Below are 283,113 nucleotides of genomic sequence, written 5' to 3'. Positions count from 1 at the left end.
GGGGGAGGGGGGACGGGGGCGGCCTGGGGCCTCTCGGGGCATTGGGGGGCAGGAGGCACTGTACTTGGAGCCACCCCTTTCAGGGGCTCCCGCAGCTCAGTGCTCTGACCTCCCCAGGAAGAGGGGTGGGCTGGCGGCTTGGAGGGCCTGGGGGAGCCCGCTGGCCCCGGGGGCGGCCCCTTCGGTCCAGGCGGGCCGAGGCTGCCCCTCTTCAGTGCTCGGGCAGGCTCCTGAGCAAGGCTGTGTCCTGCCCCTCATTTTCCTCAGGGCCCCCCACCCAAGACCAGGAGACAGGGCTGACTCAATGGGATCCATCACTGCTTTATTTTTTTAAAAGATTTGTTTAATTTATTTCTCTCCCCTTCCCCCCATTGTCTGCTCTCTGTGTCCATTTGCTGTGTGTTCTTCTGTGATCGCTTGCATTATCCAGGGGCACTGGGAAACCGTCTCTTTTTTGTTGCATCATCTTGTTGTGTCAGCTCTCCGTGTGTGCGGTGCCATCCCTGGGCAGGCTGCACTTTCTTTTGCGCTGGGCGGCTCTCCTTACGGGGCGCACTCCTTGTGTGGGGGGCTCCCCTACGCAGGGACACCCCTGTGTGGCACGGCACTCCTTGCGCGCAGCAGCACTGAGCATGGGCCAGCTCCACACGGGTCAGGAGGCCCTGGGGATAGAACCCTGGACCCTCCATATGGTAGGCGGATGCTCCATCAGTTGAGCCACGTCCGCTTCCCCCATCACTTCTTTTCATTTTAATTTTTCAAACTCCTGCACACACCTCAGTCAGTCGGGAGTAAGAGGTAAACAGTTACTTGCACAAGGTTTGTTGCAAAAAAACAAGGCTCCCCTCTCCCCACCCCCCTTGCTCCCCTTCCCCAGAGGCAGTTTCCCTCAACTCTTTGTAGCTGATGGCTGGTACTTCCTGCCGCAGCGCCAGAGAACAGGCTCGCATCCTTACTTGCTGCTTCTCCCCCGCCCCCTGGTGCCCCTTCTGAGGAGGCGTGGGCACCTGCCACAAGCCCCGCCCCTCTCGGCCTCCCGCCCCGTGGGAAAGAGATGGGCATGTGCCCTGGGAGCCTGGGGGCCGGGAACCCACCCCCCACTGCTCAGTTGCTCCCTCCCTCCGCCTCCAGGTCGCCCCCCGGGTCCCTTCCCACCCCTTCCCTCCTGCTCTGAGAAACGCCCACACGCTTTTCCACGTCCCTCTCAGGGGGTGTGCCTGACACAGCGAAGGAGCAGGGGCTGCCGCCAGCTGGACCCGGCTCGGCTGCTGGCCTAGCGCCTTCCCACAGGGAAGCCCCGGCCAGCCCTCAGCCTCCCCGAGCCTCGGTTTCTAGAGCTGTCGAAAGAACGAGGGGAAGGACACAGATGTGGCTCAAGCAGTTGGGCTCCTGCCTGCCATACGGGAGGTCCAGGGTTCGATGCCCAGGGCCTCCTGGTGAAGGCGAGCTGGCCCACGTGGAGTGCTGGCCCAAGCGGGAATGCCACCCTGTGCGGGAATGCCACCCCACGCAGGAGGGCCACCCCGCGCAGGAGGGCCGGCCAACGTGGAGAGCTGGCGCAGCAAGATGGCATAACAAGAGACACAGAGGAGAGAGAATAAGAGACGTAGCAGAAGAGGGAGCTGAGGTGGAGCAAGAGAATGATCGCCTCTCTCCCACTCCAGAGGGTCCCAGGATCGGTGCCCAGAGCTGCCTGAAGAGAATACAAGCAGACACAGAAGAACACACAGCGAATGGACACAGAGAGCAGACAATGGGGTGGGGGTAGAAATAAATAAATCTTTTTTTAGAACAAGGGCCACAGAAGCCCCTCTTGTTCGGGGGATCAGGCAGGGGTCTCCTTGTCCCCATCGGCCGAGGCCTCCAGCAGCCCACCAGGCCCGAGCCGATTCTGGATGGGGCGGGCCCTGGCCTTCAGGCTCTCTGAGCGGGAGAAACGAGCCTGGTCCGGCCCTCGTTCCAAGCTCAGGCCTTCCTGGCTGTGGACGGAGTGCCCACCTGCCACGCGTGGCTGAGGCCAGGCCCCGAGGCCTGGCTCTGAATTCCGCCTCCTCTGCCAACCAGGCCCTCGTCCGTCCTTGGGCTGGGGGGAGCGGCGGGTGGGAAACGCTCCTGCAAGTTCTTGGATGCTCTGCCCCTTGGAGTGGGGACGTGGAGCTCGGGCATCCCTCCTGGGCCCTGGGCAGGCTTTTGTGACACCTGGACCGAGACAGAAGGGGGACAGTGCCAGTGCATGGCTGCGGCGGCTCTGGGCCCCGAAAGGCCCTGCAGCGTCCACCGTGCTGGCCGGAGCCCGGAGCCACTGCGGGAGAAGGCCATTTGGAGGCTGCCACATGGGCCGGCAGCCCAGGGCTCGTGGGGGGCCCCGCGCAGGTGCCCTGCCGCAGGCCTTGTCCCCATGTCACCTCGGCCCAGGTGCCAAACAGTGAGTGACCGAGATGTGGAATGGTTCCAGCACCCACTGTCCACCCACCCCAGGTTTCACGTCCTCCTAGAGGAGGCCCCAGACGTCATGAAGGAGGGTCAAGCCGTCCTTGCCTCACCTTTCGAAATTCCTGACCCGCAGAACCTGAACCCGGAAAAACGGTGGTTGCTTTAGGGGCAGTGCTCGGGATAACCGAAATAGAGAGCTTGAAATGGGCAACAGCGGGGACGTTCTGCCCAAGCCAGCGAGCTTCAGAAGGGACAAGACGCCAGGCTGAAGACCCCAGCAGGAAGGACGTGGTCCCGGCGGGTGTGGACGTGGGCCCTGGCTGGGCCACCAACCGACGTGGCCGTGGGGAGGGCCGGGGCTGGGCCACGTGCTGAGTCTGCGACCACAGACGGGTTCCTCGGCTGAAGCCAGAGCGGGCGTGCACCCCGCGGCCAGCACAGGGGACCTGCACGGGGCCCTGAGGGCCAGCGACGCCTCTTGGCCACGGAGCTGAGATTTCAGGCCTCTCCCAGGCCCCCGGGCCAGTAGAAGTCCAGACTTGTTTCTGCCCCACCTAGTGAAGGGTCCTCACCACTGGCTAAAGCTTCTACCCAGGACCCCTGAGCTTATGGTTGTCCCCACCTGGAACACCTGCAAAGATGGGAGGGCAGCAATTGTGCTCCCCACCGAGGTGACTCTCTCCCCCAGCTGAGAGCTCTCAGCCCCTAGGCTGCAATTCATGTGACTAAACTCCTCCCCAAGCACAGTACCAGGACCAAGCATAGCCAGTGGAGGGAGTACCATCACCTCCCTTATTTGAGGACTTAGACCTCTATTAACGCAGCCCAAGAAATACCTTCACTTTTTTTTTCCAAAGATTTATTTTATTTAGTTCTCTCCCCCTCCCCCAGTTGTCTGTTCTCTGTGTCCATTTTGCTGCGTGTTCTTCTTTGTCTGCTTCTGTTGCTGTCAGCGGCATGGGAATCTGTGTTTCTTTTTGTTGTGTCATCTTGCTGTGTCAGCTCTCCGTGTGTGCGGCCCCATTCCTGGGCAGGCTGCACTTTCTTTCGCGCTGGGTGGCTCTCCTTACGGGGTGCATCCCTTGCGTGTGGGGCTCCCCTACGCAGGGGACACCCCTGCGTGGCAGGGCACTCCTTGCGCGCATCAGCACTGCACATAGGCCAGCTCTACATGGGTCAAGGAGGCCCGGGGTTTGAACCGCGGACCTCCCATGTGGTAGGCAGACGCCCTAACCACTGGGCCAAGTCCGCTTCCCTGCCTTCACTTTTATAGCCACACGTCTGAGCTGAGTCACCTGAGGACAACCCTCCCTGGGTAGTTTTTTCCCTGCTCTGAGCCCTGTGACTCTGCGCACAGGTGGGGACAGGGCCCGTCTTGTGGGTGCTAAGCCTTATCTACCTTGTGGCCACTGTGTGTGGGCACACACGTTGCCATGCCTTTCTGAGAGCCTCCTACTCCCACCCCTGGGCCCCCGTGTCCTCCTGGCTGTGACCTGGGACCCCAGGGCCAGCGGCCCTGTCCGCCTCTGTGGCCGCTCGACCCTGAGGAAGTCAACGCGGGCCCTGAGAATGACCCCGAAGCTGGGCACCCGGAGGCCGGGGTCCCCCTCCCTGCTGCTCGTCACCCGCTCCTCCCCATCCATTGCCCAGGGACGAGCTCAGGCCTGGGCTGCGGGGAGGCCCGACCCCCTGGGAGACCCCCTGAGGGGCTCTGTCACCTCTACTTCCCAAGGACAAGACCCCCCCCCACCAGAATCGAGACCGACAGATCCGGTGCTGACCCTGGGGACGCAGCGATGTGCTCCTGGCCCCGGCGGCTCCCGTGCTAGCAGGGAGGCCAGGCCACGCGCTCGCGTCCCGGGGGGCGCGGCCTGCCCCTTCCGGCCAGCCTGGAGCAGCGCGGCTCCCGGGGCCACCCAGGTTCACATCGCTGACACCCCGTGGCCTCAGGACCCTGGGGACTGGGCCCACGGGAGGCACCCACGGGCCACAGAGTGCCGCACCCCTCCACACACACCCCCTGCCTCCCTGTCCCTCCCCGCTGCTCGTCCCCCGCTTCCCCTCCCTGAGTCCCCATTTCGGCTGCACACTCGGAGAAAGGCTCCAGCTCGGGCGTGGGGTGGGCGCAGCCCCCGCGGTCCTGCAGCCAGGCCCGGGGGACCCGTGGGGCTCCCGACAGGCCGGAGCTGGCCAGGACCCGGAGGCCAGGCCGGAGCTGCCCACCAGCCGGTAGTTAAATATTTCAGACAAAATCCCGACTTTGAGTCAATTAGCCTTTTTCTCCCTCTTACCCCAAAGGAAATTGCCTTTCGCATCTGTCAGCTCTCTAATTACCAGATGGGATGACTGAGATTCTGAGGACAATTAGGAGGAGGTCTGTCTTTTCCCAAAGCCTTGGTGTCCCCTCCTTCCCACCCCTGTCTGGAGCCTTCCTCTAATTTGGAGCCACTTAGAGAAGACAGGGAAACCTTTAAAGTTGAGAAGAATGTCTCCGGAATGCCTCTGGACTCTTTTATAGCTGCGGCCAAGAGGGCTGGCGCGCGTGCTAGCGCTGCAGAAGCACGCAAGAGGCGCCCGTTCAAGGGGCCTGTGGCCACCGACGTCCTGCTGTAAAAATAGCTGCGGGTTGGATGGCTGAGAGGAGGAAGGGGCTGCCCAGCGGGCCGGGAGCTGTCCTAAAGCAGGGGCAGAGGGGGGCCCCCGGGCCAGGCCTGGGAACCCCCGACTGGGTCCTGCTCGAGCCTTCAAAGGGACTGGTCTGGCTGCCGTCCCCAAGCAGCCCCGGCCCCTCTGCCGCCCGCCCCCTCCCGGGCCCCTCGTGCTGCCTCGGTGCCTTCACGTCTGAGCAGCCCGTGGGTCGGCTGGCAGCTCCCTCTGGGTCCCCCTTCGCCCTCAAGCTCCAGTTTGCTGAACCCATCCCATAATGCCCCCGTGGACTGGGCAGGGGCGTCCCGTGTCTTGGATGACGCGGGCTGGGTTCGGCGCTCCGTAGCGCTCAATGAATATTTGATGAATGGATGCATAACGGGTTACTAAAATGTTCCAAACATTTGGAAGTGCTAAGGACGAGGCCCCCGGAGCACCCAGCACGGGGCCCTGCCCTCTGGTTAGTTGCGACAGAGAACACGACCCGGCCAAGGGGCCGGCACCCTGCAGCTCTGAGGGAGCTGGTTGCGTCCACGGTGGGGGAGCCAGGGGGGCGGAGCTGACCTTCCAAACCAGCCCGGGGCGCCAGAGCCAGCAGAAGCCGCGCAAAGGCAGGTTCGAGGGTGCCGGGGCTGCCGTCCCCATTTCTAGGACGGGGACCAACTGGTGCACCCCGTGCCCAGGGACAAAGGTTTCGCCACCATCCCATCCTGGGGAGCCCCATGGGAGCAGGAGGCCAGGGCGGCCGCAGGGCAGGACTCGTTTCTGAGCCAGTCGCCGCTGCTGCGGGTCCCTCCACGTCTCCCCACGCCCCCTCTCGCCTGGGCCGTCCCTGCTGGCTCAGCATGGAGTGTCCTGGGCCTCCGGGGGCTCCCTGTGACCTCAGGCCAGCAGGCAGCCCGTCCAGGGGCTGCAGACCCCGTGGCGTGACCTGTCCCCCCTAACAAGCTCACAGCCAGGAGGCTCCAGGCCCCAAGGCCAGGGGGACAGGCCGTGCCCAGAGAGTGACCCTGCTCCACCGCACCGGCCCGGAGAAGGCGGCCACACGTCAAGGTCACACAGCCTGCCGGACCGAGCAGGGCAGGTCGGGGCCTGAACCCGGGGATCCCCCGCCAGCCCCAGGCTCTCCTGCTGAAAACCACGGGCCTGTGCTCGGGCCCCTTGGAGGCCGTGGCACCCAGAGGAGCCCCGTCGGGGGACGGCTTAGGGGCTCGGTGAGGGAGGTCAGAGGGTGGGTCAGGGTTGGCTGCGGTGGGGGTAGGCTGTGGTAGAGAGAGGGAAAGAGGTATTTCAGAACCTTCCAGAAGCTTCCTTCTGGACCCTCCAGAAAGAGGGGTGCTCATCCTGACCCCACTATTGGTCCTGGGCAAGTGAATGAACTCCTCTGTGCCTCGGTTTCCTCCCCTGGAGAAAGGGGTGAGGATCGAAGGCGAGGACACGGGTCGAGCCCTGTTTTCAGGACGTCCGTGCTTTATGGATGTTCACTGCTCTTGTATGGAGGGGGGCATCCCCCGGCCTCGGGGGCCCCAAGCCTGATCCCCGGTACGGCTGATCCCCTGCCGGCCGGCGGGGCCAGGGGCCCCAGGCCAGCTCCGGAGGACAGTTAAGCTCTCCAGCTCTGGGGGCGGGGGGCACTGCCGGCCCTGGCAGCCCGTCTGAGGCCGCCGGCCCCACGCACGAGCCCACGGGGCCAGATGGACAGACGCCACCTCCCAGGCCAAGCCCGGGCTGCCAGGTTCACCCGAGACCCACCAGGGCCTGCCAGGGCCAGGTGCCCGCTCTGCCCGGCACCTCTACCGGAGAAGCCTCGGGCTTGGCCAGGCCCCATCCAGGGTGCGTGCACGTGTATGTACAAGTGTGCAACGTGCACACGTGTGTGTAGTGTGCAAACGCAGGTGCATGCATGTGTAGTGCGTAGGCGCCCTGTGCGCAAGTGTGTGCATACATTCGTGTGTGCACACAGGCCTGTCTGTATGCACGCGTGCAGGTGTATAGAGTGTACGCACGTGCGTGTGTGCCGTCCGTGAGCCTTGTGTGTGCGTGAGGCCAGGGAGGGCGAGGAGGGATTCTCAGTCTCCCTCCCGCGGCCCCCCCTTTCCCTTTCGTCTCTACTCTTTGGACGGCGTTTTCCGGGCCCTCCCCGCGTTTGCAGGCCCGAGGGCCCCTGGGGGGGGTCGCTGCCATCCTCCCACCCAGAAGACCCCCGAGGCCTCCGAGTCGCACAGCTCAAGGGAGGCAGCCCTGAGTTACCCCAGCCGGCGGGGTGGCTGCTCGGGGGGCCCGGGCCGCCCACAGCCCAAGCCGAGTCTTCCCACCCGGGCCCGGCCTCAACATCCCCTCCGAGCGCCCTTGGCCGTGGAGCAGACGCTGGCCGGTGACCGCGCAGGCCCTAGGGGCCCTGGGATGGGCGGGTTTTCTCCCCCAGATCCCACAATCCCCCCCCCCCCACTCTGAAGGGCCCAGGGCAGGTGCCTGGCAGGGAGGCCTCCCTCCTGTCCTTTGTCACCTTCCAAACTGTTGTCCGGCCCTGGCGCGGCGCCCGCCCGCGGGAGGAGCACTATTTAAAGAGCCGGCCCCAAGCGCGCCCAGCCCGCGGCGAGGGAGCTGCGCAGACCATGGTAGGCCGTGCCCGCGTCCCCTCCGCTCTCCCGGGTGGCGTGGGCGCCCAGCTCTGGCCCCGCCGCTGCCCCTCTCCTGCAGGCGCCACCCTCCCGGCCCTAGCCCTGACCTCGCCCGGCCCCTGATCTCACTCCTCTGCTCATGACCTTGACTTTGTGATGCCGACCTTCACCTCATCCCTGAGCTCACCCCAACCCTGACCTCGCTCCTCTCACCGACCCCTTGCCCTTGACCCAGGCCGCCCCTGGCTTCGGCCCCCACGTCTGCCCTTCACACCAGTCCCTCCGGTGGGTCCTGATTGGGGGCTGTGCGTCCCCCCGCTTGGTGGGGGCTGCCCAGGTAAAGGTGGCGGGAACGAGAAAAGTGACGGGGGAGGGAGGCAGGGTGCCCCCGTGGGAGGACACGTCTCCTGCTGGGGCAGGGGCAGTGATCCAGGACGGCAGGCTCCCCTGGAGCCTGGTGGGGTGCTGGCCCCGGCCCCGTGCTCTGGCCTGCAGGGGTCCCACAGGCCCCCAGGGGGGCCACCCCTATGCCTCCGCCTCCTGGGCCCCTGTCGGTCCCTCTTGGCCTGAGCAGGGCTCAGGACTGTCCAGCCTCAACTCAGAAGCCACCTCCTCCAGGGAGCCCGCCCCCGTCTCCAAGGGGCCAAGGGTGCCTCCGAGCTTGCCCAAGGCCTGCCCCTCCCGCCACCACCTCCCATTGCTCTCAGAGCCCCTTGGGGCAGAGGAGGGGCTCGATTCAGCCGGTCCCCGGGACTGGGCACAGGGGACAGCAGGTGCCTCCTACATGCCCTGACGTAATGACTGCTCGAGGGTGGCACGCGCTTGGTGATTTTCACGTCCCAGAGGCTGTGAGCGGCAAAGCCAGGACTAAAATGCGGGCCTGTGTGCCCGGCTGCGCTCGGCTGCCCCTCTGCCCCGAGCTGTTCCTGTGGGGGAATTTTATATTTTAGGGCCACGTCATCAAGGGGACTTTCCAAGACAGCTGGTTGGCAGGACAGAGCCCGGCAGGAGCCCTGGGCCTTGGTTTCTCCTTCGTGCAGTCTGAGAAACCAATTCCTTCCCACTTTGCAGTGTTCCGGAGAGGGGTGGGCACACAGTAGGGTGACAACGAACAAGACAGACATGAAAGGGCAGGGGGCCAGGCAGGGCTGGGGCAGGCCGAGGACAGGCGTGAGGCGAGCAGGGACATCCGACAGGCGGAAGTGATCATTTTTTATTAATCAGACGAAAATGTATATGTAATTATGTGCGACGAGCTCTGCAGGGAGGCGCCCCCCTTCACAGTGCCTGACGGGATTTATAAATATTACAGAGGCTTTACAGCGTCACCACGTCCCAGCCGCCCGCCAGCCCCTTTCAAAGGATTAGCGGAGACAAAGCACCAGTAAAGCTAATTAGGAGTCAGACGGAGCTGCTGGCTCCTGACGTGGGCCCAAGAGCCGGAGGGAATGGGGGCGAGCGGGGGCCACCCGGGCACTGGGAGTTGGGGGGTGGGGGGGGGGTCAGACCTGGGCCTGGGGGCAAGTTGGGGGGCAGGAGTGAGCTGGGACCATCGGGCAAGGGTTTGGCACGGGGGTGGGGGGCTGAGATGGAGGCAGGAGCTGGGGAGGGGGTGGGTGTGGGAAGCCCCTGTCTGTGCCACCCGGCCCACCGGCCCTTGGCAAAGCCCAGGCTACCCACCCCTGCCCCCCACTGCCAAGAGCCAGTTCTGGGGCTCACAGAGTCTGCAGTTCTAGCGATGGCTGATGAGGGAAAGGTCAGTCTCGGGGGGACTTGGGGAGCCAGAGGCCTAACGGTGGGCTGTCAACCCCTTGGCATCACGAGAAATACTTGGAGGAAGGAAGGGACCTGGAAACCCCCAAATGTCCCCACATGGGCCTCCCTGCCCAGAGGGGGCCCTGAGCTCTGGGCAGCTGTTTGCACACACTGACTGACCCCCGCCCTCCGGCAGGGCCCTGGGGAGGGGCAGACTGGGCCTGGCCCTCAAGGTCTCCCCCTTCATCCAGGAGACAGACACAGAGAGATACGGCAGGCGGTGTGGAATGTTCTAGAGAGAGCGGGGCACGGGTGGGTGTAGTGCTAACTCTGCTTGGGGGTCAGGGAAGGCATCTCAGGGGTGGGTCTGAGCTGGAGGATTGGAAGGGCTCCCCCAGACAGGGAGTCGGGAGGGAGGGACCCTGGAAGCAGGTGTGGGGGGCAGAGGCAGGGGGTCTGGGTGGGTGGGAGCAAAGGCCTGGGGGAGAGGAGCTCATCAGGTTCAGGCGGCTGAAGGACAAGGCCGGATTCCTGTTTGCCAAGGCTGCCTCCGGGGGCCATCAAGGGAGGCCAGAGAGGAAATGGGGTGCTGGAGCGGACGCCTCTGCTCCACCGCCCGGCTGCTGGCCCCCCGTCTTCCGGATCTGCGCCTCGGGCGGGCAAAGGGCGTGGCTCTCTGCAAGGCTCCCGACCGAGCCTGGGTCGAAGGGGCGGGGCGGCGTCACCCAGGGCTGTGGGGCGCAGTGGGGGGCACGGGGGAGGGCCAGCTGCCATCTGTACCCCACAGGCTCCAAAGAGAGCCCGGAAAAGAGCCGAAGGCGCGGCCAGCTCCAACGTCTTCTCCATGTTCGACCAGAACCAGATCCAGGAGTTCAAGGAGGTGGGTCAGCGGCGCCCGGGCCCTGCGGGGGGTAGACGTCAGCCCCCCGCCCCGGGTGGGTGGCGCCCGTCCTCCCGAACCTCGGGCAGCCCCCGCCCCCCGGCCCCTGCACCTTGGCTGCCGTGGCCGCGGGCACGTCTTCTCTCCCTCTGAGCCTCGACTTCCCTCCCTGTAAAGTGGGGTGGCCGTGAGCCCCCCGCCAGGGAACGTGCGGGAAGGCCCCGCCGCGCTGGTGTGCAGGAGGGCTGAGAGGGCGCGCCGTCGCCCCACGCGGCCGGCCCGCTGGGCCATGCGGGTGACTTCTCAGGCAGCCCCTGCCGCCGGGGGGGGGGGGGAGGGGGCGGGGGCTACTCGGTGCCCGTGTCTCTGCCAGGCCTTCACCATCATGGATCAGAACCGGGATGGCTTCATCGACAAGGGGGACCTGAGGGATACCTTTGCTGCTCTGGGTGGGTGCCGCCGTGGCAGGAGAAGCGGGGGGCTCCCCCCAGAATCCAGGTCGAGCTGGGCCCCGGCCCTGCGGAGAGAGTGGGCAGCCCGGGGCGTGGGGTCCCCCGGCGAACCCCACAGACGGATGAGGTCCCTGCCTCCAGGAGCGCCCACAGGGCAGGGGCAGGGCAGGGCCGTGGGGGGCCAGGGCGCTGGGGGCCAGGGTGGGGGTACCGATGTCCCCCTGCCAGGGCGGTGGTGAGGGGCCCAGGGAGCAGCGGGAGGAGGAGGGTACAGGAGGGGCTGGGGACGTGGGCAGGGCTCGGGGGCTGGGCTGCAAAATTCACCCTCTAAGGCCTTAGGGCAGGGGGCAGGGGTCCTAGCCGGGCCAGCTCTGGATTGAGCATCGACCGGGATCCGGTTGTCCCCTGAGACTACCAGGAACCCCAGGCATGCCCCCGGGCAGCCAGCTGACCCCTCCAAGGGGCCAATGACTCTCCATTCCAGGGAGGCCGAGGCAGGGGGCAGCCCTTTGCTGACGGCGGTCGGAATGCCCCTCCCCCGCCCCCGAGCCCCCCAGCCCCCCTGGCAAGCGGGCCGGGCTTAGGGCAGTGTGGGGGCAGGGCTGGGAGGCCCTGCAGGACCCACGGGGTCCCGAGCTCTGGTCTCCTGGGTTGCCCCTGGGACCCCCCTCATGCTCCTGCGTGCCCCCTCCCCGCCCAGGCCGCATCAACGTCAAGAACGAGGAGCTGGAGGCCATGGTGAAGGAGGCACCTGGGCCCATCAACTTCACCGTCTTCCTGACCATGTTTGGGGAGAAGCTGAAGGGTGAGAGTCTGGGGAGGGGGGCAGCCCATCCCTGTGTGCAGACGTCCCCCCCATACATATTCCGCAGCTGGGAAACGTGTGGCCCCAGACACCCTCCCCAGCCGTCACCTGCGGCCTCGGGACCCCTGAGCAGCCTCGGCTTCCCGGGGTTACAGCTGGCTGAAAGGCTCCCTGCCCTGCTGGGTCTGGGGTCCAGTCCTGGCTTCCCACCGACCCCCAGGGCTGGTGCTCTCTCTGGGCCTCGGTTTGTCTGTGAAATGGGGGCGATCCCACCTACCATCTCAGGTTTCCTGGGTGAGAAATCGTCACTCTCCCGGGGGTCCTGGCCTGCTTCAGGAGGCAACAGCCATGCCACTCCGGCCCTCGCGGACCCCAGAGCCAGAAGGTGGCGGCCACTGCCCTATAACCCAAAGTCCCACCCTCTGTGTTAGAGAGGGGGGAAACTGAGGCCACGCATGCTCACTGGGGCCCTCACCCAGGGGAGGCCTCGAGCCTGGGCTGTCCGGCTGGCCCACCCCGTGCTCCGAACACTGTTAGGGGCCCTGGCTGGACTGCGGCCACCTTCTGGAACAGCTCGGAGGCCCAGGACACTGGGGCAGGGGCGGGCGCCCTGGGGAAGGTCTCGGGACTCGGTCTGGCAGCTTTAAGGACGAAGGACAGGCCTCCTTCTGGGCTCAGGCCGACCACTGACGGGAGACTTGTCCAGGGCCACCGGTGGGGCCTGCGGGTGGCCTGAGACCCCGTGGGCTGGCCTGCTCTAGCCTTGTCCGGGAGCCCTGGGGCCTGGAGGGGGTCCTGGGGCAGGCGGGCCCGGCCCCTCCCTGGAGTTGGGTATGCATCATGGGGTGGGCAGGGGAGCTGGGCCTGAGCAGGATCTGCAGGGAGGGGAGCTTTCAGGTCGCAGCGGGCCTCAGGTGGGGACACCATGACTGGATGCTCTTGCCGTATGCAGCAGAGCTGGCGCTGTGACCTGGGCTGGGTGGGGCCCGGGGCCGTGGCCTCTTGTCATTTTTGCGGGGGCTCCAGCTGAACCCGTCACCCAAACGTGGCTGAGCCTGCCTGCATGTCCAGCGGGTGGGGACAGGAGCGAGGCGGGGCCCAGAGGCCCGGGGAGGCACCCCCTCATCTGCTAATTGGGGCACGGAGACCCTCACGGGATTCCCAACAGCAATGGGGGTGGGAGGCGGTCACCCTGCCACCCATCTTATGAGGTCTGCAGGGGCCCTCTCGGAAGGGCGGGACAGGGGGCAGCGGGCTGGTCCTTGGGGGGAGCAGCCGGGCAGGTGAGGGTCTCTCTTCAAAGACATGTGGCCTTGTCGCCCTCCCCAGGACACCCACTGGCCTGTGCTGAGGTCTGGGGCCCTGCCCTCCAGGTGCTCCCAGCAGGGTCAGGCTGGGTCCCTCTGGGTGGTTCTTAGGGATGCCCCAGTGGCTCAGACCCAGCTCTGGGCTGGAGGAATTCCGGGTGCGAGGGGAAGACGAGGCGGCCCTAATTCAGTCTGACAGGGCTGGGTTCGAATCCTTCCTCCTTGTTGGCTGTGGGGCCTCAGGCAAGGAGCAGAGCCTCTCTGAGCCTCAGTTTCCTCCTTGACAAACTAGGAACATCATTACCTACTGCATCATGTGGAAGGTTTTACTTCAGCAGTCCTGGGAGGTGGGCCGCAGAAGCCGTCTCTGGCCCCATTTCACTGATGACCCAGCTGAGGCTTGGAGAAAGGAAGGGAGCACCCCCGGGTCCCCAGGCCAAGGGGGAGGGCAGTGTGACAGCCCCCCATCACTCACAGAGCCTGTTGGACCTCAGACAAGACCCTCCCTCTTTCTGGGCCTCAGTTTCCCCATCTGTTCAGCCAGGGGACTGGGTGGGCAGGAGCGCCATTATTCTAGGGCTCTCTTTCCCCGAAGCCCACTGCTCCTGCTTTGCTGCCCCTCCCGCCGCAGCCACCTCCCCGCCTCTGGCCAGCTCCTCCCATGCCGCCCTAGCCCCCAAGGGCAGCTCTCCCAGTCCCCTGCCCACAGCCTCTTGGAAACACCTTGGGTGGCGAGTCCCAGGGTTGCTACCCTGCAGACCTCAGGAACCACATGACCCCACCGATCACCGGCCGGGAGACCTGGGGCAAATCCCTTGACCTCTCAGAGCCTCAGTTTGATCATCTGTAAAATGGGGACAAGCGCCAGGCGCGAGCTCAGTCGGGGTCTCTACGTCCAGCTGGGCAGGCTGCTCACAGCTCTCCGCAGCAGCCCGATTCCAAAACTGTCATCGCTGTTGTTCCTTCCTGAAACCTCCCGCTCCTGCTTCCGGAGGGTCTGGCCCTGACTGTGCGGCGGCAGCCGGGGAGGACGCTCCCCTGGACGGCCCCTCCGCGGGGCCCCGGGCCCCTCGCGCCCTGACGCCCTCCCTGCCCGGCGTGCTGCTTCTAGGCACCGACCCCGAGGACACCATCCTCCACGCCTTCAAAGTGTTCGACACTGAAGGGAAAGGGTTCGTCAAGGCTGATTTGTGAGTGTCCGCTGGTGAGAAAGCGCTGGGTGGGTGGAGGGGAGAGGCTCCCCGGGGTCCCAGGCTGCGCTGTGGGCGGCCCTGGACGGGCGAGGTTTCCTGCCCGGCCCAGGCTTCCAGAAAACCTGTGGCCATGGCCTTGGCATTTCCAGGACACTCTTGCTCCCTATTAAAATAACCGAACAATGGAGGAGGGGCTCTCCTGTCGCTCCACGAGGTCTCACCTTCCCACCCAGGGTGTGGGTGGGGGCAGGGCTGCTGAGCCGCAGGCCTCTCCCTCTGCACCCGTCCCTCGGCGTCCGGAGCCCCGCCCCCTTCTTGGGGCCCCTGGGGGAGCACGAGAGGCACCCCCGGAGAGGCCGGCACCCACCTTTACTCCCACCAGCGCCTGGGCAGGGCTGGGAGGAACCCTTTGGGGACCCAGTTTGGGGACCAAAGCAGCCGCCCCGGGATGTGGGGTCTGGCAGGGGCGGTCGCCTGCCCGGCAGCCCGCAGAGGTGACTCTGGTCGAGTCACGGCGTGCTTTCCAGAAGGAGAGCCTGAAAAGTCCCCAGCGTGGAGAGCTGGGAGTCGTGACTGTCCCGCCATAACATAAATAATGGAAAATGTGTGTCATCCTCAGCAGGGCCTGCTGCCGCCGGCACCAGCAGATGCTCCCGTGCGCAGGGCCTGGCCCAGGCCTTTTATCCCATCCCTGCCCCCCACGCCTGGGGCAAGAGCCCCTCGGGGCCCCCGAATTCATAGGGGCACCAACCCCTCGTGCACAGACTCAAACGGGGCGCCTGGAGCCCCAGGCCAACTCCGGCTCGTATGGGCCACAGCTCTCCTGCACGGCTAAGGGCTCCAGGCCCCACCCCACCACTGCCTGGCTCTGGGACCATGGGTTCCTCCCAAGCCTCAGTTTCCCCCTCTGAATTTGGGAGATACTCACCTCCCGGGGCCATGAGGACTTTGCTGAGGGCAAGTGCCCTGTACATTGTTAGACACGGTTCAGCCATCAGGAAAACTCAGAAGTCATGAAAAGGAGCTAGTCAAGAATCCAGCAAGGAAGGTCGCTTCCCCTGGGGGCCCGGGCCAGCCCCCTGCAGCGATCTGGAGGTTGATTCTTAGAGCAGATGGGATGGCAGAGTGGGTCCCAAGGTCAATTCATTTGGTCCCTACGAGATGCGGGGAGGAGCACCCAGGTTACAGGTGAGTTAGCTGAGGTCCAGATTCCAGGTGAGTTAGGTGAGGCCCAGGTTACAGGTGAGTTGAGTGAGGTCCAGGTTCCAGGTGAGACAGCTGAGGCCCAGGTTCCAGGTGAGTTAGGCAAGTCCCGGGTTCCAGGTGAGACAGCTGAGGCCCAGGTTCCAGGTGAGTTAGGTGAGGCCTCTGGACTGGGGCGCCCCACCCCCCGTCACTGTTGGTAGCTGTGTCTGCCTGGGGTTTGCCTTCTCCTAAACGCGGCTGTTTCTCATCCTGGAACAGCATCAAGGAGAAGCTGATGACCCAGGCAGACCGCTTCAGCGCAGAGGAGGTGAGCGTGGCCTTTCCGGGGTGTGCCTGGAGCTGCTGAGAGGCAAGGCCTTCCCCGCGGCCCTGCCCGCCGCCGCCCGCCCTTCTCGTTGGTTGAGAGCAAGCGAGGAGCGGACGGGGCTGGACTCGGGCTTTCGGCCGGCGGAGGGCCCCGGCCTCTGCCCCCCACCCCTGCCGGACACCTGGGGTGACCCCTGCTCTGGGCCCCACTCTGCCCTTCCCCAGATCAAGCAGATGTTCGCGGCTTTCCCACCGGACGTGTGCGGCAACCTGGATTACAGGAACCTGTGCTACGTCATCACCCACGGCGACGAGAAGGACTAGGAGCCCACAGATCGCACCGCGTTCCGAGTCGGCACACCCTGGGGTGGAGGTGGGGGGCACCGATGGGGAGCCCCTGCAGCAAACGGGGGTGGGAGAAGACCTGTTGCATGTCCTGGGGGTCGGGGCAGCGAGAATAAAATAACACTGACCAGGCCTGAGTTTTCGTGATGAAGCCTCCACTCGGGCGAGAAAGCTAAAGGTTCCTAACTTGGTTTTTCCATAACTTCTTCCTTCCCTGGCTTTGCTCAAAAGTTCCCCGTGAGCTGGTGTTTGCAGCTAATGGACAGTTTTAATGCCCCGCAGCTGGGCTGGGGGCACCGTGCCCACTGAGGAGGCTTTACTGAGCACCTAGTGTGTGCCAGGCCCTGGGTCACAGAGGGAACCTGCCAGGTGCCTGGGCAGAAGTGCTTGCTGATGGCAGCGAGGAGATGAGCTGGGGGGAGCAGGGATGGAGGGGGGTCCCTGGGGAAGAGATGGTGCCCTGTCCCCTCCCCAGAGCCCCTGGAGGATGGGGGGGCGGGGTATGCGTCACCTCTGGGCCCTGGGAAAGTGGAGTTGCTCCATGTGAGAGTGGGTGGATGGACAGAAGGACGGCGGGACAGATGAGCAAATGACCTGGCAAGGAGCCGTGGGCCTTCTGTGCCCTCCCCACCCCCCCCCACCCCACCCCCCCAGCCAGCCTGGCGTCCCCGAGCCCTGGCAGACGAGCAGGTGGCAGCCCCTCCTCCAGCTTGGCTCTGGCTGCTTCTGCCGGGCACGAACAGGTCCAACGAGTTCTCTGCAGCTGAACCGGGCCTAGTCCTTGCCCCGGATTTCCAGGAAAGCCAGACTCTTAGAGAGCAGGAGGGAGCAGGCCCGGGCGGCGGGAGGGGGCTTTCGGAGCCCTCCCTCTGCTCTGCCGGGCTCCTCCCACCCCTGCTCGCTGACCGCGTCCCTGTGGCCTGAGCACCAGCGGATGGCGGCCGCTCTCTCCCCACCCCTCAGGAGGGGCAAGATGAGGAAAAGGGCCAGGGAAAGGGGGGCAGGGGGGGCTCTGGGGACATGGACAGACAGCTGAGGTGTCACCCTCAAAAGCCAGGCCCGGCCCTCTGCAGGGACCAGCTGCTCGTGCTACCAGCCACCCCTCCCTGGGCCGCCTCCCCTCCAGGCACTCAGATTCTGGATTCTAACCTCCCTGCTCCCATCCCTGCCCTGTCCCCTCCCCACCAGCCACCTGACGGAAGGCCATGTCGGGGGCCCGCTCTTCCTTAAACACTCTGCTCTTGATCCAATCCCAAACCTGTTCCGGCCCCTGTGCCCCCCACTGTACTGGACACAGGTGGGGTCGAGGTTAAAGGTGCAGACTCAGAGCTCGGCTGCCTGGGTTCAACTCCACTCTGCCATTGACCTTGGGCTCTGCCATTGACCTTGGGCCAGTTCTCCTGCCCTCCTAGGGATGAGCTGAGGAGGTGCACCTGCAGACCAGAGCCCAGGCCCCCCACTTGTTAGTGATGCTGTCAGCACTTCCCCACCTGCTGCAGACCTCAGTTCCCTCCTGCTCCAAGGACTGAGGGCGACCCGTGGAATAGAAGTGAGAGCCCAGAAATAAACCCTCACAGTATGATCAACTGAATTTTCAGCAAGGGTCCAAAACCCATCCAGCGAGGGACAGAACAGTCTTTTCAAACATGGTGCCAGGACACCTGGATGTCCCCTTGCAAACGAGCAGTTTCAGACCCCTGTCTCACACCATATACAAAAGTTAACTGAAAGGAAATCAAAGACCTAAATGTAAAAGCTAAAGCTACAAAGCTCAGAAGAAAACATAGACCTAAATCTTCATGACCTTGGATTAGGCAGTGGTTTCTTCATTGGCACCTGAAGCACAAGCAGCAAAAGAAACAAATCGGACTCAAAAGCTTTTGTGCCTCAAAGACCACCATCAAGAAAGAGACCCCGCAGGTTCGGTTCCAGCAGCCCAGGGCAGGGAAGGCCGGGGCCTCTCGGGACGGAACGGGCAGTGGGCCTGGCCGGCCCCCCTGCCGCCTGCAGCGCTGCTCGCTTTGGCCCCTTCCCCCAGCTGCGGTTCCATCAGGGTCTTGGCTGCCACCGGTGTGGGCCACCACCAGCTGCCCACAGCCCCCTGACCCCCCATGCACTTCTTCAGAGACACCCCACAGGTTCCCCCACATTCTCCTCCAGTCCCGGCAGCTGGGGTCCACAGGGCTCGGGCCAAGGCCCCTGAGAGCCGGGGGGTGGGGGGTACATGAATCAGCAGACACCAGGTCCTGAGTCTCGCTCTTCAGACGTACCTGAGCCCCTGGCCCCCTCCCTGCCCCCAGCCCCTGGCCCGGCCGGCCCTGAGCTCTGGCTGTACAGCTTTACTTGTTTCCGGCATTTCCTCCTGCCACTGAGACTTTGCACATGCTGTTCCTGCCTGGGGCCCTTCCCGTCCAGCAGCCCCTACCCAGCTCCCCACTCTCAGCACAGACTCACGTCCTCGGGCCCTGATGCCTGGGCTGGGTCCGCTTCCCTTCCAGGCACTTTTTTTTTAAAGATTTATTTTCTTTTTATTTCTCTCCCCTTCCCCCGCCTGCCCCAGTTGTCTGCTCTCTGTGTGCATTTGCTGTGTGTTCTTCCATGTCCGCTTGTATTCTTGTCAGCGGCACCGGGAATCTGTGTTTCTTTTTGTGGCATCATCTTGCTGTGTCAGCTCTCCGTGTGCAGTGCCACTCCTGGGCAGGCTGCACTTTTTACGCATGGGGCGGTTCTCCTTTTGGGGCGCACTCCTTGCACGTGGGGCTCCCCTACGCGGGGGACACCCCTGCATGGCAGGGCCCTCCTTGCCCGCATCAGCACTGCACATGGGCCAGCTGCACACAGGTCAAGGAGGCCCGGGGTTTGAACCCTGAACCTCCCATGTGGTAGGTGGACGCCCCATTCATTGGGCCAAATTCGCTTCGCCAGGCACTTTTATTTCGTGGGCCTTACCCACAGGGCCGTAAGCCCCCAAAGGCAGGGGTCGGGCTGGATTTCGCGCACCCCTGGGCCTCTGGCCTCCTGCGCTCAGCCTGGCACATAGAACTCGCCAGAACGCTTGACCAACTCCAGGAGGCTCACAGAGCCCGCCCTGCACGGCCGGAGGCTCTGGGCTGGGGGCCGCATCTGACTGGCCCACGTGGGCCCTGGAGCTCCAGGAGGGTGCGGGGGCAAGCCCACCCCTTCTCCCCCTTTGGGGCCCTCCCTGCCCAGGGGCTCAGGAATGCCGGGGCAGCAGCTCCCCAGGCCGGAGGTCGGCTGTGGGCGCTTCGTCTCCCAGCGCCTGTGTCCTGAGCTGGCCAGGCCACTCTCCCAGAATCCCTGGTGGCCTGAAACCTGGCTGCCACGCGAGCCCGGGGCGCGGGGCGCAGGGAGGCTGCCCTGCCGGCCCCCCGCCAGCTGGGCCTCCCGGAGGGTAACTACCCAGCGAGACGCCCGGCTCTGGGCCTCTCGTTTTCCACTTGCCACCCGTCGGCCGGGGCCCTCGGACACCAGCCCCGTGTAAATCCCCAGGGCAGCCCTGTTAAGAGAAACACCAAATTCCTTCCACTCGTGCGGTGGCTCGATCGACTCCGAGGGCAGATCCCCTCCTGGCGCTGCCTCCGGAGCGGCCGAGTCCTTTGAAGCTCCTTCCAGGACGGACTTCGGGGCTCGGAGCCGGCAGGGGGGCATCTCCCGGGAGCCTCGGCTGACCGCAGCCCCCGCCTGCTCCCCGGCCCCACCGCCGCTCCCCGTCTCCCCGGCTATCTTGGGGGAGACGTGGCACATTTTTCCCAAATAGGAAGTGGCTGGCGAGGGGGTGGGGCGATTTTGTCCTGGGGTAATTTCAGGCTTCGGGGGTGGCCACGGCATGCGGGGGCCTGTGCGGGGCTGCCCCCGGCCTGGAGTCTGTGGGGTGCGGCGCTCTGGTCCCCTCCTGCCGCGAGCTGTGCCCCCCGGGCTGGCCAGTGCTTTCAGTCTGGCGCAGGGCGGGCCCTGTGGCCCCAGGAGCCCCGAGCGTCTGTCTGTCTCTCCCCATCCCTCGCACACTCAGCTTCCTGCTGTCGCTTGAAAAGGCAGAGGAGAGCGCCGCTAGGAGGACAATCCGGCGGGGCGGGGCGCGGTGCCACTCCAGAGCCCCGCCACGTGCGGCCCCGGCACGTTCCTGACGCCGCCGTGGCTCCGCTGCCTTCTCCGTTACGTGGAAACGATAATTGTGCTCACCTCTCAGCATTGTTCCTTCGCTCCACCGGGCCGGGCTCGGGGGTCCGGTGGTGGACAGGTCAGCCATCGTCCTGTTCCGTGCTGAGCTGACACCCAGGGGCGGGCAGGCTTCCCGACAAACGGAGATGCGTGGACTCGAGATCGAGAGAGGTGGGTGGGGAGAGGACCACAGCCACGCAGGCTGTGGTCAAGGTTTAATCCCCAAGCAGCAGGTTCCATGGAAGCGACAGGAGCAGCAGTGTGGTTGATTAGTCCAGGGTGGCAGGTGCAAAGTCGAGCAAGGCCCGTGGAAGCGCAGAGAAGATGCACAACCCAGCCTGGGAGGCTTCCTGGAGGAGGTGATCACCTGAAGAACGGTTGGAAGAAATTCAGACAAAGGGCATGACAGACAGGCCTCCTGGCACGGGATGAGAAAAGGAGTCTTTTTTCTAGCAAGGCACGCGTCCTATTGCAACCAGGAGAGAGGCTCAGCTCGGCGCTGGCAGATCTCTGGCCCCCCATCGCCCTCCGTAGCAATCAGGGAGCAGGCCACAGGCTGAGCGCCGTCGGCCCCCGCAGCCAGCTGGAACTGAGTAAGAGAGCTTTGTTTTTCAGCGCCTGTATTTTTATGGCCGTCTTCTGTTTATGGCATGTGGGACCAGCCTTTCATTTTTGGTAGTGAGGTTTTTGTCTGGTTTTGGCAGTCGGGTAAGACAAGCCTCATAAAATGAGTTAGGAAGTGTTCCTTCTGCTTCTATGTTCTGGAAGGGGCTGTAGAGAATGGGTGTCATTTCTTCTTTAGATGTTTGGAGGAATTCACCGGGGAACCCACCTGGGCCGGCACTTTCGCTCTGGAAGGCGGTTAGGGTTAGTGGTCACTTCCGTTTCCTTAGAGGCACAGCCGCGTTCAGCTGCTCCGTTCCGTTTTGGTAGACTGCCGTCTCTCAAGGCGTCTGTTCACTTCAAGCAATCAGCCTGGGGGTGTCACCTCTCCATAATATTCCTCTAATGTCCTTCTAGTGTCCTTGGGGTTGGCAGGGAGGGTCCATCCGTCCCGCTTTCATTGCTGATTTTACTAAGTTGTGTCTTCTCTCTTTTATCTTGGTATAAATACTTTCCTTAAAAATAGGCATATGTGCCTGAATTGATGTAAGGAAAAAGGTCAATGCAAGCAATATTTCAGGGCAAAAACCATGAAAACGGAGTGGGAACCCCTAAGGTTTGGGCAGCACTGGACTCTAGAGAAGAGGCCGCGAGAGATGCCTCCGCACAGCTCGCTTACCACCACGCGCCTCCCCCCCCCTCCCCCCCCCCCCCCCCCCCCCCCCCCCCCCCCGCGCGCCTCCCCACCACGTGCCACCCCCCGCTGCGTGCCTCCCCCACCAAGTCAGCTCTCGTCCCAAGTCCAAAACAAAGAGACTCCATCCTGGAACCCAGATGGGCAGGGGTGGGGCCAGGAGGGTGTGGCTGCTCGCTGACAGACAGACAGACTCCCAGCCCTGCGGGAGATTGGGGCTGGGCAGGCACACAAGCTTGCAGTTGATTTTGAAGCCAGACTCCCGGCCATCCAGGCGCCAGTTGAGTCCCGCTGAAGTGGCATCGCGGGGCACTTTGCGTGCCGCACCTGGCGCTCCCCCGAAGCCCGCCCCGGCCCTGCCCACCGCCCCCGCCTCTCCCAGAGGCCACTGGGGTTGTCCGTGTGAGACAACTGTGCCCCCCTGGCGAGGGAGGGGCAGGCTGGATGTGGAGCGGCTGTTCTGGGTCCAGCTGCCGCTGGCTCGGCTGGGGGGGAGGTGACCCCAGGCTCTAACCAGGTGCCTGCTCCCCACCCCCCTCCAGCCTGGGGTCAGCAGGCCACACCGGCTAGAAGCTGAAGTCACCCAGCAGGGGATGGTGCGGCCAGAGGGCCCCCACGGCCCCCGAGGCTGCATTCGCAGAGTCGTTCAATCAGGACAAAGGCGGGAAGGGTCCGCTCACCCCAGGAGAGCACCCAAGTTCCTGGGAGACAAAGGCAGAGACAAGTCCAGGGAGAAGAGACCAGGATGGGGAGGAGGTTGGGAACAGCATCCTGTGAGCCCAGCGGGGCGGGCAGCCTTGTCTTCAAATCTTGTCCTGGGGAAGAAAGTCTGGACTGCTGGGCAGTGGCCGGGAGCACAGGGCCTCTGCCTTTGGGCTGCTTTCAGGAAGGACCCTCTGGCAGCCTGAGCCCTCCCAGGGGACTGGCCCCCAGGTAGGGAGTGAGCTCCCTGTGACTGGAGGAATGCAAGCCAGGTGGCCACACGCAGCAGGGGGTGCAGACCGGATGACTTCTCAGATTTGTGCCCGTCCCGGGACAGAAAGATGAGGGCACATGAAGTACCCAGTCCGCTCCCTGGCCCACGGTGGGGGGGCCCCTCTCCACCCGCAGCCGCCTGGCCTCGGGGTGGCAGTCAGCATCACACAGCCCACCACGGGCTGAGTCACAAGGACCCTCGGGGCTGCCGTGAACAGCCCGGCTCCGCCTTCCGTGCTCCTTCCCCTTTTACTCAGCCCCTCCTTCTGATCCGGTCCCCTCGACATCGCTGACTGTGTCTGGGAGCGTGCTCCTGCCCGAGACTTGCTGCTGGGGTGACGGGAGCTTCGTGTGCATGCCGGGCCCGGGGGGACTGCGCGTTAACCCAGGACCTCCTGGGTGGAGGCCAGGGCCCTGCGGCCCGCCGGGGGCCTCTGGGAGAGGGGCGGCGGCTACGTCTGCCCGGCCTTGCTGGTGGGTCCCGCCGTCTCCGTGCCACGAGGACGGCGGGCTGGAGTGGGCTGCGGGGCGTGGGCCGGCGACGGGCAGGCAGGGAAAGGCCAGCCCGGAGCCTCCCTAATCTGAGGCTTAGCTCCGACTTCAAAGCTGGCGGCTTCGGTGGAATGTCCAGCCCTGGGTAGGGCCGGGGGGAGGGAGGGGTGCGCGCCTGGTTCCATCAAACTCCAGGGAGTAACTGTGGCCTCTTGGGGGCGGTGGGGGTGGGGTGGGTGGCATAGGGCGGGGCTGGGAATCTCAATGGAAGCTTCTAGGGTACGGGGGGGGGGGGGGGGGGGGGGGGTGTCCAGCTCTGCCCTTTATGGCTGTGTGACCTCAGGCTAGTGGCTCAGCCTCTCTGGGCCTCTCACATCCGTCATCAGAGATACAGTCAGGGCTAGTGGTCCCGACGGGCAGGTAAACGCCTGGTGCAGGGGCTGGGCTAGGTGGGGGACCGGCGCCGGGCACCAGGTTTGCGTGCGCACAGCGAGGCCGGCCTCGCGGCCCCACAGCGCCATCTACCGACATCCGGGCACCCTCGCCCGGCTCCCGCTTGCCCAAGACCTGCGTTGAATGGCTCACAATCCCTTCCCGGCGGCCACGGGCCACACTTGGGGCCCTGTGCAAGGCTGAATGTAGGTCCCGGCTGAATGATGGGGCAAACTCTTTAACCCCTTTGAGTTTCAGTTTCCTGTAAAAATGAGCAGCAAACACTTAGATGGCCGGCCCTGCGCGAAATGCTTTCTATGCCGCTACACATTTAACCCTGTGGCAGCCTGGCGAGACAGATCCTGTTACTCTCCTCCACTTTACAGAAGAGGAAACGGAGACCCAGAGAGGGTAAGACGCTGATCCTGGGTCACATGCATGGCATGGCAGAGCTGGGATTCGAACCCAGACAGTCTGGTTCCACTGCCCTCCCTGGGATCTATGCCGAAGAGTCAACACGGCTAATGTACCTGCCCCTCAGAGTTGCAGGTACGAATTACACCTGGCAATTCAGCTGGTGTGTTCCGGTGACTCAAGCTCAGGATCTGCGGTTGGGCTCCCGCCTGCCTCTGTTACTTGGCGGCTGTGGGACCTCAGCCGGCCTCTAACATCGCGGCGCCCCAGTTTCCTCCGGCGTCAGAGTGAGGGGCGGAGATGAAGCACGCGGGGATGCCGAGGACCTGGCAACAGACGGCTCTTGCTTTTTTCCATGCGTCAGCAATGGCAATTGTCTGTGTCCTTGCACCGGGCCAGTGGGCCCCCGAGATCCCCCATGTCCCCAGGGTTGGGCCTTGAGTCCCTGGGGTTCTGGCAGGAAGGTGACAGAGGGAGGGGGACCGGACAATCAGGAGGAGGGATTTGTCCTGGCTCCGTGTCCCGGGAGTGCCCTGAGCCCTGGAGACCTCGTACGGAGGGGGCCTGCTTGGAGATTTACTCCTTCCCCAAACTGCTCGGGGGACTTCCTCTCCTCTTGGGCCCCCAGGGGCCCCTGCACTGGCTGACCCAAACCACCCCCCAGGAGCTCAGTAGTCCCCCGGGACAACGGTGGGGTGGGAGAAAATGTCCGTCTCTGGCCCGCCCACCACCGGCTGGCTGTGTGGCCCTGGGCAACTCACCTCTCTTCTCTGAGCTCTTGTTTCTTGGTCTGCAAATGGAGTTAAAATCTATCTCCAACTACTTCCAGCTCTAAAACCCCACAAACCTCTGCCGTCCTCCCCCTCCGCCCTCTCACCAGGGGATTAGGGGAGTGGGGGCAGCAGGCTCACCAGTGGCCACCGCAGCGGGTCCTGGGAGAGCCCCAGGGAGCAGCCTCGGGCCTTGCCGTGTGGAGCCCTGCCCAGTGGTAGCCTGCCCAGTGGAATGCCCCTCTCTGAAATGTCCTCAGTTCTGCTAATAACCGCTGCTCCTCCTTCCTGCCCACCTCCCAGGCGGCGTCAAGTGCTCGCTGGTGGTCCTGGGTCTGCCTGTAAAAGCTGAAGGCCTAGACCCGCCTGTGCCCACCCGAATAAAGCGAGAGGGAAGCAGGCGCCCGGCAACCCACCGACCAGCCTGGGGGGCCTTGGGAGGGGATCTCAGACCAAGCCGGGCACAGACGCTCCGGGGCCCCCGCCAGCCAGGTGCCGCTACGCAGGGGCTGTCTCTGCGTGGTGGTGCCCCCGGCCCTCCGCCCACCCCTCCGGTGAGGTCTGCTAGCCCCTGGGAGGTGGGCTGGGCACCAAGAGTGTCCGTGCTACGAATGAGCGAACTGAGGGGCAGAGAGGCGAGGCAGCTGGCCTTGGCTCACACCGGCATGAAGTGGCAGAGTGGCTCCCAGGACCCACGACAGTGGGCACGGGCAGGGGGGGCTCCGGCTCCTGGCTCTGATCTGCTTCCCAGGGCGGCGAAGAGGGGAGCCCCCAAGAGTGCTCTAGGCTGGGGCTGCTTCCGAGCGGACTGCAGCTTGGGAAGGGGCTCCTCCAGGCCCAGCGGCAGACACTGGGGACAACGTGGAGGCCTGCAAGGAGGGACTGCTTAGGTGAGCTGGGGACGGGGCAGAGGGGGGTCCTGGATGAGACAGGGGAGATGTGGAGGTGGAGAAGCAGCTGCCCGCCACCTCTGTGTCGGCCCCCCGCCTGGGGCGGCCTGTGGTGTGTCTGCAAACCTCTGCGGCCTTTTGTTCTGTGCTATGGCCTAGAGGAGGCGGTGCGAATATGCCCATTCTGCAGATGAGGAAACTGAGGCTCAGAGGACCTAAGACGCTTGTCCAGGGGCAAGGACGCTCAGGGCTGTCTGCCTTCAAAGCCAGCCTTCCTGCCAGGCCGCCTGCCCCCCCCCCGGCAAAGGAATTCCTGAGTGTGCTCACCACTTTGCCAACCATCTGCGGGGGCCTCCTCTGGGCCTGGGCTAGGCGCCGGGAGCCAGAGAGGGCTCCCACCCTCTGTTCTCGAGCAGCTTGTGTCCAGAAGGCAGGGGACATGTCCCCAAGCAGCCCGCGGCCCCAGCCCTGCAGAGTCCTGGGGGCCCAGGGGAGGCCCCCACGGCTGGCGTGGAGGGAGCCGGCCAGCAGCCCCGGCCAGCTGGCCAGGGCGGGAAGGGTGCCAAGAGGCCCTCGGGCCACCTGTGGGGAGATCCCGTTTGGCCAGTGATCAGCGAGGCTTAGAGGGGACGTCAGGCTCAGGGTGTGGGGCCTGCGACCTCCAGCCAGAGGTCGAAGGTTTCCCCAAGGCGTGGGCAGCCACTGTTGGGCCTGGCCGGAGGACCCTGCTGCTGTCCACAGAGGCCACGACACTTGCCGGGCGCAGCCAGGGGCCTGTTTGTCCCTGTCCAGGGTTCCTGCCTCGTGTGTTCTAGGAAAAGCCGAGGCCCAGCTACCTTCTTAATGGGTGGAGCCGAGAAGCCGGGCCCAGAGGGCAGCACCCAGCTTCTTTGACCACCCGAGTTCGTCACCTTTGGGTCCATCTGGGCTCTTCGCCCTGCCCTTTGAGCGCATGGAAAAGCAGGGCCTCCGGTGAGCCACAGGCCAAGGATTTCCGGCAGATTCCATCCAAGAGAGAGTTGGCGGCCATCACGCTGGGAGCAAACCCCCATCCGCTCCAAGCCCCAGGTGGACCCAACGCATCAGGGCCACCCGCCTGCCCGATGTCCACCGGTCAGCTTTGCCGTAGCACCCGACCAGAACAAACGGGTCACCGTGTCCCTGGGAGCGGGGCTGGGAGGGGGCCGCCCGTCCCCGCCGCCCCACGGCACACAGGAGCCCGGCGCGAGTCTGGGCACCCGTCAGGACGGGGCTCGCCCTTCGGGCCGGACACCTGCCCGTCCACCCTGCACCCCGCAGTCACGCCCCGCCCCTCACGCCCCCCTCCGGCCCCCTCTCTGGGCTCGAGCACTTGACCGTGGAGCCGGATGTCGGCCAGGCCCCGGGAGGCCTGTGATTTGTGTCCTGCGCACGGGTCATCGGCGGCTTTACGAGGCCCCTCTGGCAGGGCCGCCGGGTTTCCGCGGCGAGGTCGTGCACCTGGAGAGCGGGGCCCGCCTGGCCCCGCGCCCTGAATGGGCCCCTTGTTCTCCAGAACCCGGCTGTCAGCGCCGCCTGCCAACGGGAGGCGGCGGCCGCTCGGGGTCGGCCCGAACGTGCCCACTGCTTGGCACCGATGTCACTCCACCCTGTTCCCAGCTGGTGGGACGGGGGAGGGGGCCCCCTCAGCCTCCTTGCATTTCTGAAAGGGTGGCGGGGGGGTCCTCCGTTCCGCCGCCGGGGTCTGATGCCTGGGGTCCCAAAGCTGCCCGAGCCCAGGGGACCGCCTCCCAGGAGCAGCCAGCCCCGGGAGCAGGGGGACGCGTCAAGGGCCTCCCTGTGTGGCGGGGTGGGGTACCACCAGCCGTGAGAGCACGCAGGGCAGCTGCACCCGGGAGGGGCTTTCGAGCTCGGCCGTGACTTCCAGCAGAAAGAGGGAGGGAGGAGGGGGCGAGGGGCATGGGGGCGTCTGTGGAGGACTGGGGGCTGGCCCCACTCAAGAGCCTTTGGAAAACGAGGCAGGGAGGGCCAAGAAGAGCCGTGGGGACGGCTGGTGTGGCACCCTGGGAGCCGTGGAGCGCCAGGCAGGGTGGGAAGAAGAGGGGGCGGGCTGCAGGGGCGCCTCACGGCCTGCCCCTGTCTAGGTGCACCCCCTTTCTGATGCCCGTTCCATTTCTTCAAAGTCCCCTGTCACTCTCCATCATCTGGGAGTTTCATTTTGATCTCTCCTTAGCATTCCTCCTACAGTTTGTTAAAATTTGTGCACATGGTCCAGCCATTTGTACACTTCTTGAAAACACTCATGTAATCTAAGTATCTTTTTAAAAAATAAATTTAAAATATATTTTTAAAAACCCCACAACACTCGAATCTTTCATCAGATGGAGAAGTAAGCAAAAGAAGTCCACAGTGCTTTGATTCACTTAGCAGACTAAATAAGAAAATCCTCAGAAACACATACAAAGCCTTTTATGCAATGTTTTAAATTCAAAATGAAATGTTTTACTGCAGGGGTTAGCAAGCTTTTTCTGCAAAGGGCCAACTAGTAAATACTTTTGGCTCTGTGGGTCACTGGATCTCTGTCACAAGAAGAAAAGTGTGAAAGGAGCAGTGGACGATACATAAATGAATGAGCACGACTCTGTTCCAATTTAACTTTATTTATGGACACTGAAATTTGAATTTCATCTCATTTTCATGTGCCACAATATAATATTCTTCTTTTGATTTTTCCCCCAACCATTTAAAAATATAAAAACCATCCTTACTTTGCATGCTGTACCAAAACAGGCGGCAGGCTGGGTTTGGCTTGTGAGCTATAGTTTTCCACCTCCCGGTTCTACAGTGTAAAAAGGCTGGTCTTTTTTTTCCAAGTTAGTCAATAAATTCTTAAGCATGCATATAAATCTCATAAATGATTCTACCATATGTTTTGGTTTTCTATTGCTGTATAACAAACTGCCTCAACACAGTTTTATTAAATCTCGTGATTCTGCGCAGTGACTGGGCTCAGTTGGGCGGTTCTTCTGCTTCTGCTGGGTTGGGCTGCAGTCCTCCAAGATGGCGCCATCACCTGGCTGGCAGCGGGTTGGGTGTTGGCTGGGACCATGGCTGGGATCTCAGCCTCTCCACTTATAAGGTGAAGTTTTCTTAACATAAAGTCTGGATTCCAAGACAAAGTGGGAGGAAGCAGAAGTTAGCAGTCATCTTAAAGACCAGGCCTGGCACTGGCACAGCACCACTTCCACTGCATTCTATTGGTTAGGCAGAACGGCCCAGCCTAGACTCAAGGGCAGAGGAAATAGATCTCCCAATGGGACGGACCGATAATTTGTGGCCATCTAATCCATTGTCCTGCCAGCCAGCGTCAACCCTGACAGATGAACTGATGTGGATTTCCAATAATGGTTGGATTGTTGGGTGTTTAGAGGCTGGACTACATGCACACATAGCTCATATTCCCAGCCGGCTAATAGCCAACAGAACAAGCACCTGCAATGGGCAAATTGAAAGTATCATCCTGATGGTGAAGCCCAGGGGGCAGGGCTACCAGGATCTGGGGCTCAGAGGGAGACTGGGGCTGGGGAGGCACAATGGCTTAGATGAGGAGTGAATTATCCAAGGACACCCTCAGCATAACGAGCGGGTCTAAGACAAGAACTCAGGGCTCTAAACTCAAGTGACACCCCTGGAGGGGCTCACTTTGTACCACTCCTGGACTTAGGGGTGAGAGTTCTACCTTTCCATTCAAACTGGCAAGTTGGGCAGGTCCATTTTTATGAGCTCTGGTTTCCTTATGGGCAAATTGGGAGAACAGTGGCTTCCTCTTGGAGTGTAGCGAAAGTCAAAGAGAAACATCATGACCACCACCATTCTGGGAAGTTAAAACTGGTCTTTGGACTTGGACAGATGGAGACTACTCACTTGGCCTTCCAGGCTCCATGGTTTTCCCATCTACAAAATGGGCCCAGGTGTCACGAAGATTAACAAGATAATGTATGTCATGCATGAGGTACAGAGTGTGCCTTCCCCCTGAGCTGGTAGAGGACAATGGTTCTGTCCCATCTCTATGTCCCCTGCCTCCAGCCCATGTCTGACAATGTTTATTGCATAAGTGCAAGGATGCATGCCTGAGCTGCTGCAGCTCCAAAAGAAAGCTGTATGCAATGGGGTGCACAGAGAAGGGGCTGGCATTGGGAACGTCCCCTGAGGGCCACTGTCTGCCTCTTGGGAGGACTGGGGTCTTTGGGGTCAGACAGACCCAGGACACTCCCCACCCCCTCGACTGCTAGAAGACGGAGCAGAGAGGGAAGATGAGCGGCAGATTCAGTTGTGTACTAGTAAATGTTTAAAAATTGGCTCTCTCGGGTAGGGGACCCACAAACGATAGTGTTTGCCAATTCCTATGGTATCACTCCTCTCACCAAAGCAGATTTCAACATATCAACATGACGTTAACTGACTTGCGATGTTTCTGAAAAATTGGCATTTTGCTTTTGGAGCTGGCATGAGTGGATTTCAGCCCACCCCTGGGGGAGGTTTCACATACCCCCATGACTCAGTGGGGTTGGCTGGTCACTTTCTTTATCTTTAATGGAACGGTGTCACGGAATTGTACAGCAACTAAGACAATACAATAAGATGGGGCAATTAAGTGAGATTTGGAGGCTGGTGGAAGTTTATGCTTAGAAGGAATAGGTCAAGGTCAAAGGTGGGGTTAAGACCCCAAATCATGCCACAAGGTGCCTTCCTTCCCCTGAGCTCCTGGGGAGCTCCCCTCCCTTGCAGCCTCGATTATGCCGCCGTTACCAGTGGGTCTGGGGAAATCAGGAGGGCTCGCCCAGGTGGGGGAGAAACGGCTCAGGGGCAGCCCTCTGCCTTCAGTTTCTGCAGGGACATGCTGGGGCAGCAGGATACACAGGACAGAGCCAGGATGGACGATGGGGGAATGGGACCACCAAGGTCCAAGAAGCAGCATTTCTCAGTCAGAGCTGTTCACAGATGAGCCTCGCTGCCTGGGAAGGCAGTGAACCTCTTGTTGGGGGAAGTGTGTAAGCAGATTCTGGACACGTACTGGAGGCTTGCTGGGTGCTTGACTTGGGGGCCCATAGAGTCCAGCCTGCTGAGCAGAGGGGAAGAGCGTGGCCCAGACTCACATCCCCTTCAATAGCGTCATAGTCACGCAGCCCGGGACCAGTGTCTTAACCCCTCTGTGCCGGGTTTCCCTGCCTCCTCACCCCACTCCACGCCCCTATCCTCTACGAACCCGCCTACCTAGACTCCTGGAGGAAATGGTCCTGCTCACCTCGGGTTTCCAAAGCAAGCGGAATTTGAGAAGAGCAATTACATCAGTGGTGGTAAGAAGAAGGGGCAGTGTGGGGCTGCTCCTGAGGCTGTGTGCCCTGCCGTCCCCCTCAGCTCCTGCCTGCGCCTCTCTGCAGCTACCGATGACCTCTCCCTGCGAGGGTGGTCCTGGAGGGAGGTCATGCTTCTGACCCCTCTCTCTCCCTCAGATCCCGACCGAGGCCTGGCACACAGGAGGCCTCAGTGAGTGGCTATTAAATAAATGGGCCAGAGGATGAATGGATGATTGGATGGATGGATGGATGGGTGGATGGATGGATGGATGGATAGATGGATGGATGGGTGGATGGGCAAGGGGATGGGTGGATGGATTGATGGATTGTGTGGGTGGGTAGATGGATGGGTGGATGGATGGGTGGGTGGATGGATGGATGGATGGGTGGGTGGGTGGATGGATGGATGGATGGATGGATGGATGGATGGATGGATGGATGGATGAGTGGAAGGGCAAGGGGATGGGTGAATGGGCTGATGGATTGGTGGGTGGGTAGGTGGATGGGTGGATGGATGGATGGATGGGTGGATAATGGATGGGTGGATGGGTTGATGGATAGATGGATGGGCGGGTGGATGGGTGGATGGATGGATGGATGAAAGAGTGGATGGGTAGATAATTGGATGGGTGGATGGTTGGGTGGATGGGCAAGTGGATGGGTGAATGGATTGATGGATTGGTGGGTGGGTGGTGGATGGGTGGATGGATAGATGGATAGATGGGTGGGTGGATGGGTGGATGGTACTTGCACCTAATACAATTGCAAGACACTCTCAACTCTTTTGTTTTAGCCTCACTCTTCTGTTTCAAATGCAGGGCTAGAAATACTAATCCCTCTCTCCAGAAGCGCAAACAGAGTCTCAGAGGATAAAGCAATAGTCCCAGACCACACAGGGAGGAAGTGGCTGAGGCCGGAGTCAAGGCCGGCTGGTCACTTGACACCTTGTTCCCAGTGCCTCTTCCAGTTGAAACCACAGCTCCCACCTTCACTCGTGTGGCCACTGGTGTCCTTCACTCCAGCGGGAGCTCCCTGGAGCCCGCTCTGGGGACGGTGCTGGGCACCCAGAGATGAAGCTGACCTGCTCCCTGACTTTGAGGAGTCCCTGGGGAGCAGACCTGAGAATCATCCTAGATACGCTCGAGAGGACCCCCAGAGAGGCCCGGGCTGAGTGTGGGGGGCAGCGAGAGTCCCGGGGTGGGGGCGGGGGATTTGGAGTCGGCCCCATGGGCTGGGCCTGGGGGGAGGAGCAGGCTCCGCCAGCTAAAGAGCAGGGGCCGCGGTGGAAGGGCAGGGGTGTCAGGGGTCTCCCGAGAGGGAAGGGTGTTGGCGCCCACCAAGGCGCCCCGCAGTCCCCTCCACAGCCCAGGACGGCCCTCCCCACCACGCCACCCCAGACGCTGCGCCCCGTGCCAGGCCCTGGCCCAGAGCTGCCCACCCGGGCCGCGGCCGAGCCAGCCAGGGCAGAGCAGGGGGCCACCCACCCGTGCGGGCCCCCAGCCCGCCAGCCGCCCGGGCGACCTCGGCGCTGGGTTCAGGAGGCCCAGCTCCTCAGGAGACGGCCCCACGGGCCAGGCCGGGGCGCCAGGTGCCCCACGGGGCTCACGACGGCGCGGGTGCGCGGCCAGGGCTCTCAGCGCGTCTTTCTGAGAATCGCTGAAGAAAAAAGAAATCAAAGGCTGGGGAGTGGAAAACAAGGATGAGGAGATAGAAAACAAGATGCCTATCTAAATAATTTCCTCTAATTGCTGGGAAGAGACGTTCCTTTCCCTTTGAAGTCCCCGCGGCCCCGGGCGCCTCCGGGCGTGCCAGGGTGGCAGCCGGTCTAGCCAGATTAGCTCAGCCCCTGGCGGGCACGCTCGCCCTCCCGGCAGGTCCCGAGTGGCGCCCGCTGCGGGGGAGGCCCGGCGGCGGGCAGGGACTGTGCTCCCCTCCCGGGGGCGGTGGTCGGGGTGGGGGTCGCCACGGGAGGATGGGGACCTCGGGCCGGCGGGCGGAGGAGGGAGGAGAGGCCCAGCCCCGGGTTGGACGTGGGAGTGGAACCCCTGGGCCCCTGGGGCACGCAGGACGTCAGCGGGACCCTTCCTCTTCCCCCCCACCCCCGGATGGTGACCCCCACGGCAGACAGACCCAGGTGAGGGGGGCCGGGGGAACCCGCAGGGCCCCTGCTCCTCGCGGCTGTGCTGGCGGAAGGAGGCCTCCTTAGAATGCCCATTTTACAGACGAGGGCACTGAGGCCCCAGAGGAGCGGGGGGTGGGCCCGAGGTCACACTGGAAGAGCGAGGCTTCTGGCTCCAAGCACGGGGCCTGGGACCGTGGGAACCAGGGAGCTGCGGGAACAGGTCAGGGCCCCCCAGAACCCCCCCACAGCGGATCTGGGGGTCCCCAGCTTGCCCCTTTCGTCTCGGCTCTCATTGCTTCTTGTCCTGACCTCCTGGGGGGGTCCCAGGGCTCCTGCCCGCTGGTCGCACAGCCAGCCTTCTCCCTTCGCTGGGCTGGCGCTCCCCCCCGCCGAGGGCACCCCGGGGCGTGCCCGGGACCACAGGGCAGGGGGCAGGCCCCGCAGGCCGAGGCAGGCGGGCAGGGGTCTCGGCCGGTGACGGAGCTCACATCGCCTTCTACTCTGCGAGGTTTTTCCTTCCCTTTTGATCCCCTGCAACTTACGAAAAATAGAACGCATGTGTTCCTAATTAACTTCTCCAAAAATCACGGAAATGTTGACTTTTTTAAAAAGCGTCATTTGATGTGGAGGCTCCTGTCCGATTCTTCTGAGACTGTCTTTGCCTCAAAGAGGAAACTGAGGCTGGGAAGAGAAAGGGCCACGCTGCCACCCGCCGGCCCCCATGGGCACAGCAAGATGGGGTGCTGCCACTAGCGCTTGCCCTGGTGGGCAGGTGTCTCGGGGCGTCCCGCCTCCAGCCCGCCCCTGGGTTGCTAAGCTTCCTCCCTGGCACCCAGCTGCCCTCAGGAGGAAGCCAAGCTGCGGTCAAGGCCCTCACCATGTGGCCTCTCTCCTCCCCCAGCACCCCAACATCCAGCCTCGTTGAACTTCCAGTTGCTCCCTGAACATACCAGGCTTTCCAGCCTCCATCTCGTTATGCTGTTCCCTCTGCTGGGAATGCTCTCCCCTCACTTTCCACCTGACGAACTTCTACTCATCCCTCAAAACCCAAGGTCTTGTCCGTTCAGTGTTTGCTGCCTCCCCCAGGAAGCCCCTTGTGCTTGCCCCCTCCTCCAAAGAGTCGAGTCCTCATCTGGCCAAGGAGGCCTGGACATGCCGCCTTTGGCCTGGCTCCCAGGGTCACTGCCCTGGGGGTGCAAAGATGAAAGGCTTGTGTGTCGTGGTAAGAAGCAATAAAAGGGGGAAAGACAAATCCTCCTCAAATGAAAGCCATGCCCCTTGTTTATTTTTGGTATTTTATGGGGTGCTTTTGGATAGGATGGGAGATGGAAAAAGAGTTCCACCCGGGACAAGGAAATTTCCCAGGAGGAAGGAGTGGGGCGGCACCGCCCCCGTTCTGCTGACGTCTGAGCCCTGCCTGGTTTCCGGGGCAGCTGGAGCTGCTGCCCAGAGCTGGCCAGAGGCAGGACTTCAGACCCCAGCCCCAGCCCCCCACCCCCCATGCTGGGTCCTTGTCAAGTGCTCTGCATCTTGCCCTGTAAGGTCACTGGGGTGAACGTGACCCCGTTTTCCAGATGAGCAAGTGGAGACCCCGGGGTGGGTTTAGGGCCGTGTGCAAAGTTAGCAGCAGAGCCAGGACTAGCACTCGGTGCATCAGCTCCCACGGTTCAGCCTGGTGCTCTCCAGCCCCATCGGACTCCAGCCATGGGAGAGGCTGCCCTGGGGGTCTCCAGCCTCCGGTCCCTGTGGCAGAGGGCGCCACGTTCCGCCCCACCGGGGGCCACCCGCCTCCCTGCCGCCCTGCGACCCGCCCCTCCACTTGAAGGGAGGTAGCCCGGGCGTGAGGGGTTCCAGCGGAACCACGTGACCCAGCTGTGGGGGGGCTGCACAGCGGGCGGGGGTGCCCCGGGGCCAGGGGAGACCCTCCCATGCCAGAGCACCCCCTCCTTCTCCAGAGGGAACACAAGACTGCCCCGACTCCCCTTTGCCACAGTCCCCAGAGGAAATCACGAAGGGCTTCCTGCAGGCGGGGCCAGCGGGGGGGCGGGCCATTCTCCTGGGCAATGGGAGAGCCGGTGGCTGGCAAGGGCCCTGGACTCTGCTGGCTGCCAGCCCATGGGAGGGTGGCACGAGTGTGATGGGAGAGGAGAGAGCTTGGCCTCAGGGGCTGGCAATGGACGGTGAAACACAGAGTGGGCTTGGATGAACCCCTCCTCCTGCGCTCCCACTCGGAATCTGGCTCTGGCCCTTTAAGAACATCAAGGCGTTCTCTCGGCCACCTCCCACGCTCCCATTTTACAGAGAAGAAAACTGAGCAGGCTGGGAAGAATCCACGACCCTCCCGGGGGTGCAGACAGTGGCACTGGCAGATCTGGGACCTGACCCCGTATCTGCTGACCCCCAAGCCCGCACCCTGACCAGGCCCCAAGTCAAGCCTGGGTGGAAACCTTCTGTTCACGCGTCAGAGCCCACCATCACGTCATTTTGGAAGTGGGCTGGCCTTAAAAATCCCCCCGCGATCAGTGCGTCATTGCCCTTTCTTGTGAATGGCACTCAAGTAACTTCCCATCCTCAGTCTGGCAGGACTGCGAAGGCTCCTCAATCAGCCCTGTGCCACTCTATTTCCCAGCATCCTTTGCCATTAGCCTGGGGACACGTGACCAGTTCTGGCCAATAGGATGCAAGCAGAAGCTACCCATGCTTTTGCGGGGCTGACGCTAAGAGCCAGGACGCCCTGGCCATCCCTCCCTCGGCTGCAGCAATCTTAGAAGGACACAGGGTCCAGAGACGAACGCGCTAAGGTGGAGGACAGCTTCGTGACTTGTATCCGGCTTTGCATGAGCAAAAATTAAACTTAAGAGTGGGTTAAGCCGCTGAGGCTTGGGCCTTCCTTCAGAGTGGCAGTATTAGCTTGGGTGATGCAATGCTGGGAAATGGGTATAACTTCTCCATCCTAAAGCTTTGTGCCCTGGGGCCAGAGAAGGGGCTGACTGAGTCCCTCCGCTACAGAGCCACTTCAGCCCAAGCCCCGCAGGGTTTTCTCTGCTCCTCCTCACTGCTTGGTGGTTCATAACAGCTCCAGGGGTAGAGAGGGGAGGGCAAGGAGCATTGCCCTCCTCTGATTGTTGTTAAAACCCAGTCAGGCTCAAGGAAACCACGACGGCGGCAGGGCGCCTGCTGTTCAGAAAAGCACAAGGGAAGCCTGAAACCGGGCAGAAGCCTGGCCCCCCCAGGGCGGCGGCGGGCTGTGGGGTCTGCCCTGTGATGGATGGTGCCCGGGGCACGAAGGCAGGGTGGGGGGCTGGCTGTCAGACCTCCACCTGCGGCATAACGGATGGCAGGTAGCGGCCACCGGGAGGGGCCGAGAATGCGGCAGCGCTGGGGATTGATTTACTGGCGTGGGGTAGAAAACGCAGCCGAGATTTATGGGGGCTCGAGTGACTCGTTGAAGCCGGGGTTTATTATCCGTCACGTGCATCTGAACGTGTATTTATGGCGCTCCAAATGATCCTGCCTCACTGAAAATTATGTCCGAAGTACATCAACAGCAATTAATCTACGTGGGGAAGGGCTGATCCCGACGGGAGTTCAAGGCCTTTCCTGCTCTCCCGGGGACTCCGGAGCCGGTTCCATTTGAGTGTGCACGGGTTCGAGGGGCGGACACCGGCCAACAGATGCTCCGAGCCCCGCATTGGCGCCAGCGGGCAGAGACGCCAGGCACTGGGTTGGGTGCTGGTGCCCACAGCAGCACTACGGAGGCAGCCCAGAAGGAGAGGGAGAATATTAGCTCTGTCATTTCACAGCTGAGTGACCCTGGGCAAGCTACTTACCCTCTCTGAGCCTCCATTGCCTCACCCAGAAAATGGGAGTATCCATGACAACAGAAGTGAGGATGATACCTACCTCGGAGAGGTAACTATAGGGCATGCACGAGATCCCGCAGGCCAAGTGCTTAGCAGAGTGCCTGGAATTACGCGAGCGCCCCTAAATGTGACCTTTCAGTGAGAATCATCACTATCATTCTGAGCATCCTGGGTAATGTTTGGCACAACCTGACCACAAAGCGAAGCGAGACAAATTTCTGGCTGAAGGTCCCTTCACTTCCCTTCTTACACTGAGGACGTGGGAGGGGAGGCAGCCCCAGCCGGGCAGGTCACACCTCCTTCAGGGGACTTTGAGCTGGCGCTTTGGGAGTGTGTGAGTGAACCGGTGGGGATGACTCAAGCTGCTCAGACCTGGGAGCAGCAGGTGCCTTCCAGAAACCCGAAGCAGTCACACGCGCGCCCGCCTCTTCTGTGTGTGTGGCTAAATAGCTGCCATCTTAAACACCAACAGTGTGTCCCTGCCGCCTTGGCCGTCCTAGCCCCTCCACCAGGACCCCTGATTAAGGGGTGTCTTCCTTCGGATTGTTCCCAGGGCAGAGCTCTGAAGCTGAGACTTGGGGAGTTGGGGGTTACTGGGGAGGAATCTCAGAGAGCAGGCAGGAGGAAGCAGGGAGAGCATCTCAGGGCAGGAGGGAACGCCCACGTCGGGAGGTGTTCTCCTGCTCCCTGCTCTGAGACACGGAGCCTTGATTCTGGAGGGACCCCCAACTCACCTCCCAGAATTGTCCTTTGGAAGAAGGAAGGTGGGACGTTTGTCCACCAGCTCTGGTGCCCCGTTTGGGGCAGGGGCTGGACGCCCCCACAATTCTGGGTGACACCTACTCCTGGATGAGCATCGCCTTGTCGGAGAGGGCCCTGAGCCAGAGCGTGGAAAGGCGCATGCCACGTGCTTGACGTGGAACCCCTCCAGCGTGCCTGGGTTCAGTGAGACCGCCCGCCGCAGCTGCTGCTGGAAGCAGAGGGAAGCGCAGGGGCTGTGACGCGGGGCACCAAAAGGCTCTGCCACGGGCCGCCCTTGGTGCCACTCAGACCCTTCTGTGCCCCGACCCAAGTGCACGCGGCACTGAGCCTTCAGGTGGTGGGCAGCCGTAGTCTAAGACTGAACACCGAGGTGCATCGGCACAAACTTTCTCACAGCCGCATCTGGAGCCAACGGCATAACCAAAACCCATCCTCTCCCCGCGGCAGCACCTCTTCACCCTTGGCCAGCACTTTGGCTCGTCTGAGTTGCTGGCCTGCCAGGGTGACCCAGGCCCTCATGCCTGAGGGTTCTGAGCCCTCGGTGGCCCTGCCTTTCTCAGGCCACGACTGCCGCCTGCTCACCAGTATCACCAAGCATGGATGCGCCGAGGGATGCCCCAGTGACACCCTGAGTTCCGGGCACACCCCTCTCCGGCCCCACTCTTCAAGAAAACCGAGGATACCCGCACCGTCCGTGATGTAACTCCTTCCCGGGCCTTCTGCTCCATTGGCGTGAGAATCCAAAGGTCACCAGACAACATTTACAGGTCCAAGTTCAGTGGACCCTTTGCCAGATTTACCAGTGCAAGTAATTTCCTGGGAACAGGGCCCTCTGGTGCAGCACAGACCCCACGGGTGGGCCGCTGGGCGTGTGTGAGAGGGCCTGATGCTCGCTCCCGAGCCTTTGAACTTGAGCTGTCGGGGCACAGCAGGTCTGCTGTTGGTCCCGCGCGAGTGGAGGGCAGCCTGGTCTCAAGGGCGTTTTCCTCCCTTGCGCCCTTCACAGGCAGCTCCGATGTTCAACCAGGCGGGCGCCTTCCAGAGGAGGTGGGCGCTGGGCCCGCGGCTCCCCTCCCCGCGCGTCCCTTGGCTGGGAAATCCGTCACTTCGTCGGCCTCCGTGGGGTGCTCGCAGAGGCGCGCCGGCGGGGACGGCAAACCCGTCCCCGGAGCAGGTGGTGTACGGGCGGCGTCCTGTGTCAGCGACGTGCCGCCGCGTGTGTGGCTGGGCTACCGGCGCGCTCAGCCAGGTCCTGCGAGGACCCCCAGGCCACCGGGCAGGGCCACAGCGGCAGTCTCCTCCCGCCACCCAGACCCTCGGCTTGCGAGCCCGCGTTCCGCGAAGGGGCTCCCCCTGGTGGGCTCGATCGGGAGGAGCCCGGGTTCTCTGGCTGGAAGGAGTCTTTTCCATGTGGCCTTCATGCTGGAAGTAGGCTTCCTCGTTGCAGGAAAATATGGAAACCCCAGCATTTTCTCTGTGACGATCGATGCCGTATGCGCCAGGCTGCGGTAACTCGAGGCTATGCCGTTTAATCACTTCAAGCCCATTTCCAAGGGCGCCGCGTGTGCGCTGTGCCGCAGATGCCATGACTCTGCCTGGGGACTTGAGAACAGGCTGCTGGGGAAAGGAGGCGACGCTTGAGCCGGTTTGTGTAGGATGCAGATGACAGGAGATGGAGAGTGAACATTCCAGGCCCGTGCAGGAAATAGTTTCTGAGCCCCTGTGTGTACCAGATCCATGTTAGAGTCTGGGGACATAATGGTGAACAAAAACCAGGCCCGGGTCCTGTCCTTGAGTGATGGACATTATGATCTGAACAGGAGACTGACAGCGACCACATTGTCACGTGGGTAAGTGCAAAGTGACAACTCTTATTGGTGCTGCTGATGAAGAAGACATGGTGTGTGTAATTGGAGGATTTGGCTAGTCAGACAAGATGGCAAAAGCTTTCCTAAAGAGGAGATGCTTGAGGGAAACGGACATCGCTCAACTAATAGAGCATCCGTCTACCATATGAGGGGTCCAGGGTTCGATCCCCAGGGCCTCCTGACCCGTGTGGAGCTGGCCATGTGCAGTGCTGATGCGCGCAAGGAGTGCCGTGCCACGCAGGGGTGTCCCCCGCATAGGGGAGCCCCACGCGCAAGGAGCGCGTCCCGTAAGGAGAGCCGCCCCACATGAAAAAAGCACAGGAGTGGCGCCGCCCACACCAAGAGCTGATGCAGCAAGATGACTCAACAAAAGAGATGCAGTTTCCCAGCGCTGCTGGATAATGCAAGCAGATGCAGAAGAACACACAGCAAATGGACACAGAGAGCAGACAACGGGGGGAAGGGGAGAGAAATAAATAAAATAAATCTTTAAAAAAAAGAGAGAGATGCTTGAGATGAGATCTGAGGATTGAGTGATGAGAACCAAGAAGGCAAGGAGCAGGAAGAGTCGTCCATGACGAGGAAACGGCAGGGCCGTGGAGAGGCCCAGCGGTGGCAGGATGGGTGGCTTGCTAAAGAACCCAAAGGAGAGTGGCTGGATATTAGGACAGAAGAGGTAAGAACATTCTAGGAGGCCAACATTCCTCTACTATGAGTTCTAGGAAGAGAGAAGAGGAAACAGAGGAAAGGAAACAGGAAAGAAAGAATTCAAGATCGTTATCCATAGCTGCAGGAATGAATTTCCAGGTTGAACGAGTTCATCAATCACACAATTCAATGATTAAAAAAAAATCCACCTCAATATGTAATTTCAGAATGTCAGGGATTAAGAGGAGATCCCAGAAACTTTTGGGGAAAAATATGTAAAAATCATACATAAAGAACTGGCCATTGGGATGATATCAGATTCTCAAGAGCTATGCTGGATTCGTGAAGGACAACAGAGTGAGGTCCGCAAAATTCTGAGCAAAATTTATTTGCAAATGCTCCTATAACTGCACTATCAATAAAATGTGGGGATAGCATAAACCGTTTTCAGACTTGCAAAATCACAAAAATTTACCTCCATGCTCTTTTTCTCAGGGTGTTTTGGGAAGCAGTAGTCACAGAATGAGGGAAGAAAAAGCAAGCAAGCAGGAGGGGGACCTGGGAAGCACTGGATCCAAGACAGGAGGGAAATGGAGGGGGTTTCAGGACGACAACTGCAGGATGTAAGCAGCAGCCTCTCCAGGTGGCTGCCGTCTTAGTTTACCCGGGCTGCTATGACAAATACCTCACAGGGGGTTCACTTAAACAGCAGAATTGCTTGTTTCCTGGCTCTGGAGCTCGAAGTCCAGCTTGCTTTCTGCTGGAGTCTGAAGGGGTCTGGTGATGGCAGTCCTCTGCCGCAGGGCAGTCCCTCTCTCCAGCTTCTACGCCGGCTTCTACTGATTGTGTCTGAATTTCCTTTGCTCATAAGGACACCAGTCATAGATTAAGACCCACTCTGATTCAATTTGGCCTCATATAGACAGGATCTTTGAAAGCCTCTTCACAAATGGCTTTGCATCCCAACTAATAATATCTTTAAATGTCCTATAAGTAAATGGGTTCACACCCACAGGAACGTAAATCCAGACTTGAACGTGTCTTTAGGGGGACACGATTGGATCCTCAACAGGCTGAAGACATTGGATTCAGGAGAGCTGCCTCCATGAAAAAGGGTCATGAAAGGACCGAAAGGTTGAGTCAAGTGAGATGATGGACTTAGAGTGGGTTGGCAAGGGTGGCGTGGAGGAGGGTTGGAAGGGTCAGAGACTCAAGAAGCACTAAGCAAATAGGAAAAGGAGGTTGCCATTATCTCCATAAAAAATAAAAAGTTTACATTAAAAAAAAAATAAAAGTTTACATTCATAGTACTCTACTTGGCTCAGCAATAAACCATCTTTATATAGTCAACAACAAAAGTATTTACAGTTTTTAAAAATTGTGATATAACTATATTGGGAGACTAAAAAGAGAAGGGGCAAGCAAATGAGCTGAAATCCTCATTCGCCATAGTAGAAAATCATTAGATAATTTCCAAAACTGATGAACCAAAGGTAAAAATATACGCATATTATTTAGGAAAACTGGAAGTAAGCACTAGGGCGCACAGCTAAAAGTTTTAAAAATGGTTACTGGGGTACCAAAAACAAACACACACACCCCAAAATGATTGCTGGAGTGGGGGCAGGGCCAGGAGGCCATTTTTTTTCATCATAAGCATTTTTGCATTGAGTTCTCTATGGAAATTTCCTTTGATGAAAATATAAAGAAATCCTAAGTAAAACCATAGGCTGTAATTGATAGTTCAATTACAAAAATGTGTTTTCATCAGTTGTAACTAATTTACCACACCAACACAAGGTGTTAATAATTGGGGGAAGAGGGAGAGCGAACGTGCTTCAACTGATAGAGCATCCACTTATCTTACAGGAGGTCCAGGGTTCGAACCCAGGGCCTCCTGACCTGTTTGTGGAGCTGGCCCATGCGCAGTGCTGTTGTGCAAGGAGAGCCATGCCATGCAGGGGTGTCCCTCTCATAGGGGAGCCCCACACGCAAGGAATATGCCCCGCAAGGAGACCCACCCAGCGCAATGAAAGTGCAGCCTGCCCAGGAGTGGCGCCGCACACACGGAGAGCTGACGCAGCAAGATGACGCAACAAAAAGAGACACAGATTCCGGGTGCCGCCAAGAATGCAAGCGGACACAGAAGAACACACAGCGAATGGACCCAGAGAGCAGACAAGGGGGGGGTGGGGAATAAATAAATCTTTAAAAATAATAATAATAATAATAGGGGGATATTTGGGGATTCTGTTTTTTATGCATGATTGTTCTATAAAACCACAATTTTGCTAATGAAAAATAAGAGTCAGATGTGGACATTTCGTAGCAGAGAATAAAAAGAGAGGGGGTATAAAATCAATACAGGTTGTCAAGAGCACCGCCTCTGCTTCTGGCCGTGCACCTGCGTGGGGGATGTTCCTGTTCTCCGCGGCAGGAAACCCTGGAAGACAGTGTAGTGGGGGGAGGGAGGAGAGGCCGGGGGGAGGACAGGAGTGGCCTTGCCTGCCCCAGGGAGCCAAAGGGGGCTTGAACGGGAGTCCCCGAGCAGTGCGATGCGCGTGACGGAGCTCCACTGAGGGGCAGTGCGTGGCTGGCCTGGGTGGCCTGGATGGTGAGGTGGGGCCTGGGGACCAGTTTTGGAAGCTGCTCCTGGAACCCAGGCAGGGAGAGAGGAGGCCTCCATGGGCAGGGGGCATGGGACGGCGAGGAAGGGACAAGTGGGACAGACATTTCAGAAGCTGATAGGACTTCGGGGAGAACTGGAAGTGGCGGCCCCTGGAACGTGCCTTGTAGGGAGCTTTGGACGGACTGACTCCTGTTTTGCCCGTGCTGAGGGGGCGACTCGGGGTGACTCTTCAAAGGAACTTTGGGGCGAAACTCTGGGTAAAGCGAAGACTCTCGAAGGCTCGGGGTCTGCCCCCAGGCCTGAGGCTGGGGCTGAGGAGGGGAGGGGCTGGGCCAGGACACAGGAAGGAGGGCGCGGAGAGCTCGTTCCTTCCGGGAGGCTGCCCGGGGCCAGAAGCCTTAGCGAACAGGCAGGGAGGCGGCAGTGGCTGCAGGGGGCTGCGCAGTGGGGTTCCGCAGGGACAGGGGCAGCGGTGGCGAAAGGCACGGTGGCGACAAGTCCGGAAGGAGAAGCAGTGTGGCCGTCACCTCGTGCATAAAGCACCACCTTCCCTCAAGGGCCGGGATCTCTTTATTGCTGTCTTATTTGTCATGGAACAAGGTGAAAGCGATATTAAACAAAAAGCGCTGGGGGTCGTGCAATCCTCTCACCGATTGTTTCGTTTTTCTGCATTCCTTTTAGTCTCTCTTCATGTGCACATTTTATACTGTTGAATTTGCTAGGCAGTTTTGAAATTCTGTCCTTTTTCTCTTGAAATTATATATGAACATTGTATTAGTCAGCCAAAGGGTTGCTGATGTAAAATACCAGAAATGGGTTGGTTTTTATGAAGGGTATTTATTTGGGGTAGGAGCTCACAGATACCAGGCCATAAAGCAGAAGTGACTTCCCTCACCAAAGTCTATTAGGAGCAAGATGGCTGCTGACGTCTGCGAGGGCTCAGGCTTCCTGGGTTCCTATGTTCCTGGGGCTTGCTTTTCTCTGGGTTCAAGCTTCCTTCCTTCCTGGGGCTGGCTTCTTTTTCCTCGCGTGCTGACTTCCCGGGGCTCCAGCTTAAGTCTTCAGCATCAAACTCCAACATCAAAACTCCAACATTGAAAGCCCTCCACTCTGTCCTTTGCCGTGCCTTTTGTCTGTGATCCCCACCCACCAAGGGGTGGGGACTCAACACCCTAATCGTAACTCAATCATGTCCAGGTACAGATCAGATTACAAGCATAATCCAATATTTCTTTTTGGAATTCATCAATTATATCAAACTGCTACAAACATCAATCAGGAAACAAATATATGGGGCAACTGTCGAGCCTTTTTAGCAACATAGGAAGCACACATCCGATACTATAAGGAAGCTGACATCACCAGCGACAAGACAAAGAGGCATCACACGCCTTCTGACATGATGTCCTGAGAAGGACACAAGTTCGCATCTGTGGTATTCCTGCAAAAAGGGCATTCCCTGATTCTAATAATGGGGAACCATCAGACAAATCTGAAAGTCCCGAAATTAAATGGTCTGTCCTCTTCCATAATGTCAATTTCATGAAAGACAAAGAAAGACTAAGGAACTCATCCAAATCAAAGCAACTAAAAAACATGAAAACTAAACCCTTTGTGTGAATCCTCAAATCTGGACAGCAAAAAAATTGCTACAAAGTACATTATTGGTCCAATTGACCAAATTGAATAAAGTCTGCAGATTAGGTAGAATTGTATCAATGTTAATTTCCTGATTTCACAATCGTACAGTGGTTATGTAAGTCAATGTCTTTGTTGTTAAGAAATGCACAGTAAGGTATTTAGGGGTAAAAGAACATTATGTGTGCCACTAAATCTCAAAAATTCCCTTGTGATGCATTTTGTCGTTAAATTCTCCTTCCACCCTTCATCCCTAGGAACCACGGATCTGCTCTCCTTCCCAACAGTTTTGCCTTTTCCATAATGTCATATACATGGCACCAGATAGCACGTGGCCTTTTGAGTCTGGCTTCTTTAACTCGGCCTATTGCGTTCGGGATGCATTTGTGTTTTTTGTGTATACCGTAGTTCTTATCACCTTTCTGCCATTTTGTCCCTCCAGTAAATTTTTATCTGTTATTGTACTTTTCAGTTTTAAAATTTGTCCATTTGATTTTTTTTTTTTTTAGAGCTTCTATTTCCTTGTAGAAAACTTCTTTCTATTCATTTCAAGAGTCTTCATTCTTACTTCATGGAGCATGATTACAACAGCTGCTTTGAATCTTTATCTAGTGATTCCAACATCTGAGTCATCTTATGGTTGGTGTTCGTTGATCATCTTTCCCAAGAGTGTCATTGAAATTTTCCTGGCTCCTTGTGTGTCGGGTAATTTGGGACTGTATCCTGGGATTTTGTGTATTATGAGAATCTGGGTCCTATTAAAATCCTCTGTAAAGGTTGGTTGTTTTTTTTTTTTTTTTTTTTAAGCATGACATCAATGTGGCAGATTTTAGGCCTCAAATCCTAATCCTTCTTCTTTGGGCTGTGGTTCCAACGTAAGCTAATTCTCAAAGGCTCTGCAGTACTAGCCGGGTCCAGCCCCTGCGCTGCCAGCTCAGGAGAGGCAAAGTAGTCATTTGACAAAACTCTGACCCACAGGCCAAATCCAGCCTGTGGTCTGTTTTTGTATGGCCTGTCAGCGACGACTGGTTTTTACATTTGTAAAGGGTTGTAAGGAAAAAATATGTGACAGAAACCGTGTGTTCCCGGAAAGACTGAAATATTTACTATCTGGCCATGACAGAAAAAGTTGGCTGACTCAGTTGGCAAAGCCTTTGCAATGTTGTTTCACGTCAGTGCCTTGCCCAGCTCGGGGCTGAGCCCTGGGACTCCTTTCACAGATTTAAAGAATCCTTTTTCCCCTGTGACCTCCTCTCTGTGATTTTCCCCGCTCTCTCTGGCCCTCAGAGTCCCCCGCCCCGCCCTTCTCTGGTTCCTGGTGTTCTGGCTAGAAAGCCAGAAATTTCGTTTCCCTGTGCTGCCGTGCACTTCCCACAGCTGGGTCCCCCTCAGGATGAGGCGGCAAGAGAAAAAAGAGAAAAATACAGCGATTCCCCATCCTCTCCAAACCACAGGATCCCCTTGCCCGGTTTCTTTGATCAGAGAGGAAATTTTTCCTCCGAGTTGTCGGTGCCTTGGGAAAGCTGCGGGCCCTGAGCTGAAGCTGCCTTCCCAGGGGGCAGCTGTGTGAGGGGGCCTTGCTTCAGGGCACGGCCAGGACGGGGAACCGTGAAGGAGAAAAGGGGGACTTCCTGCCCCCCACTCTCGGTCCCACAAGAGATCCCCCACCTGGCCCTCTGGCCAGAGCAACAGGGTTTTCCTCGGAGTTTATTCTCTCTGCACCCTTAGTTCCAAGACTTGGGTTGACCTGGGGTTTTACCTGGGAGAGAGAGAGAAAAAAATACTCCAAGGAACCCACGGCTCTCTCAGTTGTTCTTCGAGTTTTGATTTCCCTCTCCAAGCTACCTTCTGTGATTTACTTTCCCGAATCCTTAAATATTGGCTTTATATATTCTGTTCAAGATTTTTAATTGTTCTCAGTGGGAGAGCTCAGGTGGAGTGTGCTTGCACGAGCTCGGCTGAAGTCAGAGGTCCTACAATTCATTTGTGTATGTTTATGTATTCAGTGACAATGCGACAAGTATTTATCAATACTAACAACCTGCTCAGAGATTTGAAAATGAAATTCCTAGTTCAGAATAATTTCATCTGTGAACAATCGAAATGTACATCTTCCTTTGTCATCTTTCTATCATTTTCTTGCCTTATTGCAGGCGTTGACAAACTTTTGGTAAAGGCCAGCTAATTGATCTTTACGGCTTTGCAGACCATGTGGTTTCAGGTGTGAAAGCAGATTTACACAATATGTAAATGGAAGGGCATGGCTGTGTTCCAATAAAACTTTATATACAAAATCGGGTGGAAGGACGTCCTTCTGGAAGGACAGAGTAAGGACTTCCGAAAATCTGCTCCGCTGTAAAAGCCGTGAGAATGCTGGCTAAAATTGTCCAATCAACTTTTTCAGAACTCTGAAAATTAGTCAAAGACCTGCAACAATCTGAGGAGTGTTTATTTTTTAAAAAAACCACAGCTGACCTGTGGTGAGAACAACGAGCTTCATGAAGTTTTGACTTGCCCTCTTCCTGCCCCCTCTCCCCAGCTCTGCCATCGGCTTGAAAAACAACAGCCTCACAATATGATAGCTGCGAAAAACAGTAGGCCAGTAGCCACTGGGGGAGGCAGAATGGACTTGGAGGGGCCCTGAAAGGCCCATCCCCAGAGAATCGTCATGTGGCCTATTTAACAGTTCTCTGAAATTTCTGTTTTCAGGGATTGTCTTTATTTGATGTGACTCAAATCTTGTTCTATGAACAGTCCAAGCTTCAAGACATTCGCCAAAAATAATCAGCTGCAATTGTTGAGTATCCTAGGCGCTGGGGTGGTGATACCAGTTAGGGCTAAGAGGGGTCTGAACAAAAAGTCTGAAGGAAAAACTGGGGAATGAGATTCCATAGGAGGCTTTGAAAAGCTCTGACATATTCCTGGGAATCCTGAAGGCTGCTCACTCGTGTAGAGCTGTGTGCATGCCCAGAAAAGGCCTGAGAAGATGCTCATTTCTCACCTCTGCTGACCTTGAGGCTGTACCCAAACAGGACGTGAAGGCTAAGGAAGAGTTGCAAACTTCTTGCTGGGAGCAAAGGCTGGTAGACTTACTGGTTAAGGAAATCTCTGTCCAGTCATTGCCTGACCACCAAGCTAACTGAACAGAGATGACAAAGCATGCAGGCTTTACAAACCTTAGTTCAAAAAGTCACTAAACAAACAGGCAACAACCCCAAGTCCTGGAAAGGGAGTAGACTCTGATTTCCAGAGTTGCCACATTATATGATTTTATTTTATTTTATCCCCCCACTCCAAGATGGCTCCCTTGTATGTATGCTCACTGCGTCTGCTCATTGTCTGCTCGCTGTGTCTGCTTGTTGTGTCCACTCATCTTCTTTAGGAGGCCCTGGGAACCGAACTCAGGACCTTCCATGCAGGAGGTGGGTGCCCAACTGCTCGAGCCACATCCATTCCTAGTATGTTGTGTCTGCTTGTTGTGCAGTGTGTTGCTTCTGCTTGTCTTCTCTAGGAGGGACCAGGAACCAGACCCGGACCTCCCATGTGGGAGGTGGGCACCCAACTGCTTGAGTCACAACCACTTCCTATGTGATTTTAAATATCCAGTGTTGAACTGAAAGTTATGAGACACATAAAGACATAGGTAACCATCCCTGAAGAAGCCAGATTTGGGGCTTATCAGACAAAGACCTTAAATCCACAAAACTAAAGGAAACAATGTATAAAGAGTAAAGGTAAACGTGCTGTACACCAACTGAACCTAACAGACATCTATAGGACACTCTGCCTGGTAACATAAATATATATTCTCTCACGTTCACATGGAACATTCTCCAGGAAAACCTATTGTTAGGCCATAAACAAGATTTAACAAACTTAAAAGAATTGAAATCATACAAAGTGTGTTCTTTGACCTCAACAGAATAAAATCAATAATAGAAGGAAATGGGAAATTCACAAATATGTGGTCACCAGACAACACACTCCTAAATAACGAATCAGAGAAGAAATCACAAGGGAAATTAGAAAATACTTTGAGATGAATAAAAGTGAAAACCCAACAAAATTATGGGATGCAGAAAAAGCATTGCTTGGAGAGAAATATACAGCTATAATTGCCTGCATTTTAAAAAGCATAAAGATCTCTCTAATAAAAAAAACAAAACAAAAAACAACTAAGTTTCCACTTTAAGGAAGTTGAAAAAGAAGAGCAAACTAAATCCAAAGCGAGCCAAAGAAAAGAAATTTAAAGATTAGTGTGGAAATAAATGAAATAGAGAATAGAAAACAATTGAGAAAATTTAGAAAGAAAAAATACCGCAAGGGGAGTAGATGTAGCTCGAGTGGTTAAGTGCCTGTTTCCCATGTACCTCCTTAAAAAAAAAAAAATTGCCCCAGTGTTGGTTCTTTGAAAAGATCAACAAAACGGACAGACATTTAGCTAGACTGACAAGGAAAAAAAAAAAAAAGAGAAGACTCTAATTACAAATCAGGAAAAAAAGAGCTGTTAGAAAAAAATTAAAACAAAAAAGACAAGCAGCACCAGCTTTGGCCCACAGGCAGTAGTTGGCTGATTTTTTTGCATTGTCTAGAAGTCAGTAGAAATCAAAAGGATATGCTTGCCCTTTTCCCAGCCTCTGGGGAAAGGCGTTCAGTGTATCATCAATGAGTTTTATGTCAGCTGCGGTTTCTTATATACACTCTTCCTCAGATAAGGACATTTCCTTCTATTTCTAATTTAACACCATAAATAAAGGTTGAATTTCATTGAAGACTTTAACCCTATGAGGATGATCCTCTGGTGTTGTTTGTTTGTTTTTTAAGTTGGATGACAACTCTTTTTATCTTTTATTTCTCCTTTATTCTGTTTATGTGGTGAATTAGAACAACTGATTTTCAAGTGTTAAACTAACCTTGCAGCCCTGGAATACGATATATTATCCTTTTTATATACCACTGAATTCAATTTGTAGGTAATTTGCTTAGGATTTTTGCCACTATGTCCATGAAGGATTTGGCCTATTGCTTTCCTTTCCATCATTATGCGATCTTCTTTACACAATTTCTTACATTCAAATCTATTTTGTCTCATATTCAGCCATGGTTAATGTTTGCCTGATATATAATTTCCATTATTCTATTTTCTATTTTCTATGTCCTTTTATTCAAAGTGTGTCTCTTATAAATAGCATATAGTTGGTGTTTGTTAAAATCCAGTCTGACAATCTTTATCTTTTAATTAGATTGTTTGTGTTTTATTTACATTTTATGTAATTAGTTTAGTCTACCATCAGGCTATTTGCTTATTTATTCCATCTGTTATTTTTTTCCATTATAGCTCCTTTTTTGGCCGTCGTTTGGATTGATCTAGCGTTTTTTGTTTTTTTGTTATTCCACTTTCCTCTTCCATTCGCTGTAAAATTCTTTTGGTGGTTACCGTAGATCCGTGTTCCGAGCGTCAGTGGTGGCTAATGCTTTAGGTGAATGGCTAATGGGATTCTCCTTCACACCTTATGCTGGGGACATCAGCTTTTCACCCAGATAAGGAATAAAAGTGGACGTTGAGGGCTAACGGGATGGCCTGAGCCCGATCACTGTTTGCTCCCCAGGTCCCCTCTCCAGCCTCCCCCCCAGTGCTCTGTGCCCGAGAGGGTGGTCTGCGTGGAGGACCTGGCTTCCAGGGGGTCGGAGACTGGGAGGGGACGAGCAGGGCGAGGCTGGGCACTTGTCCCCCTGGTGCGTCCCTGTGGGTCACCCCAGCCTGGCTGTGCTCCTCAACCCAAGACCCCTGCTTCTTCTGGGGCTTCTCCGATCCACCCTCCCCCTCAGGGGTCCAGCAGCCACTTCTGCCCCTCATGCCTTGGGCTCTTACTAGCTCTAGCTCACGACACCCTCCCTTCTAGTTCCTCTGACCCTCCTCACCCTTTTCAAGAGAGTCTCCTTGAAATGAAATCTTTCTCACATTTTTCCAATTTGAATGTGCCTTCGGTTTCCTGTTGGACCCCCAAAACTGACATACTTCCCCACTTCCCACTCCACTGCAGTTAACTGGGGCCATGTGACTAGTTCTGACCAGTGGACTGTGAACGGCGGGAGCCAGTGTCCCCTCCAGCCCTCTCTTCTGTCATGGCAGAAAGTGGAGCACATACTTACTTTGTGTTAGCGAGAAGTACGTGTCGAACAGGTTAGACCACGGAGATTTCAGGGTGCACTTGTGTTTCTGCATAGCCTATTCTTTCTTGACTTAGGCTTATACATCATTTTACTTTTATATCCTGCTTGTGATGGATGCCGGCCTGCCTTCCTGTCTGTCTACTCACCTCCCTCCCTCCCTCCCTTCCTTCAACACTTGAACCACTGAACCCTCTTCTTTATTATTATTTTAAAGATACATAATTCACACAAAATGTTACATTAAAAAATATAAGAGTTTCCCATATACCCCACTCCCTACACACCCCCACTCCTCCCACATCAACAACTTCTTTCATCAGTGTGGTACATTCATTGCATTTGATGAATACATTTTGGAGCACTGCTACATGGCATGGATTATAGTTTACATTGTAGTTTACACTCTCCCCCAGTCCATTCAGCGGGTTCCGGCAGGATGCATAATGTCCTGCATCTGTCCCTGCAATACCATTCAGGACAACTCCAAGTCCTGAAAATGCCCCAATATCACATCATTTTTTCCCTCTCCCTGCCTTCAGCAACTCGCGTGATCACTGTCTACATCAATGATATAGTTTCTTCCACTGCTAGAGACACAATAATTCTATTGTAGAATACCAGTAAATCCTCTCTAATCCATATTTTATTCCTCCATCCTGAGAACCCTGGGATGGCGATGCTCACTCCACCTCTAAATTGAGAGGGGGCTTAGATCCCACATGTCTGATGGATGAGATTCTCCTGCTTGCAGTTGTAGACTCTCTTGGTTCCCTGGTGTGATGGTTGACCATACTCACCTCCTTGTTAGCTGACCTGGGTAAGTCCAACAAACTGGAGAGTAGGTGCTGCAACTCTGCTGAGGCCCAGGGCCCAGCTGACACATGGACAGTCCAGAGATTCAAGTCTCCTGGGCATATACCAACCCCAGCACCAACCACAGGTTCAGTAAAACTGACAGAAGAGACATGTGTAAAGAAGTCACATCTGAGTCCAACTCCATCACACTCAGGAGCACAAATTCCAAAGTAGGGCCCGCTGGCAAGGTACTGAACTCCAGAGCCATCTGCCATGACTGTAGGACCTGGGTGTCTCCATAGCCCTCAGGAGAACCACTACCTGGGATTTTATCTACTTTAGCTGCCTCTGATAATCCGCTGAGATGTGCATAAGCGCAACCCCTCTGATGACCTCCCGACTCATTTCGAAGTCTCTTAGCCATGTAAACTCATTAGTCTTTACCATGTCCCCCTTTTAGCCAAGATTTTTTTCTAGTTGCATCACCAGCTGGTGCTTGGTAGTAATCCTTTGGCACCAGGGAGGCTCATCCCCAGGAGTCATGTCCCATGCTGGGGGATAGGTAATGCATTTATATGCTGAGTTTGTCTTAAGAGAGTGGTGACATTTGAGCAACATGGAGGCTTTCAGGAGGTAACTCTTAGGAACCCTGCAGCTCTAGGTCAAGTTGAAATTTCAAGCACATAGGCTCAAAAGCATAGTCATCAGTATCAAGGTCCCATCATTGGACCTTCCTTCTTCACTGGTGTTTGCCCTTGCACTTGGGGAATTGCTACTATTCCATTGGGGAATGTGACAGAGCTCCCCAGGATGAGAACTCAGCACTCCCTCAGTTGTCGTGTGAAACTACCCACTATGTCAATACCCAATGAACATCTGAACATATCTATATACACTATATGCATGCCCTGGAGAACTCCCTCCCATCCATGCATCCCCCATCAATGACACCCCACAACAATTGTCCCCCCCTGCCATAATTGAACTCCTCTGTGATCCAAAACTTCTTCAAAAATGAAGCCTAATACATTGCCAAATTCAATTAATAGGAAAATGAAATAGTAATGACAGGTTTAAAGATTAGAAATAAAATTCTTAATAATTTAGAGGAACTAAAATAAAGTAAAAAATAAACTGGGGTAATAAAAAATGAAAAATAGCATAAAATTTTTTTTTTACGTTTTGCCTTTCATCACTGTAATAGGTGTTGCCCTGTATGTACAGTGGCAAGGTAATCTCTTTCATTTCTTCCTCAGTGTCTTACATCATTTTTTTTAATGTCTTCAAAAAAGTTTTAGGTCACAGTAAAGTCACATGTAGAATGTAGGGGAGTCCCATATACCCAACATCATCCCCCTTTTCCCCTCTGTCCCAGTAATGATCTTTTTACATGTTGATGTTACATTTGCTACAACTGATGTACAAATATTGAAACATAACTACTAACCATAGTTACATTATGGTATACATTTTAGACTGTACACTTTTATAAATTTTTAGTTACATTATGGTTTACAATATGGCTTACATTTTAGACTATACACTTGTATACATTTTTGGTGAAATATAATGTGGCCTGTATCCATCATTGCAAGATGGTGCAGAACACTTCTATTGCCCCCCAGTTACCCCCTCTTCCGTCTACTTGAACCCCCTTCTTGCAGTGTTAAATCCCACACTCTATGATGCTGGGAAACCACACTCTTTTCCTCGAGAAAAGAAGAAATGGCCAAGCATTAGTTTTCCCCAAGTCCAGGCCCCTGCCCTCTACCACGCACATGGCATGCACATCATCCTGAGCTTACTTCTAGGCTCAGCCAACCAGGCAGCCCCTACTGGAGCAGGAGACACAAAGAAGGCGGGTAGAACAGTCCTCTCTGGCTGTGGCAGAGCGTCACCAGCGGCAGGCACCTCCTGTATCGGGAGCTGTGGGGACAGTGGTGCCAGCGTCACAGGAGGCTATAGCCTGTGCAGGTTAATACCCAGAGGCTTTCCTCTCCAGAAGCTTCCTGACTGGGCTGCCTTAGTGGCTGTCTTGCTTCCCTGCTATTTTCCCAGTCCGGTTGTCCCATGTCCTCCTGATTTAAGCCCTCCAACGTTCTCCAGTGAATTCTTTTTCTACTTTATGCAGCCAGAGTGGGTTTGCATTGCAAGCAGCTCAGCACCCCAATTCGTATGCTATTTTTCCACTTAACGTATTTCCATCTGTTGAATATGATTCAAAATATTGTTTTAACGGTTGCATAATATTTCTTCATATACCTGTACCATAATTTACTTAACCAAGCCTTAGTGTTTGAGTGGATTACAAATACCTATTGAAGACTTACAATGAATATTATCGTATTCAAATATTTAACTTCAATCCTGGCCATCTCTTCGGGATATTTTAGAGGTGAGGTTACTGTGTTAATGACATGACTTTTTTAAAGCTCTTACAGCATAAAGCCAAGTCTGTATCCTCAGATGTGAGACAGGTGAGGATGCTCATCCACTCCCCTTGGCAAGATTGGGTGATATAATTTTAAATAATCTTCGACAATCTGATAGGAAAAATCTCATTAATATTTTAATGGGCACTTCTTTCATTACCAGTGATGCTGAATATCTTTGAATGTATTTATTACATATTTTCATTTTTTTTCTTTTGTATACTTCTTGCTGATCATTTTTCTATTGGGATATTCATGTTGATTGAATTATAATTGCTACTTGTATATTAGAGAAAGCCCTTTGTCATATTTGTTGCAACTATTTTATCCTTGTTTGTAGTTTCCCAATAAGTTTACTTAATTAAAAAGTTTTAAAAACAGAGATATAAAGTTTTCTGTACTCAAGTCTATCTTATTCTTTGTTATTTTTCTCACTGCTTTTATGTTTAAAAATCTCTACTCACCCTAAGATCAAATATTCATCTGTAGTTTCTTCTAGTTTGTAATGATTTCCTTTTCTACTTTAAGTCTTTAAATCCGCTGCAATTTACATTGGTATGTGGTGTAAAGGGAAGATCTAATTTTATTTCTTTCCAAATGTCCCAGCATCATTTATTGAATACTCTGTTCTCTCCCCACAGATTTGCAATGCCACCTCAGTAAGCTGAGACCCGGCAGTCGCCATGGCAACTGAGCTGGGTCCAACGCATTTGTTCCCGCAGAGGGGAGGGCCGATGGCCGGCAGAGCTCGGTCTGATCTCCCTGCACGTCCTCCCTAATTAAGATGCACCTTTTGGTTTTGTCTTCTTCCAAAATTCTCCCTTTGGATGCACGATGCAGAAAAAGAACTGAGGCCAAGGCCCTTCCAGCCCAGTCTGACCTGGGCAGGGCCGGCCAGGCTGGTTGGCGCTTGGGGGTGGGAGGAGGCAGTGAGTGAGAAAGTGGACAGGGATTTGCTCCTGTCACATCCCAGGAACGTGGAGGGACACCGCCGGTTCTCGAAAAGCTGGGGACTGCGGATGGGATGGTTATGCCTGAGAAATACAAAATTGCAGCTGCAGCATGCAGCACAGCAGAGCCAGGCCTGGTGCCCTGGATGTCCTCGACCCGCCTGGGGGGGGCAGCCTCGGCCATCACAGGTGACAGAGCCCACACTTCCCACTCCCTGGGGACCCTGGCTTTAGGCTCCCGGAGTCCTCTCACCTTATCAGATGCCCTGGCCGAGGCTGGGAGGACGAGGAGGAAGAGGAGGAGGGCTACCTTTGGGGAGGTCCCAGGGAGCCTATGTGCTAGGGGCTTGGGGGGAGACAAGGTCAAGGTAACTGACAGCCACTTTGACAGCAAAAGGTTGGGCGACTGCGAAGCCACCTGCTGCCGTGGGCAGGGCGCGTGCAGGGTCCTGGAGAACTGTGGGCAGGAGGGAGCAGAAGTCACCGTCAGGCTATGGGCCAGGGACAAATGACGGCTCGTGGCGCGGAGGGACAGAGGCTGGGCAGAGCACGTGAGATCAGCGGCCTCCTCCTGCCGCCGAGGCCCGGGACCTGCCCCGGGTCTGGCACGGCTCCCCCCGGCCCCTGTCCGTGCGTCCCCCTAGATCGCATTAGCCTTGCACACTTGAAGCACTGTGATGGGCTTCTGGGGCTCACAGCCAGAACAGTCAGTGTGCAGGGGCCTGGGGCGCTGCGCCCTTGACCGGGCACAGCCGTAGGCGGCGTGATCGGCCCTGGGTCTCTAGCCCCAAACCCCTGTGCGCCGCCTTCTCCCTGCGGACGCAGGTGGCCAGGCCTGCTGGAGCCCTGGTCCAGTGCCTTTCCTCTCCTGCCCTGTTCACTCGGCCTCGGCCTCTCCCTCAGGGGGCCGGTCGATGGAGGACAAAGCGGCGCGAAAGGGGGGGGTCAAACCTCCCCCCACCGACCCGGCGCTGGCTGTCCTTTCCCAGGCACCCTGGCCGTTCCCTGCACTGGGCCTCCTGCCCTTTGGCTGGACGGCGCTCCCACCATGGTCAGTAAAAGAGCAGGGGCCCCTGTTCACCACAGAGGAGAAGGGAGCACCCACCCGCGCTGCAGCACCGGCCAGCCTGAAAACGTGACGCTGGATGAAAGAACACGCGCAGCGTGAATCATCTCCAGGAGATGACCAGAGCAGCACATCTATAGAGACGGGGAGCTTCGTGGAGGCTGCGGCTGGGGAGGATGCGGGGGCTGGGGAGGCGAGAGTCAAAGGGTCCGGGGTTTCTTTGGGGGGTGCTGAAAATGCTCTCCTTGACTGTGGCCTTGGTTGTGCAACGCTGTGGCTACATTAAAAACCACTGATTGCACACTTCAAGTGGATGAATTATATGGTTTGCAAAGGATATCTCAAGAAAGCTGTTCCACCAAAAATGAAAGGTGTGGGCTACAGGGTCAGAAGACCCTGGCTTTCCTGCTCATTAGCTGTGCAACCTTGGACAAGTTACTTAACCTTCCTGTGCCTCAGTTTCCTCGCCTGCACAATAAAGATGATAAAAGCGCCCGCTTCACCAGATTCCCTGGGCACAGGTGGGGGTCCCACAACGGCACCCGACACACAGTGACGTGCTCAAGCATTCGTGGCTGCCTGGGTTCACTGCCAGAGGCCGAATGGAGCCCCCAAAGGGCAAGCAGCACCCTCATCCCCGGAGCCTGCGAGTGGGAGTGCAGGTGCAGATGTAATGCGGGTAAGGGTCCTGGAGGAGGAGCTCAACCCGAGCTCACCCGGGGTTCCCGGGCGGGCCCTAGAGTCAGTGACGAGGGTCCTTGTAAGAGACACACAGAGAAGACAGAGGCAGGACCCGGAGGGCGCAGCCTCCAGCCGAGGCAGGTCGGCAGACCCCGGAAGCCGGAAGAGGCCAGGAGGGCCCCCCAGAGCCTCCGGGGGAGCGCCACCCTGCCGCACCTGGATTCCGCTTCTGTGGGTTCAAGCCCCCACGTTGGCACAAGTTTGTTACAGCAAGCAACGGGAATCTCCTACAGCCTCTGCGCACGACGCCCGCGCCAGGGCTCTTTTCCTACTCTACCCACCAGGGAGGGTTTGGGTTGCAAGCAGCTCAGAACCCCAATTCATATATGATTTTCCACTTTTTTCTGTGCCATTAAGTATTATTCAAAATCCTTTTTGATGGTTGCATAATATTTCATCATGCTTATGTACCATTATTGATTGAACCAAGCCTTAGTGTGTGAGTGGCTACAAAGACCTATTAAAGACTTACATTGACTACGATCGTATTCAAATATTTCACGTCACTCCTGGCCATCTCCTTAGGAGGTTTTAGAAGCGAGATTCCGCTCTCATTTTGTTTCTCTCTGAGCAAAGAGCAGGGCCGGCCTTGTGTCCCGGGAGGGCTCTGGAGGCAGGTCGCACGGTCCCTCGTGCAGACGAGGACACGGAGCCCGTGGTCGGGACCCCAGACCGCGATGTTCACAAACCAGAGAGCGTGAGGCTCTCTCCTTTGGGACGCACCAGCTCATTAGATTTACCAGCCCCAGCCTGAAAAGGCATTTAATTTGCCTTTTACAACGCACCAATTGCAAGTTAATTAACTGGCAATCGAAAGTTACAGGTGGCATTAGAATTTATTAATAACATTGGAAATAAATCTCCCTGGAATTCAATTAATTGAAACATCTCATGAAAATTCTTTTTTATAATCCGTTAAACAGGTCTGGAAGAGAGGTGTTCCAGAAACCTCTCGAGTGGTTGGGATTGCAGGTGTGGTAGCGTGGGGGTGGGGGTGGGGCTCGGATGGCCCCCCCAACCCCTGCCCACTGCTTTGGGGTCTGGGAAGGTGTCCCTGTCCTTTTGGGACTTTCGTGTCATTCTCTCTGCTGCACTGCACAGTGATCTGCTCTTTCAGTCCCAGAACTGGGGCGGGGGGCGCTGATGGGACCCGGCCCCCAGGGAGCTGCACGGACGCCCTTCCGACCCCGGGAGGTGAGGCCTGGGCCCTGGGAACCCCAGCGGGACCTCAGCCACCTCCGGGGAGGCAGAGCTGGAGCCACCAGGTCCAGTCAATCCAGAGAATTGCCCCTTGGGGGTCTTTGAGACCCACCAATGGGCAGGCACCTGCCCTCCAGATGACCTTGACACTCAGCCGGGAGCCAGCCTGGCTCGGGCTAAGAACCGCTCCCCGTGCGTTCTCGGAAGGGAGACCTTGGTTCTTTGGGGGGAGCCCAGAGCCCCTGGGTGGCAGGGGAGCATCTAACTTCCAGCCGCACCCTGATTCCACCGCCACCCCTCACCCCAGGCCCGGGGAGCGGGTCCCACCGCCTTCTCTTGAGTTCTCACCCAAGGGCAGAGCAGGACACTACTGCAATTCCCAGGAGGAAGCCCAGGTGGGGGCCTGGACTGACCAGGGCCCCCGGCCCTGCACGGGGGGCTCCCCCTTCCCAAGGCGGATTTCTGCGTGGGGGCTGGAGCTTCCTGGGACCTCCCCTCCTCTCCTGGACACCCATCCTCACCTGCAGACTCCAGCTCCCTCACAGCCCTGAGCTCGTGAGTGGGGGAGCGGGGACCCCAGGAGAGGCAGAGCACACCCCGCCCCCGCCTGCTGCTCGTTGCCTGTACTGGGGCGAGACTCAAATGTTTTACACCCCCTGGACACCAGGGGCGTGTTGGATGGCACCCACGGACCGGAACAGAGTCCGGCCGAGGAGCTGGGGCGGGGTCCGGGAGAGGGGAGGGGCTGGGTGGGGGCACGTGGGAGGCCAGGCAGAGCGGGGGTGCTTCCGGATATTCCCGGCATGCTCCGCTGCTCTGCTGGGAGCCCCTGAAGGTCAGCCCAGCCCGGCGCCCTCCGCCCTGTGGCTGCCACGTTGGGGCAGGCGTCGCGGCAGTCGCCTTATGGCTGGGGTGGGGCAGGCAGGGGTCCCTGGCCGTGGGCTGGAGACAGGTCCAGGCCCCGCCAGCCCTGCCTACTGACTCCGTGGTCAGGGACACCCTCGGGGCCCTTCCCACCGTGTGGACGGGAAGGGGGACTCCCCAGGCGGAAGCTGGCCTGAGTCCCACAGTCCTCCAGGGCCTGGTGCCACCCCAGGGCTCAGCTGGGCAGAGCGGGTGAGGAGGAAGGGCTGCCAGAGAGCTCAGCCACGGCCAGGGCTCTGGGGCCGTCAGGGTCCCTGCGGGAGGGGCCCCGGAAAAGAAGGTGCTGTGCGGGGACATCACACACACGGTGCACACACATTTGCACATGCAGGCACACACACACAAGGCACAGGCGGGCGTGCACACACATGCACATGCACACTTGAGCGTGCTCATACCGCACTTGCACATGCACACACGTATGTCCAGCAGGGGCTGGAGCCAGCTGGGGTGCGCTAAGTGTGGACACGGGGGCGCGGGAGAGCAGCACGGGTGGGAAGCAGGGCCCACAGAGTGGAGAGAGGCGGGCAGGGGGCACCCTGGGGCAGTCCAGGTGGTGTCTGGGCTGGCAGAGATGGGTGAGGCTAGGTGCGGGGAGGGGGTGGCCTGTGCTGGCACCTGGGGTGGGAGCTCAGGGAGCTCTCGCCCACCTCCCCGCCTCTGGCCCTCGGAGCGCAGGCACTGAGCCAGGCCGGGGCCTGAGAGCGCCCTGGACCGAGCTCACCCTCTGAATCCCTCGCCCTGGGGCTGAGCGGAGGGGGCCGTTTCCGTCTCTGTGACACCGTCACCGGGGCTCCGGGCCACCTGCCTCGCCTTCCGGGCCTCCGGGCCACACCACCCCAGGCCAAAGGTTGACCTGCTCTGGCCCGTTTCCTGCAGGCACCAGGCACTGCCCTGGGGACACGGAGATGGCATCCCCCAGCTGGACAGAGCCCAGGCCCTGCCACGAGAGAAGCCCCCCGGCCGCTCCTGGGGCTCGAGCGGCCCTGCAGCAGGCAGCAGGGGGACGGGGCCCAGGAACGGGGCAGCCACTGCAGGTTCATGAGCCAGGGAGGGCCGCAGCCAGGCTCGCGTTCCAGATGACCGGCCAGCCAGATGGAGGGAGAGACCAGCCTGGCCTGTGAGAACCTGCTGATGGTCAGCTTCTCCCCCCCCAGCATTTGGGGTCCTCCGTGAGCTGGCACCTGGCAACGGCCCCAGCCTCTTCTCCTGGGAGAATTCCTTCTGCTCCCCACCAAGTCCACTCGGCTTGGTGGCCCATCTCCAGGTCTCTGACCCCTCCTTGGAGGCCCTCCCTTGCTCTCTTGGTTTCTCTAAGTTCCAGCCTTCCTTCCAGAACCACCTGCCAAAGCAGTACAGAGCAGCAGCCGCGAGCACTGATTTCCTACATCCCACAGACCTGACTTTGAAACCCAGCTTTTTGCCGCCTACTGCTGTGTGACCTGGGGTGAGCCACTCAGCCTCTCTGGGCTCTGTTCCTCACTGTAAACTGGGGATGGTAGCAACAGCCTGCTGGGCTGCTGGGCAGGGAAAGGGAGGTGGTGGCTGGAGGTGTTTCACTCAGGGCCTTGTGTCACCCTAACAGCCAGGTCACGTCCCACCTCCCCAGGAGACTCTGCCACAGACCTGGTCCCAAGGGACCGGGTCGCCCTCTGGGGTCCACAGCAACTGCAGGCCCGGCCCTGTCCGGCACCCTGGGGGCTGGGCCTGGCCCCCCGGCTGGCAGAGGTCAGTTTCCCCCCCACTTCCCCTCCACCCCCGGCAGGGGGGCCTGGGGGCAGGAGAGTCTGGCGTCCTGCAGCAGGTAGGACTGTCCCTCCCTGAGGTCCCAGCAGGGGGTGGGGCCTGGGGTGAGAGCAGGGTGTGGTCTGCAGAGAGGAAAAAGGGGTGAGGGTGGCACCCAGCCATCCAGGGGAAGCTGCCCAGCTCACCCTCTCCCTCTGGCACCCCCTTGTCCCACTGTCCACTCTTGCCAGGGGGAACCGGCCAGCAGCCCTCCCTCACCCCTGCAAGTGTTCGCAGGTGCTGGAACGCCCTTCCCTCCTTAGCCAGCTCCCACGGCCCCTCCGCAGCCCCCCGGGCAACTCAGACGCCCTCTCTCCGGATAGGCGTGGCCACCTGCTGTCCCCCCCTTTCTTGTCGCAGCAGCGTGGAGTCATTTGTCCTTTTGGGCCTTCTAGGGACAGCCACGCTCAGCCCCTTTGGGTTGCTGTGGCCTGACTCGGAGCCTGCTCTCAAGTGGCCTGCAAGCCCCACGCAGGGCGGGACTCCTTTATCAGACAAACGGACGCCTCCTCTGGGCCAGTGCGGGCGGGGGGCCGGGAAAACAGAATCCCCAAGGAGCTCGGGGAGGGCGACCGTGGGATAAGGAGCTCTGGGGCGACAGCAAGGGGCCACCGAGGACAGAGCCCAGCCCGAAGTTCTAGAGCACGGGGGTCCCGCAACGGGCAGGTGCAGCCTCCTCCGCGGGCCTCGGAGGCGCCGCCTGACCCCGGCTGGGGGCTGCCGTCCAGGGCAGATCTCCCCCGGTGCCCTCGCGTGTCGGGGGGGTGGGGGCCCAGCAAGGCTCCCGGTCCTGGGTCAGCCCCATCTGGGGACGGGGCCCGGAAGCCCCGGCGGCGAGCCGAGGCTGGTGCGCTCCTCGCTGCGGCTGGGGGCGTGGCGGGGAAAGGCCTGGCCTCCGGCCCCCATGTTGGAAGACCCCTGGGCCATCACCTCGGGGAGCCCGAGGCACCCTGAACCCCCGAAGACAGACAAGGGGGCCGTGCTGGTTCTCGGAGGCTGGGGTGCACCCTCCCGGGAATCGGCTAGGGAGCCCAGGGGAGGGGGTCACACGGCAGGTGCGTTGGCTGCGCGTCTCCCGGTGGCCAAGTGGGCGGTGGTGCTTCTACAAAGAGAAGGGCGAGCAGGGCCCTTTGCCTCTCGAAGAAGGCAAAGCGAAGTTGGGGTGAAAACCTAAGTGGGAGCAGCCACCCCTGGGCTCAAACCAGGCGGCCCAAGGCCCACAGACCCGACAACGGCGCTGCCCCCCCACCCAAGGACCTGGCTCCCACAGCTCTCCCCTCCCTCACCCGGCTCCAGCCACCTTGGCCTCCGTGCTGTCCCTTGAGCCCCAGGGGTGACGCCAGCTTAGGTGGGTGCCACGCGCTGGGCGCCTGCCTGGAACACCCTCCCTGCGGAGGTGCTGGGCTGGCTCTCACCAGCTGCACTTGCTCAGACGGCGCCTTCCCGGCAAAGCTTCCCGAGTCTCGCTCCTTTGACCTCGCCAGCCCCAGCTGCTTGGCTTTTCGTGACACTCACCCCCTTCTGGCCTAAACACCAGGAGTTAGGCTAAAGCTACAGACGTTGCTGGTTTCACTTCTCCCTCTAGAACGGTCGACTCCCAGGAGCAGGGACCCTCGTCCCTCCTGTTCCTTGAGTGTCCCCTCAAGGAGCATGGCCTGGCTCAGCAGAGGAGCTCGGCGATTTGTTGAATGAATGACAAATGACAAGTGGTTTCCTAACTCCTCCCCTGGGAAAAGCAATAAAAAGGCTGAGGACACGCGCACGTGCATACATACACACGCACACGCGTGCATGCTCCCGGCCTGGGACAGTGGCCCAGCTGTCCCTGCAGAGGCTTCAGGCAACAGTCCTGAGCCAGCTGCGGCCGCCAGGGCTGGGCCCGGGGGCGGGGCCAGGAGTCCCACTTCCAACGGGGCCTGGAAGCCGGGGTCATGGCAGGGAGTGCGTCCCGGGTCCATCAGCAGATGAAGGCAGAGTGATGCGGGCAGCCTCGCGCCCGCTCTGACGCTGTCCCTCTCCTTACCGTCCGGCTCGGCGTCACCCGCTGCCCAGCCCTCCCTTGGGCCCAGGGTCTCCCGGAGCAGCCCGGAGCCCCCCACGGCTGGCCGGTCCACCTAACATCCCTCTCCTACCCCAATCGGGAGCACCCGACATGGCTCTGGCTTGTGGCTGGGCCCTGGGCACACAATAAGCACTTAATACATACGAGTGACAGTCACAGGGTCACTCAGCAGCCACCAGGGCCTCAGATTTGTCCCCCAGGCTTCCTGGGGCCCCAGGGGGGAGAAAATGTTCCCAACTCCAGGCCTGGGCAGGACACGGTGGGTGAGGGGCCCCCTTGTCCAGAGCCCCGAGGCCTCCCCGGCTCCCATTCCATCTGCAGCCCCCACTGGCCAGGCTCAGCCTCGATGGGGCCCTGGGGGGCGGCGGTGGGGGGCAGCCTCAGAGGGCCCTGCCCAGGCCTCGCTCCCTCTCCCACCCTCCCCGCCCCGGGCTGGGCAGGGCCCTCGGGTACTGGGGCACCCTCCCAGGGGCCGGCAGGCCAGGCGTCCCCCAGCCGCCAGCACATGACACCCGAGTCCACTGTGGGAGAGCACCTTTATTGTCAGAACATTACACCCTCCATGCAGAGAGGGTGGGCAGCCCAAGGCCCGGGGGGAGCGGGCACCCAGGGACCTGAGGGCTGTTGGGAGGTCACCAGGGCCAGCGGGACCAGCCCACAGCCCCCACAAGCACCGAAATCACCAGAAACGGAGGAAGGGGTCGTGAGCCCAGGGCACAGCACCTTTGAATCAAGTGTTGGCTGCCATCGCAGAGGCCCGGGGCCCGGCCCAGAGAGGAGGTGCGGGGGTGGGCCCGGGAGGTCTGGAGGGGCTAGGGTGGTCTTGGCTGCTCAGGGACCTGGCAGCCTGCTTGAGGGGCCGGCCCGAGCCCGCAGCGCCGGGTCCAAACAGGGCCCGGGGCTCGAGCAGCCTTCCTTGCTCCCACTGGACATTGGACTTGCCAGAAACACCCAAAGGGCAGAGCCTACAGAGAGGCCGGGGAGGGGCAGCCGGCTGTGAGTCCCAGCCCCGGCGGCCCCCGTCAGGGTACACATTCCCAGGAAATCCCCCCTCCGGACTCAGAGAGGGGGCAGGGCCTGGCTGGGTCCTCGGGCAGGTAGGTGGCTTCCGAGAGACTGGGGGGCGACGGTGGCTGATGCCCATCTGGTTCCGGGGCTCTCCCACCCACGGCACTCTTCTGTCCTGGCCCCAAGCCCGGGGGACAGTGTGGGCTCGTTGGGGGTCTCCCGGCCTCGGAGGGCAGCTGTAGGCCAGGTCGCCCCAGCTCGCTGAGCAGGCCACGGGCCCTGGGGAAGGGGCTTGAGGAGTACAGGCCTCAGAGCCCAGGGCTGGCTGAGACGGGCTGGCTTCCCCGGTCCCCAGGGCCGGGCCTCCTCGTGCAAAGGGGGAGCTGGCAGGGTAGGGAGAACACGGGCTCTGGAGTCGAGAGGCCTGGGTTCGAATCCTTACCCGGGCCTTGGGCATGTCATTTATACTCTCTGAGCCTCGGCCCCGCCCCCCGCCAGCCCCCTGGTACAGTGGGGACAGTAAGCCTACCTCCTAAGGATTAAATGCGACAATCACGGAAGCCCCTTGTGCGGGGCCCGAGACACGGCTTGATAAATGACACCCATTAGGATAATTCCCACATCTGTCTCCCAGCCCACCCAGCTCCCGTCTCCAGCAGGGAGTGGGGGGAGGGGAGGGCAGGGGACAGGGAGAGGGTGCTGCTGGGACCCTGCCCCTGGAGGTACCATCTGTCCCAAGGCCCCCGGGTCCCGGGAGCCAGCGCATCTCACAACTGTCCGTGCCCAGAGCCCAGCCCCACGTGGGGCGTCTTTGGAGCCCGCAGCGGCACAGGCTCCTGGGGCCGGGTCATTGGTGGGGCTGGGGCTTGTCCTGGAAAGCAGGCCTCCTACTTCTTCTTGCTGGCACAGCCGGCACTCACAGGCCCAGGGTCAGGGCCGAGCAGGGCAGCAGGAGCGCCACTGGGTGGGGAGCCCCCCCGCTTCATCTTGAGGTTGGCTCTCAGGGCGGCGTCCTGGCCGGAGCCCCCATCTGGGGAAGCCAGTGGATCTGAAAGGAGAGCAGGGGGGTGGATTTGACATGGGGCTGGGGACTCGCATTGGAAACCTCTGTTCCTGTCCCCAGCCAGTGACAAAGACCCTCACCTAGAGTGGACAAGGGAAAGCAGCAGCTTCTGGCTTCTCATGCATTCACGCACCCATGCATACATCCATTCTCTCATTCATTCATTCATCCACCCAACCATCCACCCATCCATCCATCCATCCATCCACCCATGCATCCACTCAACCATCCCCCCACCCATTCACCCATCCATCCACCCATCCATCCATCCATCCATCCATCCATCCATCCATCCATCCATCCATCCATCCATCCATCCACCCATCCACCCATCCATCCACCCATCCATTCATCCACCCAACCATCCACCCATCCATGCATCCACTCAACCATCCATCCACCCATCCACCCACCCGTCCACCCACCCATCCACCCATCCATCCACCCATCCATCCACCCATCCATCCATCCACCCATCCATCCATCCATCCACCCATCCATCCATCCACCCATCCATCCATCCACCCACCCATCCATCCACTTACTCATCTATCCATCCACCCATCCATCCATTTCTTCATTCACCCATTCATTCTTCAATAAATGTGGACCAGGGTTGGATTCCAGGCCCCTCAGCAGCACTAGCACGTCAGGAAACCCCACTCCACACTAGAACAGAAGGCTCTGGGGAGCACGGTGGGAAGAAGACTCATGGCGGGCTTCCCAGAAGAAGAGACCATTGAAGCAGGTCTTGAAGCAGGAGCCAGGGTTCACCAGGCAGAGCAAAGGAGCAAAGACACAGAGGTGGGGAAAACGCGGGCTGTTTGGGTGGTAGGTCTTCGTGGCTGGTGTGGGGCTGTGCCGGAGACCTACTTGGGGAGCTGGGCAGTGAGCCCAGATGTTGCCTGTGGGCAGCAGGGAGCCACAGAGGGTCCTTGAGCAGGAGAGGGACATGGTCAGACTGGGGGTTGGCAAGACTGTCCAGCAGCCTCGTGGACAGGCCCAGTGGCCGCAGGGAGGGGGGAGGGGGGAGGGAACGGAGATTCCCAGCAGGGTAGCCCGGCACTGACCATGGATCCCGATCATGTGCTCCAGGATGAGCACCCTCTCCGCCAGGATCTTCAGGGCCTCCCGCAGCTGCTGCACCCCCTCGCCCTGCCAGGGAGGAAGCAGGGTCAGGGCCGGCCGCGGGGCAGGGGCGGGGCCGGCTGGGTCCCTCGTGCCACTCCTCCCAGCCCTCCCGCCCGCGTCACCATCGTCTCCCCAAATCGCCACCACTTCCTGCACGTCTGTTAGGGCAGCTCTTCATTCACAGACGAGGAGCCGGAGGGGGGGGAGCGAGGGGAGGGGGGATGCAGCTACGTCCCCACGGCCACACGGCAGCTCCAGGCTCCAAACCCAGAACCGGTCGCCCCAAGCCTGCGCTTCTGCTGCAGTGGCTGCCTGGCTGCCCCCACTTCCAGAAAATACCCCAAGAGGGCAAAGCGCCCAGTGCGGGCAGCAGGTGGCAGGGCCTCTGTGCCTGTGCCTCCCGGCGCGCGCCCACCCGAGCTCCTGGCCAGGTGGATGCTGCAGGGCCAGGGCAGGTGCAGCTACTCAGACAGGAAAGAGGGGCCTGCTTTGGGGCGCACTGGCAGGAGTTGCGATGAGGAGGAGCCTGCGTTTCTGGGACAGGGTCTACACGTGGGCAGGAAGCCCGGTGCACGGAGACGCAGGAGCGAGCTGAGACCGGAGGCCCGTGCGTGGAGAGGACAGGTGTCAAGGCCACTTTGGAAAGACAAGGGACGGTGCAGAAGCCAGATCGCTGTTCCCCGCCAGCCCAGCCCTGCGGGCGGCAGCTCAACCAGGGCTTCTGCTGGGGCAGGGTGACGGGTCTGTCATGTTTAGATTAATTTAGCTTAAAACGGAACGGAAGAAAGCCGAAGAAACATCCTGCCGGCTTTGGAGAGAAGGCTTCCCGTCCGGAAAGCCGAGGCGCAGGGCCCAGAAGGGGCCCGGAGGGCGGCCCGGGGGAAGGACGCCCTGGGCGAGGAGTGCAGGTTCGAAGTCCCCTGTCAGTGACCCAGCTAAGCGTCCCGCCCCGGGCCCCTTCTTGTTATGGGGGGGCATCATGGGGGACTTAGGGTCCTGTCAAGCGCCTTCGAATCAGCGTCCTCTCCAGGCGCCTGTCACGTCCCCCTCCCCACTGCCTCCTGCATCACCAGCTTGCTCTGCTCCCCCCTCCTGGAGGCCCCCCTAGCCCCCCACCGATTGGCCTTCGCACAGCTGCCCGTCCCCCATGTCCACTAGACACCCCCTGGGGTAAACCTTCCGAAGCTCACTCACTCAGGGAGGGCCGTGCACCCCCTGTGCCAGCCCCCGAGCCCTCAGCTTGGCGGGCCCTCTCGGCTGGCACCCCTGCCCGAGCCCCCTGCCCCACCCACGTGCTCAGCCTCACGGCCTCCTCCCAGAAGGCAGGAGCCCCCACGGCCATGTGCGTGCGTGCCGGCCCCCCATCCCCTCTGCTCGCTCGTGCCACCCCCCTCACATTCCTAATGCAAAACCCCCTCCTGCCCACCCGCCCTCCCAGCTCCACCTCCCCACCTGTCCCTGCCGTACGACAGCGCTGTGCCCGGACAGTGACAGCCAGCCCCGTGGCTTCCTCGCCCCCCGCTCCCGTGGCAGCAGTCTTCACGTTCTCTCCTGATCCCCGTGCACTCATCTGTCTCCCCACTGGGCTGTGAGCCCCTCAAGGGCAGGGGCCCCTTTTGCCCCGTGGCCCCAGAGCCCAGCTCGGCCTGACGGGTCTCAGCGCAGCTCTGTTGGTCTCCACCCCCCACCCCCACACGGGTGGCCCCGACTCCGCATTCCTCCAGGGGCGGGAGGGGTGGGCCCCCGATGTAAGGCGCGCTTACCTCGGCGGCTTTCTCCCCTTCCTCGCCCTTCTCTCCAGGCTCACCCTAGGAAGCAAAACCAGGAGGTGTGGGCGCTGCTCTCCTCTCTCCAGGGAGGCAGGGGCGGGCCGGGGGGCAGGGCCTGGGGACAGGACACCAGGGACGGCAGCGCCCAGGCCAGTGTGTGCTCCTGCCGGCGGGGCCCGCTGCACAGCCTGGCATGGGGAGGCGTTGGGGGTCGGCTCTAGGGGCTTAATTCTGCTCCTGGGGCTGCAGCTCTCGGGCGCACCCCGGCTCAAGGGGTCGGCCACACAGAGTTCCTTCTCTCTCTAAACGGGCCCCATGGTGACATCGATGCTGCCGCCGCTGTGTGGCCTCGAGCAGGTTATCGCCCCTCTCTGTGCCTCTGCTTCCTCATCTCTAGAACGGGCAAGTCCCTGTGCCTCCCTCGTGGAGTTATTAGGAGGAGCAAGGGACCCAGTGTGTGCAATGAGCTTAGACCAGAGTCTGGGGCCTCCGAGCGTTGGGCTAGCGCACCCCAATGCCGGGGTTTGCCTCCCGGCGCAGCGCGGCGAGCACACTGGCTTTCAGAGCCTGGATCTGTCACCCAGTCCCTTGGCCTCTCTGAGCCTGGGCTGCCTCGTCGGGCAAGTGGGGATGCGGGCGCGTGGTCTCGGCGGGCCCCCGTGAAGTTTAAACAACGGGTGGGGCTCCCGTGAGGCCAGCACATAGTGGGTGCTCAGTGAAGGCCAATTCCTCGTGTCCGCCCCAGGCCAGCCGGGGTGGGGACAGCCCTGCCCCTCGGCCCTGCGGCAAGATGCAAAGTCCTGCTTCCAAGAAGGCTCGTTAGGGGCCCAGGGGAGAGAAGGGACTGGCCAGGCCACACGGCGCAGCGCCCCCGGCGCCAGGGCACAGCCTGCGGAGCCAGCCCGGCGTGCACAGCCCCAGGGAGGGTGAGCCCCCCCGCAAGACCACCCCTTCCCAACTGGGCAGCTCCCGCCGCACGGGGGACGCTCCTTCCCCTCCCCGTGCCCCGCCTCCGGCCGCGGCTGGGGGCACCTGCAGCGCCACGTCGGGGCTGACCTGGACAGTGCCCCCCGGGCCCCGGCTCAGGGCCCACCCCCCGGGCAGAGGCCGTGGCCGCGGGCACCAGGGCCCACCGCGCCAACCCGCACTTACGGATGGCGCCGCCGCGCCCCGCTCTCCAGCCAGGCCCTGCGGGAAAGCAAGCGCCGCGTCAGCACGCCACCCTCGCCCACCCTCGCCCACCTCCGCCCCGCGGGGCTCCAGGCCTCAAAGTCGGGGCGGGAGGAGGATGGTGGGGGGTGGGGGGCCCAGGTCCTGGTGCCACCCCCCACCGGCTGCCTCCGTGGAACCCTCCGTCTTCTCACCTGCAAAACGGGCACACCCAGGACAGTTGCCCCGGTGAGAAGAGAGGGGACAGAAGCACGCATTGCCCCGCGCCTGAGAGCAGACCACCCGGCGGGACGAGGCCGCCCCCAAAGCGTGCGCTGCAGGGGGTGGAGGCAGCTGGAGAAACCCAAGGGGGGCTGCCCGGGTGCCTCCGCTCTGCCTCCCCTGCTGTGTGATTCGGTCAAGCGGCCAAACCTCTCTGTGCCTCCACTTCCCACAGCCACGGGGATGCAGTGCCGAGATCCCGAGAGCCGCTGGCTTTCGTCCCTGGACCCCGTCGGCTGGGCCTGGGCAGCGCCAAGGCCCCCCCCGCCCCGGCGCCCCTCCCGGGGGGGCACTGCCCGCCTCTCACGGCCCCGCCCGCCCCTGCTCCTGGTCCTCTTAGGACCGTGCTCCTCCCACGAGGGAAGGAAGCGCCTCGGAGATCAAGGGGAGAGCCAGGCTCCCGGCGGGCACGGGGGGCACGGGGGGCACGGCCCGGCAGCGCCCCCCCACCCCCCGCGCCTCCTACCATGCCCGGGGCCTCTGCATCCTGCCCCTCGGCTCCCCACCCCTGCCCCTCTGTCCAGGGCCTGTGGCTGGGGCTCCTGCCCCCCGCCAGGAGCAGATGGGGCCCCTGGACCCTCCCGCCCCTGTGCCTGGGGTGGGGGGCTTCGGCAGCCCGGCCCATCCTGGGCCCCCACCAGCCCCCAACCTGCCACCCTGCGCCCTGTGCCCAGGCTCCCCCACGGCCGTGCTCCCCCTGCCACGGCCCGGGCCCCTCACCCGCCATCGCCCTTTGTGGCACGTCCTCCAGGAGTGAAATCACAAAGTGGGGGGACAGTGGGGACAGGCCAGGAGCACGGACACCCGCTCCGGCCTCTAGAACATACTCTCTAGAAGGCTGGCCCCGGGGCCCCTGGTCCCGCTGTATCCTCAGCACCCCGGTCGGGACTGGTGATCCCCCAGGTGCTCAGGGAATAGCTGCTGAGGGAAAAAAGGGGTGAATGGACCTGGGGGGCTCCCAAAGCCCGGGATCGAGGAGGGCGAGCCCCACCTCCAGTGGGGGCTGCAGAAGATCCACTCAATAAGACACCCCCAAATCCCTTCTGCGTGTCTCCCCTGTGTCTTTCTCCCGGGCCCCTGGGCCCCCACTGCCCGCCACCACCCCCGTGGCATTTTATCTCTCGCGCCCTGAGACAGCCCCCCAGGGAGGCTCTCCCTGCCTCAGCAGGAGGAACCCCGAAGGCGCTGCCCGCCAGCCCGAGGTCACACAGCAGGGGGTGGGTGCTTCGGGGCGCCTCCTCCACACGGGCGGTTCTTGGGGAGGAGGCGCGACGGGTCGGGAGGCACTTTGGGCTGGGGGTGGTGGCCGAGCTCCCTGCCCCTGTGGGCCTCAGTCAACTCATCTGTGAAACGGGAACGGAGTCTCCCCCTCGCTCAAAGCGCCCGGCCCGGGGGAGAGGGCAGCTGCTGGGGACAGAAGCCATCCACGGTCACCCCCTGTCCCCTGCACCCCGCCTGGGCCCAGGGCAGGGGTCAGCCGGGTGGCGGGGACCTCCCGCAGCTTCCCGCCCGAGAAACTCGCGGCTTCTCCTGCCTGGGGGAGGCAACGTCCTCCCGGCCCCCCAGCCCCTCAGACCGGAAATGACGATGCCCTTACCTGGGATCCGGGAGCACCTGGGGGGCCTGGGGGGCCGTGTGGTCCTGGGGGGCCTGCCGGCAGAGTCACAGATGGTCAGCCGCGGCCAGAGAGGCCCCCGGCACCCGCCCTGGGTCTGTCTCCGTGGACGGCCAGGGAAGGTTTGTGGGATAGGGGGGCGCACGTCCCCCAGTCTCAGAGGCCACCTCATGGTTGAGAGCCCCTCCCTCATGGCCCCCACCACTCTACCCACCCCTCCCCCAGATCGGGAGCCCAGGCAGGGGCCACCCAATGCCTCCCACCTGCCCAGCCGGGGGACCCTTGGCAAAATGCCCCCCTCCACCCCTCCTGGGGGCCTCAGGAGGGACCCCCTTCCTTCCTCCCCCTCCAGGAGCCATCCTTCCTGCTTCTGACCACCCTCCTGAGCCAGCTCTCAGACACGCAAACGAGCTGGAGCCCTCGCCAGCTCCCGACAGCCTCGCCTGGCCCTCTCCACCCAGAGGCCCTACTGGAAGCTTCCTCTGCCTCTGTGTCTTCCCAGGGCTGGCCTGTCCCCTCTGCTTCCCCAGCCAGCTCTTCCCTACTAGTCTTAGGCTGAGCACCGCCTCCTCCAGGAAGCCTTCCCGGCACCCTCCTCTGGGCAAACCCCTGACGCCGACGAGCCATCGCCCGCGGCAAGGGGGTCTTGCCGTGCTGTAGCCCCTCTGCCAAGCCAGCCGCGAGGAGGAGCCGCCCCCTCTCGGGCCTCCCCGCACTAGCACATGCATTCCACGCCGACGAGAACCCTGCCCAGCCTGGAGCGGCGCCCGGCGAACACCTGCTGAGTACACGAAGGAGTAAAGGAAGGGCAGGGAGTGAGCTCCCCGGCCTGGGGCGCGCCCACGGCCCTCTGCGGCTCGTCCTTTCTCTGGTGTAGCGTGTCTGCTGCGACACCCACACGGCTGGGCGGGGGGCGGGCGAGGTGGTCGGTCAGCCCCCTCCTCATTCGTTTCCCCCTCCCCAGTGGGCTCCGGGGAGGACGGGGGTGGGGGGGAGCCAGGCCTGAGCGCCAGCTCCCCCCGACACCCCCCTCCACTCCTGGGCTCCGGCCTCTGGGCCCAGGGCCCCCGCCTCCCACTGGTACCCCTCCAGGTGTCTCCCCCTTCGGCCTGAGCCTCCGTGCACCCCACTCTGGCCCATGCAAGGACAGGCCAGGGCCACTTCCTGCGGGCCTCCAGCCTGGCTCTGGCAGAACCACTGGGGGTTTGTCAGGCCACACCTGCAGAAGTGCAGCCCAGAGAGGGAGGAGCCTTACCCTGGGCCACACAGCAGCCTCGGTCTCCCAGCACCCTGCGGGGGCCGCACGTGGGCCCCACCCAGCCTCCAACCAGGCAAGCCCAGGAGGGGGTCTCCAAATCCAGGCCTGCCTGCGCTGCCGGCCCGGCTGCTTACCTGGTGGGCCGGGGGGACCCCGGGGCCCCGGGACGCCCGCCAGCACCGTGTCCACAACGGCAGAGGCCAGCTGGGAGTCTCCATCTGAGGAAGAGCAGAGGCTGCAGTGCCGGGGGCGGGCCCCGTGGTGGCCCCCCGGGGCCCTCAGGGCCGGACCAGGCGCCCCCCAACCTGCTAGGTCTCCCGGCAGCCCCGGCCGGCAGCCCCTATTGCTCCCGCTGCGCAGGAAAGCCCCCGGTGCCTGGGAGTCGGAGGACAGAGGCCAGCTCTGGCTGCCCCTAAGGCACAAACTCCTACCTGAACAGTCCAGGCCCTTTCGACTCTGGCCCCACCCTGCCCCATCCACATCCACACGCCCCAGGCTGGCGCTGAATTCCAGCCTCCACCCCAAAGGCCCCTCCTGGTGCACCCCAACCAGCTTGCTTCTGCGGAGCCTCCTCCAGGAAGCCCTTCAGGATTGCCCTTCTGAACTGCGGTGCCCCAAGCTGCCTCTGTTGTGACAGGTTGCACCGCCCTGGGGGTCTGGCCTGGGGCCTGGGGTCTCCCACGGCCTGGGGCCCTCGAGGGTCAGCCCCTGTGTGACTTCACCCCCGCCCATCCCCAGAGGCAGATTCAGGGAAGACAGGCCCAGGAAATGTCTCGGAGGGGACCGCCTCCTCTGCCCCCCCCCACTCCTGGACCACCTTTGCCCCAGCCCAGGGCACCCCCAGAGGGCAGCCTCAAGACCGCATTCCATTCAGGATTTTATTAATCCCCAGAGCCACTCCATCAGGGAGTTATGACCATCTCTTCTGCACAGATGGGGAAACTGAGGCTCAGAGAGGGACAGTGGGATTCAGGTCTCAACCCCCAGATCAGGAGGGGTCTTGGGTTTTTCTGAAAGCTGGGGAAGAGGTCCCGGGGCTGACCCTTCCCCTGGGGGGGCCCTGGGCTGTGGTCCCACTAAGCTCTGTGGACCCCTGAGCTCGCTAACAGGGAAGGGGCTGGGACCCCCTCCCGGAGGCCCCCCGGGGCATCTTTCCTCTGTACCCAGCCCTCCCCTGCTATGGCCCCCCACTGCTGGGTGCCCCCCCCCACCCTCACGTGGTGCTCCCGGCCCCCTCCCCATGGGCAAGCAGAGCCGTCGCGTGCTGGATGCGCTGCAGGGCCCGCTTTCTCTGTTTTGCTCACCACTGTATCCCCACTGACTAAAACTGCGCTCTGGTTATGGCTCAACCGATAGAGCGCCCGCCCACCGCATGGAGGGTCCAGGGTTCAAACCCCGGGCCTCCTGACGCTTGTGATGAGCTGGCCCATGTGCAGTGCTGCCGCGTGCAAGGAGTGCTCTGTCATGCAGGGGAGTCCCCCGCGTAGGGGAGCCCCACGCACAGGGAGTGCGCCCCGCGAGGAGAGCCACCCTGCGTGCAAGAAGTGCAGCCCACCCGGGAGTGGCGCCACACACACACACGGAGAGCTGATGCAGCAAGATGACACAACAACAACAACAAAAAGTGACACAGTTTCCCAGTCCTGCATGACAAGAATGCAAGTGGACACAGAATAACACACAGCAAATGGACACAGAGAGCAGACAACTGGGGGGGGAGGGGAGAGAAATAAATTAAATAAATCAAACTGTGCTCCGGCCACAGTAGGTGCTCAATACGTGCTTATGGGATGAGTAAGAGAGACTCCCAGGCTCAGCTGTGCCTCCAGCCCTTTCAGGGGTCAGGACCCCGGTGCAGGGGAGCTGAACACCAGGCCAGGCCACCCTGGGGTCAAGAGCGGGTGGGGGCCCCCAAGCCAGCCCCCTCCCTCTCACTCCCCCCCCCAGGCCCGGCACTCACTGGCTCTGTCTGTCGGGGGCTGCAGGGAGTAGAGGACACCTTGGGGGCCGTCTGGCGAGAGGCCCAGGCTGCCTGCGGGGCCGGGCGGTCCGGGGGGGCCGGGGCGCCCCATCTCTCCAGGGAGCCCAGGGGGCCCCGGCGGCCCCACGAGCCCTGAGATTGGAAGAAGAGGAGTCACCGTGAGGGCAGGGGCTGGCGGCCAGGGCAGTACAGACACGAAAATCGAGGGACTGGCGGGGGCCCCACGGCCACCTCTGAGCTACCTTCTTCCTGAAAGAATGTTCTGGAATGGAACTGAGTTGGCTCCCCCTTCTCCGCCCAGTGCAGAGGGAACACGGGACAGCTGGGGCGGGAAGTGAGGGGAACAGGGAGGGCAGAATCCACCTGCTGCCCCCACCCCAGGGCCTGGCCTGTGGGGCAGGGGTACCCAGGTGGGCTGCAGCCTGGCTGGTCTGTGCCTGCTGCAGGACCCAGGAGGAGCTGGGGGGGGAATCTCTGGGCGTGTTGAAATGGCTGCGACAGCCCCCCACAGCGCCCTCCCCCCTCCACACCTGCACCCAAAGCCCCCTTGGCCTTTTCTCCGCCAGGCCCCTCTGGAGCCTTCCTGAGCCCCCGGGGTGGAACGCCAGCCCACAGGAAGGGGACAGGCTGCGGCCGGTGTTGTCCATCTAACCGCAGCCCAGGGTAAGGCCTGGCCGCAGGTGCTGGGGGGAGGGAGGGAGCCCAGGGGCGTGGGCCGCCTCGCCTGAGAGCCCCAGCCCCCCCAAGCCCTGCGGGACGGCGCCAGGTGTGCAGGCTTACCTGGAGGCCCTGCCGGCCCCGTCTCCCCTGCCTGGCCCCTGTCACCCTTGGAACCCGGAGGCCCTGCGGGCCCTGGCGCTCCCGTCTGCCCTGGGGGCCCTGTGGAGAGACAGCGATAAGGCCCAGACACCCCTGGGGGGCTCCAGGCCCGGCCACATGGGCAGTCTATCACACCTGTCCCCAGGAAACACCTGGGCAGCCTATCACACCTGTCCCCAGGAAGGCCTCCCCCAATCCACAAAGGCGCCAGCTCACCTCCCATCTCTCAGCCGCTCTCAGCAAACCATGTTGGTACCTACTAACTTCTTTGATTCCAAGAGGCCCTTTAGTTCCCATTTTACAGATGGGGAAACCGAGTCTCGGAAAGGTCCGGTCCCTTGCTCAAGGCCACAGGTCCCCGCAGTGGATAGGCCAGGCCGGAACTCGGGTTTCTTAGCCCCAGGGCCCTCTCTCCACTTCCCACCATCTCCCTGCTCGGGATCGGGAACTGGGCTTGTGGCAAGTACTGGCCCCCAAGACAGGCTCCCCGGAGAGCCCGGGGCGGGGGCTGCGGGGACCCTGACAGAGGCGCCTGCCCAGCTGCAGCGTCTCCAGGTCCCCAGGGTGGGTGGTAGTAGAAGCTGGAGTTAAGAGGGCTGCCGGGTCCCTGGACCGCCCACAGGACGCTCGGTGCTGAGCTGGTGGAGGGACCTGCCTGGGGTCTGGAAGGCAAGGCTGGGGCGCTGCTCTCAGGGGATTCCCACCCACCCAGCTTCACCATTTGTAGAGTGCGTGCGCCACCTGCTGGCCAGTCCTGGAACTGCACTTTCCCTGGTAGGGAGATGCAGCGCCCACACTTACCCTCCACGGCCCCTGGGAGTGAGACCTTGGGGACAATGGCTGGAGGGGCAGGGCTCTCTCTTCTGGAGCAGGCCCGAGCTCACGCCTCCTCCCACAGCCTCCAGTCTCTTCTGAAGTGCGCGGAGCCCTGCTCCCCCTGGCCTCAGGGGACAACCCTGCCGCCCCCAGGCCATCTGCCCTCCCTGCTGTGTCCCCGCCATGACAGACACACGGGCAGAAAACGGACAGAAGGGCAGGGGACAGGGGCTGGAGGGTGTGGGCTCAGCGGAACCTGGGAGGGGAGGCTGGGAATCCGCGGGCTCTGATGAGAGGGCCCAGGGCTGCTGAGAAGCATCGGGGCAAAATGCCCCTTCATGCTGGGCGGCCCTGACCCCCCGTTTCTGTCTTCTCCTCTCCCACCTTCACGCGCTTACTGTAAACATGAGGAATCACATCTGTGCCACCTACAGCAGTGCCGAGGCTAGGCTAGGACACCAGGCTGCCCCGCGGGCCCCGCCACGGCTACTCGCCAGGCCACCCCACCCGCAGCGGGCCCCCTCACCGGCCGGGCCAGTGGGCCTTCTCCTTCGGGGCCCTGGGTGGGCGAGAGGGATGGCGTCGGGGAGGAAGTCCTCGTTCCAGGGCGGCGGGGTGCCCTGGGGGCCTGGCAGGTCGTTGTCTGGGCCGGAGGGCCGCTCTGCTGCTTCCAGCAGGAGAACCTGGGCCGGGAGAAGCGCCGAGTCAGCCCTGCCCGGCCAGGGGCAGGGACGCGGGTGCGGGAGCGTGCGTGTGGGGGCAGGGGTGCGTGTGTGTGCAGTGGGGTGTGAGTGCAAGGACAGGGATATGCAGGGGCGCACACGTACAGGAGCGCACATGTGCAGGGGTGTGTGCGGGGATGCAGGTGCAGGGGTGTGTGCGGGGATGCAGGTGCAGGGGTGTGTGTGGATGCAGGTGCAGGGGTGTGTGTGGATGCACGAGCAGGGGTGTGTGCGGGGATGCAGGTGCAGGGGTGTGTGCGGGGATGCAGGTGCAGGGGTGTGTGTGGATGCACGAGCAGGGGTGTGTGCGGGGATGCAGGTGCAGGGGTGTGTGCGGGGATGCAGGTGCAGGGGTGTGTGCGGGGATGCACGAGCAGGGGTGTGTGCGGGGATGCAGGTGCAGGGGTGTGTGCGGGGATGCAGGTGCAGGGGTGTGTGCGGGGATGCAGGTGCAGGGGTGTGTGTGGATGCAGGTGCAGGGGTGTGTGCGGGGATGCAGGTGCAGGGGTGTGTGCGGGGATGCAGGTGCAGGGGTGTGTGCGGGGATGCAGGTGCAGGGGTGTGTGCGGGGATGCACGAGCAGGGGTGTGTGTGTGGATGCAGGTGCAGGGGTGTGTGTGGATGCAGGTGCAGGGGTGTGTGCGGGGATGCAGGTGCAGGGGTGTGTGCGGGGATGCAGGTGCAGGGGTGTGTGCGGGGATGCAGGTGCAGGGGTGTGTGCGGGGATGCACGAGCAGGGGTGTGTGCGGGGATGCAGGTGCAGGGGTGTGTGCGGGGATGCACGAGCAGGGGTGTGTGCGGGGATGCAGGTGCAGGGGTGTGTGCGGGGATGCACGAGCAGGGGTGTGTGCGGGGATGCAGGTGCAGGGGTGTGTGCGGGGATGCACGAGCAGGGGTGTGTGCGGGGATGCAGGTGCAGGGGTGTGTGTGGATGCAGGTGCAGGGGTGTGTGCGGGGATGCAGGTGCAGGGGTGTGTGTGGATGCAGGTGCAGGGGTGTGTGCGGGGATGCAGGTGCAGGGGTGTGTGCGGGGATGCAGGTGCAGGGGTGTGTGCGGGGATGCAGGTGCAGGGGTGTGTGCGGGGATGCACGAGCAGGGGTGTGTGCGGGGATGCAGGTGCAGGGGTGTGTGCGGGGATGCAGGTGCAGGGGTGTGTGTGTGGATGCAGGTGCAGGGGTGTGTGCGGGGATGCAGGTGCAGGGGTGTGTGCGGGGATGCACGAGCAGGGGTGTGTGCGGGGATGCACGAGCAGGGGTGTGTGCGTGGATGCCGGTGCAGGGGTGTGTGCGGGGATGCAGGTGCAGGGGTGTGTGCGGGGATGCAGGTGCAGGGGTGTGTGTGGATGCAGGTGCAGGGGTGTGTGCGGGGATGCAGGTGCAGGGGTGTGTGCGGGGATGCACGAGCAGGGGTGTGTGCGTGGATGCCGGTGCAGGGGTGTGTGCGGGGATGCAGGTGCAGGGGTGTGTGCGGGGATGCAGGTGCAGGGGTGTGTGCGGGGATGCAGGTGCAGGGGTGTGTGTGGATGCAGGTGCAGGGGTGTGTGCGGGGATGCAGGTGCAGGGGTGTGTGCGGGGATGCAGGTGCAGGGGTGTGTGTGGATGCAGGTGCAGGGGTGTGTGCGGGGATGCAGGTGCAGGGGTGTGTGTGGATGCAGGTGCAGGGGTGTGTGCGGGGATGCAGGTGCAGGGGTGTGTGTGGATGCAGGTGCAGGGGTGTGTGCGGGGATGCACGAGCAGGGGTGTGTGCGGGGATGCAGGTGCAGGGGTGTGTGCGGGGATGCAGGTGCAGGGGTGTGTGCGGGGATGCACGAGCAGGGGTGTGTGCGGGGATGCAGGTGCAGGGGTGTGTGCGGGGATGCAGGTGCAGGGGTGTGTGTGGATGCAGGTGCAGGGGTGTGTGCGGGGATGCAGGTGCAGGGGTGTGTGCGGGGATGCAGGTGCAGGGGTGTGTGCGGGGATGCACGAGCAGGGGTGTGTGTGTGGATGCAGGTGCAGGGGTGTGTGTGGATGCAGGTGCAGGGGTGTGTGCGGGGATGCAGGTGCAGGGGTGTGTGCGGGGATGCAGGTGCAGGGGTGTGTGCGGGGATGCACGAGCAGGGGTGTGTGCGGGGATGCAGGTGCAGGGGTGTGTGCGGGGATGCAGGTGCAGGGGTGTGTGCGGGGATGCAGGTGCAGGGGTGTGTGTGGATGCAGGTGCAGGGGTGTGTGCGGGGATGCACGAGCAGGGGTGTGTGCGGGGATGCAGGTGCAGGGGTGTGTGCGGGGATGCAGGTGCAGGGGTGTGTGCGGGGATGCAGGTGCAGGGGTGTGTGCGGGGCATGGCTCCTTCCGGCCTGCAGCTGCGCACCCCTCCTCAGTGGGTGGCAGCCCCTTTGCTGGGTGCTCTCCCCCCACCCTCGCCCTCCGCTCCCTCCTGTCTGAGGAAAGCCCTCCGGACCCCGGGCTCCAGTGAGAGGTGGGAGTGACCGATGCTCCCCCCAAGTCCCTGCACGTTCCTCGGGGGTGCTCATCCCTGGGGGGATGGAGAAGCGGCCTCGGTGACCCCTCCCCGGGCGCTCCTTGCCCCGCTGCCTGGCACCGTGACAATCTCCTTGCTCAGGGAGTGTTTATGCATGGACAGACGGACGGATGAAGGAGAATAAAGGGGGTACATGGGCCCCGTACGGTGCGTGGTGCTTAGTCGGGGCTCCGGGATAGACAGGGGGTGCCCGCCTGGGGAGCGGCCCCGTCCTCTCGCCTTGAAGGGGGCTGCGGGGCTCCGCAATGTGCGCGCCCCCGCGAGCCTTGCAGCCCCCACGGCGGCCAGCAGGGGGCGCCGCGCGCCCGGGCAGAGCGCGCTGGGGGGGACCCGATGGGCCCCCGCGCCCGGTGTCCCTGGCCCTGCAGCTCTTGGGAGCAAGAGCCCCGCGGCCTGCTGAAAACCCGGCCCCGTCGCAGGGGGTCGGAGGGCGGGCCCGGCGGGGCGCTGCGCTGCTGCGACCTTCCGTTCTGCGGTCGCCGAGACCCAAAGGCTTCGCCGCGACACCGGCCTCCCTGCCCCCTCCGGCTCAGCCGACCCCGGTAAGGGAACAGCCCGCCCCATGCACACCCCAAAACCCAAACCGCAGGCACTCTCCTGGGTACCCCCCTCCGAATCCCCCAACACAGGAGGGGAAGGGCCTGGCCTCCCCCCAGGGCGCCGCAGCCCTGACAGCCGGGACCCTCGCTCAAGCCCCGCCTCCACCTGCCCCCCCACCTGCCCTCCCATCTGCTCCCCCACGCCTGCCTGCCCCCCTGCCCCCCCACCCCCCCCTCCCCTCCCAGCCCTCCCCCACAGCAGCCAGGGAGCACCTGAAGGCAAAGCACCCCGCCAAGCCCCGGCCCCCAACCCTCGATGTCCCCGCACTTCTCAGGGGCGCGCCTCCACCTGCCCCTGCCTCAGGCCGTTCCCATCTCCCCTGCCCCCCCCAACCCCCCCCCCTTCCCGAGCCCCTGGAAGTTCCTCAGAGACTGATGAGCCGTCCTTTCCTTGCCCTCCCCCGGCCCCCTGCGCAGATGGCCAACCCCGCCGGGGGGTCCCCTCGGCTGCACGCGCCATCTCTCTGTGCCGAGACGGCCGCGGCGGGGGACCGAGTCCACCAGCGACCTCGGGAGTGCAGGGCGGGGGCCGCGGCTCCTTCCCGAAGCTGCTAAGTGGCAAGGCAAGGTCATGGGGCGGGGGGCAGAGTACCCCTCCTCGGACCCCGCGGCCCGATGGGCTGCGTTTGAATTCCGACTCTCTGGGCCCCTCTGTGACCTTGGGCAAAAGTCCTGACCTCTGTGTGCCTCCGTTTTCCCGTTGGCAAAATGGGAGTGATAACGCTGAGCCTCAGGGTCCCGAGAGGCTGTGAGGGTGCAGCACGGGGGTGCCGGGTATGCCCCCTGCTGCTGGGTGGTCCCCAGCCGAGGGCCCGGGCTGGCCCGGGGTTCGGTGGGTGCCGGGAGAAGTCTCCCCTGGCCCTCTCCCAAGTTCTGCAGTCCCTGGACCTGGGTGGCAGGGCCCCAGAGGGTCCCGGGGTGAAGTGGCCCGCTGTGGGCTGAGCCCCCGGGGGGCAGGACCCCAGGGTGCAGCACTGAGGGGAGCAGCTCAGTGGGGTCCCCGCTGCGGTCGCTGGGCTGGGCCGGCCGTGCGGGGCTGAACAGCTTCCCCTGCACCGCAGGGGCTGTCCTCGGCCTCCCACCAGCCCCGGGGGCCAGTGCCCCCACCCCGCCCCAGCCTCAGAGTCTCCACCTGCGCCTGGGCAGGGGGGGGTCGCCGCCAGTGAGACTCCCGTGACCCCCGGGCTGCCTCCCTGAGCCCCTCCCCTTTCTGGTCCTCACAAGCAGAAAGGGAAACAGAGGCACAGAGACTAAGCGGCCTGCCCCAGGTCCCTGTGCGCCCCGTCCGCCAAGACCACAGCTGCCCTCCCCCCACCGCTCACTCGGCCACGGCCACGGTCTCGGCTGAGCCTCCCAGAGCGCAGGGACGGGAAAGTGCTGGCCTGACCCCCAGAAGCCCCAGGAGGGGGTGTCTGCAATCCCTGCCCCGAAAACCCGCCCGTCCCTATGTCCTCCGGGGTCGGACTAGCCGGGTCAAGGTCAATGTTCTGGGGCCATGGAGAGGCCAAGGGGGTCCGTCAAGGAGACCGTGGCCGTGGCCGGTACGTGATGGGGCGAGCCGGGATGGGGGGGGCTTGAGGGTAGGGGGAAGGGGGATTGTCAGGACCCGGCCTCGGGGGTGGGGGCAAAGGCTGGGGCGGCTCCCCCATTCTTGCCTGGCTTCGGCGGATGGGGGGATTGGCCCAGCGGGAGAGGCGCAGGTTTGGGGTGAAGGTGATGAGTGTCATGGGGTGGGACGAGCCTCAGTCTTGGGGGTGCTCCAAGTGGGGGTAGTCGGGAGCTGAGGCGGGGCCGGCAGAGGTGGCCGAGGGGCAGAGGTGACCGAGGGACAGAGGTGGCCAAGGGGGCAGGAGGGACGCCAGCTCCGAGATGCATCGTGGGCAGGGAATGACAGCCCCAAGGGATTTGGGGTGCAGGTGGGTTTTCCGGGCTCTCTTCTTCCTGGGCCACCTCCCACGCGGACGCCACGGCCCACGGGCCCCGCTGACCCAGGCGTGGGAGCCTGGCCACGGCCAAGTGCGTGTCAGCGCTGGCCGGAGTCCGAGCTCTCCTGGCCTGGCCGTGGCTGACCTCCTGGGGAAACGGATGCCATCCCCGCCCAGGGCATGAGCTCACCGGGGCGGGCACGGGGTGTGGGGCCTCGGCCCAAGAGAACCGGACCGCAGGCGTCAGGGCTGCGGCCGCGATGAGGTCACCGTGGTCCTGGTGACGGGCCGGGTCCACCCGGGACCAGGGCCCACCCCAACGCCCAGGCTTCCTTGAGGGAAACCTCCTCGGGCTCCCTCGGGCTCATGGTCCCTGAGGTCAGGATGCAGACTGAAGGGGAGGGAAGGAGGGGCTGGGGGGCCTGGCAGCCCTCATCTTACTCCTCAGCACCCCCCAATGGCACTGCAGCCCTTCCCAGACAAAGAAGATGCCGAGGGTCAGAGTGGCGGGAATCCTGGGACCAACTCCAAGGGTTGGGTCTTTTGGCAACTTGCCACTGGTGGAGAATGAAGACGGAGCAGCCCCTGATGGTTGCCTGACACCCCCAACCCCCTCGTTCCAAAACCCCCTCTTGTGAATATGTAGGCATTCCCTTTCTGCTTGGCCAAGGGCTCACTTTCTCAGCCTCCCTTGCAACTAAGAGATGGTCGGTCATACAGCCCAGTGCCAGCTAATGAGACCTAGCGAGTCTGTTGGCAGACTTCACCCTCCCCTCTACTTCCTGCCTTTGTGAGGATGTGATGCCTTGAGCTGCGGCAGTCATCTTATAACCATGAGGACAAAAGCCAGTGCACTGAGGCAGAGGGGAGGGTGGCAAAGAGCCTGGGTCCTTGGGTACCTCCATGAGCCACAACACCAATCCTGAGACCACCTACTCCTGGACGTCTGGTTGAGCCAATGACATATGTCTTTATGGCATAAGCTCCCATTCGCTGGGTTCCTGCTACTTGCAGCCAAACACGTCCCACCTGACACACAGAAGCAGGCTTCTTGTCCGAGAGCGCGGGAGGCTCGGGGTGGCCCGTGGCTTGTTCCGGCTGCCTAGAGGGTCTGCCAACCTGGCTGCTGCTCTGGCCCCACCCGGTCTGAGCCCTCCTTCTGACCTGAGCTGACCCCGCCTCCGCGTCCTCTCTGACTCCCATGGATGTGCCTGGCCTCGGTGAAGGCCCTGAGGCTGCTGGGCTGTCCTGGCGACTGGTCTCTCCCCCACCCCAGGGCGCTGCCCCCCGGGGCCCACTGACCTGGGCCGACCAAACTCCCAAGGTGGCCCCGTCTCTCCAGGGGACCCTTGGGCATGCAGGTGGCAGGTGGGTGGCTGCCAGCTACAGCCAGACAAAACTCAGGAACCAAGGGAAGCCCCCAGCGCCTTCCGGAGAGCGCAGCTCGCCATCGTCAGGAGCGGGGAGGTGAGCCGGCTTCTCTCCTGGAGTCCCGACGAGGAGGAGGGGGTCAGCCACCCCTCTGCCCACCCCAGACTCAAGACCTCCCCCCACTCCCCATCCAAGAGCTGCCTGAGCTCACCTTTCCACACCAGCCTCAAACAACCCCGGGGGGGGGCAGTGACTCCCTTGATTTAAATCTTACGGGCCAGCAGATGGTGGCCCAGAGGAGCAGGGATTTGCCAAGACCGTGTCCTGGACCTGGTTTCTCTGCCACATCCTGCTGTCCCTTCCTCCAGCCCCTGAGGTTTGCAGAGGGGCCCCTGAGCGAGCCCTGCCGCGGGCCTGGCCGCCCATGGCCATGGCATTGAGGCCTGGGGTGAGAAGGTGTCAGCAGAGGGCGGGGGGCAGGGGAGAATCTGCACATGGCAAGGGGACAGGGGCGAGCCAGGCAGGCGGGGACAGCTGGCACAGTGCCAGGCTTCCCCTGGAGCTGTGACTCAACACACCCGGACGCTGGGCCGGGACCAGGGCGAGCTGCCAGCATCTGCCCTGTGCCAAACCTCACTGAGGCCCCAGGGCCCTGGCCCGCGTACCAGAGCGTGCCTGCCAGCACCGTGCCCACCCTCCCAGGGCTGCCCCAGCCCGCAGCTCTGCCCGTCTGGGCCTTCCACCCCCGGAGGGCAGCTGACCTCCAGGAGGGCAGGATGCAGCGAGATCCCTGCCTGTGCCCAAGGGGCCAAGGCCCAGTGTGTGCCCGGGGGCTTCTTGTACCAGGCGCTCTGCCAGGGTAGCTCCCCACAGGCCCACCTCTCCACCTGCAGGATGGGACGGCAGCAGCTCTGTCGGATGACACTAGCCTTCCACCTGTTAGCATTTACAAAGCCGGGCCACCACCGTGGGCCACTATGCCAGCCCTTTGCCACATTCCACCAAGGAGGAGATGGGGGCTCGGAGAGCTTTCCAAGACCCCTGGCTGGTGGGGGTCCCAGGCATGGCAGACTCCATGGGGCACTCGTGTGGCCCCCACTCATGGGGCAGGGGCCTCACAGCAGGAGGCCAAAGGGTAGTGAGGGGCCGGCCAGGGCTCCGCGTGTGAGCGCGTGCATGGGCAGGTGCGCGTGTGTGCATGTGAGCAGGTTTGTGCACGCCTGCTTGTGTGTGCGCAGGCACATGGTCGTGCATGTGTGCACGAGCGGTCGTGTGCATTGTGTGCGTGTATGTGCACACGCGTGGACCTGCCCAGCAGGCTCTTCCGGGTTGGGGTCCGCCCGACTTCCGGGCCCCAGCCGAGGGGCTCTCGCAGCCACCTCACTGTTCTAGTCCCCGCTCTGGCTCCCGGCCCGCCGCCACGTCTGCTCACTCCCACTTCAGGAAGCCCCCTCCCATACCACGCCATCTGCCCCCCCGCCACTGGGGTCCTGCCCCCCCGCCACTGGGGTCCTGCCCCCCCGCCACTGGGGTCCTGCCCGAGAGAATTCTGCCAGGACTCGAGTTACCCCAGCCTCCCGCCCTGGCTCCACCCCAGCGGCTCCCACAGCCCCAGCGGCTGCGCAGAGGCCCCTTCCCCGGAGCCCATCCTTCCCAGGCCGAGCCCCCCGCCCACCGCCCCAAGCCTGGCCTCCAGACCCCCTGGGCTGCCAAGGAGCGGGGGGCTCTGGCCCCACCAGGCCTGCCACCCTCTGGGACAGACGCTGGTGGCACTTTGGCCACAGGAGCATGCTCGGCGGGCAGGTGAGACAGCTGGCGGGGCAGGTGTAAGCCCCAGGTGTAGCCCCCATGCGGCGAGGGAGGGACATCGGCTCCCCGTGGGCAGGCTCGGGGGTGCTCCCGGGTTTCCCGGGGGCCCCGTGGGCCTGAGCCCGGCTGCCCGTGCTGGATCGCTAGCCCGCTCTCCTGCCGGGGTGGCCTGGGACCACCCCCAGGTGAGTCAACTGTGCTCCAGGCCTTGTCTCAGGGCTTCTCGACCCAAGACGCTTTCCTTCCCCGGTAGAGACGGGGCTGGGGGCTGGCTGTGGCCCCGCTGTGGCGCTTCTGGAAGTCTCGTCCCCTCGCACCTCTGGGCCCAGTCCTGTGCCAGGCGGGGGGCATGGGGCGGAGGCTCGGGGCGGTCCCAAACCTCCAGGCGCTTGGCCAGAGCCATGTCCGTGCCACACCGGGGGCCGCTGTTCCCCTCCCAGGAGGAGCCTGAGTTGAGGACAGCAGCCCTGGAGGGGCAGCGACTGCCCCTCTTTCCTCCGGGAATTCAGCTTCTCCAGCTCCTCACCCTCCCATGCCCACCCCAGGAGGCCGGCCCAGGCCACCCAGCACCACACCCAGGCCCCCGCAGCTTCCGACCCCCGGGGCCAGGCTGCAGCCGGCGGCTCCGGCCCACTAGACCCCACCAGGCTGGGTCACCCCGGCCGCTCCGGCAGATTCCTGGCAGTCCCGCCCCTCCCAGCCCCCTCCCCCGGCCCAGGCTCCAAGCCCATCTGACCTTGGCCTCCAGCGTGGTCAGCCGCTCGCTCATGCTGCTGAGCTGGGTGCAGTTCATGCATTCTGAAAAGGGACAGGAGCAGAGGTGAGGCCGCGGGCAGGCCTGGGAGCGGGCAGCCCAGCACGAGGACGCCGCGACTCCTCCCTGGCCTGTGGGCCTCCCCAAGGCCCCCTCCTCCATGCAGCCTGCCGTGCCTGGGAGCCTCCTTTCTGGGGGTACCAGGACGCCATGTGCTCTGTCCACTCCACGTCAGGCAGCCAGCCCTGGGATGCCTGGGAATGGGGACCTTGGTCTCCTCATCCACCCATGAACCTCAGTGTCTGGCACAAAGTCGCAGCTCAACAAAAATCTGATGAATGAATGAATGAATGAATGAATGGCCAATAAGACATGCTCCTTTTTTTGAGAAGAGCGGGGCAGAAAGGTGAGGGCTGGTAAGGGCTGCCCTAGGGCTGCGAGAGCACCATGGGGTCGTCAAAGCCAGGCTGGGGGGGGGGCAGTCAGGGACGACTTCCTGGAGGCAGCGGAGAGCTGAAGGATGAGCAGTGGCTGGCCAGGTACGGAAGGTGGGCGGCGAGGCCAGGTGCAGGCGGAGGGGAGAGCAAGTGCTGCGGCGCAGGGGGCAGTGGCGGCAGGCAGGGCCTGCCAGCAGCACCGTCCTTGTGCATCCCCGGGGCAGCTGGGGCCGCAGCTACAGAGGGCAGTCCTCTTGCGTGGGGTCCGGGAGCGGGGCACTTGGGGGCTGGACTGAGGCCAAGGGGGAGGGCCTGGAGGGGTGTAGGTGGGTGAAAGTCAAGGTCAGATTTGCACTTTTAAAAGCTCCCTCTGGCAGCAGAGCACCCGGGGGTGGGACACGGAGAGAGTGGGGGCGGGCAGGCCAGTAATGGACACCCCCAGACACAAGTCTCCCCGGTCTGCAATTATCTGTCTCCCCCAGAGGCCCAGAGCCCTTTAATGAGGAAATAGAAGGTTCGAAGCTGTCCCTAAGAGCCTTTATTGTGCCCGAAGTCAAGAGGCAGGCCCAGTTCCTCTTTGTCATTGCTCAGTTCAAAGCCTGACCCCACAGGAACCCTGCCCGGATAAACAGACACAGAGGCCTGCGGGCTCCTCGGCGGGTCCCGCGTGGCTCGTCGTGGCTGGCGGCCAGGGGAGGGACCCACCGTCACGGGCCACGGCCGCTCCCCAACCCCCGCCCCGTCCGGAGATGGTTTTAGGCCCGAATGCAAAGCACCTTGCGATTTCCTTGTTCCCCAGTATCCCTCCACGAGAGGCGTGGGGGGGCCGCGAGGGTCTCAGTGGTCCCGCTGTGTCCTCCCCGAGGGACGCGGCTAAAGGGCCCGGGGCTGGAGGCCCCCCTGCCTGCTGCTCCCGCAGCCCTTCCCGGGTTTACAAGGAGGCTCCGCGGGGACTCAGGCGGCCCTGCCCGCCCCCGGCTCGGCCAAGCCTTTACAAGCATTTTTTTTGGAGACCAGCATTCTTTCTCCCCTTCAATAAAACCTTGTCCGTTGCCCCAATACATAAAACAGACTGAAGATGGAGGTATAAACATTGAAACATTAAAACACTGGAAGAATGTGTGCCTTTTTCTGACTTGGGGCGGGGGCAGGACTTTACAAACGTAAAGCTCTCGATGGGGAGACTCTCTGGTTAAACACGGTGGACTGAACACACGTATCTTGTTCCAGTTCCTCCCAGGAAAGCGGGGGTCAAGAAATAAAAAGGGCTACAACTTCAAGACAAAGAGAAGGGCGGAGAAATCTCGGTCCAGGAGGCAAGAGCTGCCCAGAGCAGTTTGCAAAACGGAACGCGGTCAGCACAGCTCGCGCCCAGCACACCAGAGCAGGGTCCGAGGCTAGACCAGGCTCCCCTGAAGCTGGAAAGAGCCCAGGCGGGTCGGGAGGGCTCCTCCCTGGTGAAAGAGCCCAGGGGTAGAGGCTCACAGACACGGACATTCAGGGAGACCTCCAAAGCCACGGCTGGGTCCCCACTAGACAAGCTCTGTCACGTGGACAGAGCCTCGGGGGGCTTCTTAGCACCTCCCTCTTGAATACAGGTGGGCCAGGGTCCTGGGCTATAAAGAAAGGTCTCTAAGGGCACAGATCAAAACAGTGAGTCCCATGTGTCCGCCCCACACTCTAACTTTTCCCGTGCACCCACCCTTTCTTCCACCCACCCACCCATCTGTCCATCCATCTGTCCACCCTAGCCTCCCCATCTATCAACCCACCTTCCCTGCCACCCAACCACCCATCTATACTCTGGCAACCATCCCCTCACGCTCCTGGAGGCTCGCAAGGTGACTCTGTGCTGATGCTGACGGGGGGTGCCAGGGCAGCGGGGTTGGGGTGCTCCAGGCCTGTCTAGTTGGGGAGAAAAGGCCTGGGTGCCTCCTGAGCAGCGTGCACCCTGGGGGAAGAAGAGTGGCCTCCAGACTCGAACTCGTGACTTTGCTGCTTGAGCCTCAGTTTCCTCCTCCATGTAATGGGGGGGAGGACACCCCCCGTCAGGCCGGCCAGAAAAGGGCAGGAGGAGGTGGATGTGGGTCAAGCGTAAGTTCAAGCCCCAGTCACAAAAAAACAGCCGCCCCCCCCTGCCCAGGCAACCGTGAAAACTACACATTCTCAGGCCCTTCGGGGTCCCAAACAAACTCAGTTTCCAGGTCCTGAGGCAACAGAGGACTCTCTGCAGAGGAGAGGTCAGCCAAGGGAGGGGTGAGCCTATTTCTGGAAAGTGTGCTGGGCCCCTGCCCGGCCTGCCCTGGCACGGGGCGCCCTCTTGGCAGGGGGGCAGGCCTGGCTGTCAGCGGGCGCCGGGTGTCCAGCTCTCCCACGCAGAGCGGCTCCAGGGGCCCAGCCAGCGGGCAAAGTGAGGCAGCCAACTTGGCCGCCCCGTGCCACCTGCGCCCGGGCAGGCGTCCCAAAGCGGGGTGGGTTTACGGCCCGCCCTGGTGCTCTGTCATCAACGGGCAATTAAACAGTGTTTGTGTAACTTTAATTATCCATCAGAGGTGCGGCAACATGGAAACGGGACCGGTGGGGCTGGCTCCGCCACCTCCTGGCTCTGTGACCCTCCCTGGGCCTCAGTTTCCCTGAGACAAGCGCCCCAAGGGCTCTGGATTTCTGTGATGCTAAGAATTCCCACGTTCCAGGCTCTTTCCAGCGGGGGCCCCCGTTTCCCCGTCTCGGGCACGCAGACCCGGAAACCAGTGTCAACGTCTGTGCGTTGGAAGCGCGGAGGTGCCTGGCAAACCGCCCTCTGTGTGTGCGTGTGTGAGACAGAGAGGCTGCACGGTGTGCTCAGCCGACAGACAACCCCGGGGAACCCACATCTAGACTGCCTCCAACTCGCTGTGCGGCCCGGGCGAGGCCCCTCCCTCCCTGCCCTCAGTTTCCCCATCTGTAAAAGGGGTTTGCATTGGAATCAGCTCCAAGGGCTCCAGGCTCCAGGACCCTGCACCCACCACCTGCGCCCTGTCCTCATCTCGCACGCCTGGGCCCCCTCCGCCCCGCTGCAGGATGGCAGGTGACCAAGGCCTCTGAGGCGCCCTGCTGGTCAGTGGGTCCACTGCAAGGCTCGGGCAGGGGCAGCCAGGGCACGCAGGGGTCGTGTCCCCAGAGGCCCAGTTTCCGCAGCTCCCTCTGCGGGGGGGGTCCCGGAGATGAGTCTGCAGGCAGGGGGCGTGTCAGGGCGGGGTGTGCCCAGGCCAGGCTGGCACTCTACCTGGAGACCTCTGACCCAAGCCCTGACCTCCCCATCCTGTTAGGAGAGGAAAGCCCCGAGGCCATCAATGAGGTCACATGCCCCCAGGGGAGGCGGCAGCGGAGGGGCCAGCTGGTTTGGTCATGGGTGAGCACAGGGTGCCAGAGGAGTGAGGAGGTGCCCAGTGGCCTCGGTTGACCCACGGCGACAGGGGACAGAGCGGGGAGGAGAGCTGGGGGGCCAGCTCTGAGGCCTCAGGCATCTTCCTGTCCCTGGGTCAGCCTTGGGCCACACATGCTTTTTGTCTGTTTGCTTGTTTTGTTCTGTTGTGTAAACAAGTCCATTTTATTGATACATATCAACAAAGCAGACAGTCCATCCAAAGTGTACCACCAATGGTATTTGGTCTAATCGCATCACTGTGCGTTCATCACTTCAATCATGATTAGAGCATTTTCATGATTTTAATAATAATAAACAAAAAACAGACAAACAAGAAAATCCTTCACCCCTCAATCTCTCTATGCTTCCCCTGCCCTACAGAGTGGCTACTTCTGGCTTTTCTTGAGCACTTATTTATTTTTAAGCAGTTTTACTGAGATATACTCACATACCACACAAGCTATCCAAAGTGTATAAGAAATGGCTTTTAGAATAATCACAATGTGGTGCATTCATCACCACAAAAAATTTTAGAACAATTTCATTACTCCAGAAAAAACCCAGAACCCTTAGCAGTCAATTCTCAGTCTCCCTTTCCTTCCCCAGCCCTACATAACCACTAATCTAATTTCATCTTTATAAATTGATTTCTATTTACATTTCATGTAAATGGAGTCATACAGTGTGTAGTACTTTGTGTCTGGTTTCTTTCACTTAGCCTCATGTTTTTCGGTGGTGGGTTTTGTTTTGTTTTGGTCTGATATTAACATCTCACACAGGCTTTCAGGGCCTCCCCCCACCCCCCACGGGGCTTCTGGGGGTCAACAAGGCCCATCTCCACTGGTCACAGTCTGGTCATCCGAGCCTCTGCTAGAAACACTGAACAGTCCCAATGTCCCCTGGAAAAAGTTCTTGTCTTGCCTGGGCTTTCTGACCAGGCGTGTCCTGGCCACTCCTGCCTTCTCCTCCTGATTACCGCCTGCTGGAACAGGGCCACACCCCTCCATCCAGGCCACACCCCTCCAGCCGGGTCACACCTCTCATCAGGCCACACCCCCAGCCAGGCCACATCTCCTCCAACTAGGTCATACCCACCAGCCAGGCCACACCTCTTCTGCCAGGCCACACCCCTCCAGCCGGGCCACACCTCTCATCAGGCCACAGCCCCAGCCAGGCCACATCTCCTCCAACCAGGCCACACCCCTCCAGCCAGGCCACACCCCTCCAGCCAGGCCACACCTCTAATCAGGCCACACCCCCAGTCAGGCCACACCCCTCCAGCCAGGCCACACCTCTCATCAGGCCACACCCCCAGACAGGCCATGTCTCCAACCAGGCCATACCCACCAGCCAGGCCACACCTCTCCTGCCAGGCCACACCCCTCCAGCCAGGCCACACCTCTCATCAGGCCACACCCCCAGACAGGCCATGTCTCCAACCAGGCCATACCCGCCAGCCAGGCCACGCCTCTCCTGCCAGGCCATGCCCCTCCAGCCAGGCCACACCCCTCCAGCCAGGCCAGACCACCTGCACTTCCCCACCCCTTGACCAGAGGCTCCTTGGAGCCTGCAAGCTTTTGCACGTGCATTTCTTCCTTAGGACAGTCCTCTTCCCTGCCCCCTTCTTTGTCTCAACAGCTCATTCTCATCCTTGAAAACTAAGATCTATCCCAGTCAGAAAGACACCATGGCAAACAGGTGGGCAGCAGAGCCCCACAGCTGGAACCCCCCAAAGACCCCCTTTATCAAAATTTCAATGAGGAGGCAGCAGCAGGGGCACAGGCCTCAGGGCAGGAGACGTTAGAGTCCACAGAGGAGAGGTGTGGGGGGAGAAAAGTAGCTAAGTATATTGGTCACCTTCTTCCTTGGGAATTACGTAAAACTGAAAATACTCCATGGTGATATCCCAGCATCCTAACCCCAAATGGCACCCGGAAAGCAAGGATTATACCACATCCCAACAGATCATAAGATTGCCCTCGGGGGACACTGACTAGCCCAAGAAAGAAGACCCAGAGACATAGCACTGTGGACCCAGCAGGAATTCTTACAATGACGCCCATGAGAAGGCGAGCCTGCCAGGCTCATGGATTCCAGGCAGCTGGCTATGAAATCTGAGCAGACGGCTTCCAACAAGAAAGACGAAGCCCAAAACAACAGACAGAAAAAAGCTCACTCAGAAAAGTGGATAGGAAAAAAACTACAAAAACAAACAAACAGACACTGCATCCCTGAAGCAACAACAGGAAGCTACTAAAAAGGAATAGTCAGAAAACAAAAGTGAGCTTTAGAAATGGGGGGAGGGGAGTCGATATAAAAACTTCAGTAAAAGCATTAGAAGATATGGGAATTTCCTAGAAAGTTGATAAAAAGGGCAAAAATTGGACAGAAAATATAAGAAAACTAGAGGAACAATCCAGGAGGTCTAACATCTGACCAACTGGAGGTTCCAGAGAAAGAGACCAGAGAAGTGGAGAAAATAATTCAAGAAGGTCACCCAAAAATGAAGGAATGAAATTCCAACTGATAGGGCACACAAAGTGCCAGAAGAAAAAAGAACTTGCCAAGAAAGCATATTATCACAGAACTTCCGAAGCCAGGGTTTCCTGGCTAAGATTCTATATCCAGCTCAACTATCCCTTAAGATCTGAGAGTAGAATGAAGGCATTTTTAGACCTGCATGCCTTCAAAGCATTTATTCTCCATACACCCTTTTTCAGGAAGATGTTGAAGGATGTACTCCACTGTGGCAGTTTGAGATTATTTATGAACCCCCAAAAAGATAAGGATTATGTTTGTAAACTTGTCTGTTCCTCTGGGTGGGATACCCTTTGATTGTAGATTTAGCTGAGATATCTCAATTAAATTAGCTATTAAGATTAGGGCTTTGCCCTCTTGATATAGAGGAGGACTGGATATAACCATCCCAGGGTCCACAGGATGGAGGAATAGAGTATGGATTAGAGTGGACTTACTGGTGTTCTGCTGGGGAAATGTTGTGATTAGTAAGGGAAGAAATTGTAGTAGTGATGTGGAGAGGTGGCCACGGTGGCTGCTGAAGGTAGGGAGACAGAAGAAGAGATATGGTGTGGGGGCATTTTCAGGATTTGGAGTTGTCCTGGGCGGTGCTGCAGGGACGGATGCTGGATGTTTTATTTCCTGTCGTGGCCCACTGGGTGGCCTGGGGGAGAGTGTGGACTACAATGTGGACCACTGTCCATGTGGTGCAGCGGTGCTCCAGAATGTACTCGCCAGTGCAGTGGATGTGCTGCAATGATGGAAGAGGTTGTTGATGTGGGAGGGGGGGGGTGGGGGGTATATGGGACCTCATATTTTTTGAATGTAACATTTAAAAGAAAATGAAGAAGAAGAAGAAAAAAGATTAGGCCTTTGATTCCACCACCTTACTAGGGTGTGACTCAGAGCTGAGTCCCTGCCCCCTTGGTGGGCTGCTCTAAACAGACACTCATTCAGGAGCTCACACAGAAGAAGATTCCGACGAGGACAGAACTTGGTCATTTTGGTCCTGCCATGTGACAGGAAGGAGAAGATTCAAACAGCCAAAGCCCTGGGGCGAGTGGAGCCATTTGCCTGGTAGTTTGCAGCTGAAGAACCCTGAGCAGCCGAGAAGGTCCGGAAAGTACCAGCCTTCCAGCCTACAGCTGAGACTGGAAGAAGCTGGATCCACATTGCCTCAAGAGGAAGAGGAGGGAAGCGGACTTGGCCCAGTGGTTAGGGCATCCGTCTACCACATGGGAGGTCCGCGGTTCAAACCCCAGGCCTCCTTGACCCATGTGGAGCTGGCCCATGCACAGTGCTGATGCGTGCAAGGAGTGCCCTGCCACACAGGAGCCCCACGCTCAAGGAGTGCACCCCGTAAGGAGAGCCACCCAGCTCGAGAGAAAGTGCAGCCTGCCCAAGAATGGTGCCGCACATACGGAGACCTGACACAGCAAGATACCCAACAACAACAAAAAAAGGAAACACAGATTGCCATGCCGCTGACAACAACAGAAGCGGACAGAGAAGAACACGCAGCCAATAGACACAGAAAACAGACAGCCAGGGTGGGAGGGAATGGGAGATAAATAAATAAATAAATAAATCTTTTGGAAAAAAAAAAAAAGAGGAAGAGGAAGGTTGAACCCTCGCAGACATCGCCCGCCATCTTGCTTCAACAGGTCGCAACGGACTTTGGTGAGAAAGTACCTCTTAGGTACCTTGAGTTGGCCTCTTTAGGGCCTTGTCACTGTAAATAAATACCCTTTATAAAAGCCAGCAGATTTCTGGTACTTTGGATCAACGCCCCTTTGGCTGACTTATACATCCACCAAAATAAGGGAGTAAAGAAGCGAAAAAGACACAAAGCAGGAATATGTAAAAACAGTATCAACTTCCTGAGAAATATTAATAAAAAGTTTAAAGAAAGCAAAGACATCTTGATATACTACCTGATTTGGCTGTGAATTCTATTTTCTTTAGCATATTCTACTTGTCTATTGACCTAACCTGAATCATGATACTATAATGGTGGGAGGTTGGAAGGAAGAAAAATTGTGGAGGATGGCGCAGGGGTAAAAAAAAGAAAGAAAGAAAAAAAAAAGCCAGAGTCTTCCACAAGAGGAAGTCAACAGAGAATCTCCAAGAATAAAAGAGAAAATAAAAGAAATAACAGTGTATAAGTGATATTTACAAAAAACAAACAAAACTTGACTATAAGGAGCAAAGATCTGGGGTCGAGAGGGTGCAGGAGACGGCACTTGTTCATTGTGAGCTTTGAAGAACCACCATCTGAATTCTTCAAACAATATGCCTTATTAATATACAGAATATAATTAACATTTTAAGAGGGTGAGAACATAGAACTTGCTCATACAAAACTGCATCTGTATTCTGCTTACAATTATATTAAAAAGAGATGGACAGTCAGGAAATGGAAGGCAACATGTGGAAAAAAGAATAGCTGCAGTGGTAGGGTGATGCGCTGTGGGTGAGTTTTTCCCATTTGTCTAAAATTTCTGGGTGATATTACATTTGACTCCGTTTCCTGATCTAAAAAGGGGGCCAACCCCCTCTACCCCTTTAGGGTTGCTGGGTGGGGAGGGGAGATGTGGCGGGAGAGAGGGGCATCTGTTCTGACCTTAGCCCCTTTGCCTCGGCCTGAGACCCTGTCCCCAAGATGCCAAGAGCGTCGACAGGTCCCAGGAGGGGCCAGCACCTGGGTGCCTGCCTTTCTGCTTTCCCCGGCTTGGTAACCCCACCTTTCAGCTCTGCCTCTCGCTTCTCCATCCGGGCCTCAGGAAGGTCCAGCCCGCAAAACTCAGCCTCCCTCTCTCCTGGGCCTATCAGTCACTTGAAGACCAGCCCCTGTCTCCCCTCTTCCTGCCAAGGTGGAGACAGGCGGGGGCACCCTGTGAAGCAGGCATGAGATCGCTGTCCCCGTTTTGCAGACGGGAAAGCCGAGGCTCGGCGAGATTAGGCAAGTTTGCTAAAAGTCACCCCGCTGGAAACGGACCAGGACAGGCCTGCTCTTGGCTCTTAATTTCTCAACTACTTAGGGCCTGACACAAAGGCCAGAGTCCCCGGCATATCTGTCCAGGACTAAGGGCTCCACGGCCTGACTCACCAACTCCTGGCATCAGCCTGCGAGGGGCCCGGCTGACCCTCCCTCCCACCAAGGAGGGAGCGAGCGACGACGCCGAGCACCGGGCCCAACGGCACCCCGGAGGGGGAGTGGTGCTGGGATGTGCCCAGGGCGCCTGCTCCCTGCCCCCACCCGCCTCACCTCTCCGAGATTCGGCCTGCCCTGGCGCTGGCAGCCTGCCCGTCAGAACCCCCGCGGACCCCTGGTTTACGTTCCTGTATCGGGTTGGAATCCCATCGGCAGTGCGTATCCGGGATGGGGTCAGGCAAGCCGGCTGGCAGGCTGGGGTTCCCCGAGCCTCCCGGAGTTCGCCGGGCCCCTGGGGCAATCGGGGCATGGTGAGCCTAGATTTCTGGTGTCCCCAAAAGGTGTCCCGCCTGGTGCTGGGAGCCCAGCCCTGGAGGTGGCCTGGACCAGGTGGAAAACCACCCTTCTGGTAACTTCTAGAAGAGCTGCTTGTCCTAGCCACTCAGCAGACAGACCCAACTTCTCTAAGCCTCACACCCCGGAGAGGCACGATGGAGAGGACAAGGCCAGGTCGAGGGTGGGGGTCCCGCCCTGTGCCACCTCTACAGCTCCCCGCCAGATGCCAGCATGGTGAACCCCATCAGGGGGCTGGGGAGCCGCAGGCCGGACACAGCTGCTCGGAGACAGAACGGAGTCGTTAAATTCCATCCTTCTCTTTATCGGAGATCACAGAGAGGACACGGATTTTCAGGAACCTCTGCCAAGACTTTTATTGAAGTTGTTTCTTGGACAGGGGCAGACTCGGGGGGGCCTCCCCGTGGAAACATAAGGAGCCAACTGCACCGCAGCTTCTCGGAACAGCCTCAGGCCCCCACAGCCCGCCTGAGACGCTGGAGAGGGTGGCAAGGTGCACCCACCTCCCGCATGGGCCATCAGCCACCTGGCTGTGCTTCCTGGGGTGAGGCTGGCAGGAAGCGGGAACAGGGAGAAAACCGCAGGGAACACAACGGTAGCTGGTACGACCCCCTCCATGCACACAGGCACCCACGCCAGCAGCCCTGGGCTGCAGAACTTTCTGATGATGGTCAGAAACACCCCACAGGGAAAGAGGCCAATGCTGGCATGTGCAAATGATTCACCAGTGTTTATCAAGCACCTATGGGGTGAACCACAAATGCCCTAGCCTATTGCCCTCCCTTTGCTAGTGAGGAGGATGAGACTCAGAGAGGTTCAGCAATGTGCTCAAGGAGACACAGCTTGTCACGCAAAGACCAGAAACAGAACCCAGGTTTTCCCTGCCCATGAGGCCTTGCTAGGCTGGGCTGGATACCCCAGCTTCCAGGAGGGTTGGCTCATGGCTCACACACAGTCCAGTGCATGACCTTGCAATATCATGTGAAGACATGTGCCTGGACCATGGCATGTCATGGGCAAAGTCTGCCTGTGATTTCTGCACCCACCACGGCCCTGGGGGCTCTGCTGATCTAGCTGGCTAAGTCTGTCTTCCTCCCTCTCTAATTCCACATGAGCCTAGACCTCAAGGCTGGCAGGTCTTTTCCCCAAAAATCCAGAGAGGAATTATTAGAATTATTGGATGAATCTAGCAAAGTTGCTGGTATGCAAAGACAGTTTATAAAAATCAGCTGTATTTCTATACACCACAACAAAGAAATAGGAAATGAAATTTTAGAATGATACCATTTACAAAAGCATCAAAGTAGGAATAAACCTACTGAAAACTATAAAACATCACTGAGGGAAACAAGAGCTAAATAAATGGAGAGATATACCATGTTCATGGATTGGAAGACTCAATATTGAATTGTAATTGATCTTTGGATTCAATGCAATCTTATTTCAAAATTCTAACAGATTTTTTTGTGGAAACTGCAGATTGATTAGAAAATGTATATGAAAACACAAAGGCCCTGGAATAGCCAAGGTGAACTTGGAAGGAGAACAAAAGTGGAAGATGTAAACTACAAGAATTGAGACCTATTCTAAAACTGTAGTAATTAAGATACTGTATCATCAGTGCAAGGATAGACAAATAGACCCACATTTATACAGTCACCTACTTTCTTATGAAAAAGGCAGAAATGCAGTACAGTGGAGAAAGGATAAGCTTTGCAATTTGGATATCCACATGGAAAAGAAAAATAAGAGGTGTTTGACCCGTAACCCACACCATACATAACAATCATTTCCAGATGTAGATCTAAGTGTAAAAGGTAAAACAATACAGCTTTTAGAAGGAAACGTAGGAGACAGTCCTCATGATCTTGGAATAGATAAAGGTTTCTTAAACAGGACCTGCAAAGCACCAACATTGAAGACAATTTTGAGGAAAACGGGTGTGGCTCAAGCAGGTGGGCTCCCGCTTACCATACAGGAGGTCCAAGGTTTGATGCCCAGGGCCTCCTGGTGAGGGCGAGCTGGCCCACATGGGAGTGCCCCCCCACCCTGCACAGGAGTGCTGCCCCGCGCAGGAGTGCCGGCCGACGCGGAGAGCTGACGCAGCAAGGTGACGCAACAAGAGACACAGAGGACAGACAATAAGAAGACATAGCAGAACAGGCAGCTGAGGTGGCACAAGAGAGTGATCGCCTCTCTCCCACTCCAGAAGGTCCCAGGATTGGCTCCCAGAGCCGCCTAATGAGAAGACAAGCAGACGCAGAAGAGCACACAGTGAATGGACACAGAGAGCAGACAATGGGGGGAATGGGGAGCAGGGGAATAAATTAATTAATTAAAAGTAAATAAAGACAATTTTGATATATTGGACCCTGTTAAAATTAAAGACCTTCTTTTCATCAAAGAACACCAGTAAGGGAATGAAGAGGTGTGCCAAAAAGTGGAAGAAGGTCCTCGCAATAGAGATACCCACAAAACGAGGTCTCAGGTTGGCCAATAATCCCACGGAGAGTGGTTCAACTTCAACAGCCACGGCAGGGAAACGCAAGCCTCCCCCGCTCCCACCAGCATGGCTGAAATACAAGAGTACAGCACCAGACACTACAGAGGACTTGGCGCAACTGCTGGGGTGAAGATGGGGTGCACGTGCTACAAGCACTTTAAAAAACTGTTTGGCAGTTTCTAGTCAGGCTGAATATGAGCCAGCAATTCCACTCCTAGATATATATCCAATAAAAAGGAAGGAGGATGCTCACCAAAAGACACGTCGAGCGTGTTCATAGCAGCGGTGCCACGCATGACCAAAAACTGTAAACAACCCGCATTCCCATCAGCAATCAACTGGATAAGCAAATCGTATATTCACACAATAAGAGTGAACCACTCACACGCCACGACGTGGCTAACACAAACATAATGTTGAATGGCAGGTGACAGACCCCAAAGAGTACCTTCTGTATGATTCCATTTATATAAAGCTCAAAAACAGGCAAAAGGAAGCTTAGAGAGTCAGAATTCAGATTACAGCCTACGCAGGGAGGGTAGTGATCCAAAGGGGCAGGAGAAAGGTTTTTGAGAGTGATGAAAAGGTTCTCTTGTATGACCCCGGTGCTGGTTACAAAGGGGAAGTTGGTTTGTGAAAATCTCATCGAGGTGTACCCCTAATTGTCCTAAAGCGCCCACCTGACCCCATCAGCCTCCCCATCGCCTGGAGGACGAACCCTGCCCGCATGGACCACTTGCCGTGCTCTGGGCACCTCTCCCTCTGCTAGGTCTTTGCCACCTCCTCCAGGAAGATTTCCTTGACCACCCTGGACAGACTTCGGTATCTCCCTTCCAACCTGTGGAACTGTGACACCTTGATGAGGGCACTGAGCACCCCGGATGGGGATTATGTGTGCATGTGCTCCCGTCTTCCCCAGAGCTGTGAGCTCCCTGGGGGCAAGGGACAAGGCTCATTCCTTCTTGCAGTCTTAATATGGGGGGAGGTGTACGCCCCTGTCACAGGGGGTGCAAAGCTGCTCGTGGGTCCCCTCGGGAAGCCAGCAGGCTGCCCTGGTGGAGCGAGCAGCAGGGGGAAGGGGCCCCCCCCGGTCCTGCTTTCTCCCACCTCCAGCTGGCAGCCAGGCGGCCTGATGAAAGGTGAGAGCCCCCCCTGCGTCTTTCCCCCTCATTCTCCAGCCTGCCTGGGGCGGGTGCAGGCTGCCCCGGGACCGGCGCCCTCTGAGAGAAGCCCGTGCCCTCCCGCTGTCTCGCAGGGACAGCAAGAGCAGGGAGGACAAGCCGGCCAGGCCAGGGGCATTCCTGGCCCGGCCCCTGGGGGCGAAGGAGCGGCCCTGTCCACCTGCTCTAGGAGCCCCCGGTGCTCAGGAATGTCAGCAAGAGGCCCGGAGACCCAGAATCAGAAAAGGTGCAGGGCGCCTGTGAGGTCCTGGACGGGGGTGCTTACATGAGGACCTGAAGAGGAGAGCACCCGGGGCCCACCCGGGGGGCGGGGAGGGGAGTGTGACCTCCGCGAGGTGCGCCCCACCTTGCCTGGGGGGAGGCTGCGGGCAGGTGCTCCCGCTCTGTCCCTCCCCGCCCGGCCCTGGAGGAGCGCAGGAGGCCAGGGGGTGGGGGGCTGCCTTCCTCCCGGGGGTCGAGCCGGGCCCCCGGGCTGGCGGCCGCAGCGCCCTGGCAGCTCTGGGCCGGGAGCCCAGCGGGAGGCCGCGGCTGCGCAGCAGCTGGTTTCCATTTCCACTCAGGCCCCAGGAGGCGGAAAGGGGCTCACGCCACCACCCGGGGACTGAAGGTAGAGATAAGGGCACGCGCCGATGCTGAAGTTCATGGCGCTCTGGCTGGGGTCCCTGGGGGTGGGAGGGAGGCAGGAAACATTCTTGTCCAAGTTCACAAGAGCAGAGGGTCTGGCGGAGCTGGTGCAATGAGAAGAAAACAGCAGCTCACATTCCCGGGGCGCTCGCGCTGGTCCAGGCGCTGGGCTGGGTGCTTGTAACACGGGGAACCGAATCCCTTTTCCTATGAATTCATCTACTTCCTACAATCACCCTACTAGGTAGGGACCATCATGAGCGCCGTTTCACAGGTGAGGAAACTAAGGAGGCACAGAGAGGTGAGGTAACCTGTCCAAAGTCACACAGCCAGTAAGTGGCAGAACCTGGACTCAACCACCTACAGCCTGAGAGAGCCCCGGAGCTCCTAACCTCCAGACAGGACTTACCAGAAAGGCCTGAACTCCCGGGGGGCTCCCCTGGGACCCGCCCCCATGTCTTCCTCCCAGCTCCAGCCCCCACCCTGCGGTCCTCTGAACTGCCCATTGCCTCAGAACACGGGCAGCCCAGCATCCCCCCAGCCTTTCCTCAGAGACCATCCTGGCGCCCCCACCTTGGCTGAGGGCACCATGGCATTTTCTTTAAAACATTAGGGCCCTCAACTTCTGCGGGGGAAACAGAAGAAATCAAGTAAACTGGGTAAATGCATTCCTTTAAGAGACGAGACTCCTCCAGTGAGGGCGTGAACGGTTTCCAGGCCTTAGCTGTGTCCTGGTGACATAGAGGGTGACACAGTCCCTCTGCCCCTCTCCCCCAGGGGGCTATGGCGCCCCAGCTAAGAGGAGCCCCCGCTGGCAGCCGGCATGGGGTGGATGCTGCAGGGGCAGAGGCTGGCACCTGGGGAGGGGGCTCAGGCCACCACAGCCCCAGGCACATCAGGGGCTCAGAGAGGGTCAGGGCACTGTTGGGGGGGGGAAGGGGACCCATGTGCCCACCCACCAGAGTGCAAACATGCAAGAACAGGGGTGTGGGCACATACAGGTGTGCGTGTGTACACTCAGGGGTAAGCGTGGGGCATCTGTGTGTGCGTGTGTACACTCAGGGGTAAGTGCGGGGCATCTGTGTGTGTGTGTGTACACTCAGGGGTGAGCGTGGGGCATCTGTGTGTGCGTGTGTACACTCAGGGGTAAGCGTGGGGCATCTGTATGTGCGTGTACACTCAGGGGTAAACATGGGGCATCTGTGTGCGTGTGTACACTCAGGGGTAAGCGTGGGGCATCTGTGTGTGCGTGTGTACACTCAGGGGTAAGCGTGGGGCATCTGTGTGTGTGCGTGTACACTCAGGGGTAAGCGTGGGGCATCTGTGTGTGCGTGTGTACACTTGGGTAAACGTGGGGCATCTGTGTGCGTGTGTACACTCAGGGGTAAGCGCGGGGCATCTGTGTGTGCGCGTGTACACTCAGGGGTAAGCGCAGGGCATCTGTGTGTGCACGTGTACACTCAGGGGTAAACATGGGGCATCTGTGTGTGCATGTGTACACTCAGGGGTAAGCGTGGGGCATCTGTGTGTGCGCGTGTACACTCAGGGGTAAGCACGGGGCATTTGTGTGTGCGTGTGTACACTCGGGTAAACATGGGGCATCTGTGTGCGTGTGTACACTCAGGGGTAAGCGTGGGGCATCTGTGTGTGCGTGTGTACACTCGGGTAAGCGCGGGGCATCTGTGTGTGCGTGTGTACACTCAGGGGTAAGCGTGGGGCATCTGTGTGCATGTGTACACTCAGGGGTAAGCGTGGGGCATCTGTGTGCGTGTGTACACTCAGGGGTAAGCGCGGGGCATCTGTGTGTGCGTGTGTACACTCAGGGGTAAGCGCGGGGCATCTGTGTGTGTACACTCAGGGGTAAGCGTGGGGCATCTGTGTGCATGTGTAAACTCAGGGGTAAGCGTGGGGCATCTGTGTGCGTGTGTACACTCAGGGGTAAGCGTGGGGCATCTGTGTGTGCGTGTGTACACTCGGGTAAGCGCGGGGCATCTGTGTGTGCGTGTGTACACTTGGGTAAACATGGGGCATCTGTGTGCGTGTGTACACTCAGGGGTAAGCGCGGGGCATCTGTGTGTGCGTGTGTACACTCAGGGGTAAGCGCGGGGCATCTGTGTGTGTACACTCAGGGGTGAGCGTGGGGCATCTGTGTGCTTGTACATCTGGCCCTAATCCTGCCACGTGGTGGAAGCTCAGAAATGCTCTCCATTTTTCCACAAAGCACTGCACGCCCCTGACCCCACCTGCTGCCTGTGTGGCCCGATAATCCCTGCTCCACTTTACAGCCACGCAGAGGACAGCTCGGAGAGGGACCGGGACATGCCCAGGTCACAGGACCACGCAAACCCAGGCCCCTCCCCTGGGGAAGGCCAGGGCTGCCCGACCCACCGACCCACCGTGGCCGCTCCAGCAGAAAGACCCAAATCGGCATCGAGAGGCCGCAGGAGGAGGGTGGGCTGCGGGGCCCCTGGTGGCGGCCCCACCCACTGCCCTTGACGGCTGCCGGGGCCAGGGGACCGTCCTGGGGGCCAGAGGCCTTTGTCCACCCCTCTACGAGCAGGCACCTTCTGATGCGCAGGCCAGTGTGGGCTCAGGGAGGTGATTTCTGGACAGGTGAGTCTGGACAGGTTAGGGCAGGTTGATTTGAATGAATTAACGTATCCATCACCGGCGGGTGTTTCAAATGGGCCGGCTGGAGGCAGCCGGGCGAAGTCCCCGGAGACCGAAGGCTCGAATATGGAGGGGGCAGCTCCTGCAGGGCAAAAGCCCCTGGGCCCCGGCTGGAGAGGGTTCAGGGTCTCCACTGTGCGCAACCGGGACCCCTGCACGAGGACAGCTGGGTTACAACGTGCTCAGGGGAGGAGTCCAAGTCCCCCAGGGGTGCCTCTCCGGACCTGAAGGGGATTTCATCGCAACAAAAATTAGCGACGGGAAGCAGATTTGGCCCAATGGATAGGGCATCCGCCTACCACATGGGAGGTCCAGGGTTCAAACCCCGGGCCTCCTTGACCCGTGTGGAGCTGGCCCGTGAGCAGTGCTGATGCACACAAGGAGTGCCGAGCCACGCAGGGGTGTCCCCAGTGTAGGGGGGCCTTATGCGCAAGGAGTGCACCCGTAAGGAGAGCCGCCCCCCACAAAAAAAGGAGTGGTGCGGCACACACAGAGAACTGACGCAGCAAGATGACACAAAGAAAAGAGACACAGATTCTGGGTGCCGCTGACAAGAAGCGGACACAGAAGAACACACAGCGAATGGACACAGAGAACAGACAACTGGGGGTGGGGGGAAGGGAAGAGAAATAAATAAATCTTAAAAAAAAAAAACGAGCGAGCCTGTCTCAGCAGCCTTTCGGGGGAACGGAACACGGGGGCCATTCTTCACACGTGTTTTATCTTTAAGGGTTCAGCGATGCAGCGGCTTCTCTCTCTGGGTTTCGGAGTTCCACGTTGTTAACCTGAAGTTATTGTTTGACGCGCTCTGACCCTTTTTTCCTCATCCAGAAAGAAATCATAAATGCCTCCAGGGTCCCACAAAGCTGGCAGCCGTCCTCGCCTGGATGGAAAGATGACACTGAATGCAGCCGAGGGAGACGCTGCTGCACTTCCTGACCCAGTCGGACAAGTGGAGCCGGCCCTGCCAGCGCCGTGTGTCACTGGGAAAGCATCCCTTTCAACAGGGCTCCAAGCCCAAGGTCAGAGTTCACGGGCAGTAAAGCAAAGCCAGCTGGCCAGGACCCTCCAGACCAGAGGAGGGGGCTGCCTGGCTCTGCTGGGGCTTCTGAACCCCGGGGTGAGGGCAGCTGGGAGATGCACCCACAGCTTACCCGGGGCTGAGCTCTCCCTGGGAACAGAGACGCCCCAAACTTCAGCAAGAACAGTGCGCACTGCTCGAGGGGATGAAAAATGGCGCCGCCTCTGCAGAACACAGCTTGGCGAGTCCTCAGAAAGTAAAGCACAGAGTGACCATACGGCCCAGCTATCCCACTGCTAGGTCTCTACCCAAAAGACCTGGAAGTAGGAACTCGAAAAGGGAGCTGCACGCTGCTGGTCACAGCAGCAGTACTCACAGTAGCCAAAAGGTAGAAGCCCGCCAAATGTCCATTGATGGATCGATAAAATGTGGTCTAGCCATACAATGGAAGATTCTTCAGCTGCAAAAAGGGAGTTCTGACACATGCGCCACACGGAGGAACCTGGAAGACACCGTGCTGAGTGAAATAAGCCAGACACGAAAGGACAAATACTGTATGAGCTCACCGATATGAAGTACTTCGAATAAGCAAATGCATAGAGGCTGAAATTAGAACACGGGTTGCCAGGAGGGAATGGGGAGCTAATGCTTCCTGGGTACAGAGCTTCTGTCTGGGGTGATGGAGAAGTTTTGGTGACGGATGATGGTGGTGGCAGCGCAACACTGTGGGCAGAATTAACCACTGAATTGTAGGCTTAGAGGTGGTTAAATGGGACACTTTTTAAAAAGATGATTTCATTTATTTCTCCCCAACTCCCTTGTTGTTTGCACTTGCTGTGTCTGTTCGTCTTTCTTGTTTCCTTTTTTAGGAGGCACCGGGAGCTGAACCGGCGACCTCCCATGTGGTAGGCGGGAGCCACACCTGCTTCCCTACATGGGACATTTTTATATTAAATATGTTACTGGATAAAAAAATTTAGAAAGAAAAGCACAGCAAGAAAAGGGCAGAATTCTCCTTGGCCCCCGGGGCTTCCCGCAGGGAGTGGTAGCCGAAGATCAAGAAGCAGAGGCAAGGTCGCCGGCTCGTCCTCCCCGTGGTGGGGGGACAGGGCAGCACAGGCGAGGACGAGCGTCTCCGTCTGCCAGAGCTGCTGCCACAGGGACCAGAGCCTGCTCGACTTGCACAACAGGTGCGCGTCGAGTCACGGTCCTGGTGGCCACGAGTCCAAAATCAAGGTGCGGGCAGGGTGGTGCCTTCTCTCAGAGGAGGACCCACGCCACGCCCCTCCCGGGGCACCCCAGTGGCCGGCCATCGAGGTGCTCCTGGCCCCGGGGCGTGACTCCGCTCTGCCTCGGGCACGTGGCCGTGCCTCTGTGTGTCACTGTCACAAGTTGTCTCCGCTCTAAAGACACCACCCTGCCGGATGAGGGCCCCCTAATCCAGTCTGGCCTCGTCTCAACCAACACGCCCCCGTTTACAAATATGTCCACACTCACAGGACCAGGGCTTAGGAGCGAAGCGTCTTTTGGGGGGCATAGTTCAATCCATAACACGGGGCACGGGGCAGAGGGAAGGAGGCCTGGGGACCAGCCCTGCGGCTTCCTCTACAGCTGCACCTACCGGACAGGTCCCTCCTGACCCCGGGCTCCTCCACAGGCAGGGTCAGGATGGAGCCCGAGGCAGCGTTGGTAGCGCCTCCCCCAGGTCTGCGTCCCGCTGGGCTCCAGGAGGGGCCTTGGGCTCAGGCGTGGGGGCGTCTGCCCCTGGCAAGGGTTGTTTGGGGGGCTGGGAGGTGAGCGTGGGGGGCTTCCCTCTGACCCAGGGTCTCCCGGGTTCCCCATCAGAGGCCCAGGCTGGGGGATCTGACCTGCTGGAGCCCCGTGTAGGGCAGCAGTTTTCAAACGTCGTCAGCCTTTTTCCCACGCAAAATTGTGCCCGGAAGGCTGGTAGATTGCAGCTGAGAGACGCTTCTCCGATGGGGAGGGCTGGAAGCCCAGAGCCCCCCCACTCACCTCCTGGCCTCACGGGCCGGTCTCAGTGGTCCCCGGGTGCTCAGGCGCCCCAGGGGGCAGCATGTGGGTGCACTCCATCCCAGCGTCTCCCCGGGGGGCTGTTAGGCCCCCACAGGAGCTGCCGTGCCCGGGCGCGGCGCCCTCAGGCTCGCAAACCCCTGAGCAGTGGGGGGGCACCCGGCTGGCCCTGCCACCCCCGAGCTGCGCCGTCCTCTGGTCCCAGCCAGGACCGGGTCTGCTGGCCCCAAAGGCACCGGGATTTGCCTCCTCCATGGCGGCCGAGGCGGGGGCGGGAGAGGGGAGGCGGGGAAGGAAGAAGAGTGGGCAGGGGCCGGGGGGCTCCTCGACTCTCAGGGCCAAATCCCTGAGACGTCTTTCAGGGAATGGGGGAGTTGCCATGGCAACGAGAGAAGAGCTTGCTGGGGCCCCGGCCTTAACGCAGGAGGGATTTTCCTGCTCGTGGCCTGTATTTTCTAGCCAGGGGGGTCACTTGGGCACAATCTGGCTCTTTCTTAGAAACCCTTTTGAGAATTTTCTTTACTCTCTGAGCTTAGTTGCTTCACTATAGAACAGGGATAAACGCAGCCACACGTGCCTCCTGGAGCCCCTGAAATGATTAGAGAACGCAGATGCTCCACGTGCATGTGAGAGAAAGAGCGGCTGGCATTTGTACTGTTAGATGAAAAAGCAAAAAGATGGCAAGGACCTTGGGGTTCCCTCCAGGGGACTGAGTGGGGCTCATAGCACAGTCACACATTTAAAGTGGTGGCAGAATCAGGGCTAAAATCCAGTTCTCATCCGCCACGTGCTTCCTCTCCCAGGTTGGACACTCATTACACCCCATCAGTCATTTACACGATAGCGAGAATGAGTTCACACTGTAGCACGGAGGTCACAATGTTTTACAGAGCGCTCTCTCACCCACCTGGCCTTTCATTTACCCAGGAGTCTAAGAAGGTAGCATTATCCCCACAATTAAGGAAGAGAGAATGGTGACTGAGCCCAGAAAAGTAAGAGAGGTGGCCCGGAATCCAGAAACACCCATTTCCTCTTCAGTCTGGGGCTCCATCTGTGTGCAAGTTCAAGGAAGGGGACGGAAAGCCCTCTGCTCAGGCATTGAGTGCGCTTATCGAGTTGGAGCTCCTGTGGGCAGCATTTTCCAGCACCCGGAGGCTGGTCTGGGGCAGCAGGGGAGGCCTCCACCCCCTGGGCGGCCCTCCCTGAGCCAGGGTTGGCATCCACGGGGGGAGCCCAGCTGGACTCACCGAGTGGCAGATGGGAGGAGGCTTGGGCCACCAGCAGGGCCATTGCAGGGGAGGTGGGGGAGAGCCAAAGCTGGCGCCAGTGCCTGCCGTCTGCCCCTTGTTCCGAGCTGGGCAGGGCCACGGGCGCAAGGGAGCCCGTACCTCCTCCCTCTGCCTCTCTGAGCTTTAGAGAGGGGGTGTGGGGTGTTGAGGAGCAGATCCTCTGGGGGGAGGGTCCATTTAGGCGCCGGGGAGGGGTGTCCTGTCAGGTTGCCCTAAGCCCCCTCCCCTCTGTCTCCTCGACCATCCCCCCAATCTGCAGGCCAGGTACCCACGCACTCAGGCAGGGGCACATCCGGTGCCTGGGAAAGAGGCCCTGGCACCAGCAGGTTCCACAGAAGCAGCACCTAGGTTAGTCGTGAGGGGCCTGGGGTGGTGGTTCTGGGGGTAGGGGAAGGGCCTGGGGTAGGACCACTGCCCACCGTCCCCTGCACCCTGGCCAGCCCGGGCCAGGTCCTGAAGGACAAGCAGGAGTCAGGGACAAACCTCCGTCATGCAGGGCACTGGGCCCCTGCCCCCTCCCCGCACCCTGCAGCCCCAGAGCTCTGCTGGGGGTGACGGCTAATGAGGCCGAACGTCGACCCATAGGGTTTTGTGCCATTTCTGTCCCCCCCTCTGTGCTGTGCCTGCTTGTGACCTTGGCCATTTTTCTACTGGTATGTTCTAAGTTTTTCATATTGATTCACAGGAGCTCTTTATATATTTCTGATGCTCGCCTATCATCAATTTTACGTGTCGCACGTCTCTTCTCCCATTCTGTGGCTGGCGTTTTTGCTTTGGTGATGGCACCTTTTGTCACACACAAGTGTTCCCATCTCTACCCCTTAGCATTCCTTTAACGTGTTTGCACAGGTAGGAGGCCTGGGGTGGTGCTCAAAAGAAATCCCGAAAGCTGCCTCCAAACGTCACCCACGACCCTTCAAGGGAGTGTTCTCAGGTTTCACGTTAGCGCAGGGTTTGCTGGGGACCAGAGCTGGCCTCCCTCAAGGCAAGGACATTCCTTCCTCTTTTTCCAGTTTCATCATGAACAGGTGTTGCATTTTATCCAACGCGTTCCCCGGTCAGCCTGTCAACGAGCTGCGTTACATTAAAAGATTTTCTAAAGAAGCCCGTTTGGTCGTGATTCTTTTTCGCACACTTCTGGAAAGGAATAGCTAATTCTTACTTTTGGCATCTTCGCTTGAATCATGTTTCAGTTTCTCCTTCCATAGCTCCAACCCAGAACCAATTTTGTGGCTTGTGTGCCCGGACCACAGAGGGGGCCGTGTGTGAGTCCTGCCCCGCGGGAGGTAGAGGCCCAGGTTTTCCTTTCTCGGAGTCCAGACGGACACTGACGAGCTTCCCTGCGGCCTCTGGGAGCCAGGGGTGGGCCCTTTCCAAGTCACCTCTCTCACCCTCGCCTCCAACTTGCTGCCACCCAGGAGCCCGTGTCCTCCCCCGTTCTGCCTCCCAGGTCCTCTCGTGCCCCCTCACCCGCAGGCCACGCCCACCCCCACCCCAACCGCAGTGCCCGCAGCATCGGTGGCAAAGCCTCCTGCTTCTTGGCACCCCCTCGGGTTCTGGTTGGAGGGGGCCCCGGAAGCGCGCTGCTACCTTACGAATTGGGCTGTGGATTTTAAATAAGGCATGCACAATTTTTGCTTTTAGTTTTAGGTATTTGACCGGGTCACCTGAGGTCAAAGTCTTGCCAGACCTGGACCGACCCTCCCGCGTGTTTGGTGGCTGCCCGCGGGCAGGCACTTCTGAGAGGCCCTTTTCTATAAGTCTGCACGTTGTTACACCGATACTCTCGAACACACTGGCCAGGGCTGGGACCCGCGTCCTGGGACCAGGGAGGGTCTTGCCCACAGGTGGCACTTGGTAACACCTGTTGGGGACAAGCAGGGCCTGCCTGCCTTTGCCGAACCAGGTTACGGTGGCTCAGGGTGGCGAAGCGGAACCTGGCATGCTCGGATCTCAGGCCGGGCAGGCCGCCTCGGGCCCCGGGGGCTTCCTCCCTGTGGACGGGGCAGCCCATTGCACCCCAGCCTGCGGGGAGGGCCGGGGGCTCCGACCTCAGCGCCCACCCAGCTCCGCCGCTTCCCCGAGCCTCCCGCCCGGGGCCTGGAGTTCCCTCTCCGCACGGGGGAGATAACAATTCGCACCGCAGCGCTTGGCAGACAGCAGCCACTTAATAAACGGGATCTATTTTTACTCCATCCTGATGGTGAGGCTTTGAGCTGAGGGACTTCAGCCAGTGCTTGGGCCTTCCGTGTCCCAGTTAAGATGAGGCGATTGGACGAAAGCTCCGAGGACCCTTCTAGCGCGGTTGGCCTGGGCTCCGCGTGGGAGCGAGGGCGCCGATGCTGGGAACACACACACACACACACACACACACGCACGCACACTCGCCAACCTCTTAGGCTTTCCGTATAGGACATTCCGGGCCAAGACTTGACGCGGAAGCCAAGAGGTAGGACGTCCTGCCCGTTCCCCCCAGGCCTGTGGAGTGGGACGGTCTGGGGGAGCAGGACAGGAATATTGCCCAGCCCTGGGGAGCTGGGCTCGAGACCGCACGTGAAAGGGGAGGCCAGGCCTTTGGCATCAGCTCCTGCCTGGTGCATTCCAGGACAGAAAGGACCCTGGGAAGTTCCAGAACAGAGAAGCGTTTCCCAGCAAAGTAAGACACTTAGCATTGTGTTGTCCAGCATTTGGAGCGCAGATCGTAAACAGCTCACAGATATTCACTCAACAAACACTGCTGGGCACCCTGACCAGAAAGCACTATCCTGGGCAAGCGGGATTCAGGAAATGACAGCACCAAGGTCCGGGGAAGACAATCCAGGGGATCGTTAAACAGCAAGCTAAAGAAGCGAGGGGGTGGGGAGGGCTTCCTGAGGGCGGTGACCCCGAATATAAAGAACAAGTCGGAATTCCTGCAAAGGGGGGCAGGCGGGATCAAACCCGATTTGGTTAGTAATTCCCAAGGCCGCCGAACCCAGAGCTTCAGCTTAGAGCTGTTCCGGCTCCGCTGTTGCCGAATGGTCTGAAGCAGGAGGACCTGCCCCCGCTGCCATCCAACCCCTGCCCCAACAGCTGAGGCTGCTCAGACAAAGGCCAGCATCACCGGGGTGGCCCATGTCAGCTGGAACCACAGATGGTCCTTTGGAGAACATGGAGGCCAAACGCCTCCTGGTGTAGGTGGGAGATAACGGCACAGAGAGGGTAGGGATGTGCCCAAGAACACACAGCCAGGCAGGGGCAAGCCGGGGCCAGAGCCCAGCGCCCACCTGCCATTTCCAGCAGGGCTTGTGCCTCTGCAAATTCTCGAACCCACAGCCATCCTCAGCCCTGGCTCCCTATCTGACCTTGACACATCCCGGGACACGGGTCTTTTAGTCCCCATGGACATATGGGGAAACTGAGGCTCCCCAAGTCCCTTTCCCCCAGGCCACTATTTAAGCCCAGGCATACTCAGCCGGCACCTGGCACTGCCTGGGAGGTGGGGACCGAAGAAGTGACCACTGCCGAAGAGGGTCAGCCTGCCACTCAGCTCCACTGCTTTATGACGTCAAGCTGCTGCAATAAGGCTAATAATAATAATAATATCTAGAACAAAGGATTTACCAGGGGCCAGGAACTGGCCTAAGCACATTGCATTAACTCATTTAATCCTCACAACAACCCTCTGAAGGCAGAACTGTTATTGGCCCCGTTTAACAGACAGGGAAACTGAGGCACAGAGAACAAGCTACTAAGGTGCCACACAGCTAGGAAGGTGACTTTGACCCAGAATGTGCTGATGGACTTTGAACTCACTCCAAATCAAGCACATCAGGAACGCGGCCGTTCCCAAAAGACCAGGGCAGCAGGCCGGGGGACTTGACCCTGGTGTTCCGCTCGTAGCCCTCGCATCAAGGGGGCGCGCAGCCCTGAGACAAGGCCCGGTCCCACCACCCACATCCCCAGCCCCCTCCCCGCCCCGTGCCACTCATCTTCCCCACGTCATAGCCGTCCGACGGGTTCAGCGTGGCCAGGCCCCTGGAGGTCCAGAGGCCCCCGCCCAGGGGCAGCCTCCTGAGGTGGACTTGAACTCGGATGGAGAGGCTCGTGGAAAGAAATGTGATGCTCAAGTGCCCTCACAGGGCCACGCGTGCCCGGCTCAGAGGAGCCTCCAGGGCCACGGGAGGCCCAGAGGCCAAACCTGGGGCGCCTGGGGGCCTCGGCTCCCGAGCCAACTGCAAGTTCAAGGACCCAAAGCTCCCCCCAGTCTCCCTATGAAACCAGGAGGGGACGTTCCTTACCCCGATTAAAGAGAAAGGAGTGAGCGACTCCGGGAGGAGGTGGGTGGCAGCCACCATTCCCCAGCTGGTCTGGTATGCCTGCCCCCGGCCCAGCGCTCCTTCCTCTACGGCCAGGCTGTGGGCCCACGGCCAGGGGCCTTTGTTTGGGGCCCTTGAATCAAGAGCCAGCCCCTCTGCCCTGGACACAGAGCCCCCGCCCACTTCACATGAAACCAGCCAGAATCCAAGGACTCGGGGAGCCCCGCCCTCCAGCCTGCGAGGGAGGCCCAAGCCTCCAGCGTCACGGCCCGGGGCTGGGGGGCACCCAGGACGCATCTTCAGCGAGAACTTTCTGTCTCCAGCACCCGCCCCGGAGGAGCTGCCTCCAGCTCGCTGCAGCTGACGAGTGATCTGGGCCCGGCAGGCGGGTGCCACGCGGCATGGCCAGAGGCCACACCCAGCGGCCGGTGCCCGTGGGGCCTGGGAAAGGAGGGCCGTTGTAGGCGCTGACAAGGCAGAGCCGGCGCAGTCGCTGTCTCTCTCGCTCCAACCCAGGACATCTGAGGCCGGCCAGGGGAGTCCCGGCCCCAGGTGCCCACTCCCACGCCCCTCCCTCCAGCCAGGAGCCAAGGGCGCTGCGCCACGAATGTTCTTTGGGGGTCAGGGGAAAGAAGGACCACGTGCTGAGGCCAGGACCAGAGGAAGAGTGGGAGAAAAGACCCAACGGAAAGGAAGGAAGAAATTCCTCTAAATGCTTTGCCCCGGCTGCACTCAGCAGGATTTCAGGTGAGTCTGGAATCCTGGCCGAGAGCAAATAATCCCACCAACAGGGCCCACCCAGCGGAGACCCGAAAGCTGCTCTAAGGCTAAGCGAGGTTCAAGGCAGGAGGGGAACAGTTCAGGGCATATTTCCAGCCGCTTTTCATGTTCAACAATTCATCCATCCATCCATGCATCCATCCATCCATCCATCCACCCATGCATCCATCCAAGCATCCATCCATCCATGCATCCATATATCCATGCATCCATCCATGTATCCATCCATACATGCACCCATGCATACATGCACCCACCCATCCATCCATCCATCCATCCATCCATCCAAGCATCCATCCATGCATCCATCCATCCATCCATGCATCCACCCATCCATCCATCAATCCATGTACCCATCCATCCATCCAAGCATCCATCCATGCATCCATCCATCCATCCATGCATCCATCCATCCATCAATCCATCCATCCATCCATCCATCCATCCATCCATCCATCCATCCATCCATGCATCCATCCATCCATCCACCCATGCATCCATCCAAGCATCCATCCATCCATGCACCCATCCATCCATCCACCCATGCATCCATCCAAGCATCCATCCATCCATGCACCCATCCATCCATCCACCCATGCATCCATCCAAGCATCCATCCATCCATGCACCCATCCATCCAAGCATCCATCCATCCATCCATCCATGCATCCACCCATCCATCCATCCATCCATGCATCCATCCATCCATCCACGCATCCACCCATTCTGCAGTGTGTTGGTCCAAAGCCTCCTTGCACCCAGGAACTTGCAGCCTGCTGGAGGCAGCAGTGGAGAAACAACCACCAAGGTCCTCATCCTGCAGGAGCTGGAGGGAGGATGGAGGGCAGCTCCCGAGACCAGATGTGGTGGTTAGAAGGTGCATGGGAGGGGATGGGTCCACTTCCTCCAGACAGCCAGGTGAGCTTGGCCTGCCCTGGGTGCCCTGGGCAGAGAGGGGCCTGCTCTTTGCCTTTGGTGGACACCAAATGCCGAAGGCACTTCTGACAGAGGAGCCGAGGCCCAGCACTGCCAACTGAGGAGGTGTCTCCACGTCCCACGCCTGACCCCACGGGACAGGGCAGCTGCAGGGAGCTGGTGACAGACCCGGGCCTGGGAAGACCAATGGCATCTAATTTTCAGTCTGACATCATCCCGCTGCAGTTCCCAGAGACTAAAATTAGGCAAAGGAAATTAAGGATGTTGCTTCAGACTTCCAAAGAAAACAGGGGCGAGGGCCAGGAGAGGGACCCTACAGGAATTTCCATGACTCAGCCCCAATTGGGGGAAACAGGCACGAGCTCCGCCGATGGGGAGAGGCGGAGGAGCTTGGGCCCTGCCCGGTAAGCAGAGGCCCCCGCTCCCCGGGCTCAGGCACTCCCAGCAGGAGGTGCTGGGTCCAGCCCCATCTCACAGAGCTCCCGGCCTTGTCCTACTGGCCGAGTCGGGTCGGGCCACCCCCTTAGCATGCCGCTCCACTCCCCCAAGAGCTTTCCCTTCTAGGAGTGTGTGGGGGGGTGGTCCTGAAAGGTTCTGGAAGGTCCGTTGCTCCTTCTGCAAAGACCACCTGAGAAGGGCCCCCGGTGGGTGGGCACGTGCCTGAGATCTGGAACAGGGGCCCCGCCCCCAGGCTTGGGCTCTCCCTCCTCGTACCAACATTTGAGCTGAAGACTTTAGGTTCGGGCTTCTTGAATAGAGTTTGGGGGCCCCTCGGGGTTCCTGACAACAAGCCCCTCTGTGTCAGGGCAGGTCACAGGAGAGGGGGCCCAAAGCTTCATCTGATTCTCAAAGAGGCACCCAGGAGCCCCCAGATATTCAACCATTGCCTTGATGATCCAGTTCAAACCCCTGCTTTTGCAGATGAGGAAACCAAGGCCAGCAAGGCAGGACTAGTCACCCAAAGTCACACAGCCAAGTTGTGGCAGGCGCAGGACAGGCTCAGTTCAGTTTCCCCAGCCCCACCGCCACCCCACCCCGCACCCTCGTGCAGCTAAGAGCCAGAACGATGGCTTACTGCCCGAAAACGGGCTGCAGAGGCCGGCACACCCGCCTGTGCAACAGGGCATGAGCAGGTGGAAAAGTGGAGGTAAGGGGTGGGGAGAATCCAGACAGGCAGATACGAATGGGGCTCCAGGCCTTCTAGAGGGCAAGGCAAAGAACAACCAGATACCAGCCCCATCTCCAGGGTAGAGACTGCCAGCAGCTCAAGGAAAATCCGTGAACTTCTGGCAAAGGTCTGACATCATCCGAGTTTCTCCAGGGACCTCCAAAAGGAGGCTGAGTGAGGGGGTGCTGCTGGCCCCAGAACCTTCTCAGCCCGCGTGCCTTTAGCTGTGACACGGGGCCCTTGGACCACCCTCCCACGGCTGGGGAGAGAAATAAAGGCGTGAGCTGGCGTGGCAGCCCCTCCCCCGCGTCCTGAGCCTGGCCCAGACGTGGCCAAGGTCAGTTGGCTTTTTCAATGAGAAGGGGGCAGGACCGCCGCCCAGGGCTCACCGTCAGCCCTGCGGAGGGGTGGGGGCTTGGGTGGGCACCGGTTAGGGTGAGCCCCTGAGAAGGGGCCGGTGTCCTGGCAGCTTCGAGGACGCAGTACACAGAGAGGAGCCCAGGGCAGACGCTGCCCCGAGGCAGCGGTCATCCGGCAACCCCGCCGAGAGGCGGGCCCGAGTCTGGGATTTTGCTCCCAACTGACTGGGCAAATTCTTTGGGAGTTGCGGATTAAATAGACAGCAAGGTGGGTGGAAAGACTTGTGTCCCAGTCCACCCCCCAGGACCGGTGCGGGGGAGACCCAGCTCCAACACCCGGGCCGGGCAGAGGGGTCGCTGCAGGAGGTTCTGAAGTTCCTGGAGAGTTTTCAAAGGGGGTGGGGTCAGGAAGAAGCGGGGGCGAGACCCCATCCCGCGTGGGCCACCTCGCCACTGGCCTGCGTGCAACCACGATTTAGCACTCGGGCCTCCGGGGCGGCGGCGACCTCGGGGGTCCATAAACTCAAGCTGTTGCTTCCACCCATAAGGAACAGAGGCCCGGGGGGGGGGGGGGAGCGGGGGGGGGGCGCCCAGCCCCACCCCAGCACAGAGTGGAAAGAAGCAGAGCTGGGGGATCCCGGGCTTTACCCACACACCAGAAAGCTGATGGTAAATCACGGGCTACCCCTCGCTAGGTGGGATGAGACCCCCTCGGATCCCCAAATCAACAGATTTCCCCAAACACCCCATGGGGAGCCCAGCCAGCCTTTCCTCCAGGCCGAGCCGAGGAGCTGCCCCCCCCCAGACCTCAGGCTGGTGCTGCAGGCCCCACCTAGCAGGGTCATGCATCAAGAAGGACCCTGGGAAGCAGACTTGACTCAATGGATGGAGCGTCTACCTACCACATGGGAGGTCCGCGGTTCAAACCCCGGGTCTCCTGACCCGTGTGGAGCTGGCCCACGCGACTGCACGCAAGGAGTGCCCTGCCACGCAGGGGTGGCCCCCGCATAGGGGAGCCCCACGTTCAAGGAGTGCAGCCCTTAAGGAGACCTGCCCTGTACAAAGAAAGCGCAGCCTGCCCAGGAGTGGCGCCGCACACACGGAGAGCTGACACAGCAAGATGACGCAACAAAAAGAAACAGATTCCTGGTGCTGCTGACAAGAATAGAAGCAGACACAGAAGAACACAGAGCGAATGGACACAGAGAGCAGACAACTAGTGGGGAGAAGGGGAGAGAAATAAATAAAAAATAAATCTTAAAAAAAAAAAAAAAAGAAGGATCCTGCTGGGAAACACAAATTCCTTCCTCCATCCCAGGCTTCCAGCTCCTTTTAAAAAGGGAAGCGCCGCCCTCCCTGGAGAAGTCCTTCCCCAGGGGCACTTCGCTCAGCTGTCTGCAGGTGCTGCTTCTCCCTGGGCCGCTTTCCAAGGCCCTTCTCTGGAGCTGCGGGTTGACCTGCCTGCACGGTCAGCGTTATATTCGCCTGACACGGCGGAGGCTCAGAGAGGTGAGCGGCTCCCCCAGGGTCACACAGCAGGTGGCAGAGTTGGGCCTGGGGCAGGCTCTTCTGTTCCCCTGGTGCGATGCCCACGGCACTTCTAGTGTAGATCCCAGAGCTCCATGGAACGGCCACGACGTCAAGCCCAAGGCCAGCTGAGGCTCTGCCTGCCCCTTTTCCTCTCTCTGGCCCTGGAGCCCTCCCGGCCACCCATCAAATTTCCAGCCCCCGCACCTCCAGGCAGAAGCCGGCAGCCCGCAGGGCCCAGCACGCTTGGCCCCCTCCTTCCTTCCAAGAGGGCAGCAGCCCCCCTGTGCCATCGGTCACACCCGGGCTCACAGGCACAGGGGCCTGGAGCATGTCACTTCACCCCACCGGCTCAGGGCCCTCGCCTGGAAAATGGGCTACGAATAGGGCTGTTGTGAGAGTCAACGAGGGCAGAGCCCAAGGAGCTCTCCAGAGAGCTCGAGAGGTGACGCCTTTCCTTTCCGTGAAAGGGCTTTCCTGCTAGGCGAATGACATTGACTCAGGATTATCTACATCACGACACATTGTGAACGGACACCCTGCAGGCTGGCTACTTGGCTTAACACCGGTTTTCAACGACAGGCTCCAGGCTCGCGATGAGTTGGGGTGGTTTTCAGGTCAAGCTTTAGGAAGGTCCTGCTCCGAGGGCAGCGTTAGGGCTGTCCCCGCCGGCGGGGAGCTCACGGTCCAGGGACATCCAAGGGACAGAGAGGCTCTCGTGAGAGCCGGGCCTGAGGGACACCCAGCGGCTGGGGGGGGGGCTGGAGGAGGAGGGGCGCCCAGCCTGGCGTGGGGTCGGGAAAGGGGCTTTCTGAGCCCTGAGATACGACCAGAAGCTGACCAAACAGAGAGAAGGGTGGCAGAGAGAGAGCTGGAGCAGAAAGAAAATACTAACAAGTGCTTCCAACGCGCCAGCCCTATTTTAAACGCTTCGCATGTCGCTCCGCCTAGTCCCACCGCACCCAGGGGCTTAGTGATTTCCTAGCGGGGACGAGGTGGGCCATGGGGCGCATGCACAACTCTAGGGGACACCATCCACACCACGGCCGTCGGATGGGCGTCCTTCTCGTGCCGGTTTTCCAGCAGATGGCGGTCAAGTGCCTTGAGGAAGGGGCGCCTCCTTCTCATTCGCACAAAGACGCCGTGCGCGCGGGTGCCGCGCCGTTTGGCCTCTTTTCTCCACGGGGTGGAAGGCTCTGAAGGGTCTAAGCCAGGGAAGGGGGCGCTTCAGTCCCACCCACTCTCTTGGTGGGTTGAGCCTGGGGGCAGCCGAGGTGGCCCGGCTGCCGCGTGGGGGAGAGGACGTGCGGACTTCGCAGTGGGGCAGAGAGGGGGGGTGGCCCGGGGCCGTGCAAGCCCACGATGCCACAGGACGGGGGTCCCCGGTCACTGGGTGGCAACTGAGAGGAGGCTTTGGGGCTTCCAGATTCCGGCTGATGGGCGAGCAAGGATGCCGGGAGAAGCAGCAGGGGTTCCAGGGAGGGGCAACAAGTTGGTTCCGGGGTCCTAGGAAGGCGAGGGGCCCATGGGGGGCGAGGGGCCCGTGGGGCACCTCAGGAGGATGCTCGGATGGGGGTGCGTGCGAAGGTGGGAGTCCCGGCGCGTGGGCACTCAAGCCGAGGCCCAGGGCCCTGGCCGGGACTCCCTGGAGGGGGCCAAGCAGCCCCCACCCAAGGCGGACAGTGGCACGAAGCAGTCAGGGGGGAGCCAGAATGAGACTGTGAGTCCCTGTTCCTTCCATCCTGTCCCCGTGGGAACCTGAGTCACTGTCCCACTCCCACGTCAAAGGATCATTAAATATACTGTCCCCGTGGGGGCCCAAGTGCCCGCATCCTGTGCTCCCAGGGACAAAGGGAGCCCTGACGTCCCAGGGTCACTGAGGCTGGAAAAGGAGAGGCGTGGCCCCAAGGCTTGGGTGCTGGGGGCCCAGGGGGCTGGAACCGAGGACCTCGGGGTTCCAGGCCGGCCACACAGCCCACCTGTGGTCTGGGGGGGGTGCCTCCTGGGCTCCCCCGAGGCGAGCCGCTGTCTGAAGGGGCGGCCGGGCCGGCCTGGCCCACGGGCGGTTTGCCTTCTGCGGGGAGGCCCCCGCCGGCTCTTTGATTCGCAGCCAAGGTATGCTTCTTCTTTCCAAGTCAAAACGAAGGCCCGTGACAAAGCGCCCCCTCTCCTCCAGCTCGTTTTCATGTGGTTTTCAGCGCCCGTTTATGGCGCGCAGCCCTGCGCTCCGCAGACATGTGCTTGCAATGTGCCCGCCGCTGGGGGCCCCGGGAGGCCACGCGGGCCGGCCGAGCAGGAAGGAGGCTCAGCTCGTGGCAGGCCACCGGTGTCCCAAGAGCTCTGAGGGCGCGAGTCCATCCTGTGTGCTCTCCCTCCACCGCGCCTGCCAGGAGGGGGAGGGCTAGGACCGAGGGGGGCCCTGGAGGGCTGGGGTGTGGGGCTGGGGTCCTTGGGGGTGGCACGAGGTGGGGAGGGAGGCCCTCTCTGGCCTTCGGCAGAGTTGGGGTCCAGCCTATAGCCACAGTTACTCTCCTAGGCCAGGGCCTGTCTGACCCTAGGTCTCGATTTCCCCATCCGTAAGAGGAGGTATGTGGCCTAGATGACAAAGGGCACCTTCCAGGGGATGTGGCTCAACGGACAGAGCGTCCGCCTACCACATGGGAGGTCCCCGGTTCAAACCCCGGGCCTCCCTGAACCGTGTGGAGCTGGCCCACGCGCAGTGCTGATGCGCGCAAGGAGTGCCCCGCCACGCAGGGGTGACCCCCGCATAGGGGAGCCCCACGCGCAAGGAGTGCGCCCTGTAAGGAGAGCCACCCTGCATGAAAAAAGCACAGCCTGCCCAGGAGTGGCACCGCACACAGGGAGAGCTGATGCAGCAAGATGATGCAACAAAAAGAGATGCAGTTTCCCCATGCTGATGACAAGAATGCAAGCGGACACAGAAGAACACACAGCAAATGGACATAGTAGACAACGGGGTGGGGAGGGGGGAGGGTGTGAAGGGGAGAGAAATAAATAAAAAATAAATCTTAAAAAAAAAAGGGCACCTTCTATTCCCGGCTTCTCTGGGGGGGTGTATGGGGGCAGGGCTGGTGGAGTGGCCTGAGCCCCACCCCACGCGATCAGAAGGTGCCTGAAACGTTAAGTGCGCCCCAAGCTGCCATTTGACTCGGCCTCACCACCTCCCGCCACGTGCAGGGTAGCCTCGCGCCACCATCGCGTGGCCCCTAATGGCAGATCCTGCTGCTTTCCTGTCCAGCCTCCCTCCCCAGGGGGCCAGAACCTTGGGGGGCCTGGTTCTGAGGGAGTTCTACTGGCCATGGAAGACAGAAAGGCCTCGGGGTGGGACACAAGTAGCAATTCAAAGCAAACACTGCAATTCGTGGCGGCCCACAGTCATCCCAGTGTCTGTGCCATTTCCAAATGGCTGGGGAAGGACAGTCCCACACTCACACACATGCGTGCACTCATGCACGCACACTCACACGCGCCCACACATGGGCTGACGGTGGCCTGAGCCTCCGCCGGAAGGCAAGATCTGGGACAGACACCACAGGTTCCTCTAGGACTCCGTGCCCATGCCGCAGTGCCCACCCAGCCAGGTTTCTGAACTACACAAAGCCAGTACACCTGAGACATACGGGCAGGGTGGGCACTGGGCACTGCTGTCAGCGCATCGAACAGAGTCCAAGATGGAAAGCGCTGCAGGAGCAGAGGAGAGAGGGGGCCCCCCGCAGAGCCGTATCTCCCAAGACCCCGTTCTAGGGCCCTGCAAGGAAAACTGGAACCAGTGGGCAGATGCCACCCAGGGGAGCTTCCAGCTCCAGAGAAGAGGAGCATTCTGGTAGCTTGAGCTCCCTGCAGAGAGCCAGGGCTGCCCCGGGAGGGCGGGAGGGCCTGGTCTCAGAACGATCCAAGAGGATGTGGGATGGCCGCTCGGTGGGCATGTCAAGGGGAGGGCTGGAACCACGAGCTGAGGCCACCCGCATCGGTGGGGGGGGGCTCCCAGTCAAGCCGCCCTCCCAGGCTGCAGCTGTATGGCACCTTCCATGGGTGCCCGGGCACGGCGCCTCCCACGCAGCTCCCGCCGGGGACGGAGGCCGCCCAAGCCGCCTGCTCCTCCTCCCCGCAGCCGTCAGCCCTGCCGAAGGAGCAGCCTCCGGGGCCGGCTGACGCGGGGTGCCAACCCGCTCTGAGCCCCTTTCCCCATTTGAACAAGGAGGGGGGTTGGGCCAAACGAGCCCTTAAGGCTTTGGCAGGGGTGATAAGTCCCATGTATATTTTTCTGGAGAGCTGCTTCGATTGCAGAGGCATGGACGCGCAGCCCATGCCCACACCCACTCCACACACAGTCAGGCACACCCCCACGCCACACACACAGCCCATGCCCACCCCCACGCCACACACACAGCCCATGCCCACCCCCACGCCACACACAGCCCATGCCCACCCCCACTCCACACACACAGTCAGGCACACACACAGCCTATGTAAGGCACTGCCTGGACCCACACACACACAGCTCACGTGTGTACACGCAGGGCCCATGCACACACGCGGCTCCTGTGCGTGCACTGCATTACACATACTCCACGCACATCCACCACCAAGAGCCCCCGTGCTGGGCTCCGTGGGGGTGACCCCAGGGGCCACCCTGCTGGAAGGAGCACGCAGCCGAGCAGGGACACGAGCCCGTGGAGGGAGACACAGGCCGCAGGAGAGGGGCAGCTCCTGAGGAGAACCTGCCTTCCACCAGGGCAGACCCGGGCAGGTATCCTGGAGGTGCCCAGGAAGCTGCAAGGAAGGGCGAAGATGCTGGATCTGAAGAGATGGGGGTCTCCAAGGGGTACCACCTCTGAGCTGCATCACAGCCCCTCCCAGCCTTGCCCAACCACCCCTGCAGAGGCTGGGGGAGGCAGGGGGAGGCAGGGGGAGGCAGGGGGAGGCAGGGGGAGGCAGGGGAGACAGGGGGAGGCAGGGGGAGGCAGGGGAAGACGGGGGAGGCAGGGGGAGGCAAGGGGAGGCAGGGGAGGCAGGGGGAGGCAGGGGAGGCAGGGGGAGGCAGGGGAGGCAGGGAAGGCAGGGGGAGGCAGGGGAGGCAGGGAAGGCAGGGGGAGGCAGGGGAGGCAGAGGAGGCAGGGGGAGGCAGGGGAGGCAGGGGAGACAGGGGAGGCAGGGGAGGCAGGGGGAGGCAGGGGAGGCAGGGGAGACAGGGGAGGCAGGGGAGGCAGGGGAGGCGGGGGAGGCAGGGGGAGGCAGGGGGAGGCAGGGAGTCCCTCAGACGCAACGCGGCGGCAGGGGGAGCTGGAGCAGGGGCCGGGCGGGGGGCTGCGCGTGTGGCTCCGGGCGGGCCCATGGCTCTCCTGGCCACCAACCCATTTCCTCCCTAATCCCGCAGGCTCACTTCAGTTGGCAGGTTCCCACGCGGTATTTCACAGCCTCGCCGAGATGATCAGAGCAATCTTCTTTGTAATAAGAATAAAAATAACACACCTCCGCACACAAGCCAGGTTTGCGGGCTGTGCAGCAAGCCTCTGGTTGTAACGACGCTGAGAGGCCCCCGCCCTGAGGTCTGGCTCTGCCCTCGGGACCCCGCCTCCGGGTCTCCAGGTGGTCTGCTTACAAGAGTGACTCACAGAGGGACCGAAGGCCGGTACCAAAAAGGAGCGTCCAGGAGCAGCCCGGAAATCTGGGACGGGAGAGTGTTGGAAGACCCGCTCTCTCCCCCGACCAGGGGTCCCCGCCTAGAGCTGGGGGGCCCTGTGGGCCTCATCAGACCTGGAGGAGATGCCTCCAGCCCACCACCCCCTTGGGCCACCTTCCTATGTGGCTCTCAGCCCCGACGCCGGGGGCCTGGGCATAGGGGCCAGGGGAAGGGGGGGACACACCCACTGGGCATTTTCTACCTTTTCCGCCTCTAACATGTCCCCTCCCCACAGAGCCCTGAGAACCCCAAGACTCGGGGGAAGGCAAGAATTATCCCGCTCCCTCTAGCAAGCCTGTGCCCGAGTCCCAAGGCGGCCTCTGCCCCCACGGGCAGGAGCGTTTCCCGCAAAGCACACTTGGGAAAGAGGCAGAGCTTGCCTTCCTCTCTGCTCCCACTTGGCTCAAGACAGGAAAGCTCAGCGGGTAAAGAAAGGACTGGTCTCAACAGCCCACTGGCTGGCTGTGTGACCCGCGGAAAGCCGCTCGACCTCTCTGAGCCTCGATTTTGTCATCTGTTAGTGGGGACAAAACAAGGCTGCTCCGTGGCCTTGCCGGGAGGACTTGCCAGGAGGACGCATCCAGAGAGCTCCACAGGGTGCCCGGCCAGAGTGGGTGGTGGCGGGCGTGGCCATTGCTCCGCTAGGAGGCAGGGCGTCAACTTGGAAACGCCCAAAGAAGCACCAAGCTGTCGGCACCAGGGTGAATTTCAAAACAACCTGCCACGCAGAGCAGTTCAGAGTACGCCACCCAGGACCCATTAGACAGCTCGCCCACCTCAAAGACAGAAGAAGGGTGGCGCGAGGGTAGACGGAGAGAATATTCGAAGATGGATTCAGAGGGGGCGGGTGTGCCGCGGGACCCAAGAGACGCCGAGGCCGGAGAGCGGGCTTTGGTGGGAGCCCCCTTCCGAACCACTCGGAGAGCGTCACAGGCGTCCTCTGCCGTGACAGGGAACCGCAGGCCGTCAGCAACCCCTGTCCTGGAAGAGTCTAGAAGGCGAGAGGCTGGCCGCACGGCGAGCACTGCGGGATCAGCCGGCACTGTCCGAGCTTTTCCGAGCCAAGGCTGCGGGGCTGTGTCCTCTGGCCCAGGTACGGGCCCCTCGAGCAAGCGGGCCAAGGGGGCGTCTGGGCTCCTGCCCCCCGGGGGCCAGGCCCCTGCACGGGAAGAGGTGCAGGTGGCCTCTGCAGCCCTGGGGTTGAAGAAGTGGGAGCAGCTGCCAGAAGGGAGAGGGCCTGCCCAGACCAGGAGCCTGGCAGGTGACAAATCCCCGGGGACTGGGGGGAAAGGGGGCTCCTCCAAAGAGGAAGGTCGCTATAAGCACGGCAGCCCAGGGGGAGAAGGCCACTGGGTGGCAGCCAAGCAGCCCCTCCCCGTCACCCCCTCCCCACAGCCCCGCTAGAGCCAGGCCAGGCCAGGGAGGGCGTGAGCACGAGGAGGGAGGAGGCGTGGGGGCCCGGGAGGAGGTGGAGGACACCCCCGCCCCCCCCCGGGGCCCCAGCTTGGGGAGAGGTGCACAATGGATGTGAAATCAAGCTGGGGGTTGGGGAATTACGTGAGACCAGGCATTTGAGGTCAAGGAGGCCGAGTGCGTGACATAAACCGACTGTGCAACGTTCTATCAGCTACGGAGGGACCGGAATAGTCACGGCCACCCAGGCGGGAGTAGGACTCGCCCCCAAATACCTTTTAAGGGGAGCCTGAGAGACGTAGCCAGGCTGTTTCCTGATGCACCCACAGTCCCCGCTTTGCATGGGCCAGTTTCGAGGATGACGGCATCGGCCCCAGGGACGGGCATGGTAATTGCACCCATCTTCAGGTACGTCGCAGCACCCACTTCTTTAAGGGACCCTGCCTGCCCCAGCCCTGGCTCTGGGACGGAAGGAGCCGGGACAGCACGTGACCCCTTCTGGGCCCAGCCTCAGGGCCCTTTCCTCTCTGGCTCCCCGGGTGAAGCTGGGAGTTTTTGGCCCTCCCAGCTGCCCCCCATGCTCCGGGAGAAGCTGCTGGGAGGGACGGAAAGCACCCACCAGAGGAAAAGACCCGAGACAAGGGACAGAGAAGAAGCGGGAGGCGAGGGCGGGGGCTGACCCCAGGGTGTGCTCCAAGCCCCGTCTGTGCTTTGGTGACGGGACCCCCTGATAGGCTTCTTTCTCTTACAGCTGAAGGTACCCCGGTGGGTCTGGCATCCCCAGAGAAGCAGGGTGGGGGCTGCCTGCTGCCAAGGTCAAGGCCACCTCCCCACCGTCACGGTCGCACGCGGGTCCTCGTCAAAATTCCATCCACCGAGGGCTCATCGGCCGTGGCCCTGAGATCATTCTGTCCTCCCAACAACCTGCGAGGAAACTGTTCTCATCCTCGTGTCACAAGTGACAAGGTGAAGTGGTTTGCCCCAAGTCTCACGGCTGGGAAATGTCGCCACCGGGACTCGAACCCAGGTCTGCCTGCCTCCGCAGCCTGCACGCCACCCCCTCTCCGGGAGCTGCCTGGTGGGCGTCCCTCCCCTGGTCTGGCGGTCACGCCAGGGGCTCTAGGGAGGGCGCCAGCCTCAGAGATCTCCGCGGCCCCTCCCAGCAACAGCCCTCATCTCAGAGCCTCAGTTTCCCCATCTGCAAAGTGGGACAATCACCCTGCCTTGCCTCTCCCCCCCAAAGGGGAGCACGTGCAGGAGCACCCAGGGAGGGGAGCAGCAAGGCCTCGCCCCCCAGGACTTTGCGGGGCACGGTGACAGACGCCCCAAAGCCCGTCTGCGTCTGTTCTGGTGAAGAACAAGCCATCATGCAGGACTGGCCCAAACTGGCAGATGCCGTGAGCTTCCTTGAAGTCGGGTGGGCCCCCCGGGTAGGCCCTCCACTCCTCCCCCACCAACCTCTTACCAAAATGGGGTGCCAGGTCTCCGTTCAGGATGCCTGGTCCCCCTGTGTCCAAGCACACGTTCATTCATTCATTCTTCCACAAATATTTATCAAGCAACAGGGCACATCAGGGAACAAAGCAGACGAAATCCTAGAGGAACCTACAGTCTAGAGTGGTAGAAAGGTCATTAGCATAACAAATTAGTAAATTAGGTAGTACATTGGGGCATGGTAAGTGGTAAAGGAATGGACAGAATGGGGGAAATGGGGCAGAGGCCAGGGGCAATTGATTGTTAGTTTAAATAATGAGTAGGAGAGTACTCCAGTAAGTATTCCAGTAAGTGCAAAGGCCCTGTGGCGGGAGCGGAACAGGGGGCCAGTGGGACTCAGGTGGAGGAAGCAAGAGAGGCAGGGAGCTAAGCAAGGTGTTGCCCCATTCGGCAGCTGCCCCTCCAGCAAGTGCAGAAGCAGCAGACACCCAAGGAGGAGAAAGGGCCCCCACATCTGAGAAGAGAGCAAACAAGACCTAGGCTTGGGGTGGGGGGGGCAGGCATTCCCCCAGACATTCCTAGAGCAAGGAAGAAGGGGCCTGGGGAAGGGGCAGCAGCCCCTCAGTCTTAGACTCCAGCAGGTCCGTCACCGCCTTCCATCTGCTCAGCTCTGAGCGAGACGCCCGCGTCACGAGGCTGGGGGAGGACACGGGAGTCCACGGCCGTGCACGCGCCGTCTCGGGGTCAGCGAGCAGCCCCGCGTCCACGCGAGGGGCTGAGCAGGGAGAGGGGCCGGGGGCTCCGACCGGGCGGCCTTCCCGGGAAGGCGCATACCTCTGCTCCCCCAATCTGGAAAGCATTGAGGCCGGATGGCTCCATTTCAAGTGCAATTATTACAAACCCTTCAGGGAATGCGAGTTCCAAAATGAAATCTCTCTGTCAAAACTTTCATTAACGTGCCGTTGCTGCGCCGGGATCGGCTTACACGCCGTGCCCGCGAGAGCTCAATGGAGACCACATTTTCGGGGGTGCCGAGGCGGCAGGGAGCCAGCGCCAGACCTCCGTGCCTCCTTCGGGCTTGCCAGCCCCAAAGAATCTGTCTGCAGCCTGCGCCTCCAAGACACAATAGCCTTTGTCTCGGGTAGTCCGCTCAGATTTCATCGGCGAGGCGCGCGTCAGGTCCAGCTCGCGCCTGCTTATTTATTTAGCGCGTGGTCAGAAAAGGCTTGTCCCGCTAAACAAAACCAACACCCAGAAGTAACGCACGAGCATGCGGCATTGCACGCGCACAGCGCGTGTGTCGGGGGCCCGGGCATCGCTTTCCGATGCGGAAAAGAGGCTTCCGGCCGTCGGATGCTTCGCCCAGGTTCGGCATGGATGCTCGGAGGCAGCACGAGACCCCGTGCCCGGGGCTCCTCCGGCCACCCAGGGCCGCCGTGTCCCGGCCGGCACCTCCCCTCTATCTCTGTGACGCAACACCGAGGGCCAGCAGGGCAGGGTGCCCGGGGGACCAGGGGACCTGGCACAGCAGGCAGCCTCGGGTTTAGTTTTCCTACAAGCAGACAAAGGGTTTGGGGAAATTCTGGTCCAGGAGCCCCCGGGACCCCCTTCCCACCAATCCTTCTCCACGAGAGGTGATGGTGAGAGGGAAAGAGCCGAACAGCGACCTGCTGGCCCCCCGGTGCCCTCGCCCCTCTGGAATCCCTCCTCCCTCCCCCAGGGAGGTCTTTCTGAAACAAGGATCTGAGCTCTGCTCCTTGCCCTGCTCTCTAACCTTACATGGCTCCCCATTGCCAACATGACCAGGCTCTGTACGGCTGGGCTGCCGGCATCCCCGTGTCCAGACACAATCTCTCTCCTCTTGCCCCAAGCACCCTGTGGTCCAGACACAAAGACCTGCCTGCTGCTCTCTGAACACCCACGATTCTCTGTGCCTTTGGGCTTTGGCATCGGCTGTCCCTCCACCAAGGGAAAACCAGCTCATCTCAGCTGGCAGATCCTCACTCACCTTTCCAGGCCCTCAGCTCCTCTCCGGGACTCCTGGGAGAGCCAGCTGCCCTTCTGAAGACCGCGGGTTCACCTCTTAAGCGGCATGTCAAGAATACCTGCCTCTGTGCCTTTCCCCTTGCTAACTGACGTGCGCTCCTTGGGGACAAGGTGCTGAGAAAGAGATGGCATCTGAGGAATTCTGGCTATGCAACCTAGAGGTTCGAGGTTCAAATCCCAGCCCCGGCACTCACAAGTTGGGCAAGCTCGGGCAAATAATTCAGCTGGCCTGGGCCTCAGTTTCCTTGTCTCGGAAACGATGCATCTCAGGATTATTGTGGAGGACACAGAGGCGCAAAGTCTTTAAAGGGCTCAGTCCCCGGCCTGGCCCCCTAACGCGTCTGACACCTGCGAGCCAGGAGAGGTTGGAGCTCCAGCTCCCCAGGCACAGGCTGGGGCTCTAAACACTGGTAGGGCCCAGCGACTGCCCCCTCTCCGGCCAGCAGTCACCGCCTCCTGGCTCCCCAATGCTACAGATGCAGATCTGGCAACAAACCATGTCCCAGGGAAGAAAGACACAAAGGCCAGGGAGATGCCAGGGTGCCAGCCAGTGAGGCAGAGGCTGCTAATGAGCCACAAGCAAGCACCCCTTGGGGGCAGAGGGGAGCAAGGAGGCCCTTTGGCTAGAGCCTCGGGTGCCCGGGCAGGTGTGCCTGCCACCCCACCCACGTGGGGGGGGGTGGGCAGTGGCCCAAGCCACTCTTTTCTCCTGAGCCCCGAGGTTCCCAGAGTGTGGCCTGAAATCAGCCACAGCTGACCGGTCCAGGAGTCAGGTGGCCTGAGGCTCTGCCAACAGGATGGTGGTGAATGACCTTGGGGAGTGGAGCCTGAGTGGCCCAGAGAGGTGGGCTGCTGGGGCGTGCTGAGCCATTGCCGGTTGCACGGGGACCTTCAGGGGCTTGGAGCCCAGAGTGACCACACGGGATGGGGACAGCACCCCCGGGCTACCCAGGGGATCTGCCGCTACCCTTGCGCCAAACCCCACTGCCAGAGGTCCCCGGGAAGCCTCGAGCTAGACGGCTTCCCTCGGGAAGATGGGGAAATTGAGTCAGTGTGCTTTGGGAGGATCGGGCACCTGCTCTGGCTGTCACCCGGCCGTGTCCTGTAGAGAGCGATGCAACGCCGCCGTGGGTGGGTGACAGTTGGGACGGAAGCGCCTCTCCTGGGCCTCTCCCTGCGGGGCTGACATTCTCAGCGGATGGCTTAATGCCTCTTCAAGACAGCACACGCTACCTTTTTTCCCCCTCCGGGCCAGAATAGCATCGGGTCAGTTAAAACCGCAGCAGCTCCTTCAGGCCGCCGGTGCCAGGAGGCCATTTGGAAGCAGCGGGGAAGCCGGACCAGTGATGAGCACAGCCCCTCTCCCCAGGAGAAGAGATGAATCACCCGGGCAAGGCCACACCAGCCCTGACTCAGAGAGGGGGTGTCGCTTTCGATCTGGAGTGCTCTGGGCAGCTTGTGCTCCCCATCGCGGTGCCACAAAGCCAAGTCACGTCCACACCATCAAACGAAGGCTGCTGGAGGAAGGGGCGCGGGGGCAGAGGACGGCCGGCCCCCCTGCCTTGCTTTCCTCGATTTATTTTAGTCACTCATTCATTCAACAAACCTGCCGTGTGCAGCCTGTCTGCTTAGGACCAGACATTGCGCCAAGTACCAGAAATGCAGACAGAACCAAATCCCGGCTGCCCGAGGAGCCCGACTCTGGAGCAGCGGCTTTGAGCCAGGGTGCAAGGATAGAAATCGGGGCTCGTGAACTTTGATGGGAAATGCATCGTGTTGTATTTTCACCAATCTCTGGCTGAAATTCAGCATTTCTGTCTATTATGATCATAGCTTGTTTTTTTTTAATGCAGTAGAATTAGAAGGATCTGTGCCTTTGCTCCGGTTAGAATTCACGGGTATTTTCACATCGCGTGACATTATTGCAGCTCTTTTAAATACCATGGAAGTGCATCATGACGTTGACCTGCTATTAGAGCGTCTAGTCAGTGTATTAGCGAAGAATCACATGCATGATGTATTAAACTTTCGTTTTTCAAAAAAAATTTTTCTGATAACTGTATTTTTCCGTAATTTGTAATCCCAAAAGGTTACTTTAGGCATTTGAAAACATTTTGAGAAAAAGCCTGCAGGCTCTAGTAACCAGTGGCAAAAGGAGTCCAGGGCACCAAAAAACAAAGAACCCCTGTTGGCCGAGACCCATGAGCAGTTTTCCCGTAGCAGGGAGAGGGCTCTAACCCTGCAAGACCTCTGGGGAGTCCGGGAAGACTTCCCGGAGGTGGCTTCTCAGCTGGGCCTTTGCAGACAAGCAGAAACTGCTGGGCAGGAATGGAGTGAGGTGCAAGCCTGAGCTTGGGTGGAGGAGAGGAGAAGAGGCTGGTTTGACTGGGTGGGGAAGGGGAGGAGGCAGGCAGCAGGTGGAGGCGCACCCCTGGGCGGGCCTGGAGGAGGCGCAGCCTGGCCCTGCCCGGCTTCTTTTTTTTTTTAAAGATTTATTTATTTATTTTATTTCTCTTCCCCCCCACCCTCCCGCCCCCTGCCCCAGTTGTCTGTTCTCTGTGTCCATTTGCTGTATGTTCTTCTTTGCCCGCTTCTGTTGTCTCTTTTTTTGCATCATTTTGCTGTGTCAGCTCTCCGTGTGTGCTGCACCACTCCTGGGCAGGCTGCACTTTCTTTCGCGCTGGGCAGCTCTCCTTACGGGGTGCACTCCTTGCGCGTGGGGCTCCCCTACGCGGGGGACACCCCTGCGTGGCACGGCACTCCTTGCGCGCATCAGCGCTGCGCATGACTGCCCGGCTTCTTGATCTCTAGCGCAGCCAGGAGGGCAAAGGACTCGCTTTGGCTCAGGCGGACCCCGGGCCGGGCCCGCTCTGGCATTCACGACTGGTTCTTCTCTTCCGTGAAAGAGGGGCGACAGCACTTGCCCTTTTCCCGCATTAACTGAGCCGACGTTCCAAGTTTGCCCCGCACACCTGGCAGCTGCCCTGCAGATCAGCACCCTGGTTACCCCCAGGATTTTAGCACGACGTCTATTAAGGGAAAAGAACGCAGCCCCACCCCACCATACACTCAAGCCCCCACTGTCCAGACAAGAGGAACGGGTAGGAGCTGGCGCTTCCTCGAGAGTTCAGCCTCGCCTTCCTCAACGCAGCCCCCGCGCCACCCAGGACCTCCCACCGACCCCGGCCTCCGGACCCGAGAGCCACCGCCCTGCCCAGCAGCGCCTCCAGCAGAGTCTCCCAGGCTTCAGAGCAGGACTGCAGCGTGCCAGTGGGGTTCCAGCACCAGCGCTCGCACGCCCTGTTACCCCAAAGTCCTCGTGCCCCTGGGGGGGGGTAGGCAGGCCCCAAACTCCCACGGCGCCTTCACACACCCTCCCGCGGCTGCTGGCAAGAGCGTGACAGCCGGCTCTCGGGGGTGGGGGGCTCCGGCTGACAGCACCCTGCAAGGAAAAGCACGCCCGTCCCCCTTTGACAGGGGAGGAAACTGAGGCCCATTGGGTTAAGTCCCTACTCCAGAGACCCTGAACTCTCTCTGCTTTACCACGAGGCCAGCTCTGAAAGCTGCTTTCACAATGGCCCTGTCTTCAGGTCTGGCCGGGCAGAGGACAGACGGATAGAGTGACCTGGGAGGATGCGAAGTCTAGAAGCCAGCTGCCAGGAGAGCTCCGCCTGGGCTTGTTGCAGGACTGGCGCAAGGTGACCTGCCTGCTCCCGCACAGCTGCGGAAAGAAACAGCCTGCGATCCCCCAGCGACCAAGGCATTTCTCCAACCAAGTGAACAGCCGCCCAGCAGGCGGGCTTCGCATTCTCCTGCAAATGCTTTTTATTGTTTTGCTCTCCTGCTCCCAATTTTTTTTTTTTAATGACTAGCTTTCTTCTGAACCAAACAAAAGCCCATTGTCTGCGCAGCTCTGGGCACCCTGGTTTGCTGTTTGATCCACTGGGGTCCTTCCGCCTTTTGAACCTTACATCGTTGGGAGGCCAGGGCCCCTCTCAGCCGCTGCCTCTCCCAAATATAGGTTGACCTTGGCCGCCCGCTTGACCTGCCCGAGGCTCGGGACCTCCGGCTCCGTCCTGGAAGCTATGCCCGTCCCTACAGCTCACCGCCCTAGAGTCAACCAGAGGGGCATGCTGTGAGCCCAGGCCGCCCGGGCAGGCGGGAAGCCCACTCCCCGCTGGCGTGAACGTGGCCGTGGGGTCTCGGCCACTCCTGCAGCGCCCGGGCCTCGGCAGCAACGAGAGCGGCTTGGCAGGAGGGTCTGGGCGGCTAAGCGTGCCACTGCTGCCATGTGCGCCCAGGGCGCAGAGGATGGGATGTACCCAGCCCCTCTTTCCCCTAGAATAGGGCAGGTGGGTTTAAAAGCTAAGACCCCAGGCCTTGCGCAGATAGAGAAAGGGCCCAGCCCCCTCCCACCCCCCCAACACCCCAGGGTCTTCGGGGGTGAGCCTCTCGTCTGCCCACCCCACGGGTCCTCATGGGGAACGAGCGAAGACACTGGGCCTTCCAGGCCCTGCGCGGTGTCCACACATTCGCCCGTCATTGCAACCCAGGAGAGAACGTGACCTTGGCGGAGGAATCTCAGGGGTTCAGCCGCAGCATCCCCAACTCCACAGACCCAAAATTGGTGGCGAAAGGACCCATTTTAATGAAAGGGAAAAATATCATGGCTCCCATTCAAATACAAAACGAACACGCGTCTGAGATTTTATGAACCCATTAATTAAAGAAGGAACAAACCCGTAAGATGCTGTAACCAGTCTGAAGCAGCCCGCGGAGAGCCGCACACAGAAGCAGGAGCGAGACGATGGACACGCTGGGGCAAAGCGGGTCTACCCCCAGGGCAACGACCAATTGCCCTCCGCCCAGAGCTATGACCAGCTGCCCCCACTGGACCCAGGAAATTTACGTTAATAGGGACAAGAACCGTTTGCAATATTAGTAGTTTTGTACAACTTTACAGGGTTGTAAAATAGCTCAAAAACAATGAAAAGCAGCGAGAAGTCAAAATGTTCCTAGACAGGACGCTCAGTGAACTTTTTTATCGGGGGACCCTGCGATTTAAAAGGCACTGCAGACAGCCCACCGTGACACTGGGGGCTGCTTCGGGGTCTCCAAGCCCAGTGCTCTGGAGGACCCTGTCCTGCCCCGGGAGGTGGTCTTCTCTGGCCAGGACCCCTCCAGCCCCAGCTACGGGGAGTGGGCTTCCATCCAGCAGAGGTGGGCAGCCAAAGGGCCGGCGCGCAAGCAGGAGGCCCCAAGGACTCCTGGGAGTGGGGGGGAGGCCTGGACGTGCCCTCCCCATTGCCCCACACAAATGCCTACCTCAAGGGGGCTGGTTCTGAGCCCCTGCCTCTGAGACCGCCAGGGCCCCTCAAACATCCCAAGAAGGTACCAGGACGAGGGGGGAGAGAGGCTCCAACACAGTCAGAAGAGGAAGGGGAAGGAGCATGGAAAAGACCCCCCAGCCTGGCAGCAGGCAGGGGGGCAGGCCTGGCTGGGGAGCCCTTGATGGGGGTGGGCCCCAGCCCCCTCTGTTTGAGAGGGTCCTCCAGCTTCAGCCACGCAAAGCAAAGCGCAGCCGGGGAGGGAGTGAGCTCCCCGTCAGGACAGCAGTCAGATGGGCACAGCCCGATGGTGACACGCAGGGTGGAGCCACCCAGAAGCTCCCTTCCTCTCCTCAGCCTCCCCGACAGCGCAGTCTTGGGGGCAGGAGGCCCCCCACCCAACATCTGCCTGGGGCCGAGAACCCACAGGCTCAGATCCGAGGCCCAGATCCGAGGCCCCAGGCTCAGGGCCCCAAAGAGGCCCTCGAAGTCTCCCCCTGCCCCATCCAGATCCTGGTAGGAGAGGACCCAAGGTCGGGGACACGAGGTTCCAGAGTCCTCGGCCGGCCTGCCCTCCAGCGTTGCTAACTCACGCGAAGGCAGCGCACCCCTGGAGGGTACGTTCCGCCCGTCGCTGCTCACCTGCTCCACAGGCAGGTGCGGGGGACCCACCTGGGCTGGGCCTGTGCCGGGCGACACATCAGACACCCCCCTGCCCTCTGGAAGGAAAATCGGCGGTCTTCTCCAGAACTTGCGTGCTGACGTGACACTGGGTATATCTTTCTAAGGCTCGAGGATGGCTCTGGGCACAGAAGCCCAGCCTCAGGGAAGGAAGAGACCATCCCAGGGTCATGCGAGGAGCAAGTGGCAAAGCCCGGCTCAGACCCGGGCCTGGCTGACCCCAAGGACAGAGCCCCTGCCCGCACCCCTTGCCGCCCCCCCCGGGGGCACCTCCCTGGGGCTCGGCCCTCCCCGGGTGCCCAGGGACAAGTTCTCCCGTCCGGCGGCTCTCGAGCCCAGCCCCAGCGTCGGTGACCAGCGCCGGGAGGCTTCTGCTGGCTCCGGGGCCTTGAGCACATCTGCGCCCCTCCCCACACAGCCTCCTGGCATCCTCGGTCTCTCCTCCGGCACCCTCTGGCCTCCGCGCCCACGCCTGCCTGGAATTCCCTTAACTGGGCGCTGCCGGCCTTGGGCCCTTCCTCCCGCTCTGGTCTGAGCTCGGCGGGGCAAACCCGGGACCACGGCCTCCCGGCAGATCTGCCCAAAGGTTCCAGAATTCATAGTGCAGGGTCTGATTCCAAAATAGCATAAATTACATCCTGGAATCCATTATGTTCTGATCTCTTAGGCAAGAGGAAATGTGGTCTGTAGCAAAATAAAAGACATCCTGGAACCCATTACAGACTCCGATGGAAGACAAAGGCAGCGAAAAAGGACATTATGGGATCGACGTGCCTAATAAACGACGTGTTGGCATCTCCCTTCCACCAGGATGTGGATTAACAACAGATGTACGGCACTAATGTCGATTTGTATGCTAATCTAAAACAACTGCGCGGCCTTTGCAGACAGGAATTCTATAAATGCAGCCCCGGCCCGCTCCCCACAGCTGCCGGTGGCAGAGGCAGGGCCAGCTGGCGGGGAAGGGGGGCTGACTCCAGCCCTCCCCTGCAGAGCCACCTGGGGGGGGGACGCCCCCGGGCGGGGTCCGGGCAGGGTCACAGCGCTCCCTCCTTGACGTCTCTGGTGAGGCTGCACCTCGAACCCAGCACCCAGCTCGAGGCCTCCTCACGGGGTGGGACACAGCCCCGAGCTCTGGAGGGGACATGGAACCAAGAGTTCAAATTCAGCTGGGTTCCTCTGCGGGGTTGATGAGACCTGACCGTGTCTTTCCCAAGTCTCACCCCAGAACCCCCGAGATCCTCAGGCCTGCCGAGACAGCTTTCTCCCCCCATGCCACCATCCGGATGATAAAAGTCGGAGGAGGCTCAGGGAGAGGGAAACACCACAAAGCCAGGAGGCTGCGAGCCACCAGGGTCTCCTCCGCCCACTGCCCCCCACTGCCCTCCCCACAGGCAGCCTCCAAGCCCAGCCCCTACAGGTGTGTTGCAACCTGCTCGCGGAGATTCCGGAACAGTCGGACCTGTCCCACCAAGGAGCCTCTCCCGAGATCCCCCCAGGGCCAAGCTCTTTCCGGGACACGGTGGGTGCAGAAATGAAGCAGATGAAGGGCCTTAGCATCCTGCCCAAAGCGGCCGCGTGCATGAGGGCAGCCGTGGACACGGGCGTGAGAGCTGGGACAGAGGCTGGGACAAGCTCCAGGGCAGCACAAAGAAGGAAGTGACCAGGACCCCCATGTCCTTTCTGGCCCATAAACCCTCAGGCGTATGTCCCAGGGGAGGCTCAGTGGCCCCTGCAGCACAGAGGATCCAGACTCGTGCTTAGCACCCTGCACTCATGCCTGGATTTGGAAGGTGTCTCTAAATGTGCACGTGTTTGGCATGAAATGACCATCCTCTGAAGCCAGGCTATGAATACCTCACTCAGGGGAGCTGGAAGGTCGACCAGATACCTCCCTGCCGCTGGGTCTCCAATGGGCGATAGCATCCTCTCCACCCCAGCAAGCTCTAAGTTGCCCTTTGGGCTTCTCTCACCTCTTTCTGCATCTGCTTGTACCTCTCTCTCTGGGTCTTTCTCTCCCCTGGTGGAAACAAACAGTGGGGTCAGAAGGTAGAATTCAACAGTTGACCTCTGCCATTGATTAGGCGAGGCATCTTGTGTAGGTTTCTGTAACCCTCTGAGCTTCGATGTCTTCGTAAACAGAGCTGGTTTGCAGCACTGCTGAGCGCTGAAGAGAGAAATGTGGGAAATGGGCCTGGCGCCATGCTGGATGCTTAGGTACTTGACGAAAGGTCACTTTCTCTTCTGCCTGAGTCAGAGATGAGGTACCGAAATATTCCATTTCTTCCCCACATTTCCTTGACCTTTTTGAGCTGACCAGGGTTCAGGTGGTGAAAAGTCCATGATCAATTTTTCAGTCACCCACTTGTTTCACTTGCAGTTGCCTCTGTCAACCTGGAGCCCTAAGGAACTCTGTGATGCTGGGCTCTCCACTGACCTGCACTGGACATGTAGCATGAGCAAGAAATCCTGGGGCTGTTTGTTACCAAAGTGTAACCTGGTCCATCCTGACTATTGCAATATCCTACATCATTGGGGTTATTACAAGGATGATATGAGATAATATGTATTAAAATAACCAGCATATGGCGGCGGACTTGGCCCAGTGGTTAAGGCCTCTGTCTACCACATGGGAGGTCCGTGGTTCAAGCCCCAGGCCTCCTTGACCCGTGTGGAGCTGGCCCATGTGCAGTGCTGATGCACGCAAGGAGTGCCGTGCCACACAGGGGTGTCCCCCACGTAGGGGAGCCCCACACGCAAGGAGTGCGCCCTGTAAGGAGAACCGCCCAGCGCGAAAGAGAGTGTAGCCTGCCCAGGAATGGCGCCGCACACTAGGAGAGCTGACGCAGCAAGATGATGCAACTAAAAGAAACACAGATTCCCATGCTGCTGACAACAACAGAAGTGGACAAAGAAGACGCAGCAAATGGACACAGAGAACAGACAACTGGGGTGGAGGGGGGGAGAGAAATAAATAAATAAATAAATCTTTAAAAAAATAAAATAAAATAAAATAACCAGCATAATATGTGAACACTAACATTTAGTTTCATCTCTTTTCTATCTCCTTCTCAGGATAAATTTGGCATAATTAACGATCACGACTTGTATTGGGAGAAATTTAGGTATTTTATTTTCAAAGGCCTCCAGCTGGGCTACAAAGAAAAATCTCAATAAGGAGAAAAATACATATGGCATCAATATAACTAATCATTAGCATTAGCATTTATTGAGCACTCATCACGTGGCTGGATCTTTTACTTAAATTCTTACCTCATTGTATTAGTCAAGGTTCTCTAGGGAAACAGAATCGACAGGAGATATCTGTCAATAGTATGAGATTTTATAAAATTCTTACATGACCGTGGGAATGTACAAGTCCAGATTACGCAGGCAGGCTGCAAACTGGGGGCTCCAATGGAAGTCCAATGAAGGTCCTTGATGAGTTCCCAGGAGACGGATCTGTCCCACCATGTTAAGGCATTCAACTGATTGGATAAACATCACTCATTGCTGATGGCAATCTCCCTGATAGATCTTAGATATAACCAGCCATTTATGCAATAAACTCACTGATGACTAAAGCCCATAAATGTCCTTTATTACAATTAGCCCAGTGCTTCCTTGACCAAACAACTGGACACAATTCCCTGGCCAAGCTGACACATGAGCCTAACCATCGCACTCCTCCTGACAATTCTCTGTAGAAGGAACAGTATTCCCACCTCACAAATGAAGAAACTGACACTCAGGGAGGTTAAAGGCAGCACTCTAGTTCTGACAAAATGGCAGACGAGAAGATCTGCCAAATCTCCTAACAAACACTTAGAAATACTCATAAAATACAGCAAAACCAATTTTAAATGCATAGATGAGTTCCCAAGAAAGAAAGGAGGTGCTTACAAGAATAAAAAGGAAACTGGAAAGCGACGTCGTACATGAGCAGATGCCGTGGCTGTGGGGTTGGGATGGCAGTTACCACCACAGCAGCCTGGCTATGTGGATTTCGGGTTCTCACACTCACGAGCTTCGAGGGTCCGTGAAATGGGGAAGGACCGCACCCGCCATGAAAAGTTTGCTAGAAAACAATCTGGAAGCCAGCCCAGGAAGAAGCAAAGAATTTTCTCCATTTTTAAACAGAAAATCTCCCCTGATAGATCCAAACCTCAAGCCTGTGCCTTGTGTGGATCTGGGATTTCAATTAATGCTAGAAACTCATGAGAATTTATCTAGAAACTCCTAAACCAAGAAATTAATACGAAAATGAGTCCCTGCCCAGTGATACTCTGGGTGCCTTGTAAAACTCTGTGGAAGAACGGTTCTGCAATGCAGATTGCAAGGGAATCTAACAGGAAAACAAACTGTGACTAAGGTGAGTATCCATTAAAAATTACAAAAGCAGGGGATGCGGCTGTACCTCAATCAGCTGGGCTCCCGTCTACCATATGGGAGGCTCTGAGTTCCCATCCCTGGGCCTCCTTTATGAAGGCGGGCTCACCCGCACGCCACAGAGAGCAGACGGCCCGCAAGCACTGCGGAGGGCAGACTCAGCGAGATGATGCAACAAAAAAGGGAGACAAGCAAAAACACAGAAGAGCGTGCAGCAAATGAACACAGAGAGCAGACAGCAAGCAAGCCGCAGTGGGGAGGGGAAATAAAAATTCAAAAATAAATAAATTAAAAAAAAATTTTTTTAATTACAAAAGCAGGGAAGCGGATGTGGCTCAAGTGATAGGGCTTCCGCCTACCCTATAGGAGGACCCGGGTTCAATCCCTGGGGCCTCCTGGTGAAAAAGAAGACGAGAAAGCGTGCCTGCCTGGTGAGCCAGTGCCCGCGTGGTGAGCCAAGTGCCTGCGCAGCAAGTCAAGTGCCTGTGTGAGTGCCTCCATGGTGAACCAGTGCCCATGTGGCAAACCAAGTGCCTGTGCAGTGAGCCAGTGCCTGTGCAAGTAAGTCATGCACCAAGATGACGATGCAACAAAAGATAGACAAAGGAAAGAATCAAGGTGAAGTGCAGCAAAGACCAGGAACTGAGGTGGTACAGCTGTGACAGGGAACCTCTCTCCACATCAGAGGTCCCCATGATCAAATCCTGGTGAATCCTAGAGGAGAAAAAATGAGAAGAGAAGACAAAAAGGAAACAGATACAGAAGATCACACAGCAAATGGACACAGACAGCAAAAACAGCAGGGCAGGGGGAGGGGGAAGAGGAAAATAAATAAATCTTTTTTAAAAATTTAAAAAAAAAATTTAAATTACAAAAGCAACAAGAAAACTATCTACCATGAGTGAGAACAAATAAAACAATCAGAAAAATTAAAGCTCCAACAGCATGAGAAAATAAAATTCCAAAGTGAAAGAAAATACGAAATATATAAAAATAAGGACATTTCAAAAGAAAAGCTAAAGGAAGGAGTTGAAAGTTGGGCAAAAATGAAGAAGAACTAAATAGAACTTGTAGAAATTTAAAATATTAAAAATAAAAATTGGGGAGCAGAGTAGCTCAGTGGTTGTGTGCCTGCTTCACATATAGAAGGCCCCAGTTTCAATCCCCAGTACCTGCTAAAAATAAAATAAAAACTAAACAAGCAAGTTAAAAGAAAAGATAGATAACTGAAATATAGACATAAGGGCATTCCCCAAAATACAAAATCAAAACATAAAGAAATGAAAAGCATGAGTGGTTAAGAGACATGGAATAAGGAGACCCAGACTCTAATCAGAGTTCCAGAAGTGAAAAATCAAGAAAATGGTGAAGGGTCAAAATCTGAAGAGATAATGGCTTGGGCTCTTCTAGAAATAATTTTGGAAACTATATATATCAAGGATTCAAGAATAGCAATGAGTCTCAATGGATAAATAAAGCAATCCACGTCTAGGCAAATCTCAGTGAATCTGTAAAACTTCAAAAATATAGCTAAAATCTTACAATCAACTAAAGAGAACAGATGACTTCCTGCCAAAGAACAACCACATCTTCAGCAGACTTCTCAACAGCAACAAAAGAAGTCAGAAGATAAGATAAGAAGATATCTTCAAAATGCAGAGGGAAAATATCAACCAAGAATTTTATACTCAGCCAAATTATCATTCCAGACTAATGGCTAAACAAAGACTGAAAGAATCTGAATCTGAGACATATTAGGGGAATGCAAAACTTTAAAATTATTTAACATATCCACCAGATTGTCAAAAATCAGTAAGTTGGGTAATATTAAACTCTGGCAAGGATATGGAGTAATGGAGGATTTGCATACAGGGCTGGTGAGAGTGGCAGGTGGAAAAACACATTTGGAGAACAATTTGATGATATCTAGATGAGTTCAAGACAAACATTTCCAGTATGGACAAACTTTTGCTCACATGCACAAGAACCCAAGGGTATTCTCTGTAGCCCTGCTTATAATTATGAAAAAGTGGACAAGAGTGATAAATTAAACTGCTGTATTCATGCGTGGAATACTATAAAGCAGTTAAATAGATGAACTAGAGCTAAAAGAGTCAACATAAACAGATCTCACAAATATTATGTCAAGTAATAAAGCAAGCTGCAAAAGGAAGTCTCAGAAATTATGTATCCAAATTTCAAAGCACATAATAGTATATATTGTTTTATTATTAGATAGACACACATGCATGTCATAAAAGCACAGACCTTTGCCTGGGAATGACACACCCCAACTTGAGATTAGCATTATGTCTTAGAAGAGAAAAGGGCACGGAGTGTGGAGCTTTAGCTGGATCTGACTTTAACGGTATCGGTAACATTTTATTTCTTTAAAATATACTGTCATGAATTATTTCAGAACAAAAAGTTTAAAACCAAACAAACACTGTTCTGAAACAAATAGGACTTAATCTCGATGGTGGGTATATAAAGTATCTCCAAGGGGCATTTAAGTACTTTTTAGTTTGAATTATTTCTTACTTAAATTTTTAAAATTAAGAGTTTAATTTCACCATCAGGATGTTAAGAAGCACCTGTGGGGAAGCGGACGTGGCTCAAGTGATTGGGCTTCTGCCTACCATATGAGAGGACCGGGGTTCAGTCCCTGGGACCTCCTGGTAAAAAGAAAGCGTGCCCGCGTGGCAAGCTGAGTGCGTGAGTCACATGGCAAGACGATGATGCAACAAAAGAGAGCGAAGGGGAGAGTCAAGGCAAGGCACAACAGAAACCAGGAACTGAGGTGGTGCAAGTGACAGGGAACCTCTCTCCACATCAGAGGTCCCCAAGATTGAATCCCAGTGAATGCTAGAGGAGAAAAACAGGAAGAGAAGACAAAAAGAAAAATAGATACAGAAGATGACACAGCAAATGGACACAGACAGCAAAGAAACAGCAGGGCGGAGGGGAGGAAGAGGGGAAAAAAAAGAAATACTGGAAATCTATTAAAAACAAGTGTCTGAAGTTGTACTTAAAAAAAAAAGCAACAGCAGCACCGATGGCTGCTGAACCCAGTCGCCCTGTGGTGACAACTGCCCCAGAAAGGGACATTCCATTTTGACAGAGAAGGCACATATGCCATCACCACCACACCCCCTTGAAACCCTGAGAAAGTGGCAGGAAAGGGACTTTTTACAAGATGAGAGAAAACGGGAGAAGAGGCAAGAGCAGGAGAAATGGAGAAACTCAAGCCAAATGGACAAAGGGTAGCTGGCTTTGGGACTCAAGAGAGCTGAAGCTGAGGTCAGCCAAGGGGAGAGCTGAGGAGGGAAGCGGGAGAGAGAAAGCGCCGTGCGCGCTGCAGGGCATGGGGCGCTTGGAGAGGAGCAGGCATGTGAAGATGCTGAAAACAAAGAGAGACTCCAACTCTCCAAGGGGAGGCAACCTCTAGATGCTTTCCCCCACTCGGGCGAAAGCCTGGAGCCATTCTCTAGAGAAGAGAGAACAGCGGGTCCCACATGCGCAGGTGTACTGAAGGTGAGAGACCCACCCCGGAAACGGGGCATTTAAGTGCGAGTTTAACCCCTGAGTGCCAGGGCGCACCCCACCCAGCCTTCTTTCCCCACTCGGCTTCCAGAGGGCAGGGGCCAGCTGTGCACCCTCCAAGTAGGTGAGATGAGTGCTCTTACGGGCATCTAATCAGCCCAAGAGAAGGGCGAGAGGGCTCGTACATCACACGCTCCACACCCACTGCACATCCACACACACCACACACTTGTCCATCTCACTCACTGCACACGGATGCAGGTTCACGCTGCATACATCATCTGTACCCACTGCACACACAGCACACATGTGCCCCACAGGCACATAAACAATCCACAGCACACACTGACAAACGCACACCCCACATGCCCGCTCACATGCACATCCACCATGCACACGCCTCTCTCGCATGCATGCACACACACACACATGTGCAAGCATGGACAGTATGCACGATCACCGCACACACACACTCCCCACACCAGGCGTGCACACGTGTTGCAAGCACACAGCGCAGATACATACAAGGCACACAATACACACACACGCATCCTGCACGCCTGGATCCCCGAGGCCAGCCTGTGGCCTGAAGGCCCCCTTGACCTTGAGGCACTGAGGCCCCTGCAGACCTCTCCTGTTGCCAGAGCACCCAGCTCCACCCTGCAGCTCCTCCGCAGGCCCCGCCTTCAACCCACAGCCCCGCGCCCCCCCCAGGCCGGCCTCGGCATCCCCAGGGTGACTCGTTTACTCATTCACCCCCTCAACGAGCGAGGGGCAGTGGAGAGGCGCGCCCTGGCTTCCCGTCTTAGTCCTGGCCCCACGGCCTTCATCTAATCACTTGGCCTCCTCGCTCCCGTCTGGGGAATGGGAACCCGAGGACGCCCACCGCACAGGGTGGCTAGGAAGGTAGGAGGAAGACACGCCACAGGGCCAGGGCTCCGCCCGTCGGCAGGTGGCAGGTGCTTTTCACATGCCAGCGCTGGACCCTCTTCCTGGGTCTCCACCAGGTCCTGGGCACTGATCTGGGCACCTTCCAGAAGCCCCTAGATCTCCTCATACCCCTGCCGGGTGGGCATCCTTTGCCCCATTTCACTGATGGGGAAGTGTCCAAAGCCTCGGAGCTGGGAGGTGGCAGGGCCAGATCTGACTGCAGCTCTGACGGCCCCGAGCCCCCATTTCCCCCCTCCTCTGGGCTGGATCCTACCAGACCAAAAGGCAGCAGTGGGAGGCCCAGTGCTCGGCAAGCCCAGAGGCTGGCTGAGAAGACACAGCAGGGAGCACTCGAGAGGAGGGCCCCGCGGCATAGCGGTGCTGCAGGAGCAGCCCGGGCACAGGTCACGGAGGAGTTCAGAGGCAGAGCCGGGGAGGGCTTCTGGAACATTCGGGAACCTCAGCCCCTCCCCAGGGAAATCCAAGCAGTGCTGGGCCACAAAGAACATTTAGGAGGTTCTTGTGGCAACAGGGGACCCAGAGCCAAAGCACTCCCTCAGTGGAGCTGGGGGCCGGGCCTGAGGTCATTTCCCTTCAGCGAGATGAGACGCGGCCCAACATTACACAGCCCTGGCCACGCGGCCCTCACGGACCGGGGCTGCACGTGTCCTCAGCGCCCACGGCTGACCCTGTGGGGTGCCAAGGCCCCGCCCTGCGGTCCCAAGGTTCCAGCCACACAGCAAAGCTACGACCCCGCTTGCCACCAGCCACCCGGTTCAAATGCCCTGCTGTCACCCAGCCGGTGGCGTCGTCAGAGCTGCGCCCTCCAGCCGGCTCCGCGCCGGGGCTGGCGCCCTAGCACGTCCCTGTCCGACGCCGGGGCCTCCCATTGCCTCCTACGTGAAGCCCCGAGATGGGTGTCCTCACCGCCCCTGTAGTGGGAAAAGAAGTAAAACATGGAAGCATATGCGGCTCAACCAACTGGGCCCCCGTCTACCATGTAGGAGGTCCAGGGTTCGATGCCCAAGGCCTCCTGGTGAGGGCAAGCTGGCCCGTGCAGCGAGCTGGCCCAAGGTGGCGCAAGAGAATGATCACCTCTCTCCCACTCTAGAAGGTTCCAGAATTGATTCCCAGAGTCACCCAATTAGAATACAAGCAGACACAGAAGAACACACAGCAAATGGACACAGAGATCAGACGATGGGGGGGTGGGGGGGGGAATAAATAAAGAAATCTTAAAAAAAAAAAAGTGCAACAACAAGAGAGTCACCGCGGCTAAGAGATTTCAATGGAGACGAGAGGTCACTCTCAGGCAAACGGCCACAGACTATCACCAACTGCCCAAGTCCACAAAGCCTCAAGCGTTCCTCAAAGCCCTAAGGACATCCGGACACCAGAAGCAAACCACAAGAAATGGAACATGATTTGGGGTGCTACCTGAATCTGTGCTCCCCAAATCACAGTTCTAAGACCCCAAATAAACACCACAGTTGCCTTGCAGCTCAGTGGACTTCTCAGCTGACAGCAGGTCCACCCCCACTTTGGAAGGCTTCCTCTCCATCTCCACTTGCACAAGCCTGTTCCCCAAATTGCCACTCGCCTAGCTTTCAGTCCTTTTCATAGGAGACCCCACGATTTCCAGGACAGCCCTTCCCTCCCATCAGCACGGCCCTTCACAGCCGGCAAAGCCTCCCCTGTCTGACCACATTTCTCGTCACCGCAGCCCCAGGACGTAGGGCCTAAACTCAGGAAGGCATTCCGGTGGCTCAGCCTGTGTATCTACTGATCCGCCAGGTTTTAGAGGATCAGAGGGAAGCATTTGTACTGAAAGATTCTCCCTCTCCCACCCCCATTTCACAGATAAGAAAACTGAAGCCTGGGGGGGCTGTGATTTGCCCAAGGCCCACCCAGCAAGGCCGGGCACAGCTCCAGCTCCAGGTCTGCAGGAACCAGCCCCGGGCACGTCCTGCTCCAGGAGAATCCCCCGTGAGGCCAGTGTCAGCCGGATCCTAGGGGTCCAGCCTCCGAGGCTGTGCCTGGCCCCCACCAGATGGCCGGAGGGGAAGTGAAAAGGGAAGCGAACGCGGCCAGATCAGTCTTCCCGGCACATGTTCAAGACGCAGAAATCTCTCATTAAAGTTTTACAGCTGAACCACTGAACATGCTACTTTGTCTCCCTAATTTATACCTGACCTGGGCGTCTAGACATGACATCATGGTAAGGTGTGCCTGTGCCACGGGAGGTTTACAATAAGGCGCTCCCCGGCAGCCCGGCTTCGGGGGAGGGGGGTCGAGCATGTGGGATGGCCAGAGGAAGACCGGGAAGTGGCAGGAAGGGGACGGAGGGGCCGAGAGCGGCGGGCGCCCCCTTCCCAGGCTGCGGGCCCCTCCGGGCGGGGTCTCGGGGAGCGGGCCCACGGGGCTCCCAGCTGAGCCTTAGGAGTGCAGGAGGCCGGGCGGGGCGGCAGAAGCCCCCAGGCCCCGAGAGGAGCCGGTGTGGCCACCGCCCGTGACCTTCACCCCGCACCCGCAGCCTTCTCAGCTTCCAGGGGGTTGGCCAGGGCCACGCGGGGTCTGGGCTCAAACCCCAAGCTCTGTCCACACCACCCAGCATTCCCCAGCTTCCCTGGGGCTGATGGCCCTGGAAGGGGAATTTGGCTGGACCCCATATCCCAGCCCCAAAGCCCCCCTCCCCAACAGAGAGCAGAGACAAAACTTCTCTTTATTTCCTCTCTCTGTGTCTCTTTCTTTCTCTCTCCCACCCACCCCCCAACACACACACACCAGGGCACAAGGAAGGCCTCAGTTTTTCAGTAGGGAGCACCCCTATTCTAAAAGGGAGAAAAAAGTCAGGCAGTGTGATTCCAATGTGCCCAGCACCAGGCAAACGGGGGAGTAATCAGAGTGAACAAGAACCATCTAGTAAGATGTGTGGGATTTACTGTAGAGGGAAAATAAGAACCATCTCTTAGGAGCCGGCCGTGGGCCACGGACTGTGTCACCACGGGGGCCTCTCGCTCCCCTCATTCACTCCAGACGATTCTGGAGGCGGCGCTGGGGACTGATCGCGTCCCCCACGGAAGACGTGCTCAAGTCCTCGTCAGCGTCCCTGCCCTTCGTAAGCAGGGCCTCTGCAGGTGCTGCGGCGGGTTGAGGCGTGGACGCCTTTGCGAAGAGGACGTCTGAAGAGCCCGCCTGGGGCAGCCGAGGAGCTCGGGCCACCGTCCCCACGCGGGACTCCTCGTAAGGAAGGGGATTGAGGAAGAGGCAATGACCGGGCAGGAGGACAAGGCTCCAGGTGGCTCCAGAGGTGGCGGCTTTCAGCACGGCCACAGAAGCCCACGGACCCTGGCAAGGGCGACGGACCCTGGAGAGGACAACGGACCCTGGAGAAGGCGACGGACCCTGGAGAAGGCGACGGACCCTGGACAGGGCGACGGACCCTGGAGAAGGCGACGGACCCTGGAGAGGGTGACAGACCCTGGACAGGGCGACGGACCCTGGAGAAGGCGCTGGACCCTGGAGAGGTGACGGACCCTGGAGAGGGCGACGGACCCTGGAGAGGGCGACGGACCCTGGAAAGGGTGACGGACCCTGGACAGGGTGACAGACCCTGGAGAAGGTGACGGACCCTGGAGAGGGCGACAGACCCTGGAGAGGGTGACGGACCCTGGACAGGGCGACGGACCCTGGACAGGGTGACGGACCCTGGAGAAGGCGACGGACCCTGGAGAAGGTGACAGACCCTGGACAGGGCGACGGACCCTGGAGAAGGCGCTGGACCCTGGAGAGGGTGACGGACCCTGGAGAGGACGACGGGGACCCTGGAGAGGGCGACGGACCCTGGAGAGGGCGACGGACCCTGGAGAGGACGACGGGGACCCTGGAGAGGGCGACGGACCCTGGAGAGGGCGACGGACCCTGGAGAAGACGACGGACCCTGGAGAGGGCGATGGACCCTGGAGAGGGCGACGGACCCTGGAGAAGACGACGGACCCTGGAGAGAGCGACAGACCCTGGAGAGGGCGACGGACCCTGGAGAGGGCGACGGACCCTGGAGAAGGCACGCCCTGCCACAGCCTCGCTGTGGGGCTTCCGGCTCCCAATCTGAGACCGTCGAGTCTCACGTTTACGGCCACCCCCTGCGTGGTATTTGTCACAGCGGCCCTGGCAGACTAAGACAAGGGACATCACCGCACCCACCAAACAGACGAGGAAGGTGAGGCTGAGTCAGGGACCCGCCCAGGGGTCAGAGGCACGACGCAAACCCTTGATCCGGGGGACGCGGAAGTCCGTGGCCCCTCGGCTCCCCGAGCAGGTGAGGGGTGCGGCCACTCGGCAGGGAGGGGTGAGGGGTGCGGCCACTCGGCAAGGAGGGGTGAGGGGTGCGGCCACTCGGCAGGGAGGGGTGAGGGGTGCGGCCACTCGGCAGGGAGGGGCGGCCTGCTCCGGGGCTGGCCCGGGAGGGAGGGAAGATCCGCGAGCCGATCCCAGCAGCCGCTGCCCGGAGCTCACAGTCCAGCCGGGAGACGAGCGACACAGGCGACGCCGGGGGCGCCGGGGGTGCCGGGGGTGCGGGGCAGACGGCCAGTCCTGCCTCTCCTTCCGGCTGGGTGGAAACCACGGCCCAGGCGGGGCTGCAGGATGCCCCTCCCGGGCCAGCTGCCCCGGCTCCCGTGCACGCCCCGGGGGACGCGGGTGGGCCCGGGGGTGAGGCCCTGCTCCCTGCTCAGCTCTTCTGTTTGTAAAACCAGCCTGCACTCTGTTCACGGGTTTCCGGTTACATGGGAAGGGGCCTGGTGGCTAATGTCAGCCAGGCTGGGTCCTGAGTACTTCCTGATGTTGTCCTGTGGAGGGATAGCAGGGCGGGGAATGGGGCCGCTGGGCAGCAGCCTGGAGGCCTCCACCTTGCCCTGCCTCCAGCCCAGGGCCCAGAGGCTGCAGAACCTCCGTTAAAATGGTCTAAGGAGAGGGTTCTGGGTTCCCAGTGGACCCCAAGCTGGCCTCAGTCAGTCATGCGGCACAAGGAAGAGAAATTTGTCAGCAGAGCACATTGCCCAGAAGGCAAATCACGAGCTGCCTGAAGGCTGAGGGCCACGCCCCAGGCCTTGCCCATCCTGCCCCTCCAGCGGCAAGAGACCAGGCAAGGCAGCTGGAGGGAGCCACAGAGGCCCATCTGGTCTAGGAAAAGGCTGGGGATACCGAGCCGGTTCAGGGAGAAAAGAAGCGGAGACATTCCAGGAAGGGCAAGTGCAAATCCCCGACACGAGGTCCTCTCCAGGTCCTCCACTGTCACTCCAGGGGACGGGGAAGCAGGCCTCACTGTTATCCTGGGGTGGGAGAGAGGACTTGGGGCACACCTGCTTCCTCCAAAAGTCCCTCCTCGTTTCTGCCCTGCCAGCGCCTCCCTGTGCGCGAGGGGGCGGGTCCCACCCCGAGGGACCCCCTCGTCGACCTCTGGGCACCCAACATGCTGAGCCGCACCCAACATGCTGAGCCGCACCTCACCTGAGGACGCAAGAAGGAACTCCTTGCACACCGGCACGTCAGCCTCATGAGCTGGCCGGCATGGCCCTTTTCCAGGTGTGACAAAGCTAAAGCTCCAGGTGAGTGGGGGAGAGCTGGGATGGGACCCTGTTCTGCTCAAATTTGGTGACCCTGAGTATGGAGAACGGTTCCAGGGACAGCTTTGGAATCTCCACTTGGGCCAAACTCAAACGCCCGAGGGCAGCCCCTAACCCGCCACCCTGGGGCTCCTCTTGGCTGCGCGCGCCACGCCCCGCTGGGGTGGGAGATGGTGGAGGCTGCCAACCCAGCTGTCCCCTTCAGCACTGGGAGTCGCTCTCCAGCTGCCCACGAGGCGGGAGGCCGGGCGCGCCCCCTGCCGGCCCCCTCGGGAATTGCCCCAGCGCTCTCCAAGGTCACATCCCTTCCCAGGGGGCTGCAGCCAATCCCGGCCCCCCCTGAGACTACGAAGGGCATCCTCTTTATCCTCTTTGTCCCTGTATTAGTCAGCCAAAGGGGTGCTGATGCAAAATACCAGAAATCAGTTGATTTTTATAAAGGGTATTTATTTGGGGTAGGAGCTTACAGATCCCAGGCCATAAAGCAAAGTTCCTTCCCTCACCAAAGTCTGTTTGGAGCAAGATGGCTGCCGACGTCTGCGAGGGTTCAGGCTTCCTGGGTCCCTACGTTCCTGGGGCTTGCTTTTCTCTGGGTTCAGGGTTCCTTCCTTCCTGGGGCTGGCTTCTCTTTCCCCTGTGTGCTGACTTCCCAGGGCTCCAGCTTAAGTCTTCAGCATCAAACTCCAACATCAAAACTCCAACATTAAAAGTCCCCAACTCGGTGATCACCGGACATCGTGGATCCTCACAGGGCCCACTGGATGGAATGGGGGAGAGTATGGGCCATGATGTGGACCATTGACCATGAGGTGCAGAGATGCCCAGAGATGTACTTACCAAATGCAATGGATGTGTCATGATGATGGGAACGAGTGTTGTTGGGGGGGGAGAGGGGGGGTGGGGGGGTGGGGTTGAATGGGACCTCACATATATATTTTTAATGTAATATTATTACAAAGTCAATAAAAAATAAATAAAAAATAAAAAAAAAGATAAATTGTCTAAACAATTCAAGTAAAAGGAAGAGGTTGATTTTATTTTAAATAGCAGAACCAATTATATTATTTCCACAAGAAACCCACTTTAAATTTATAAATACAGTTTATCATGTAAAGATCAATATACAGAAATTTGAAATAGCTGTGTTAACATTAGAAAAATTACATTTTGGGGCAAAGAAAATTATGAGGGATAAGGAGCAACATTTCAATATAATAAAGAGTTCAATTCACCAAGAAAAAATAAATAAATAAATAAAAGTCCCCAACTCTGTTCTTCGCCATGCCTTTTGTCGGTGAGTCCCCATCCTACAAGGGGTGGGGACTCAGTGCCCTAATTATAACTCAATCATGTCCAGGTTCAGACCAGATTACAAACATAATCCAATATCTATTTTTGGAATCCATCCCCATATCAAACTGCTACGGTCCCCATCTAGGGAATCCCGAAGGGCCGCCCATCTTCCGAGCCCTCGTCGAGACGGCCCTGCACAGCTCCTCGGCTGCCCGGGGCAGCTTCCTTCCCTCCCCTAACACAGGGGCTCTTAACCTTTTTTTGTTCCACGAACCCCTCTGCCAGTCAGGTGAAAACCATGGACCCCTTATTAAGTCCATACTCTGTGTATTATTTAATAAACTTATCACACCTGCACCAACACATCCCCACAAGAATAATTTGAATTTCAGTTCAGGCTCAGGGACCCTTGGTCAAGAACCCCTGTCCTAACAGGTCTCAGGTGCACTCCAGAGCGTAGACTTCCTGCGTGCAGTCCCCCTCCCAGGGCTGGCTTTCTTGGGAACCCAACCAGCAACAGCCCTCGGGAGTTCCCATGCTCTCCATTCACTTGGCCTTGACCCTGTGCATGGACTTGGCCCTCTCAGGTCACAGTGGGGTGGGATGGCGGCCTGGCCTCACAGGCAGATGCAATGCTCAAGGACTTCTTCAGAGCCGCCACCGGAGTCCCCGGAAGGGGCCGGCTTGGCTGGCCTGGGCCACCTGCGCGGGAGCCCTCACCTGGGGAGGTTATTGGACACACCCGTGCCTGGGTGGGCCCCAGAGGCTCTTATGCAGGAGGAATGGGCAGGGCCTGGGCGCCCAGCCCTGATTGACCTGCTCCCCAGGGAGCCGGGGACCACCGAGCCACCTCTCTAGCAGCCGCTGAGGCTCCACGCACAGGGAGACGGAAACTGGGATGTTCCAGGCTCCAGGCGGGTGCTGTCAACACTGTACCCGAAGACACGTGTCCCGCTGGCTAAAGCCAAACGGCCTCACACACCCACAACAGAGCGGTCAGGTGCGCCTGGCTTAGCTAACATCGCCTGATGGACTGCTCACCATTTAGACGCCTGCTATTTCTACACTCCCTTTAACAAGGATCGCAGTCCCTGATAGCGACGATAAACAGCTCTTACAGCTATCTCGCGCACGCGGCAGGCCGGGCGCCGCCTGCATTTGGTCCACGAGGAAACCCAAGTGCTGATTCGACCCAAGATCTCCCACCTCCGAAGCCCAGGCCGCCCATGACCCCTCCGCGCCTGCCTGGAAATTAAAAATGATTTGATAATGCCCATTTGACTTCTGCGTTTCTCCCGGGGTAGCACCCTCCACCAGCCCTCCCTGTGCCTCCGCACACCTGTGGCCGGGTGCTGCTGGGCTCCTGACCAAGTTAATTTAGCCTAGGGCCACCCAGAAGGACACGCAGAACGCGGACACGAGGATGCGCCAGTGAGTCCAGCCCCGCTGCCAGCTGCCGTCCCTTCCTGGGTGGGGGGGACCCCGGGGGCGGCGCCCGAGAGGATGAAGGCAGGCGGCCTCCAGGGGGCGCCAGAGGCCCCAGCCCCACCGCCGGCCTCGCCTGGCCCGCTCTGAGCCCAAGGGGGAGAAGGGACAGAGACAGGCTGCCCCCGTCGCAGCCCTGGCCACCTCGGCGCTTTCACTGCCCAGCACCATGAGGACTGTCCTGGGGCGCACAAACCCCGCGACGTCCAGGAGGGAGAAGGCGCAGACCCCACCAGCTGCTCCCGGGAAGAGAACTCGCAGCCCTGCCTCGGGGGCCGGACTGGGGCGGAGCGGGCTCAGGACACCCCCCATCGGAGGGGCAGGGGGTGGTGAGGCGGGGTGGGCTCCCGATGCAGGTTGGCTGCTGCAGGTGGCGAATTACGTGCGGGGGGGGTGGGAAGCAAAGAGGCAGTGCGGTGCAATGGAGGGCGCATGGGCTGGGGGCTTCCGAGCCGGGGGGCACGTTCCAGCGTGTCACCCCTCCCGGCGGGGCCCCCTGCTCTTCACTCATCACCTCCCCCCACCGCCCAAGTCCTGAGGGCCTCCCGTCCCTGAACAACCGAGGCTGCTTCCAGATGGTGGTGAGGACAAGACGGCTCACAGCCGCCAGCAGTAATCGCCTGCTGAACACAGACGCGCCGGTGGCTTGGGTGAAAAGCGGTTGATGGCAGCTGTCTGCTTTGAAAGCATCAAAAGATAAACAGGGGAGGGAAGCGGACTTGGCCCAGGGGTTAGGGCGTCCGTCTACCACATGGGAGGTCCGCGGTTCAAACCCCGGGCCTCCTTGACCCGTGTGGAGCTGGCCCATGCGCAGTGCTGATGCGCGCAAGGAGTGCCCTGCCACGCAGGGGTGTCCCCCGCGTAGGGGAGCCCCACGCGCAAGGAGCGTGCCCTGTAAGGAGAGCCGCCCAGCACGAAAGAAAGTGCAGCCTGCCCAGGAATGGCGCCGCCCACACTTCCCGTGCTGCTGACGACAACAGAAGCGGACAAAGAAACAAGACGCAGCAAACAGACACAGAGAACAGACAACGGGGGGGGGGGGGGGGTTATAAATCTTTAAAAAAAAAAAAAAGATAAACAGGGGAGGTCCACGGTTCAAACCCCGGACCTCCTTGACCCATGTGGAGCTGGCCTATGTGCAGTGCTGATGTGCACAAGGAGTGCCCTGCCATGCAGGGGTGTCCCCTGCATAGGGGAGCCCCACGCACAAGGAGTGCGCCCCATAAGGAGAGCCCCCCAGCGTGAAAGAAAGTGCAGCCTGCCCAGAAATGGTGCCGCCCACACGGAGAGCTGACACAAGATGATGCAACCAAAAGAGACACAGATTCCCATGCCGCTGACAACAGCAGAAGCAGACAAAGAAGACGCAGCAAATAGACGAAGAGAACAGACAACCGGGGTGGGGAGGGGGGGAGAGAGAAATAAATAAATAAATAAATCTTAAAAAAAAAAAAAAAAAGATAAGCAGGCTGGAAGGCAGATATGTGACAAAGCAAAGACCGCGAAAGATTAAAGTACTACCTGAGGAGGGCATCCTGGTCATTTTCTTTCAGTGTCTCCATAGGTCTGAAGATGGGGGGCAGGGAGAAGGCCCAGGTTCAGGTCAGTGTTTGAGGGACTCGAGCCCCAGCCCCCAGGCCCCAGAGAAGGCCTGAGCCGGAAGGCACCCCAGGCCGGCCTGCCCCTCGTCCAGATGAGACTGGGCGGGCAAGGGCCACGCCAGCCCCGAAGGGCACAGACGGCCGTGCCGAGCCCCGGCGGGGTCTTTGGGCAGGGGTCCTTGGCTCTGCACGGGAACCCCAGAAGCCAAACTCTGTCATTTAGCAAACGTTCACCGTGCGCCTCCCGAGTGCGGGGCCCTCTCTTGGGCTCCAGGGGAGGTGGGGGAGACCGCCTCAGCCCCCGCCCTCCAGGAGCTCGCGGCTAGTGGGGCAGCCTGACAGGTACTCCGCCCGCGGGGAACACTTTGGGTACCCCAGCAAGATTTAAGGGGTGACGAGGAAATCCAGGGCCAGGCGGTATGGGGAAGAGCATTGCCAGCTGGGAACAAGCCAGTGCAAAGGCAAGGAGCGGGAAGCAGTCTGGTGCATTTAGATGATTAAAAAGCTGCTCGGGGAAAGTGGACCTGGCTCAACGGATAGAGCATTCGCCTCCCATATGGAGGGTCCAGGGTTTGATCCCCAGGGCCTCCTGGTCCGTGTGGTGAGCTGGCCCAGGCGCAGAGCTGCCGCTCTTGCAAGGAATGCCATGCCATGCAGGGGCGCCCCTATGTAGGGGTGCCCCCCACACAAAGAGTGGGCCCTGTAAAGAGAGCCGCCCCACATGAAAAAAGTGCAGCCCACCCAGGAGTGGCGCCGCACACACAGAGAGCTGACGCAACAAGATGACGCAACAACAAAAAAGAGACGCAGTTTCTCACTGGATAATGCAAGCAGACATGGAAGAACACACAGCAAATGAACACAGAGAGCAGACAATGTGGGGGAAGGGAAGAGAAATAAATAAAAATTTTAAAAAAACAAAAGGCTGCTCAGTTTCATGGGAGCTTGAAGCATGAGGACAGGAGACACAGAAGCTGGCACCTTCCTCTAGGGAAGGGAATGATGGGGGGCGGGTTTCAGCCGGGCAGTGGGAAGGTCTCCTCTGCCCATTAGTGGGTCTCTCTGCTCATGACTGAAGGGCGGATCTGAGGTGGCTGTTGACACCCCAGATGCTCCCTAACAGTGCTTGCTTAGAGGGGGTTACCCCAGAGCTACTGTCGACCAGGACCCCCCGGGAAGCCTCGGGTGGGCAGAGGCTCCAGAGCACAGGGTCCCAGGGCCACCTCGGTAATGCTGGCACCACCGAGGAGCCGGCCACGCCCACAGGCAGGCGGCAGGGGGCCGCCCAGTGTCCAAGGGCCCCCTCCTCCCCACCCGAGAATACAAACCGTGCTGACCTCGTCACGTCAAATCGCGACAGGTTTCCCCAGGGGCACGCGGATGGCCGCCCGGGAGGCAGAGGGCAGGTCCCCATTCTCCAGGGGTGGGCGGCCCAGCCACCCCAGGGCCTCAGAGAACGGAGCCCCGTGGAGCCGCGAGGTGCTCCCTCAGGGCCCACGGGCGCAGCGCGGGGAGGTGGGAAGGGATGGACCCCCGGGGACCCCCCAGCTGGGCTCCAGCACCCACCACCTCCCGCTCCGGGCCTCGCTCAGCCCGTGGCCTGCTCAGGCCTACTTTCCCAGCGGTAAGGGGGCTGTGGTGAGGGTCATGGTCAGGCAGGAAGAGCAAGCAACGCCCTGCCCACAGCAGGTGCTCTGCCAAGGGCAGCTGACCCTGGAGTTGCTGGGCACGGCCGCTCCCACCCACCCTCCTCCTTACCGGCGTCTTGAGAGCTGGGCCCTCCCTGCCCCGCCCTGGGCTCGACTCTAAGAAATCGTCTTTCAGGAGGGCTGGACCCTCTCTCTGTCCTCTTCCTCGAAAGCGCTAAGCTCGGCGCCAGGCCAGCCGTGGGCTTCAGCAGAGAGTGTGCGAAGTCACCTCGCCGACTCCCGACGTCACTCGTGGCCTGTCCTTGCCCTCTAAGAGGCCTGGACCCCAAGTCCAAGAAAAGAGAAGGCCGTTCCCAGCCCCACTGCCCCATAAGGTCCCTGCACCTGACCGAGTGACCGTGGAAAACTGGCCCTGCAAGCCCCGCCCGGCAGCCTAGGCACGGGCTGAGTGCTTGCTCTGCTCCGACTCCAGGAGGTGTCGGCTCACCTCTCCTCGCGGGGACCCAGCTCTAGGGCCTCTCACGATGGGCCCAGCCCCGCCGGCTTGACTCCCCGCTCCCTTCCCACGTGTCCGTGGGGCCGGAGGCACGGGGATCCCAGGTAAGTGGCATGGGGACCACATGCCCCCAGAGTGAGCTCGTCATCTCCACCCGCCTAACGAGCCAGGGGCCCTGCTAGACACAGGCAGGCCCCAGGCCATCGTCCCTGAGGGAGGGGCTGGGGAAGGACCAATGGGCCTCTGCCGGCCACTGACTGCCCAGCCTGGGCCCAGCTCGTCTCCCAGGCCCAACTGGCCCACTGATGACAGTGGCCAAGGACCTTCCTTCCCCAGGCACAGCGTGGGGGTGACGAGGTCGCTGCCTGGGAAGGGGCCCCACTTAGAGCCTGAGCCTTTAGAAACCTCTGGAGCGTCAAGAGAGCTCAGACGTCACTCTGTGACAAACCCCCAGACCGCCGGCACCCGCTCACCAAGGCTTCCCCAGCTCCGGCCTGGAGCCCTCGAGGGACAGGAGCTGGGTGCCCACAAAGGCAGCCTGTTGCCACTGTCGCTGTCAGGACCCCGGCGCGCTCTGAGCGGAATTAGCATAACCACCCCATTCTTTATGCTTTCACCTATTTTCCCAATAAACCCCTCCTCCACCTCTCCTCTCCCCACCCCCCAACATGCAGGCCATGTTCTAGAAAGGCCCATCCCCTCCTGAGTGTCCTGGAGGGAGCCCACTGGCATTTCACAGGCCACACGGGGGAAGGCTAATGGCCCCCCCAGATGCCTCCTCGGTCCTGCCGCTCTGCCCAGTGGGACGCAAGCTGCTGCCCTTTGCACCCCCCCTTCACACCTGTATCTCACTCCAGAGCATTAGGGCAATTCTGGGGGTCAGGGGGTGCAGCCCCGTCTTTGGGCTAGCCTGTGCTTGAACTTTCAAAGAGGTGGCTGACCACAGCAAGAGAGGCTGACCTTCTGGGCTCTGCCCCCCCATCTCCCTCCCTGGCTCCCCATATCAGAGGGGTGCAAGGAGACCCTGGAGCCTCGGCCCTCCGAGGTACGGGATCCCTCAGGCCATGGGGGAAATGCCAACACTCCCGCTGGACTTCCCCTTGACCCTGGCCCAGAAGTGTCTCAGGAAGTCACACGCTGAGCCACCACCCTCTGTCGCATCGCTCTGGCCCCTGCCACCCCCAGGGCGCCACGAGGCAGTGCTGTGAGCTCCTGGACAGACCAGCCACTGAGAGGTGGGCTTTGCGGCCCCGGGTCAGCCCCGTGCAAGAGGTTTCCAGAAAGAGAAAAGGATATGTGCAGCCCGGCGTAGCACGATGGGAAGTGCTGGAAACATCCACCCAGATGGCTGACGCCACTCCAGGTCGGGGTGGAGCGTCCCCGAGCCTGGGCTCTGTCCACCAGGCCACGCTCTCTGTTGAAGCAAAGAGCAAGAGCAGATGCTGCAAGGAACAGGCTCAGCTGCTCCGCCCTGCCGGGGGCCAGGAAGCTCACAGGAGATGTCAGGGAAGGGGAAGGTCTCGAGGCGGCCAGGCGGCCAGGGCTTCTGGAATGTCCTCTTCAGCTCGGCCAGCCGGAGAGCCGGCCGCAGCCCCGGGCCGCCCCCCTCCCCATCACTTGGCCTCCACCCTCCCGTGCCTTCCCTCCGGACCTCACATAAATAATCGCGTTGCTCCCAGCCTCAGCGACTAATCCGTGAAATGGGGCCAATCCCAGGCCCACCACCCCGACCTCCCTTCTCGCCCTCTCGGAGATTGCCTTGGCAGTCACTCGTTCCTTCGAGAAACTTCTCAGGTTCCAGCTCTTTCCAGTGGCTGAGCTGGGAAAGGAGAAATAAATACGGCAAGGACACGAGCCTCACGGGGGTGGCTGGGCGAGAAGACTGGCTGGGTGGTGACTGGGGCAGAGAGCTGACCCCGCGGCCTGGAGAGGACCCTGGAAGAAGGCAGCTGAGCCCGGGAAGGTGAGCAGAGGCTCAGCAGAGGAGGGACAGCCAGGCACAGAGCTGCGGCTCCCGGGCAACGCGGATGCAGCGAGACTGCCGTGGTTTTCTTCAAGACGAGAGATGCTGGAGTATCTCAGGTGCCAATGGCAAGGAACCAGCGGGGAAGATGGGAGCTACAGGAAAGAGAGGTGCCCACGGGAGTGGAGTCCAGAGAAGGGGTGCGGAGGGACCCCGAGGGCGGGGCCACCAGCTGGAGAAGGAGCCTCCGCTCACCTCCTTGGGGAGCCAGCCCCTCAAGCACCCCTCTAGCAAAGCCCCACTTCACTGCATCGGGGTTATTTTCTCACTCCTCTAGACGCCGCCAAGGCCACCAACACATCCTGAGGGCCCCTTGGCATCTCTGTGACCCAAGCATCCGGCACAGTGCCCGGCACCGCCCAGGCACTCGGTTAATTTGGATAAACAGTCCTCCTTGCTGTCCCTAGAGTTCATGACAGCCATGGAAGGCCAGTGCCAGGGACCTCACCAGATTCACTAAGACCTTCCCAGAAACGCTGAGCTCTGCAGATTGGCCAGGCGGCCGCGGCCTCCTCCCAGGAGAACTCTTTCTGGCTTTGAACCCCCGGCCATTCAAAACACAAACACGGTCATAGGCAGAGCGAGGGCCAGGGGTGAAAGGTCACCGTCGTCTTGGACTCCAATCAATCGGCGCAATGCTTGGATGCACTGGCTAAGCCACCTGGCCCTAGGCCTGCCCTTGGCCATGTGGGGCTCAGGGGATTTATTTCCTGCCCTGGTCAGGACTCCAGCTGGGGGAAAATAAAAAAAGGAAAAACCCCTGAACGGAGTTACTTTATCATGTGCTGACGGCCGAGTCCCTCTGCGGTGTTTGTGGGAGACATCCCCACGGCAGCCAGGCAACAGGACACGGGGCTCCAGGCCACCTTAGGTACCGCAGGGGGGAACCAGTGCAGAGTCCCGAGGACCTGCCCCTCGTGCTGGGACACGTTTGGGTGGGATCTGCCATGACCTCAGCGACTCAGGGTGACTTAGGGTAAAGAGCACCCGATCAGGAGCAAAATGACGCAGGTTCCAGCTCTGGTTTTGCCCCTTCTTCGCTGAATGACCTTGGCCAAGTCATTTCTCCCCTCTGAGCCTCAGTTTCATCATCTATAAAAGCGAAATACATAAAAAGTGACTGAAGTCCTTTCTAGATCTTTAAAAAAGCAAGACCCTACTCCATACTGCCTACAAGAAATCCACCTTAAATGTAAAGATACAAAGAGGTTAAAAGATGAAGCATGGAAAAAGGTAAACCATGTGTAGTAGTTTGGTATTCTTTATGAATTCCAAAAACAGACACTGGATTATGTTTGTCATTTTTCTGTTCCTCTGGGTATATCAGATTGTATTGGATTCAGAGGTTTCATTCTTACTTGACTAAATTATGATTAAGGCTTTGATTGGGCCACATCAGTAGGACACTGCGTCCCCTCAGTGGGTAGGGACAAGGCAGAGGATTTAGTTGGAGTTGTATATGCTGGAATCCCAAAAAAATAAACACATAGGAGAAGGACACAGAGGAATGAAGATGGCTCCAAAGACACGGCAGAGGCCCTGGGAAGAGAGAGAGCCTGAGAGTCTACAGCTGGCCTTGTGGAGAGAACAGAGCACCTGAGCCAAGAGAGGAACGAGCCCTGGGAGAGAGATGAGCTTGTTCCAGCTGCCGCTATTGGAAGAAGAGGAGACCATGGAGCCAAGAGAGGAAGAGGGAGCCTAAACCCTTGCAGACATGGGCAGCCATCTCACTCCAACACACAGCAACAGACTTCGGTGAGTGAAGTAACTTATGCTCTATAGCCTGGTAATTATAAGCTTCGACCCCAAATAAATACCCTTTATAAAAGCCAACAGATTTCTGATACTTTGCATAGCACCCCTTTGGCTGACTAACAACCATGCAACTACTAATCAAAAGAAAGCTGAAGTGGCTATATTAATGTTAAGTAAAGTAGATTTCAGAACAAAAACTATTACCAGAGGTAAAATCCATATGAAAATGCAAAGGACCTAGAATAACCAAAACAACCTTGAAAAAAAAAGACAAAGTTGGAAGACTTATATTACTTAATTTTAATACTATTATAAAGCAACAGTAATCAAAGCAATGTGGCAGCGGGCAAAGATACGGTGGAGCAGGAACTCTCATTTATTGCTGGTGGGAAGGCAAAATGATAGAGCCACTCTGGAAGATAGCTTGGCAGTATTTTCTCACCAAGCTAAACATAGATCTACCATATGAGCCGGCGATTCCATTGAAAACTCGTGCCCACATGAAAACCTGCACAGCAATGTTTACAGCAGCTTCATTCGTAATGGCCAAAAAACTGGAACCCATCAAGATGCCCTGCCACAGATGAATGGATAAACAAACTGTGTGGCACATTTATCAATGGAATATTATTGGGAGATAAAAAGAAATGAGCTATTAAGTCACGAAGAATCATGGCGCGACCTCAAATGCATGTTGCTAAGTAAAAGAAGGCAATCTACAAAGGCTACAGACTATATGATTCCAACTCTGTGACACTGGGAGAAGACAAAACTAGAGGGGCAGTAGAAAGATCAGTGGTTGCCACGGGCTCAGCGGGGGAGGGAGGAACAGGTGGATCGCTGGGCATTTTTAGGGCAGTGAAACTACACTGTATGACCTTGTACTGGTGGATACATAACATTACACAGTTGTCAAAAGCCATGGAACTGTATCTACAAAAAATGAACCCTGATATAAACTAGGGCCTTTTATTATTAATAACATACCAATATTGGATCATCAATTGCAACACATGTTCCACACTCATGCAAGATGGCAATGATGGGGAAAATGTATGGGAGGGGTATAGTGGTAACTCCATGTGCTTTACTTTCTATGTAATTTTCCTATAAAAGTAAAACTCCTCTAGAAGAAATTTATTACTTAAAGAGAAAGAAAAACTTTTAAACAAATCCACTTTAAAAAAACACAAACAGCACAACAGTGTGGTGTTGGCATAAAGTTAGACAAATTGATCAACGGAACATAAGAGAGTCCAGAAATAGACCCACACATATATATTCAATTGAGTTTCATCAAAGGTACAAAGGCAATAAAGTAGATGAAGGCTCATCTTTCCAAGAAATGGTACTGGAACAAGTGAATATCCACATGTGAAAAAAAAATCCTTTAGAAAACATTAGCAAATGAAATCCAGCTTTATATAAAAAAGAATAATATATCATGATGAACTGAAGATTAGCCCAGGAATGAACAGTTGATTTTACTTTTAAAAATCAGTCATATGGGGGGAAACGGACTTTGGCCCAGTGGTTGGGGCGTCCGTCTACCATATGGGAGGTCCGTGGTTCAGGCCCCGGGCCTCCTTGACCCGTGTGGAGATGGCCATGCGCAGCGCTGATGCGTGCGAGGAGTGCCGTGCCACGCAGGGGTGTCCCCCGCGTGGGGGAGCACCACGCGCAAGGAGTGCGCCCTTGAGGAAAGCCACCCAGCGTGAAAAGAGGGCGCGGCCTGCCCAGGAATGGCGCCGCCCACACTTCCCGTGCCGCTGACGGCAACGGAGGCGGACGGAGAAACAAGACGCAGCGAATGGACGCCAGGAACAGACAACCAGGGGAGGGGGGGAAATTAAATAAATAAATAAATCTTTAAAAAAAAAAAAAAAAAAAAAAAATCAGTCATATGGAAGGCGGCGGCAGAGTAAGGAGGCCCTGGCGTCCGCTCCTGCTACAGGGCACCTAGTAACCACCTGGAGCTACCTAAAGCACCTGTCGAGGGGCCCCGGGAGACCAGAAGAGCGTCCTGCAGCATCCTTGAAGGAATGGAAGGAGGAGACTGGCCACCTGCAGAGGACTCGTGAGTAGAGCCCTCCACGCCACAGAGGTCGGTGCCCGTGGCACGAGCCGCCTCAGGAGCCGTTCCGTGGCTGGCGTTGGAAGCTCCATTTCCCCTAAACAGTGGAGGAAGAGACAGTTGTCCACCGACCTCAGCTGCTGATTGGTGGACTCGGCTGGCTAAAGTATAATCCTAGGATACAGCTGGCGTTGAGCCTGTCCAAGTGGGAAGGAGTCTGGGAGCCACCATTTTGACTGTGCCCCAGGCGTGAGGGGAAGCCTGGCTGACTGAAACTCACAGTGCTTGCAAGGACCGGCTTCTTCCCACCCAGGTTGGACTGCAGGTCTAGCTTAAACCCCAGTCCCACCTCCGGCAGGGAGGAAGCTGGGGGGACCCACACCACCTCTCTGGGAAGCTGCAAGCCATGCCACAGAGGGTGCTGCCTATCCTACTTTAGGGGCGCAAGCCGCCTCAGGAGCTGCTCTGTGGCTGGAGTTGGAAGCTCCATTTCCCATAAATGGTGGAGAAAGAGACAGATGTCCACTGACCTCAGCTACTGATGAGTGGACTCAGCTGGCTAAAGCATAATCTTAGAGACAGCTAGGGTCTGAGTGTGTCCAAGCGGGAAAGAGTCTGGGAGCCACCATTTTGACTCTGCCCCTGGCATGAGGGGAAGCCTGGCTGACTGAAATCCAGTGACGTTAGGGACGGGCTTCTTTCCACCAAGATTGGATTGCAGCCCCAGCCTAGGCTCCAGTCCCACCTCCAGCAGGGAGGAAGCTGGTGGGACCTCACCAGACTCTCCAGGCAGCAACAGGTGCTCTCTGCCAGCACTGACAGAATAGTCATCACCTGGGGCTGCATCCCCACACTCCAGTAGGATAGGAGAGGAGCTGGGTATCCTCGGCCTCTCCAGGCGAGGGCAGGAGTTTTCAGCCCACACGAACTGGCTTTGCTGAATGCCTTCAAGTCCATCTCCACCTCTGTCCCCCTATAGGACAGGAGGGGGCTGGGGTTCCCTCAATCTCTAGGGCAACTGCAGGTGCTTCAGCCTGCACAAACCTGACCACTGGGCACTGAGGTTCCACCCCCATCCCCAATAGGACAAGAAAGGAACTGGGTTTGCCCAGCCTCCCTGGGTAACAGCAGTGCTTTTGTTTCACACAGCTTCACTGGTGGGTATTTGTGGATCCACCCTCACCCGCCAATAGGAAAGGAAGGGTCTGGCATCTCCACAGCCTCTCCAGACAACGGTAGGTACTTTTAGCCTATGGAGACTGAACTGTTGGGTGCCTGTGGATCCAACCCCACACCCTAAAAGGATAGGAGAGGCTAGTGTTTCCTCAGCCTCCCCAAGCAATAGCAGGTGCTTTTGGGCTACAGGGACTTAACTGTTGGGTGTTGGTGGCTCCATTCCCACCCCCTAAAGGACAGAAGGGACAGTACTCCTGCAGCCTCTCAGGGCAACTGCAGGCATATTTGGATCACACAGATTAGACTCGGGCACTCCAGAGGGTCCATTCCCACCCCCAGCAGGGAGGGGGGTCTGGTGCTACATCAGTTTACCTGGGCAACTGTGGTCATTTTGGACCCACACGTCATATATTGCTGCCACAACTAGAGCTCCATCCCCACCCAAGGTAGAGGAGGAAGGGGTGCGAACCTCCATCAGTCTTTCTAGGCAACTACAGATAGTGTTGTCCTGCCCGACTTGGATTATGATACATGGCTACAGCTCTGACCCTACCCCTGACAGAGGAGAAAGGTGGGAGAAGCTTCATCCATTCCTGGGGCAACATGGGCAGCTTCAGCCTGCATAGCTTACAGCACCAACTACATCCTTGGCTCCTATTACACAAGAAACAAGGGAGAAGAGACAAGAAAGTCCTAAACTAAAGGGAGACACTGTACCCAGAATAAATACATCTAGAAAGCCAGATGCAAAAATACCAACAAAAAATTACAATCCATACCAAGAAAAGGAAGATATGGCCCAGTTAAAGGAAGAAGATAAGCATGCAGATGACATAAAGGTTTTAGGGCAACTAATCAGAGATGTTCAAACAAATCTTTTTAATAAATTCAATGAGATGGCTAAAGAGGTTAAGGATTTTAAGAAAACACTGGGGGAGCACAAAGAAGAATTTGAACGCATACATAGAAAAACAGCAGAACTTATGGAGATGAAAGGTGCAATAAATGAAATTAAAATACACTTGAGGCATATAACAGCAGTTTGAGGAAGCAGAAGAAAAAATCGGTAAGCTCGAAGACATGGTCTCTGAAAGGGAACATATAAAAGAACAGATGAAGAAAAGAATGGGAAAAAATTGAACAGGGTCTTGGGGACCTAAATGGCAGCAAGAGGCATGCAAACATATGTGTCATGGATATTCCAGAAGAAGAAGAGAAGGGGAAAGAAGCAGAAAGAATATTTGAAAAAATAATGGTGGAAAATTTCCCAGCCCTATTGAAGGACATAGATATCTGTGTCCAAGAAAAACAGCATACTTGCATCTAAACAAATCTGAACAGACCAACTCTGAGACACATACTGATCAGAATGTCAACTGCCAAAGACAAAGAGAGAATTCTGAGAGTAGCAAGAAAAAAGCAATGCATAACATACAAGGGATTCCCAGTAAGACTTAGTGCTGATTTCTCATCAGAAACCATGGAGTCAAGAAGGCAGTGGTATATTTAAGATACTGCAAGAGAAAAATGGCCAGCCAAGAATTTTATATCCGGCAAAATTATCTTTCAAAAATGAAGGCAAGATTAGAATAATCAGAAATAAACAGAAACTGAGAGAGTTTATAACAATAAGACCAGTTTTTCAGGAAATACTAAAGGGAGTGTTACAGCCTGAAAAGAAAAGACAGGAGAAGCTTGGAAGAGAGTCTAGAAATAATGACTATATCAGTAACAGTAACTAAAAGTGTCAAAAATAAAATGACAGATAAAATGCAAAGATCAAAATGGATGAAATAAGAACTACCTTTACAGTAATAACATTGAATGTTAACGGATTAAACTCCCCAATCAAAAGACACAGACTGATGGAATAAATAAGAAAATATGAGCCATCTATATGCTGTCTGCAAGACAGTCACCTTAGACCCAAGGATATCAATAGATTGAAAGTGAAAGGTTGGAAAAAGATATTCCACGCATGCAGTAAACAAAAAAACCTGGGGCAGCTATACTTATATCAGATGATAAAGATTTTAAAAGCAAAATTGTTATTAGACACAAGGAAGGATGCTACATAATAATAAAAGGGATGATTCACCGGGAAGAAATAACAATTTTAAATGTATATGTACCTAACCAGGATGCCCCAAGATATATGAGGCAAACACTGGCAAAACTGAAGGGAGAAATACACATCTCTACAATAATAGTTGGAGACTTCAATACACCTCTCTCAGCATTAGATAGAATATCTGGGCAGAGGACCAGTAAAGAAACAGAGAGCTTGAATAATATGATAATTCGACTAAACCTAACAGAGATACACAGAACACTGCACCCCAAAACAGCAGGATATACATTCTTTTCAAGTGCTCATGGATCTTTCTCTAGGATAGACCATAAGTTGGGTCACAACGCAGATCTCAATAAATTCAACAAAATCAAAATTGTACAAAGCACTTTCTTTTATCATAATGGAATAAAGATGGAAATCAACAAGTGGGGGGAAAAGGGAAATTGCATATATATATGGAGACTAAACACACTCCTAAATAATCACTGGGTCAAAGAAGAAATTTCAAGAGAAATCAATAACTATCTCAAGATGTATGACAATGAGAATACAATATATCAGAACCTATGGAATGCATCAAAGGCAGTGTTAAGAGGAAAATTTATAGCTTCAATGTTTACATTAAAAAAGAAGAGCTAAAATCAATGACCTAACTACACAGCTGGAGGAACTAGAAAAAGAACAGTAAACTAATCCCAAAGCAAGTAGAAGGAATGAAATGACAAAGATCAGAGCAAAAATAAATGAAATTGAGAAAAAAACAGTAGAGAGAATTAACAAAACCAAAAGTTGCTCCTTTGAGACAATTAACAAAATCAACAGACTCTTAGTTAGACTGACTAAGAAAAAAAGAGAGACAATACAATAAATGAAATAAAAAATGAAAACAGGAACATTACTACTGACCCTACAGAAATAAGAGGCTCATAAGAGGATACTATGAACAACTTTAGGCCAAAAAACTAGACAATGTAGATGAAATGGAAAATTTCCTAGGAACGTACAAACAACCTACACTGACCCTAGAAGAAATAGAAGACCTCACCAAACCTATCATGAGTAAAGATATTGAAACAGTCATCAAACAGCTCCCCAAAAATGGACCAGGTGGTTTCATAGGTGAGTTCTACCAAGCATTCAAAGAAGATTTAATAGCAGTCTTACTAAGATCTTCCAAAAAATTGAAGAAGGAATGCTACCAAACTCATTCTATAAAGCCAATATCACTCTAATACCAAAGCCAGATAAAGATATTACCAAAAAAATTTCAGACCCATTTCTCTAATGAATACACATGCAATAACCTTCAATAAAATACTTGCTAACTGAATCCAACAACACATTAAAATAATTATTCATCATGATCAAGTGGGTTTTATACCAGGCATGCAAGGGTGGTTCAACCACATTTACAAATCAAAGAAGAAAAACCACATCATCTTATCAATTAACATAGAAAAGATATTTGACAAAATACAACATCCTTTCTTGATAAATATACTACAAAAGATAGAAATTGAAGGAAACTTTCTCAAAATGATAAAGGCCATATATGAAAAACCCACAGCTAATATTGTACTCAGTGGTGAAAGACTGAAAGCTTTCCCATTGAGATCAGGGACAAGGCAAGGACGCCCACTGTCACCACTGTTTTCAATATAGTGCTAGAGATTCTAGCTAGAGTAATCTGGCAAGAAAAAGAAATAAAAGGCAACCAAATCATAAAGGAAGAAGTAAAACTTTCACTTTTTGCAGATATGATCCTGTATCTAGAAAGTTCCAAAAAATCTACAACAAAGCAGCTAGAGCTAATAAATGATTTCAGTAGAGTGTCAGGATACAAGATCAGTACACAAAAATCAGTGGTGTTTCTATACACAAGTAATGTGCAATCTGAGGAGGAAGTCAGGGAAAAATTCCATTTACAATAGCAACAAAAAGAATCAAATATTTAGGAGTAAATTCAACCAAGGATGTAAAGCACTTGTATTCAGAAAACTATAATGCATTGCTAAAAGAAATTTTAAAAGACGTAAATAGGGAAACGGACTTTGGCCCAGTGGTTAGGGCGTCCGTCTACCACATGGGAGGCCCGCGGTTCAAGCCCCGGGCCTCCTTGACCCGTGTGGAGCTGGCCCATGTGCAGTGCGCACAAGGAGTGCCGTGCTACACAGGGGTGTCCCCCGCGTAGGGGAGCCCCACGCGCAAGGAGTGTACCCATAAGGAGAGCCGCCCAGCGTGCAAAGGAGGGAGCAGCCTGCCGAGGAATGGCGCCGCCCACACTTCCCATCCGCTGACGACAACAGAAGCGGACAAAGAAACAAGACGCAGCAAAAAGACACAGAAAACAGACAACCGGGGGAGGGGAGGGGAATTAAATAAATAAATAAATAAATAAATCTTAAAAAAAAAAAAAGACGTAAATAATTGGAAGAACATTCCATGCTCATGATTGGAAGACTAAATATCACTAAGATGTCAATTCTACCCAAATTGATATACAGATTCAATGCAATCTCAATAAAAATTACACCAGAATTTTTTAAACGAATGGAAAAAAAATTATCAAATTCATCTGGAAGAATAGGAGGCCCCAAATAGCCCTAAATATCTTAAAAAGGATAAGTGAAGTTGGAGGACTCTCTCACTTACAGGCTTTAAATAATATTACCTAGCAATGGTAAAAGCAGCATGTATTGGCATAAAGATAGACACATAGACCAACAGAACTGAACTGATGGTTCAGAAACAGACCCTCACATCTATGGCCAAGTGATTTTTAACAAACCTGTCAAACCCACCCAGCTGGGAAAGAACAGTCTATTCAACAAATGGGGCTGGGAGAACTGGATATCCATAGCCAAAAGAAAGAAAGAAGATGCTTATTTCACAACTTATACAAAAATTAACTCAAAATGGATCAAAGACCTAAACATAAAAGCAAGTACTATAAAGCTCCCAGAAGAAAATGTAGGGAAACATCTTCAAGACGTGGTGGTAGGAAGTAGATTCTAAACCTTACACTAAAAGCACGAGCTACAAAAGAAAACATGGATAAATAGGACCCCCTCAAACTTAAACACTTCTGCGATTCAAAGGACTTCATCAAGAAGGTGAAAATGCAGCCCACTCAATGGGAGAAAATATTTGGAAACCACATATCGATAAGGATTTGGTTTTCATTCTATATAAAGTGATCATACAACTCAACAATAAAAGAGCAAGCAATCCAATTTAAAAATGGGCAAAAGATTTAAAAGGACAATTCTTCAAAGAAGAAATACAAATGGCCAAAAAGCACATGAAAAAATGTTCCATATCACTAGCTATTAGGGAAATGTAAATCAAAACATCAGTAGATACCATCTAACACCACATAGAATGGCCATTATTTTTTTAAAAAACAGACAACAGTTAAGTGCTGGAGAGGATGTGGAGAAATAGGAACACTCCTTCACTGTTGGTGGGAGTTAAAATGGTGCAGCCTCTGTGGAAGACAGTTTGGCAGTTCCTCAGGAAGCTAAACATAGAACTGCCATATGATCTAGCAATTCCTCTACCAGGAATATATCCAGAAGAACTAAAAATTATGACACAAACAGACATCTGCATACCAAAGTTCAGCAGCATTATTCACAATTGCCAAAAGATGGAAACAACCCAAGTGTCCATGAACCAATGAATGGATAAACAAAATGTGGTATACATATGATGGAAACCTATACTGCAGTAAGAAGAAATGAAATTGGGACACATATGATAACATGGATGAATCTTTTAAGACATTATACTAAGTGAAGTAAGCCAGTCACAAAAGGACAAATATTGCATCGTCTTATTAATATGAACTAAATACAAAGAATAAACACATGGAGTTAAAACCTAGAGTATAGGTTATTAGGAGATAAGAAGAGGGTTGAGAAGAACTACTGATGCTTAATGTATTAGAAGTTTTAATTAATTTGACTGTAAAAGTGTGGAAATGGATAGACTTGATGGTAGCACATTATAGTGAGTAGCAACTGGTTTAGAAATGGGACTGTGGCTGAAAAGGGTAGTATGGGGAAGTAAATGTCAACTGGAAGAAAGCTAAAGAATAATCAAGGACTGACTAACACAGTAAACCCAGAGAAGGATGAGAATTCTGGTTGAGGGTACAAATGCAAGAGTGTTCTTCTGTGAGCTAGAGCAGATATACATCACTACTGCAGGGTGGTGGGAATGTGGAGAAGCATGGGAAAACTGTAACTGGTGTGACCTATAGACTGTGGTTAACAGCAATACTATAATACTCTTGCATCAATGCCAAAGATGTACTGTGCTGATAATGGAAGTATATGGAAAAAGTGTGCCAAATGTACTCTACAGACCATAGTTGGTAGTAATAGCCTGATGGTATCACCCCATAATCTGTAACAAATGTTCCACCACGGTGTGGTGTGTTGGTGAAGGGGTGTTGTCTGGGAATTCTACACATGCGTATGATAGTTTTGCAGGTTCACAACCTCTGTAATAAAAATATGTTTTTTAAAAATAGGGTGAGAATTGGGGGAAAAATACACTAAATGTAAGATAGGGACTATAGTTAGTAGTAATATTTTGACGATGCTCTTGCATACTTTGTAACAAATGTTTCACAACAATGCAGGGTTAGTGTAGGGGTGATGTATGAGACCCCTGTATGATGTTATGCATGTTTATTTTGTAAGTTCACAATCTTTATCATACACTTATTGTTTATGATGCTCATATATGAATGATAGACCTCAATTAAAAATATTTTAAAAATCAGTCATATGATCATCTTAATAGATACTGAAAAAGTATCTGACAAAAATTCAATCTCCATTCATGATTTTTTTATCCACCCCCCCCCACACCGCAGCTTCTTTTTCTTTGTGTGCTGTCTATTCTCTGTGTCCATCCACTGTGCGTTCTTCTGTATCTGTATTCATTTATTTATTTATTTATTTTATTTCCCCTCTCCCCCCCCTTGCAGCTTGCTTGCTGTAAGCTCTCTGTGACCATTTGCTACAGGCTCTTCTGTGTTCTCATTTGTCTCTCATCTTTTTGTTGCATCACTGTGCTGAGTCAGCTCTCCGCGGCGCCTGCAGGGTGAGTCTGCCTTCACAAGGAGGCCCTGGCACACGAACCGAGGGCCTCCCATATGGTAGATGGAAGCTCATCTGACTGAGCCACAGCCGCTTCCCTCCATTCAGGATTTTTTAAAAATTTCTCAGGGGAAGTGGACATGGCTCAACTGATAGAGCATCGTCTACCATATGGAGGGTCCAGGGTTTGATCCCCAGGGCCTCCTGACCTGTGTGATGAGCTGGCCCACACTCAGTGCTGCTGCATGCAAGGAGTGCGGTGCCACACAGGGGCATCCCAGTGTAGGGGTGCCCCACACAAGGAGTGCACCCCTCAAGGAGAACCACCCCGCGTTAAAAAGTGCAGACAGCCCAGGCGTGGCGCCACACACATGGAGAGCTGACACAGCAAGATGACACAACAAAAAAGAGACACAGTTTCCCAGTGCCACTGGATAATGCAAGTGGACACAGAAGAACACACAGCGAATGGACACAGAGAGTAGACAATGGGGGAAAGGGGAGAGAAATAAATAAAAATTAAAAAAAAAAAAAGAATAAACTAAGAGAGGGCAGCAGGAAGCTGGTAGAGGAGGAAGCTCCAGGAATCAGGACCTCCACCAAAACAGCTACTGACCTGGCTCTGAGGACCTGGTCCCCCAAGGTCCTGGGATGTGTGGTCTGATCCCTCATCACTGCTTTTGATCATCTACTTGAGATCACCAGGGGACTGGTTTCACTGCTGAAGTCTACCAAATATTTAAAGAAGATTTAACACTAATCCTTCTCAAACTCTTCCAAAAAAGAGGAGAGGAGGGATTACTTCCTACCTCATTCTATGAGGTCAGAATTACCCTGATATCAAAGCCAGATAAAGAGAGCACAAGGAAAGAGAATTAAGACAAATATCCCTCATGAGTATTGATGCAAAAATCCTCCACAAAATACTGGCAAACCAAATCCAACAGTGTATTAAAAGGATTTCAGGGAAACGGACTTTGGCCCAGTGGTTGGGGCGTCCGTCTACCACATGGGAGGTCCGCGGTTCAAACCCCGGGCCTCCTTGACCCGTGTGGAGCTGGCCATGCGCAGTGCTGATGCGCGCAAGGAGTGCCATGCCACGCAGGGGTGTCCCCCGCGTGGGGGAGCCCCACGCGCAAGGAGTGCGCCCGTGAGGAGAGCCGCCCAGCAGGAAGGAAAGTGCAGCCTGCCCAGGAATGGCGCCGCCCACACTTCCTGTGCCGCTGACGACAACAGAAGCGGACAAAGAAACAAGACGCAGCAAATAGACACCAAGAACAGACAACCAGGGGAGGGGGGGAAATTAAATAAATAAATAAATCTTTAAAAAAAAAAAAAAAAAAGGATTACAAGGAAGTGGATGTGGCTCAGGCAGTTGAGTACCTGCCTACCACATAGGAGGTCCTGGGTTTGGTTCCCAGTGCCTCCTAAAGAAGAGAAGCTAGACAGTGAGCTGATGTGATGGGCTGGTGCAACAAGCTGACGCAAAAAGATAACACAATGAGATGACACAACGAAGAAACACAAGAGACACAAGAAGCAGGGAGCAGATGTGGCTCAAGCGATTGGGCACCTCCCTCCCACATGGGAGGTCTAGGGTTCGGTTCCCAGGGTCTCCTAAAAAAAAAGAGGACAAGCAGACACAGAGAGCACACAACAGCCAGACACAGAGAGCAGTGAGCGCAAACAACAAGGGGGTGGGGGGAGAAATAAATAAATTCAATTAATCTGTTTAAAAAAGGATTCACACTATGAACAAGTGGAATTTATTCCAGGAATGCAATGTTTCAACATAAGAAAATCAATCAAATAATACACCCCACTAATAAAATGAAGGGAAAAAAATGTGCGATCCTATCAAGAGATGCAGAAAAAAACACTTGACAAAATGCAACATTTTTTCATGATAAAAATACTCAGAAAACTATGGATAGAAGGGGACTTTCTTGACATGATAAATAGCATTTATGAAAAATCCACAGCAAACTTAGTGGTGAGAGAATGAAAGCTTTCCCCCTAGCATCAAGAACAAAATGAGGATACACGCTGTTACTGCTGATATTGACCCTGTACTGGAAGCTCTAGCCAGAGCAATTAGGCAAGAAAAAGAAATAAAAGGCATCCAGATTGGAAAAGAATAAGGCAAATCATTCCTATTTGCAGATGATATGATCCTATATATAGAAAATCCCAAAGAACCCATAAGAACAAATTCAGCTAAGTTACAGGATACAAGGTAAAATGCAAAAGTCATTTGGGTTTCTATACACCAGTTATGAACAATTTGAAAAGAAAATCAAGAAAACAATTCCATTCATACAAGCATCTAAAGGAATAAAATGCCTGGGAATAAACTTAACAAAGGAGGTGAAAGACTTGTACAGTGAAAACTACAGAACATTGATGAAAGAAATTAAAGAAATAGTTTCTAAATAAATGGAGAGACACACTGTGTTCATGGATTGGAAGATTTAATGTTGTGATGTCAACACTACCTAAAGCAATCTAAAAATTCAATGCAGTCCCCATCAAAATTTCAGCAATCTTTTTTTTCAGAAATGGAAAAGCTGATACTCAAATTCATACAGAATGCAAGGAGCCCCAAATAGCCAAAAATTTTTGAAAAAGAACATATTTGGAGGACTCACACTTCTTGGTTTCAAAATTTACTACAAAGCTATAGTGATTAAAACAGGATGGTGGGAAACAGACTTGGCCCAGTGGTTAGGGCGTCCGTCTACCACATGGGAGGTCTGCAGTTCAAACCCCGGGCCTCCTGACCCATGTGATGAGCTGGCTCATGCACAGTGCTGATGCGTGCAAGGAGTGCCCTGCCACGCAGGGGTGTCCCCGGTGTAGGGGAGCCCCATGTGCCCCCACACACAAGGAGTGTGCCCCGTAAGGAGAGCCGCCCAGCGCGAAAGAAAGTGTAGCCTGCCCAGGAATGTTGCCGCACACACGGACAGCTGACACAACAAGATGACACAACTGAAAGAAGCACAGATTTCCATGCCACTGACAACATCAGAAGTGGACAAAGAAGAAATGCAGCAAATAGACACACAGAACAGACAACTGGGGTGGGGAGGGGCGGGGCGGGGAGGGGCGGGAATAAAATAAAATAAATCTAAAAAAAACAAAACAGGATGATACTGGCATAAGAATAGACCTATAGACCAACTGAATAGAACTGAAAGGCTAGAGATAAATCCACACAACTATGGCCAGTTGATTTTCAACAAGGGTGTCAAGTCCATTCAATGAGGAAATAATGGTTTCTTCAACAAATCATGCTGGGACACCTTGAAATCCACATTCAAAAGAATGAATACAGACCGCTATTTCTAATCGTGTACAAAAATTAACTTAAAATGGATCAACAACCTAAATATAAGAGCTAGTAATGTAAAACTCTTGCAAGAAAACATAAGGAAATCTCTTCAGGACCTTGTAGAAGACAACAGACTTTTTTAAAAAGAATATATTTGAAGCATTCACACTTCCTGATTTCAGAATTTACTACGATTCTGTTGTAGATTTTACAACAAAAACGTATGCAACAAAAGAAAAAATACACAAAATGGACTTCATCGAAGGTATTAAAAACTTCTGTGCATCAAAGAACATTATCAAGAAAGTGAAAAGACAACCTAAAGAATGAAAGAAAATATTTGGGAACCATATATCTGATAAGGGTTTAACACCTAGCATATATAAAGAACTCCGACAACTCAATAACGATAAGACAAATAACCCAAATAAAAACATACCTAGGATTTGAACAGACATATCTCCAAAGATATTCAAATGGTTGATAAATATATGAAAACATGCTCAATATTATTAGCTATTAAAGACATGCAAATTAAAACTATAATGAGATAGCACTTCAACTCACTGGAATTGCTCTTATTTAAAAAGCAGAAAATAGCAAGTGTTGGCAAGGATGTGGAGAAATGGGAGAACTCATACATTATTGGTAGGAATGCAAAATGGTGCAGCCTCTGTGCTAAACAATTTAGCAGTTCCTCGGAAAAATAAACATAGAATTACCCTGTGACATGGCAGTTCCACCATGAGGTAGACACCTAAAAGAATTGAAAACAGGTCTCAGACAGACATTTATACACCCATATTCATCACAGCATTATTCACAATAGCCAAAAGGAGGAAGCAACACAACTGTCCAACAGATGAATGGCAAAATGGCCTATCCGTGCCATGGAATATTACTCAGCCTTAAAAAGAAGTGGCATACTGGTACATCCGACAATACGGGTGAACTCGAAGACATCACATTCAATGAAATGGGTCCAACACAAAGGGCAAATATTTCTCAAATATTTCTCTTATATGAAATACTTAGAAAAACAAATTCATAGAGACAGAAAGCAGAATAGTGGTCACCGGGGGTGGAGAAGTGGGGAGGGAGAGCTATTGCTAAATGAGCATGAGTTTTGGTATGGGATGATGACAATAGCCCAGAAATAGACAGTGGTGAAAGTTACACATATTGTCAATTCATTTAATATGAAAGAACTGTCCATTTAAAATGGTTAAAATTATTTTTGTTATATTTTACCATAACTAAAAAGTAACTATATGTAAAAAGAATAAACTATTGATACACATGTAATAATGTGCCCACATGTAATAATGCATATCAAAAACATCATGTTAAGTGAAAAAAAAGACAGAAACTAGTATATACAGTATTATCCCTTTTCAATGAAATTCAAGAATAATCAAAACTGATATATAATGACAGAAATTGGAACAATGGTTGCTAAGGAAGGATGGGGATTGACTGGAAGGGGTACAAGGGAACTTTCTGGTAAGTGATAGAATTGTGTATGCATTTATCAAAATCCATCACATCGTACACTAAGACCTGTGCCTTTCAGTGTATGTCAATTTTACCTCCATTTTTTAAAAAAAAAGATGTTCACAGCGATTTAATTGAGAATGGAAAGCAACATAAATATCCTGCAGGAGGGGTTTAGGTAATAAAGTACCCAAATTCCACAGCCACAAAAACAATGGCATTGTAGAAGGCTATCTATTGACAAGGAGAGACGTTTGTGATAACTTATGGGACAAAGAAGGTTCCTGAACAGCAAGTCAATACAATGAACATGTAGGCACAGTAAAAGTTCTGGATGCTTTTCACCAATGTGAGACTAGAGGTCACCTTGACAGGTGGGATTCCGGGTGTTTCCACTCTTTTCTACACTGAAACGTGTATTTGTTTTTGTCACAGGAAAAAAATGTTTTCTAGATGCATAGTTGTCGCCCCAGACGTAGACATCTGGGATGTGCAGACACGCACGGGAGGGAAAGCGTGCCCGAGCCTTACACCTGCACTGCTGGGGAGACCAGGGAGGAACAGAAGGCGCAGGAGCCGACCACCTCCCGGCAGGGACCAGCCCCAAGACGCAAAACCAGCACGACCTGACACGAACAAACAGAAGCTTCTCCAAAGGCAGGTCCTCGGAACCAAAACAGAAGCCTTCCACCAGCACCTCACTGACCCGGGGGTGTTTCCAAACTGCACGGGAATTGTGGGTGCAGGACTCGCCACAACCATCTCAGGCATGTGCCGGAAGCCGCGGACCTGCCTTGATTTCGCCTGCTCTTTCTTGTTCCACATTTGGGAATGTAAAGTCTTTACAGGAGCGTTTGGGAGCCAGTCCCCAGGCCCTCGGACCCCCAGGAATTCCTCAACTGTCAACCTGCCTCCCTGGATTTTCATCGGAGGGGACCCCCAGCCCCAAGGCTCCCTGCCAGGGGCCAGCCTCACCAGGAAGCAAGGTGAGCGAGCCCAGGCAGGAGCCCAGGAGGGGCCGGCCGGGGGTCTGGGACTGAAAGCCGGACGTTAACTTGCACAAAACTGGGAGGACGGGAAGCGCCTGTGGCTCAAGCAATTGCGCTCCTGTCTACCACATGGGAGGTCCCAGGGCCTCCAGGTGAAGACGAGCTGGCCCGCGCAGAGAGTTGGCACAACAGGATGACACAATGACAACTAAAGAGACCAGAGGAAAGACAATGAAAGACACAACAAAAACCAGGATCTGAGGTGGCTCAAGCAATCAAGCACCTCTCTCCCAAGTCAGAAGGTCCTGGGATTGGTTCCCAGTGCCTCCTAAAGAGACAAGAAGAGAAGACAAGCAGACAGAGAAGAGTGTGCAGGGAATTGACACAGAGAGCAAAAAGAGCACAAGCGGCAGTGGGCAGGTAAAGAAAGAAAATAAATCTCTAAAAGAATTTAAAAACTGGGAGGATGCAGATGATTTATGTTCAGTAGAGAGAATAATCCTAAAAGTTTTGTTTTTGTTGTGCTGCCGTGATCCATCTCATTTCAGGAATATATGTGTGTGTGGATGTGGGGATATAGAGTGTATATAGACTGACCTTGTCCAGAGAGGCCTGGCCTCTGCCCTTGGCCTGGGAGGTGACTCTGAGCCCGTGGACAACCTGTTCAGAGCGTCTTTGCTTAACTGGGAGGCTTGGGCCATGCCAGAGTCTACGTGGACACCGTGCCTTACAGGGCCTTGGACCTGGCAGCATCCACACAATCGCACAGGGCTGGACCCTGAGATCAGCCACACGGCAGGGAGCCACGTCTGTCCACGGGACTGAGCCCCAACAAACACTCGGGGCACCAAAGCCCAGGTGAGTCCCCGCAGCCGGCAGTACTTCCTGCATATCGTCATGCACCCCCCACCCCTCGGCCCCTTGCAGCTTTGAGATGCAGATCCCAGCTGTTCTGGCTTGGAGGGCAGCAGACCCCCAGGACGGACCTGGCGCGAGCTGCTGGCGTTCACGTTGTCAAGGACAGCAGGTCCAGCCCACCACGCCCCTGCCTGGGAAAGTACGCCACCCCCCCCCACGCACACCCACGCAGCCCTGTACCCCCAACGAGCATGGCCCGGCCCCCGAAGCTGCCCGCCCTCCCTCCTGGAAAGCAGGAAAGCCAGTGTCCACCATCCCTCCTGCAGCCCACCTCCTCCCTTCTGCTCTGCTTCGGCCCAAGCCCATTGAAACATCACCATTACCACGATGTCTGTAGGATTATTTGATTATTTGTAACCCAAAGAGGGCGCCACGCAGCTTACAATAAAAGCAAACATATAATAAAACTACAAAATAATAAGTGAGGCAATCTTTAAAAAGGCACAAGAGAGGGAGGCGGATGAGGCTCCATTCACAGGGCATCCGCCTACCATATGGGAGGGCCAGGGTTCGATACCCAGGGCCTCCTGGCCCGCGTGGTGAGCTGGCGCACGCGCAGTGCTGCAGCGCACAACGAGTGCCGCCACGCTCAGGGGTGCCCCGGTTTGGGGTTCGGCCTCACGCAGGAGTGCAGCCCACCCAGGAGTGGTGTCACCCACACGGAGAGCTGACGCAGCAAGATGATGCAACAGAAAGAGATGCAGATTCCCAGAGCTGCCTAATGAGAATACAAGCAGACACAGAAGAATGGACACCAAACAGACACAGAGAGCTGACAATGGAAAGGGGTGGGTCGAAATAAATCTTTTTTTAAAAAAAGGCACAAGAGAACGATTTGCTCCAAAATCAAGGCAGAGGAGAACTACAGCATGTGAACACAAAACTGACTTCTGAGTTCCCGGGCCGGCCGGCTGCAAGGTGGGCTGCATGCCCGTTCTCTAGGCAGGCCCCCTTCCCCTGGCTGTGCTCGGCAGGGCTCGGCCCCCCCCAGCCATCTCCGCCCCCATCCGAGGCCTGCGCTTTGGCCCCAGAGGCTCCAGGGCCGGGCTGAGCCGGCACCCCTGGGGCTTCAGAATGCAGGGCCCCGCCGGCCCGTCCCCTCCGAGCCCCAGCAGGGCAGGGGGCCACAGGGCAGCTGAGCCAGGCCTCGCCGGCTGCCGGCCACCGGCCGCAGGGACGCGGCATCCGGGCTGGTGGGCCGCATCTCCCCCCGCACCTGCCCTGGGGCCCAGGTGAGCAGCCGGCAGCCCCAGCCAGGCTTTCCATCAGAACCCTCGCCCCCCACCCACCAAGGCAAGCAGGGGCTGAGAAGCGTGGGGTCCAGGAACACGGTGCCCCCGCCTCAGGGCCCACGGCAGGGGTGGGTTTGGAGTTGGCTGGGAAAGAAGTTAAAGCTACCGAGCACACGTGGAAGGAAAGAGCCGCATCTGCAGGAGGAGGCCAAGGAGAGACGCAGAAATGTCCGGAGCCCCCGGGGGCCAGCGGGCGCCCCGTCCCCGCGCGGCCAGGACTCACCCTCGTCACAGTTGCTCCCGGTGAACCCGGGGCAGCACCTCCACTCCAGCGCCGTCACCGTGCGGTAGGACATCCTGTACGTCGGTCTGATCAGAGTCCTGTAACTAACACAAGGATGGCGTCAGCGGGACGCCAGCTCCCGCCACCCCCAGACCCCAGCCCGGCTCCTCTAAAGACAGCCCCCTCCCTGGGACAGGTCGTGCCCCTTCCACCATCTCCCCTCACCCCCCCCTCAACCTCCCCGGCTCTGCGCTCCCTGGCTGTGTGGCTCTGGACAGGTGGCCAGTCCTCTCTGTCTCAGGTATTGTCTAAAAGCCCTCCCAGCTCCGCCTCCCCACCCTCTCCAAGCACAGCCACCTGGGCTGGAACACTGCCCAGGACACTGGCCAAGGTCATGATTAAGGCAACGAACTCGCAGGAGGACCCGCACAACTTCCAACCACACTCACGTCACTGAACCCCGGGCTTTCTCCCTACCGTTCCGTATTTTGGCTGATTCTGTGATAATTATTACCGAGCCCCAACCACAGAGGTCACAGGTGGCTGCCCTGGAGAAAATCACAGCCTAGCAGGAGGAGAGACACTTGACGGAAAATTGCAATCCAGTGGGGGGGATGACTGCGACAAGGAAGAGCTCCTGAGAAAGGCCGTGGGGTCAAGTGTCACCCTCTCACAGTTTTGATATTTTTCTTACAAATACCTTGTAAAGCTGTTTTCTGACATTCCAAGCACGAGCATATAAAACATGTACCCAAATTTCACAAGGGGGCTAAATTTGGCTTGCTTTATACACTTCACAGACATCATTAGAACTTTGCCACCTGCTCGTCTGCATAATTGTCTCTTTAAAACCAAAGGACAGGGAAGCAGACTTGGCCCAATGGATAGTGTGTCCGCCTACCCCATGGGAGGTCCGCGGTTCAAACCCCGGGCCTCCTTGACCCGTGTGGAGCTGGCCATGCGCAGTGCTGATGCGCGCAAGGAGTGGCGTGCCACGCAGGGGTGCCCCCCGCATAGGGGAGCCCCACGTGCAAGGAGTGTGCCCCACAAGGAAAGCCACCCAGCGTGAAAGAAAGTGCAGCCTGCCCAGGAATGGCACCACCCACACGGAGAGCTGACAACAAGATGACGCAACAACACAAAAAAAGAAACACAGATTCCCGTGCCACTGACAACGACAGAAGCAGACAAAGAAGACGCAACAAATAGACACAGAGAACAGACAACCGGGGGGGGAGGGGTGAAGGGGAGAGAAATAAATAAATAAATCTTAAAAAAAAAAAAAAAACAAAGGACAGGGAAGCAGACTTGGCCCAATGGATAGGGCTTCCATCTACCACATGGGAGGTCCGTGGTTCAAACCCTGGGCCTCCTTGACCTGTGTGGAGCTGGCCCATGCGCAGTGCTGATGCGCGCAAGGAGTGCCCTGCCACGCAGGGGTGTCCCCCGTGTAGGGGAGTCCCATGCGCAAGGAGTGCGCCCTGTAAGGAGAGCTGCCCAGCGTGAAAGAGTTCAGCCTGCTCAAGAATGGCGCCACCCACATGGAGAGCTGACACAACAAGATGAAGCAACAAAAAGAAACACAGCTTCCTGTGCTGCATATAAGGATGGAGGCAGTCACAGAAGAACATGCAGCAAATGGACACAGAGAGCAGACAATTGGGGGCCAGTGGGGGAAGGGGAGAGAAATAAATAAAAAATAAATCTTTAAAAAAAAACAGAGGAAAGAAAACAAAGGACAGGGGAAGCGAATTTGGCTCAGTGGATAGAGCATCCGCCTACCACATGGGAGGTCCAAGGTTCAAACCCAGGGCCTCCTGGCCTGTGTGGAGCTGGCCCACGCACAGTGCTGATGCACGCAAGGAGTACCCTGCCACACCAGGGTGTCCCCCGTGTAGGGGAGCCCCACGCGCAGGGAGTGGGCCCCATAAGGAGAGCCACCTAGCACGAAAAAACCACAGCCTGCCCAGGAGTGGCACCGCACACACCGAGTGCTGATGAGGCAAGATGATGCAACAAAAAGAGACAAATTCCCAGTGCCACTGACAAGAATACAAGCAGACACAGAAGCACACACAGTGAATGGACACAGAGAGCAGACAACTGGGGGGCGGGGGGGGAGAAATAAATAAAATAAATCAATCTTTAAAAAAAAACAAAAACAAAGGACATGACTTCACAAAATTTAAATCTGCTGGCACAGAGAAACTTAATCGGTGAATGGAAAGATCATTGATTAACTGGGCGTTTTGAGATGTACCGTGGACAGGAAAACACCCGAACTCTCCTCGAATTGCAGAGACACGGCTTGCCCTAAATCTGAAAACTCCCGTCCCACTCATTTCTCTCTTTCACAAAGCCCTCCGGCTCGTGTTTCACCAACCTCCCCGCAGACCGGTGCCCCCGGAGGTCTGGGGTGTGTGGGTGTGCAGCACAGAAGGAGGGAAAGGTTTAGGGGCTTCTCAGGGGAGGAGCTGGGGCTTGGCCAGGAAGTGGGTCCAAGGCGGGGACCTGGGAAGGAACCTCAGGCCCGTGGGCTCTCGACTGCACCCCGGGAAGCCAGGGAAGCAACCCTGGAGCAAGGGGCCCGGCCTCCCCAAAAACGCCTTAGCCACACAGCTCATCAAAGGAAACGGGAAGGCGTCCCGGGTTCCAACCGTCCTGAGCAGGGATTTCTTTGGAGAAGCCCCTCCACCCAAGTTCAAGGCAGCCTTGCAGGGAGCGTGACACAGTCCCCTGGAGTTTGTGGGACGCAGGGTGAGGGTCGGGCTCTAGCATGAAGGGGACAAGCCGTGCAGGAGTGGGAGAGGCCAGCCCCCGTCTCGGCAGGGCAGGACGCGGGTGCATTTGATGTTGGCCAGATGGGGGACCCCATCACCCCCAGAGGAGCCAGGACTCCGCTCAAGGGGGCTCCCGAAGGGTGCGGTGACCCCGGCGGCCAGCGGGGAATCGGAGGCTGGGGCAGAGCCGGCAGCAGGCAGAAGCGCCCTGGCTGGCGCGTCCCAAGCCTGGGGGAGCCCGGAGCACACCCCAGGAAGCTGCCACCCCGTCACGCCGGGGCCTCCAAGCGGGAGCCCAGCGGCGCCGCCCGGCAGGCCTCCCCCCGCTCCTTGCCTCTCCTCGGCCCCCTGCCCTGGAGGGGCCCCATCAGCTTCCGGCAGGTGAGAAGGAGAAGGGGCTGCACGCCCCTTCCTGCTGCGGCCCTCCCAGCCTTTAGCAGACGTAAAAGAGAGCCGTTGTGAAGGTCATTCTCGCAACAAGATGGTTGCTCTTTTTTTTTTTTTACAAGTTGATTGATTTATATCCCCCCTTCCCCTCCTCCTGCTCTGTTGTTTTTGCTGTCGGTATTGTCTTCTCTTCTCATTTTCTCTCCTCTAGGAGTCAATCCTGGGGACCTCTGACGGGGAGAGAGGTTCCCTGTCAATCGCACCACCTCAGTTCCTGGTCTCTGCTGTGCTTCACCTTGACTCTCCCCTTGTCTCTCTCTTGCTGCGTCATCATCTTGCTGTGTGACTCACTTGCGCGGGGCACTGGCTCACTGTGCAGATACTCGCGCGGGCACGCTTTCTCTTCTTTTTCACCAGGAGGCCGCAGGGATTGAACCCGGGTCCTCCCATATGGTAGGCGGAAGCTCTATCACTTGAGCCACATCCACTTCCCGGGTTGTTCTAAGGGAGATAAAAGGCTACAGAACCACCTGGCAGGGCAGGGCTCGGGTCAGACCTCTTTCTGCTTGTGCCTCGCTGTAAACGGGTCCCTCCCTGGGCCCGCTGCAGCAGGGGCGCCGGGCCACGGGGGCTGGGCCGCGGGACACGGGCTGCAGGCTGCGGGCACCGCCCCGTCCACCACGGGAACCTGCACGACTTCCTTAATTCCTCTGAGCCCGACGCCTGGTCTGCGGGGTGAGGAGCAGGGACGCGGGGCGGGGGCTCGGCCGGGAGGGCAGCGCCCCGAGAGCCAGGACGGAGGCCCAGGCGCCGGGTGCGCGAAGGGCCGCGCCGCCCCGTGCCGCCTCGCACCCTCCTCACGCCCCCCGCCGCCCCCGCTGTCCTCAGGGAGAGTGGTAGCTGCTCGGCCGGGCGCACAGGCCCTCCCCCAGCTGCCCCGGGCCCCCCTCGCCCTCCAGCCTCCGAGGCCTCCAGGTCTCCGGGCGTTCTCGCTCCAGTCCTCCCCCTTAGTAACGATGAGCCTTCTCCGTGTGCCAGGCACTGCCCACGCGCGCCTCTGTCAACGCATAGGATTATTATTCCTAGTTTACAGATGTGGCCACCAAGGCCCCGAGAGGTTGCGGTCAGACAGCTAGAAGGTGGAACTAGGACCGAACGGGCTCCAGTACGGGGCCATTTCTCCTTTCCACCTGCACAGGTGTACTGATCTCAGCCCCCCCCCCCACGCGGGAAAGCAGCGCTTGCCCCCCATAGATGGTCTCTTTCTGAGGCCCTGGGGCTCACCCCGGCGCCCACCTGCCAGGGAATCAGATGGACGGCAGCGTCCGGGGCAGGGCCCACCAGCAGGTGGCGCTGCCTCACCAGCCCAAGGGGCCGGGGCTCCCCAGGTCCCACCTGAACGCCCGAGGCGGGTTCAGGGCTCCTGGCCCGTCCTCCAGTCTGGGCAAGAACCTGCAGGGCCGTAACTCACCACGTCCACCAAGAACTCCCGGGCCCCCGCTGCGGGGCTCCAGTCTGCAACCCGAGGGAACTTTCTAAAGCACGGATCTGATTTCGTGACTGCCCCCTCCCCAAACCTTCCAGGGACCGAAGTCTCAGGTCAGCAAATAAGGCCCTGCTTACTTTTCCACCCCACCGCCTACCACCACCAGCCGCAGCTCCTTCCACGCGGCACAAGCCTCCTGGGCAGCCTGAGTCTCTTTGCTGCCTCGGTGCCTTTGCACGTGCAGGCTCCTCTGCCTACGTTTCCTTCCTCATGCCCTCAGCAAATACTGAGCGCCTGCTGGGTGCCAGGCACTGGGAATGCAACAGAAAATACGGCAGATGTGAATGCCGCGATTCCAGAACTTACAGCTAGTAGCGGGGAAGATAAATATGAATCACGTAATCACACACGTGAATCACACGCCGTGATGAATGCTCTAAGGGGAAGCACCAGATTCATTCCTTACATTGTAACAGAATTTTTTCCTTCCTTTTTAAAAATTAAATACAATTTACATATGTAAATCTAGTATCTAGCTCAACGATGTATATGCCAACATCTCCATTACCCCAAAAGTGCCCTCACGTTCCTTCCATCCAGTCACCCACCCTCCAGAGGTACCCATTATTCTGATCTCTACCACTGTAGATTATTTTGCCTTCCCTAGAATGTCACATAAATGGAATCTTGCAGAATGTACTCTTCCGTGTCTTCCTCCTTTGCTTCACCTCGTCACATCTGTGAAATCCATCCATGGCTAAGTGTAGCAACATTTTGTTCCTTTTGATTGCTATATAATTTTCCATTATATAAAAACCACTGCTTGTCCACTGTCCCATGGATGGACATTTGGATTGTTTTCAGCGCTGAGCTCAGATGAATAAAGACGCATGAACATTCTCTTACAAGTCTTTTCTGTGGACATATGCTTTCATTTCTCCAGGGTATTCACCTAAGGAGAGAATTTCTGGATCATAGGATAGATTTATACAAACAGGTTTCCAAAACCTATTTGGGGGAATGGATGTGGCCCTAGCAATTGAGCGCCTGCTTCCCACACCAGAGGTCCCAGGTTCGGTCCCTGGTGCCTCCTAAAAACAACACCCAAAAGAACAAACAGTAAGCAAGCAAACGAAAAAACCAACTCGGGAGTTCATGTGGCACAGTAGCTGAGCACCGGCTTCCCACATACAAGGCTCCAGGCTCATTCCCTGGCCCTAGGACCTTAAAAAAAAGAAGATTGATTTTTGGACTGAACCAATTTAAATGCCTACCAGCAGTGTATGAGAATTCCAGTTGCTCCAAATGTGCTCTTGCCAACATTTTGATATTGTCCATCATTCTCATCTTAGCCATTCTAGTGGGTATATAGTCATCTTTCACTGTGACTACTAAATAAATTGAGACAAGTTTTACATTTTGGGTTTTTTTTTTCCTTCTTTTTTTTTTTCATGTTTTACATCTAGGAGTCATTTGGAGATCTTGTTTTGTAGCCTGCTTACTCAAGTCTTGTGCCCACTTTTAAATTGGGTTGTCTTTTTCTTATTGATTTGTAGCAGTAAGCTATGTTTATATATTTTTTCTGGATATGGGACCTTTGTCAGATATATGTCTTATGAATATTTTCTCCCAGTCTGTGGATTCAATTTTCATTTTCTTAAAGCTGATTAGTATTTTTAATTTTGGAGAAGTTCAATTTATCTGTCAGGTTTTTAAATTTTGTGATCTGTGTGGTAGGAGTCAATGTCCATTGTTTTAAATTTGGATATCCAGTTGATCTAGCAGCAGACTTCCTTTCTCCATTGAATTATTTTGGTGCCTTCTGTTAGAAATCAAATAATCAATTTAATTATTTTATAGTTAAGGCTGGAAATCAGGTAATATAAGTCATCCAATTTTGTTCTTCAAGATTGCCTTGGCTGTTTTATATTCTAGATCCTTCACATTTCTATACATATATTATAAATGGCTTATCAATTTCTTTTTTTAAACTTTTTTTGGTAATATTTTTTTTCTAAAGATTTATTTATTTATTTTTTCATTTCTCTTCCCTTCTCCCCCCACCCCTCAGTTGTCTGCTCTCTGTGTCCATTGGCTGTGTGTTTTTCTGTAACTGTTTCTATCCTTATCAGCAGCACCAGGAATCTGTGTTTCTTTTTGTTGCGTCGTCATCTTGCTGTGTCAGCTCTCCGTGTGTGCGGCGCCATTCATGGGCAGGCCGTACTTTCTTTTGCGCTGGGCGGCTCTCCTTATGGGGCACACTCCTTGTGGGGTGCACTCCTTGCATGTGGGGCTCCCCTATGCAGGAGGCTCCCCTACGCGGGGGACACCCCTGCATGACAGGACATTTCTTGCGTGCATCAGCGCTGCACATGGGCCAGCTGCACATGGGTCAAGGAGGCCCGGGGTTTGAACCGAGGACCTCCCATGTGGTAGGCGGACGCCCTATCCATTGGGTCAAGTCCGCTTCCTGAAGATTTTTTTAAAGATTTTTTTTTAAAGGTTTATTTATTTATTCCCTCCCCTCGCCCCCTGCTCTCTGTGTCCATTTGCTGTGCATTTTTCTGTGTCTGTTTATCTTCTCCTTAGGCGGTACCGGGAACTGATCCTGAGACATTCTGGAGTAGAAGAGAGGCGCTCAATCTCTTGCGCCACCTCAGCTCCCTGGTCTGCTGCGTCTCTTAATGTCTCTCCTCTGTGTCTCTTTTTGTTGCATCATTTTGCTGCTCCAGCTCTCTGCTCAGGCCAGCTTGCCATGTGGGCCAGCACTCCACTCGGACCAGCTCACCTTTACCAGGAAGCTACAGGAATTAAACCTGGACCTCCTATATGGCAGACGGGAGCCCAACAGCTTAAGCCACATCCGCTTCCTGCTTAACAGTTTCTGCAAAAAAGATCCGTCTGTGGTTTTATTAAAAGATTGCATTGAATCTATGGATCAATTTATAAAGAACTGGCATCTTAATAACATAGAATCTTCCAGTCCATGAACATGGCATGAATTTCCTCTTTTTTGTTTTTAGGGATTTTTACATTTTTCTCAGCAATGTTTCACAGTTTTCTGCATAGAGGTCTTGTACCCTTTTGTTAAATGTATTCCTCGGTGTTTAATGCTTTATTCTACTGCACTAGGAGAGGTTTTTTACATTTATGTTTCCACTTGGTTGTTGCAATTCCATTGTTACACATTTGTTTATACTGTCCTTGTATCCAAGTTGTATCAAAGTTTGCTGATTAGTTCTAGCAGTGGATTTGTCACCTCGGTTGGATTTCCTAAGTACACAACAGAGTCACCCTTGCATGAAGAGCTCTGCCTCTTTGTTTCTGATACATGTGCCTTTCGTTTCTTTTGAGTGTTGCCCCGCAGATGGAATCACAGGCCAGGGGTCGGCGCTCCCCCAGGGTCTGCATTCATCCCCTGCGGCCCAGGGCTGGGGGCTTCAGCCGGGGCTCCCCGTTCCCCAGGACCCCGGGGTGTGGCTTCTCCAGGGGACTGCACCCCAACAGGGACCCGCGGCCACGTGACTCCAGAAAGGGGCAGAGGAGGCAGGGGATGGGGCAGGGGATGTAAGAAAACCGTGTTCTTAGACACCCGGTGCCCACGGATGTGTGTATCCCGGTCCCCGTTTTGGGGGTGAGGACGCTGAGCTTGCCCAAGGCCGTGCAGGGGGTGGGTGGCAGGAAGCCGAGGTTCCAGCTCGATCCTGCCGCCCTCCCCGGCCCCCAACCCACGGCCCCTTCCTTCCCACCTGCTGCCACGCGCCTCCTCCCTCCAGAGGCTCCCCGGGGTCCCCGGGCCAGCCCGGCCCAGGCCGCCGCGAGCGAGAAGCTGGGAGAGAGGCCAGCGGCCCCTCGAGGACGGCGCGGGCTGGAGGGGCAAACGTGCACTCGGGCTGCTTCGCATCCAGCTGACTCCGTCGAGTCTCTTGGCTTCTGTGAGCGTCGGGGAAGTCCCTGTCCCTCCCGGGAAGTCCGGGCTGAGAGACAATGGCTTCTAAGTCCCTTCCTACCCCGAGGTCCTCCAAATACAATTCTCTGGCGCATCCCAAATCCCAGGCCTGTTCCCAAGGCAGCCCAATTCCAGGGACTTCTGATTTCTGCGCATTTGCCCATCGGAAGGACAGAGCCTGGGACTGCCCTCCCGGTCACTCAGCAAGTTCAAGCACAAGGGCAGTTACTCACTCGGCAAATATTCAAGGAAACCTTCTCACACCCGCCCCCTTGGCCCTCCCGCCGCCAGGTCCTGGGAATTCTGCCTCCACGCGGCAGCTCCTCCTGCCCACGGCTCTGTCCAGCCCACCCTGGCCCATCCTCCCTCACCCTCCTCCCGGGGGGGGGCTGCAGTAGCCTCTGCACGGGTGTCCCAAGCTTCCACTCCCACCCCCAGTCATGGGTCCCCACGCAGAAGCCTGGGGGATGTTTTCTGAGCACAGCCTCCTCTGTGACCTGCGCCCCCCCCCCCCCTGCCCCCATTGCCTCTCTTCTTAGGACAAAATCCAACCCTTAGCACGACCACATGACCTCACAGGGCCCGGCCACCAAGCACCTCAGCCACCAGCTGCCCTTTCCCGCCAGGCCAGGCAGAGTTCCTCCCACGGAGGGCTTGGGTCTGCTGTTCCCTCTGCCTGGGACACTGCCTAACCCCAATGCAGCCCTCGCCCCCGAGCCTGGCTGCGGCGCCCCCTCCTCCGGGAAGCCCTGCTGGGCCAGCCCGGCCTCAGCGTCCCCAGCCCCGCGGCAGGCGGGCCCACCACATTTACGCTCTCCCCCCGCTTCTCGCCCTTGTAATTACAGACGCACCCACGCATTTGTCTAACCCCCGCCCCACCTCAGAGCTGCTGGCTGCACCCACGGTGCCCGCGGCACATCCCGTGAGCTCGGGAAGGACTGGCAGAACGAATGAAACCATCGACAGAGAGCAGAGCCCTGCTCCGGAAACTGGGAAAACGACTGAGACACGGCGGCTTCCCAGGGGAAGGTGTGCAGGACTCGGGGTGGCCGTGAACTCCGACGGCTGCAGGGACGCGGGAGCCCGTCAGGGTCACCAGCCAGGAGAGGCAGCAAGGGAGGTCGGCTGAGCGGGGCAGGGGAGGGGCAGGATCACAGGAGGCTGTGCCACAGCCCCGGGGGCATCTGGGGACCAGAGAGCTGCCAGCAGAGGGGGCGTGGAGGGGACAGGCCCCGGGCACCAGCCTTCCAAGCGCCCTCCTGACCAGGAAATGAGCCCCGTGCCTGCAACATCCACGTGTTAATTTACACCTGCACACACGTGGACTTCCACTGCCTTTGCGTGTATTCAAGAATCAGCGGCGCTGCGGCTCTCCCTTATTTTGTAGATGAAGAAGTCAACGGAGGGCCCGCTGTGGTTTTCCAGCCGCAGCCTTGTGCATCTGGCCACGGGGAGCGGCCTCCGGGCACTGACCCGCGGAGGCACGTCGTGGCCAGATCTGCTTCCGAGTCGGGAGGCAGCAGGCTGGGAAAGGAGCAAGGCGGGGACGGCGGCCCCACTTACCAGAGCAGGAAACTGAGGCAAGGGGAGCGTCAGGTCAGCCTCCAGGTCACAAAGAGGCAGAGGCTTCACCATACAGGGGTCCCGGGGCGCCAGGCCGTTTGCTCAACGATCCAGCAGAGGCTGCCCCCCGGCAGCCCCGCGTGCCCCCCTCAGGCTCTTCCACGACCCGCACGGGGCGGACACGGGACCAGGCCAGGTGGGCTTTGGAGAAGCTGCGGCAGCTCCAGGGGTCCAGCCCGCAGGGGCCTCTGGGGGCCTGGCCGCAGCCCTGCGGTTGCTACATGACCGTCCAGGAAAGGGGGCCTGCATGCCCCGTGTGTCCCCAAGGGTCCCAGGAGGGCAGGGCTCCCGGAGGGGGTGAGGCACCCATCCCTGGAGGCGTGGAAGCTGAGGCCACGAGGCTCTGTGCCCTGAAGGCAATGTCCCTGGAGCACTGTGAGGCCCCTTGAGGGGGGTGACCAGGGCCTTGCCAGCACCGAATGGCTCCGCCAGTCCACAGCCCTCGTCCGGGGCAGCCGGGGGCCCCGTCCCTCGCGGAGCGGCTCTGCTGGGCAGGCCCCCACTCCCGGCCTGGCCCCTGCTTCCTCACCAGGGACCCCCGAGAGAAGGAGCAGACTGGGAGGTACCGAGACAGGCTGGAGACTCAACAGGAAACGGGCGTGGGGGGCTCAGTGCGGAGGCGGTCAATTATTAATCTCTTGATTAATAGCAGCGGGCGGGGAGGGGGAGGGGCCACCCCACCGCAGTCCCACGGCCCAGGGGTGGGGGTCTCCGGCCTCTGGTTCCCCCCCCCCCCCAAGCCAGGCTGGGCGTTCTTAGGGGCCAGTCGGAGGGGACGGGGGGCCCACGGGCCAGGTCCTCGGCCCTCCCGCTCCAGCACCGGGCCCCGTCCCCTCGGGGGGCCAGCAGGAGGTGGACAGGCTCCGGTGGCTGGGAGCAGGGGCCGCTCGGGTGAGCGTCTAAATCCAAACAGGCCAGGCAAGGAGGAGGGGCAGGGAGGAAAGGCAACATCTTAAGAAAGGGGCTCCGCGCGGCCCTGCCCGCGTCCGTCCCCGGGCAGCAGGAGACCCCCGCCGCCGGGGGAGGCCGCGCGGGCTGGCAGGGGGCCGTCTGGCAGAGGGGGACGAGGGAGGCAGCCCAAGCCTGGGAGGGTTCCAGCAAACCGCTCCGCACATCTGGAAAACGTTGGCTGACGAATGCCATCAAAGAGGGTCCCACCAGAGGGGCCAGAGGCAGCGGAGGCCGCGGGCAGGGGGGGCCCCGGGCGGAGAAACTTAACCCCCGAGGCCCTGGGACTCGTCCCCCTGAATCCATCGGGCCCCAGAGATCTGGAGAAAGCTGGCCGGCGGCCCCTGGCCCCGAGCCCACCCCGTCCGGCAGCTGCTGGAGGAGCTCGGGGTGGGAGGAGGGCACCGGCGACAAGGCACTGAGGCGCAGGCCCGGGGCGTGGCTACCACCCACGAGCGAGGTGGGGGCTCGGTCCCCACTCCCCAGGCGAGGAAACCGTGGCACGGAGAGGGCAAGCCGGGCTTGTCCCTGGCTCGTCCCAAGAGGCTGGCACCCTCCCAGCTGGCTCAAAATCAGGCTCAGGGGGTCCCCACGGGTCTGTCTGCTGGTCCAGCCCCCTCCCCGTGGAGCCAGACGGAGCCGCAGGGCCAGTAACGGGGGCCCCTTCCGGGCCCACCCCTTCACAGGCTGTTTCCTCCAGGGGGAGTCCCCTCAGCCCCCAGATTCCTGCCAGAATCCCCCCCCCCCAGGGAAACTCCAAACCAGGGAGACCTCACAACACACGGGAGCCCCCCCGGAGCCCTGTGGTCAGATGCACTTCTGATTCTTCATCAGCATCAAAGGGCAGATGCAGGACACCATCTATCCTGCCAGCACCCACTGCATGGACTGGGGCAGGGTGTAAAGTACAATCAACCATCATCCGTGCGGTGCAGCCGCGCTCCAAGAGGTAGTCACCAAATGCAGTGAACGTGCCACGATGACGAGAGAAGTTGTTGATGTGGGAGGAGTGGGGGGCGTGGGGAGTGGGGCATATGGGAACCTCAATTTTTTAATGCAACGTTTTGTGTGATTGATGTATCTTTTTTTAAAAAAAGATAATAAAAACATTTAAAATTTTAAACAAAAAAGGGCCACGTGTCTTTGCGCCCTAGCTAGTGCCTGGCACTGAGCTGCCTGAGCGATACTGGAACTCGGATGCAAGGCTGCTGCTCCCCTCCGCCGCCCGCTGCTCCCCGCCACCTGCCCACGCCGGACCCCCACCCTGGCCCAGAGGTGCTGCTGACGGCCTGGGGGCCCTCCATGGGAGACCCCAGGTTCAGTTTCTAGTCCCTCCTGGCTGCCTCCCCCAGCGCCACCCGCAACTGGCTCACCCACATCACAAAAGGCCAATATAAAAAACACCCCAGTGCAGGGCGCGCTGCCTGGGAAGCGACCGTGATACTTTTTTTTTTTCATTTACCCAGAAGGGCGTGCATTCACGTCGTGAACATTTCTTGAGCTTCCGACCGCGTGTCGCGCCTCTCAGGCACTCACAGTTTAGTGGAGTCAGCCCCGGAACCGGCAGGCCCAGTATTACGTGGTGAAAGCCCCCACCTGCTGCGCCGCCAAACCTGCTCTCTGCCTTCCCTCCTATAGCTGCTTCCCCCAGGGGCCCCCTCCCCTCCCCTGCCCCCGCTCCACCCCTCTGCTCCAGCCACCGCCCTCTCCCCGCCTGCACCGGTCTCCTCTGGGTATTTCCCGGCAGTTCAAGAACGTGCTCCTGTGTGTCCCGACGAGAAAACTCACCAACGAAACACCTCTCTTGACCCCAGGCTGCCCTGTTCCTTTCACAGCAAAACTTCTTAGGAGAATTTGCTCTTTTCCCAGCTTCCTCTTCCTCCCTTGCCATTATCTCTTCAATCCAGGCCATTTTGGCCTCCATCTCCACCACTCCCCAAAACTGCACTTGTCAGGGTCCCGGTGACCCCACATTCCATGGTCACTGCTCACTTCCCCTCCCACGGGGCCTCTTGGAAACACCTGGGACAGTTCTGCTCTCCCTCCCTTTCAAAGTGCGCCTTCCTGGGGAGCGGACGTGGCTCAAGCAGTTGGCACCTACCTCCCAAATGGGAGGTCCCAGGTTCAGTTTCCAGTGCCTCCTAAAGATGACACGCTGATGCAACAAGCTGACGCATAAGCAGACACAACGAGCAGGGAATGGATGTGGCTCAAACAGTTGGGTGCCTGCCTCCCACATGGGAGGTCCCAGGTTTTGTTCCCATTGCCTCTTAAAGAAGACAAGCTAATGCAACGAACTGACACAATAAGCTGATTCACAAGCAGACACACTGAGCAGAAACAATGAGCAGGGAGCAGATGTGGTTCAAGCAGTTGGGTACCCACCTCCCATATGACAGGTCCCAGGTTCGGTTCCTAGTGCCTCCTACAGACGAGCAGAAACAACGAGCAGAGATAATGAGCAGACACAATGAGCAGACAATGAATCAACAGATGAAAGAGGGATAAAATAAATATTTAAATAAACAAAAACAAACACGAAGTGTGCCTTCCTGGCTCCTAGGACGCCAAGTTCTCTCGACAGCCTCCTACTCCAGCTGATCCTTCTTGGTTTCCTTAGCTGGCTTCTCCTCCTTAGCACCACGTCTAAGGGTGGGGTGCCCAGGACTCTTGTGGGACCCGCATCCCTTCTCCAAGGCAACCTCATCCAGTTCCACAGGTTTAATACCATCCAGATGACCATGATTCTGTCTTATATTTCCTCCCCTGTAACATATTATTACCATCTCTGAAAACTGGGGTCCTGTTATAATTGATGGTGTGCTATAGGTTAATTAGCAGCTTTCGTAGAGATCATTAAATAATATGCTTCTTACACTCAATGGCATCTTAGAATCAATAAAACCCAATATGTCCCCGGCCCTGACTCTTCCTGGTACTCCAGGCCTTTTTTTTTTTTAAGGAAAACTAGAAGGTGGTATTTCTTGTAACATTCAAATGACATTAGGGAAAATTATTCGCAAAGATTAATTGCAATTTTCAAATACTGAATCCAAAAGTTCCTTGAGGATAACTCTAATCTGGGGAAGTTATTAGCATACATGACTATAAATATTTCTCCAGCACATCTCAACCTGATGCCCAGGGCAAGAGTGCTCCTCTGACGCTGGGATTATCCTCGGGAAGGCAGAGCAAAGCCAGAAGCAGCACTTTTTGTCCTCTTCCACCCAAATTTCATGGTCAGGAAGCTGGACCAATCACAGAGAATTTACTTATTAAGCAGCTCCCTCTCACTCACCATCTCAAGCAAAAACATTTTTTTTTCCTCTCCATAGACAAAACCAGACCATCCACACATACACCCCCGGGTATAATCTACTTATTCCGCTCTGTGTTCCCAGCGGCTGCCGGAGAGGAAAAGCAAACCCGAGTCTTTTACTCAACCTCCTCGGTGACGCCCCCACACGGATGTCCCAGAGGCATCTCAAACTCCATATGGACAAAGCAGAGCCGTTGATTTCCAGCCCCCAGAGCTGACGGCCTCCCAGGGTCACCAGCTCCGGGGCGGTAGCCCTGATTGCTCACTGGATGGTCAGACACTCCTTCCTTTCAATTCCCAGATACTTCCTGAATCCACCCACTTCTCTCCACTTCTCCAGCTGTCATCCTAGTATAAGCCGCCACCATCTCACTCTGCCATCAATCACCTTGCCCCGCTGTCATCCCGTGCCTTTCAATTAGTCTACCTCAACTTAGGGGAGAACAAAATACACCCAAAGCAACAGAAATACTAGAGGTAAGATCAGAAATTAATGAAAACTGAAAACAGATAAACAACGGAGAAAATCCATGAAACAAAAAGCTGGTTCTTTTAAAAGGTCAATAAGGTTAAAAAAAAAAAAAACTCTCTAGCAAGACTGATAAAGAAAAAAAAAAAGAGCAGGCACAAATTATCAATATCAGGAATGAAACAGGGGATATCACTACAGACCCTGCAGACATCAAAAGGATAACAAAGGAATACTCTATACACAAATTTACCAACCTAGATGAAGTAGACCAACTGCTAAAAAATTAAAAAACCATAAATTACCATAACTCACCCAATATGAAATAGATAGTTTGAGTGGCCCTGTAATTAGGAAGGAAGTGGAATTTGGAATTTTAAAAATTCCCTGTGGTAGGCTGAATTCTGTACCCCCCAACAAACACATGTGCTTGACCTTAATCCATGTCTCTGTGGGTGTGAAGCCATTGGAAAACTGACCTTTTGAAGATATTGTTTTCAGTTATGATGCCAAGTGAATCAGGGTGGGTCTTAATTAATACTGCCAGTTGCCTCATAAAGTGAAGAAGCCAAAAGTCTGGATGAACTCAGAGAAAGCCGAAGGAGGAGCCAGAAGCTGGAAGTGAGTGAAAACCAGAAGAGCAGACCCAAGGAGAGGGAGGGTGCCAGGGGCAGGAGGCAGGGCAGACTCACAAGCCAAGGAGCCCCCAGGATTGCTGGCCGCCAGCACCAGCACGCTTCAGACTTTGGGGAGAAGGCAAGGCCTTGCCCATGCCTTGATTTTAGATTTTTAGCCTCTGAAAATGTAAGCCAATCCATGCTTCTTGTTTAAGCTAACCTAATATGTAGTATCTGTCATAGCATCCTGGCAAACTAAGACATTTTTCCCAAACTAGCTGGTTTCACTGGAGAATTCTATCAAATGTCTACAGAAAAATCAACAATAATTCTAAACAATCTCTTCCAGAAAACAGAAGAAGAGGAACTCTGCCCAATTCATTTTGTGAAGTTCTTATTACGCTGATACCAAAACTAGACAATGATAGTACAGAAAAAGAAAACAATTGACCAATATCTCTCATGAATATGGATGCAGATATCCTTAACAAAATATTAGCAAATAGAATTCTGTGATATATAAAAAGAATTATACACCATGGTCAAGGGAGATTTGTTTTCAGACATGCAAGTCTGGTTCAACACACAAAAATCTATCCATGTAGTTCACTATATTAATAGGCTGAAGAAGAAAATTCACATGATCATATTAATCAGTGCAGAAAAAGCTTTGACACACGTCAACATTCACTCATGATTAAAAAAAAATCTCAGGAAAATAGAAATAGAGGGAACTTCCTCAACTTGATAAACTTGATAAAAAGCATCTAAAAAAGCCTACAGCTAACATCATATTCAGTGTTGAAAGACTGAGTGTTTTCCCCTTAAGAATGAAGGATGTCTGCTTTCACCACTCTTATTAACATAGTTCTGGAGGTTCTAGCCAATGCAATTAGGCAAGAAAAGGAAGTAAAAGGCATATAGATCAGAAAGGAGGAAATAAGTTCTAAATAATGGAGAGACAAACCATGTTCATGGATTCAAAGTCTCAATATTTTTAAGATAGCAATTTCCACAAATGGATATATAGGTCTAATGCAATTCTTATAAGAACCCAGGAAGATTTTTTGTTGATTTGGACAAGATTATTCTAACATTTATATGGATAGGCAAAGGAACTAGAATAGCTAAAACAATTTTGAAATAGAAGAATAAAATGGGAAAAAATCAGTCTACCTGATTTCAAGACTTACTAGAAAGCTACAATAATCAAGACTGTTTGGTACTGGTGGATGGATAGACACGTAAAAAATGGAATGAAAGAGAAAACTCAAAAATAGGCCCACACAAATATGCCCAACTTATTTTTGACAAAGGTGCAAAGGCAATTCAATGTGGAAGGATAGCTTTTTCAACAAATGTTGCTAGAGCATCAACAGCCAAAAAATGAACCTCTACCTAAGTCTCACACCTTATACAAAAATTAACTCAAAATGAATCATGGATTTAAGTATAAAATGTAAAACTATTAAACTTTTTGGAAAAAATAGAAGAAAGTCTCTAGGTAAAGAGTTCTTAGAATTGAAACAAAAGCATGATCTATAAAAGGAAAAATTGGTAAAAAGGACTTCACCAAAATTTAGAAATTTATTCTGCAAAAGATCCTGTTAAGAGGATTAAAAAAAAACAGGCTACAGACAGAGGAAAAATATTTTCAAATCACATATCTGAAGGAAAACTAGTATCAAGAATATAAGAAGCTCAAAATTCAACAATAAACAATCCAAATAGAAAATGGACAGAAGATAGGAAGAGATTCCACTGAAGAAGATATACAGATGGCAAATAAGCACATGAAAAGAGGATCAATATCATTAGCCATTAAAGAAATGCAAATTAAAGACACAATGAGCTATCACTACGCATATAAGAAAGGCTAAAATAAAATAGGCGCAACACAGAATGCAGACAAGGATGTGAAAGAGAATCTTTATTGCAGCTTTATTAATAAGCCTCAGACAGGAAACATTGTTTCCATTGTTCTTCAATGGGTAAGTGTTTAAACAAACTGTGGTACAACCGTCCCAAGGAATACTGCTCAGTAACAAGAAAGAATGACCTATGGATACACTAAACAGCCTTGATGAACCTACAGAGAATTATGCTGAGCAAAGAAAGCAAACCCCAAAAGGCTGCAAAACATATTACCCATTTTTAATACCAAAATTGAAGGAATGGAGAAGAGATTAGTGGTCGCCAGAGGTTAAGAAGGAGGCAGGGGAGGGAGGGAAGTAGGTGAGGCTATAAAAGGGAAACATGGGTGTATTAGTCAGAGTTCCCTGGGGAAACAGAATCAACAGGAGATATCTTCAATAGTGCGTGATTCTGTAAGAGCCTCTCACGGGGCCGTGGGGATGCACAAGTCCAGGTTCCGCAGGCAGGCTGCAACCAGGGCTGCAGTGAAAGTCCACTGAAGGTTCTTGATGGGTTCTGGGAGACGTTGGCTGTTCAAAGATGAGCTTGGAAATTCTCTCTCAATGCTGGAGTCACTTCTCCTTTTAAGGCATTCAACTGATTGACTTAAGCATCACTCTTTGCTGATGGCAATCGCCCTGATTGATGTAATTATAACCAGCTCTCTATGACTTACCACCGCAGTAAAGTCAATGGTGACTAAAGTCCATAAATGCCCTTGTATTACAGTTAGCCCAGGGCTTCCTTGACCAAACAGCTGGACACAATTACCTGGCTGAGTTGACACAACAGCCTAGCCATCACAATGAGGGAGGCTAGCAATGACTGAAATATTCTGTATCAGTAATGATCCAAGAGGGATAAAACATAAATTAGGGTGGGGGAAAAAAAAATGATCCAATTGACAGATGCTTGTCAGCATCCTGGCTGTGACCTGTATGGAGTTTTGCAAAATGCTGGCGCTGCGGACAACAAGTGAAAGGGATTATGGGATCTCTCTGTACTATTCCTTACAGCTGCCCATGAACCGATATTATCTCAAAATAAAAAGTTTAATTAAAATGTTTAAAATAGCCTATTCTAATTGTGAGTTCATACAATATTTGCCCTTTTGTGTCTGACTTAGTTCACTCAGTATGGTACCTCAAGTTCATCCACGTTGTGTGACGTGCATCAGGCTTTCATTCCTTCTTCCCCTGAATAACATTCCACTGTACGTATCTGCCACACTTCGTTTCTGCACTCACTGGTTGGCGGCCCTTGGGTGGCTTCCATCTTTCGGCAACTGTGACTAATGCCACTATGAACATGGGTGTACAAATATCCGAGTCCCTGCTTTCAATGATTGTGGGTCTATATCGAGTCAGAATCTAGCATATAGGTTACCAGGGGGCAGAGCGGGGATAGAGAAAGGGAAGTCAAGGCTTAAAAGGTACAGGGTTTCTACTGGAAAGAGGGAAATGTTTTGGTAATGGGCAGTGGTAATACAACGTTGTGAATATAATTAACAGCACTGAAATATATATTGGAATGTGATTAAAAGGGGAAATGTTAGACCACATATATGGTGACAGAAAAAAAATTTTTAATCCAGGGGACTACAATATTCAAAGTGAACTCTTAGTTAAACCACGGACTACAGTTAATAGTACAATTATAAAAAATATTCTAAGGTCAATGTTCCACACCAACGGAAGGTGTTAATAGGGTTGTATACGGGAATCCTGTATTTTATGCATGATTGTTCTGTAAACATATGACTTCTCTAATAAATAAAAACCAACAACCTAAACCAGGTCATTTCTTTCCTCTACGTAAAGCTTTCAGTGACTTGCCAATGTGTGCGCAGTAGAGCCCAAGCCCCAGCCTGCACCAGCGGCGAGCAGGGCGAGCTTACGGGTCTCTAGCCTCCCCTGCTCCGCGCCGGGGCACTGGCTTGCTCTCTGCTCCTTCACCCACCATCTCCCTGCCTCAGGGCCTTTGCACCAACTCTCTCCCCCCAATCTTCACAAAGACGTTTCTTTCTCATCGCTCATTGCTCAGCATCAGCATCATCTCCCACCCCTTCTCAAGTAGCCCCCAGCCACACTTGGGCCCATCACCCTATTTTAAATTTCTGCACTCACTGCTTGGGGAGATTTTTACTGGTTTACTTACTAATCTCTTTTCCAGACTCATTGTTCACCCCCTCCCCAACTGGAATAGAAACCCTACCACAGGGAAAACGGACTTGGCCCAGTGGATAGGGCGTCCGTCTACCACATGGGAGGTCCGCGGTTCAAACCCCGGGCCTCCTTGACCCGTGTGGAGCTGGCCATGCGCAGTGCTGATGCGCGCAAGGAGTGCCCTGCCATGCAGGGGTGTCCCCCGCGTAGGGGAGCCCCACGCGCAAGGAGTGCGCCCCGTAAGAAGAGCCACCCAGCGTGAAAGAAAGTGCAGCCTGCCCAGGAATGGCACCGCCCACACTTCCCGTGCTGCTGACGACAACAGAAGCCGACAAGGAAACAAGACGCAGCAAATAGACACAGAGAACAGACAACTGGGGGGGGGGCAATTAAATAAATAAATAAATCTTTAAAAAAAAAAAAAGAAACCCTACCACAGACCCTACCTGGCACACAGTAGGCCTTCAATAAACATTTGTTGAAAGATTGAGTGAATGAGTAGTGAGTAAGCGCAAGGAAAGGGGTACACTCGGGGCTCTTTGGGGCTGGGGGTACACAGGAAGGGATTTGGGGCGCCTGCCAGTCCCCTAGTGCTTTCTGAACGGGCTTCAGTCTACTCAACCTCTGTTACGCCCGCCTCCCCACAGCACCCCGTCCCTCCCCGACCTGCACTTTTGTCATAAAAACGTGATCAGGACACAATGAGATAATGTGCCCACCCCGCCGCACTCTGCAAAGAGAGGCCCCGCCATGCTGAGCCCCAAATCTAGCTCGGCAGAAGCCGAGAAACCCCTTCTCCCTGCCACGGCCCGAGCCCAGCCCGCTCGCCGAGCGAAGGCAGTGGCAGGAGGGCGCTGACGCAGCTGGGGCCTGGGGCCTGGGCAGCAAACCACACCCGTGGGCTCTCGCCAGCCACTTTTGTTTATTCACTTGATACCACATGATACCAGATAAAAAACTAAAAACTGAACTTTTATGGAGCTTTTACTTTTTATTCCACAAACTTCCAGAGTGTTTGGACTTTTAACAATCAGTGTATTATCTTTGAATTTTTAATCAACTTTTATTTTATATAAATAAATGCAAAAATAGATACAACAGGAACAACAGAATAAGATACCAGTGGAGGAAAGATCAGTAGACAAACTACGTACCTTTCAGTGCTGAGCTTGTTAAGGGTAAGTAGAAACTTGGCTCTGAGCTTCCTAACAGCCAGTGCAAAAGAGGAAAATAGTCTTAATAGTGAGATACACCGTGTTCCACAATATAAAAAGAAATCAATTGCCCAGCACTTTCCAGTACCTAACCTGAGGTTCCAATCTCCCCGGGGTCCTCAGAAAGGTGACAGAGTATGACATAGAGGCAGTGGCTTGAATACCTGCTGACTCTATATACTGTCATGCATTTGTGGGTCTGTTTCCATGGCAACTCCGGGTGTCACCCACAGCCACAAGGGGTTCAATGATCCCCCCCAGGAACCTGCGTTCTCCACAGGAAAAGCTCAATCCAGAGACAGAGCCAAGACTGTATCTGGGCTGTGTTTACTAATGTGGCATTTGGGGCGAGGTGGTTTTTCCAGACACGGGATGCCCTGGGCACTGCGGAACCTTAGCATCTGTGGCCCCGACGCTCTGACCACCAGCCACGCTTCCAGTCATCGTGGCAAACGAGGACACCCCCCAACACCTCCCAGTGCCCCTCGCGGGTGCTTCCTCCCTGGCCGTGGTGTTTTTACAGGAAAGGAAGGTACGGTTGGAGAACATGCCTTTGAGGTTTCCAAGTGCTCTGCTACCTGCTTCTAATGTGAAGCTTCCGGCAAGAGCCAGCCCTCCAGAGGTGCCCGGAGCCACCGGGGCCACTCATCCCTCCACATCCTGGCAATCCCATTTTCGGGTCAAGGCAGATCAATCAAAAACTGGGGGAAGCAGATGTGGCTCCAGTGATTGGGCTTCTGTCTACCATACGGGAGGACCCGGGTTTGATTCCCCGGGGGCCTCCTGGTAAAGGCGTGCCTGCACAGAGAGCCAGTGCCCTTGCGGCGAGCCACACAGCAAGATAATGACACAACCAGCAGAGAGATGAAGGGGAGCGTTAAGGTGAGACGCAGCAGAAACCAGGAACTGAGGTGGCGCAAGTGACAGGGAACCTCTCTCCCCATCAGAGGTCTCCAGGATTGAATCCCAGTGAATCCTAGAGGAGAAAAACGAGACGAGAAGACAAAAAGAGAAACAGAGGTGGCGGACTTGGCCCAGTGGTTAGAGCGTCCGTCTACCACATGGGAGGTCCGCGGTTCAAACCCCGGGCCTCCTTGACCCGTGTGGAGCTGGCCATGCGCAGTGCTGATGCGCGCAAGGAGTGCCATGCCACGCAGGGGTGTCCCCCGCGTAGGGGAGCCCCACGCGCAAGGAGCGCGCCCCGTAAGGAGAGCCGCCCAGCGCGAGAGAAAGTGCAGCCTGCCCGGGAATGCTGCCGCACACACGGAGAGCTGACACAGCAAGATGACAAGATGACTCAACAAAAAGAAACACAGAGTCCCGTGCCGCTGACAACAACAGAAGCAGACAAAGAAGAACACGCAGCAAATAGACACAGAGAACAGGCAACCGGGGTGGGGGGGGGGAGGGGAGAGAAATAAATAAATCTTAAAAAAAGAGCGAGAGAAATAGACACAGAAGATCACACAGCAAATGGACACAGACAACAACAACAAAAAAAACAGGGTGAGAGTGGGGAAGGGAAAAAAAAGATAAAAAAGCAACAACTGGGCACCACGGAGTGCCTCCAGCACCCAGATCTTGGCGTCAACAAACCTTTCTGCAAGGGGTCCCGGGAGAAGTGGTTGACTCCAGGGCTGGGGCAGGGGAAACGTCGGAGGAGCCGGGAGCGTCTTGTGGTGCCAGAAAGTAAGAAAGTGCTCAAGGCGTGACAGAGGCGCGTCAAAGGGCGCGGGAGGCAACTTGGAAGAGCGCCCAGTGGCCAAGCGGGGACTGCTCGGCCCAAAAATAGAAATAATGCTAGCTTTGGATTATAACTCAAATAAGAACGCAAATATCCATGAGCTTGTGTGGATGTAAATGAGGATAACTACTTCCTTCAAAAGTGTCCAAATTAATAAATGTAGAAGAAATGAGAGAAAGAGAAAATCACCACCACAGTAATGATTGAGGTAACCAGGCAAGCTGCACTGACAGATGCTAAAATCAGGGGGCTGACATTTGAGGGGATGCAGGCTACTTGCATAGTCTCAAAGTGTCCCCCAAGATTTCTGTTAATTGCTCAGGGAAAAGCAGTGACTTGACAGTACAGAAAGCTGACAGACCCCACTTCAGCCAAGCGACCGAGGTCAACCTGCAGGTACCAGCAAGAGGCCTCCCCGAAAGGGGGCATGGAGAAGGGCACAACTCGCTTCTACTGCCGTTCTTGCCAAAAACACATAATCACGTTCTAATCAGGAGACGGACCCAGACTGAAAGACACTTAGGCATAGCTGTCCAATGCCCCTCGATGGTGCCCGGGCCAGGCACTTTCCCGGGAAGACGAGGACCGATGAACTGCCCGAGTGGAGGAGAGGAAGGGGACAGACCACTGCCGTGGGACCCTGGAGCTGAAAAAGGACAGAGAGGGGAAGCAGGTGTGGCTCACCTGATAGAGCGTCCGCCTACCACATGGGAGGCCCAGGGTTCAAACCCCGGGCCTCCTTGACCCGTGTGGAGCTGGCCCACGCGCAGTGCTGATGTGTGCAAGGAGTGCCGTGCCAGGCACGGGTGTCCTCCACGTAGGGGAGCCCCACGTGCAAGAAGTGCACCCCGTAAGGAGAGCAGGCCCGCATGTAAAAAGGGCAGCCTGCCCAGGAGTGGCACCGCACACACAGAGCTGACGCAGCAAGAGGACGCAACAAAAAGAGACACAGATTCTGGGTGCCGCTGACATGGATACAAGTGGACACAGAACACACAGCGAATGGACACAGAGAACAGACAACTGGGGGAGGGAGGCAGGGAAGGGGAGAGAAATAAATAAAAATAAATCTCTAAAAAAAAAAAGGACAGAGCGGAAGAACTGGCGAAACGCGAATGGAGCCAGCCCCTAGGTCCCAGCACCGAGCCAGTGTCGGCAGCCCAGGCTTGACCACGGCACCGCGATTACGCATGACGGTGACATCTGAGGCAGCTGGATGAAGGGTACATGGGAACTTGCTGTGCTCGTTCTACAATTTTAAGCTACCCCTGAAATTATTTTAAAATAAAAAGTTTAAAAACGCTACAAAATTATAGGAGGAAGAAACTCGGGGCACTCAGTTCAGGCACCGCGGTCGGCCCCTCAGAGAACCGCCTCTCCCTCACTTCACTCTGGTGCTTTAGGGGAGCCAGCGGCCTCTGACGCTGCTGGGATGCTGGTGAGAATGATCCCCCCCAAGCCTCACACACACCCCTACCGAGGAGCACAAGAGACCCTTCTCTCGGACTTCGAGACTGGAAAAAGTCGGCATCTTCAGAGCCTCTGGTTTGTTTCATCTCTTAGACCTGTAATTTACCATGCTTCTCTCTTTGCTTTGGCCACTAGGAAGCTCAGAGCTGAATGTTAAAACCCATCTTATTTTATGTAATACTCTCACCTCTAGCTACATTTTTATTTTCTTATCCTTGGCTTTGGTTTCCCCAGTTACTTGTTTTTCTTGCTGGACTTGATGTATTTTTGGAATTCACTCATATCCTTTTGGAGTACTTGTTAGGTGAATGCTCGCACGCTCACATGCACACTTAGACTCACACGGACGCACAGACATGGAGCTCCTCTGGAAACCCCAGGCGGCCCCCACACTCTGCCTAACCAACAGGCAGTCCCCAAGGAAGGGGTGATGGGGGGGCTCTGGGGGCTGGACCCTCAATCCTCCCCCTCGGCCTCCCCAGGTCTCCCTCTCCTGTCCCCAGACAGGACGGGCAGGGGCTGAGGGCGGGGGGCTGGTGGACCCCTGCCCAGGACCTCTTCCCACCCAGGCGGGCGGCCCCCAGTATCTGCAGGACCTGGGTCAAGGGCACGAACGGAGGCCCACCTCCCCCACGCCTGAATACAAATAAGCTGGACCTCAACCACAAGCTGTTACATTGAACACGTTTTCTTCCCTTCCCCCCCCCCCCCCCCCCCCCGCACCTTGACAAATAAACCCGCATAACGATCTGCAAGGCCAGGTTCGAGGTTAGAATTTCGCCGGAAGGTGGCAGTGGGGGACGAGCCAGCCCCCGCACCAGGCCCGCCCCTTCTCTTCCTGCCCCCGGCTCTGTCCCTCGCCACCTGTGTGTGCATCCGGACCACAAGTCCACGTCCACCCACCCCCCAATACAGCCTCCGCTCACTCCCCTTGGGCCTCAGGGAGTGCCACCCCCCCCCCGCCAGCACAGCCCCCTTGGGAGGGGGCGTCAGGCCGGAGGCCCGTGCAGGGGTGGACACTACGCAGGGCTGTCTGCGGAGGAGACACCAGGGACCCAGGTATGCAGAGAACAGTCTAGAAGAAAGGGGCAGGCTCCAGATGGACACGTCCCCATGGCTTTGTGGACTGCTCACCCCCGGCTAGAGGAGGGCCACAGCAGGGTCCCTAGAGAGCAGGGCCCAGGGCGAGGGGCCCACTTGCCTGAGTCTTTGCTGCCCCGGGGTCTCCGCTCCGCAGCCCGGGGGGGCAGGGAGGCTCACTGCTCACAGACGTCCAGCGCTGGCTCCCCCAGCTCCCCAGCACCCCGAGCCAGCCGAACCCTCACCCACCTCAGAGCCAACTCCAGCTCCCGTCCTCGCGGGGGGCTCCCCAGATAAGAGGAAGCCCCAGAGCTAACGTGACCGGCCGCTGGGGGTGGGCCTGGACCCCCTGCCTGAGCAGCGCCCAGGGACCCGCCGGGGCCCCCGCCTCCCCGGAGAGCCCAGCAGGGCCGTGGTCCGGCCAGATGCGCGCAGCTGACAGACAGACACCGCGCCGTCCCTGGGGTTTCATTCAGGCGGAGACCACGTGGGGGCTCAGGGCAAGAGCCAGGGAGGTTTGGGAAAACGCTACGCCATGAGGGCGCCACACACACCGCCACCCAGACTACGTGCTGGGGCCGCCCCGGGCCAGGGGCAGCTGAGCAGCGCGTGGACGGCGTCCGGCCCCGTGGGAGAGGGCAAGCGGCCACCCCCGGCACGCGGGTGAGAACGCGAGACCCGGCAGAGAAGGGGAGCCGGGGCAGGGTGCACAGCACAGCCGGGTCGTGGGACTCCCGGCCCAGTGCTCGCGCCACTCGCCCCCCAGCCCCCGGCGGCTTCTGAACGTCGGTGACCCCATCAAGATGCCGAAACGCAAAGGCCCAGCTTGTCTGAAATCTCACCCCAAATTGCCTGGCTTTTCCCAGAAAGCCCTGGAGCAGGGGCAGCAGGGTCTGTGGGGGGGCGCCTGGGCAGGTCCCAAAGCCTCAGAGGCCTCCAGCTGCCCGGCTGTGGCCAGGGGACGCTGAGAGGACAGCACCCAGCAAGGGCTGAAAATCCAGGGTGTGCTCGTCTCCGGGCACCCCACGCGCAGTGCCTGCACCCACGGACAGGCCTCCCTCCTCCCACTGCTCACCTGCTGGGAGCGCAGAGTGCGATGAGAAGCAGGACGTCTGCAGAGGCTAAAGGTGACCCGGAGGGAAACACTGTAGCTCGACAGGCAGAAACCTGGCAGGCCGCACCTCCGCCAGGTGCCCAGGCCGACCTCGCCGAGGACGAGAGGTTCGAAAGAGGGGCCCCCGGGAGCCCGAGCTGGGAAGGACGCATCGCGCCTGCCTGGCCAAAAGCGCACAACTGAGTCTAACCACGAGGCAACAGCAGCTCCACCCAAATTGAGGGGCATCCTAAAAAATCTACCTGTCAGTCCTTTTCAAAGGGGCCGAGGCCGAGGAAGACAAAGGGTGGCCTGAGGCACTGGCCCGGGTTCCTGGCAGGCCAGGTGGGGGCTGGCACCGGGTCCTAGACCAGAACGAGGCCCTCGGTGGGACGACGGGTGACACTGGACCCCGGGTGAAAAGGGCGGCAGGTGAGTCCACAGCACGGCGACCCACCTTCATGTCCTCCCCGTGAGGGTAACATTCGGGGAAGCCGAGTGAAGAGGGGACGGAAATTCTTCCTACTCCTTTTGCAATATTCTGTGAGTCTGAAACTATTTCAAAATGAAAAAGTTAATTTTTTAAATAAAAAACAAAATCGCAGTAGCACGGGGGTCAGGGGAGGAGGGGGCACGTGGGACAGGGAGGGCGGCTGGGGGGGGGGGGGCTTCTCAGAGGCGGGACCCCGAGGATGCCGTGTCCCGGCAGCGTCTGTGCAGGTCCTGCCGCCATCAGAAAACCCGGAGCCCCGAGCAAGCAGGACGCCCGCGAGGCGCAAACGGGCCTGGACAGAGCTCCCCCCACTTCCACTGTCCTCCCTGTCCCCGCGCCCCCAGCCCCTCAGGCCGCTCGCTGCCTAGGATGCTCCTTCCCTAAGGAGAAGGGAGACATCAGCAGGTGCTGGGAGGAAAGCGCCGCACCTGGGCTGGGAATAGGGATTTATCTGGGGGCTCCTGGGCCCTGCAGAGCCCGGGGGCACGACGGAACCGGCTCCTGCTCCAAGTCCTCACCCCGGGGACCCTCCCGCCCAGCCCCACGCAGGGGTCCAGAGCCCCGGAACCCCTCCCACCGTGGCCAGCTCCCGCCCTTCGCTGCCCTCGCCTGCAAGGCTCCGCCTCGGCTCAAAGTCCCCTCCGCCCAGAGCCTGCTCTGAGCTCCCAGCGGGGCGGGGGGGCCCTCCCACACCATTTGGAAATCATCCTTCATGTCCCCCTGGAACGCAGCCCCCCAGGACAGGCAGCCAGCCTGGCCCTCATTTAGCCAGGGCCTGGCACACAACCAGGAGGCGGGGGGCAGAGTGAGCGAACGAGCGCACACGAGTCACGGGCACCCTGGGAGGGGCTATCTAAGGATGCGGGGACAGGAGGCGCTTCCTAGCACCCCCAAATGGCTCCTAGTCGAAGCTACATTCAACCCACGGAGGAGGAGGAGTGAGGAGGCAGAGCGTTGCTCTGAAAGGTGGACGGTGGGCACGGCGTGTCTGCCTGGGGGACAGTCCCTACGGGGCCCTGCAAGGGGTGGGGGGGGGTCCAGGCGAGTGGGTCACCTGTCCACGCCATTTCCTCGGCTCTGAGTCCTTGAGCAGAGGTCGGTCCCGAGACGGCCCTGGTGGACACGGGGAGAGGGTTTGGCTAGGGCTGGATTCAGAGGCCCAACAGGGGGAGAAGGCAGGAGGCGGGCGGCAGGCAGCGGGGACAGGGCAGCCCCGACTCAGCCCCAGCCCCAGCCAGTCCCCTCCCCCAGGCAGCGCCAACAGACGCGGCCTGAGACCCCTGCCCCACCTCCTGCCCTTCCCCACGCTGGGGCCTGAGGAGCTGATGTAGCTTAATCGACTCTCCTGGCTATTCAGCTTGGCCCAGTGTCCTCCCTGCCTGGCTACTCTGTCACGGCCACACCAGGGAACTGGGATGAGCCTCCCTCCCATTTAGCGCTGTTTACAGGCACGACCAGAAGTACGAAGACAGATGCCGCTTAAGCTTCCTTGTCCTGTTTATTCTTTTCTGGTTGGACTCCCTGCAATTCCACCTGCAGACTGACATGCCTGGGAGAGACTGCTCCAGGAGCCCTCAGTTAAATATGAATTCCCCTGGGGCAAGGAGGACCTCCAGCCAAGGGACCCAGCAGACAGAAGTCCTTCTTTCAAGGGACTCAGAGACGGACAGACAATGCACTAATATAAACCCAGTTTGCTCTACTCGAGCAAACGAGTACCCCAGACAAACGAGATCTGGGGGTAGATAATTGAAGGGCTTATCAGTTCTGCCTGGGAGGGCACAGGTGACAATTTCACAGAGGGGAGGCTTCAGCTGGCCCTTAAAAGCAAAGCAAGACTTCACTGGGCAAAGGGGAAATAACAGCCATTAACATTTCCCCAAACAGACCGTGTGCACCGCACTAAACTAGCACTTGCTATCTTGGAGTCACCCTATAACCACCCTACAAGTTAGGTGCCACCTTCATCTTAGAGATGTGGCTCAGAGAATTTAAGCAACTTGCCCAAAGTCATGTTTTTGGCAAGTGGAAAATCTAGACTTAGAGTCTGGTCTTTTTTGACAACAAAGACCACATGGCTGTGCTACCTTCAAACCCCATCACGGGCCAGGAAAACAGACGAAGGACAACATGGAGATGACATGCATAGAACAAAAGTGACCGAAGGACAGCATGGAGATGACAGGCATACAACAAAAGTGACCAAGACACCCGGGAGAGAAAGAGATGGAGACTGTCCCCAGGCCTGAGAGGGAAAAATCCTTGCTCTACTCAAGAGACAGCCACGAAATGGAAACAAGGAGTAACAAAGAGAGGGGCGGCTGGGGTTTCTTTCATCCGTGCTGGCAAGAAGAGTGCCTTCCTTTCCCAGTGAGGTGTTGACAGATATCTACTCAAGTAAAATCATCTCTTCATCTCAAGCAATCCACTTGGTGGGCACTTGTGCCCACGCTAAACTTTATCAGCCACAATCAACACATACACAAATTCGCGTCGGCTCCAAGGAGAATGAGTCTGCTTTTCTCTTTCTCTTTGTCCTGTGGTCACCACGGGAAATCTAAGATATATGCACACCCTAGAGAGCGCAACGATGGGAAGACGGAAAGAAACAGGTTGTAGCGGGAGGGGGTGGGCCGAGGCAGTCTATAATGAATCAAACCATGGGAAGCAGACACCAGCGTTTTGACATTGCAAAAGTCCTGGTTAAACACAAAATAGAAAGTGTCTCAAAGGACAAAAAAGACAAGACTTGGGTCCCGCACAGCTTCGGCAAATGGTAACAGGACACAGGCAAGAAACACAGAAATCTGGAAAATTCTCTGTAAAGGCTGAGGTTGAACAATGGCACGATGGACTGGGCGGCCGGGACTCTAAGCAACAGAAGGACCCCAGGGCTCAGGTGGGGCGTTGGCGCCCTAACCGCAGAGTGAGAAGCGCAAGCCCAGAGCACGGGCCAGCCTGAGCCCCCCGGGAGCTGCTCCGAACGCCGTGCCTGGGCTCTGATTCCCTTCATAGCTCAGCAGGGCCTCGGCCTCTCAGGGCACTTATTACGAGGCAGACTCTGTGCAGGACTTTCCCCTTCAAGCCTCCTTCCTCTTCCAACAACCTCATGAGGCAGCATTCTAGCACCTCCATGTTAGAGTTGGGGGAAACCGAGGTTCAGAGGTTACAACAATCCTGACCAATGAGAGATCACAGGAAGTCTGTTGGGGTTCTAGAAAAGACTGTCCTCTCTGATAGGAGAAAGCTGTGCACCACTCCCTTTCCTACTTTTTATTTTGGAACACGAGTGTGTGAGACACGATGACTGGAGCTGTTGCCGCCGTTTTGTGACCTGAGGAACAACGTGGCAGACACATTGGGGCTGGTGACAAGTGAAGACAATAAGTCTTGAGCACGTTGTTGTCCCAGCCCGAAACCACCTCTTCCAGATTTATTGTGAGATTCACAGATTCCCATTATCGAAACCTCTGTGGGGAATGTCATCGACTGCTTATAGCACAAGACCTTGTGACACATGGGGACACGGGTACACAAGACAGAGCTCCTGCCTCAAAGTCCTCCTGAGAGCCTCCCAAGCCCCTCCCACCCGAGGCTCAGAGTATCAGCCCAGCCCACAGACTCCTGCACCACGCAGACTAAGAAAACTGCAAAAGTCCATTAAATCGAGCTGCAAAAAGTGAAGCTGAATTACGGTAAAAAGCCTGGCAGCCACACTGGGCAGGGCTGTGCCACCTGAGCTGCTTCGTAGTAAGCCCCCTCGCCAGCAGGTGCTGTCTCACAGCACTGCCGACAGCTATACCGGTGCGCCCCTCTCTGCCGTGCTTTAGCGTCTGCCCCCCATCCCCCACTGGGAGGTCGGCAACCCGAGTCGGGGGCTGGCCCGGGTTCTCGCAGCACAGTCTCCCCAGGGCCCCCCAGGGGCCTGCGCACAAGAGGAGGTCAACACGGGCTTGTCTGGCGGGTGCAGGGGGCTGGGCCTCGAAACAGCAGCAGCGTCCCAGCGGGGCCAGAGTCAAAAGCCCAGCTCACCTGGTGGCCTCGGGCAAGTCCCTCTGACTTCTGTGCACCCCGCCTGTAAGGTAAGGAGTCGACTGCGTGCACATTCCCTCACCACACCCCCCACTTGGCATGAATTCAAAGCATCCGGACGCCTCTGACCTCGTTTCATCCCCCGACATCTGACCATAGACGCAAGTGACGCCCCTGGAGCACCTGCACCTGCAGGCCAGGCGCTGGGGCACGGCAGGGGACAGTCCCCGCCCTGCGAGAGCTCCCGCGCTGGCAGGAGGGACGGGCAGCCCACTAGCAGACAACCGGCTGCTTCTCAGAGCGAGACGCGCTAAGAATAAAAGACAGCAAGGTACGGCACTGGAGAGCGGCGGGTGGGCGGGGAAGGGCCGTGTGAGCAGACGCCCGAATCAGGCCCGGGGACCCAGCCGTTGCAGCCTCCAGCAGAAGGTCAAGGCCCCGGGAGGGAAGAAGCCAGTACGCCGGAGGCACAGAGAGGCTCCGGGGTCAGGAAGGGGGCCTTGGCCAGCCCCAGGGACAGGCGTGGACTTTAAGTGGGATGGAAGCTCCTGGAAGGTTTGGAACAGGGGAGTGACAGGACCTGACTTAGGATCTGAAAAGGCGCCTCCGGCTGCTGTAGGGAGAAGGAACTGGAGGCCAGTGAGGTGTTGCCACAAATGTGCCACGCCTCTACTGCCCGAAAGCCGCACAACTGGCACCCGAGGCGAGAACGCACACGGTCCCCGGGCCCCCCGGGAACTGGCAGCCAGCAGCACCAGCCGTCCTCCCTCGCCCTGCCCGGCCCCAGCCCCGAGCCCACTGTCAGCACCAGGAGAGGCAGGGGAGTTGGGGAGGGTGGACCCCAGTTCGAGCCCCATCATGAGTTACTGGTGAGAAAGGCAAGCATTTCACCTCTCCTGCCTCGGCAAATAAGAAGAGCTCCACGGATGAACCGCCGGCAACCTTTCCCCCGATTCATCACAGAAAGCCACCGTGGCGTGACTTAACTGTTAAAGAAAACAAAGTAAAACAAAAAGAACCACGAATGATAGTAACCGTGATGATGAAGAAGATCAGAAATAGGGAGGTCATCTGGAAGGAGGGGAGTTGAGTTTTAAGCCACAAGTTTCTTGCGAGCTCAACGTGGAAGGCGAAGGAAAGGCTCCTGAGCGCGGGGTGTCGGCGCTCACCTTCTGTCCTCAGCTCCCAAGCCCGGCGGAGGGAGAGGCCAGCAAACCCCACCGGGAAGGCCGAGGGCTCCCGAGGCCGGGCCCCAGCGCTCGCCTACGCCAGCTCGCAGAGGGCGCGCGCGAAAAATAGCCATCATGTCAAAATCCGTCGGGCGAGGCCGGCGATCCGGAAGGCAGCTTGTGCCGCTTTGCCTGAAGGTGCGTCGCTGTGTTCAGAAAGTGCAAAGCCCTCGGCTGGTCACTTGAGCCCGCCCCCGGCCCCTGCCTGCCAGCCTTCTCAGGAGCGGGCCCGTCAGCTCATTTTCCAAAGCCCAAACACAATGCAGCAGGTGGGGTGCGCGCGCACCCCGTGGCTGACGGCGGTGGCCCCCCCAACACACCCATAATGGGTTTGTGGCTAAATCCAATTGGGTTGATATCTGTAGAGAAGGAAAAGAAGTCAGAAATTCACAGCGCTTCGTGTTTCTGCCCGAACTCCGAGGGCGAGATTCGGTCACGAAAGTCACGCTGGGTCTTGAAAAGAAGCCTCTCCTCGGAGGGAAGCTCTAGGCAACCCGGGTGGAGTCCGAGGATGCGAGGCCTGGCCGGCGGCCACCGCTCGGCCCGACGCAGAGCCCGAGTCCACCCTGCCGGGGCCACGCACACGGGGCTCCCTTCGCAGGGGCGGGGGGCCACGGCTCCCTGCCGGCAGGAAGGGCAGGGGGATTTGGAATCCAACTCCTGCCGAGCATTTGGAGGGAGGGGCAAGGAGGGCCCTGTGCCCCCTGCGGTCAAGGAAGGGGAGGGGGCTAAGACCTTTCCTTACAAACCCACCCGCCCTCCCTCTAGCGCCACGCTGAAGAGTAGCTCTTTCTATTAACACAGAAATCAGACAGTCCCCCAGCGGTCATCCTGCTTGCAGAATGAGCGCTATAAAGACACGTGTGCGAGGATTCAAAAAAGAGGTGTCACGATGCTCAGCGAAGCATAGTTTGTAATAGCAAAAACTAGGAAATCCCTTGAAGATCCAGCGATTGAGCGCAGGGGAAATAAACGGTCCTACAACGGAGTACTAGACAGCTGTTAAAAATGAGGTGGCTGCACTGGGGCTGAACTGTGAAACCTTCTGAGGGGAAAGCACGTGCAGAACAAAAGCGCATCAGCCGACCTTTGAAAGAGGTATCAGAGGAGAAAGTCTAGAATGAGGACGGCATTGGGGGAGGGCAGGCTCATTTTTTCTGTGGCGTTTGGATCATTGTTAGAATTAGGATATATCATTTTCATCACCGTAATGATAACAACAAAAGACAGAAGGCAAATCTAGAAAACCGAAAAACAGAACAAAAAAAGCCGTGGCCAGCGGTGGCCCGTGGCCCAGGACCAGCCTCTCGGCCGCGGGGGCAGCTCGTCCACCCATGCCGCAGGCAGCCTCTGGGCGTCCGCTCCACGGGGAGCCTGAAAGGGGGGTGCTGTGAGGGCGGCTGAGGCCCTGGCTCAGGTTCACTCTCCACCTCCTGCTAGAGGTGGGGGCAAATGCTCTCGTAGGGACGGGGAGTCTGAGGGGGGCGACCCCAGGCGGAGACCGGGAGGGGCCCTTGAGGCAGGGGCCCAGGGCTGGACGGGTGGGGAGGGGGCAGGAAGCGGGTCCCTGGGGCTGGAGCAGGGCCTGGAGGAGAGGAAGGGCGGGGAGGGGTGGGGTCTCGGCACCAGGAGCCTGGCAGCGCGGAGGTCCCTGTCTGGGGGCGCCGAGGCCCCCGGGGGTGAGAGCGGGCAGGGCTGGGCTGCCAGGGGGGCCACAGCCCAATCCCGGTCTGAGCCCCGGGGCTGGCCGCTTCGGCCGCAGCCCCTCCCCCCAGCCTCCCCCCCACCCCTCTCCCACGCCCCGTGCAGGGAGGTCCTCTGCTCGACCGCCATCCGCTGCCCTGCCAGGTCCTGTCCCTTTCATCTTTGCACCCGCACGTACATCCCCCGCCACACTCTGTACACAGATGGTGCTCAATAAATGCACGTCAACGTCTTGTTTCCAAGCGTCAACCCAGCCATTACCTCACGAGGTTGGCGCAGGGCCCGGGCCACCGGCAGCTCTGGTACACGCGCTGGACCACCGTCTCCGAGCCATTCTGCACCTGGCAGGACACCGTCCGTGTCACCGTGTGGTGGCACCAGTGCCTGTGGGGAGAAGAACAGTCACATCAGTTCCTGCCTGTTCCTGGAGGCACCCACTGCAGGTCAGAAGGCTGCGCCACAAACCTGGGGGCTCATTCTCTTGGGGAAGGGGTCCACTGAGACCCTCTGTCTGAGCTGAGGGAGGAAGGGTGGCCCACATGCCCCTGAGCCACCATGCTCTGGCATCATTTCTGTTCACCCATCAGTCCACCATCAAACACTCCCTACGAGATCAGTGACAAAGCTTCAACCTCTGCCACCAGGAAACGACAGACCCACGGGAGCACGGGGTGACAGGTACACCCCGTGACGAGCCCAGGGGCTATGGGAGCAGAGAGGGCACCCGACCCAGCAGGTCTGAAGAAAAGACAGCCAGCTGCGTGGTGGAAGATAAGAAGAGCTGGACGGGGGTGGGGGCCTGGACAGGGGGTGGCGTTAGCCGAAGAGAGAACCGGGGGAGAAAAGGCAAGTTGGGGAGAGCGCCCAGGATGCTGCCGGAGGAAGGGCGGGAGGCAGGAGAGGCACACGACCTGCCAGCCTAGGGGTGGGATTTCTCATGAAGTCAGCGGGAGCCACGGAAGGATTGTGAGCAGGGGAGCAACTCGGCTGGATCTGATTTTAGGAAAGTCCCTCTGGCTGCAGAGCGCAGGGCAGAATGGCTGGGAGAGACAAAGGCAGGAGGCCTGATAGGAAGCCGGAGTCCAGAAAAGAGGGGAGCAGCCCAAGCTGGGCAGCGCGGGGAGGCAGAGAAGGGACAGAGGCGAACCTTCCCTTCGCACCCCAATATCCTGCAGATTTAAGATCTAAAAATAAGTCCCTACCAGCATGGGCAAACAAGGAACAGCGGGCCAGGAGTTCTGAGGAATCCTTGAAAGACAGAAAGCAGGTGGGAGGGACGGGGAAGAGAGTCCAGGAGACGGGGAAGAGGTGAGAGCAGCCGTGCACAGGGGTGCCGGGGCGGGGGAGCGACCCTGAGCGGCGCGTCAGAGCGGGTGCACGGGGCACCCGGTCAAAGGGGCTGGACAGGTGGGCCCCGGCCCCCAGCCCCTGGCCCTGCAGTGTCAACAATTAGGCCCCAGGAAGCAGCAGATTTGGCCCAAGAGATAGGGCATCCGCCTACCACATGGGAGGTCCAGGGTTCAAACCCCGGGCCTCCTTGACCCGTGTGGCCCATGTGCAATGCTGATGCACGCAAGGAGTGCCGTGCCACGCGGGGGTGTCCCCCGCGCAGGGGAGCCCCACGTGCAAGGAGTGCACCCTGTAAGGAGAGCCACCCCATGCGAAAGGAAGTGCAGCCTGCCCAGGAATGGCGCCGCACACACGGAGAGCTGACACAACAAAATGACGCAACAAAAAGAGACGCAGATTCCCGGTGCCGCTGACAAGAATACAAAATGGACACAGAAGAACACACAGCAAATGGACATAAAAGAGCAGACAACGGGGGTGGGGGGGAGGGGAAAGAAATTAATAAATAATAAAAAAATAAAAAACAAAAACAAACAAACCAAAAAAAAACAATTAGGCCCCAAGCCAGGACTCAAGGAGAGTCTTGTCTTGCCCTCGCAGCAGCGTCGCCACGACGACCAAAGGGAGGGAGTCACCCAGGGTCCACGGGCAGATGGACAGACAGGCATGGTCTATCCACACATGACAGGAAATGATTCGCCTGTGGAAAGGAAGGAATTTCTGATGCAGGAGACGCCACGAGCGGCCCGTGACGGCATTCATTCTTCTTGGTGAAAGAAATCTCTAGAACAAGGCAATTCAGAGACACAGAAAGGAGCTGAGAGGTCACCAGGGGCTGGGCGGGGTGGGGGGGCGTCACTGCTGAATGGGGCGCACTTCCTGTTGGGACGATGAAAAGGTTCGGGTAACGGGTGGTGGTGATGGCAGCACAATGGCACATGCAGCCAATGCCACCGGATTGTACACTTAAAAAGAGGGAAAACGGCAAATTTGATGATTATATATGCAACACTATATATTTTACCATGACGCAATTTTTAAAAAGAAGGGTGAGGCATCGGATGCACCTGCCCAAAGTGGCAGGTTACCCGGGGCCCCTTCCCGCCCTCCGCTCGCCCCGCCCACCCTCCCAGAGGCAGAGCTGCAGGGGGCAGAATTCAGACAAGCCCCCAGGCGCCCCCTGGACCAGCCCGACCCACCTCGGCCTCACACCCCCCCCCTCCAGCCCCCTGTGCACGTCTCCCCAAAGAGCGCGCAGTGCGACGACTCCTTTGGGATGAACTGCTCTGAGCTGTGACCTGGAAAGCCTTTTCCAATGCCTGGACTGTGCATCTGCAGACATTTGCTCTTTCAACGGGCTGCCAGTGGCCTCCGCAAAGCAAGCCCTGCCCAGCACGATGGGGCGGGCAGGCAGGGGCGGGGAGGGGGCTCCACGCCCGCTCAGGTGGAATCCAAATCCCTGCTCGCTGCCCGTCACCCGGGTGCCGGGGGCCTCCGGGGTCCGGAGCTCCGCTCCCGTGTGGCCTCCCCCTGGGGGGCTCCCCGTCCTGGGGGCTACGGCCCATCTGCTGTTGCTGGGTGGCATCACACCACTGCCCACCCTGACTCCTGCCCACCCCTGGCCAGGGTGGGTGCAGAGTGGGGGGTGGACAGGCTTGGCAGATAAGGAAGCCGAGCCCCTGGAAAGTGACTGACCCAGGGGTACATCCAGGATGTGGGCATGGAAGGGCTGGGGCTCCGCGTGCCCCCACGGAGATGGCAAGGCCCTGGCGCCCCCTCGGACATGACCTCAGCCATGCGTCCTCCTCCTTCCTCCCTTCCCGTCCCCAGCTGAGCTCCCGGGGGCCCAGGAAGGTCAACTCCAGCCAAGGCTTGGGGACTCAGCTACCCCCCTCCAGGGTCCCCTTCCTTGTGAGAAGGAGGGGGACGAGCGGCCGGGGAAAGGCGACTTGACCCGCCTTGCGGGGCTGGGGGGCCTCGTCCCCCAGCAGCTTTCACCGAGCTAAGTGCTCGGCTTGGCCAGGCAGTACGGGGCATTTTTTAGGGACCTTTGGGAGAACAAGTGCTAAGAGGTTCAGGAAACGGTGTCCCGACGTAACAGAGGCGGCTTCAGGCCAGCCCCCGGCCCACGCCCACCTCGGAACACGACTTCGGCTGTCCCCCCCAGGCCTGGGACGGCCCCCCGGCGGAGGCCCTCGGTGGGTCCCGGAGCCCCAGGTCTGGCCCCGCCGAGCTTTGCTTCGGGACCCGGTCCCGAGCTGCCCTCCCTCCCCAGGGCCTGGCGGTGCCCCCGCTCTCGGGGAGCGCGGTCCGTCGCCTCTATTTCCCCAATCCCGAGCTCAACCCCACCTCCGTGTCCAGTTACCCCAACTCTTCCTCCTGAACCCCGCTGCGGTCTGACGTTGCCAGGGCCCACGGGGCATCTCAGGCCACGGTTGCGCTTTGTCCAGGCCCGAACCTGTCACTATCCAAGCCCAACTCCCTCCTGGATTGTGACGCTCCTCCCAGGGCAGCCGGTCTTGGCCAACGGTGGCCGCCCACGTGGGGCCACGCCGCCGGGAGACGGCCACGGGGCGGGTGTGGGGGGAGAGGCGGCAGCTGCCTTGGGAAACCGCGGAAGACCAAGAGCCGGCAGAGACAGGGCCCGCGTCTCAGGAGAGGCGGGATCTGAGAAGGATCGCCCCCACCGGGGCCGGGAGCCAAGTGAACGAGAGGAAGCGCGACCGCCCGGGGGGCAGCCTGGCGGGCCGGCCCAGACGGGGCAGCCAAGGTCAGCGCGAGCCATCGGCGTGTGCTGAGGCCTCCGGCAGGCACAGGCGCCTGGGGCGGCCTTGACAGCAGAGTGACCAGAAACAGGCCCCGCCAGCCCCCGTGCGGCCGCCAGAAGTGCGGTCAGGCCTCAGGCGCCCGGAGCCGCTCACCCGAGGTCACGCTCTTCCCGGGGTGGCCCGCCGGCCCAGGACAACGCTCGAGGGCCCTGACAGCTGCTGAGTTCCCAGTCGGGGGCGCCCACCAGGGCTGCTCGGAGGCGACGGCAAAGCGGTCCCCAGCGCACCTGAAACCTCATCACGACTCTGCTTCCTGGGGGCTCGACCCAGCGTCTGCCATGGGCCGATGAAAGGAAAAGAGCCGAGCTGAGATCTGACGCCCGGGAGGAGACGCCACGGCCGCCGTGCTTGAACGGGAGACGGCAGGGCGGGGAGAAGGGGGGTCGCTCTGCAGAGCCGCGAGCTGCCCTGAGAGGGGAAGGGCCGTCGCCCAAATGTGCCGGGGTCGGGGGCCGTTCTGCTCTCCAGGCCTCCTGGCCCAGATTCCTTTCCAGCCGGGGACGATGGCCGGGCCCGTGTCGTGACTCTCGGGCGTGGAGAACACACGCTGGGACCCTCGGTGGGGGCGGGCGGCTCTGGGGGGCCTGGCTCTCTGCCCGAGCTCCCCGCAGGGGCCTCCTAGGGAAGTGACGTGTAATAGAGACCCTCGAAATCCTGGGAACTTCCCAGAATAGGAGTGTCCTTGTTACCCGTGGGGGCCCCAGAACTTTCTCCATAGGTGACTCTAAGGCGGTCATCTTGGGGGAGGGGCTGGCCACGCGCGTGGTCTTAGGGACAGGCCACGGGAGGATCACCATGTGCTTAGGAGCTTGGCGCTCTGGGCCACGGAATATCAACCCGCCCTCCGGAGAAGGGGGCTGGGGTGGAATTCAACCCCGGGGTCCCGGGTCCCGTGAATCCAGCCTCTGTAACGAGACCCCAATAAAAACTCGGGACGCTGAGGCTCGGGCGAGCTTCCCTGTCGCTAACACACGTCGCCAGGAGGAGGGTGCGTGTCCTGACTCCACTTGGCGTTTGGGGAGACCCTCCCAGACCGCGCCCCCTACGTCTCTTCTTATTTGTATCCTTTTTGCTAGAATAAACAAACTGCGAGTGTGGCACGTTCCTGAGTTCTGCGAGTCATTCTAGTGACTGTCCAACCCAAGGGGGCAGTGGGAAGCCCCACATTTGCAGCCAGCTGCTCAGCCAGGGGCCCCCTGACCTTGGGGCTGGCGTCTGCAGTGCGCGCAGCCTTGCGGCAACGGGGCTCTGGACCTGGGAAGTCTGCACTGGCTCCGGGCGGTCAGTGTCAGCATCACATTTGCAGTTGGTGCCCGAAGTTATTGCAGGAACCTAGAGGGGCCTGGTGACACGCCCAGAGGGCCCAGAGGTGGTCAGGACACCAAGGCCCCTGGGAGACAGGGCCCCGCGCCAGCTAAGGAGGCGCCTGCTCCCAGGAGGAGCTGACCGAGGGTGCAGGGAGCTGCTGCCGTTTGGGGGTCCTGCTTGGGACAGGTGTGAGCAGAGGCAGGATGCCCGCTCAGCAGGGGTGGGGGGTCAAGGAGCCTGGAGACTCGCCTGGCTGCAAACAAGAAGGTGAAAACACGGGAGGTTTCTCTAACACGAAGGGAACCTGGTCGTGGTGGGGCACACAGAGGCAGACGGAGAACAGCCGGAGGGGCAGGTGCCCAGCCAGGACAAACGGACACGGTCCAAGAAGGCACCAGTGACCACAGCCCCATGGCCGCCCACCTGGGTGGTCTGTGTACCACGAGGGCCAATTTGGTCCAAATCCGACCTACTCCGTGTGCTGTCGCCAAGTCTCTCCCAACAAACCGTTTCTATGCCTGAAGACTCCTTCTCCATCCCCCCTTCGCCCAAACCACTGACCAGAGATACGGTTTTGTTTCTAGGATAACTGAGTGCGTGTACACTAAGGCGGGATCAGCTGTAGGACACAGAAAACAGGAGGAGTGCTTGGATAAGCGGATCGATTTTCCTGAGTTTTTCAAACAATAGTTTTTATTGGAACTGTCCGTTTTGATGCAACATCAGGAAGGAATTTAAGTAAGTTTGATTTTTTAGAGGGAAAGGATGCTTATCTGAAACCCACAGCAACCGACCAAATCTTTGTGTAAAAACGTGAGGGCGACGGCCTGGGCTCCGCGGCCAGGGTGAGGCCTGAAGGGTGAGTGAGGCCTGTGGGCCCACGTCTGCGGGGGGGGCAGCAGCACCGAGGGCAGGGGGGGCAGCGGCACCGAGGGCGTCCACGCTCTGGGGAGCACGGCCGGGCTGCACGCAGCGTCTCGGCTGCCGCCCACTTCGTTATCTTCTTGATCCTCTAACACCTCCCACGGCGGGGAACCCCAGAGGCCCAGCTACCCGACAGGAGGCGCCGCAGCAGCTTCCCAGCCCACCGGCCGGGGAGGGCTGGGGTGCCGCTGACAGAACGAACCTTCCCTTCTGACAGCGGCAGCAAGGGGAGACCGTGTTTTGGCCACTCGGACTGCGTGGTGTCGAGCATTTCCAGAGCAATCCACAGCCACTGCCACCCACAGAAGTGCCAGAGCTGACAAGTCGGGATGAGACGGGGCCAAACGCTTCCCGTGGGACCAGCGCCCCTGCAGCCTCCCAGGGAGGCACGGAGCCCGCTTCCAGAACCGGAGCCCTCGGCGCTCATAGCGCCACACGCCTGCGAGGCACTGAGCGTTTGCTCTAGGAACGGCACACCGTCTAGACCCCACCTGCACATCGCCTTCACCGCCCAGCGCGGACCACAGCGCACCCGGGCATCGAGCGACGGCTGCAGAAGCCGGAGCTTCCTGTGCGCCCAAGGTCAGGGCAGAACCCGGCATTTAGGATCCGCAGAGGTCCCTCTCCAGAGGACCACCTCTCCAGACCCCCCAGGTGACGCTGACGCCTGCCCAGGTGAAGAGGCTCCTTCACAGGCACTTCAGGGGTGTTGGGAAACAGAGCAGTAAAAAGAGGATCTAATCGTTATTGAGCAATTATTATGACATGTTATAAAAACCTGCAAGACAAGACAAACTACCACCCCTATTTTACAGATGAAGCAGCCAGACAGGCTAGAGGACTTGCCCCCAAAAGGAAAACGGGTTTAGTGATGCAGATTCACTCTGGAGGGAGCGTCTCACTTCCACGCAGACCCCATTCTGAGCAGCCCTATAGAGAAGACACACACACACACACACACACACACACACACACACAAACGGAGGGCGTCACCGGGTACAAAACAGGCTGCCTAGAACTGCCCTTCCCAGGGGCCCCGGGGCTCTGTGTCCTTTAGAAGGAACTGACCCAACTGGCCTGTCCCATCCCTGCAATATGGTGGACAACACTGTGTCCCCATCGGTCACGGCCGCCTCCTCCTTCCTTGGAGGAACCAAGTTTTCTTCCGATTCTGGACAGCAGTACATTCAAGAACGGTGGGCAAGGTCATAGGCGCACTGGTGGCCTCGGTTCTGTTATGTGAGGAGGAAGGGGAAGTCTGCTGAAGGGTTTCTAAAAAGCCATCCTCTGTCGGGGAGGAGGACACGAGAAGAGAAGCACTTTCTTCCTTCTGGGCATGGTTGAGTGAGAGCGTGATGCCGGGAGCCATGGCAGCTACCTTACAGCCATGAGGTAAACTAGGCTGGTAAAGGAGATCAAAAGGCAAGGTCCTTGAGCGTGTGATGCTATGAGATTAGCCAAAGCTGGAACCACCCACTTCTTCATATGTGAGCTAATGAACGGCCTTGTCTCTTAAGCCCCTGTCAGTGAAGGTTTATGACTCACATCTGAAAGCATCCTAACTAAAGCCACCTGTTATCAAATAGTAAAACAGGGGTATGAGAATGTGAGCCAAGGCCTACTTTGTGTCCTAGTTGTACCACTTACCACCTGTGAGGCTTTAGGCACCTTCAGAGCCTCAGTTTCCTCCTCCGCAAAATGGCAAGCCACCTTCCAAGGGCTTCCAGATGTTTCGAGAGTAATAACACTGACACAACTGTCCTGTGTGGACTGGAAGCCTCGAGGCAGATCAGGATACCACTGAACTGTGAGTGCTTGTACTTCATGATGGGAACAGACTCACAGTACTGACCTAGCTCACGCTCCTCTCTTCTGGAACGAAAGGAGGCCGTGCTCTTTGCTCACACCAGAGCTGCACTTTCCTCACTCAGCTACCTTCACGATCTCATAGATTGCACCCGGCTCGGTGGGAGTCAGCCTGCTCCAGCCCGCCCGGCCCCTTGCTTTGGGGATTTAGGCTCCTCGGGACGTGAAGAGTCTCGCTTCCATAAACGTCAGCCTAGCGCGAGCCCAGGGACTCCCCCCGCTGCCTGCCGGCGAAGGTACGGATGGCATGGCCCAAGGTGGCATGGCGCGCCCATTCCACAAAGGTTCACAGATCCCCTGCCGTAGGCAAGGCCCCAGGACAGCTGCGTGGCCCCTGGGGTCATGGAAAGGGCCTGGGTGGGTCAAAAGAGCCAGACTGGAGCCCTGAGTATGCTCTGTCTAGCTGAGTGGGCTGCACACACCTGAGCCTCGGGTGCCACATCCGTAAAATGGGAACAACAGTGCACAGCTCAGGAGCAAAGCATCAACGAGTGCATCAGCAGCTTGTCCCTCGTAAAAGGACATCGGGATACTTACTGTCCTGGTTATTCCTGCAACCAGCGATAGCAGGGGCTGCTGGGCAGGGAGGTGCAAACTCACTGGAACATTCCCCCGAGGACAGGGGAGGAGGGAAGGGACACATCCAAAGGCCACCAGCACCCCTAAGTGCCCCCTGCCACACCCGTGCTCAGACAGTCTCCATCTTCCCAAAACTAGGACACTGCACAGGGTCACTGCTTCTCAAAAACGCCGCCCCAGGACGAGGCTAGAAGCTTTGCGCTGGAGGGGGTTCTTGGAAAGACCCTCTTGCCCCCTTTTCACAGGGGAGAAACCAAGGCCCAGAGAAGGGAGGGGCAGGCTGGGGGCAGAGTACCCCCGAGCCAGAACTCCTGTTTTTAATCTCCGTCCTGCTTCCTGGACGCAGCAGGAGGCCCGGCTGATAAGAATCTGAGGAATGTCACCGGGGAGAGCCGCTGGCTGTGGAATGTGGCACTTGACACCCAGGCAGGGGCATCACAGCCACAGCCAGGGGAGCCCCTCCGTGGACAGATACCTGTAGCGTCTGGGTTCTTTTCCAGAAAGAATGGGGCTCTAGGTCTGCACATGGGGTCCAGCAGGGGCCAGTGGCATCCCCCACCACCACCACCTCGGCTGTCTTTGAGGTCTCTAAGGAACCCCGTGGTCCCTCTGCAAAGAGCAGGCAGGGGGCAGGCCCTGCGGGATGCGAGGCAACACCGCGTCCAGGGGGGAGATGGCCATTCCGAAAGCTTGCTGCCCGCAGAGCTGCTTGCTCCTTCCGGGTCACTGCTTCCTTTCCGGCCTGCCATTCCTTCCTGCCTCCTAGAGGAGTGGGAGAGCTTTAATCGTTTGCAGAGCGTTCAGTACCCAGCAGGTAGGGGACACGTGAGCTAAACGCCGCCGGATGCCGCGGCTCTCCCGTCCAGAGCGCCTCTCCCACTAGGGCAGCCGGAGCCCGGGCGGGGGTCCAGCTGGGGAACGCTGTGTGACCTTGCACGGGTTCCTTGCCGGGTCCAGGCAGCAGATGAAGCAGGACAGGCAGCATTAGGGCTGGGAGGGGCTCCCAGGGCCCTCACGCTCCCATGGGCCCAAGATCCAGAGCAGGCTGCGTCGCTCCCTGAGGCCAGCGCAGCCGAGCAAACGGCCTCTTCTTGCTCTCCAGGCCACAGCAACGGGCCCCTCCTGCTCAGGGAAGGCTGAGCCCCACGGCCTCTCCAGGCAGGTAGTTGTGCAAACACCTGGTGTGACGGTGCCATCCGTGGTCTGCGAAGTCAGCCCCAAGCCAGGGACTTGGGGAGGACTTCCAGCAGACAGAGCCACGGGGATGGGGCCTGTCACATGCAGGTGTGCCCTGCTGTGCGCTGGCTGGAAGTGCCACCTGCCCTGTCCAGCTGCCGGCTTTCGAGAGGGCAGACGCCTTGAGTTCCCGTCCCCCCGGGCCCGGCCAGGGTTTAGCGCAGGACGACATCAGTCAACGTCGATGGAGAAGGAAGGGGACCGAGCTCTGGGTCCCAGCCACCAGCCCCCGAGGGTCTCCGTAACCAGTTATTAACCTGTCCTTTTCTATCATGAATCGCCTCATTTCTTTGGAGATGATGGTCCCCTGAGCCCCGTTGTGTTGCGTCTTTTGTGATTTTCTTTTCACCTCTGTGTTCATACAGGTTCCTGCACCAACCCGTGCCGGGCTGTGGCCCTCTCCCCCTCTCTGGGCTGTGGCCCCCTCCCCCTCTCTGGGCTGTGGCCCCCTCTCCGGTCATCTCAGCCAAGAACGCCCCCTTCCCAGCCCACCCTGTCTCATCTGCCGCGTCCAGCTGAAGGGGACCCCTCTCTCTCCAGTCTTCGCTGTCCCCTAAAGACAAGCTTGAGCCCCTCCTTTCGGGGCTCCGGGAACTTGGGGGCTCACACAACCTTTCTGAGGTCCCTGAAAGCAAAAGCTTTCTCCACTTGTATCTCTGTGCCTGGCATTGAGCGGGTGATAAATAAATGTTTTTCAGTGAATGAACGAAGTGAGTTCAGGGGAAGAAATAAATGAACAGAAACTACTGCATTGGAAGGAATGACTTGAAGACTCTTAAGTTTGAATGTTAGCCTCTTTTCACTGTCAGATGACTTCCCACGGGAAGGCATCTTTAAAACTAGAGTGAAATCCCATTAGAAATAGAATTCTTCCTACAAGTATTTTCTTTCCCCACATTTAGGGACTATATATAATACACAAGAGAAAAACAGAGCTGCAAAGCACAATACACCCCTGGGTTTGAGAAAGAACTGGGGCTGGGGCTGGCGAGGTGTGCAGGGAAGGGTTGACCTCTACCTGGCCACACCTGGCCGCACCTGGCCATGCGGTCACCCAGCCAGCACGCTTAGGCAGCTGGGCACAGGGGACAGGTATCAGACGTGGACCGGAGGGCTCCTCCTCTCCCTCCTCACTCCACTTTCCTGACCTGGGAGACAGCCAGCTGAGTAACCTGGGACAAGTTAGTTAACCTCTCTGTGCCTCATTTTCCTGCATCCAAAATTAGGTTGACAGCAGTATCTCAACGGGTTCTGGTGAAGATTAAATGATTAAATCCTGAAAAGCACTAGAACAGCACCTGGCACTTGATAAATTCTCAAGAAATGGTGGTGAATTGTATTATCATTAATTTTTTTTTTAAGATTTATTTTTTATTTCTCTCCCCTCCCCCTTGTCTGTTGTCTGCTCTCTGTGTCCATTTGCCGTGTGTTCTTCTGTGTCCGCTTGCATTCTTGTCAGTGGCACCAGGAATCTGTGTCTCTTTTTGTTACGTCATCTTGCCGCGTCAGTGTGTGTGTGGCGCCACTCCTGGGAGGTCTGTGCTTTTTCGCATGGGGCAGCTCTCCTTACGGGGCGCACTCCTTGCATGTGGGGCTCCCCTACATGGGGGATACCCTTGCGTGGCACGGCACTCCTTGCGCACATCAGCACTGCGCATGGGCCAGCTCCACACGGGTCAGGAGGCCCTGGGTTTGAATCCTGGACCTCCCATGTGGTAGACAGATGCTCTATCAGTTGAGCCAATTCTGCTTCCCTGTTATCACTAATTTATCTGCCTCCCAGGATTGCAGTTGGGAATTGGATGGGATGACTCATCTGATCGTCCATTGGATTCTGGAACTCTCCACCCCCACTGTCATTTCTAGTCTAAAAGAACAATTCTGACCCCTGGCCCTGCCCACACCCCAGGGGGCACGCTCCACTCTGCCGGCCCCTGCCCACCCCTGGGGGTGCATCTCCCCCACCAGCTTCCCCAGGACTGAAGCGGCCCTTTCCCCCATATCAGCTGGAGCCAGGCAATTAAGTCTAATCAGACTGCCACCCAGTTATGATCTAATGAAGAAGGGCCACACCCCTCTCCTGCTGGAGTTCCCCGAGAACTCTGCCCGATACTTTGGGGCTCCTCGTGGGTGCTCGGTGGCAAGCAGCTGTCTCTACCGTTAATCGTGGCTGTAGTTGCGGGGTAGGTGGCAGGAGCTCGGACCCAAGCGGGAGCTCCCTGGAGGTGGCTCGGGCCCTGCAGAACCTCCGACTTTGACAGGGCGGCGGACAGTCACGTTTCCCTCCACCAGTGCCAGCCGACGCGTGGATGTGGCCGCTTCAGCTCCAACAAAAGGTAGGTCTGGATTGCTGAGAAAGCTCAGGAGTCGATTTCCGCCCTCCGGGGGAAAATCCCTGGGCTCTGACCCTCAGGAGCTTGGGGTCTCCCCTGGCTCTGCCCTGAACCCCTGTGTGACCTTGGGGACGTCACCGCTACTCGCTGGGCATGGATTTCCTCATTTGAAAATGGCAGGTTTGTGCTCACACTCTCCAGCTCATCTTTAGCAAGTGACTGTAAAACAGGAGAGGCAGGAAACAGCCCTCGTGTCCATCACGAGGAGACAGAGTGACTGAAGTACCAAACTCACCCGGTGGAATGCTACATGGCAACGAAAAAGAACAAAAGTCCAGAGACCTGGACAACACTGGCACACGTCACAGACGTCATGCTGAGCGAAAGGAGCTGGACACAGCCAGGCCCACGCTGTACGGTTCTATCTAAACGAAGTTCAAGGATGGGCGCAGTTCCTCCACGGTGATGAAATCGGGAGAGCCGTCACCTCTGGGGGTGCTGCCGGCGAGGCACGTGGGAGCCCTCTCCGGGCCCCAGGAACGCTCTCTCCCTGCTTCCGGGCAGTGCTCCAGGAGTGTGCAGCTAAGCTGGAGGCTGAGGACTGTGAACTTGCTATATTTAAGCTTTGCCTCAAAAAACAAGTTTAAAAAAAAGCTTTGGGGAAGCGGATGTGGCTCAGCTGATAGAGCGTCCGCCTACCATATGGAGGGTCCAGGGTTCGATCCCCAGGGCCTCCTGACCTGCGTGGTGAGCTGGCCCATGCGCAGTGCTGCCGTGCACAAGGAGTGCCGTGCCACGCAGGGCTGCCCCTGCGTGGGGGAGCCCCACATGCAAGGAGTGCACCCTGCAAGGAGAGCCACCCCACGCGAAAAAAGCGCAGCCTGCCCAGGAGTGGCACCGCACACACAGAGAGCTGACGCAGCAAGATGAAGCAACAAAAAAGAGACAGATCCCCAGTGCCGCTGACAAAAACGCAAGCAGACACAGAAGAACACACAGCAAATGGACACAGAAAGCAGACAATGGGGGGTGGGGGGTGGGGGAAGGGAAGAGAAATAAATTTTAAAAAATAAATCTTAAAAAAAAAAGAAATTAGCAAAAAATATTTTGAAAGCTTAGGGCACTTCGAGGCCATTTGTTCAATCGGCATCTCTTGACCACCTCCTCGGCACCCGAGATGGGCACTGGCTGGACGGGGCTGCAGAGGAGACCTGCGAGCTGGTGGCGAGAGGATGTAGACAAAGCGGAGAACCAGGCAAAGGGGCGCACAGGCAAGGCCCGAGGTGCTGGGGCGCCCTGGGCAGGGCCGGCTGGGCCGGGGGTGGGGCAGGGGGTCAACCTCAGCCTCAGCGCACAGACCGACCTCCCCATAACCCACCCCGGCCGCCCCATCCTCAACCCACCCCTGTCAATCATCAGCTCCCAGCTGCCTTCCCTCCTCGCCCCCGCCTTCCTCAGGGACAGAGGCAACCTCGGCATCCCGCCCCCGTCCCAAACGGCCTCTCTTCCTGGGTCGCATCTCTCAGCAAAGGGTGCCATTCCCCGTGCCAGGGGACCGGAGGCAGCCGCCTCTCAGCCTGCCTGTTCCCGCTCCACCTGCAGCCACAGTCTCCCTGGGCCCTGCGTCCCCTCCAGCTCCTGCCGCCGTCCGCACAGGCTTCTCCGTGACCCACCAAACCCTGCTTCTCCAGGGCCCCCCGCCCCCGCCCCGTGCTGGCAGGGGGAGGTCAGGAACCACGGGTTGTTCAATCTTGCTGCTGCCCCAGCACGCAGCATCAGCCTGACTCAGAGCCGGGGCAGAGAAGACAGACATGAGGCAAGAGATGACACAAGGCATGGAAAGCTCTGGTTAAAAGGGCAAGTATTGGGTTGTCCATAGGGTAACAGAATAAAAATTTAAAAAAAAAACAAAACCATGGAACGACACAAAGAGTGAGTCCTAAGTTAAACCATGGACTTCAGTTAATACAATTATTAAAGTGTGTTTTTATCCATTGTAACTAATGTTCCACACCACTGCAAGGTGCTATAATATATAGGGTGATACATGGGAATCCTGTGTTTTATGCATGGCTCTTTTGTAAATTCACAACTTCTCAAATAAAAAATAAATAAAAGTGGATGAGGGAAGCAGATTGGCTCAACAGATAGAGCGTCTGCCTACCACATGGGAGGTCCAGGGTTCAAACCCAGGGCCTCCTGACCCATGTAATGAGCTGGCCCATGCGCAGTGCTGATGCACGCAAGGAGTGCCGTGCCACGCAGGGGTATCCCTGGCATAGGGGAGCCCCACACACAAGGAGTGCACCCCGTAAGGAGAGCCGCCTGGCGTGAAAAAAGTGCAGCCTACCCAGGAGTGGCGCCACACACACGGAGAGCTGACACAGCAAGATGATGCAACAAAGAGAGACACAGATTCCTGGCGCCGCTGACAATATAAGTGGATACAGAAGAACACACAGTGAATGGACACAGACACCAGACAACTGGTGGGGGGGGTAGGGGAGAGAAATAAATAAATAAATAAATAATAAATCTTTAAGAAAAAAAAAGGGGATGAGATCAACCCTGAAAAAATAGAAAGCTCTAGAAATTGCCAGGGGAACAGCTCTGTGGGCTGGAGCGGCCAGTGCAGAGGGTGAGCGGCACAGCTGAGGCTGGAAAGCGGGCTGGGAAGAACCCGCTCGGGCCTCGAATGCCGCACTAAGGGACTTGAACCTTGGTCCAAGGCTGTGCAAGAATTTTTAAAGAAGGTCAGGATGTGAACAGAGCTGTGTCCCAGAAGGTTCCAGAAGGCTGCTCTCCAGCAGCCCCTGTGGCAGGACCACCTGGGGGCGGGGGAGGCCGAGGCAGCAACCCCGCCAGAAGGCTGCAGCCTGCAGAGAAACCCGAGCTGCCCTCGCCCTCCGTCAAAGGCAATTACTTGGCCCTTTGTTCTCAGCAATGATTAAAGGCAGATGTGGGCAGCCCACCGTCCCCGTCACCGTCCCCTCTTCCAGGCACCACAGGACTGGCCCCACAAAAGGTGGGACGTCACCAGAGCAGACCTGCCCCTCTTCCCTGGCAACCGGGGGCAAAGACCCCGTTTCAAGTTCTGGATTTGTTTCTCAGAGCCGCCTCCCCTCAGCGATTAAGATCCCCGTGATCACGGCTTCCTTCCCTCCCAGCAACCTTCGCAGACAAGCGGGTTCCGCAGAGCGCCCCGGGGGGGCGGCTCCAGCACCTACAGCCCGTCCCCGAGCGCCGCCCAGGGCCCTGCTGCTTTGTGGGTTTCGCCCTGGGATCCAAACAGAAAGTTAAATCCGTCTCAACGCTCTGAGCCAGGCCCCCCCGGTGGTCAAAAAAGTCGAAAGCTAAAGGCTTGCAGTTTTCGTCCCAGAAAGCTTCTTTCATCAGCCTGCGATGCGGTGGGCTTCGGGGCTTGGGGTCAGAGTTCCTCGGGATGAGGTTTTCTCTCCTTCAGAAGAGAGCTCCCTGCGGGACAGTTGGGAACCACATGACCACGAGGCCTGGAAACCTGCTTTCTGGGGACAGATAAAATTCCAGCAAGAGCCAGGTGTGAAGGTGCCCTGCTTTCTAATTCCTGGGAATCAGGCCGGGGTCCCGTGACCACCCTACAGATGAGAGCCTTGTGGTCCAGGCGGGGGCCGGGTGGAGGGGGTGCTTATGGCTGCCGCGGCCAATGACCCCCGACCTAGTGGCTTAAACCAACACACATTCATTATCTGATAGTTCTGGAGGTCAGAAGTGCAAAATCAGTCCCACTGGCTAAAGCCAAGGAGTCGGCAGAGCCGGGACTTTCTGGAGCCACCGGGGCGAGACCCCACTGCCTTCAGCTTCTAGAGGCCGCCCGCCTTCCTCGGCTCGCCGCCCCTTCCTCGAATCTCTCCAGCTTCTTGCTTCCGTCGTGGCAGCTCCTGCCACTCCGCTCTGACTTCCCACCACCCTCTTACAAGGATGCAGGTATCCCAGGATAATCTCCCCACCGCAAGCTCCTTCACTTACTCTCATCTGCCAAGTCCCGGGGCCATGGAGGGACCCGTTGCACGTTGGGGGCTTCGGTGTGGACATCTCTGGGGAGGAAGGCGTCATTCAGCCCACCACCCCTGGCTGGCCCCAGGCTACGCGGCTGACAGGTGGCCCAGCTGGGCCTAGAACCCCGGCCTCCTGCCTCCAAGTGTCACGCTCGTCCCTCCACGCCAGGGGGCCGTGACGCCACGCTGCAGAGGGAGGCGCATTTCAGACCCGGGGAAACTGGGTCACCACCTTCCTCTCCCTTTCCAGTTCCCAGACGGCACCAAAAGCCCGGAGAGGGACGCTTATTCCCTGGTTGGTGCAGACAGCTCATGGCTCCGAAAACTGACCAAAAAAAAAAAAGCTGTGCAGTGTACGCTAGAGAGGGGCTGCAGGAGGCGGGGCCACGCGGCTCCCACCAGCTGCACCTGGGCCCAGGTACCTCCACTCACACCTCCCACCGCCCTGGAACGCCCTTCCCGCGCCGGTCCCCCTGCTGTGACATCCACAGCGACCGCCCCTCCTCTGCAGGACCCCTAGGCCTTCTACGCCCCTGAGCTCTCGTGCGCCCACCCCTCCCCATGGCCCGTACTGTTTCACTTTCCTCCCACATCGCTCAACCCACCACACAGCACGTACCTACAGTCCTCTGCCCACCAGAGGGACCACAGCCAAGCCACCCTCATCTCTGCTTTCGTCCCTTCCCGTCACTCATCCTCCATCCTCAAGATGGGTGGGTAGCAGAGCGGTGAAGCGCCTGGGCTCGAGGGCCGGGCAGCCTGGGTGCAAACCCCAGCTCTGCACTTATTAGCCTCCGCTCATGCCTCAATCTCCCTCCCTGTAAAATGGGGATAGTGGTAGCACCTAATCCAAACGGTCATTCCAAGGAATCAATGAGTAGAGCACACGTGACCTGTGATGAGCACTTTTTACGAGCTGGTCGTCAAGCAACTGTGATGCTCCAGGCAGGCAGTGAGCAGACAGGGCTGCAGGGAGCCTGCAGGCTAACGACGAACCCAAACATTAAACAAGTCAGCTGTTAAGTAATTCGTTGCCAAGATAAAATTGGGTGTAGCAGGAGCATGTACTCCCCGGCTGGCGGCTGCCTGGAACCGCATCAGCTAAAAGCAGTGGCTGCTCCGCGCCCCCTGCCAGCCATCTCTCACTTGCTCCTAAGTTTGCGACACTGGGACGTGGCTCGCATAGGAGCCCGTGGCTCTGTCGTTCCAAACACGGACCCTAAGTGGCACAAGGCTGAGGCTGCAGAGTATAAAGGGCAGAAAACCCAGATGCCTGCCCTGGCCTGGCCACCTCCTGGCTGCGTGAGCTCAGACAAGCGCCTCCAAGGCTCCATCTACCACATGGGAGGTCCAGGGTTCAAACCCCGGGCCTCCTGACCGGTGTGGAGCTGGCCCATGCGCAGTGCTGATACACACAAGGAGTGCCGTGCCACGCAGGGGTGTCCCCCGTGTAGGGGAGCCCCACGTGCAAGGAATGCACACCACAAGGAGAGCCACCCCATGCAAAAGAAGCGCAGCCTCCCAGGAATGGCGCCATGCACACGGAGAGCTGACGCAGCAAGATGATGCAACAAAAAGAGACACAGATTGCTGGTGCCACCGAGAATGCAAGCGGACACAGAAGAACACACAGTGAATGGACACCAGAGAGCAGACGACGGTGGGGGAAGGGGAGAGAAATACATTAAAAATTAATAAATAAAATTGGATCCAAATGTGGAGGCCCTCCCCCTCCCCCAGAGAGCCAGGAGAGAGGCCAAGACCCTCCCTTCCTCCCTCAAGTCTCCCGGGCGCCCCTGTCCCCCACCAGGGCGTTGGCGGAGCCAGACAGGCCAGGACCGTCCCACCCCTGCCCTGCATAACCAGGCAGGGTCAGCCCTCCGGAAGCAAAGCAGCACCCGGAATCCCCGCCAGCCAAGGGGGCACCCCTCCCCACCCCGCACACTCCTGTCTTACACCCGATCCGCACGCCCCAGGGAGGCAAAAGAGAGCCGTGTTTTCCTTCGCCATCTGCTCCAGCTCTGAGTGGGGCCTCCCCTGAGAGCCCTTCCTTCCGCTGCTCGGCCCCCGATGAGGCTTCTGGAACCACGGGGGCAGCGCTGACCCCTGCCCAGGCGGCTTTCGTTAGAGGGTCAGGCCCGGGAGGCGGGACCGGGACAAAGGGCACAGGGCAAGGAGGGGCTGGCGAGCACCACGGCAAGGCCTCCCCTCCCCACACAGCCTGCCCGGCGGCCCCTGCAGCTGCCTTCACCGCCCAGATCCGCTCACGGAGGGGGCCCTGGGGATTTTCAGGACGCCTCCTTCTCCCCACACTCCTACTTCCAAGGGAGAAGGGTCTAAAGCCGGGAGCCTCCACAGCTTCTTTAAAAGCTGCTCCAGGGAAATGGATTTGGCCCAGTGGTTAGGGCGTCCGTCTACCACATGGGAGGTCCGCGGTTCAAACCCCGGGCCTCCTTGACCCGTGTGGAGCTGGCCCATGCGCAGTGTTGATGCGCGCAAGGAGTGCCCTGCCACGCAGGGGTGTCCCCCGCGTAGGGGAGCCCCACACGCAAGGAGTGCGCCCTGTAGGGAGAGCCGCCCAGCGGGAAAGAAAGTGCAGCCTGCCCAGGAATGGCACCACCCACACTTCCCGTGCCGCTGATGACCACAGAAGCAGACAAAGAAACAAGACGCAGCAAATAGACTCAGAGAACAGACAACCGGGGGGGGGGGGGGGCGGGGGGCAATTAAATAAATAAATAAATCTTTTAAAAATAAAATGAAATAAAATAAAAGCTGCTCCAGAAAGCTGGCTTGTGGGGAACGAAGCTCCCGGATCCCTCGAAATTACAGTCAGGTCTAGAGGAGGGGGCAACTGCCTCAGTTTCCCCGCAGAAGCAAACCAGGCACTTCTTCGTGCATCCTTTATTTACCTGATTTTACTCTAGGATGCCAGCACGGTGTTTGTAGCCCCAGGCACGGTGGGTCTTGGCTCTCAGTGGGTGACTCATGCCCCCTCCCTGATCTGAGCCCCTGGGCTATAGGGCATTTGCCTCAGTGGACCCATAGTTCCCAGCACTCCAGGCCCACAGAGAGCATTCAAGTGTGAATTCCCTGCACAAGCAGGAGAGTTTCCCTACCTGGGGCTGCTGGAGCCAGGTTCAGGTTCTCATCTTCCCCATGGTCTCTGCTCCCAGCCCCCCCCCCCACCAACGCCCTTGTCTTGATCCCAAGAGCCTTCCTGCTTCAGCACAACTAAGGCGGCTACTTAAAATATCGAGTAAAAAAATGTGTATTATTTAATTCATGGCTAAGCTAAAGAGAAACAAAAGGAGGCCAGAAACTAATAGAAGACATGAATTCATAGGGATCAACTAGCATTGCCGTGGCTGACGGATCTGGGGCCACCTGGCCTGGGTGGGTGGGTGGGAGACCCTGGTATGAAGAGGAAGCCCCTGGAAGGCCCCATGGCAGAGGTACGTGGAGAAACAGGACAATGTCTCTAGCTTGGCTCTGGCAGAGAATTCCTAGCCCCAGGCTTCATACATTAAGGAATGACTGAAGGATGTGCTCCAACCAAATGAAGGAGTAAACCAAAAATAGTGGATATGAGTTGCAGGACACGAGGCGTCCAACCCAAGGGAGAGGACTGTGGTAAAGAAATCTCAGGATGTTCGTCAGGAAGGATTCTGAGATTATCAGCTTCAACCAGCCCAGTCTCAGCAGATCAGAAGGCCCAGGGAGCAACCGGGTGAGACTCCAGAGATGAATAACTACGTAGGAAGCTAAGCAAACAAAAACAAGGAGGGTAAAAAAGGTGTGCAGGACATGTGCATGACGATTTAACAAGTTTACAACTTCTGTCATAAAAAACATATTTAAAAAATAACAGTAGGGTGGGTTTGGGAAAAAACACACCAAATGTAAGATAAGGACTATGATTAGTAGTAAGATTCTGACAACATTCTTTCAGAATTTGTAACAAACATTTCACAACAACGCAAGGTGTTGGTGGAGAGCTGATGTATGGAACCCCTGTATGATGTTAGGCATGTCTGCTTTGTGGGTTCACAGCCTTTTACTATATACTTAATTGTTTATGTATGTTCATGTATAAATGATACACAGATAGTAATAATGGGGTTGCTTGGGAGAAAATACTTTGGTTAGCAGTAATATTTTGACAATGCTCTTTAATGGTTAGTTAAAAAGGTTTAACAATAATGCAAGTTATTGGTGATGAGTGAGTTGTGAGAGTCCTGTATGATGTTATATATGTTGGTTTTGTAAGTTCACAACTATTCCTATATACTTACTGTTTTTGTATGTGTTTGTATGAGTGATATACTTCAATAAATTAATTTTTTTTAAAAGTGTGCAGGAAAAGGAAAAGCCAGTCTAGCGCCCTCCATGGCTCAGCAATCACTACACATAGGATGTAACACCCGAATATCGAGCTGACCAGAATGATGATATAAATGCAGTGTTTTTGAGAGAACGGAGAGACAGGAAATGTTCAGGGAGTGGAGGGGCAGGTGTGTGTGGAGGATGCTTCCACAGTAGAGAGGCAATACCTAAGCCTAAGATGGAAAACTCGAGATGTAGCAATACAGCTCTGTTTTTTAGAGATGTAGCCGCGAACATTAAAAAAAAAAAAAATTGTCTTTGGTAGAGCAGGAAAATGGAGAGGGAGAGAGAGAGAGCTGCTATTTTTCACTAGAAGTCTTGTAGAGCTATCTGATGCTTTAAACTATGTGCATGCACAACTTTAGTAAATAAAATAAAAATAATAACCAAAGGTAAAATTTTAAATATGTGAGCCAGTAGGAATAAAGCCGTGGGCGTTAAAGACTTTTCCGGTTTAAATTTCGCCTCCAGCTTTGAGGTGGAAAGGATGGCTGTCTACCCCTTCAGATGGGGAAATTGAGGCTCGTGGGCTAGAAATGACATCGCGAGGTCCCACAGCTGGTGAGTGGGAGAAGCGGGACTCAAACCGAGGGTGAGACTCCGGGTCACCATGCTACCGTCTTACTCCTGAGTGCCAACGCTCTCCTCGGCCTCCACGGGCAAGGAGGGAGGGCGTCGGGAGGGTGCGGCGGCCGAAAATAAAGCCCCACGTGGCTCTGGCATTTGCCGCCCGCGGAGCACGTCGGGCCTCGCCTGGCTCCTCACCGCCCAGGGATGAACCACAAGCTCCATGGCCGGGCAGGCCACCCTCCCCTCTCCCCTCCGTCCTTGCTTCCCGCCTCGTGTTCTCAGCGGGGCCGCTGCCACGCCTCTGCCCTCCAGCCCCTCGTCGGGCCTTGGCTCATTCCCTCTCCTCTGCCTCTCCCATCTCTGCCTCCTCCTGGAGATCCCCCCCCAAACGCCGCAACCCCCCCCTTCAGGACGCCCCTGCTTCCCCAGGGCCCCTTTGTCCAGCCAGATCTTTGTGAGTCCAGAAATTCTCCCCCACTGGACTTGGCCAGTGGTGGCCCTTTCTAGATGGTCTGCGCTCCTCGGCAGCGGACGCCGGCCCCTCTAAACCGTGGGCATCTGGAAATGTCCGCGGAATGGATGGGGGCAGCCTCCCAGGGCCTTTGGGCCAAACATGTTAAATGGAAAAGGCAGGTCCCCAAACGAAACATCCTGGCCATCCTCCTTCAGAGAGCCTGTGAGCTCAACCCTGCAAAGAGACAAATCAACAAATAAGAAGCCAGCACAGAGCAAAGACCGAGAGGAAATACACCCAGAGGCCGACAGTGGTTGCCTCTCCAACGCGAAATGTGAATGATGTCCTTCTTTCCACTTTTCCATATTTTCCAAGTTTGCTATAATAAATACGATCGGGGGAAAAAAAACAAACTTTGTTGAAAGCAAACGAGTCGGACCCCTTTTACCTAAACATCTGTGCCGGGCAACCAGCTTGCTCTACCTGGCGCCAACATTTGGTTTCCATTCCCAACTCCCCACGTCATTCCTGGAGGCCAGCTCGTGCCGATTTCGTGTCCGGCGGAAGGCGACCGGCTCCTGGGAGGGTCGGCTTGCGTCCCGTGGGGGCGAGTCGGGCTCGGCCGGCAGTCAGCCGCCTTGCCCGGTGCCCCCCCGGCCCCGGGCCCCGAGAGCCCATCCATCCTGCGCGCTGCCCACCCGCTGTCAGGAAGGGAAGGCGTGTTTCCTGGTGCGCGGTAACCCAAGCCCCTCTCGGCGCCCCGCGGGGCAGGGCCAGGCTCTGTTATTAATCTCGAGGCGGATCCTGTGTCCGAAGCCGAGACAGCTGTCCCCGCGGGCAGCTGCCCAGGCCAGGCCCAGCAGGCACTTTCCAGCGCTACCACCTTCCTGCCAACGGCCAGGCAGAACGCTGCGCCTCCCTGCCAAGGCCTTTGCTCAAGCAATGGCCCGAGCCGCACACCGCGTCCAGCCTTCCCTCCCCGGTTCCCTCCAGGTTAGGGTCTAGTCCCATGAGCTCCTGGGTGAGCTGCGCGCCTCTAGCCTGGGGCAGGCAAAGCTGTCTAAGGGCAGCAAGCACAGGAAGCCAGGGCCAGGCAAGGCAGGGCACCCATGCTGTGGCACCGCCACCTGCAGGGGGCGCTGCTCGCTCAGCGCGCAGCCCTGATTCAAAGGCTCATGGGATGCTCCCACAACCCTGTCAACGGGCTACGATGGGTCCCATCTTGCAGATGGGTAAACTGATGCCCAGAGAAGTTAAAAGTAACTTGCCCTCAGCTACTGGGCAAGCCAAGGTTCTGACCTAAGCCTGCCTGACTCCAAAGGCCGAGTGCGGGCTTCCAGCCCCACCCAAGCACCCCAGCCCACGTCCTCTCCACGCTGACCGAGCCGCCCACCCACAGTCAGCGGATGCCCACCCAGCACGAACAGACTCAGCTTCAGCACCTATTTCTGGCTCCAGATTGGCTTCTGGGTCTAGCACACTGATTTGGACCATATGCAACGTGGCAGGTGCCAGGGATAGAGTGAACGAGATAATCCCTGTCCCCACTAAGCGGCCCTGCCAGGGTGTCCCAAGATGCCACACTCAGTTTTGACCCTCCCTGTGTCCGGCCAAATCAGGGCGATTACCCCACAACTACACCAACAAGCAGGAGGCACAGGCGCCGGACCACCCGGCCAGCGCCAGCCCCAGGAGGCTGCAGGACGCTAACTCCCGGCCTAACGCAGAGTTAGCATCAGGCGCTTACAAAGCATCCGTGCCTGTTGCAAACACGGCTCGGGCATCCTGGGGAAGGCGCGGGCCGCCTGGGGCTTTTTTGGCGGCCCCACTCCCCGGGCTCCTGTGTGGAGGGACACAGGTCTGTGTTCTTGGCTCGACCCATGAGGCTGGCCGGTGGTCTCCACTTTAACTGCATTCCCCAGCGGAAGCCAAGCTGGGCAGGCAGAGGAAGGAAGCCCCCTACTCCTCACCCCCAGCTGGCACCCGGCGCCCCTCGCACAGGGGCTGGGCTCTGATCTGAAGGAGGAGGAAAGGCAAGTGGACGCTGGGAGCGCCCGGGCTGGGTCCAGGACTGCTTCAGGCAAAACGGGCTGTCGTTGGTCATGGTGGTGGGAGGGCTGGAGACAACGGCAAAAAGCAATTTAGCCTCAAGTATAAACGCCTGGTCCAAGGAGTCTAGAAACCATTAGCCTCTTTATTTAATACATAGGGAGAGGTGCACAGGAGGAAAGGAAGCTAAGCCTCTGAATCAAAAGGAAAATTCTCCCTCTAAACCAAGGAGGAAGTTGCCGGCCCCTTCGTCCTCTAACTCGCCCGGCCTCCTTCCCCATCTGCCTCACTTCAGGGTAAACAAGGAGCAGAGAAGACGCCCTGGCACCAAAACACCATGCCCGTTCCAAAGCCCTCTTCTCTCACTCTGAGCCCTCTAGCTCTCCCAGCCTTTGGCAGGAAAAAGAAAGCCCCATCTTTCAAGCCCAGACAGCCTTTCGGCATTACACAATGACCAAGAGACACACACAGCACACACACAACTGGGAGACTGTAGGATCCCCCAAACGCTAGAGAACCACCTGAAAAACCACTGAAATAACGTTTTAAAAATAGTCAAATGCATAAAATGCTTCAGCTAGGGGTGAGGAGGAAGTTTTGGGTTGCATGGTGGTAAGGGTAGCACAACTTAGGAATGGTACTCATCCACCGAATTGTATGCTTGAGAGGGGTTGAGATGGGGAAGTCTATGCTGTATATATATTCCCACAGTTTAAAAAAAAAGCAACTAAAGAAGCAATGACAGGGAAACGGATTTTGGCCCAGTGGTTAGGGCGTCCGTCTACCACATGGGAGGCCTGCGGTTCAAGCCCCGGGCCTCCTTGACCCGTGTGGAGCTGGCCCATGCGCAGTGCTGATGCGCGCAAGGAGTGCCGCCCCACACAGGGGTGTCCCCCGCGTAGGGGAGCCCCACGCGCAAGGAGTGCACCCATAAGGAGAGCCGCCCAGCGCGAAGGAGGGAGCAGCCTGCCGAGGAATGGCGCCGCCCACACTTCCCGTGCCGCTGACGACAACAGAACCGGACAGAGAAACAAGACGCAGCAAAAAGACACAGAAAACAGACAACCGGGGGAGGGGAGGGGGATTAAATAAATAAAAAATAAATAAATCTTTAAAAAAAAAAAAAAAGAAGCAATGACAACTGAATGCAGTACATGATCCAGGATGAGACCTAATAAAGGAGGGAAAAGGGCTCAAAGGACATTATTGGGACATACGAAGAAACTGGAATATGGGCTGTGAGTTTTACACCCATGTTAAATTTCTTGGACTTGATAACAATTTAAGGTGGTTACCTAAGTAAATATACTTTCTCAGGAACTGTACACAGCAGTATTGTGTGTTCAAGGAGCATGCTGCGTACAACCTGCACTCAAATGTCCAGAAAACAGACAGGTAGATGGGGCTGTGGGGGCAGGTAGAATGATAGAGAAAATGTGGCAAACCATTAAAATTGGGGGATCTGGGGATCTGGGGTTGAAGGCCTCTGTATGGGGTTTGTATTATTTCTGCAACTGGTCTGTAAGTTTGAAATTATTTCAAAGTTTAAAAGTTTAAAAAAAAAATTCATGAAGGTAGCTGGACACAAGACCAACATGCCCCAAATCAGCAGCTTTCCTACTTGCCAGCCATAAACATTTAGAAATGTCAAGGAACAAATGAAACCATTCACGACAGCAATAAAAACCATAAAATGCCTAAGAATAAATCTCACAAGGAAAACTGAATAAATGGAGCAGTATATCTTGTTCCTGAAAAGAACACGATATCCTAAACATTTCATTCCATTAATCCATTAATTCAACACAGCCCAGGTCGACCTCCCAACAGCATTTTTTTATAGGACTGGGGGAAAAAAGGTGATTCTAAACTTCACCCCAAAGAGAAAATGTACAAGAAAAGCTAAGAGTAGTTTGATAAAGATGAACAGTGAAGGAGGAATTGCTCTACCGGTTAGCAAAACATATGATAAAGATACAGTGATTAAAACAATGTGGTTTTGGCACCAGGTCAGATAAAGAGTTCGGTAGAAATTAAGAGTTCAGAAAAAAAAGGATTGGGAAGTGGATTTGGCTCAATGGATAGGGTGTCCACCTACCACATGGGAGGTGGGTGGTTCAAACCCCGGGCCTCCTTGACCCGTGTGGAGCTGGCCCATGCGCAGTGCTGATGCGCGCAAGGAGTGCCCTGCCATGCAGGGGTGTCCCCCGCGTAAGGGAGCCCCACGCACAGGGAGTGCACCCCGTAAAGAGAGCCACCCAGTGCGAAAGAAAGTGCAGCCTGCCCAGGAATGGTGCCACACACGGAGAACTGACACAAGATGACACAACAAAAAGAAACGTAGTTTCCTGGTGCCGCTGATAAGGATGGAAGTGGTCACAGAAGAGCACAGCGAATGGACACGGGGGCGGGGGGGAAGAAAAATAAATTTTTTTAAAAATCTTTAAAAAAAAAGGATCATGTATACAAAGGAAGTTCAAATACAATAAAAAAATGGCATGTCAAATTAGCAGGGAATGATGGATTATTCAATAAAGATAGGAGGGAAGTAAACATCCGGAAGGAAGAAACTCAGATCCGATCCCCACCTGGCAGCCTACGCCAGGCCCTGGGTGGGAGCCACGCCGTCCTCACGACCTTCACGCAGGGCTGAGGCTCACGCAGAGTGGAGCTTGCTGTGCGCGAAGCCCCTTTCAGTCTTCACACCGACCTCTCGGGGTTGAGGACAGCCCAGCCCTGCAAGGCCCTCAATGTCTGGTCTAACTCTCCCGTTCCATTTCTGCTTCGGGAGGGGGGCAGGCTGAATGATGGCCCCCAAAGATGTCCAGGCTCTAATCCCCAGAACCTGTGACTACATGGTAAAGGGGACTTGGCAGCCGCGATTAAGTTAAGGGTCATCCTGGATGAGCTGGGTGGCCCCGATGTAAGCACAGGGGTCCTCAGAGTCAGAGGGAGGAGATGCGACGATGGAAAGAGAGGACGAGCAGGTGGAGGGAGGGACGCCGCAGTCTCTTGAAGCTGCAGAGGGCAAGGAAACGGACTCCCCCCACGGGGGCCTCCGAAGGGGACCAGCCCTGCCAACCCCTCGATTTGGCCCAGGGAGGCCCATTTGGGGCTTGTGGCCTCCAGAACCATAAGATAATAAATTTGTGGGGGGTTTTAAGGCACTAAATTTACGGTAATTTGTTAGAGCAACCGTAGGAAACTAAGACAGCTTGCAGAGCGGCTAGTCCTTTCCCAGGCCCTCTGTAATCCAGGCTTTGCAAGAAACTGGAGATACGGCGCCAAACATGATGGACAAAATCCCTGCCTTGGGAGAACTTCAGGTCTCAGGGTAGATAATCGTTAGCTAATTATCAATCAATTAGTTGTGGGCTTTACTTACAATTGTTATGGGCCTCCAAGAAGTAAACAAACTCTGGGAACATTTAACAAAGGGGACTGACCTTATCTTGTTCCCTAAAGATGGGAAGTTTAAGCAGAGCTCTGAGGTTTGAGCAGATGCTAACCAGACCATGGGAAAGCAAAGACTGCTCAAGGCAAGGGCAGCAGTAAGTGCAAAGGCCCTGGGGCAGGAAGGAGTTTGGCATTAAAAGGCAGCCAGGGTAGAAACACATGTGGCTCAAGCAATTGGGTGCCTGCCTCCCACATGGGACATCCCAGGTTCAGTCCCCAATGCCTCCTAAAGAAGAGCAGATACTGCAAAGAGCAGATGTCACAACGAGCAGATGCCACAACCAGCAGACGCTGCAACCAGCAAGATGCTCCACCACAAGGAGCAGATGACACAACCAGCAGACGCCACAACCAGCAGGGAGCGGAAACAGCTCGAAGCAGTTGGGCACTCACCTCCCACATGGGAAGTCCTGGGTTCAGTTCCCGGTGCCTCCTAAAGAAGACAAGCAGACAACAAGCAGACAGATAAGGGAGCCATCTCGGGATGGGGGGTGGGGTGTTAAAAAAAAGTCTTTAAAAATAAGTAAATAAATAAATAAATAATAAGGCAGGGAAGCGGCTGTGGCTCAATCAGTTGGGCTCCTGTCTACCATACAGGAGACCCTGGGTTCGCATCCTGGGGCCTCCTTCTGAAGGCAACTGGCCCATGCGCTGTGGAGAGCTGATGGCCGGCACCCGCGGAAAGCTGGCACAGCAAGATGACACAACAAAGGGATACAAGCAGACACAGAAGAATGCACAGCGAATGGACACAGAGAACAGACTGCAAAACAACAAGCCGCAAGGGGGGGAAATAAATAAATAAATCTTTAAAAATAAAGCAGCCAGGGTGAGCAGAGCACCCAGGGAGAGGGAGCAGGTGAGGCAGGGTCTTCCTTCCTGCTCAGCTGCCTCTTCCAGCAGGAACACACGTTCAGAGCTGTTTCTGAAGAGCCAGAGTCTGAGCTAATTGTCATCCTCGGCCATGGAACAAAAGAGAGAAGAGGCTGGCAAGCGCTGCAGGAAACCCCGTGGAGGCCTGCAACTGCGGAAGCCACGGGGGCTGGGGCAGGCTGCGCTGGGAGCTCAGAGGCTCCGCAGGCCGTGGGCCGAGTCAATCCCCAGGGGCAGGAAGAGGGAAGAGGAGCCCTTCCAGGGGGGCAGGAACTGACAAAAATGTCAGATGCCGAAGGCAACTGGCCAGGCGCAGACCGCCAGGGCCAAATCCCAAGGAAATCGCCCCTTCTCCACAAAGGCTTCCTGACCACACTTGCGGGTGGCGCCCAAGCGAGACTTGGGTGTCCCCCAGGCCCGGGTACCTCCAGGGGCCGCGAGGCCCCACGCGCAGCCTTTGATGGGCATGACCCCAGAGACTCCCCGCTGGGTGGGGGAGGTAAAACCTTGCACGGAGACTGCAAACAAGGAAGGGCCTTCGGAGCGCTGGACCTAGAGGGCTCCTGGGGCCCTTCCAGAAGAAGGAAGGGAGATGGGGCACCAGACACAAAATGTGTGGGCTACAAAACTGAGGCCCAATGCAGGTGCAAGCAACACACACACACTCGGAGCAAATGGCTCTCCCTGCACGCGGGTGGGCGCCTCTCCAGCCTTGCTCCGGAGCGAGGTGGAAGAAGGTGGAGGGAGCAGCGAAGCCGGGGCCCTCGTCCAAATAAAATCATTGGGCTGCCTATGAAATAAACCCATTTTCTCATTTGATCCAGTCCGATCCCATTAGCGGCATTGAACTTCGGAGGCACCGACTCAGGGAAGGCAAGGGCTGGCTTGAGCATGGCTGCCCCGGGGAGTCCAGGCAGGCCCCCGGGTGAGACTCCCCAGGGAAAGCCTCTCCCCTGCCCAAAACCCCGTCTCCGGGGGCTATGCGGGGTCCCCTCCCCCCAGCACTCACACGCCCCGGGCCACGAGTCTCACCAGAACTCCTCGACCTTGGACCTCGCCATGGGCCTGGGGATCTCAGAGGCCCGTCCACCCCGCTTCCCCCCTGATTCCGGGGCCACCCCTCTGTGCCGACCCCATAGCCGAGGTTCAGCTGGCAGTGTGGCCCTCCCCCTGTCAGCCTTGGACTTAAGAGCAAGGCTCTAAGGAGTCAGGGCAGCACGACAAGGTGGCACATCTCTATTCCCCTGGCCCTCGCAGTCCCGGAGGGTGAGGCTGGACTTGACCTGGAGAGCGAGCTACCGACCAGTTCCCAAAGAGCGGTATAGACCAACTCCCAAAGCACAGTGTAGACCTGCGTGAGCATTTAGCCTTGACCCCTCGGCCAGCATTTCCCAGGGGATGAGATCCAGAACTCCAGTCTTACAAAACGCTCCCCAGAAAGGGGTGCCCCCTGGTCAAGCCCCCCCACCCACAAGCTTCCCAAGGCGGCTTGCACCCCACGTGATCCACGTCTCCATCGTCACCGGCCCGCAGAGAGCACTTACTACGCATCGTTCTAAGCATTTCCTTAATATTCCCTCCCACACGCCCCCGGAACAACCTTCCCAAGTAAATGCTATGATTGTCCCCATTTTACAGATGAGGAAACTGAGGCACAGAGCAATTAGGTCACTTGGGGCCACCAAGAGCCAGGAATCAATCCCCAGCCAGCCGGGCCCCAGAGCCTGCTTGGCACTCCAGCTCCGTCTTTTTTTTTTTTTTAAGGGAAACTCTTGAATTTCATCGCCAAGCATTTCTCACGATTTTCTCACAACATCCATTCACACCTGCTAGGAAAAAAAAAACCTCATGAAACACCGCCACGCGCAGCGGAGCTAGCAAAGGCCACCACCTCAGCGGACGTGGCGAGCGCACAACTGGAGAAAGCCCCGCAGGTGGCCGGGGTGGGGGGCTGCAGGAGGCAGGAGCCCACCCCTCTCCGGCATCACAGAGCTAACCTGGCCGGGCTCCAGCTCGTTTCAAGGTGGTCTCTCCCCGGCCACCAAAGAGAAGCATTTAGACCCTGGATCCTGGGAGGCAAGACAAGGAAGAGCAGGAACGAACAGATGGGGGTGGCCGCCTGCTCCGAGGGAACAAGATGTCGTGTGTCTATTTCGACACGATGGTCCACAGGACCCCGGGGCCACTTCGTGCGAACATTCCCGAAAATCCTCCAACGGTTATTGTTGCTCTATCCCCCTGCCGCAGGCAGACTTGGTCGGGGTCCAGCTCACATATTCTAGAAGCGGCAATGAAGTGTCGGGCGAGTTCAAGCCAAGAGAAGCCTGCAGCAGCGTTCCCACTGCCGTAGGAATTGTTTCTCTGGGAAGGGATTTTAAAACAACAGACAAGCTGGGGGGGCAGGGAGAGAGATGAAGAGAAAGGAGATTCAAAACACCCTGGGGCTTTAGGGGAATGCCTGGCCAGACATTTGGAGAGAGGCTGTCCCAGGCGGTTTTGGGGAGCAGTTCCCGTTCTCCGCCACATTCTCACTCGAAAGAACAGGCCACCCTAAAGCAGTGGCCTCTGTGCCTCCTTTCAAAGAGGCTTCCCGAGCTGGCCTCGTGGAAACAAGGATCCCCTGTCCTGGGCGGAGGCTGCTGCCTCGGTTTCCCTGAGGAGAAGGGTTCGAGGCATTTGATTATTCGTTCATTAGTTGTTCATTCATTCACTCGACACACAGTCACTGAACACCCAAGGTGGGCAAGCTCAGGGCTAGATGCTAAGGCTCTGCTGCGAAAACTCCACGGAGAGAAAAGAAAAGCACTTTACAAACACACAAAATGTGTCAACACCGCTGCTTTGCTTCCCTTTCAAAGCTGGGGAAACACTGCAAAGTCTCTGCAATGTTCCGAGGACGAGCGCAGCCAGCTCCCCGGCAACCCCCGCGCGCCCCTCGGCAGCTGTCACGCTGGGGACAGCCGAGACCCCTCGGAAACCTCCCCCTGCCTTTCACAGTCCCCCAAGCGGCCGCATGCCCCAGTTCTACCCGCGAGCGCTCCGCCCCACTCTGCTCCATGGCCACAGCCTCTGCCCCCTTCCGGGTCTCGGCGGCTCTCTCCAGGACCCCCGAAACTTCCTCTTGGCTGGCCTCCCTCCATCGTCTCCTTCCCTCTGCCCAGGCTCCACGCCAGCGGCAGAGGCCCGGGACTGACGACGACCATGCCTAGAGAGCAGGCCCAAGCTCCTTAGCGGGGCAGAAAATGGGCTTTGCACCCAGGCTCCAAATGCCCACCCAGCCTGCCCTTCTGCTGTCCCCATCCCGCCACCCACACTCCAGCCATTCTGAACTGACAGCATTAAGCACGGCAACCAGGTGCCGCCACACCCCTGAGCCCCGACACGGCAGCTCTGTCTGCCTGAAATGCCCTCCCCAATCGCTGCCTAGAAAACTATTCATCCTACAAGACCCACTTCAAACACGGACTTCTAGGGAAATCCTCCCTAACGCCCCCAGACAAACAAGTGCCCAGACACAGCTTGCCTGGCCACCCACTTCACACGCATTTGTATCCAAGCAAATTCCACACTGCACCGTCCCTGCTGGCGCCTGGATCTGCCAACCCCATCAAGGGCAGAGGCTGTGTCTGACCTTGCAAGGGCAGGTGGCACATTTGGAGGAACAAGTTTCCCACAGATGTGATCATGAACGTCAGCCGAGTTTGCAGAGAGCCTCCTACATGCGGGCCCCCTGGGCCGGGCCCCCTGCCCTCAGGTTCCAGTCCTCGGCCTCCAGCCTGCCTGGGCGGCTGCTGGGTGATTGAACACCTGGCCTGCTTCAGCTCACATGCCCAAGGCACGGGGGGTGGGTGACGGGCAGCAAGGGCTCAGGGCACAGGCCCAGCTCACGCCCTCCGACCTGCCCAAGGCGGGTGGGTCCACACTGGGGAACAGACGAGGGAGCAGTGATTCCGTCTGCAGGGAAGGAGCCTGGGAAGTGGGGTGCACAGCATCCACAAACACACCTATGCAAGGTGCAGGAAGTGAGCCTGGCAGATTGCTCTGGGAGAGGGTGGAGTCCAGGCATGGGGAAAGCACTTAGTGAGGGGGTACGCACCAAGCTCCCCAGCTCCTGAAAGAGCAGGAAGGAAACTCCAGAGAGAAGCCACCTTGACCGGGGGCGCCCGGAGATCCAGCTCTACCTGCTCCTTCTCCCAGCTGGCCCAGGGGTGGAAATGCGGAGCCGGGGCAAGCATTCCTTTATGAGATCGACAGAATACCAATTTCATGGAACTCGTTTCAGGAGTGTGCGAGTGTGTGACTCCATCATCAGATAACAGGTATTTCAGGATGAAAGATCCCCAAACATCTCTGTTCTCAACGCGGTGCTTCCCAAACCCCGCTGCGCAGGAAAGTCACCCGCGAGGCCATTAAGCGACAGCTTTTTGACTTCCTGGGCCATTCTTGGGTCCAGAAATGCGATGTTTTGTTAACCTCCCCAGTTCATCCTGGCAAGTCAGTCCTCTGGTGTTCCCGCTTCTGTAAGGAATCAGGGGTGCAGGGCTGGCTAAACCATTTGCACGGCCCAGAGCAAAATGAAAAAAGCAGGGCCACTTGTTCAAAAAGTAGGAAAGCTGTGCCATGGAAGGCTTTGTACTAACAGCCTTTTCCTTCCATCTGCTGCCTCTCTCTCTCCACCTTCACTTACTGGCTATGCAGTGGCGTGCTCCCTCAGGTATGGGGATCCTCGTGGGGCAAGTGCAGCTCCTCCCAGGTACTGGGCCCCACCTGCAGCCCCGTGGGCAGCGGGTGCCCGGCCACCAGCTGCCAGGTGCCCCCTCCTGCCAGCCTCTGGAGCACAGCACTGGCCAGGGGTGGAGAAGTCAAGGGCTCGCCATCCTACTGCAGACGGGTGAACCCCAGCGTTGCACCTCCTGGGTGGGAGGCAATAGGTAGCTGGAGGGGGAGCAGGAGAGAGACCGGCCCCCACCAAATTCCCTGCTAAACACGCCGTGGCCCTGCCAGCCCAGCGCAGGACGCAGCTGTCCCTGGGCAGGGATGCAAAGGGGGTAGCCAGGTGGGCTTGGGGTACCAGGGGGTGGGAAGCAAACAGCTAAGAGCCCAACCCTGGGAGGTGGTGAGAGGCAGACCCTTGCCTGAGCTGATGCCCCCAGCGGGCTCCACTGTCCCATCAGCCCTCACTCACAACACAAACCCCAAGAAAAAGGGATTAAGAGCTTCAAGATGGAGACTGCAGAACACGAAACCCAAGCAGGGGTTCCCGCTTAGTCCCTGCAGCATCACTGCTCAAATGCCCGTGCGTGGGGAGCCACGGAGGGAGAGAGGGAGGCAGGGAGGGAGGAGGAAGCAGTTACAGATGTGCAATTGCATCCCTTCGCTGCTTAGGACAGTGTGAAAACGGATAAAAGCCTGAACGCGGCCCCATTCCTACGAGATCAGAGACAAGCCCACGTGAGGAGGCGTGGCGCCCACTCCCCCGAAGCCTCCGGAAGTTTCTGAAGGAGTCCGCGTGCCCACAGCCGTGCCGCCGCCCAGTGCCTCCAGACCTGATGCTACAGAACACTTTCCTCGGTAGAAGCCGCGTCTGATCTAGAGTCAAAGCCTTACCGGGTACTTGGTGGACGCACGTCAGCAACTCAGTTCATTCAACAAAACTGGCCAAGCCCAGGCTGTGTTTGAGCATGGGTCTGAGGTCACCCAGGGGAGGGACCCCAGAAGGAGGCCCACACGGGGAGACTGCAGGCTCAGCACCATCGTGCTGAGGCGGCCCTTTTGATGGGGGCTTGGGGGAGGGCCATTCAACTTCCGAGGATTTGGGGTACAGATATCCTTGCTCCCGCCACATCTCCCCCAGAGGTGAGATTTACACAGAAGGGCCCCTACACCTGGGCAGGAGGCACCCGCAGGCTGGGGTCGTGCTCTGTAGGCCCGTCTAGCCCTCCCCCGGCCACGCCCCTGCCCGCAGGGTGAGGAGTGTGCAGAGCCGAGAGGCACGGCACCCAGAGCCCATGCCCTCTTGTAGGATGCGCCCAGGCACCCAGGGGCCTGGAAACCCGTTCCCAAACGGCCAAGCTCCTTCCCAGGCACTCTCCGTCCGAGGGCAGCTGTAGCAATTTGATATGGTTATGAATTCTAAAATTAGATATTGGATTATGTTTGTAATCTGGTCTGTACCTGGGCATGATTAAGTTTGGATTAGGGCTTTGATTGGGCCACATCATTAGGGCACTGAGTCCCTGCCCCTTGGTGGGTGGGGACTCGCAGATAAAAGGCATGGCAAAGGACAGAGTTGAGGGTTCTTAATGTTGGAGTTTTGATGTTGGAGTTTGATGCTGAAGTCTTACGTTGGCACCCCGGGGAAAGAGACAGAGTCATTTGCCTGATAGTCTACAGCTGACCTTGTGGAGGTAACAGAGGAGCTGAGCCCAGAGGAACCCAGGAAGCCTGAACCCTCGCAGACGTCGGCAGCCATCTTGCTCCAACACGTGAAAACAGACTTTGGTGAGGGAAGTACCTTATGCTTTATGGCCTGGTATCTGTAAGCTCCTACCCCAAATAAATACCCTTCATAACAACCAACTAATTTCTGGTCTTTTGCATCGGCACCCCTTTGGCTGACTAATGTAGCAGCCCACACTACCATGTGCACCTGGAGCCCAGGGCAGCCAAGCCACTGCCTGCAGGAGAGTGCAGGGGGGGGGGGGGGCTCGGGTGGGTTAGGGTGCCCCTGGATGTAGGTGTAGGGTGGGACAAGAAGGGAAGTGCAAGTTGGCTCTCCCTGCACTAAATTCCGGCACAAAACCCAAGGGGACAGAGTTTTAAGCATGGACCCGATGCTCTGAACTTCAGAGGGTCCTGCCCCTTCCCTATGGGGTGACACGTCCACAGGGCCAAAGTGAGGTACCCACCCAGGCCCCTGCCTCCTCCCAGACCTCCCAGCTTCCCTGCAAATGGCCCTGAGCCCACCTCCCGGGCTCCTCTCTGGGCTGCCCTTTTGAAGGCCCCGTGTGCCCCTGAGCCAAGCCATGACTGTTTGCGTAGAGTGCGGCCTGAGTTTAGTTGTGCAGGTTGAGGGGTCTGTAAGCAGGTGTAGGAAGCCCCTCAAAACGTGGGAAGAAGCTGGGATAAGCAGAAAAGGCGGCGGGGGGGGGGGGGGCTGGCTCTTCCCATGCCACCATTTTCCAGAGCCAAATGCCAGGAGTCTAAGACTTCCTCATCTGAGCCTGGCTCTCCAGGTCCTTACAAAGGTCTGTTTGTCAAGATTGGAGGACAGAAGTCACAACCCGTGAGTATTCAGCCCTCTGGTCTGTGGGCCTCCATTTGTTCTCCGGCCCCAGGCCGGCATAGGACCAGCTGGTTTACTGAACGAGCCGCATGCTTCAGCAGCAGCAAAAGGCAACTCCATCCTGGTCCTCCGTCCTCCGCCGGCAAATCCGCTCTCTGATGCCCTCGTTGCCTCTCGTGCAGGGAATCTCAGGAAGGTCCACTAAGGCTGCTCGTAGAGGAACACTCCCAGTGCAAGAATTAATATTCAAGTCTTATCTTTTATCCAAATTTTAGCTTCTCCCTCCTCTGGCTGGATGTCGTGCAGCCGGGACGGGGTGCGGGGCTCTGCTCTCCTCACCCCTCCTTGACCACTGCTCACGGCTGCTGTTTTGGGCACTTTGTGGTTGGATATGGAGGTGGGGGGAAAATAAGCAAGGCCCCTAGTAAACATCTGTGGAAAGGCGGGAGGTGGGAAGGGACGGAGGGAGGAAGGGTGGGATTGAAGAGATGGTGGGCATGCGCGAAGTGCACGTACTTCAAAGTGCTCCACAAATGTGTTATCTTTATTGGAGTAAAATGAAAGAAGTGGGGGGTTGTCAGCCCTTAGTTCAGCACCCCCCCCCCGACAATGTGGCATGTCCCTTCAGCTTTTATTTGGCATCTCAAGGACCCCACTGCTGGCAGAAATCATTAGTGGCCCATACACAGGGCTGCAAGACCCTACTGGAAATGGCCTTCGGTGGGCACTGGGGGTCCTCATTTGCCAAAATAACTTGAACAAAGGGGTCCGCCCTGGACTTCAACAGAGAAGCTAGAGCAGTGCAGCCTGGGGAAGACAAGGAGCCCCCAGACACCCTGCCCAGGAAGGCGGGCACAGGAGGGCGCGCACACGCACACACATGCACAAACGCATACATGCACACACGCAGGAAGGAGACCAGAAACCACATCCGAAAATCAGACTCCCCACGGATCACCAGCAATGAAATCAAGGAAGCCCGTTTGCTGAGGCACAGCCCTGTCGCTTTGCCCATCAGTGGGACCAAGCCACAGTAAACACACTCTCCACGCCAGTTCAGAGGCCGAAGCCACAAAGGGCACCCTGCCGAGGGCTGCGCCAAGCGCTCTGCTTCTGGGCTCTGGAACGTCAACAGCAAGGGCCTCCTGTGGCTGCTAGCTCACGAGACAACAGCACGCCGCCCAGCTCGAACCCGTTAAGGCCCAGCCACGAGGCAGGTGCACGCGACGGCCATGCCCGGCCTCCACGGAAGGGCTCGGTTGTGCTCTGGAGCAGCCACCCAAGGGTCTAGAACCTGGCCAAGATTCCCTAGCACCTCCTGAATCCTGTTCAGGCATCCATGACCCAAAAAATTCATCCAGAGCCTTCCTGAACTTAATTATACCTTCTCTCAGCTCCAATCCCAGCGGACAGAGTTCTGGAAGATTACCACATTTGTCTGGGCCTCCTTTTGTTTGCACTAAAACAATCCTTTCCCGGTTTCTGCGCAGGTCCCCAAGTTCCAACCCAGTGAACCTCAGAAACCGGTGCCCGCTCACTCACCCCTTCCAGAGACCTCCCCTCCAGCTCCTTGCAGCATGCACATTCTAGACTGCAGAGGCCTTTTTTTCCCCTCCCACGCTTTTTAATTGCAAAAGTAATACATAAATACACGCTCCTTGTAAAAACAAAAAATGCAAACAAGACACAGCACACAGAGGAAAAAGTGGGAGTCCCCTTTTATTCCTTTCCCTGATTCAACTCCAGGCCTTTCCTTATAGGGAACTGCTGAAAATGGTTTCCTACAAATCTTTTTCAGGGTATTTATCTGTTTAAATGTAGACTGGATTTTTTTTCATGGATGATATCATACGATACATATTATTCTGCAACTTGAAAAGCTTTTTTTTTTTAGACTGTTCTCATATGGAAGGGTGCTGGGCCAGACAGACTACTGTGGGTGTTTGGAGAAAAATCCTAATGGAAGGCTCCAGCACGAGGTGCACGTTTTATCCAGCCCAAAAGAGCCCATCTCCTTGTCATAGGACACGGCCAGAATTCATCCCGGTAGCCCTCCAGGATTTGGTAAACATCCAGGAGACAAAAGAACTGGACCGTGTCCCTTGACTTCCTCCTAATGACAGGGACAGCAATCGGCAGAAAGCACAGGGTCCGGGCGAAGAAGAGAAGCCGGGGGCCCTGCCACTGAACTAGGGGCTCGCTCTCTGGGCCTCAGTTTCCTCGATTAAAAGAAGGATAGTTGTGTAATGGCTAACCCCGGCGCCGGCTCCAGGAAGGGATGGCGCCTGGGGACTCTAGAGGGCTGTTACGACAGCGTGGCTTGTAATTACCATTTAGTGGGGGGGGCTGGGGACCCCATGTTCGAGCGAGTTGCGCAAAAGAGGCGTTGGGCAACTTTTCCTGGCGCTGACGCGTGCTCTGAGGCACCCCAAAGGCCGGGTGGGGGGGGGGACGCGGCCCAGACGGTCCCGGGCCGGGCAGGGCGCCACCTGCGGGCGGAGCCGGCGGCCCGCGGGTCCCGACGCGGGCTCGGTGACCGCGCTCCTCCGCGACCGAGCCCTCGGCTCCACGTCCTCGGGGGAGGGGGGCCTGGGCAGCCGCCACCGAGGGTCGCTCGCCGCCCCAGCCCCGAAGGCCAGACGCAATCTCCTCCCCGGTGCCTCCGGCGCGGTCCGGAGGGCGGGAGAGCCGGACGCACGGCCCCCGGCGACCCCCGCACACAAAGCCGCCGCCGCGCAGGTGAGCGCGGCTCAGCCACGTGAGCCGGTCGCGGTGCAGGCGCGGAGCCCGCGGGTCCCGGGTGGCCGCGGCCGCAGGTGGGGGCCCCCTCGACTCGGAGCCCGGAGCCCGAGAGGCGAGGGGTGGGGAAAGCAAGGACGGGAAGAAAGAGGGGTGGGCGCGGCCGGAGACCGCCGCGGCCCGGGCCCCCCGCGCCCGCAGCCCGCGCAGCCCCGCGCTGCTACTCACCGGCGGCCCGCGTAGCCGCTGCCCGGGGAGCCGGCGCCGGGCTCGGGGTAGCCGTGCTGCTGCAGGGCGGCGGCCGGGAAGGGGTAGAGGAAGCCGGTGGCCCCCGCCGACCCGCACAGGCAGCAGCACGCCCAGGGCAGGAGCAGCGCCCACTTCATCTTGCGCGGCTGCCGCGGGCAGCGCCCCGCGCACTCGGGCGCGCACCGGCGGCCGCACCGAGCCCGCCGCGCCGGCACCGAGCGCAGGGAGCGAGCGGGCGAGCGAGCGGGGCCCGGGCCGAGCTGCGAGCGTCTGGGGGGGGGGGGGGCGCCCACGCCTCTCCAGGGCCGCCTTTTCAAATTCGGCGAGGTGGGCTCTGCGCCGTCAAAGGGGGCGTGGGGCTTTGTCTTTAACCCTCGGCGGCCCGGGGCCCAGGAGGCGGCGGCCGAGGCGGCAGGGCAGGGCTCCGAGCCCCGCCGGGGGCCCAGCGAGCCGCGTGCCCCGAAAGTCCGAGCTTGCGCCGGGCTCCCCGCACTCCTGAGAACCTTCCCAACCGAGCCCTCTTGGGGTCCCAGACAGTGTCTGGCAGTTTCACCTGGACAATCGTGCTTGATCCCAACAACACCGGTACCGTTCCCACTTTCCAGAGGTGGAAACTGAGGCTCAGAAAAATCAGGCCAGAAAACTTCATGTCACCTGCTCCTGGCCCAGGACGCTCCAAACCAAACCACTTCGCAGCTCCCCAGGAACCCTCCATTTCCCCCTCACCTCCACCCACCTCCTGGCACGCTGTTTCTGCAAACTGAGAAGTCGCTGGAGAATAGGAGAAACCCTCTTTTTGGGGTGAGAAGTTGGTGCCTAGAATCACAGCTTCATGAAGCGTCTCATTTGGAAAAGACCACAGGAAGGTGACCTTTTTCACTAGAGTCCCACCGTCTACCTTCTCCAGCTGGGAAAGCAGAGTCCCAGATCACACATGGTGAGCCCAAGACCAGCCAGGCCCCAGGAGGTCTTGTCTGCCCTGCGGGAGGGATGGGAGGAAGCCAAAACCCAGCCCGCCTTGGGTGGGGGGTCCCTGTCTAATTCTCCCAAAGGTGTCCTAGAGGCAGCAGCCACTCAGGCTGGCTCTGCCCCTTTAACAATGAGAAGCGTCTCATCTGTAAAATGCCTATAGGTCTAGAGAGAAACAATGAAATATGGAAGGACTTTAGGGATTGTAGCACATTTTGTAGAATTGTGGGATTGTTCTTATAGGAAGTTGGAAGATGCTATTGAACACATGGTGTGAAAGGCCCCTTCCTGCGACTTTTGCCCTCTTGTTTCAAGTTTATGTCTCAAGATACCATATCCATCCCCCTTCACCCTCGTCCCCAAACTACCCAGACTCATGCATCCAATTCCCTCCGAGCCCTGCCTGGGCCTTTTAAACGTGATATCCACCCTTCCCAGGCCACGAGGCCTCACTGGCAGCCAGTAGTCCCTAGTTTCAATCTTGGAACCAGGGTCGGTCACCTCCGGGTGGACAGCCCCCTAATGGAAATGTAACTTGAGCTGAGGATCACTTTCTTCCTCTCGCCCTCCATCCCTCCCTCGAGGCCTAAAGGATTTGGAGAATTCGGGTTATCGAGTTATCGGGGGTTTTTCATTGCCTCCCCCAAAAGGAATCTGAACTGTGCTCCTTGGGAAGTTGGCCAACCCCTAATAAATGATGAGGTTGTGTGTCCCCCCCCACCCCCCAGGAATCTGTAAGCATTCTGTCTTCCACCTTCCCCTCCTTTCCTTGCATAATGAGATGTTAAAGACCAGAGAAATTCCATGCTGCTGTCGATGGGCTTTGTGCTGCGGCTGTTACAGTAAGAGAACAGGAATTTCGGCTTTATCTAAACTCATTTTTCCAGTCCCATGGGCTGCACCCTGGAGACCAAAGAGAAATGAGGAGAGGGTGGCTGCTTCTCCTAGATTCATTTTAGGATGAAAAGCTTTAGGAAAAGTGTTGCTGCTTCCCACAGACCTCAGGACCGAGGAGGCAGTCGTCCGAGCCGGATCTTTCCCTTCGTGTCCGGGACAAGTTCATTGTGTCCGTGAATTTCCTGGGCAACTTCTATGTGCCCAGCACCGCGCTGAGTGCAGCAAAGGCTGTTAGAGAAGCAAATCACCGGAAGTGGACTTGGCTCAATGGATACGGCGTCCGCCTACCATTTGGAGGGTCTAGGACTTGATACCCAGGGTCTCCTGACCTGTGTGGTGAGCTGGCCCACGCACAGTGCTGATGTGTGCAAGGAGTGCAGTGCCACGCAGGGGTGTCCCCCACGTAGGGGAGCCCCACACGCAAGGAGTGCACCCCGTAAGGAGAGCCGCCCAGCGCAAAAGAAAATGCAGCCTGCCCAGGAATGGCCCACACGGAGAGCTGACGCAGCAAGATGACACAGCAAAAAGAAGCACAGATTCCCGGTGCCGCTGACAAGAATACGAGTGGACACAGGAGAACACACAGCGAATGGACACAGAGAGCAGACAACTGGGGCAGTGGCGGGGGGGAGGGGAGGGAAGGGGAGAGAAATAAATAAAAATTTAAAAATCTTTTAAAAACAAAGAAACAAATCACAGGATTCCCACCCTCAAGGTGCTTATACCATATCCTGGCAAGGGCTTAAAATGGTCTTTTTTCCTTCAAAAGATAGTAGGCAGGCTGGACAAATGCTCTCCAAATGAGAGGAGGTTCCATTTTAGGGGGAAAGGGTTAGAGGGACAAAGATGCACGGACTGAATTAAAGAAATACGCCGTCACCCACCCCAGACTCCAAAGCCCAGGTCTGCTGCCGCCTGGCTGGGTGACAAGGAGTACTCCCTCCCCCTCTGCTTCTCCCCAGCATCTTCACTGGTTGAAGCAAGAGGGTGGGCTGGGTGGGGGCCTGTCCAGCTCTGGCCTTCTCTGACTCCCATCTCCCTCCATGCTCCCTTCCGTCCCCCAGGCAGCAGTGTTTGAAGCTGTCACTCTTGTAGGCAGCAGACTTCCCGCCCGCAGCACCACCCTTTGGGCCAAAAGGGGAAGGTTCCTGGGGCCTGGCACTCTGCCCTCCCGTTAGTAGGGTCCAATTGCAACGTACCAGCTCTGTGACCTTGGACAAGTCACCTTACCTTTCCAAACATCCTCATCTGTAAAACCAGTACGTGTTTTATGGATTTGCTGTACGGTTTAAATGAATTATGCATTTAAATGCCTAAGTATGTTTTGCCCCAACCAGCCAGTGTGCCTGAACTATTCTCATGCTCAGGAAATGTCATTATGATGCTAACTTCCGGGGCAGTTAAAACTAGGACACCCTACATCTCAATCCCCAGGGTGGGAAGGTCCACCCAGGAGCACTGGGAGCTTTCTCAAAGGACCCTTGAAGCCTGGTTTAAATCTGATACATCTTCCTGGAGCAGGAATTTGCCTTCTTGGTAAACAATCTGAAATAACACTTCATGTTGAGACAACTACGGAAATGTTACTGAGTAGAATGTGCAATTTGCATTATGTTGAAAGATGAAACAGGCTTTTGGGGTGGGTGGCAAAAGTGGAAACATTTGAAATTCCAGGGAAAGCCCTTAAATAGCGTCAGCTGCCGCCTCCAGCCCTGCCCCGCCGCCCCTGGGGCATGGCGGTCACCCCCATCTTCGCTCAAGGACTTGTCTTTCTATTTCAAAAGTGCCCACCACACTCCCCAAATGCATGTTGAAGCTTCTGGAGGAGGGAAAGGGAAACTACCCTCCCCAGAGAGCCCGAGAAATCAAGTGTCAAAGGCTGGGCTTTGGGGCACTGGTTTCCGTTCTGCTCCTCTACCTCCCTGCACCGGTGACTTCTGGGCAGCACCTCCTAAATTCGTTAAAATGGAAGCTGGACAAATTGGGCTCCGTGGGGCATCACTGTTCACAGAACGCTTTCGCGGCCCTTGTTTTCTCCCCCGCTCTTGGCCACCCTCTGGAATGCCTGGCCAGTCCATCCATTCTCAGAATCCCTGTTTCACAGTCAAGGACACCAGAAAAGGGACTTGTCCAAGGTCCTGTCTCTCCCCGACCTATTCAAGTGACAGCACCTTAGAAACGTGACCCTTTGTACAAAGAAGGATCCGATTCCTTGGTGGAAGGAGACAAACCCCCAGCTCCGCCAGAGAAGTGGGTTCCGCCGCAATCAGGTTTCCAGGCCTTTCCGATAAGAAGATATCAGTCTGCATTCTCTTCAGCAGACAGAAAGCAGAACTTCACTTCTGCTGAAATCAGCACAGAGAACCACTGAACAGAGAAGTAAATACTCCTCAAGCTGGAGCCAAGGTAAATATTGACCTTCTGGCATGATAAATCCTCCTGGTAATCTAAAACAGAAATCTTCCCCCTTCGATTGCCCTACAGGACGTGGATTCTGCAGTTCTACCAGAAGTTCAGGAAGACAGTGATAGCAACTGAGCAGTTTCCAGACTGATGTCTCTAGCAGCCTGTGTCCCCAGCTGTTGCAGATCCCAGGATAAGCCAGGAATGGGCTGGAGTTAGCTCAGTGCGGTGGTTCGGTCCCAACAAAAAGCTTCTTTGTTTTGCTCTGAGCTGTCTGTGCTTGGCCAGAGTAAAATAGGAGCAAAAAATGGATATTACCAAAGATCCAGCACTGAATTTTCTCCTTTACCTGGACACCCCCCAAATTCCACCCAGGCTCTATAAAAGTGAATGCTGCTTTTCCCAGCCTACCTCCAAGTGTGAGTCTGCCTGTTTCCCCAAACTTTGGCAGTGAACTGGACGTTGAGAAGATAGCAAAGCAGACGTTTGAAAGGAAAGAAAGCGTTGAAAGCGAAAACTAAAAATTGTTTAAAAATGGAGTCCCCCAATTGCCCATGCTGAAAGCCCACATCACACGTGGTGATAAGAAGCAATGTAAAATCTCACTAATGTAGCCGCAGCTAAACAAACGCTTTCCAAGGAGCCTAATAAGAAGACTTGGTGACAAATGAAGAAAAGGGAATAAAGCTATAAAATAGAGCAGAGGTGACTGTCGGGAGTGCTGGCCTTACAAGCTTCACCCTGGCATGAAGATACAATGAATCCACATCACATCATCCCCAAAAGCGACACGAGCTGAGGGTCTGTGGGGGGGCCCCCCACCTAGCCTTCACCCGCTCTCCACTGCCTGGTTCCGCAGTCAGCACCCATTCAGGGCACCTGTGGTGAGAGATGCCGGTCCAACAGACTGCGAGTTGGGAGAACTGCCAGGGTAAGCCGGGGGCCAGAGGCTGAGTCATCTGGAAGGCGCTGGCTGGACTTAGGGAAGAAGAGAGGAGTGGCATGTGATGGAGGCCTTCAGCTACGTGCACGTACAGAAGAGCCTCAAGGGGTGCATGTGGGGCCAGTGGGTGGAAGTGGTACGGAGAGCAGTGTCAGGTGAGCAGAAGGAGGAAGGACTGGCAGTGAGGGCTGTCCCGCCCTGGACAGAGCCCTGTGGGGGTGAGTTCCCCATCGCCGGAAAGGTACGGGCCGAGAATGAGGCAACACCTGTCCAGAACCTCGCAGCTGGTCGAATGGACTGTGTGACTACGTGTGGCCTGGGTCCCAGCCCGAGGGGCAAGAAAGGGGTAGACTTTTCCCCCACCAGCCATGAGTAAGTGTGTTACACTTTGCTAGTGCTCACCGCCGTCCAGCTCCCCTCTCCTCTCTCGGCACAGAGAAGACGTCCCTCATCACTCTCCTTCACAGCTAGGCAAGGCCTTGGTGACTGGTCCTGGCCAATGGGCTACAAGCAGAAGGGACATCTGCCACTGCTGGGCCAAAGATAGTACAGCGGGCCTGAGTTCTCCGAGCCCCCTCTGTCCCTACTGCAGCAGACATTCCCTGGGCTGGGCCTTTGTCGCCCTGGATCCCCAGGTAATTGTGGTCAGCAGACCCTCACCCACCCACCCTATCCTCTAATGTGCATTGGACATGTACCCTGAGTGAGGAATAAACCTTTCTCCTGTTCAGCCATGAACATGTCAGGGCTATGTTGTGTTGTAGCAGCAGCACGTATACCTAACCTTTCCTGACCAATACTCCGAAGAAATTCACAGGAGATGGTGGCTTGGTGCAAAGGAACCCTTTGCCTGCCTGAGCTCTTAGAAAATGACCTTGACCTCCGCAAGGGCAAGGTTGGACCCTTTTGGTGCCTGTCCTTTCTGATGCAACTCCACATGACATACGTCACGTCCCTCTCTTTCGCCTTCCCGACTATGCCCTCCATTTTCGCAGAGCAAATCCTCATCCATGGACTCTGCGGTGAGGACCAACCAAGTTAGACATTATTTACACCCTCAGTTGGACTCACAGAGCCTTAGGAAGGATGCAAAGAGAGATGCTACCTCTGATGTCATATGATCCAAAGTTAGCCATCCAGAGAATCCAGTGGAGGCTGATCACTTATTTTCAGTGTTGATTACTTACTATTACTTGTTTTTCATTGATTCCTGGTTATTACTGATAACCAGTATCCCCACATCCTCCCTTGCAGCCGCACCCTGGAAGCCCAGGGCTTGTGAGAAAACCCAGGAGGGGCGATGGTTTGTGGGACTTTAGGGTCTCGGCTCAGAATAAAGCCAGCAATAGGGAGCCAAGGTCTGTTTAAGAGGAGGTCCGGAGTTAGAAGGGCTTGAGTAGGGGTGGGGAGGTAAGGGCTGGGACTGCAGCCAGGGAGCAAAGCCGGAGGGGTGTGCGGAAGCCGGCAGACAGAGCAGGCCTGGACCGGGCGATGGCACGAAGGGGTGCTGCCGTGTCTCCTTCCTCTTGCTCTGGGTGCCCCTCAGCCCTCTAAGCACCTCCAGGCTGCTGCCACCTGCCACCTTGGACATCTACGTCCCCAACTTCCATGGGCCCTCTGCTCTCCAGGGCCACCGCCAGCCCACGCTCGCCTCAGTGCAAATCAGGTAAAGGTGCCCCCTTTTCTCTGGGTGGACACAGCCCCCATCAGGCAGGGCCAGCCGGGCCCCCAGCGGATTTCAGCCCCCACTGACCCCTTTGACTGGGTGTCCGCATGCAGGCTTTACTCAGTCTAACTTACTTGGCGGCCCCCGGGCCATCCCCCACTCCACCTGGGTCTCTTCCCCCCTGAATTCTTATCACACTGTCACCAAACCCCCACCCCACCACCTAGACCAAAATCTACCCCCTGCCCATATCCGATGGCTCTGCAAGCCCGGTATTCCAGCCCACTCTTAATCCATTCCCTGCCCTCTCCCACCTCTGCCCGCTCTCTCTGCCCTTTGCCAAGTCTTCTGCAGGATTTTAGGATAACTCCCCAAAAGCTCCCCTAGCCTCCTGTCTCCCTCCCTCCACCCTTTCTTCTGTGTGGTTGCTGGAAAGTTCCTTCTAAATCACAGGTGCCATCCCATCACTCTCGCTGCACTGAGCTCTGCTGGCCTCCCGTCGTGCAGGAAAAGCCCACGCCTCCTTCACTGGGCACTCAAGTCCTTTGCCACATGTTCTCCCCCAGCTCCTCCTTCACCCTCCCACTTGACAAACCTGCCCCCTCCCCATGCTCCATCCGTAGCGCAACACTATCCTCAGTCGCTGAACGGGTCAAGCTCGTTCCAATCGCCTTCCACCCCCACTCGGCCCCTTCCTGCTATGCTGCCAATCCTCCTTCAGGATCCAGGGCTCTACCAACCCCTTTCATGGGCTTGAGTGCCCACCCTGTGCTGCCAGAGGTCTTTCCACAACCCTCTGTGCCCACACCCCTCCCCATTGAGTGTTTATCTTCCCATAACACAGTGCAGGCCTCAAGGACACAGTGATTTCTCATTCATCTCTGAATCCCTGGACCAAACAGCCTCACACTCTTAATCCCCACCACCACCAAGATGGCTCCCTTCCTCATCTGTCTGCTTGTTGTCCGCTCGTTATCTGCTTGCTGTGTCTGCTCATTGCCTACTCATTGTATACACTCATCTTCTTTAGGAGGCACTGGGACCGAACCCAGGACCTCCCCTGTAGGAGGTGGGTGCCCAACCACTGGAGCCATATCCGCTGTCTACTTGCTGCATCAACTCATTGCATCAGCTGATCTTCTTTAGGAGGCACCAGGAATCAAACCTTGGACCTCACATGTGGAAGGTGGGCACCACATCTGCTCCCCAGCCTCACACTCTTAATCAATATTATCTGACTCTCTGAGTCAATCCGTGAATCATCAGGTTTATTCTCTGAAGCCCCCAAGGAGGGGAGCATGATGGCCAGGCTGCCCTCCCAGGGGTGGGCCGACCTCATGGCTTCTACCCTCACTGCTCAGCATGCCAGCCTCCCAGGCAGCGTCTGCAGCCCGGGCCAGCTCAGGCCTTGCACCTTTGCAGGTAGTATCTTAGACTTTAGGTTCGCAGTAAACATCTAGAGGACATTTCTTAAGGCTTCCGCCCTGTGGGGCCCAGTTGTTCACTGGGTGTTCTTATTACTTCCGACTTGACAAAGAAAAAGGGAGAGAAGACCCCCAAGAAATGGCACGGTGGGTGCGGTGGGGCACCAAACAGAAACGCCTGTTCTCCATGAGAAGAAACTCGCCACAAGTCCCAAGAAGGACTGCGGCTTGTCCCCTGGCATCTCCGTCCCAAAGGATTGCTTTTAGGACTTGAGAAAGGATTGTCAAGAGCTATCGTCAGACCGAAGGTCTCCAAAGAGTCTTACAAGTATCAGCCCGCCATCATCTTACGAGGAGCTGCTGTGTGGCCTTTATTGCGCATTTTTATTATTTTTTTTAAAAATTTATTATTTATTTCTCTTCCTCCCCCCTCCGCTCCCCTCGTTGCTCTCTTGTGTCCATTTGCTGTATGTTCTTCTGTGTCCGCTTGCATTCTTGTCAGCGGCACCGGGAATCTGTGTCTCTTTTCATTGCCTCATCTTGTTGTGTCAGCTCTCCGTGTGTGCGGCATCATTCCTGGGCAGGCTGCACCTTCTTTCGAGCTGGGCGGCTCTCCTTACGGGGCGCACGCGGGGCTCCCCTATGCGGGGGACACCCCTGCATGGCACGGCACTCCTTGCCTTGCGCATTATTTAAAACAGCTTCCCCGAGCTGCACTGAAGGTATGTTTGGCTGAAAACCAGAGGGGAGGGCAGGCTGCCTCCCCCAAGCGTGGCCTTGCCTTGACACCAAGACCAGGAAGAAAGAGATTGGCAATGCTCTTCCACATGATAAGGCCTAAATGCAATTTACTATTAGGAAGTGTTTGTTTGAAGTCGAAACAAGGTCTGGATAAGTCCTTCACGGGGAGAAACCAGGAAAGAAGGGTGGAGGTGGGGTGGGGTGAGTGGGAGTGGAACGCTGATTATGGAACCCTTAATTACGACCCAGAAAGTCCAGGGGAGTTACCATTGATTGGAAGAAGAGATGACTGCAGAATTAAAGGCTTTGGGGGGGGAAATCCCTTCATACGAAAGAGAGCCAAAAAGTATTGCAAGGATTTTAAAATTAAGGCATTATTAAAACTGAGGCTTTGGTTGTGACCAAAAGGTCCTTTCGATTTAATCAAAATCTTATGAGGAGGAGGGAGGGGCCCGCAGCAAGGAAGCCATTTCCTTTCAAGGTCTCATCCAGATGCGCGGTGGTGCTCGGACTCAGTCTGTGCTCCCCTGGAGAGCCCCCCGAGGGACTGGCCGTCGGAAGCGGCCCCGTGGTCCAGGGCGCCCACCCCAGGGTGCAGGCCCCTCTGTCCCTGGCCCCCCTGCCCTGCCTCACGGCCCTCCAGCGAGTAGACGGCTGCTCAGACGCTGGTGCAGGCAACTCGGGCAACTTTCTTAACATCCCTGAACTTCAGTTTCCTTCTCTGTAAAAAGGGAAGAATATTTTCGCCTTCAGGTCGATAGGAAAATTCACACATATCTACATTCACGCGTGTGTCTGAAAAAGGCCTGGCTCAGCCTAAACTAGTTCTCTTCCTCACTTCCTCTATCCAACCCATCCCTGAGCGCCCTTCCAAAAGATGGTTCCAGAATGCCAGTCATGAATCCCCTCCAGGTCTTTTCATAGAGTCCCGAGGATTTAAATTTGTCCTCACACCAAAAGATCTCCTTGACTTCACCCCTGGCTAGCCTACCTCTCCTCAAACACCTGCCATAGCTCCCCATTGCCTACGGAATAAGGTCTGAACTCCATGGCCCGGCATTCAAAGCCCTTCAAGACCTGGCCACAAACTACCTTTCTAGAACCATCTCTCACAGTTTTCTTTTACTTACACACATCTCCAAGCAAGTCACATATAATCTCATCTTAGTTCATGCAGTTTCCCAACCCTGGAATGTCATATTCCCCATTCTTTGCCTACCAAAATCCACCTCCAATTCTACTAAAATAGAAATGGAGGTAGCCTGACAATTCCCCTCCTAGGAATTTATCCTAGCATGCAAAGATATTCATTGTACCATTTCTCCATAACATTTCCCAAACTGTAAAATTTACACCAATTAGGGGACTGACTTTAAAATATTACGGCGTGTCATGCCATGGAATGCTCTGCAACTGGCAAACTGAATGGAATAGCTCTCTGCATTGCCCTGAAAAGATGGCCAAGATAAGCTGCTACAGGAAAAGCAGAACGTGTGGACGGTAAGCTCCCACTTGAGTCAAAATTTTTGCTTATATATTCATAGAATATTTCTAGAAAGGTCACAGAAGGGTCCACCAGCTGTAGTTACCTCCAGGGAGAGAGATTGGAGAGTGGGGGGAGAGTTTTGCCTCACTTTATTCGCTTCTGTTCTATTTGAATTTTTACCATGGGCCTGAGGCTTTGCATATTTGGATTTTTAAAACTCCTTGTCAGCCTTGAAGCCTATCTCACAAGCACCGCCCCCCCCATTTCCTGCCCCCTTCCCCATATTATATTACTTGTGACTCTTAAGCTCTGGATCCTTCTATACGTGTTAGAGTTCATGGCTCACCTTCATCCAACTCTGAGCTGCTTGAAACACACAACCTTGGTTCAAATCCAGGACGGCCTCACACAGGTTGGCCTCTGCCCTGGTTTTACCATCTGTAAAATGGAGAGGGCCATGAGCCCAGTATGCAGCTGCGGAGAATTGTGGATGAGCTGAAACGTGCAAAGTGCTTAAAATTGGGTGTGGCAACGAGTAAGGACGCAGTAAGTGTCAGCCGATTTTATCATCATCAATACAGATAGTTTTCGCCCCCTGTGATGCTCGTGCTTTTACATCCCCTAAAATTTGGTGGCCGGAGCCTTCAGGCCTCCCGCTTCCCAGCTTCTCCTTGCCTCCGTAACTTATCCCAGATGAGTGCTAAGAACAGCCTCAAGTCGTTTGGCCAGAACGCTGCCTTTTAATTTTCACATGCTCCTAATTTTCAAATTAAATTCTCTTGTTTTCATGGTCTTTGTCAGAAACAATTTGATTAATCCCCTTCACCATTTCAAAAGCCTGAGGATGGGTCAAAAGGACTCTTTTTTTTTTTTTCATGCACGAATTTGCCAAACCTCTTCAGCCCTTCCTCCTGCTTGGCTGATGACAGAAGCCATGCGATGTGGGTCCTTGCCCCCTCGTTTCCCCGGAGGCAAGGTCTGTCTATCCCTCCTAAAGTGCAGCCCCCATCCCCAAGCAAGGGGCAGGACAGACTTCCCTGCTTCCTGCGCAAGAGAACGCGGCGAGATTCAGCATCTGTTCTCTGGTCCCGCAGCTGTTCCGTGGCCTGAGAGCTCGCTAGGGACCTTTGAAGAAATCCTTTCCTGACATATTGATCCTCCTATGAGCACACCTGCTCTTTGCAGGGCAGGTGTTAATACTTGGCTAGGGAGCTTACATTTGACGGTATGACACATCGCTGTCGAGCCACTCCCTGGCTCCGCCTCGGCTGTAATTTGTAGCCACATCTTTCTCTGCCATTTTTCACACACAGGGAGAAAGGCTGCTTCTTGAAACGGCACCGTGCTGGAGTTGGGCCAGGCTTCCCAACTGTAAAATCTAACCTTTACTGAACCTTTCCCAGGTGCCAGGAACCAAGCTGAGTGTGTCGGGTGAGGTAGCACATTTGTCCGCGCTCCAGATCCGCAAAGCGGGTGCCATTCTCGTGGCCGTTTTACAAAGCACTTCGTAACCCTCGGGGGTCACCCAGCTCGGAAGCGGTGCAGCCAAGCTTTGATTGGCCGTCACAGCTGCCAATCTCGCCCTCTGCTCACACATCGCCACCCCTCACAGCTACCCACCCAAGACGGTCAGGGGCATCGACACTCCGGGCGTACTTGTCTGTGATGTTTTTCTGACGGCCACCAAACTGATCGATTCAAGCCATTTTTTTTAAAACTTGGTTTGTTTTGCCTGAGTGAGTTAATGTCTGGCCACCATGTGTCAAGCGTCTTCATGCACATTATCTCATTTTGTCTTCCCCCGAACCCCACGCCATGCAGATTGCTACTCCTGCTTTACAGAGGCTCAGGCAAGACTCACACTCACCCAAAGTCACATGGCGAATGCCTCGGCAGAGTCCATGAAGCCTGAATTTCAACAGCTGCAGGTGAGGGTGTTGGGCTTATAATAAGACCAAGGCAAATGCCCCAAACGTCCATCAAGAGTTTCAAAGGGGGAAGCAGACTTGGCCCAGTGGTTAGGGTGTCCGTCTACCACATGGGAGGTCCGCGGTTCAAGCCCCGGGCCTCCTTGACCCAAGTGGAGCTGGCCATGCGCAGTGCTGATGCGCGCAAGGAGTGCCATGCCACACAGGGGTGTCCCCCGCGTAGGGGAGCCCCACGCATAAGGAGTACGCCCCGTAAGGAGAGCTGCCCAGCGCGAAAGAAAGTGCAGCCTGCCCAGGAATGGTGCTGCACACACGGAGAGCTGACGCAACCAAAAGAGACACAGATTCCCGTGCCGCTGATAAGGATAGAAGTGGTCACAGAGGAGCACACAGCAAATGAACACAGAGAGCAGACAACCCGGGGGGGGGAAGGGGAGAGAAATAAATAAAAAATAAATCTTAAAAAAAAAAGGAGTTTCAAAGGGAGAAGGGGAGGCTCTCACAGCCGAGGACTCTCGCAGGCAGCAGGGGCGGGGAGGAAACCAGCAGGAAACCTGCCCCTGGTCCTTGTGTTGCCTCATCTTATCCATGCGACATGAGAAAAACCATCTTCCTTCTGAAGGCCGCTGTGACGATTGATTAGATCATGGTGGCAAAGTCCTTTGAAGGCAAGTGGTGGAGGAAACAGCCTGTGTTTGGGATCATTCCCAGGGGACTTCGGACCAGCCTAAGGCCCGAGAATGGTTCTGCTCAGGTTTCTGGGCCGCTTTATGTGGGAAAGGAACTGTTTCCAGGCTGCCTTATGTGGGAAAGGAACTGTTTCCCAAAACGTTTCTCTGAGAGGGACTGCCCAAATCACCCAGCTCGGCTCCTCGCCCAAGCCTGTCTTCCTTTAGCTTATAAACACAGGCTGTCAGATGAAGAAAAGGAAATTGGTGGGTCAGTTTCACCACGGACTGGTCCATGAAATGGAGAAATGTGCTTAGAGATTGAAGTGTGTCTTTGGCGAGAAACGATTAAATTGTGATTCCAATATGTGAGTTGTACTGGGAGGGAGAGAGGATGTAAGCCAAAGAGATGAGACAAATCAAATGCAAGCCAGTCGGGACAGGAAGTAGCATCCCAGGGCACTGAGTCCAATGCTCAGGGCCATCCTCTCGCCCAGAACCCATTCCTGCCGAGGCCGAGAGGTTGTCTAGCCACGGCCTGAATGCCTCCACCCCCTGCGCCATTTGGCTGATAAGTAAGAGAAGAAAGCCAGCATTGGAGGTAGCCAGTGTTTTCAACGTAAATATTCCCATCCCAGGCAATAGGCATCATGAGTTTGTGAACTCTAAAAGCTAATTGGAGAAACTCTGTTGATACACTGTAGAGGGACGGGGCTGCTCTACATCGCTGATGGAAGAGAAAAACGTACAAGCTCCACGGAGGGCAAATTAGCCCTATTTATTCAAATCGAACAGGCATTGACCCTTTGCCCCAGCTATCCACTCCTGAGAATTGATGCTACATAATTTATCAGTCGGAATGCCAGAAATGCCGTGCTTATAGTGTCGTTCATTGCAGCATGGTCCGCAGTAGTACACGGCAGGAAGCCGCCAGCTGCCTATCACAATGGCTCTGGTTAAAGTCAGATGTACCCACACGGTGGAATACTCCACAGTAGTGAAAGAGAAGGTGAACGCTCTTCCTCTAATGATAAAAAGATCTCCAAGTTATATTGCTAAGTGAGGAAAAAGAAGGTGCTGGAAAGGATGCAGAGAGCGTGATAATATTTGTGTAGGAAAGGGGAGAGGGAAGATCATACAGTCCAATTTGCTCGACTGAGGAAGCAATTCAAGGCTAGATGTAGTGACTTTTTTTTTTTTAAAGATTTATTTATTTACTCTCCCCTCCCCCCCACCCTGATTGTCTGTTCTCTGTGTCTATTTGTTGCATGTTCTTTGTCCACTTCTGTTATTGTCAGCAGCATGGGAATCTGTGTTTCTTTTTGTTGCATCATCTTGTGTCAGCTCTCCGTGTGTGCAGCACCATTCCTGGGCAGGCTGCGCTCTCTTTCGCGCTGGGCGGCTCTCCTTACGGGTGCACTCCTTGTGCGTGGGGCTCCCCTACGCGGGGGACACCCCTGCGTGGCAGGGCACTCCTTGCGCACATCAGCACTGCGCATGGGCCAGCTCCACACGGGTCAAGGAGGCCCGGGGTTTGAACCGTGGACCTCCCATGTGGTAGGCGGACGCCCTATCCACTGGGCCAAGTCCACCGCCTAGAGGTGGTGACAATGCAGGGAGGAGGTGGGGGCTATGGTGTACGGGAGCAGGGTGAGAGAGTCGTCCTCAGGATTTGTCTTTTTATAGCATTTTTATTTTTTAAGATTTATTTCTTTTTTAACTCCCCCCCTCCCCCGGTTGTCTGTTTTCTGTGTCTATTTGCTGCGTCTTATTTCTTTGTCCGCTTCTGTTGTCGTCAGCGGCATGGGAAGTGTGGGTGGCGCCTTTCCGGGGCAGGCTGCACTTTCTTTTCTTGCTGGGCGGCTCTCCTTACGGGTGAAATCCTTGCACATGGGGCTCCCCTACGCGGGGGACACCCCTGCATGGCAGGGCACTCCTTGCGCGCATCAGCACTGTGCATGGCCAGCTCCACACGGGTCAAGGAGGCCCGGGGTTTGACCGCAGACCTCCCATGTGGTAGACGGACGCCCTAACCACTGGGCCAAGTCCGTTTCCCTGTCTTTTTATAGCATTTTAATTTGAACCATGCGAACGTTACCTCTTAAAAACAAAATATGAAATTAAAAAAATAAACACAAACAAAATGAAATTAGTCTTGGGTTGTATGGAAGAAAGTTAGGGTGCAGACATGAGTTTCCCGTTTAACCCAGGGGCTCCTGAGCATGCCCTCTGCGGCCTGCCCTGCCTTCTCCAGCCTTCCAGCTCAGCGTCCCACCCCTGCCGTGGCACCCTCTATCTCTCTCCACGGATAGAGGAGACTGCCCCTCTCTTCCTTTCTCGGGCCTTGGAGCCTCCAGTCCAGACTTTGGCCAGAAGCTACTGAGGCACTGGCAAGTCTGATGGTGGGCTGGGGGTGGGCTCTGGTCGCCCACCCAGTCTCTCCACCCGCAGGACTGCAGTTGATTTCCTCCCAAGGTTTTTAGGAAGCAAGCACATCCTACCAAGGCAGAGAGTCATTGTTTCAGGAGACAGCACAATCTAGTTGCACAGGAGAAAAGAAATGTCCTCCTGTCCCTTAGGAAAAGACGGCCCTGGCATTGTTCTAGGGCACGTTCGTTGTTTACCGAGCCTGGCACAGAAGTCACCACGCTGCAGCGGGCGTCCACCGCTCCTCCCCACCTGCATGCCTGGCAGTCCCTGCTTCCAGCTCTCCCACACATGGAAGGAGGTTGGCAGGTTTCCCTTCATTCCACTATGATCTATTAGACCTAGTCCCCAAATACAACCTATTAGAAAATAACGTAAATACATTGAGTCTTTAAACCTGAAAACAACAAAATCTTCAAGCCATGGCAAGTGGCAAAAACCAAGTCTACAAAAAGAATTGCCTTTCTTGAAAGTAAAGTACATTCTCTAATCTGCCAACTAATATTAAGCACTGTGTCTTATATGAGGGTGCTATTTATTCAGAAAAGAAGACTCCAGAATCACGTTGGTTTAATTTAAAGTGAAGTTTGAACCGAGAAGTGATCGTGCACCAAATTTGAAATTGCACTAGGAGAATCAGTCTTTACATGAAGGGGCGAAGGTAGCGTAGCACACTCCATGTGGCAAGACTTCCAAATGATCCACAGGTGGGTCACAGTCATTCCAAGAATTGCTGGCCTCATTCTCTAATTTGCTCTATAACCTCAGTGGAGGGTAGACGGTATGGAAATGCAGACTTTCTAAGGTAAGGAACAGAGTTGGAATCTGAAGCTGCCCATTTGTACAGTTGCCTCCATTTTGAGCAAATATAATATACAGAATTTTGAGCAAAATAAGTCAGAAAAAAAGGAAATGATGGGAAGCGGATTTGGCTCAATGGATAGAGCATCCACCTACCACATGGGAGGTCCAAGATCCAAACCCAGGGCCTCCTGATCCGTGTGGTGAGCTGGCCCACGCGCAGTACTGATGCGTGCAAGGAGTGCCGTGCCACGCAGGGGTGTCCCCCACGTGGGGGAGCCCCACACACAAGGAGTGCGCCCCGTAAAGAGAGCCGCCCACCGCGAAAAAAAGTGCAGCCTGCCCAGGAGTGTGGCCGCACACACGGAGAGCTGACGCAGCAAGATGATGCAACAAAAAGAGACACATATTCCCGGTGCCGCTGACAAGAATACAAGTGGACACAGAAGAACACACAGCGAATGGACACAGAGAGCAGACGGGGGGGGGGGCAGGGAAGGGGAGAGAAATAAATAAAAATAAATCTAAAAAAAAAAAGGAAATGAATTAACTTTACCAAAAGTGAATAGTCATATATAAAGAAATTTCAGCAGGAATACATCATGTGCTAGAGGTATTAACTTACTTGCAGTCAGTTAAATAGATGCGTCTTCCTACTCCCACCCCACACAAAAAAAAAAAAAAGGAAGGAAGGAAGATTGCAAAGGCTTTGTGCTCAAAAGGAACAATCAGCATAATAGGAAATTCTCACAGTCAGGTGCATGAAGGCGGTGAGTCAAAAACATGACAAAAGTGTTATAAAGGTCTGAGAGTGCTACAGATGATAGCTACCAGGAATCAACCACCACTCAGTGCCAGGATTTTTTTTTTTAAGACTTATTTTATTTATTTCTCTCCCCTTCCCCCACCCCCCACCAGTTGTCTGTCCTCTGTGTCCATTTCCTGCGTGTTCTTCTTTTTGTCCGCTTCTGTCGTTGTCAGCAGCACAGGAATCTGTGTTTCTTTTTGTTGTGTCATCTTGCTGCATCAGCCCTCCGTGTGTGTGGCGCCATTCCTGGGCAGGCTGCACTTTGTTTTGCACTGGGCGGCTCGCCTTATGGGGCACACTCCTTGCACGTGGGGCTCCCCTACGCGGGGTCACCCCTGCATGGCACGGCACTCCTTGCGGGTATCAGCATTACCAGTGGGCCAGCTCCACACGGGTCAAGGAGGCCCGGGGTTTGAACCATGGACCGCCCGTGTGGTAGACGGACGCCCTATCCACTGGGCCAAGTCTGCTTCCCAGTGCCAGGATTTAGGCTAGGTTGCTTGCATGCCTCATCTCATTCAATTCTACAACCCTGTAAGATTGGTTTTAGAATCTCTATTTTAGTGAAGAGTAAACTGATGTCCTGTATTAGTTATCTATTGTTGCATAACAAATTCCCCCCAAAATTTAGCAGCCTGAAACAAACTAAAAATGTATTTTCTCATGCAGTTTCTATGGGTCAGGAATTTGGGAGTAGCTTAGCTGGGTAATTCTGGCTCAGATCTCTCATTGGGTTGTCCTCAAGATATTGACCAAGGCTGCCATCATCCAAAGGTTTGACTGGGGTTGAAGGACCTGCATGCAAGGTGGTACCCTCCTATGGCTGGCAGGCTGACACTGGCTGGGTGGTGGGAGGCCTCAGCTTCTCACTACATGGAGCTCTCCAGGGCTGCTTGTGTCCTCAAGATGTAGCAGCAGGCTCCATGTCTTTTTTAAAATATATTTTTATTATTATTATTTTTAAAGATACTTAGATTACATAAATGTTACATTAAAAAAAATATGGGGGATTCCCATATGCCTCACTCCCCATACCTCCCACATTTTCCCACATTAATAACATCTTTCATTAGTATGGTACATTCATTGAAATTGATGAACACATTTTGGAGCATTGCCACTAAGCATGGAATATGGTTTACATCATAGTTTATACTCTCTCCTACACAATTCTTTTTTTTTTTTTTTTTTTTTAAAGATTTATTTATTTATTTAATTTCCCCCCCTCCCCTGGTTGTCTGTTCTTGGTGTCTATTTGTTGCGTCTTGTTTCTTTGTCTGCTTTTGTTTCTTTGTCCGCTTCTGTTGTCGTCAGCGGCACGGGAAGTGTGGGCGGCGCCATTCCTGGGCAGGCTGCTCTTTCTTTTTCACGCTGGGCGGCTTTCCTCACGGGTGCACTCCTTGCGCATGGGGGCTCCCCCACGCGGGGGACACCCTTGCGTGGCACGGCACTCCTTGCGCGCATCAGCACTGCGCATGGCCAGCTCCACACGGGTCGAGGAGGCCCGGGGTTTGAACCGCGGACCTCCCATATGGTAGACGGACGCCCTAACCACTGGGCCAAAGTCCGTTTCCCCTCTCCTACACAATTCTGTAGGTTATGGCAAGATATGTAATGGCCTGTATCTACCATTCCAATGTCATTCAGGACAATTCCAAAGTCGCGAAAATGCCCCTGTATTATACTTGTTTTTCCTTCTCCCTGCCCTCAGAACCTCTAGTGGCCACTGCCTCCACATCAATGATATAATATCTTCCATTGGTAGAATCACAATAAGTCTATAGAAGAATACCAGTAAGTCTACTTTAGTCCATAATTCATTCCCCAGTCCTGAGGATTCTGGGGTGGTGATGCTCATTCCAGCTCTAATTGAGAAGGGATTTCCATCCCACATGGGACTCTCTTGCTTGAAGTTGCAGACTCTTGCTTCCTTGGGATGGTCATTGCCCATAATCTCCTCCTTGGTAGTTGTCCTGGGTGAGCCCAATGAACTGGAGAGTAGGTATTGCAACACCATTGAGATTCAGGGCCCAGGTGGCACATGGACAGCCCAAAGATTTAAGTCTTTGAATGTGCACTTACCAACTCTAGTACTAATTATAGGTTCAAATAGAAGAGACAATGGAACCATGTATAGGGAAACCACAACTGACTCTAGCTCTGTCACACTGGGGAGCATAAATTCCAATGTAGGGCCCACTGGCAAGAGACCGAACTCCTGAGCTATCTGCCCTGACTGTAGTGTCTGGATGTCTGCATAGCCCTCAGGAGCCCTGCTATTTGGGGCAGTATATACTTTAACTGTCAATGAGATCCTGCTGAGATATGCATAAGCGTAAACTCTGGGATGACCTCCCAACTCACTTTGAAGTCTCTTAGCCATATAAACTCATTTGTCTTTACCTTTTCACCTTTTTGGTCAAGATCTTTTTCCAGTTGCATTACTAGTTGATTCTTGGTAGTAATCCCTCAGTGCCAGGGATGCTCATCCCCAGGAGTCATGTCCCATGCTGGGGGGGAAATTATTGCATTTGTACGTTGAGTTTAGCTTAAAGAGAGGCCACATTTGAGCAACAAGAAGGCTCTCAGGAGGTATCAAAGGCCTTTTGAATTTAAAAAATATTTTTTATTTTATTTTATTTTATTTATTTCTCCCCTCCTTGCTGTTTTTGCACTTGCTGTCTGCTCTCTGTGTCTGTCATCATCTTGTTGCATCATCATCTTGTTCTATCGTCATCTTGTCACATCATCATCTTGTCGTGTCAGCTCACTATCTTGTTCATCTTCTTTAGGAGGCACCATGTGGTAGGCAGGTATCCAACTGCTTCAGCCTGCATCTGCTTCCCTGCAATGTCTTTTATGACCTAGCTTCCGAAGTCACACACCCCTCAATATCCAAACAGCTAGACGGAGCAGCCCTCTTCGACATGGGAGAGAACTATACCTGAGTGTGAGTACCTACAGATGATGTGAGTGTGAGTGTGAGTGTGAGTGTGAGATGTGAGTGTGAGTACCTACAGATGAGTACCAGTGGGGCCATCTTGGATGCTGGCTCCCACAGAGCCCGAGAGATTAGTAATTTCTTAAGAACACTCAGCTCATTTCAAACTCTCCCATACTCCAAAATCAGTACCCTCTCAACTGCACAACATTGTCTCCCAAAAGCTTTCATGCGGGGCGCTGCCAAGTCAGATCCTTCTTTCATTGCTTTTGACAAATTTCATCTTCAGTCTGATGGGATTTTTTAAATATTGAGAACATAGCTAAAGCTAACTAGCAGGAATTGATGAAAAAAAATTTTACTGTTTTGAATATTCCCTAAACCAAACATGTTGAGCCTCATCCCTGACTACAGCTTAAAAAAAGAGGGATGCCTATATTTATAGAAGACAGAGGACAGAATAGTCCAGGTTACAAGCCACCTTGTGATCATTTCTGTCTTTGAGGGTTGAACTAAATGTTTTCAAATCTATGTGTTGTTTGAAGGGCATTCTTATTCCCTTGGATAATAGGAAATCCACAATTTAATCTTTAGTAATAAAAATTGCCTGTGTAAGAATTGGGAGCAAGGAGGGTCAACTCAAATTAAAGATTTTATGACTGGCGGTTATATTAAATCTTTTCAACAATTTATGAAAGGATTTGAAATATGCCAAACATTTCTTTAAGTTTTTGCAAGTGAGAGATTTTATTGCAGCGAGTCACAGAATCGGGAGAAAATTACTCTTAGCTTATCCAGTCCTCACCACTGCCAAACCAATATTGCTCCCTTCAGAACCAAAGGCCGGGTATGAAGGCATCTGAAGTCCACCTCATCTAATTAAAATGAAAGTCATAAAGCAAAGTATTTCAATAATTTACAATAATAATAATCCCCAATTTATATAGTACTTACATCCAAGAAATGTTGAGCACTTCACATTTTTTATTTCTCTCACCTGGAAACAAAAATTAAAGCCCCATGGCAAGTCTAAGAGAACATTCATTAACTTAACTATTTATAAAGTGAAGGAGTGTGTGTGTGTGTGTTTTTGTCTGCGTGTACGTATGCAAGGAGAGACCGAGAAGAAACTGACATTTAGCGGGTACCTACTGGGTACCAGGCTTGGAGCTAGGTCCAGTGGCTCCAACAATGAATGAGACTTTCAGAGAGGTCCCAGGCTGTTTCGTGATGCCCCACACAAGCAACTAACTCCCACGGCAGTGAAGCAGACACAGAGGCTGAGGGAGTCTGGACTCAGGACGGATGCAGCCGAGGCGATGGAGAGAGGCAGAACCACGCGTGTGCACTGAGGAGGATGCCCTCTTCCTACATCAAGGGGATTAGGACCTGCGGGGGAGCCTCGGGGTTCCTGCCTCCTCTCTGACATCACCGTAGGGTCCTCGTCGTTTACTAACAGGTTCAGCGGAATTTCAGTGAGATCGCGCATAGGAAGCACTTTACAAACTGAAAGCCTCTCCACAGCTGGGTCTCCCGACTAGACTTGGAGCTCCCTGGGGACAGGGACTGTGCAGATCCATCTGTGGAACCCAGCACCTCCCCAAGAGCCTGGCACCAGTTCCAAAGCCCCAGACAGAGATCTAAAGATATGATTCATGCAACAACAATGGCAACAGAAAGGCAAACCTGACCACCCACCCCCCCAATTTCTTCAGGTTTTCTCAAAAGAAACAACTCTTTTGAGGTTCCCTGCACTTTTGAAATTCTTATTTTAATGTTTTTAATACCCACTGAGGAATGTGTATAACATATACTAGTTATAAAGCAATACTAATAAAATAACCACCTATGGTATCAAAATTTAAAGAAGGGAAGTGGACTTGGCTCAACGGATAGAGTGTCCACCTACCACATGGGAGGTCCATGGTTCAAACGCAGGACCTCTTTGACCCGTGTGGAGCTGGCCCACGTGCAGTGCTGACGCATGCAAGGAGTGTCGTGCCACTCAGGGGTGCCCCCGTGTAGGGGAGCCCCACCAAGGAGTGCGCCCCATAAGGAGAGCTTCCCAGCGCGAAAGAAAGTGCAGCCTGGCCAGGAATGGTGCCGCCCACACGGAGAGCTGACACAACAAGATGATGCAACAAAAAGAGACAGATTCCTGGTACCGCTGACAAAAATACAAGCGGACACAGAAGAACACACAGTTAATGGACACGGAGAGCACACAACTGGGGCGGGAGGTGGGAGGGAAGGAGAGAGAAATAAATAATAATCTTTAAAAAATATATATTTAAGGAAGAGCTCCAAGAAGGACAGGGATACTTCAAAGGGACACAGAAACCATCTGGAAGTGGCTCCCCATGGCCAAATCAGGGACAATTTAATCATCAAAATAAATCTTGATGGTAACAGATTGTAATCTAGTGAATAAAATAGGAAATCAAAAACCAAATGTGTAGATTATAGATAGATAGAATGATAGGTGGATGGATAGGTAGGTAGAGAGGCAGAGAGAGAGAGATAGAGAAAGACATGGAGAGAGAGAGAGAGAAAGACATGGAGAGAGAGAGAGGAGAGGCGATAGACCTTTGTTAAAGAAGAGGATGTTACAAATTTTCCAAGTACCTCTTCATAAAATAATCATTAATGACAAAAGGGAAAAGAGCAACTTTACAAGGGAGAATCCTAGCAGCACCGTCTGAATCAAGTGACCGAAGTGAACATCACCAAGAAGGGACAAAGCAGATGTGGCAAGATGACGCAACAAAAAGAGACACAGATTCCTGGTGCCACCTGACAAGAATGCACGCAGACACAGAAGAACACACAGCAAATGACACAGAGCAAACAAGGGGGGGGGGAGGGAAAGGGAGGGAAATAAATAAAAATAAATAAGTAAATTCCATCAACAGATGAATCGATAAAAAATCATGGTAGGGAAACGGACTTTGGCCCAGTGGTTAGGGCGTCCGTCTACCATATGGGAGGTCCGCGGTTCAAACCCCGGGCCTCCTTGACCCGTGTGGAGCTGGCCATGCGCAGTGCTGATGTGCGCAAGGAGTGCCGTGCCACGCAGGGGTGTCCCCCGCGTGGGGGAGCCCCACGCGCAAGGAGTGCGCCCGTGAGGAGAGCCGCCCAGCGTGAAAAGAAAGAGCAGCCTGCCCAGGAATGGCGCCGCCCACACTTCCCGTGCCGCTGACGACAACAGAAGCGGACAAAGAAACAAGACGCAGCAAATAGACACCAAGAACAGACAACCAGGGGAGGGGGGGGGGGAATTAAATAAATAAATAAATCTTTAAAAAAAAAAAAATCATGGTATACTCATATATGCAATATAAAGACACAAACAATACACACAACATGGATAAATCTTCAAAACATTATTCTAAGTGAAAGAAGTCAGAAACAAAACAGTAAATATTGTGTGATTCCATTTATATGAATTCTAGAACAGGCAAAACTAATCTATAGTAACATAAAGTACAATGAGGTCTCCTGGGAGGGGGTTAACTGTAAAAGAGCACGAGGGAACTTTTTGGAGTGATAGAAATATTCTTTATCTTGAGTGTGGTGTTAATTACATAGCTGTATACCTTTTTCAAAACTCAAAGAACACTTAAAATGGGTGAATTATATTGTATAAGTATTATAATTCAATAATGTTGATTTAAAAAGGGAGGGAACAGACAACTGGCAAATATTTTATCCTTCCCTCTTTCCTTAATTGTAAATGTGATGCCTAGAGACACAGCAGCTACCTTGTGACCTGAGTCAACAAGCACAAGGACAAAGTCTGTATATACCTAAAGATAACTGAGAAAATGGGAAACGGACTTTGGCCCAGTGGTTAGGGCGTCCGTCTACCACATGGGAGGTCCGCGGTTCAAGCCCCGGGCCTCCTTGACCCGTGTGCAGCTGGCCATGCGCAGTGCTGATGCGCGCAAGGAGTGCCCTGCCACGCAAGGGTGTCCCCCGCGAGGGGGAGCCCCACGCGCAAGGAGTGCGCCCGTGAGGAAAGACGCCCAGCGTGAAAAGAAAGAGCAGCCTGCCCAGAAATGGCGCCGCCCACACTTCCCGTGCCGCTGACGACAACAGAAGCGGACAAAGAAACAAGACGCAGCAAATAGACACCAAGAACAGACAACCAGGGGAGGGGGGGAAATTAAATAAATAAATAAATCTTTAAAAAAAAAAAAAAAAAAGATAACTGAGAAAAAGATTGAAAGAACCTAGTACCTGAGGGCATCATACCAGCTCTCATTGTCCACTTCTACACCTTCTTCAAATGAATTCCCAACCAGAATACAAAGTCACACACACACACACGATTTCCACTCTATCACCATCAGCTGAAAATATATTTCTTTCCTTCCCTAGAAACCCAACTCTCTGACTACACATTTTACCCCCAGAATTTAACCATACAGTCTTCAAAGGTACATTTTGCAATACAGACCATGTTAATATTTCAGGCACAGATATTAAATCCTTACTCGTAAAAAAAGAAAGGAACATTTTGAAAATGGGGCTAAGTGAAGTTAATTATGCTGATCCTCTGATTACTGTAAACTATCCGGGTTGTGATGGCGTCATGGGATACACAAAAGAGCCAGAGGGAGCTGGGACAGCAGCTGGTCGTAGCCAGCGCAGGGAGGGCTTTCAAGCCTCACCCCTGTCCAGGGCCACAGACCAGCCAGTCCCACGGCTGTGAGGCAGCATGAGGGCTTAGGGGAATACTAATGTTTCAAATAAGCTGCCTCATATTGGGGTTCTTCTTTTTTTTTTTGTTATTCATTTATTTATTTCTCTCCCCTTCCCCCTCTCCACCCCGGTTGTCTGTTCTCTGTGTCTATTTGCTGTGTCTTCTTTGTCCGCTTCTGTTGTTGTCAGCGGCACGGGAATCTGTGTTTCTTTTGGTTGTGTCATCTTGTTGTGTCATTTCTCCGTGTGGGCCATTCCTGGGCAGGCTGCACTTTCTTTCGCGCTGAGCGGCTCTCCTTACGGGGTGCACTCCTTGCACTCCTTGCTCCCCTAAACAGGGGACACCCCTGCGTGGCAGGGCCCTCCTTGCGCGCATCAGCACTGTGCATGGGCCAGCTGCACACGGGTCAAGGAGGCTCGGGGTTTGAACCGTGGACCTCCCATGTGTCAGACAGACGCCCTAACCACTGGGCCAAGTCCACCGCCTCATATTGGGGTTCTAAAGTATACTTTAATATGCTACGTTTTCCGCTCCAGTAGCTTGTAAGTTATACACTCCTTTACAATCCTGTTAGTAGCTATCCTAAATATTAAAGCATGCATTATTGACTTGTCAAAATCTACTATTAATTGGCATCATTCCCCTTGTCCTGGATATCGCAAGGACCTTAGGGCACTTTAACATCTCATTCACATAAATCAAAAGCTGGATGGGGCAGGGGTCAGGGCGTGGGCGGAGGCAGGAAGAAGAAAAGGCAAAGGATGCCGAAGGCGTCCTTCAGCAGGTACAGAAATCACCCAGCACCCACGTCCCCGGGACGCAGCAGATCCCCCGCGCTGAGTCCTGTCTCAACGGGGAGGCTGGGGGCTCCACAGAGGTCCGTGGCCAGGGCCCCCGACCGCTGCTTCTCCTCCAGGTAAAGGCTCTCTGTGTCCGGCCTCCACCTGGGCACCCAGGCTCCCCCTTCCCTGGCTGCCCACCCCCTCAGGAGGCTCCTTCAGGCAGGGCCCCAAAGGGCTCACAGCCAGCTCCGTCCCACATCGGGCACTTAGGAAAAGCCCTTGTCCTCTCGGCTGGCTGCTCCCAGCACAGCCTCCTCCTTTCCCTCCCCTCCCGCCGAGGCCGCAGCTCCCCGCAGCTAAGCACACCCACCCTCAAGCTGCCCAAATCCCAGGGCACACCGGAAGGCCCCCCTGAAGCCCCGTTTCTCACCCGACCGGAGGAGAGCAAAGAGCACTGTCTCCAGAGAAACTCCGACCCACAGCGCTTTGATAACCTGCAGGGGGTGCGCCAAGTTCTGCAGAGATGGACTAGAAACCCGGGGTCACGTAATGCCTCTGGTCAGCCATTAGGGTCTCAGCCAAAGGCGGGAGGGAGCACCAGCCCCGTTTTCCCAGGCTGTGCAGAGCTGTGCTACAGAGACCTGTGTGGGATGACGGCAGGCACGGGAAACTACGGAGGGCACATCCGCGGGTCATCATGGACTCCCGGGTGAGTTCACCTATTGCCTGTGTCTTCACAGGAATGAAAGCTTCAAATGCTAAGGAAGGACAGGGAGAGATCAAGGTCAGGGAAAGTAATTCAAATGAAAAAGAAAACAGATTGTATCCAAAAAAAAGTGTATCATCACATGTAGGCATTTTTATAAAACTACATAGAGGTGGGGACATAGGTTTAAAGATATCAAGTGAAAGTCCTTTTTAAAAGTGACCAGTGATGTCCATTTACACATCTGATGGTAATTCTCCGTCTTCACCTTGCTTGACATCACCAGACCTCTTAGAAGCCTTTGACAAAATTCGTCACTCATTTTTCTCACCTGGTTTCGTCAAGCTCTGCTCTCCAAGCTCTCCTCCCTCTTGTCTGGGTGTTTTCCTCCCCCTTGTCTGGGTGTTTTCCTCCCCCTTGTCTGGGTGTTTTCCTCCTCCTTGTCTGGGTGTTCCTTCCCAGGCTCCCTCCAAGGCTTCTCCCCTCAAAAGCAAATGGCCCAGGGAGCTTCTCCTCCTTGTTCTCCTCTAGTCCCCCTGGCTTAAGTTGCTTTCCAAATGCTGACAACTTCCAGATTTAGATCTCTTGTCCCGACCCCTCCCGTTTCTCCCTTACATCTTCTATCCCACTTCTCCCTCAATAACTAATAGACGTCTCAAAACAACACATCTGAAACAGAACTCTGAATCTCTCACTCCGTAACCCTGCCCTCCCCCGTCTCCCCAAGTCAGGAAATACCAACATTTCCACGCAGCCATTTAAGTCCATGTCCTTGGGGCCACCCTTGACTCCTCTTTCCCTCACATCTGGCATCTAAGCCATCAGCAAGTCCTGCTGGCTCTACCTTCGAGGATCTCCCCAAGCCATCTTTCACTGTTATCATCCTAATTCAAGCCCCATCTTCCCTCTCTTCAACGACCTGAATACCCTCCTAATTTGGTAATTGTGCTGCCACTTCTGCCCCCTTGGCCCCGCACAGCAGCCAGAGTGATCTATATATTTTTTATGTATTTTTAATTTCATTTTCACAAACACTCCCCCATCCTCCCTCCCCTATCCTCCCAACCTCTAATCTGCCTTCTATCTGCAAATGTATTTCTAGTCATGTCTTATAAGTGACATCATACCATTTTTGTCCTTGTGTCTTGCGTATTTCACTGAGCCTGATGTTTTTGAGGGTCTTCCAAGTTCATAGGTCTAGCAATGTTCTATTGTGTGTTAGGTACCGCATTTTGTTTATCCATTCATCTGCTGATGGACACTCGGGATGTTTCCACCTTTTAGCTATTGTGACTAATGCTGCTGTGAACATTGGCGTACGAGTATCTGTCTGAGACCCTGTTTGCACTCTCTTTGATCACATACCTAGAAGTGGGATTGCCGGGTCATGTGGTAGAGAGTGATCATTTTAAAAAGAGAAATCAGATCATGTCAATTCCCTGCTCAAAACCCCCTAATGACTTTCTGGCTAACGGTCTATTCCCACACAACGTCTTCCTCCTGGGAAAAATGATGTGCAAAGCTATAATTTACATTTCCCAGATTTCTCTGCAGTTGAGGAGCTCATGTGACCCATTTCTATCCAATGAGGTTTAAGTGGAAATCATTGGATTGGGATTCTAATAAGAAAGCCACTGTTGTCCTGATAAAAAGGGAGACTGTCATGACATGTATCTTTTTTTTTTTAAGATTTATTCCCCCCCCCGCCCCCAGTCCCCACCCCCCATTGTCTGTTCTCTGTGTCCATCCACTGTGTGTTCTTCTGTGTCTGCTTGTATTCTCATTAAGTGGCTCTGGGAACCGATCCTGGGACATTCTAGAACGGGAGAGAGGTGCTCATTCTCTTGCACCACCTCAGCTCCCTGGTCTTCTGTGTCTCTTATTGTCTCTCCTCTGTGTCTCTTTTTGTTGCATCATCTTGCTGCACCAGCTCTCGGTGTGGGCCAGCACTCCTGTGTGGGGCAGCGCTCCTTTGCAGTGCAGTCCTCCGCATGGGCCAGCTCGCCACGCAGGCCAGCTTGCCTTTACCGAGAGGCCCCGGGTATTGAACCTTGGACCTCCTATGTGGTAGACGGGAGCCCAATTGCTTGAGCTACATTCGCATCCTGGCATGTTTTTTTTTATCTTTGTTCTTCTCCCTTGTTCCTGACTTGAAAGCCCCCGCTATCTGGAATGCTCATGTAGTTTGTTTGACCCTTCTCTTCCCTCACTTTTCTGCTTCATTGCCACCTTGGTACCAAGGCCTTGCCTTGACCACCATTTCCAAAATTAGTTCCTTCACATTCTTTAACTTTTTGGGGATTTATTTTTATTCATACACATACCACTACCTAAAGTTGTCTCTTTCTGAAAGTATGTTATTCATGTACTTGTTTGCTAATAGTTAACTACTCCACTAGAATGAAAGCTTCAAGAGGTACAGGCACATCCCTCGTTCCTAGACGAGTACTTGGTATAAAGTAGGCATGCAAAGAAATGTAGTTAGGATTGTGGGAAGATGGCATTGGATTAGGCAGACAAGGCTCAACTCTCTCACAAAAACAAAGGAGAACTCCAAAAGCTGCCTGAGGGACCTGCTTTGGGGGTCGGTAGACCAGGACAGTGCAACTCCCAGAAGGGTGAGGCACAGAGAGATGAAGAACCTGAAACAACAAACTGTGAGTTACTAAACCTCCCAGCTGCCAAGAAGGACTCCCCTCCCCATCCCCAAGATATTAAGCTTGGGGGGGCATAAAACCCCTAGCTCATTGCAGCTGACTGACAGGGGAGCAGACATCTGCCTCCCTATCAGCTGTTACAAGAGAAAAGGGAGGGGGAGTTGGGGGGCTTTTCTTCAGTGAACTGGGCCAGTAGAGCCCACCTTGAATATTAGTTCTGGCTAGACCAAAACAAAGGAAAATGGAAAGAGACACACCTCAGTGGAAAGGTATGCCAATGAGTACCATCTGCTGGCTGGTCTGGAAATTGCATGGACAAAAACTGCAATTGGGTCTGTTTTCTAACCACTGGGAGAAAATCTGTGCCATATTGTGAGTCCCTGCATGATTTTAATAACTTAAGCTGAGCAATTTTAAAGACTTAGGACAAGTTGAACCAAATATCAAAGAGCTTTGAAAAAATTAAAATGGGCAAGAGAGAGAACTTGGCCATCAGAGTAAATTCACCAACATATTCAGATGCCTAGACATCACCAAAAATTACAAGCCATACTAGGAAACAGGAAGAGATGGCTCAGTCAAAAGAACAAACCAAATATCCTGAAGAGATACATGATTTAAGACAATTAATCAAGGATAATCACACAACTCTCCTAAATTAATTTAAAGAATTGAAAGAAAATATGATTAAAGAGATAAAGGATATTAAGAAGACACTGGGTGAGGCATAAAGAACAATTTGAAAGTCTGCAAAGAAAAGTAACAGATCTTATGGAAATGAAAGACACGATAGATGTGATTAAAAATACATTAGAGGGAAGTGGACTTGGCCCAGTGGATAGGGTGTCCGTCTACCATATGGGAGGTCCACAGTTCAAACCCTGGGCCTCCTTGACCCGTGTGGAGCTGGCCCACGCACAGTGCTGATGCATGCAAGGAGTGCCACGCCACTCAAGGGTGTCCCCCATGTAGGGAGCCCACGCACAAGGAGTATGTCCCGTAAGGAGAGCCGCCCAGTGCAAAAGAAATTTCAGCCTGCCCAGGAATGGCGCCACACACACGGAGAACTGATGCAGCAAGATGACGTAACAAAAGGAGACACAGATTCCCGTGCCAGTGACAACAGTAGAAGTGGACAAAAAGAACATGCAGCAAGTGGACACAGAGAACAGACAACTGGGGTGGGGGGGAAGGGGGAGAAATAAATAATTTTTTAAAAATAGATATTTAAAAAAATACATTAGAGGCATGTAAGAGCAGATTTGAATTGCTCAAAGACAGAATTAGTAATTTGAAGACAGAACAACTAAACTGGAAAAGACAGGAGAACAGAAAGAGAAGAGAATGGAAAAAATGGAACAGGTCTCAGGGAATTGAATGACAATGTGAAATGCAAAACCATACACATTATCAATGTCCCAGAAGGAGAAGAAAATGGAAAAGGGGCAGAAAGAATATTTGAGGAAATAAAGACTGAAAACTTGGGAAGCACACTTGACCCAATGGATAGGGAGCCCGCCTACCACATGTGAGGTCCACAGTTCAAACCCCGGGCCTCCTTGACCTGTGTGGAGCTGGCCCATGCGCAGTGCTGATGGGCGCAAGGAGTGCCATGCCACGTAGGGGTGTCCCTCACGTAGGGGAGCTCCACGCGCAAGGAGTGTGCCCTGTAAGGACAGCTGCCCAGCCCAAAAGAAAGTGCAGCCTGCCCAAGAATGGCACCGCACACATGGAGAGCTGACACAACAAGATGACACAACAAAAAGAAACACAGATTCCTGGTGCCGCTGATAAGGATAGAAGTGGGCACAGAACAACACACAGCAAATGGACACAGAGAGCAGAAAACTGGGGGCAGGGAAGGGGAAATTAAAAAAAAAAAAATCTTTAAAGCCTGAAAAACTTCCCAACCCTTACAAAAGACATAAATATCAATATCCAAGAAAGACAACGCACCCCAAACAGAATAAATCCTAATGGACTTACCCCCAAGACACCAACTATTCAGAATGACAAATATCAGAGTTAAAGAGAAGATTCTGAAAGCAGCAAGAGAACAGCAAAGCATCACAAACAAGGGAAACTTGGTAAGATTGAGTGCTGACCGCTCATCAGAAACCATGGAGAAAAGAAGAAAGTAGTAATGACATATTTAAGGTACTGAAAGAGAAAAACTGCCAGCCAAGAATTCTGTATCCAACAAGGCTGTCCTTCAAAAATGAAGGGGAGTTCAAAGTCTTCACAAACAAAAACTGAAAGATATGTTACCAAAAGACCAGAATTAGAAGAGATACTAAAGGGAGTGCTGCAGCCTGAAAGGAAAAAACAGGAATGAGAGACTTGAAGAGTTCAGAAATGAACATTATTAAAAAGAGAAAATTAAAGGGTAAAAAGATAGAGAATAGTGTGACATGACAATAGAAAGCCAAAGGTCAAAATGAATGAAATGCCTTTACAGTAATAATATTGACTATTAATGGCTTGAACACACCAATCAAAAGACCTAGACAGATAGAATGGATTTTTAAAAACATGAGCCATCTATGTTTTCTACAAGAGACGTGCCAAAGAAATGTATTTAACCAAATGACCAATCAATGACATCTTGAAATTGAGGAGGACTTCCTCAAAATTCACTCAGCAGTTCTCTGTAATACAAAGGCTACATAAATATCCTGCTGTCATCCAAGAAATAACAAAAGCTGTAAGGCAACAAAGGCGTTTATCTGGGGTTTAGAATTGCAATTCCTGTACTGTTTGGGCATTTCCAGGCAAGGGCTTTTAAAGAAAAAATTAGATAAGTTGTTTACAGTTGGTGGATACTTGGAGTACTCCAATTGTCCTTCGGGTTAGATAATTTACTGAGTTCTTTATCTTGTGTTTTATGGTGTCCCTTGTCCTTAGGGTTTTGAGGAAGAGTGTTGCTTTAAGGTTTTGCACACTTTAGTAGATGGTGATAGTTGGCTGAGGTTTGCTTAAGAGTAACCTCTAGAATGACCTCCAACTCCATTTTAATTTTTTTTTTTTTAAGATTTGTTTATTTAATTCCCCCCCTCCCCCGGTTGTCTGTTCTCTGTGTCTATTTGCTACGTCTTGTTTCTTTGTCCCCTTCTGTTGTCAGCGGCACGGGAAATGTGGGCGGTGCCATTCCTGGGCAGGCTGCTCTCTCTTACACGCTGGGCAGCTCTACTTACGGGTGCACTCCTTGCACGTGGGGCTCCCCTACTTGGGGGACACCCCTGTGTGGCAGGGCACTCCTTGCGCGCATCAGCACCGCGCATGGGCCAGCTCCACACGGGTTAAGGAGGCCCAGGGTTTGAACCGCGGACCTCCCATGTGGTAGACAGATGCCCTAACCACTGGGCCAAGTCCATTTCCCCCAACTCCATTTTAAATCTTTTTTCTTTTTTTTAAGATTTTTTTCCTCGCCCTGCCCCGCCCGTTGTCTGTTCTCTGTGTCCTTTTGCTGCGTGTTCTTTTTGTCTGCTGCCGTTGTCAGCAGCACAGGAATCTGTGTTTCTTTTTGTTGCATCATCTTGCTGAGCCAGCTCTCCTTGTGTGCGGTGCTATTCCTAGGCAGGCTGCACTTTCTTTCACGCTGGGCGGCTCCCCTTATGAGGTGCACTCCTTGCGTGTGGGGCTCCCTACACGAGGGGCATCCCTGCGTGGCAGGGCACTCCTTGCGCGCATCAGCACTGCGCATGGGCCAGCTCCACACGGATCAAGGAGGCCCAGGGTTTGAACCTCGGACCTCCCATGTGGTAGACAGACACCCTATCCCCTGGGCCGCTTCCCCATTTTAAATCTTTTAGTCATAAAAAGCCTATTTTGTCTTATTTTTACACTACCAAAAGTTAAAGACGTGACAGTGGATTTTTCTTTTTTTGTACTTTTTGTCATGCTCGCATTTCTCCTATTTTGTATCCGCAGTCTTGGAACACGGACATTTAATTTCACGCCCTTATGCAAATTTCTAGACCATCCCCTGTAATTTAAGGCTGACCTAATGAGTGAATTCAGCTGCAATGTTTCCAGACACTCGCACAACTCTGATCAAAGCCAGAGCATCATTCTTTTGGTTTCTTCCAGCTTGTCCAAATATAAGTGGTGAAACCCTTTACGGAAACCAGCGACTCCTTTTTTTCCTGCCATTTCCTAGATGGAGCCAGAGCTGTGATAACTCGGTTCCCAATGTAGACAGTATCATGCCAAAGGGACGAGTCAGAAGAGCTGGTTCCAATCCCGGCTCACTAGTCACAGAGCCTGTCTAACCTCTCAGGTAATGGGAGGAATAAATGAGATAAAGGACCGAGAATTACGCCTCCTTCTACTATCTTCTCACTTTCCGCCGAACTGGCGAGCTCTGCAGTCCTCCCTGCTCGGAATCGAGTCTGCATCCCGGGGTTTGGTTTCGCTCCCGCCCCTCGCACACCCGCCTTCAGCCCGACACCGACGTCGCGCTTCCGGGCGACCGCACCACCACCGGGGAAGTCAGCCGCGCCGCGCGCCCGGAAGCCGCCGAGTCCCGTCGGCCCCTGCGCGTCGCTCCCGGCTCCATGGAAACCAAGCCGACCAATCAGCGTGCTGGCTTCCCTCGGCCGGGCAACTGTGCGGTTCTAACTGCGCCTGGGTGAAGCTCGGCGGCGTTTTCCGAGGCGGGCGATGATGCTGAAGGCCAAGATCCTCTTCGTGGGGCCCTGCGAGGTGAGGGAGTGGCTCCCGAGGCGGACCTGCGTTCCGAGGCCGGGGAGCAGGGCCGCAGGGCCGCGGGGCCCGGCCGAGTGCCGGCGGCACCCCCCGGGGCAGTGCCTTGCGCTGGGAGAACCCCAGGAGATGGGGACCCCCAGTCCACCAGCGTCCACCTCGCTGTGCCCTTCGGGACCTTGATCCCAACCAGGGCCCGAAGGGGGTGGTGGAGTTTGACCCCGTTTTACTGAGGCTAGGAGGCCCAAGGCTAGCGTGTGTGGCATAATTGGAGCCAGAGCCTAGGTTTGTGACCTTCTCCCTTGTACCCTAATTGGTGAATATGTCTGTGGGCCAAAAGAACCAGAAAGAGGAAAGACTGGACCTAAAGGCGCTCACGTGGAGGGTTTGTTAAAACACAAATTGCTGGGCCCCACCCCACATTGATTCTGTGGGTTTGGAGAGGGACAGGGTGTGCAGTGCTAACTCTTGCCCTGGTGATGTATATTCAGTGGGTCCGGGGACCGCACATAGAGAACCATTGTAGTAAGTGAATGTGTGGAAAGAGATGTTTTAATCTTAGAAATAGAGAAGTTCTTCTTTAGCACAATGCAGAAAAGAAAGTTAAAACCTCGGAAAAGTGTTTGCAAAATACATTACAAAGAAAAAGTAAATAGCTAGAGAACATAAGGAAAGTTTAAAAACCAGTGAAGAAAAGAGAAATCAATGGAAAATCAAGCCAAGGCTCCTCACAGTTGTCCGATAAGCTTGAGAAAATGCTCAACCTGACAATCAGAAGATACAAATTAAAACAAAAAAGATGACTTTTTTTTGCCCATCAGATTGGAGGGGAAAGTTCTTAAAGACTGATAATGTAGTGTTCTTGTGCATGTAGAGAAATGAAGACTCCAGTATTCATCTTTGGAGGCCAAATTATTAACATTTAAAATGTGCATAGCTTTTAATGCAGCAATTATATTTCTCAGAATCTACTGTAGTGAAAGACTTGTCCATGTTCCCAGTGATTTATGTACAATATTGACAAGTTGGAAACATCCTAGGTGCCTATCAATAAGAAAGCGTCTAAAGAAAGTAAGAACCATTCTTACTTTGGAATATTGTGTAGCAGTTAAACAAATTGAGGCAACTCTGTGTAATGACTTGGGAAAATCTCCAACACATAAATTAAGTGAAATAAACCAGTAACAATAATATGCACAGAATTTTGAAAAACAAAACAGGCACAGTTTTTTTTTTTTACTTTCTTATTATGGAAATTCTTAAGCATATACAGAGAGAGAGAAAAAACAATGGATTTGTACCCATCACCCAGTTCAACAAAACATTTCTGGATCTACATTTCTGCCCCTCCCTTACCGCTCTTCAAACTTACCAACTTTTATGGTCCTTTAAAAGGTACCTTTAGCATTTCTGCCTGGAAGCCTAGGTTGGCTCACTGTCATTCAAGGACAATGAGTAACTAACAGGCAATTTCTTCATTTTTCCATAACAAATTCCACCCCCCTCAATATATAGTTTTCGGCCAACTACAAGCATCCCAAATTGGCTCTGACTGAGGTCGTTTTATTCAAGTAGTTCAAAATAAAGTAGTTGAGCAAGAAGGGCATAATTTGAGAGATTTCTTGTAAGGACTCAAGTATAAGAGACTCCCTTTCTTACAAGGAATAATTTGGGGAGGTGGAAAGACTTCTATTCAGGCACAATATTTGTTAAACGAATGATGTAAATGATTAGAAAAGATCTGTAAAACTGATCATTGTTTTTACCTTTGGGAAGGGGACTGGGATGGTTTGGGTGGAGATAATCAGAAGGGCTTTTATTTTATTGATTTTGTAAAGGAATATATATTACTTGTATCATGTAGGAAAAACAGCCATATGTGAAACTATGGCATAGCAGGACTGAAGTCC

General features: G+C 56.5%; 2 protein-coding genes across 3 annotated transcripts; one reads left to right on the top strand and one right to left on the bottom strand.

Moving 5' to 3' along the window:
• The first annotated feature begins 7,660 nt into the window (after nucleotides 1-7,660).
• MYL10 (myosin light chain 10) lies at nucleotides 7,661-16,101 on the top strand. Its single transcript, XM_004473221.4, has 7 exons — nucleotides 7,661-7,697; nucleotides 10,243-10,335; nucleotides 10,709-10,784; nucleotides 11,488-11,592; nucleotides 14,011-14,089; nucleotides 15,557-15,605; nucleotides 15,830-16,101. Exons 1-7 carry the CDS (start codon nucleotides 7,695-7,697, stop codon nucleotides 15,926-15,928), a joined length of 504 nt encoding a protein of 167 aa, XP_004473278.1. The 5' UTR covers nucleotides 7,661-7,694; the 3' UTR covers nucleotides 15,929-16,101.
• Nucleotides 16,102-62,915: 46,814 nt separating this feature from the next.
• COL26A1 (collagen type XXVI alpha 1 chain) lies at nucleotides 62,916-247,732 on the bottom strand. Of its 2 annotated transcripts, none has more exons than XM_058285902.1 (13): nucleotides 247,527-247,732; nucleotides 209,290-209,412; nucleotides 175,313-175,416; nucleotides 84,965-85,026; nucleotides 75,811-75,967; nucleotides 74,430-74,528; nucleotides 73,629-73,781; nucleotides 71,803-71,886; nucleotides 70,393-70,445; nucleotides 68,517-68,552; nucleotides 67,359-67,403; nucleotides 65,535-65,619; nucleotides 62,916-64,449 (listed from the first exon to the last, which is right to left on the bottom strand). In XM_058285902.1, exons 1-13 carry the CDS (start codon nucleotides 247,682-247,684, stop codon nucleotides 64,289-64,291), a joined length of 1,320 nt encoding a protein of 439 aa, XP_058141885.1. In that variant the 5' UTR covers nucleotides 247,685-247,732; the 3' UTR covers nucleotides 62,916-64,288. The 2 variants fall into 2 exon arrangements, with proteins under 2 accessions (XP_058141885.1, XP_058141886.1); XM_058285903.1 differs by having other exon boundaries at nucleotides 175,313-175,410.
• Between the last annotated feature and the right edge of the window lie 35,381 nt (nucleotides 247,733-283,113).

This window comes from Dasypus novemcinctus, chromosome 23 (genome assembly GCF_030445035.2).
Source record: "Dasypus novemcinctus isolate mDasNov1 chromosome 23, mDasNov1.1.hap2, whole genome shotgun sequence".
Lineage (NCBI taxonomy): Eukaryota > Metazoa > Chordata > Mammalia > Cingulata > Dasypodidae > Dasypus > Dasypus novemcinctus.
The sequence above is the reverse complement of the archived record's forward strand: the minus strand, read 5'-3'. Positions and strand labels throughout refer to the sequence as shown.

Excerpts from the sequence above, each read along its gene's own strand:
- COL26A1 (XM_058285902.1), bottom strand. The coding sequence starts at position 247,684 with ATGAAGTGGGCGCTGCTCCTGCCCTGGGCGTGCTGCTGCCTGTGCGGG. Across the intron at positions 74,529-75,810 it reads AAGGCCCACTGGCCCGGCCG|GGCCCCCAGGGCAGACGGGA; the intron begins GTGAGGGGGCCC and ends GTCTCTCCACAG. Across the intron at positions 70,446-71,802 it reads GGGTCCCCCCGGCCCACCAG|GCCCCCCAGGACCACACGGC; the intron begins GTAAGCAGCCGG and ends CTCTGCCGGCAG.
- MYL10 (XM_004473221.4), top strand. Across the intron at positions 10,336-10,708 it reads AGATCCAGGAGTTCAAGGAG|GCCTTCACCATCATGGATCA; the intron begins GTGGGTCAGCGG and ends TGTCTCTGCCAG. Across the intron at positions 15,606-15,829 it reads ACCGCTTCAGCGCAGAGGAG|ATCAAGCAGATGTTCGCGGC; the intron begins GTGAGCGTGGCC and ends GCCCTTCCCCAG.